The following is a 288,358-nucleotide window of genomic DNA, read 5'->3' as shown; positions in this document are numbered from 1 at the left end:
ATGACTTCCCCTTGACTCCTCTCCTTTGAACCACCCTCCGTCTCCATGCCCCCTAGTCACAGCCTAGAATCAGGCCCCACCATCTCTCTCCTAGACTACTGTTAAACCTCCCACCGCCTCCCACGCATCCTGTCGCCTGGAGGGCCTCTCTGAAGGTATGTATGAGCCAGCTGTTCCTCTTCTTTGGCAGTTCTCTGCAGCATCCAATCTGACTTCCTTAGCATGACATCTCTGGGCTTTTATGAGGTGACCCCTACCTACCATTCTTAGAAGAATGAAGCAGTTCTGTCTGTGATTTCGGAGGTGAACAGTGTGATGATGAAGCCTCCGTGAGGGGCCTCCGCGATCAGGGCTCGCCCAACACTCTTCAGTGTTTGCAGCTGCCACACACGATTCTGCTTCTGGGGAGCAATCCCTACCCAGGAAATATGACCATCACTTGATTCTGCCCCAAATTGAACCCTCTCAGGCTCTCCCAGGACAGTCCTACAAGGGAGCGTGGCTTCAGATCACGGCGGGTCACATAGGGCATTCTCTCCTCAGAGAAACACCTTTACCTGGCAGCAGGCAAAGAGTTTTGAATACTTTTTAGCATTCTGAAAACTTTGAAGAGCTAAAATAGAAATAGCAAGCTAATGAGCAGCACTGTTCTGAAGCTCTTCACTCGGGGACACGCCTATTGAACGAGAAGGTGGAGAATTCCGCAGGGGCCCAATCGAACCCGGGACCACAGGGTGCTGGTTTGTCCCATCAGATTACTGCGTCCTGTGCTGTGTACTGGACACTGAGGCCTCTGGGACATACTTTCTCTTTGGGCCTTGAGATCCATGTTGATTGCTTTTTAAGGATGAGTGGAGGTGACAGCAGGCAGCTCCTAACACTGGGGAGAGGCCCACCTTGGCCTCAGAACCAGTCAAGCTGGAAGGGACCAGCCCTTGGCAAAATGCTCAAGGCGAATAAGTATGTTTGGAAAACTCCAGGTGAAACAAGGTTTAACCTTAACTGTTTCTTTACTGCAGGCTCTCTCAGAGCCTTTAAGAAGCCAGTGAGGGAATCTGGCATGCCTTTCCCAAATTAACTTTGCCTTGGAACCCTGCTGTCCTGGAGCATAGACAAGCGTGGCCTTGATGCTGGAATGCAGGTACCCCAGGGGCACACGAAGACCCCCCAAGGACACAGATGGGTTCACAGGAATCAACTCCCAGACCTAAACTCCAATGTATCTTTCATAAAGCGGATCACCGGAGAACAAGACTGCCTTCCCAGTCCTGGGTCATCTTCCTTTTTAAGAGAGAGGCTGTCCTCTCACACACCCCAAATCTGACCATGGGGACTTGCACTGGGCTCCAGGGACCTGGATTGCCTGCTCCTCTCATGGTAAATTGTGAAATCCTAGATGCCCCATCCTATTTAGATTTGTGCGAAGCCCAGAGCTTTGCAGTAATGTGCTGTTTGGGGCACGCTGAGACGTCTGAGGAGCTGATGGGGCACAGGGTTGTGACACGTGTTCTTTACCTGTAACCGGAATGTTTCCTGAGACCACCAGATTTTTTGAGACACATCAAAGAAAACTCATGGGTAAAAATTTTATATCATTTCTTTCAGATTTGATGCTCTTTATTCAATAAGCTAGCTAAAATTTATTTTATCAAGTCACATTATGAAATATTTATGCCAATTGTGATCAATCCTCACCTGACATCATGTTATCCAATGTTTTATATTTTCTACTATTAAAAAAAAAGAATTTTCAGGGGCCCGGCCCAGTGGCATAGTGGTTAAGTTCACGTGCTCTGCTTTGGTGGCCCTGGGTTTGCTGGTTCGGATCCTGGGTACGGACCTAGCACCGCTCATCAAGCTACACTGTGGTGGGGTCCCACATAAAGTAGAGGAAGACTGGCACAGATTTTAGCTCAGAACAATCTTCCTCAAGCAAAAAGAAGATTGGCAACAGATGTTAGTTTAGAGCCAATCTTCCTCACCAAAAAATTAAAAAACTTCAAACTTATGGTGAAAAACTTTAGATGCTAACTAAAAAATGTGTGAAAGTTCCCTGATTCTTCAACAGTCTCTTGGAAATAGGTGAGGAACAATGTTCAGAGCCCTGTCTCCTGCGGCACTAGCTCTCTGGGCACCATCTTTGGGAAACCCTGAGTCAGACGGCCTCTGGGAAGAGCCATCCAGAGGCCCAGCGTGTGGCAGCTGCTCAGTAACCAGTCGCTCTCTCCTCCTGGCCTCCCTCCACAGCCATTGCGAGCAGTGCACCATGCTCTGTGCTCCCCAAAAGTCTGCTCTGGCTCTCAGGAAACGGCACAACGAATTGGCTCACACTCAGAGACGCCTGGTATAATGCAGGGCTCCTGCTCGCAGGTGCCGCGGCACATGCGCTGTAACAGGCGCCGAAGCACCAAGCATGGAAGAGGCGCAGCTGCGTGGGGTCCCCCCCCTGGCTCTCTGACATGGGCCACTGAGAGGGGCTGCCTGTCCGCACAGCTTCCTTGGCCGGTGACTCCTCACTGGGGCAGGGGGGCGCCTCTTGAGCCCCCGGCATGAAGCCCCTCGGAAGAGCAGCCTCAGGCCGGTTCTGGCCCCTGTGCCCTGGGAGGCTGAGGCTGTGGGTGGCTCCTGGTCCCAGGAACACACTCCCTCTGGAAAGATCCCTCTGGGGCCTCCTCCCAGGAACACTTCTGCGTCCTCCCCTGGTACCACCCACGCTCAGCCAGCTTGTGGTGTTTGGGGCTGTCTTACTTTCTCGGGAGTTAGAGAACAATCTGGAAGGGCCACTTTTGTGAGTTTCTCCAACCTCGCAGATGAATTCAGCAAACCATTGAGCAGAGGACAAGAACTTCTGACCCACCTCCCTCCTTTTAGGAAAGCCCAGAAAGCCAGTCCCGCACAAGGTGACGACATTCTCGCTGTCCACCCTCCCAACATCGTTACCGGCCTGACACAATTTGTGTTCAGTTCTTGGTAGAGGCTGCTGCTTCCATAGAGAAGCCCTCACCCAGGGAGACTCTCTCAAGTAAAATTTCAAGTCACCATCCCTAGAAAAGCCAGGATTTATTTTCTTAAAATACCCGGTTCCTGATTTGAGAGGCCTTTGTGGGCTGTCATAACTCCCACAGGCTTTGCTCCCTTCACCCTTCCCTAATGCATCAGTTAAGACTGTTGAGAAACAAAAACGGAAAATCCCATTCAAATTGGCTCGGATAATAACAATAATAATAATTAATATATTCATTCATGTATCTGAAATCTAGCAGTAATTGGTGTGTCAGGTCGGGTTTGACCCAGCAGCTCAAACAGTACCACTAAAGTTCTCACTCCTGCTTTGTCACAACACAGGGGCCATCCTCAGGCTCCACATGACACAGGCCTGCAGCCCACCTGGTCCTACATCCTGCCCTCCATGGCCACTGCGACTGTAGGCCTTACATACTCACATTCCACTGTCCTATAAAAAAATGTCTTCTCAACTAGGAAAGGAAAAGTGTTCTTTCCTAGAAGCCCTAGCAAGCACCTTGTTTCTTATTGTCTCAGATTGGGTTATGTGCCCATGAACCAATCACTGGATTAAGTCAGCCAGGACCAATGCCTATTGTGGGGATAGAGTAAACCCCACCCAAACCATGGGTAGACCCAGTTCCTTCTCCACCTTGAGACCACGGTCTTGCTAACAGGACAAGGCTGGTCATGAGTATTATTCTTACTGATCTTCTGAACTCTTGACCTTTGCCTTGCCATGACCTTCAAGGTGGAGCCCCTCCTTTGGGCCTCCTGACAGACACCCTGGCTTCTAAATTTCTGTTTCTTCCGGATCCCAGACTACTGCCTCCATTGTCTGCCCCACTGGACTGGAGCTTGGTTTTGAGGTGAACATCTTCTCTCTTCTTCCTTCTAAAGGGCTTTTCCTTTGTAGCACAGCTCAGAGCCAGCCCTCTTAGCACAGCGAGAGGGTGTAAGGCGAGTGACGGGTCCACAGCCTCAGTGACTGAGAACTCCGCATCAACATAGACCATCCCAGTCTGCTCCGGACCGTCCCTTCCAGTTAGCTGCCTCGCTTCCAGCTCCAGCCCTTGACGAAGGGCAACACTGATGAGAAACATTATTTCCGCCATTACATTGAAGCTTCTCCAGCAAGTCAGCTGTTTGCGTTTCTCTCTAGACGGCCCATTCCAAGATCAGCTCCTACCCAGGTAGGATGGGAACAAGCCCCCGACCGTGTGGCACGGATCTGCCTGCTGTCACGTTCTCTCGGAGGCTCCTGTGGACTCCCTTCCTTCCTTGCAGGCATCTGGATTCATGAACCTCTGCTTGTGCCCCTGGGGACCACTGCCCCTCCCTGTGTGGTGCCTCCTAGCCTGGACACCACTTCACCCAGACCTCACACCTTGGCCACATCAGAGCTCAGGCTGACATGTCCACACGTCCTCTGACGCGTGGTAATGGCCCAGCCAACGCTGGGAGCAGCTCGCTGTGTTTGTGCTGCTTCTGTGAACCACAGGACTGATCTCTCACGCATGGTGCAGCCCTCACCACTGGAAGGTCTCGATTAACATCCATGAGTCCTTTTCTACCTGAGCCCCTTGTCTACCCCTTGACGGAGAAACGCACACAGCCTCCCCAGGCCCAGCGGTACCCCAGGATGCTGGCAGCAGGAATTCCCTGACCTGTTCTCCTGTCTGTTCTAATCCCACACGGCTCCTCCCACGTGAGCCTCCAGTCCCAGGCAGCACTTCCTGCCGTCCATCCAGGCCTCTTCACTGGTTCTTCCTTCTGGAAGCCACAACGTTTCATTAACCTTCCCCTCTCCCATATTGCCGTCCCAAAGCTGCAAGGTAGCCGCTGAGGAAGAAGATCTCACCCTCCGCTCTACCTTCCTGTGCAAGGGGTGGTCTTTCCTCTTCTCGTTCATATTGAAACACCCAGCTTTACATGTTTCACTGCAGCCGGATGCCCCGGGACGCCCCAGCGGTCTGCAGAGTGGAGGGCCGGCTCTGCTCCCCACATCCCCCTACTTTGCACAAAAGATGTTCTAGATCTGAGAGGGGCCTAAAACTTAACTTCCTTTTCTTTTCCTTGAGTCCTTCAGTATCCTTTTTACACAGCTGTGCTACTAGGGGTACGCATCCACGTAGGGCTTTTCCAAAGGGGATATGTGGATAAAAACAAATGGAGTGGACACTACCCTTCCTGCAGCTCCAGTCACAGAAGGGGCTCTTGCAATGGAAGTCTGGGCTGGGGAGGAGACAGCACGTGCGCTCGGGGGCTAGGCTAGGAGGAAGGGGGAGTGATATGTTGAAAGGACTGAGGAGTCCCCGTGGGAGGGGAGACAGTGGGCGTGAAGGAGAGGGCTTGTGGGGGACGTTGCTGCTCCCCAGGGTGGTCACAAATGTTTCTGACAGATGTGCCTGATGCCATGACCATGCCCAGGGTCAGAGGCAGCTGACCGACCAGCGACCCCACTCCTGACCCTTCTCCACCCGGTGCTCTCTCGGTGGACTGGAAACACACCTGAGCCTGACGTGACTGCCTGTCTGAGCTTCCCCTGCGTCCCACCTGCCTTCTCCAGTAAGGGCAGGATGTTTCCATCCTGAAGAATCAAGGCTGAAAGTTACACTAGCCTTGAAAAGAGTAAAAAAAAACCCTACCAGCTCGAACAATGTTCAGCCATCTCCCAACCTGTTCTCAGTCCACATTTACCCAGCTCTCCACATTTACAGGGTGGGGAGCTGAGAGCAGTCAGGAATTAGCAGTCGGAACAGAGAACAAGACTAGGGAGGTGGGTCCTGTTTTCAATTCTTCTTAAGATCTTGATTCAGAACCTGGTGAGTAAGTCCCAACCCCCTTCCCGCAGGTGGGGGCCTGCTGCTCGGCTGCATGGCTGGACCCCGAGCTTGGCATCCGCCCCTCCTGGTCTAGCCGGTCCACGCCAACAGCTGTCTCCTCGTGGACGTTCTGTTTCTCCTTTCCTCTCCTGAGCACCGGCAGACACAACAAACAAATCAGAGCCTAAACAAGTGAGGATGCCAAAGCCTACTTGAGCATTCACAGATCGGTGCAATTAGAAGCATCTTTGTACTTTCGACTGACTGCTTCATTATTAATGTGAAATTAAAACCTGTTCTGAGCTCTCGCAATTGGGTAAGTGTTCTGTAATTGTATTTACTGATATTGCCCTGATATTGAACACTTGGGAGCAGATATAATAAAGCACATTGCAAGTCTTAGATGTGATTACAGGCACACCTCAGAGATATTGTGGGTTCAGTTTCAGACCACCCCTATAAAGCAAACATCGCAAGAAAGGGAGTCACATAAATCTTTTGGTTTCCCAGTGCATATAAAAGTTATGTTTACACTATATTGTAGTCTATTAAGTGTGTAAAAGCATTATGTCTAAAAAACAATGTATGTAACTTAATTAAAAAATACTTTATTGCTAAAAAAAGCTAACCATCAACTGAGCCTTCGGTGACTCATAATCTTTTTGCTGGTGGAGGATCTGGTAAAAAGTGGCGATATCTGTGAAGCACAACGAGGTGAAGTGCGATAAAACGAGGAATGCCTGTGCTTTCAAGTCAGACAAGCGTGGATTTGAATGTGGCTTTGCCACTTGCTGGAGCCACTTAGAGTCTCTGAGCCTCAGTACTCACATCAGTAAGACAAGAATAACCTTACCCACCACCCGGGGTTGCTGGGAAGGTTAAATGAAATAAGATTTAAGACAACTCTTGAAAATGCAGCCATCCCCCCTTCTCTGCAGTTTCACTTTCCGCAGTTTTACTCACCCACAGTCGACCATGGCCCCAAAATATTAAATGGAAAATTCCAGAAATAAACAATTCATAAGTTTAAAATTGCACACCGTTCTGAGCTCTGAGTCGCAGGATGAAATCTTGTGCCATCCCACTTTGTCCCTCCAGGGACAGGAATTGTCCCTTTGTCCAGTGGATCCATGCTATATCCGCCACCTGCCCGGCTGTCACTTAGGAGCCATCTCAGTTATCAGGTCGACTGTGGAGGTATCGAGGTGCTCGTGTTTAAGTAACTCTTATTTTACCTAATAATGGCCCTGACGCATAAGAGTGGTGATGCTGGCAATTCAGATACACCAGAGAGAAGCCATAAAGTGCTTCCTTTAAGTGAAAGGGGCAAAGTTCTCAACTTAATAAGGAAAGAAAAAAATCCTATGTTGAGGTTGCTAAGATCTATGGTAACTTTTATTACAGTGTATGTTATGATCGTTCTATTTTATCATTAGTTGTTATTGTTAATCTCTCTCTGTGCCTAATTTACAAATTAAACCTTATCATAGGTGTGTATGTATAGGAGAAAACATAGTATATATGGGGTTCAGCACTATCTGCAGTTTCAGGCATCCACTGGGGCTCTGGGAATGTGTCCCCCATGGATAAGGGGTGGCTATTATTATTATGCTACATTAAAGTTGCAGCATAATGTAATCAGAAGATCCAGATAAACCAAGTGACTCAAAAACTTTTTCCTTCTTTTTTTTCCCTGCTCTTTTTGCTGAGGAAGACTGGCCCTGAGCTAACATCCGTGCCTATCTTTCTCTACTTTATATGTGGGATGCCTACCACAGCATGGCTTGACACGTGGTGCCACGTCTGCACCCGGGATCCGAACTGGCGAACCCTGGGCCACCGAAGCAGAACTTGTGAACCTAACCACTGCACCACCAGGCCAGCCCCTTTTTCTTCCTTTTTTATAGTCAACAGTATTCACTGAGCACCCACACTGTACCAGACACCATTCTAGAGGCAGGAGATAGAGCAAGGAACAAGATAGACAAGGCCCAGCTCCCCTGGAGGTTGCCTGCAAGGCGCAGGCAGACCACAATAGACAAGGAAACGATTAATAAGTAGATAATCTCAGATATTCCCATGTGGGGAAGAAAATTAAACAAGGAGATAAGTAGACAGTGACTGGTGGGGGTGATTAGGGACGGCCTCTCTGAAAAGATCCTAACCGAGGTGACACCTGGCTGAAGGAGGAGCCACAGGAACACATGGGGAGAAAGGCAGAGGAAGCATCGAGCTTGGAGGCCCGAAGGGGGATCAAGCCTGGCCCATCAGGAGAAGAGAATGACGACAGCTGTGCCTGCAGTGTCACAGGGACAGGGAGAGAGGTGTGACGTGAAGGTGGAGGGCTGGCAGGAGCTCCGAGCTCCCGTCTCAGCTCTGCCACCAGCAAGCTGTTCTGCTTTGATAAAGTCTTACGTTCTCGGAGCCTCGGTTCTGCCATCTGGAAAATGGAGAGAGAGGCTGATATTGCTGAGGTCCTTGCAACCCTGTGAGTTGCACAGCATATAGATTGACTGTGGTATTACTCTTTCTCTGAGAACACTGGAGTCAAATGTGACTCTTGCAGATTGCCTGGCTTTGTTTGTTTGTTCGTATAACGATCTTTAGGAAAGCGTTCCCTGTAAAAACAACCAGGCCCCAAGATTTGGAACCCTTTCCTCCCTTACCTCAGAGCATCTTTTGAATTAGTTGTGGCCGAAAGATGAGCTGACTACAGATTCCTTTCGGTTCCTGGCGGCAAACCACTGGCAGCTCACAGACGGCCCTAGGAACCTAGTTGTAAATTTTTATTTTAATTGTTCTGTACTTTGTCTTCTTAACACTTTCTCAAACAACTCAGGAACATGTATGAAGTCACACAACTGGGTTTAGGAAAACTTTAAGACATTTTCTATTTTGTTCAGTAACATTAATTCACATGGAAAGTCATCCCGAGTAGTCAGAATGAGTGTCAAAATGCTCTTTGTAAGTTTTCCTCGTCTGCGATATTAAAACCACGTCAACTGTCTTCTACTGCCAGTCTCTTCTCTAAGGGTTTAACGTGCAGCTGGTCCACCACCAGGGTACATGTACATTTAGGACGTGACAAACCATCCACCCTTGTTACCAGGGACATTGCTCATTTGAAGAAGAGACTGTGACAGCTGAGGGAAATGCTAAGCCATCCAGACAAGAAGGTTGGTACTCCCTCCTAATGGGATGGCGCTAGTATAACAGATTTATACTGAAACTATCCCGCTCAAATGAGTGACCAAACAGCCTGCTTTTAAAGCCATCTATTTTTCAAACCCTGGTAACTTCTTCGGTATACTATTCCAGGACCTAAACGAGAATAACAAAAACTGTCCAAGTCATTCCTAATCTGAACCCCTTGCACTGCTTGCAGGCGGTTCCCTCCGGCTCTGCCTGCGTGGTGAAGAGGAAGCTGGCGATCCATAACAAGCAGCACGCACAGTGTCTACTGACCTAGGTTCTTTACAGATTCCACGTTTAATCCGCACAGCCACCCCAGGAGGTTATAAACTGTATAAACCCACTTTACAAGTGGAGAAATGGAGGCGCATTGGCTCGGCTGAGGAGAGCCGGGATGTGAACCCTGGCCCCCTGACTCCAGGGCCCATGCTTCCCACCACTTCACCATTTTGCCTCTCTCATAATTAAAATCTCTTCCTGGGCTGCTGTTCAGAAACCTACCTCTTTTTTGTCTGTTTGTCTAAGTGATTCATGAAGAGAAACTAGAAACATTTTTCTTTTTTCTCTTGTTATTTAATAAATAAACGTAATCATTTTCTTCTTCCTGAAAATGGAAGCCCAAGATCAGTGCTTTATCTCAAAACTTTCAGAAAGGGCCTTTGATTTATTCCTGCTTCGTCGTCAACAGAGGAGAAGGCTTGCTAACCCAAGCTAAGCCAATGAGTCTCCCACTCGCCATCTAACTGTTTCGGAAAGCGCGATCGAGCGCTGGAGTTACAGCGGGAATTCTGCCCATCCACGGCAGGAGCACGGGAAGCCACAGGACTGACTGCAGGGTCAAGGCACTGGGGAACCCAGCAGATACGTTATTCGGGTTTACGTGGAAGCTTTAGAGGCGCGCTGGCTTTTCTGCCTCAATAAAAGAAATGCTCTGGACAGAAAGGTGGTAGCGCAGTATCTGTCATCTATCTATCTACATACCTATTATCATCTATCTACCTACATATATACACTACACTACACACACACACGCACACAATTCATTTTTATTGTCCTTATTGTAAACCACTGCAATAATTTTCTGTTTACCCTCTCGAGTCTCCATCCTAAATAGGAAAGAAAAGCCCCCTTTCCCAATTGTCTTCTTCCTCAGCAAATTTCCAAACCAAACACATAAAATAGAGAATGTACATAATTTAAATATATAAAATATTATGCCCAATATCTATCTATCTATATCTGTTTATAATAGACATGTATCTCAGATCACAAACTTAGTGGTACAAAATATAGAACTTTATTTAGTCTTCTTTTTTTTTTTGAGGAAGATTAGCCCTGAGCTAACTACTGCCAGTCCTCCTTTTTTTTGCTGAGGAAGACTGGCCCTGAGCTCACGTCTGTGCCCTTCTTCCTCTACTTTATATGTGGGACGCCTACCACAGCATGGCGTGCCAAGTGGTGCCACGTCTGCACCCGGGATCCAAACCGGCGAACCCCGGGCTGCTGAGAGGCGGATATTTAGTCTTCTAATAACCAAACTTAGTGTGTCTTATATGAAAAGCATCTCAGTCAAGGAGGTTTCCCCCTCCCTTCCCTCTAAGTTGCTGGGGAGAACTGTGTGCCCAGACGTTGGGCTGGAGGGGGCATCTGGTGTGGGTCAGTATCTGTCCAATGATGGATAACCATCCAATGAATGCATCTGTCCGGTCTCCCGTTGTCCATGCAGAGAGGCTGCCAGGCTCCCAGGGTTCGGCTCTCTTGAGGCCATCCCGGGGTTCCCATGCTGCCTAGGGCACAGGCAGCTGTGTGGGTCCTGAATCCAGTGCTCCAGCACATGTGTGGGGATTGCAGAGGACCCTGGTTCTGGTTGCCCCTCCAGCCTTTGAGTAGGTTGGAGGGGGAAGGGAATAGATACTCACCACGCTCAGATCCTGTGATCTCATCTAGTATTTTTTTTCACCCTTCTCCTCACCTTCTGCCCGGGGCCTCAGCCTGGGGGAGGGAGCAGAGCTTGGAAAAGCCCCCGTCAAGTCATGCCAGAGTTCAGGAGCCTCACTCCCCTCCAGCTCTCTTCTTTTCCCTCTTCCCATAACTGTGGCTTGTGGGGGAACGAGGAGTTGAAGGGAAGTCTCACTCTTTCTTAACAGGTTTTTTCTGCCTTCCGAGCCCTTGCACTTCTGAAAGCCTAAAAGCCTTCTCTTGGCTGCAACGACCTGAGGCAGAGAGGGCTGCGCCTACCGGCACCGCACTGGAAGGAAGGGTCTCAAAAGACCCTGTCTTCTCCTCCAGGCACGTGGACTCATTTGGGAGTATGAAGGATGTGCCTATTACGTGTGTCCCAGCATGAAAGATCCATATATGTATTTAATACACAAGAATTATATGTACACATATAGGCATGACTCACCCGGGTGGTTTGGGTCCATGGATCATAGCTTTCGGGAAAAAAAATTCCATGGATGAATACTTCTACCTAATTCTTAAATACTTAAGTCATATGCATTTTTGATTTATGTTTCTAATTTAGGGTTTGTAGGATATTGGGAAAAGTGGAGAATCAGAAGATAGATAGATAGATAGATAGATAGATTGGTTTCTCATCACCAATTGCAGAAGCGAGAATGTCAGACTCAAGCACTCCGTGATAATGACCCACTGTAACCCCCATCATGTCATTCAGCTTCATTAACAGTCTCATCTCATCATTAATGAGAATTTTAAAAGTGCTCAAATACATGGCAAATATAAGATCACAGATTTCAAATAATGTCAACTGTGCTTGAGGTTTAAATGTTGGCTTATTCATGAAGAAGAAACTTACTGATCAGACAGTAAAGAGTCACTAGTTCTTGTACCAGATGCCACGACTCAGGATGTTTTTCTTGGTATGAAAATGCCTTCAAGCTGGACTCACACACTTGGAAAAAAGTCAACCATCTAGAATCTTTCTGTGCAAACTGAAGAAAAGCAGCTCGATCTTAGGTTGGATGGTCACGTCTTTAACTTACTGCTACCACTGTAATGCAAGAATTTAATTTTTATTTCTCCCTCAACAGGCAAAGGGAAATAGCCCTCCTGTAGGTAAAGAGATGGAACACGGCAGACTTTGTTACCTGTGTGGAGACAGCTGTTTAGAGAAAAGATGCCCTGTTCTGACCAGCCTGAACCTGGAGAAGACAAGCTCCTCTCCCAGGTTGTTGGACAGGAGCCGGCTTTTGTTCCTGGATGTGTAAACATATTGTCACTGTAAACGCTAAGTGATACAATTCAGGGAAAATGGTTTCTGAGGGGTCACCTGGGAGGGACAATCCGTGGAGTCCTGGGGGAAGTGGCCTGAGGTAGTGAGGGTTTCCAGATTTATCAAGCAAAAATACAGGGTGCCCAGTTACACTTACCTTTCAGATAAATAGGATAAGTCCCAAATATTGCATGGGACAACCTACCGAGGTGGAATCACATGAAGACGAGAAATGGTCACTGGTTAAGTGCTCAGTGGACATAGGGGCTCACCACCCAAGAGTAAACAAGTGGCCACTGGGGCCATCAGCCCCTGGTTATTCCAGCCTCAGAAAGTAGCTGAGAACCAAATTGCACCAACAGTACAACAGGTCCTCAGGGGCCCCTGAAATGCAATTGGCAAACGGAAACAGTGGTACCAACAGGAGCCTACCTCGGAATTAGCCCGAGCAGCTTGGCAGCATCCAAGCAAGACCAAAACGGGGCCCAGAGAGGAACAGGGCTCTGTGTACCCAGACTGCTGTAGCTGCCATGGCAATCTGTGGCTCACGGTGAAGTTATCTTGGGACATAACGTCTGTGCTCACGGAGCTCGTCTGCTTCTGTGATTTTGTTTTCCTTTTTCGGCCTTGTGCTTTCTCCTTAGTTCTCAGTCAAGTTTCCTCTTGAAAATTCTTGCTTTGCCTTGAGTAAGTAACATCTAGATCTTTAGTCTAGATCACTCTCATGAATCCATCCTCTTTTTGGCACCAAAGGGCTCTCTCTTTTTTAAAATCAGGTTTATTAAGGTATATTTTACATATAATACACTTTCCCAGTTTTATGTATATAGTTCTATGCATTTTGATAAATGTGTACAGTTATAAAACCACCACAACATTCAAGATTATAGGACGTTTCCGTCACAACAACAAGTTCCCTTGTCTCCTTTGCAGGCACCCTCCTGCTCCCACACCTGGCCCCCGGCAGCCACTAACCTGCATTCTGTCAGGAGTTTTGCCTTTTCTAAACTTTTATATAAATGAAATCATATGGTATGTAGTCTTTTAAGTCCAGCTTTTTTTACTTAAAATAAAGCTTTTCAGATTCATCTATATTGTGTACATCAGTTGTTCGTTTCTTTTTGTTGCCAAATAGTACTTCATGGTATTGATATAAGACAATTTGTTTAGTGGTTCAAGAATTGATAGACAATGGGTTGTTTCCAGTTTGAGCCTATTGTGCAGAAGGCTCATAAAAACATTCAAGTAGAAGTTTTTGTGTGAACATAAGCTTTATTTTCTCGTTGGTAAATATCTAGAAGTAAGAGTGTTGGGTCATATCGTAATTGAATATTTAACTTATTAAAAACTACCAAACTGCTTTTTAAATTGGCGCTACCATTTTGCATTCCCACCAGCAAGGTCTGAGAGCTCCAGGTACTCCACGTTCTCACTACACTTGGTATCATCAATTTTTGACAACTGTGACGTGCAGTAGAATCTCATTGTGGTTTTAATTTACATTCCCTTAATGATTAATGGTGTTGAGAATCTTGTCATGTGCTTGTGAGTCATTGGAACAGCTTCTTTAATCAGTGTTTATTCGAATCTTTTGCATGTTTTTTTAATCAGGCATTTTGTCCTATTAGTATTTAGTTGTAAATGTTCTTTATATATTCTGGATACAATCCTCTATCACCTATATGTTTTGCAAATATTTTCTCCCTCTCCACAGCTTACCTTTTCACTTTCTTAGTGGGGTGGTTTAGAGAGAAAAAGGTTTTAATTTTGGTGAAGTCCTGTTTCTTTTTCTTATCGTTCATGACTTTTTGTGTTCTATTAAAGAAGTCTTTGCTTGATCCAAGGTCACAAAGACATTCTCCTATGATTTCTTCTAGAAATTTTGTAGTTTTAGCTCTACCATTTAGGTCTATGTTCCATTTCAAATTAATTTTTGTGTATAATGTGAGGTAAAGATTGAGATACCTTTTTTTGCATGTGAGTACCCAAATGTTCTAGCATCGTTTGTTGAAAAGACCATCCTTCCCCACATTGAGTTTCCTTGGCCCCTTCACTGAAAATCAGTTGACTGTATACATGTGCGTCAGCTTCTGGACTCTACTTTGCTTAGTTGATCTGTATGTCTGTCTTTCATACAATACTACACTGTCTTGATTACGGTAGCTTTATAGTAAATCTTAAAATTAGGTGGTGTTAGTCCTCTACTTTCGCTTTCATTTTTTGTTTTTGGGGGTTTTTTGAGGAAGATTAGCCCTGAGCTAACATCTGCCACCAATCCTTCTCTTTTTGCTGAGGAAGACTGGCCCTGAGCTAACATCCGTGCCCATCTTCTTCTACTTTATAGGTGGGGCGCCTTGCCAAGTGGTGCATAGGTCTGCACCTGGGATCTGAACTGGCAAACCCTGGGCCACTGAAGCAGAACGTGCGAACTTAACCACTACGCCACCAGGCCAATTTTTGTTTTTTACATTAAAATCGTTTTGGCTATACTAGGCCCTTTGCATTTCCACCTAAACTTCAGAATCACCTTGTCAGTTTCTATATTTAAAAAAAAAAGCCCACTAGAATTTTTATTGCATTGACTCTATAGATCCATATGGGGAGAATTGATATCATAACAACACTACGACCTCCAAACCATAAACACAGGATATCTCTCCTTTTATTAGGTCTTCTTTAATTCTCCCCATCAGTGTCTTGAGTTTTCAGCATACAGATCTTCCATAGATCTTGTTAGATTTACACCTAAGTGTTTCATGATTTTTTATGCTAATGTAAATGGTATTATTTATTTTAATCTCTAATTATTTATTGATAGCATATACAAATAGAATCTTTTTCATCTTGACATTGTATCATATTGACATTGTCACTTTTCTTCTTTTGGTGAGGAATATTGTCCCTGAGCTAACATCTGTGCCAATCTTCCTCTATTTTGTATGTGGGACACCTCCGCAGCATGGCTTGACAAGCAGTGTGTGGGTTGGTGCCCAGGATCTGAAACTTCAATCCCTGGGCTACCAAAGCAGAATGTGTGAACCCAGCCACTATGCCACTGGGCCAGCCCCTCATTGTCACTTTTAAGTTTGAGTAGCTTTTTTGTAGATTCTTTGACATTTTTTGTGAAGACAATCATGATATGTGTGTATAGAGACTTTTGTTTTTCCTTTCTAGTCTGTATTCATGTCATTTCTTTTTCTTGCCTTATCACACTAGCTTGGACCTCTAGTACAACATTGAATAAAAGTGCTGAGAGTAGACTTCCTTGTCTCGTTACTGGTCTTAGGAGGAAAGCATTCAGTCTTCCAATAAGTATGATGGTAGCAGTGGATATCTAACAGTTGAAGTAAATGTTACATGTGCACTTCACAAGAATGTGTCTTCTGCTGTTGGGTGGAATATTCTAGAAATGTCAGTTAGGTCAAAAGGACAAAGCTGCCTTTTATCAAGTTGAGGACTTTCTCTTCTATTTCTAGTTGTCTAAGTGTTTGTAATATGAATCTATGTTGATTTTTGTCAAATGCTTTTGCTGCGTCTGTTGAAATGATCATGTGCTTTTTCTCTTCTAGTCTTTTGATATGGTTAATTATATTGATTGATTTTCAAATCTTGAGCCAGCCTTGCATGTCTATAATAAAACCCACTTGGTCATGATGTACAGTCATGCATCACGTAACAACGGGGACATGCTCTGAAAAATGCACCAATGGGTGATTTCACTGTTGTGCAAACATCATAGGGTGTACTTACACAAACCTTGATGTTATAGCCCACTACATACCTAGGCTCTACGGCATAGCCTATTGCTCCTAGGCTACAAGCCTGTACAGCAGCTTATTGTACTGAATACTGTAGGCAATTGTAACACAATGGTGAGTATTTGTGTATCTAAACATATGTAAACATAGAAAAGGTACAGCAAAAATGTGGCATAAAAAACTAAAAAATGGTACACCTGTATAGGGTACTTGCCATGAATGGAGCTTGCAGGACTGGACGTTGCTCTGGGCGAGTCAGTGAGTGAGTGGTGTGTGCGTGTGAGGGCCTAGGGCATTGCTGCACTACTGTAGACTTCACAAACACTGTACACTCAGGCTACGCTAAATTTATTTTTTAAAATCTTTCTTTTTTCAATAATAGAGGAACCTTAGCTTACTGCAATTTTTTTACTTTATAAACTTTTTAATTTTTTAAACTTTTTGCTGCAATTTTTTTTACTTTATAAACTTTTTAATTTTTTAAACTTTTTGACTCTTTTTTCATAACAGCTTAAAACACAAACACATTGTATAACTGTATAAAATATTTTCTTTCTTTATATCCTTATTCTATAAGCTTCTTTCTATTTTTAAATTTTTATTTTTTTACTTTTTAAACTTTTTGTTAGAAACTAAGACACAAACACACACATTAGCCTAGACCTACACAGGGTCAGGATCATCTGTATCCCTGTCTTCCACCTCCACATCTCGTCCCACTGGAAAGTCTTCATGGGCAATAACGTGCATGGAGCTGTCATCTCCTATGAGAATGATGCCTTCTTCTGGAACCCCCCCCTGAAGCACCTGCCTGAGTCTCTTCTTAAGGAGATGTCACTCTTTTCAAAAATACATACATGGTGGTTTGCTTGGTTTGTTTCTTTTTTTTTCATCATAGATTTGCTTGTAAGCAGATAATGCACCATGAACATTCCTCTCTGTTAATAAAAACCTTTTGGTGTTGGGGTCTGTGTTCTCAAACTTTTTAAGGAACTCGTTGAGGTCTGCAAAAGGTTCTGGTTTTGAATTTTCACTGTGAATTTTCTTGGGGGTTCTTCTTTTTCTCCTCCTGCAATTTCATTTTCTCTTGCCTCTTCTTCAGCTATGCGTTCCTGTTCCAGTTCCAATGACTCCTCATTAGTCAATTCCTCAAGAACCACCTCTGGGAGCTCCTCAATGGCATCCTCATCTGCACCCAGCTTAAAGTTGTCTGCCATCTCAACCACAGCCTCGTTGATTTTTACAACCTCCTCATCTTTTGCAAATCCTTTGAAGTCCTGGACGAACCTCTGAAGTGTCTTCTACTAGATGCCGTTCATACACTCCTTGATGACATCACCTCAAGCCCAAGCAAGTTTCTTGATTTGGTCCTAGATACTGTATTCCTTCCAGAACTGCATCAGTGTCTTCCTCAGCTTCAACAATAGCCTGGGCAAAGGTCCTCCTCAGGTCATAGGCCTTAAAAGCTGCTGTAACTCCTTGATCCATTGCTTGGATCAAAAAGGTGGTGTTTGGAGGCAGAAACACTGCTTTGATATTGGGATGAAGATCACCAGTAAAAGAAGGATTTCCAGGAGCGTTACCAGCAATAAGCAAAATCTTGAAAAGCATGCTATTCTCCAAACAGTACTCCTCTATTTCACTGGCATAATACTTCAGGAGGGCATCTTAGAAGAGGAGCTGGGTCATCCGTGACTTCTTATTGCTCCTGTGGTACACTGACAGTGTGTGCTTATTGATACGTGTGAAGGCCCTGGGGTTCCCACTGTGCCAGCTCACAAAGGGTTTCAATTTGTAGCCTGCAACGTTGACCACAAGCAAGACCATTATCCTGTCCTTCAAAGCCTTGAAACCTGACATTGATTTGGCCTCCGTATGGATGAAAGTCCTTTCGGAAAGTCCTGTTTCCAGAATAAGGGGGTTTCATCCATATTGAATATTTGCTCTGGCAAATAATTTTCCTCCACAATCAGCTTGTCCAGAGCGTCCCAAATTTCTTTACCAGCCTTCACATCAACTCTCACGGACTTAACGTGCACTTTCACATTGTGTAATGAACAACGATTCTCGAATCTCGTAACCACCCAGCACTAGCAGTGAAGTCAACATTGTAGTCAGGTCCAGACTCTTCTTTCAACATTGCAAACCAAATTTTTGCTTTGGCCATGATCGTCATGTCCTGAGAGGGACAACACTTCTGTGTCTGGTCTTCAATCCAGGTCATTAGAAGTTTCTCCATGTCTGATATAAGCCCTTCTCAAATTTCTGTTAGTCTTCTTGCTTTCGATAAAGTAGATCCTTTAACAGATTCTGTCACTTTGTTCTTGTTTTTCAAGATCGTAGCTGTGGTGGAATGGGACATGCCTGACTGGTAAGCAATAACCATCACTGATTTTCCACCTTCATTGTCCTTAATCACTTTTAATTTCCATTTCCAGATCAATCACTCGACGTGGACTCTGACTGGCAACATTGGCAGTGTATTTTGCATGCTTGGGGCCATGATGAATAAAACAACATGGGTTCAATGAAGTACGAGAGAAAATGGTGCAATCAAGAGATGCAGCAAACACTTAGATGTATGAGGCTGCTGCCAGTGTAACACAGCATACTGTTTTATATTTTATAGTAAACTTTTTTTAATAAGTCAAAAGAGTACACTATAAAATAACACTAAAGATATAGTTTAGTAAATATATAAGCCAGTAACATAGTCATTGATCATCATTATCAAGTATTATCTACTGTACCTATTTGTATGTGCTATGCTTTTATATGACTGGCAGCTCAACAGGTTTGTTTACACCAGCGTGATCACAAACCCATGAGTAATGCGTGCTACATATTATGCTACAAAGTTACGATGGCTACAACGTCACTAGGTGATAGGAGTTTTCCAGTTCCATTATAATCCTATGGAACCACCACTATCCTGTCCATTGTTGACCGAAACGTCATTATACAGCGCATGATTGTAATATCTCTTTATATTGCTGGACTCCATTTGACAGCAAGTCATTGAGGATGTTTGTGTCTAGGAAAATTGGTCTGTAGGAATATCGGTCAGTAGTTTTCTTTTCTTGTAATGTCTTTGTCCAGTTTCGGCATCAGGATAATGCTGGCCTTATAAAATGAGATAGGAAGTGTCCCCTCCTCTTCTATTTTCTGGAATGCATTATGTAGAATTGGCTTTATTTCTTCCTTTAACGTTTGGTAGAATTTACCAGGATAGCCATCTGGGCCTGGAGTATTCTTTGTTGAATGGTTCATAACCGTGAATTCAATTTCTTTGATAGATAAAGGGCTATTCAAAATATTCATTTCATATTGGATGAGTTGTGGTAGTTTGTGCTTTTCAAGGAATTAGTCCATTTCATCTATGCTGTCAAGTGTATGCATGTACAGTTGTTCATAGCATTCCCTTATCATCCTTTTGAGATCTGTGGGGTCTGTAGTGATATCTCCTGTTTCGTTCTTGATATTGTGTGTGGTAGGTAAGGTTTGTTCAGGCTTGAGTTATAGTGCTGTTGGCCGTGAGTTCAATGTTAGCGAATCAGGTGTCTTTAAATAAATGTCTTTAAACAGAGACAAACATAAGACAAGATTATGTATTGATCAGTTGACAAAAATATCATGACCGGAGGCTCACAGGAACCTAACTCTTTATTTCCCCTAGATGTAATGGTTCAGTAATAGCTAATTCAGTATTTGTGGTGACTTTATCAGATGTATTACATTTTGTTTACCCCTTCATTAGCTGATGGACATCTGGTTTGTTTCCACTTTTTGGCATCATGAACCATGCCGACATAAATATTTATATACAGATTTTTGTGCCTTTGTGTTCTTTGTAATTTTCTGTCCACTTGTTCTGTTGATTACTGAGAGAGAATTGTTGAAGATTCCAACTATAATTGTAGATTTGTCTATATCTCATTTCGGTTCTATCAGTTTTACTTCACGTATTTTGAAGTTCTGTGTTAGGTGCTGACACATTTAGGATTGTTATAGCTTCTTGGTGAATTTGTCTTTTCAGTCCTGTGCAATGTCCCTCTGTACTCCTGGTAATACTCCTTGCGGTAACTGGATGCCAGACACTGCAAAGCTTACCTGCTGGATTTTGTTATACTCCTTTGAGTGGTGTTGGATTTTATTCTGGTGCACACGTAAGTTGCTTGGAATCACTTGGACACTTTTGAGGCTTTTCTTCCAGCTCCGTTAGAGTGAGTTCAGAGCAGTCTGTAGTGCAGGGCTAATTTAGCTCCACTGCTAACAGAATAAGCTTCTGGGGATTATACTCAATACCCCTGGCATTACAAGGTCTTTTTACTCCGGCTGGTTGGAACATAAGCTACTCCAGCTCTAGCAATTGTTCTGCTACTCCTTTTCAGTGGCTCTTTCCCTGCCTCTGATACATGTGCAGATGTATACTCAGCCAAACACCTGAGGACATTCCTCTACAGATCTCCAGAGGGGTTTCTCTCTCCTTCCTTTCTCTCTGTATTATACCTCACAAAGTTTAGCTGCCTTGCCTTCCCCCCGTACTGATCTCTGTCTCTTCAGCTCAGTGAGATGGCCAGGCTGTGCTGGGTCCCTCTCCCTGTGCTGCAGCCAGGAAAGAACCTGCAGGTGGGGAGCTGGGCTGTCTCAGGGCTCGCCTCACTGCTTTCCCTTCTAGCATAGATCACAATCCTGCGCTACCTGTTATATGTCTGAAAACTGCTGTTTCATATGTTTTGTTTGGTTTTTCTAATTGTTTAAGGCAGAAGGACAGATCTGGTCCTGGTTCCTCCATCTTGACTGAAAGTGGAAATCCTGAGAACCCTGGGCGCTCTTTTTAAGACAAATCTAATGCTGTTGCTTCTCTATGGAAACTTTTCAATGACTTCCTTGGCAATCAGGTTTTAAAGGAGTGAATAAATGAAGGAGGAAAGGGATGTGTGGGTGTCTCCAAAGATAGAGGAAGATGAAACATGTCCTTCAGAGATCCAGAAATAGGAACAGAGGCTGAACAACTAAAGGTGCTAACTCCTGAGGGAAGGTCGGGGAGAGGTATAAAGGAAGAATGGAGCAGACAGTGGTCCGAGATCCCACCGTCTTGGACAGAGAGGCCCCCAAGCCAGAATGTAGCTAAAACAATGTTCCACTCTGGCCGTCCCATCTGCTCAGCTTCATGCCCCCTCTGCCCATCCTTCAGCCTGTGGGGTCTGGCCAAGGATACGGACCATGCAAATCATTTTTACTATGCTGCTAGGTTCTGGAAGTGGGGTGGGGGGTTCTCTGAAAGAATTAGAGAACTCAACTGGAAACAGATCTCTTTTTGCCTTCAAGATTGAAAACTGACAAGACAGAAATACAGATGATACTTGGTTGAATAGAACCCAACCTACTGGTAAAAAGTTGGACAAGTGGGCAGTGTCTAAACCTGTCTGCTATGGGCTGAATTCTGTCCCCCAAAATTCATGCAATTCTTAATCCCCAATGAGACTATATCTGGAGATGGGGCATTTGGGAGGTAATTAAAGTTAAATGAAGTCATAAGGGTGGGGTCTGAATCCAATGGGATTGGTGGCCTTATAAGAAGAGAAAGAGAGAATTTCTCTCCACATGCACAAACCTAGGAAAGGCCATGTGGGCACACAGCAAGAAGGTGACCGTCTCCAACCCAGAAAGAGAGCTCTCACCAGAACCCACCAGGCTGGCACCCTGATCTCAGACTTCCAGCCTCCAGAACCATGAGAAATTAATTTCGATTTTTAAGTCACCCAGTCTATGGTAGTTTGTTATGGCCACCCCAGCTGACTAAGAAACTATCTGAGAACCAGCAAGGTTCAGGAGCAGATCCTTTAAGACAGGGGTCATCTTCTGCTTCTGGGTGAGTGTTGGGGCTGACAGAGTCATTTAAGCCACAATCAGAGAAGTTCTCTCCAATCTGGTTGCTTTTTGCTAAACCTGTTTACTTGCGAGGAAGCACAATCGTGGGTCTAATCTTTCCGACTTCTACCTCAGGTTCTGGGGGGAGATCCAGGGACCTTGGGTATCTAGAAGGATACTGGCTAGGCAAGAAAGACACTAACGTTTGTTGAGGTTGCTACGTGAGGAGCTGTGCCAGACCTTACGGACCTCCCCTTGTGTAATCTTAACAGCAACCCTCATTTTACAAGGAGGAAGCTGAGGCTCAGAAAGGTCACAGGCATGCCTTCCAGTTGGCCGTGTGCCATCAAATGGAAGAGATTCCCAGGTTTCATGGTGAAAGCTCAAGCCACGTTAGGAGCTGGACCCCTCCAGAAGGTAACCATACAGATGTGTGACATAGACTCGTACATGTCATGGTAAACTATAACCAGAATGATTTTCTTTGGAGAGTTTAATGTATTGTCACAGTATAATTTTCAAAAAGTTAAAAACCTAACCCTTGTACAAATGTAGAATGAACACGTGTCAAAGATTTTCTTCAGATCGTGAATGAGGCAACTAGTAAGATGGTAAAGCTGGTGCAAAAAGCATTGGAGGAACGGGATATTTACAGGCAACAAAAAAATAGAAAAGATTGCTAGATTAGATACAAAACTAGTTATAAAACTATAATCTTTGAAGTTATGTTTTCTACCAGACAAAAAAATCTGTAAGTTAACATGCAATTTCATGAAGTCTGGGACCTTTAAACAAGAGTAATAAAGGAGCTAAATGAAGACACATTTCCCCAGATAATGAAATACTCACTGTGGGTTTGTCCAGCCGCATCCTTAGTATGATATTGAAAAGATGTGTAGACGGGGCTGGCCCTGTGGCCGAGTGGTTAAGTTCACATGCTCCGCTTCCCGGACCAGGGTTTCACCAGTTCGGATCCTGGGCACTGACACAGCACTGCTCATCAAGCCATGCCGAGGTGGCGTCCCACATAGTACAACCAGAAGGACCCGCAACTAAAATATACAACTATATACTGGGGGGATTTGGGGAGAAAAAGCAGAAAAAGAAAACATTGGGAACAGTTAGCTCAGGTGCCAATCTTCAAAAAAAAAAAAGCCATGTGGACTCCCTCGGTCTTAGTTCCAAGTTTTTGTTGATTACTTTTCCTAACAATACACCAGGAAACTGACCATAATAGTGTTGAGGCCTTTGACGGGAGCAGGTCCAGGTTTTATGTGGCCTGTAGCGTATGTAATATTGACATCTCTCTTTTTAAAAAAGAATACAAAAATATTGTACTTTTGCAAATCTTACAAAAACACGTGAACGTGAGAACATGTGGTTTGTACTCCTCGAGGGCCGTGGAAGGGGCCACGCACAATAGGGTCCCTGTGGTTTCAGCTGCATCAGCTTCACGGGAAGTGGCCTCTGCCTTGGACCACAGCATTATTTTAGTACAAGAATAGTAAAGCAGCTGTGGAAAAGATTTTTCTTGTTTTTACTTTAAATCTGAAATATTCTGTAACCAAGTGCGTCGCCAACCTAAACACCTAGGGCTTTTTTGAGCTACCTGATAGCTTGTATCACGTTAGGATCACTCGCTACACTATTCTGACTGTTAACACGGTCAGTTCAGTCGAATGAGTTCTCTGTAGCCTCGCAAATTGTCTTGAAAATCTTGGACCAGGAGACATACGCAGGCATTAAATTTTCGCTTGCCAAGAAGACATTAAGGGCTCGTGTGAATAAATTTATTCCTCTGTGCTTAGTCCACATATGATGGACTTCACGTTTTTAAGGAATGTGTGTTCTTGCCAGACTCTCTTATATCCCTTTTGCTAAAGAGGCTCCTGCCTTCACCAGCTCGGCCTCTTCCCTGTTCCAAAGTTCTTCCACCTTTTGCTGGAGACTTGGAGTGGGAAAGGGAGGGGCAAGAAGAGAGAAGGAGAGGCCAGAGAGCTTGAGGGTGCACATATAAAGGTCCCGAGCGCTCAGGATGTGGCGGGCATCCTTCTAAGAGTCCTGCGTGGATTAACCCACCCGAGGCAGCACCACGCTGTTCTTATATTACAAAAGAGGAAACAAATGACGACAAAATTTTCCCAGGTAAAGCCAAATCCCACATGTTTCTATCCCAGAGCAAAGTCACTTCAAAGAATACACAAAGGTTTTGTTTATTCTTTGTAGTTGCTTTGAAAAACTTTGAGTCTAAACGCAGAGTTTGGATCTACGCTTGTTAGAATTCGTTGGTCTCTCCTACTCTCTAATTCTCTGTGCGTTTGTTTTCAAATGACAAAAATCCAACTCAAACTTTCTCAAGCCAGAGGCATTCTAGTCAGGCTCTTGTAACTAGGAGTGTTCTCCCTTCAGGCATGGCTGGATCCAGCACCTCTAGTGATGTGATCAGAGCTCCGTGTGTGTTTCTCTCTCCATCTCTTGGCTCTGCTTTCCTCTGTGTGATGGCTTTGCTCTACAGGCAGTTTCTCCCACACTGCTGGGGAAATTGGCTCCAGCAGCTCCAGGCTCACACAATCCCCACAACTAGAAATCCTAGAGTAAAATAGACACCTTCTCTCTCTCAGTGTCCATACATCATGTCACAGGGCAGCCCAGTGCCCTGAAGGATTAAGAGCTCTGATTGGTCACATAGGGCCCTAGGCAGGTGGGGAAGGTCAAGGGGAACTTAGTCCTTCCAGAACTACCTGTTGTATGAGAAGCATAGTGCCCCGAAGGCACAGGAGCATGCCACTGCCTGACAGAGGGGCAAGAATACCAAGCAGGTGAAATCAGCAGACGTCCATCCACGACATCCCAAAACGCCCCGCTCACGCTCCCTCTGCTGACGCCGAACTCCCTCTCATTCGTGCTTTCAGAAACTACCACCTCGCACCCCAACAGCCTCGCGTCAGTCTGCCCAGAGCTCTCAGGATTACGTATCTGCTCTGCTCCTTTCTCTTCCACGGCCCCTTCCAATTTAGAAGTACATGTCAGTCACTTACGTTTTAATGTGATTTTTTCACTGATGCACTGTCTGTCAATAATATTTGGATTTAAAGCCTAAGTGAGCAATTAAAGCCTTCACTCTCAGCTTAAATTAATGTTAGAATAGGAAACAGGGAGGGACGCCCTCCTCTGCAGTGAATGAGAGTCCAGCAGGTGTGCATCTTCCCTGTGCGAGCCTTTGTCACACAGAGCCCCTGGTGTCAAGCCATCCACAGGCCACGCGCTAGATCATCCAGGTAGGAAAACAGACTCTGGTTGCAGCGTGCACACAGAGGATTCCTTCCACCCACAGTCAGAGGGCTTCTTTTAGGCCTGAGACACATGGGCAGCCGCTTCTCCTCAAAGGGATTTACTAGGACCCAGAATAATCTCACCTTCTCCGGTTACTAAGACCAGATTGTTGGCCCAAACACGTTTCATCCGATGTCGCCGTATCTGAGCAGCCCTCTTAAATATTCTGGCACAAATCTCTTTTTCTTCATACTTCCCCTCTCAGTTGTAGCAAAAACACTTTCTAATCCCTCACCCTAGTCATTTTTGACCACTTAATGCTTCCTCTTTTATCTGCAAAGTAAATCTCGTGGACGAGGCTGCCTACAGCAATAAAGGAGGGAAGAATTATATTGGCAGGTTGATGGAGCAGCATACCAGATGCCGCAAACAGCGGGAGTAAATGGAACACGACATTTCTGCCCCCGCCCCGGGTGGAGGAGGCTATTGTTAAATCGACTGAGAGCTCACACCTAGAGCGACCGACGGGACATCACCACTGCTGGGCCGACCTTTGGTGTTTAAATACAGTCCGCCCACAGGTGGCCCAAGGTTTTCTCCAAACTGTTTTTGTCAACAAATGAGCTCACCCCTCACCCACTACTTTTCACCTCAAACCGTTGCGAGCTCTACTCCACCCTTCAAGCAGAACAAAAGTGTATTTCCAGGCAAGGGAAATGCATTATATGTTCCTTTGTTTCTTCCACATTCTTCTGGTTGGATTGGCATTGATTCATAGCAAATTCATTCCCCAAGGAAAAGGCTTTGCTAATACAAGAATGTTAAACAATACACAGATCATCAGAGTTTATTTTCTTCGTTTTGTTGGTGACATTGGCCCCTGTGCGCCTATAATCAATAGGAGCTTGCTATTTCCTTGCTGTGGAACACTTGCCATAACACATTGCCTTCCCTTCCTGTCTTCCTCAGGGCGATCTTTCTCTCTCAACCAATACTGCTGTAGCCGGCCTCCCAAGGACAGCAGAGGCTATGTTTCCAGCCTGTCCAGGCATGTCCAGGTACCTCTGGAACATTGCGGACCAATAAGAGGAGCCCATTGGTAGGTCCATTTGTATGAGAGTCCACAAAGCTAATGAGAGGAAACCCTAAAAGAAGAAGAATTGGTGTGTGTGCACAGCTGTGAGTGGAGGAGCGATTTGGAGCACAGTGGAGGGTGCAGGGTTCATTGCCCTCTGCCTCGGACTTCCTGCTGTCCCCCACCCTTAACCGTACCCTGTGGCCCCTCTCCCTCACGTCTCTGGCTAGAGTTGGGGAAGCTGAAATCCACAAACGAAGGACAGGTGTTTCACTAAAACCCCTGGAAGGCTCTGAGAGCAGAGAGCCCTATTCATTTGTGGCCCGTGTTACAGAGTGTAACACAGACGGAAAACAATGTATCTTCCTATTTCACAGGGGCCAACCTGGGAGCCCAACATTGCCATCCGGAGCAGCAGAGAGCCAGAGCTGTGGGCACCGGCACTGCTCTGTCAATGGAGAAGACTGGGAAGACATTGCAGGGAACACGTGCAAAGCCATGGAGTCAGGTTATGATCACACCTCACCAAGGCTGCCAGGATCCTGCTCTATTCGGGAGTAATTTGGTGGGGAGGAGGGGATGGGAAGGACGTGTAGCTACAGTTCCTGAAATTCTGGGATTAGAGACTGAGTCGATTAAAAAGTAACTTTATTACCATTTCTGTGACTCTGTTTTCCTCCAGGTTTGGTATGGGGAAATACGAGATTCATGATATGAATGATAAAAATGCATTTGTTCAATTATCTGTGCTTTTTTCCCCCAAATAAAATTTTGACTCTAAATTACTCCATTTTCCAGCTCCTAGATGAGCTGACATTTGGGATCAGTCCAGTTTTTTCCTGATCCTGTAACGTACACCATTTCCAAGAGGTCCCTAGAGGTGTGGAAAGTCAAGGTAGGTCCAGAGATTACGATATTGGTTTCAAATAACGAAAACACTTCCAGTGGGAAAAAGAGAATGAGCCAAATCTTTACCCAAGCTTCTACTGGGTGTCCCTTTTATAAGACTGCAATTTGGATGCCTGCAATTATTTGCATTTTTGTTACTAATTGCTCCTGCCATTGGTGTAACCAGCCACTTTTGGGTGCAATTATCCGCTTGTGGGAGCAATTATATATGAAAACAGTTCTGCACGTGCAGCTAATTGTGACTAAACAAAAGGAGGCTGGGGAGGACAATTTGGCTCATCAAGTCATAACTCCAGCTTCAAACATGTGCCAGCTACAAAAGACAGAACAGCAGGACAGGGGACTAACACCCACTCTGGGTGTTACGGGCTGGAGCGTTCCTTCCTCTGTTTACTAATGTATTTTTAGAGGATTCGACTGTGGACTTATTTAATTAGAAAAGAACAACTCATCTTGACTACTCACTGGCCTTTTGCTAAAGCAAGTTCTAGATACCAAATCAAGCCATAGAGCCCTCTAATTAAGCACCCAGGCTCTCAGATAATGCCAGATGCTGAAGAAATTCTGTTTTTTTACAAAGAACACTGACACATCCATCCCCCCTAATTATAACACACACACAGGTCTCCTCTCTTGTCTCTACTAGACCTGACAATGTAAGTGCTTCAGCCTCAAGACTGGCAATGACAGTTTAACGAGCTGACACATGAGGTCTCATCACCAGGAGCAGCGGCCCCACTGCCAAAATGTACCAAGGATTCTACACAGACCATCTTAGGGTTTCCAGGCAGCCTGCACAACGGACAACTGTCATATTACACCTCATTGCCTGATCCGAACTTTAGATCAGACATGAAAAGTGGGAGTACATCTAAGTCCACCACCAGCCTCTGTCCCTACTCGGGTCAAATTCACACACACACACCCACACACACACCCTCACACACACTCACACACGCTCACACACATCTACCCTCCCTGTGCCCTTAGTGATTTTTTTTATGGGAGGCAGGTAAGCACTCAGGCCCTGGAGCCAGCCTGCCTCAACTTCTCCTCCGTAAAACAAGGACAGCCAGAGCCCCTGCCTCACGGGGTCCTGACAGTGACCACAAGAACTGGTACATAAAAACACTTAGAACAGCGCCCAGCACTCCAGACATGTTAGCTGTTTTTATCATTACTTATGATATTGTTTTGCAATTATTTGTTTCTCGATCTGTCTTCTCTCTGAATTGTTCAGAAAAATTATCCAAAACTTAAGATAACCTATAGCCTTTCAAGTGATACTCAAGCATTATCTAACATGCAGGCCTAAGGGGAAGGTAACTTTGTTTGACTTATTACCTTCTATTGGTTACAGGCCAGATTCTGAAAGTTAGATTTTAATTTGTAGAAGATTGATAAATTACAAATGATTTTTATCCAGTAAAGAGGCAAGCTATTTCTTTCCAATCAAAAAATAAACCTGAAGGTCAGGTTTTTAGGTTCCTGTAGGACATTAACCAGTTTTGTACTGAACTTTGCAGTCTTATTCCAGCATTTTTTTTCCATTGACTAAATTTAGCAGTTTTTCCCGTCCTCTTTTGAACTAGTTTTTCCATTTTGTTGATCCCTTCATTAAGGAATTAAACAAATCTTTGACACACACTCGCTATATATTTTTCTAAGACCACGTTTTCACATTTTTTAACAAGTATCCTTTGCCAGGAGCCAGGAGCTCTCTGTGCCACCTTTGTGGCCCAGTTCCGTGTCTCTCAGACTTTAATGTGCAGCCAAATCAACTGAGGACCCAGTGGTTCTGGGGAGAAGCCTGAAATTTGGAATTTCCCGCAGCTGCTGCTGGCCTTCGTCCTGAGAAATGCCTGGACTTGGAAACGCAGGGGCTTAGAAAATGCTGGTGCAAACATCCACCTGTGTGAGCAAACGACACGTCTTACTCCTTGCGTCACCTCCTCCTCCAACGCCTATCGTTTATTTCATAACTGATAATTGTAATTATATGACAATTATATAACTGTAAACAGCAGTAATTCAAAGGATCTAATTCAGGTGGGGGCTACGATGAGGAAACCGGTTAAATGGCCGCTTAAACGAGAGGTTAATGTGAGGTCTGGGAAGATGCGAGTGAGTTCACCAATAACGGGAAAGCGCAGCTGTTTATGATGTCAAAGCGAAGCCACCTACAATGGTCATGGGGCTGCAAGCCCCACAGATGCTCCCATCACAGGACTTTCAGCAACAGGGTAACACCAGCAACATTGCCCAACCTCGTTCCCCAAAGGCCATGTGGACCCCCCTTCGGCAGTCCTCAGAGAAGTGAGTCACAGCTGGCTCGAGAGCACCGTGGGGACTTCCAACCTCAGGAGGGGCAAAGTGTCCACTCCGACTGTCACCTCCACCTGCCTTCATGTGTACATAATTAACGGGCAGTAAACTCTCTCCACTATTAGAAAAATAAAGTAATCACGTGCCTCTTCTATGAATTTAGGAAGAATGAAGAAAGCATGCACAGTGGTTCTCCACTCTGGAGGCACATTAGAATTGGGAGCTTGAGGGAAAACACGTCCGGGTCACATCTCCAGGGTCTGCTGTAACTAGTCTGGAGGGGCCTGACAGCTGTGTCTGTACTACTGCACAGTGTCTTTAGGGAAAGAACAGCCACGTTAGCTGCACTGTCACCGAGGGGACGGGGAAGACGTGGCTGTCCACTCCTTCAATCATCCCAGCAGCACATTAAGTCTGAGTGTCTCTGGTCATCTTGGAAGCACTGCAAAGTTTCAAAGAATGTAGTTTTAATTCTCTGTACTTTATCACGTGAATGTGCTAAAACTGCCTTTGAGGAAAAAGTACGAGATGCTACAAAAGTTCTGACGTAGGTGAGACATGAAGCCTGGCCATAAGGTGTGACTTCCCCAAGCACCTGGAAATGAGAGGAATAATGTTTAACCCAAGGTGGAAACTAACAAAATCCACATATAATGGATATAATTAAGGGCCAAGAAATTGTGACTATGCAAGTATGAAGTTTTCTTTGGTATTTTTATAAAATACTTTTATTATTGAAATAATAAAATACTTCTAAAAATAAAAGAAATTACTTTGAAAAAAGTTATATGAGATAAGAACGTAAACTCTCATTTCTACACCCTCTTTCACTCCCCGTCACTGCTTCTCATCCTTTTCCAGGAATCACACAGCCGGCTTAGAAAGGAATGAAGGAGCGTTCGCCCGGAAAGCTGGTATGCATCAGTACCTCTGCTGATGGAGAGGATGCCTTTGGATCACACCCGCCTTATCCAGAGGCCAAAACAATTGAGAAGGTGCAGATGAGGAGAGGGACATTTTGAGAAGACCTAACACTATGGATAATGTCATTAAATACCAACAAAAATATTGTCAAATACCTGCATTATTGGACGGGCTGGGGCAAGAAGGAGGAAAAGGAACAGAAGGAGAGTGAAAATATGGAAGACTAATGTGAACAGGCAATGACAAATTAACAGTGGCTGCCCTGTGCCAGGTACTCTATTTCTGCCGTTCTATGGATAGCCTTGCTAGTGGTCCAGCGGTTAAAATCCGGTGCTCTCACCGCCTTGGCCCGGGTTCATGTCCTGTCAGGGAACCACACCACCCATCTGTCTTTCAGTTATACTGTGGACTGTGTGTTGCTGTGATGCTGGAAGCTAAACCATCAGGATTTCAAACACCAGCAGGGTCCCCCACGGTGCACAGATTTCAGCAGAGCTTCCAGACTAAGACAGACTAGGAAGAAAGGACCTGGCCAATCACTTCCAAAATAATTGGCTGTGAAAACCCTGTGAATAACAGTGGAGCATTGTAGGATACAGCACCGGAAGGTGAAAGGTGAGAGGATGTCTCAGAAAGACCAGGCAGGGTTCTGCTCTGCTGCCCACAGCGTCACTAGGAGTCAGAATCCACTCCACAGTGCTCCACTCCACAGCATTAACAACAACAAATTTTATGTGATTCTCAAACGAACCCAATGAGATGGGGGTCATTATCTAAATCTCTCAGATGAGGTCTGTTTTCTCGAGGGGTGGCGGAATCAGAATCTTTCCCTACTTGGCCAATTTTAAATCATTTCCAATTTTGATGTCAGGGAGTGGAGGGCGCACGGGGTGCCTGAGGCTGGGTGCTACTCGAGGGATGGAGAGGACCTTCAGTACCTCGAGGAAAGTGGAGCCCCAAGAGGGAAAGAGACGGGGTCCGTGAATGAGCCTAGGGAAAACCAACGGACCAGGAGCACCCACACTGGAGTGTGAGGAGCGAGAAACACATTTTTCTTCTTTCACCTATTCATTCATTCAACAGCCACTTACATAGGTTTCTCGTGTGCCAGGCACTGTTCTAAGGGCTTTATAAATATTAACCCATTTAATATACAAAATATTAGGAGGCACGGGCTAATATTATCCCCATTTTACAGATGAGGAGACTGACACACGAAGAAGCTAAATAACTCCCCAGCGGCACCACCGTTGTGTTAACCCACTCGTTAGTTTTACTTGGTACCGCATGAGGTGACCGTGATACAGTGTCACTACGCAGATATTTTCTATCCAGACTTAAATGACTGTTTGGCCAAGAAGTTTACAAAGCCCAGAATAGTGACTTCCAAGACATTGAAAGGGAGGTTCAAAAGACACCTTGCATTTGGGTGGGGCTTAGTGCAAAGCACGCAGGACAAGGGTGAGTTTATTTCAATGGTGTAGGTGGAGGAATACATTGACTACTAATGATCTTGTTGAAAGCATCTATACAATTTTATCTACAAAATCTCTTGAGAAATCCACTATCTTTTAAATAAGATGAATAAGTTCATCCCTCAGATCCTGCTGTGTGTCTTCATCTGTTAAAGGAGGGACAGCAGCTGACCAGCTTGGAGGGACTTCCAACAACAACGTTAAGCGTCAGAGTTAGATTTTCTGCGTGGAGGCCATCTCAACATGGGAAATTTAACTTAAACTGGGAGTAATTGATTTCCAAAAACAGTTCACCCTCTCAGGGCTGAATCCAAGCCTCTGATCTCAGTCTTAACTCTGAGCCAGGAGCAGAAGGCATGAAAAGTCTGTGTAAGAACACGCACATTTACAAACATCGGCTAATATAAAAGGATTGTAACCACACTTCGATCTGGCTATTGTTTTTTAAAAATCACACAGTGTATGATTACATGATAAATAAAGTGATAAGTGAAGCATTTTCCTTGGATGCAAGGAAATAGCACTGCTCCGTCCTGGAAAGGCTTCTGAGAGAAAACAGATCAGATCGGCTGAGACAATGTGACTTCCTCTCCCTTCCGTCATCTCTGCTCCCCTCCATTCTCCATCCCTTGCCTTCCTCCTCATTACAGCCTCTGGCTCTCTAATTTCACAGTCCCGTCATTTGACATTGAAGTCACCTCTCCTTTCGACAGGACCTGCTGCTGTATGTCTCCCTTTTCCAACTCTGCAAAGATAAAATCTCGTTTCTCAATGAAAACTGAGAAGCACACGAAGCGTCCTCGGGAACTGGCTTAATTGGCAAAGAAAAAAGAAAATTATTGAAATGAGCCAGATGACTGACTCGAGCTCAAAGCCAGCTTTAAATCTGGCAAACAATTATCCTTTTCAGACTCACTAAACCTTTTCAAACTAAACCAAAATCGCCACTTTTGGAAGATTTTGTGAAACCTAACCAAGCACTGCAGTGGGGTACGTGAATGGTGATATTTAGAACGAGGAACAGTGGGAACAGCCTCCACTCTCACCGGCTTGAACCTGAACCGGACTGGAACAGCCTCGGGTGTATCTAGAATCTAACCCAAGCAGAACGTTTGAACGCTCTGCTTCGTGTAGGGCCGAAGTGGCAACTGCCATTGATTTTATCAGGTAGACCTAGCAGTCTCCACAAATAAACAGATTTGAGAATTTGATTTTGTCCTTCAGGTAAGTGGGTTCTTTTTTATGTCACAAGCTAAAGTCAGGTACCCAATCTTCTCATCTCTCTCTCCCTCTCCCCCTTTCCTCGTTACCTCGCCCCTCCCAGGTCCTCCCCCTCATCCCTCGTGTCTCCTCTGTCCTGTGATGAGGGCAGAGGCGTGGGCAGGGATGTCCTCGAGGCTCAGCTTTTTAAAATTTCTCCTGAAGGGATCCACTTCCTTCTCAGAAGTCAACTCCTTATCTGCGTCTGTGACTTCCACTTTCTGTCTCCAGCTCTATCCTTTCGTCTAAATCCAGGCCCACAGGACACATTCACACGGATGTTGTAGCTTGCCTCCAAGAAAGCTGCATCAATTCCCTCCCACACTGAGAAGTGGAGCCTATTCTTTTCCTTCAACCTGGGGCCCTGAGCCTGCTTTGACTAACAGAATAGAGTGGGTGTGACGCTGTGACAATTCTAAGGCTAGGTTTTAGGAAGCTTTGCAGCTTCCAGCTGGGTCTCTTGGAACATTGGTCCTAGGAGAAGCCAGCCCTGGGGGAAGCCGGCCACTATGAAAGAATCCACTACCCTGAGACCGCCATGCTCTGAGGAAGCCCACACTAGCAACAAGGAGAAGCTATATGCACAGAGCGATGCCCAGCCAGTCCCAAAATGGCCCAGACATCACAGCCCAAGCACCGGACACATGAATAGAGAAGCCATAAGACAACTGCAGCGTCATCTGCCATCTGCCTGCAACCCTATAAGGAATCCCACGTGAGAACTACCCCATTGATCTTGTCAAGACCACAGAATGGTGACAGACACTAATAAAGGGTTGCTCTAAGCCTCACAGTTGCAGGGTGGTTTGTCATGCAATGATAAGCAGCCGGAAGAGACATCTAACTTCCATTCCATCGCTGACCCTTTCGTTGACTTAACAATTATTTCATCGAACAATTGCCATATGTGCAGCAACTCGCAGGTACTAGGAGCAGGCATGAGTGAGACAGGCCCAATTCTTGCTTCCTCGGGGCTACCAGTCTCTTGGAAAGAAAGCTATTGAACAAAAACTGATCAACCATTTTAAACTTCTAACTCCTCCTCCCCACCAGCTCGTACAACGGAAACAAAAGTTTAATAAAACATCACTTAATTTTCACTCTATTTTCTATTCTATGTATGTCATTTTAAAATGGGAATAATCATCATCTTTTAGGAATACATACCAAAGCATTTACAGATTTAATTGCTTCAAAATAATTGAGACAGAGGATTGGGGTGTAGATAAAACAAGACTGACCGTGAGCTGGTAATTGTTGAAACTGGGTGAGAGGCACACGGCAGTTCATTATACTATTCTCTCCAATATTTTATATATTTGATACCTTCCATAGTAAAACATTTAAAACAAAACAAAAGTATGGGTCATGCCCCACTAAATTGATTTCACAATCCACTAATAGGCCAAGAACTACAATTTGTAAAATACCTTCTAGAAAATCTAGACGTTGGGAAATTTGGAACCAGATGGCAGGGAAAGAAGTCAACATCTAACTTTAATCTAACACACACGCACACCCCACCCCCTAACCCACCCCCGACACAAGGTTGATTCTTCTTCCAGGCCTGGGAGGTGGCATGTTTGCTGAATTTGGTCTCCCCTCGGGGTACAGCTGCCTGTCAGATGCCCCTCTTTGCCAAACTGAAACTACCCAGCAGTTATCTCCACCCACCGAGATTCAAGTCAGTTTCTCACGAACCTGGAGACCTCCTAGACATCAGGGGCTTTGCGCCTGAGGCCCACAGCAATGCTGTCTGTGACCAACCCAGTCATGTTGGAGGCAAATTAGGGGACAGTGTGCTTAGGGACCAAAGCCCTGGGGAGACTGAACGGACCTGGACGGGGCAGGCAAACCTGCTCATCCCTCCTCCACAGCCAGCCGGTCGCCACTTCTGGCTCCTCAGGTGTGCTCCACTGCCTCCCTGGGATTCTCTGAGGAACTCTGTGGCCGCTCTATCCTCTTCTTACTTTCTAGTGAGTTTATTGAAGTGAGAGTTCAGGCTGCCCTTTGGTTTGTGGCCGAGTTTAAGGCTGTTCCGTGTCTCTTGGCCGCGAGGGGCTCTGAACTGGCCTCAACTCCGCTTCTCTACAACTCTCCGTCACGCTCGGACAAGCGGATGCTGCAGCCAGCCTTTGTGTCTGAGAGCACATGTGGCCCATCTTCCTGTTCCCTTCTGTATGCAGCTATGGACTCTACAGAGAAGCCCCACCTTGGTGAAAAATCTTTCCATAGCTGAAGCAGTTCGGCCACAAAAAACAGAGGCTTCTAGGGTTTCAGTTCACAGTGCTGGCCCTGCAGACCCACACTTCTCCCCACGGGAGGCCTGTCATCTCCATAACTCAAGGTTCTCTTCTCCCATCCTGCCCACAACTTCTGTCATTTTTGATAACAAATAACCCCCACTAGTGGTTTCCAAACCCTTATCACTGGAGCCACCACAGGAGCCCAATGCTATTAGTATCTGTATGGATAAAATCTAATATAGCAGGGTAGAGAAAACAACCGAAAAGACAGTGGAAATAGCCAATGCAGTTCTGTATGGTGTCTGCTTCAAGCACAAGAGGAAGGTGATCTTTACATCCAATCTAGACATGACAGTGAGCTTTACCAGAAATACCGCCAGTGTGCTCATCAGCTGGTCCTCCCAGAATGCTTTATAAAGTTTATATTGGATGTCAAGTTGCCAGGCTTGGGATATGCTCTCCATCATGGCGGTTACTGCCTTTCTGAAATAAGACAAGCTCCTGGTTGAAGAAGGGTGGGTGGTGCCTCCTGCCTATAATGCAGAGAGTGTGGTCCCGTGTCCTTTATAGACCAGATGGCTGTGTAGCCTGTCCTAGCTGACCCTAGCTCCCCTGCTCTCCTGGACGGCATTGTCTGAGCAGTGATAGACCGCCTCAGGAGGGCCCTGGCCGCGTGGCTCCTGACCGTGTACTGTAGTACCTGTTGCCCTGTTACGTCTGCTGACTGGGGACTGGCAGATGCCCCCAGCATCGTCATTCCCAGAAACCATCAGCAAAAGTGTCCAAGCTCAAGTCCTCCAAACCCTAACCAGGTTCACGGCTAGGGAGGCCCCTAAATACACTACTGGATTATTCTGGGGTTATTTAAACAAGATTACAGAATGGTACCCCTGGCTTATAAATGTGCAGACTACCTCCTGGAAGAAATTACAAACCTTCCCCATTCTTGTAAAGTGGGCTATAAGAGGGTTGCTGACGTCCTTCGTAATAACTTACACACGAAGATTAGAGATCCCAGTGGCAACCTTCTTCACCACCTTGGGAAACACAGCACCAAACCGTGGCGGGACGACAGAGAACGTTTACTGCGACCCCTACATATTCCCTATCCTGCCATTGAGTCACTCCACCAGCCCCCTTGGAGATGTTCCCTGTTGCAGAACCCTCACGGAGCGTCAGTTCCTCCAGCTGGCTAAGAGAAGAAGACCCGATCCATTCAAATTCATTTGTGCACATTAATGCACTAACTGAGGGTTAAGACTCTGCACACCAGTCAAAAATAAAAACCGCACATACTCTGGAAGCTGCTTCTATAAACTGCGACGTGGCTGCTACTGTTGCTCCTAAAATGGACACTAGTCCAGCCTTGCTGGGGTCAGGTCCTGGGGCTCTGGGGCCTCTACACCTCAGAAGCGGAGAGGGCTGGCCTAGGACTAGGTCATAGTGCCGTCCCTCGGCTTCGGGAAACTCTGATGTCCAAGTCTCCACCACTATGGTAGGCACTTGCCCCGTGGCGTTGCCGGATGACCCTAGAGAGTGGGATGAGCAGCTCTCTGAGCAAATGGGCACAGGCCCCTCTACACTGTGTGCACTGCTCACACAACCGGCCCCTGATGTCTACCTCCAACTTCCTTTCTTTTCTGGAGTGGATTCACATTTCCAAAACTGTGTCCACAGGGGCTCAAATTTAAAAAAAAACCAAAACACCTGCATCCAGGCTATAAGCCAATGAGGGAGCGGACACTCTCAATCCAAAGCAGTGCCCGGAGGCCGGTGTCTGTGGATGCGCCAGCCCTGGGCAGTCAGTCCCCCAGAGATGGGCTCCACCATTCAGGGGGCCCCACCGCTTCTCTAGGATTCCGAGGTGCTGCTCCACGGAGAGGCTGCTCTACTGAGCCCACGCTGCCTACTTTGCACCGTAAGTCCCTCGGTGGGCACTGTTGGTGAAGGTGCCCTTGAAGTTCAGTTTGGGGGGATATTTAACTCAGTGGGTTGCTGGGACCTCAGGACCAAGGTCCAGGACACTTTCTCCCTGTTTTACTGGGTTGGCACACAGACTGGCTAAAACCAAAGGAGTAAGGCTGGGAAACGCTGGCAATTGTGACTTTCATGTGTTCCTCTTCCCTTGCAGCTCATGACAGCAAGTTGAAGACCTAAGAGGCAGGGCCACCTTGTGACTTTTGAGGGCTCCAGGCACTGTTATCTTCATAAAAAATATTTAAATTTATATTTTTAGGTTGTATTGCTATAAAGAACAAATATGTTAGTATTATACATTAAAACATTTTCTTCAACCTAAATGTTAATTTTTTTCTTCTGATTTTAAAAGAAATTAAAGCATCTTTACGGACTCTTAAAAATATTGCAGCTTCTAGGTGCCGTGCATACTGAGCCTAATGGATGTCAAGTCTGTGAAGAGGAGCTCGTTAAGTGCCTGTAGATGGATGAGTAGATTAAAAGCAAGAACGTGATATTCAGGAGATGGAGGTTGCAGAAAAAATCCATCACTGTGGTTCCTTCCATCTGTTCGTGCTGCCCTGAGCTTTCTGCTCTCAGCCGTGACGATTTCCCTCTGAGGGGCGGGACAGTGTGTGTGAAGGGCAGCGCCGTTTGCCACACGCAAGTCACCACCGCACTGTAGTAACAGAGGGCGGCAGCTTCCAACTTTAAAGGAAAGTTTATTTAAGCACACTAACAGAAATATCAGAATAAATTTTGTCCTTTGCTACAGACATCACCACAGATGTCCCAGCATTACTGATGAGAAAGACCACTTAGAAAAATGTTTACCAAGCTACCTTCAGAATCTTGGGCTTCAATATCATAATATTGTTCAGCTGTTGATTAATTGAGTCTCCAGTCTTACCATCCACTGAGTCACAAATTGAAAGACAGAAGATTGGCAACGGCTCCTACAATATTTCACATTCGTCATTTTCAGAACGTATCACCAAGAGACAATTTATTATGATTGTTTTGTCAGTGTGGTTCTAATTCACTTTTCCCTGCCTGACTCTACAGGTCTACAGATGGTTAGAAACTAAGATTGAATCCTGAAAATTTCCTATTCTTTTCAAAAGATATTTTGATTTCACTTTAACCTAACAGAGATGCCAACAGCGCATTTAGCAGTGGATTGTGTGTGTCCTCAGACGAGGATGGAGTGTTACAAAACTAGATTGAGAACTGCTCTTAGTATTGTCAGAACTAAGGCAAGTGAATTATTATTGTTGGGGAGGAAAACTAATTTTCCCTCTACCCTTCTAGGTTCTTGGCCGAGACCCCCCTCCACCATAAAAAAAAAGATTAGCAGGAGAAAAGCAAATTTATTTAAGTACCTATGGGAACAGCACAAAGATATGAAACCCAAAGACAGCCAGGCAATTGAGGCTTATATGCCACTGATAAATAAATGAAAAGCAGTAGTATATATTGGAGTATATGAGGAAGCTATTTGGTTTAAAACTAATTTGGCCTGACCTTGTTTTTCCAAAAGGGCCTGACGTGGCCTGTTGAGGACGCACTGTACATCTGCTTTAAACATTTACCATGTCCCAAAGACAAGAATAATGTCCTTAAAGATAGAGATGTAACTTACCCCCATACTGGCATTTCTTTAAGGATAAGCGTCTCTTCCTGGAACTAAGGATTAACTATTGACCTGCTGTGCTCAACTTGTGACCACCGACCTGCTGACCACCGATCTGCTGTGCCAGCTAAGCATCTCGTGACAATAGTAAAAGCGATATTCCTGTCACGTGTGACGTATGCTCTTTGTTCCAAGACGGTATATAACCACTCTGTACACCCCACTTCTTTGGTGCCCCTCCTTCCTTGGGGAAGGAAGGCCCGGGGCTTTAGTCCTCAAACTTGGTTCATAATAAGCTCATTCCAATTTTGATTTATAGAAGGACTATGGGTTATCTGGATCAACACCATCCTGAGCTAAGGAATGAGGTACGGGCCGGGGCTTCCACCGGGAGGAGGGCAACTCACAGGAAGGTGAGAAGAGCAGACATCTGGTGATCAGGTATTTGTCCTCTATGCAGGTAAGTCTCGCAGATGAAAAGTGATCTCTGGCAACAGCTCTCTTCCTGGTACAGGCCCCCTTTCTAATCTCTTTAAGGCAGCAAGGGGGAGGTAAAAATCCTTTCCTGAGTCTGCTGGGTGTTGATTGCCTTCAGCTCAAAACAGTCCACATCCACAGTGACACATTCTGAGGGGGCGTATTCTGAACCCCTCATCACCTGAGAGCACAGAGGGCAGACGACAGCCCATGGGCCAGACCCAGCCCACACGGGTCTTGGATGGCCAGGAAGTAAGAATGGTTTTCACATTTTTTTTTCTTTTTTGTTTTCTTTCTTTCTTTTTTTTTGAGGAAGGCTGGCCCTGAGCTCACATCCGTGCCCGTCTTCCTCCACTTTATATTTGGGACGCCTACCACAGCATGGCCCACCAAGCGGTGCCACGTCCGCACCCCGGACCGAACCAGTGAACCCCGCGCCACCGAAGCGGAAGGTGCAAACTCAACTGCTGTGCCCCCAGGCCAGCTCCACAATTTTCACATTTTTAAATTGTAGAAAAAAAAAACAAAAGAAGAACACTTGGTCACATGTGAAAACTTGTGAAATTCAAATTCCAGTGTCCACAAATGAAGTTTAATTGGAACACAACCATGCCAATTCATTCGCAGGTTGTGTATGGCGGCTTTCATGAGAAAGGGCAGAGTTGAATATTTCCAACAGAGACACGTGTCCCACAAAGCTGAAAATCTGTACTATGTGGCTCTTTACAGAAGACGTGTGTTGATTCCTGTCCTTGAGCATAAGGATTCCTACACAGGATCAGAGCCACCAAGCTCCGTGAGACATCACAGCACAGGATCTCCCGTCCCCGAATACTATTACTGGTTGACCTCTGCTGACCTCTCACCACGTGCGGGGGCTCTGGGCGAGGTGTTTTCATCCATTTATTCCCCACAAGAACCCAGTGAGGTAGACAATGTCACCACCTTCATTTTATGGATGAGAAATATGAAGCTCAGGGAGATTAACTAACTTGCCTAAAATCGCTCTTAGTAAATCCTCTAAATGGGATTAAACCCAAGACCGTCTAACACTAAAGTTCATTCCACAGCGATGGTGTCATCGTGACTTCCCCAAGCCTTTCTTGGCATTATGGGTGTTTGCCATTACTACTCCATCTCTGAGGAAAGATTTGCATAAAACTCACTAACTCCTGTGCAAAGGAAGGCTTCCTTTGATTCGTCCTGATTGGCACGTTTTTTGACTTCACGCGGGAGGCCTGGGTATGACAAACTTGCTCTTGGTGAGTCTGTGTTTACCCAGCCGTAGCTTCTCCTGTTGCATGTTTTTGAGCTCTGTCGGCCTCCAAGCCTGCTTGGGTGTCTCTGATCTCTGCATGTGTAAGTGTCCTCTACCCTTCTTCAAGCCTGTTCTGGTTTGGTTTGGTTTGATTTCTCTAAATGCAATGACCAGAACAACATATGATATTCTCAGGTTCAACAAACTGGCAGGAGAGTATTTATTTCCATTTCCCAAGTCATTTTAAATAATTCTCAGCACTTCACTGTTGTTTTGTTTCATCTTCTTGGGGCCACAGAAGCAAAACAGGGCAACGTTTTCAGCTGACAGTGACTTCCCAGTCGCATTCCTGGAACATATCTTTGTCTGCCCAGAGCCAAGGATCCCGCTGTATTGCTCACATTGGTTTTCTCTGAATAGTTTGAATATCATTTTCCTGCAGAGTTGGAAGTTTTTAGTTCTCATTCTAAAGGGAAAGTCACTGCACGAGGGGTGTCTGTGTGTGGTGTGTGCGTGCGTGCGTGTGTGCTTGCGTCTGCACTGGGCTGCCCAGTGAGGCGGAAGGTCTACATTCCTTTACAGGAACTGGAGATTCCAGACATCTTCCCAAGAACACCAGATACCATCTAATCTCTGAACCAGAAGTCAGCAGACTGTTCCCATGACTCGGGACTCTAGACACAGCTTTTAGCAATCAGGCCTTCGCTTCCCGGGGATGGGCGCACCTACCACCCGGGCAATTTGGATACCGCAGACCTTTCTCAAAGGCTCCAGTTCTTGCAAAGAATAGAAACAGTATTTTGATTCAGATAAATTTCCCTCCTACCTTCTTGAATATATTTTCCAAAACATACATTTCTGCCAGGTTTTTGGGTAAATTTTCACGTAAGCATCCCTTCCAATGCCTCAGCGTCATCGCCAATTGGCAGCAGGGCTTGGCCCTCACTCGGGATCCATTTCTAGAGTCTCTGTGGTAATCGTGGGTTCCACAGGCTGTGTGATAAGATAAGGCCATTCATCAAGCTGGATGAGAAAGAGAGCGCAGTTCCTGCCTAGCAATTTATCTCAAGAATGAAGATTCTTTCTGGACATTCATGCGACTTTTTCAAAGTTTGCTTAGGTGTTTTCGCCTACTTCTCTGTGACAGTCATGCTTACTCTGTCTAATCACCTTGCTCCTTATGTAATAACTTCTCTCAGTCCCTTTTTGGAAAACCTAAAGAAAAATTTATCCACACTCACTGTTCCACACATTTCCTATCCTATACTTGTTTTTTTCATTTTGTTTTGTTCAGAAAACCAAGGTCAGAAATACATAGAATTGAAGTCGAGAAAATGCTTTTGTTATAAGCACCCCCAAGGATGTGGTGTTCCTGTCACCTGTGCTTGGCACCCTTCCTCATCCAAGGTGAGCATTACATCTGTCCTGAGTTCTCCCAGCTTCCCAACATCTTAAGGCATCTAACAAAGAAGAGTGGTCCCCTTCTGGCCACACGTGATAAATATAAATTATGAAGAAACAATACATAATTAGGAATTACCTTAGGATTTATTTTTATAACTATTGTAATAAATGAATGCAATAAATTCATGCAGGAAGATAACCAAAATACAAACAGAATACATTTTATTTGCTTATCTTATCTTACTCAGAACAAAGATTCTAAAATCAATGTATAATAATAAGCCACATATAATCCAATATACTCTGGAAAAATAAATTGTGTGTCCCATAAAGTACACAGCTTTGCATCTACAACTCTTCACAAGGTCTGCAGGGATGCACAGAATATAATAAAGAACACATGTGCCGGATATATTTATAGTATTTTAATTCTATGAGAAGGAGATAGTTGAACTCAAAATGCACATCCACTGTGACTCTGCTATATCTCATGTCCTTCGAGTAATAATAATAATGTTAAAAATGTGCACATGGCCATTGGTAGACACTAAAGCTGCTGAGATAATCGCAGTCCTGCTCACATATCCTGCCATGTTGGGTCAGCCTTAACCAAGGACAAAATGGCGCCAGCTAATTTCAAAGCTATAATTTAAGCATATTTCAAATGTCTCAAGATAATAGCCAGCCCAAACTTTTGGCACTTCTAGTCCATTTATTTTCTTGTTTTCCATATAATTCTCCAAGCTTGGTCAATCCTCTCAGTCATCTCCACGTCTCATCAATGGTCTGAGACGGGACTGGAGAGACGGCTTTCTTTGGTACGTTCTCCTGTAGCCTCTCCTTCCCAGCATGCACTTCCACTGGCGAGCTACTCTCCTGGGCTGGTTCACTCTGGCTGCCTTTGGCTAAACTCCACGGCTCAGCTTCCCATGTGCTTTGTGAGTAAAGATCCCTCATCCCACCCCACCCACAAGAGATTAACTAATGTGGAATTATTAACTCATACTCTTTCCTCTTTATTAGGTAAGACAGAAAGAGGAAAATTATGATTAGATGTTTATTCTCATAATTCACACATAAAAGTCACCTGCATTAGACTATCTAGCAGACACACTGAAAATCTGGACTTGCTGAGGACCGTCTTACACATATCTCAGGTGGCCAGAATTCCACAAAAAGGGGCTGGCCTTACATGGCTTTTTAGAACTGATACCATTTTACCAATAAAACGGCACATATTGACAAGTTTATCAAACTTGGTGCAAAGATTGTGTCTCAGAGGCAGCCAACAACCTCAGGGGAGACTCCAGAGCATTTCTTGATCTTCAAAGTCCAGGGACAGTGGATCAGGTGACTGCAAGAGCAGATTCAATCTATATATATAGGATCACATAGCATAATTAGCCCAGTTTTGGATGAGGACTTTGCAGCAGCTATTATAAATACGTTCGAGGACTTAAAGGAACAGATGTCACAGTGATTGAACAGATGGGAAACACGAGCAAAGAAATGGACACTATGAATAAAGAATCAAATGGAAATTCTAGATCTGGAAAGGCAAAAATTACTTAGCAAACTGGAAGTAGGAGAAGAAAGGTCCAATAAACTTGGAGACACATTAATAGAAATTATCAACTCTCAAGAACAGAGAGAAAAAAATAAAAAGAGCCTCAATGATCTATGGGACAATATCAAGGGGCCTAATACATCTGTAATTGGAGTCTCAGGAAAGGAGATAAAAAATGAGGCAAAAAAATATATTTCAATAAATAATGGTGAAAAACATCAACTCAGAGATCCAGGAGTCTGAGCAAACTCCAGGCAGATGGATACAAGGAAAACCGCATCTAGGCGACATCATAATCAGACCGCTGAAAACTAAAGAGTGAGAAAAGCTTGAAATCAGCTACAGAAAAAAGACATATTACATGCAGGAGAAAAACAACACAAATGACAGCTCACTTCTGATCAGAAAAAAAATGGAGGTCAGGAGACAATGGAATAACATCTTTAAAGTGCTGAAAGAAAATAAACACTGTCAACCCAGACATTTTTAGATAAACCAAAGCTGAAAGAATTTGTCGCTAACAGACTTGTGCTATGAGAAAGATTAAAGGAAGTTGTCCTGGCTGGAGCAAACCAGCACCAAACAGAAATGTGAATCTATGGGAGAGAGGAAATATTTGGATAAATATTGAAAGACTACTTTTTCTTCTCTTAATTTATTTAAAAGATAACTGTTTAAAAAAATAACTTATACAATGATTGTATTGTGAGATTTATAATCTACATAAATGTAAAATATATAACAATAAGAGCACAGAGGATGGGGTGGCATAAACGGAATTATACTGTTGCAAATTCTTATATTTTGAGTGAAGCGGTATAGTATCAACTCTAAATAGACTGAGAAGTTAAGATGCAGATTGTAATCTTTAGAGCAACCAACAAAAAATTAAAAAGAGATGTATCTTAAAAATGGAGGGATCTGAATGGAATACTCAAATATATTTAATTAACTCATATTAAGGCAGAAAAGGAGGAACAGAGGATGAGATAAATAGAAAACAAATAGCAAACTCTAGGCTTCAATCCAACTCTATCAATAAGCACATTAACTGTGGATGGATTACACTCCAATTACAAGGCACAAAAGTATTAGGCTGGATTCTAAAAAGCGACATCTAACTATAAGCTCTCTACTAGAGATAGTTAACATCCAATTTATCACTGAATAGATATTTCCTAATTTGTACGCAATGAAATTGGAAATATTCCTGGTTTTAACTAAATACGTTTAAGATATTTGGTAGTTCAGTTAAACTCTTACAGTTTCCTTTAAGAGTCACAACCCACTGAACAGATGGAATTTGGGGATTTCATGAGACAATCTTGTTTCTGCTGCCGCCAATTGATTGTCCACATAACTTGCTGCTCCCTCTGTAACTATATGCATCCATATGTCATAAATAAACTTCAGACTAACATTTAAAACCACTCTTTAAGCATATAAAAATCATGGTTTAAAATTCTAATAGTCTTTAATGAAGTCAGAAATGATCAGTTAAATATACAAATCAAACAGCCTCAGATCATATTGATTCGATGAGAACCTAATGTTCCACAGTAGCACTTCCTGCTAACTTCAAGAGGCAGTGTGGAGCGCAGAGAGCCAAGGGGCCCAGGGGCCCGAGAGATCTTGCTCTGCCCACTGTCTCCTCTCACTGGCTGTGAGCCAAGTTACTAACTTTTGGTTTTCTCGCCTGGTCCCTCCTCTGTTCAGGAGGATGACTAGGAGCTAGTCAAACCACCTCCTTCTAACTAAGTAACTTTGGGTAAGTTACTTAACCTCTTCATGAGTTAGCTTCCTCCTCTGTAAAATGAGTACAATAATTACGCACCAACCGTATACAATTTATGAGATTTATTGAGTGAATATTTGCAAAGCACTTAGAACAGAGCCTGGCACTTAGAAAGCATGTAACTGTTTGCTAAATAAAATAAATAAGTTCCTCATTGGGTTCCTCTAACAATTAACTAAGATGAGTTACATAAATCACTCGCCCCGATGTTCGACAAATGGTGGGTACTCAATCAACATCGTTGTCATTCCTGTTTCTGGAGGTGCCACGGGTGACCACTGCTGAACATTAGCAATTGTCTTACTACTACACTTCCCAGCATGCACTGGGGAGGTCTCTGTTGGCTAATTAATAATGAGCTGATGACCTTTACGCATTTTTTATAGACTATATAATCAAGTATTAAAGTGGTGGTAAGGGAAAATTTGTTTACAAAAAGCCCCCTAAGAAGTTAAAAAATAAAAGTTACAGGGAATAATGCTAATAGATACAAAGTTGTAATTGTCAAGACTGTTGAAAGCTGATGAAAATGTAGCGAAGAACTTAAAGCTTTAGGAATTTTTACCTTCGGAGTAGGGATAACTAATGGAGAAGGAAATCGCTGTCAAAGATCTTGATCTACAGACAGGCAGCAACAGCATCTCCTGAGAGCTTGTTAGAAATGCAGAATCCTGGGCCCTACCAGAATCGGAATTAACAAGATCCCCAGCTGATTCTTACGCAAATTAAAATTTTTTTTTTTTTAAAGATTTTATTTTTTCCTTTTTCTCCCCAAGCCCCCCGGTACATAGTTGTGTATTCTCCGTTGTGGGTTCCTCTAGTTGTGGCATGTGGGACGCTGCCTCAGCGTGGTCTGACGAGCAGTGCCATGTCCGCGCCCAGGATTCGAACCGACGAAACACTGGGCCGCCTGCAGCAGAGCGCGCGAACTTAACCACTCGGCCACGGGGCCAGCCCCATTAAAATTTGAGAAGCATTGTTGCAGAATATTTTCACTTCCCGTGCTTTTCCCTGGAGTTTATTTTGAATCTACCATATTAATAATATTGAGATTTGGATAATAGTATGTCTGTTTAGGATGATACATTTTTCTCTGAAGACGCAACCTTAAAATTTAGCTACATGCATGCTTTTATTATATTCTGGGGACAATTTTTCTAATCAAGAGCCACTTCTGGTTTAATCATGCAAATCAGTATAAGAGGAGTCACCAAGCAGGTTTTATAGTAAATGTTACTGGCATTTCTCAATTTCATTACACGAGGAATGCATGTTTTTTACAAATCATCTCTGAATCACCAGAGTTCAGAACTTCATCACTTTTCGCAGTTGTCCCTTGCTCAGCCTGAAGATGAGAAACAAAGGGTGGAAACAGGTCTGATTCATGCTGCTTCTGTTGTATGTAACGAGGTCACAACTCACTGACTTTTAAAATAGAATGTTTCAAGACCAAATATTTTATTTGGATGTATCTAAAGAGCTAAAATATTTCTATTGAAACTCTCTGTGAGAAAACATTCTAGATATGAAACATCTGTTTTTGGTCATTTCAGTTAAAGACTAATATTTGCACAGGTCAGGGAGGCCCACGGTGACGCCGTGTTGTTCTAAGCACAGTACTTCCGTGACATAGCATTCCTGGACGGTGGGGGAGCAGTCTTCACCCCGATAACATGGTTCAAACATTCCCAACACATTTGGGAATATGTCCATCTGCAAATATGCAAAAGCAGCTTTCCCACTTCCTCCTTTCTTTTTGGGGAGAGAGGGTGGGGAGGGCAATGGTGAGGGTTGGACCCAGCTACGGAAACACCCTGGGAGCTCAACACCAGGGGCGAGTGCCTGGGAAGAGTTGAGGCAGACAGCAGTATCAGTTGGTACTTCTCAGGAGGGGTCATTACCACCAGTGGCACTTTCATACAATGCCCTGGCCCAGAACAAGGATGACCCAGGGACCTGCCGTTGACTTTGGTCCCACCTTTTGCAGAGAGAGGAGTCTGAGTTATCCCGTCTAGTCTAACTTGCCTTGTGCGGGGTCCTGGAGCTCAAGAACTCACGGTCAAACCTTCCGGCTTTCCACCTTGGCTACACAACTGGAATCAGCTGGGGAGCTGTAACAGTTACTGACACCCAAGTCTCACCCCCAGACATTCTGAGGTAACTGTTCTGAGGTACAACCTGGCACTGAGATGCTTTAAAGCACCCCTGTGACCCACGTGCAGTCAGGCGGCTCTGTGCCACAACCCTTAGGACTCACTCCTCTCTCCTTTCCTCAGGACACCCCCTCCTGCCCAAATCCAGCTCCTCTGACCACTCAAGTCTTTCTCTCTCTCCCCAGTGCCACCACCTCAGAGGCTTTCCAAGGCTGTGTCCTTCTGCCTGCAGCAAATGAGCACCCCGACTCTTAGGTTTTGGAAATTGTTCTGGACTGAACTGTGTCCCTCCAAAATTCACATGTTGAAATACCTCAGAAAGTGACTGTATTTGGAGACGTGGCCCTTAAAGAGGTAATTAAGGTAAAATGAGTTCATATGGGTGGATCCTGATCCAATGGGGTGAATTTATCAGAAGAGATTAGGTCACAGACAGGCGCAGAGGGAGAGCACGTGAAGACAGAGGGAGGAGGTGGTCGGCTGTGAGCCAAGGAGAGAGGCCTCAGCCGCCCCATCTGTGCGTCTTGTCTTGGGGGCCTGAGCTGGCGAAGAGCGAACTCTTCCCGTGCACAAGGTGCCTTGTGAGTCAAGTCCTTCTCTCCCCAGAGGCTGATTCTGCTGGGCCTGTGGATGAGTCTTTCATATCTGGGAGGGCTTTCTGCACAGACGGGAACACCCACAACCATATGAACTTTGCTCAGTGCTCAGTGGATTGAGCATTTATGCACTTATATAAAATTCGATTAAATTCTCTCAATTTAAACTGAAATTGAAAATCCAATATAACTGATTCTTTTGAACACTTCACCACTTTAAATAGCAGACAAAATACACAAATATGAAATCAGAACTTAGTACAACATTTAACTTTAAACTGTTCTAAATACCAAATACCATATGTGGAATTTATTTCTTCATTAAGGTTGTTTTTTACGTCCCTAGGATTACGGATGAACTTATTTTCACATCTTCCTAATGTTTCAGTAATATTGGTTTGACACCTTCTAGGTTATGATTCTCACCAGACCCAAAAGCTCACTGAGGTTCTCGATTTTTGACCATTTCTTGGTTGGGGCACAATCTCAGTATTTTCTCCCCAAGTGATTCAACCCCAAGCCAATAGCTATGAGCTGAGCCTCTTTTTCTTGTTGTAAAACTTAGTTGTTAGGTTACTGAGACTTTTTAAGTCCACTCCTTTCTCTAGGTTTAAGTTTGTCATCAGAACTTGGTTTTTGTCTCTGAAAATGATGTCTCACTTGGCCAAGATTATACAACGCATTGCTCTGTATTGGAATAGACTGATCTGGTCGATCAGGGTTATAAACCACGTATGTGTCTTTACTGGTGTTTTGTTCTTTTTTTTTAAAGACCTTATTTTTTCCTTTTTCTCCCCAAAGCCCCTCCAGTACATAGTTGTATATTCTTCATTGTGGGTCCTTCTAGTTGTGGCATGTGGACGGTGCCTCAGCGTGGTTTGATGAGCAGTGCCATGTCCGCACCCAGGATTCGAACCAGCGAAACACTGGGCCGCCTGCAGCGGAGCGCGCAAACTTAACCACTCGGCCACGGGGCCAGCCCCTTTACTGGTGTTTTATTACCATTAGTGGAACCACCAGGATTTCATTCCCCATGAGTTGAGTCTGTGTGCTCAGCAACCCCCTGCAGGATATGAAGGAAATTTATTTCCTTGGAATACACCCCCGAGTCTTCTTTTTGTTTGGTTGTTGTGACTGACCCCTGGTGCTGATAAACTGTTGGACCCCCTTTCCATGTAGTTATTCTACACTTTCTATTAACTCATTAATTAGAAGCTCACACCCCTTTATAGACTCCACTTGTTTCAATTAACCTTCGTATATTTTCATGCTGAAATCACCCCATCATGATCACTGCCTGAGCTTGACTCACCTGAAAAGTATCTTCTAAGTAATTAACCTTGGAAGGTGCCTTGTTTGAAGGCTCCAGCCAATCCAGGGTTCTTCCCATCTTCACTCCAACGACGGGCAGTGAGGACAAGGGCAGTCTGGGCCACACATGCACAGGCTGTTTTGTGAGGAGCAGAGACAGGATGACGTCTCTCCTTCCTTGGCTGATTTTGGAACCGTCTGAGAGGCTAGGAGCAAACACAGGTGATCACAGGTGGGCCTTTGAGAGACCAGACCCAAGCTGAGCCGCTCTGGGGGCTCACGCACCAAAGATGGCCCAGGGCTAGGAGGAAGGCTCTCCCTGCCCACGGCCGTGAGGATGACGACAGCCTTTTATTAGCGGTTTGTGCCAGACCTTGTTCTCTTACTTTGAGTATAGATACTATCTCATTTAATAGTCCTCCAAATAAACTTCTGAGCTGGGTGTCATTTATCCTTATTGTACAGATCAGGAAGCTGCAGCGTGGTGAGATAGGTAACATCCAGCAAGTAGTAGGGCAGGCATTTTATCTAATTGCCCAAGTTTTTTTTTTAACTTAAACTTTGCCCTTAAAGTAAATACACATACTGAAAAGTGTTACCGCTAGTGAACAGATTGATGAGTTACCGCAAAGTGAACAGCCCCTTAGAAACACACTCTGTGGGCCCGGGAGATAGAATGTTACCAGCATCCCAGAAGCGTTCCTCATGTCTCCTCCTCAGCACTCTCAGCCCCAGGCAATCACCAGTCTACTTTCTGTTCTATCAATTTGTCTTTTCTGGAAACTTCCTTACTTTCTGGCACTGTAGGATGCTTCAGGCTCATATTATGTTTTCCCTGCCCTAACCCTAGAAACAAGCCTTTCTTCAAGGGAGCACGGGTTGTGCTTGTTGGAGAATGGTGTGTAGAAACCAAGATCTGGGAGCCAGGTGCACTTGTTGCTCCTTGAGTGTCTGTTTCCAGCTCCTCTCGGTAGAGGAAATATACCTATATACATACTAACCCGTGTCCACACACATACGTGTGTTTATTGCTGTTCTGTTCTCTCTCTCTGTATACATATTGATATAAATATAAGTTCATGCTGATATTGTGACTCTAATCCAGCACCACAGGGTTCCTTCCAGCCTTTCCCCTGGGTTATTTGTAATTTCTTTCTCTGACAGTGAGAAACCTTGCTCTCATTATTTACGGTATACTTTCTTACTTATTCAATTTTAATATACATGTGTATTGGGTTGATTGGTGCCCTCAAAAAGACATGTCCATGTTCTAACCCTGGAAGCTGTCAATGTAAACCTATTTGGAAAAAGGGTCTTTGCAGATGTAATTAAGTTAATGGTCTCAATATCCTTACCTGGATTATCCAGGTGGGTCCTAAATCCAGTGACAAGTGTCCTTATAAGAGACACGCAGAGGAGAGAGATAAAGCCACGTGAAGACGGAGGCAGAGATTAGAACGATGCAGCCACAAGCCAAGGACACCTGGAGTCACCAGAAACCTAACAAGGCAAGGAAGGAGTCTCCTCTAGAGCCTTCAGAGGGCCTGTGGCCCGGACAACACCTTGATTTTGGACTTCTGGTCTCCAGAACGGTGAAAGACTAAATTTCTGTTGTTTTCAGCCACCAAGTCTGTAGTAATTTGCTACAGCAGCTTCAGGAAACTAACACAACATGTAAAATAGTTTCAAAATTGCTAACCGGACCCTTAGGAGAAACAAATTTACCAACTAGAGCACAATGTTTGTATATAGTTCTTTTTGTCTGCCCCACAGTGTCCAGTTAAAATACTGTTTTTCTAAGCTACTTAGGTCAACTCCACTGTATGTACGCTTTTTTTGGTCTGACTTCTTCCATTCAGCATGATTTTGCTATTCACTGTTGTTGAGTGTGTCAAAAATGTGTTCCCTTTTATTGCCGAATAGTGTTCCATTACATGGATAGACCACATTTGTTGATCCAGACGTGGTGCTAATAGACAGATTCGGGGGTTTTCAAGTTTTTGGTTGTTACAAATAAAGCTGCTGAGAACATTCTTATGGAAGTCTTTGTGTAGCCACATATTTTAAATTCTATTGGATAAATACCTAGGAGTAGAAGAGCTGGGTCATGTGGTAGGTGTATGCTTACATTTTTAAGAAACTGCCAAGTTGCTTCCCAAAGTGCTTGTACTATTTCACGTTCCCATCATCAGTGTAGGAGAGTTCCAGTTATAAAGAGCAGAAATTAAAAACTTTTTCATAAAGTCCAATTTATCAATTTTTTTCTTGTATGGTTCATGCTTTTCGTGTTCTAAGAATTCTTTGTTTAATTCAAGGTCACAAAGATTTTCTCTTTTGTTTTCTTCTAGAAGTTTTATCCTTTTAGCTCTTATGTTTAGGTTTAGGATCTGTTTCAAGTTAATTTTTGCAGAGAGTGAGATGTAAGGGTTGCGGTTCATTTTTTGGCATATAGATGTTTAATCGCTCCAGCGATATTTGTTGAAAAGACTATCTCCTCCTCCACCCCAACTTAATTAATTCTGGAGTCTCTGTTCTGTTCTATTGACCTTTATATACATCCTTGTGCCAATAGCACATGTACTGTAGTCTTGTAGCCAATAGTAAACACTTTCCAATTTGTTCTTCTTCAAAATTATCTTGATTATTCTTGGTCCTTTGCATTTCCATATAAATATTAGAATCAGCTTATAAATTCTTTCCCTCTCTCGCTCACACACACAAACACACACACGCCTCCTGGGTTTAAAAAACAACTCTGGGGCCGGCCCCATGGCGCAGTGGTTAAGTTCGCGGGCTCTGCTTTGGCGGCCCAGGGTTTTGCCGGTTCGATCCTGGGCGCGGACATGGCACCACTCATCAGGTCACGTTGAGGCGTGTCCCACATACCACAACTAGAAGGACCCACAACTAAAATATACAACTATGTACTTGGGGGATTTGAGGAGAAAAAGCAGGGAAAAAAAAAAAAAGAAGATTGGCAACAGTTGTTAGCTCAGGTGCCAATCTTTAAAAAGAAAAAACAAAATTCTGGAAGTGTGACCAAAATACAGAAAAGCACACCAATCAAAGGTATATAGCTTGATGAATTTTTACAGTTAACAAACCCATACAACCCGCACCCAGATGGAGAAACAGGACTATATCAGCACCCCAGGGCACCCTTCAAATAATGCACCCCAAAAGGATACACTTTGGCTTCTTTTGCCTAATTGAATGTAAGGTTCATCTACGTTGTTGAAAGTAGTTGTAGTTTTGTTTATTCCCCTTTCTGTACAATATTCCATTGTACAAATACAACGTAATTTATTCATCCATTCTACTGTTGAGTGGCATTTCGGTAGTCTCTAGGGCTATTAGGAACCGTGCTATGAACATTCTCATAGACTTCTGGAGAAGATGTGAGCATTTCACTTGGATACATTCCTAAGCACGGAATTGTGGGGTCGTCCGTTTTAGCAGACACTGCAAACAGCATTCTGAAATGATTATACTATTTTACACTCCTCATGGCAGTGTCTGTATGGTTCTAGTTGGTAATGCTTGGTATTTTCTGTCTTTTTCATTTTTGCCATTCTGAAATGTAAACAGTGGCACTGCATTGTGGGTTCTTTTTAGTTATTTTTAATTGTGGTAAGATACACATAAAATTCACCATCTTAACCATTTTCAAGTGTACAGTTCCGTGGTATAAAGTGCACTCACAGTGTCACACTTCCATCCCCACCATCCATCCACAGGGCTCTTCATCTTGCAAAACTGAAACTTTGTGCCCGTTGAACAACAACTCCCATTTCCCCTCTCCCCAACCCCTAGCAGTCAGCCACTACCCTGCTTTCTGTCTTTATGAATCTGACTACTTTAGGTACCGCATATAAGTGGAATCGTACATTATATGTCCTTTTGTAACTGGTTTATTTCATTTAGCATAATTTCCTCAAGGTTCATCCATGTTACAGGATGTGTCAGAATTTCCTTCCTTTTTAAGGGCTGAATAATATTCCATTGTATGTATATACCACAGTTTGTTTATACACTCATCCATCAATAGACACTTGAGCTGCTTCCACCTTTTGGTTATTGTGAATAACAACGCTTACAAACATGGGTGTACAAATATCTGTTTGAGTTCCTGCTTTCAATTCTTTGGGGTATACACCCAGAAGTGGAATTCCTAGACCACATGGTAATTTCATTTTTATTTTTTTGAGAAACCACCATACTGTTTTCCATAGCAGCTGCATCATTTTAAATTCCCACCAACTGTACACAAGGGTTCCAATTTCTCCAAATCCTCACCAACACTTGTTTTCTGTCTTTCTGATAGCAGACATCCTAATGGATGTAAGATGGTCCATTGTGGTTGTAACTTGCCTTTTCCTGGTGACTCAGGCAGCTGAGCACCTTCTCCTGTGGTTACTGGCCTTGGGAACCACCTTTTGTAAAGTGCACATTCAAGTCTTTGCCCACTTTTCTTACAGGTTGTCACTCTTTTTCTTATTGGTTTAAAGTTTATATATTCTGAATGATCACTTTGCTAGATGTATGCTTTGCAAATATCTTCGCTTAATCTATGGGCTACCTTTTCTAGCAGGAGGGGAAATCTGTAGCTTGTGTTCTCTCCACAATTTTTGAAAATCAAACCTCAATTCTTCCTATTCTTTAGGGTTTAATAGTAGTTGAACCTTTTCTATGAAACGTTAGATTCTGTGACCTAACGGTGTACACTCCTACCTTTGTCTCTTACACAGCCCACAGTCAGACCACGTTGCTTACCTTCCTTGTATGTGTTACTTCCCAGCCTAGACCTTAAATCTGAGGGCAGGGACCTTCTTTTGTATCATCCTTAGCACATACCAGAATGTACAGCTACAGCAAAAGCTTAATACTTGTTACATGATTCGAAAAATATTAATACTACAAAGAATGTCTACTCGTAGTATTAAGAAGAATTGATGGCAAATACATTGTTCAAATTAAATACATTGTGTTAAAGAGGTCTTGAAAGCACAGCCACAGAAGTATTCGTCAAACAAGTTTAATCTCTACAACATAAAGGAATGATATTGGGAGTGTTCCACTCCATCTTCCCTAGACATCATTTGGAATTCCAGTTATTAACAGTTCTGAACACCACATTCATTATCTACTTAGTCTTGTTTTCTATTCACCTCTAAAAACCCTTCCTTTTCACCTGGAGTTAGTGTAATTACTCTATTCTCCATTCACATGTGTCTTTATGCTTTTGTTCTGTGGTTGGTCTCTTTGGTCAGTGTACCTCCATTCAGGTCATGAGTCTGGACAAGCCTGAAATGGGAAGGTAACAGAAGCCACCAACATGCTCCTTGAGAATCTCGTCTTGGCCACAATTAGCTACCCAGCATGTTTCTCAGTAAGGATGAAGGGGCTGCAGGCCGTGTTGGGGATGTCAATGTTCTTCAAATATCAAATGATATTTTTAAAAACCTCTGTTTTAACATCCACTTTAAAAATTGTTTTTAAATGCAACATATCACTGCTCAATTTATGCTTTCACTTCTCTAATCAGTATGTTTGTGGGCCCAGAAACACACTGAGTCCTAGAAGTGAGAGCTGAGCTTTAGTAGAGGAAAACAAAACAAATTTTCAAAGTCTCATTTTAATACTTTTTTGGAAGACTATCTACTTAAATTAAATTTCATTGCTTGTCTTCTGGGGCTGAGATCAAGAAAAATGAGCTGTGTTATCTCTTTGGGGGTGTTTGGTATGGAGCGCCTGCATTTCTCTCACATATCAGATGACAAGACGACCAGTGTTTTTACAGGCTCTGCGCCCTTCTCCTTGGAATTCTACAACAAACCCCTCTCAAATTCAAGTGTAACTTCCTTGGAATAAAGTGCTCCACAGAGGATTCCAGATCCTCTTTCTGCATCCAGCAAATCAGAGAAAATGAGTCAAAACTCAGAGAGAATTTTCCATCAGCTAGTGTGACATTCTGGAAGGTACGGGAAATCCTTGAAGCCTCTAGGGCATGATTTAACGTCTTACTGCAACAAAACTGCAGGAGTAATTTTCCATGGTATGGCCAATTCAGTCCTTATTACAATAGGGACACAATAAATACAAAGCATTTCCTCAAGTGCTTAACTCATGGAAAACAACCCTGGGTAAACCAAAATGCTTAGAACCTGAGGAGGGCTGGAAAATGGATGTTCTGGTTACTACAGGGCTTGGTGGCGCTTAACAGAAGCTGATCATAGTAGCTTAACCCAATAAGGGGTTTGTTTATCCAACGTAACAAGAGTCTGGGGGAGGCAGGGCAAGCCACCTGAGACAGCGGGTCCTGCTCCAGCCCCCTCAGCACAGTCATGAACAGCCACTGCAGTGTGGCTCTGCCTCTCACAGTGTGCAAGGGAGGGCATGTGAAAGGCAGAAAGCTTACGCCAGCTGGGCTGTCCTTTTTTTAAAATACCAGGGAAAAAGGAGCTTTCCATGAAGTAACTTCTATTTCAGCTCATTGGCCAGTGGATCAGATGACCGCCTTGGCTGGAAGGGCATTTTGGGAGGTATTTTAGATTGGGTTTGTAACACCTCCCCACCCCCACCCACCAAGGCTGGGCAAATTTATGGTTCTGTTAGCAAAGCAGAAGAGTAGATCCTGGGTAGTCAGAGCAGCAACGTCTAATACATTTGATTAATTGAGTAAAGTGTCACACTTTATGTTTTAAATCTTGCTGTTAGACATTTTTCTAAAAATGTATTTATCCATTTTCATGCCTTTGAAAGTTCACCACTGCACAAATCATAACTAAGTTTTCTTTTATTATTTCCCAACTTGATTTTTTAAGAAGAAAGGACAACTTATGATGCGTCCACTTGATGGACTACTAGTCATTACAAACAACAAATGTGTGGCAAAGATTTGCACAAGCACCTCACAAAAAACTGTCCAAATGACTAACAAAAATATGAAAAAGATACTCAGCTGTGTCATTGGGAATATGCAAATTAAAGCCATAATAAATTACTATTACATACCCAGCAAAGTGTTTAAAACTGAAAAAAGAGATAATACCAAATGTTGGTGAGGATGTAGAGCAACTGAAACCTTCGTACGTTGCTGGGGCCAGGGAAAAAGGTACGAACTTTCTGGAACGTTGTTACATCTACTAAACCTGAACCTATGAGCCAGCAACCCCACTCCTAGGTACCTGCTTACCTCTGCTCACCAAAATACACGCACAGGTGTGTTTATATTCATAATAGCAAAAGCCTAGAAACCAATCAAATATGCACCAACAGTGGAACGGATAGATAATGGTATAGTCATGCAGTGGAATACTATTCAGCAACGAGAATGAGCAACCTACAATTACATGCAACAATATGAATGACTCTCACAAACACACTTGAGCAAAACAAGCCAGACACAATCACAAAAAAAGACCTACTGTGTGTCTATTTACATAAAGTTCAAAAACAGGCAAAATTATCCTTTGACCTCTAAGGAAAAGTCAGAAAAGTAGTTAAAATTCCACGAGGAGAGTAGTGACTTAAAATAGGCAAGAAAAGGGGCCGGCGGGGTGGCATGGTGGTTGAGTTCTTGTGCTCCACTTTGGCTGCCTGGGGTTCACAGGCTCAGATCCGGGGTGCAGACCTAGAACTGCTCGTCAGGCCGCACAGTGGTGGCGTCCCACACAAAATAGAGGAAGACTGGCCCTGAGCTAACATCTGTGCCAATCTTCCTCACACACACACACACAAAGGCAAGAAGAGGCTCCTGGGCTCCTGATGTTGTCCCGTTTCTTGATGACCTTTGTGAAAATTAAGGTATATATTTATGATTGGTTCACTTTTCTGTATGTTATACTGCAGTAAAAAAAGAAAAAGTTACAACGATACACAGCTGTTACAAGGAAGAGGTCCCATCTTTTGTCTAAGGCCAACTCTATCCAACTGGGCTTTGGATCCCAGGTGTTTTTGTTTGTTTGTTTGTTTGTTTTTACTGTACCAGAGCCCCAAGATATTATATATCTTCCTTCTCTCCTACTTCTGTAACATCTCCTTCCGTACTAGTGCCATCCCATCAGCATTTACTCATGTTCAAGACTCTCCCATGAAAACAACCACCCTCTCCTTTACCCAGATGTCCCCTTGGTTATTATTCTTTCCTTTACTGTCAAATTCCCGCGTAAAGAAAGTCTCAGCCCCCTGGCCTTCCATTTTCCCCTTTTCCCATTGCAGTCTGGTTTACTTCCCCACTGCTCACCTGAACCCGTGTTTGCTGATTTCTAAAACAGCCTCTCTGTTGTTAACCCAATAGACATCTTTCAATTGTCTTCTTATTTGACTTCTCAGCATTATTTGCTACTGTTGACCATTCCTACCATTTAGAAGAACTCTCTTGTTTGGGCATTTTGGACCTACTGGCTCCTGACTTCCCACCTAACTTCTCTGGCTCTTCTCTTCCTCTGCTCATTTTTGAAATGTTGCAGACGTCGCTTCCGAACTACAGAGCTGTATATCCAACTGCCATGCAACACTTTCACTCAGATGACGCAGGAGGACTGAGAGCTCAACTAAGTCTAACATCTCCCTCCTTAATGTTGTTCTCCTTTCCATATTCTTTGTCTCAGTAAATAGCACTCACCAGTACACAAGCCTGAAACCTATGATCCATTCATAGTTATTGAATAAAACACAGAGGATGCGAAACTGTGGGTATGACTTCTGCTTCCAGAATCATGGTGGACTTGATACTGTGGGGGAATCATCCTGCTTCAAAACAACTAGATGCTGGATCAAAAAAATTTTTTTTTTTTGCTGAGGAAGATTTGCCTTGAGCTAACATCTGTGCCAGCTGTCCTGTTTTGTATGTGGGTCACCACCACAGCATGGCCACCAACGAGTGGTGTAGGTCCATGCCCAGGAACTGAACCTGGGCTGCCAAAGTGGAGCACACCAAACTTAACTACTAGGACACAGCACCAGTCCTTCAAAAACATGTTTTGCCTGGCTCTCAGAAATTAGAAAAATCTTCAAAGATCCCTCTTCCCACCAAATAAGGAGAAATAAATCTTGAGCACAGACTAGAGCAGGGCTCTGTATGCATGCTGGAGAGGTGGAGCTGGTCAGAGTGCAAATGCCAATAGCAGCTCTGTGTGAAGAGATGAACCAGATACTCATGCATTTAGGGGACACCACAGAAAGAGTGAAAGTGGCCCCAGATTGCTAGTACTCTTGGGCACATAGCAGAAGCAGATGCAGAGGACAGAAAATGTCTTCAATTTAAGCCATGAGAATTCCCACATATTAAGATCAAGGAAATATAAATTCACAATCTAAGATCACCAAGTATACATGGAGGCAAGCCACCATGGGTGAGAGAGAGAAAAAACACACAACTTATTCAGATATTGGGATTGTCAGTACAGAGTCTAGAATAACTAGGTAAGAAGTGTTTAAAGAAATAAATTATGGAACCACAAACATGGGCAAGCAATAAGAGACTATCAGGAATAATGGGAAAGAGCTGTATAACAATAATATGGAACTTCTAAAAATGAAAAATAGATTTTTAGAAATAAGAAAAGTCAATGTAGGGGTTTAACAACAAGTGAAACATAGTTGAAGGGTGAATCAGAACATTTGGCTGAAGAAATTCCCCAGAATGCAGCACACAGAGGTAAGAAAATGGAAAGTAAGAAAGAAGCTATGAGATATGGAGAACAGAAGAGGGAAAAGAAACATTTATTCTGAACTCTAAAAGAAGAGAGTAGGGCAAACCAAGGAAAAGGAATAATTTAAGAGATAATGATTGAGAATTTTCCAGAAGTGATCATAGATATAAATCTATTTTTCCAAATAGAGTAAAAGAAGCTCAGGTATGGATACACCATAGTGAAACAGCAAAGCCAAAAAGATTCCAAAGGCAGCCAGAGAAAAAGAAGAGAGATCATCTGCAAAGGTGCAACAGCAATGATGAAAATCTGGAGGAAGGGCACAATATCTTCAAAGTGTCAGTCTTGCATTGTAGGTCCAAGCTACTTTTTTTTTTGGGCTGAAGATTAGCCTTGAACTAACATCTGTGCCAATCCTCCTCTATTTTGTGTGTGGGTTGCTGCCACAGCATGGCTGATAAGTGGTGTAGGTCCATGCCTGGGATCTGAACCTGTGAACCCCCACTGCTGAACTTAACCACTATGCCATGGGGCCGGCCCCAGGTCCAACCTATTTTTTAAGAATGAAAGTGATACGAAGACATTTTTAGATAAACAAAAATAGAATTTACCACCAAGAGACCTCCATTAAAGGAACTTGTAAAGATTTACTTCAGAAAGAAGGAAACGATCATAGAATGATGGTCTGAGATATGAGAAGGAATGGTAAGTAAATAAAACAGCAAACATATAAGCTACTACAAATGTATAGATAAGTATCTGTGTAAAATAAAGAGGGGTGACCAGATTTAAAGTGTTCTAAGGTCCTTGGATTGTCTGGAGGGAGGGTTTAAGATATTATTTAATTTAAAGCTTTGTTCTATTAAATATGCATGGTAAAATTTCAAAGGTAGCATTAATAGAAATGGAATACATAAGTTCCACATGAATGAAAAATTAAAGAATAGATTGCCTATTAGACAAAAAGCCAAAACCCAGCTATGTGAAGTTTCCAAGAGATTCCTAAAGTTTAAGGTCAGGGGAAAGCAGAGAGCGGGAGAGGAAGAAGAAGGAGAAGAAGAAAAAGAAAGAAGGAGGAGGAGGAGGAAGAGGGATAGAGGGAAAAGGAGGAAGGAGAGAGAAAGGATGTATCGGACAAATAGCAATAAAAAGAGACCTGGGATGGTTAACTTATTATTTGACAAAATACATTTTAAAACAAAAAGCAGTATTGGTGATAAAGAGGGCCACTACTTAATGTAAAAGTTAAATTCATCACAAAGAAATACAGTTGTCCCTAGGTATCTGAGGGGGATTGGTTCCAGGACCCCCACGGATACCAAAATCCTCAGATGCTCAAGTCCCTTATATAAAATGGCATATAACCTACCCACATCCTCCCGTATATGTTAAATCATCCCTAGATTACTTATAATATCTAAAACAACATAGATGCTATGTAAATCGTTGTAATACTGTATTGTTTAAGGAATAATGACAAAGGGAAAAAAGTCTGTACATGTTCAGTACAGAAACCCGTGGATACAGGAGGTTGACTGTGTAACAATTTTAACTTGTATGCACCCATTTAAATAACCTCAAGCTATAAAAAACAAAAGTTCATAGAGATTCAGGGTAAAACGGACAAACCCAGAATCATAGGTACTCCTTGTTCTTTACTGTAAAAATCGTAAATAAACAATGAGTGAACATATTCAAAACACAGCATTTGTACTGCTTGTGGGATTAATCTCCATTTGCTATACTTTCTTATGATTATTTTTATAATTAAAATACTTTTTTTGAAAAATGAAGTGTGGAGGTGAAAATCTTAGTTAACTGAGGGCTTGGGGTGGGCTCAGTTAATTATAGTTTTACTATATTTGGGGTAATTATATTCTGTACTTTCAGTTCCTACCCCAATGTTTATCAGACTTAATACATTTTAACAATTACAACTTAACTGCTTGCTTCTTTGTATTTAGCTAAAACGTCAAATGATTTACTTATGGACTTAAAAGGCTGAGGCACTCCTTGACTGATACATTAAAGAGTCTGCTTTATTACATAGTTTCTGTTTTCCTAAATAAGAATAAAAGAATTTTGGGAGGAATGCATAACAATGCACTCCAAGTTTGAATACGCTACTACTGACTGTCAATGGCTACATCATTCCGGATATCTGTCTCAACAAGAATTCTGTGATTTTTCTCTGCTTCTGCCCAGACGTGCTTTTATCATTGTAGGGATCAGTCAACCCCCCCCCCCAAAAAAAGTAGAGAAAGATACAAATTGGTAATCGTTTTTCTCATATTAATACTCCATTGAACTTATACTGCTATTAAAACTCAGGGTGCTACCTCTGCTTATGCCTTTTGAAACACATTGTGGTGAGCAACAGTTAGATGAAATAGGAACAGATCATTGTTTACAAACAGAAAATAAGGCAGCCTGAGAGGAAGCTGGTTCTAAAGAATACAGGCACAGGATTATTTTATCACAGTACTGGAAACAGTACATAGACTCTCTTTGAATATACCATCTAAAAATCTAAACTGTAGAACCTACTTAGTCTACCTATACAGAATATATTTTTCATAATTGTTTAAATTTGTACGCAGTTCTGGCAAAGTAATAACACTATGTTGGAAAAGTAAAACTAATTTTAAATGTATTGTTATATTTTGAAAAATACGGAATAACGATAGGAATTCTAAATTCCTATGAATATTTTACCCAACAGATGTGTTTTAGAATCTTTTGAGATTGAATATCCAGAGAATTTAGTTGGTGTTATCCTTTTGCTGTTTAAAGACAACAATAAGAGAATAAGAATGGAATGCAGTTACTTCCAATTCTTTGCTATAGTCTAGAAACGAAATCTTAAAAACTTCAGAGTAGATTAATAAATAAAACAATTTCAATATACTTCTTTAAACTATTATCATTTTTATTATCCTTTTTTCATTATCTTTGTTTACTGTTTAAATTTATTGAATTATAACATGCATACCAAGAGTAAAAATTGTAACTGTACATCCTGATGAATCTTCACAAAGTGAGCATATCCGTTACCAGCACACTGTATCATCCACTTTTAAGGTGATAAACTGCTAAAATGGAAGGATTACAACTATCAACAGCCACCACAAAAAGGCAGAGTAGTAAACAAGAACGAGTAAGTGTAACTAAATCAGGTGGGAGGCACACTTGCAAAAATGAAACAATTTTTGGCACACATCGCATACCAGAGTATTCTCTACCGTCAGAACGTGAGAGAATACACCGCGTCAACCCGAGCGGTTCCTGATTTGGGGGTTCTCGCCTGTGCTTCCCCCCTCTCTGAAGTAACTGTACATCTCAAAGCAAACAACAGAAAAATGCAAAACTTCAGAACCAGTCAGATTGCTCAGCAACGTTTTTGTCTTCTTTCCAACTACATCCATGTAATGCTTCTGTCACAAATTGTGACCTTACTCGGTAACTTTAAAGTTGAAAATCACCTTTTCAGCGTTTGAAAAGCGCTTTCTTCTTTCCTTGGATCTGGAGGTCATTTTTGTTCGCTTGAAATTTAAATTGCAGGCCGTCTAATTCCTCGTCTAGTCATAGCGCCCGAGGTTACCAAAGACGCCGTGACATCCCCAGCGACCACCCACGTTTGCCTTGTCAGTGCAAGCCATTCTCAGCCTAGGTCCCGAAATTATTTTACCCTTGGAGAGCAGAAGTGAACCCTTTCTTAGATTGTTTATTCTTTCTAGTTTCAACCGTTTCTTCGACCCCACCCCCACCCCCGAGTAACTTTCCGGGTTACTAACAAATAGTTTACATGGGTCGCTATTTGTTTTGTGCGGAATTTACAAGCAATTTAGCCACACGTGATGAGCAACACTCCGGGGTGGGGCGGGGGAGCGGCGCCTTCCCGTCCCCGAACCCACAGAGCCGAGGCCCCTGGTACCCAGATGGAGCAACAGTGAAGGCTCCGCAAAGCCCAGGAACGTTCCCGGAGCCGCGAGCCCCGCAGACTGCAGGTGGCGGAGCTCGGCTGCCTTCCGGGCCGAAGGGCGGGTGAGGGGTCCGGGGACCAGGGTCCCGCTGGGGCGCCCGAGGAACGTGGGGGCGGCCCCGCCTTCAGCGCCCCCACCGCAAGGAGGAGTCACCGCTGCGCATCCCGTCACCAGGGCAACTCTGCAACCCGACACCGAGGCGCTCGACTCCGCATCCCAAGCCAGCGGCCGCAGAGGAGAGGCGCATCGCCATCGGCCGCGGGGCCCCGAGGCTCGCCGGACGCCGCCGTCCCGGGTGCCGAGCGCGCTGCGTGGACGCCCTCCGCGCGGCCCGGACTCGGCCGCCCGCGCCCGCCGCGCCCGCCGCGCCTGCACCCGCCGCCGCACGTGGCGCCGTGATTGCGCCGGCCGTATCCCTCCGCGCCCCCGCCGCCGCTCCCCGCCCGCCGAGACCCTCGGCCGGCGCCGCGGAAGGATCGCACGCACGCGCGCACGCCCGCGCGGCCGCGAGCACCGAGGGCGCCGCGCTGAGGGGCCGCCGCCGCCGCCGCCGCCGCCCGCAGCCCTCGCCGTGTCAGTCAGCCCGCGGCTGCGGCGGGCGGCCGGGCGGGCGGCCGGGCTCGCTCGCGGCTCGTCCCTCCCGCCGTCCCCGCGTCCTCCGTGCGCAGCGCCGCGGGCAGGGGGCGGTCGGTGCCTGCGCAGAGCCGCCTCCTCCCGCCCCCGCCCCGCCCCCCGCGCGCCGCTCCCGCCGCCGCTGCGCCTGCTGCTGCTCGCCGTCCCCGCTGCAGTGCTGAGGGCTGAAGATGGCCGGGTGGCAGAGCTACGTGGACAACCTGATGTGCGATGGCTGCTGCCAGGAGGCCGCCATTGTCGGCTACTGCGACGCCAAATACGTGTGGGCCGCCACGGCCGGGGGCGTCTTCCAGAGCATCACGGTGAGGACCGCGGCCGGGGCCCCGCCGAGCGGGCGCGGGGGCCGGGGGCGCCGGCAGGTGTGCGGGGCCGGGCTGCGGCGGGCGGCGGGCGGGCGGCGGGCGGCGGGCGGGCAGGCCGAGGCCGGGATGCCCCTCCGCGGCCGCGCTGACAGCGGGGGCGGCGGCCGCGCTCGGGCCGGCGGCGGGGCGGGGGAGGGGGCGCGCCCGCGGCGGGGGCGGGCCCGGCGCCCGCAGCCCCTGTGGCCCCGCCGGCCGCAGGGCTGCCTGTCGCGGCGCGGGGCCCGGGCGGGGCGGCGCGGGCCTCGGCGCGGGGCGGCGCTCGGGGCCCCGGGGCTGCGAGCCGGGCGCGCCGCCGGCGTAGGCGGGTGGTGAATCTCGACTCGGGCTCGGGCTCCGGAGGGTTTTTTTTTTTTTTTAATTCTCCAAGATGGCGAACTGCCATTGATCTCTCTCCGCCTATGGAGACTCATCGATAGACCGTTATCCCCGGTGACGCAACGCAGCCCCGCAAAGGGGGCGCTCCCGCGGGACGCCGGCGAGGTGCGGGCCGGGGAGTCCCCGCCGCCGAGCCCCTCCCTGCGGAGCGCGGGCGGGCGGGCGGACGGCGCGGCTCGGCGCCCGCGGCGCTCTCGGACCGGGCGTTTGACTTGGGCGCCACACGTCTGCGGAGGACTCGTCAGCGACCCGCGGGCTGCCGTATTGTTGTGCCTCTCGCTAAGGTCGTGGCGAGCCGGTCGCACACGGGAGCGTTCCCTTAACGTGCTGGCCTCGCGCTCCCGGCCCGCCAGACGCCCGGCGCCGGGCCCGCGCCGCCCCCTGCCCGTGCCCGGGGCTGCAGAGCCGCGGCGGCCGTCGCCCGGCCCTTTGTGTGCGGCCCGCGGCGCTGCGCGGGTGCGGGCGCGTGCCTGCCAATGGCTGGGCCTGCTATGACTCTGCAGTTCCGAGGGGGGCGACGCCTTCCTGCTCGCTCGCCGAGCGTTGGCAGGCACGTTTCTGCTTTCCGGTTTGCTGGCTGCCTCAGTTTCTTTCCCCCGCCGTCTCCCTCCATTTTCTCTCGCCTCTCCGTCGCCCGCTGCGCTGCTGCGGGCAGCGGCCTGTCTGCGTTTGGCGGGAGGGGAAGGGAAGTTGGAGAGAGCGAGGAGGGAGATCTGAATCGGGCCGTGCGCTGAGCTCTGCGGTTGGAAGTTCGTCCGGGGGGCGCGTTTCGGGCGGCGTGGAGCCAAGGGCAAGCGCACGGATCCGCTGAGCACCGGCTTTGTGTCGGACTTTCAGGCAACTTTGGATCTGATGCAACACGACTGACTAACGTGACTGATGCTGATGGAACCGCTGTCAAGTTTCTAGGTGGCTCCTTACCATTACATAAGCTCTTCAGGGACCGCCTGACTTGATAGTTTATAAATAACTCAAGTTTGCGGTTTGTCTAGTGTCAACGACCAGCTATTTGAGAGTCTCTGCCTAGACTGGTCTTTAGTTCGCAGACTGCACTGTTAACTGAACTCTGGCTAACTGATGTAGATATGGAATCACGTGGGATCGAGTAATTCTGTAGACCAGACTGAAATCTCCTTTGACGCTAGCGCAAAGTGGATGTCTTGCAGTGGTAATACACACTTGGCGCACAGTCGTCTTTCCTGTTATATTAAGGCCTGAAAGAAATTAACTGTAACTTAATGTTTCTTTTTCTTTTTCTTTGGTGGGGGCAGCCAGTAGAAATAGATATGATTGTAGGAAAAGACCGGGAAGGTTTCTTTACCAACGGTTTGACTCTTGGCGCAAAGAAGTGCTCAGTGATCAGAGATAGCCTATACGTCGATGGTGACTGCACGATGGACATCCGGACGAAGAGTCAAGGTGGGGAGCCAACATACAACGTTGCCGTCGGCAGAGCTGGTAGAGGTAAGCCAGGTGCCCTCTTGGTTAAAAGCTGCACGCCGCATTACAACTTATTAAGCAGTTTCTTTACCATTTTGAATAAAAGTGTTAGTCCATAATGGCTATTAAGGTGGTTTTTGTGAACTGCCAGCACTGAAGGGTGGCACTGCTTTAGATGTGCTCACTCCACAGCAGCTGCATGTACAGCCTGGTCTCCGAGGTCCGGACTTTATTCAAAAATAGAATGTTCCTGTGAACTCTGCGTTTTCAGCTCCAGTAAACTGAAAGTCTGAATTCGTCTCTTAAACTGCTTGACATGATGAATGACGATCTTATGGTATATGCAAATTGTAAAATAATTCAAACTGTTTGGTGCTTTAATCCCCTTGAGTCTTTGACATTTGGATCTCTTCCCCTTTTTTCTTGCTCACATTTTAATCATTCACTGCTCAGCATACAAAAGGAAAGATTAATACTGGCTCATTTTCCTATTAGATTGCTGAGGAAGAGAGAAGGAATTAGAATGAGGGTTTTGGAGCAAGTTCATTTACTAAAATATTTTCAAAGTAAGTGTGTCTGTAATTTAGATTTGAAAAGTAGCAAATTATATTTCATTTATACACTTGGTCCAGATATTCTGCTGTTTCCTGACTGTTGTCAACGTTGCAGAAATTCTTACTGCACTAAATAAGTCTCACTACTTTTATAAAAGAAACTTTCAAAACTGAAGTTTATTATGACATCTGATTTACAAATACGTTTAGATGTGATAACCTGTGAAAATATTGTGTAAATAAAGAAGGCTCGTGTAGGCTTACATAGCAGTCTTGGCACATCTAATTTGAAGATCAGCTCGAAGGAACGGAAGCTGCTCTGAGCTGCATTTTACTGCAGTGGTCCTCCCAACTCCCTGCGATTGTCCCAACGTTTACTCTTACTCTGCTGTGAGTGGATGCTCATAAGAATTGTCGATAGGAAACTTAGATGACTGTAAAATAGTAGGCAAATCTCTAAACATTAGCCGAGCTCAGATAAATATGTTAAAAAGAAGTATCAACCATGTGACAAAACCAGAATGAGATTTTCATGTCATGAAGCACTACTGACATCTAGTGGCCGTGAATATAAAATCTGACATACACATCTACTTTGAGGCTAGACCTTTGAATTGCATCATAGAAGAACCTGTTGGAAATAGTAAACCTATTTCAGGATTTTAGACTCAATTAAAAACAAAGCTTGCAGAGTGAGGATGTCAGTAAGCAAAAGCCTTAAGTGCTTTCAATTTGGCCTTTTCTGAATGGCACTGAAAATGCTGTTTAAAATTTGGTCTTAGTTTTCCTCTGGAAGTAATAGACCCATTTAACCTCAACTTAATGGTTCTTAAACATGTTAAATTTTGGGAGAATTTTGTAAATAAATAATCACCTAGGTTTTTTACGTTTATATTTTTGGGGCCAGTCTAATATGTATTTGTCATATTAACCAGAAGTTTTTTGGTCATAGAATAGGAGATAAATGATGACACTTTTTTTCCCCTGGCTAGCCTAAAGATATGTTTATACACTGCTGCAGCTGTATTGATTGGACTTCCAAGATGCAGTTAATAGTTACAGTGTTTTTAGTCTATTACAAGTTGGAAAGTTCTCCTTTTTGGAGACCTGGTTGACTTCAGTGCTTGACTGTTCATGGAAAACTAACTTAATGTTAACTTATTGATCGGGGTTCTGTCTGCTAAAACTTATGTGACTTTCTTGATTAACACTTCTTTTGAAACACTTTTCTTCTTTCTCTTTCAGTCTTGGTCTTTGTAATGGGAAAAGAAGGGGTCCATGGAGGCGGATTGAATAAGAAGGCATACTCAATGGCAAAATACTTGAGAGACTCTGGGTTCTAGCTGCTAGGCAGACTGTTAAGTATTAGGGGAAAAATTGCTCTTAAACTTTCCTAGCTGTAAGCTTGAGTCTTAATTCTGGAAATTTTATTAGCAATGCAGGGTGATGGGGTATGAACCTGTGTCTCCTTTGTATCCCTCTGTTGGTGGGGAAAGGTGTCTTTCTTTCTGCCCTCCCCCCCTTAAATAATTCTGTTCACTTTTGTTTTGTTTCCTTGTGTACTCCAGCATTGGTTATAGTCATGGGAAAGGAAGGTGTCCACGGAGGCACACTTAACAAGAAAGCATATGAACTCACTTTATACCTGAGGAGGTCTGATGTGTAAGCAGCCTCTCCCCATCTACCTAGCAACTGTCTTCATCACCACCCCAATTATGGTCATAGTGCTACCAGACTATAGATGGTGGCTAATTTTTCTTTACCTCTTTTCTAATGTCACAATTCCTGTTTGCCCAATGGATCATTTGTATGTTAACCACTGTATGTAACCACCCTTATCTGGCAACATAATTGCAGCACAATAATGATTTGCATGATACCTTGAAATTTGGGGGGCGGGGGCATGCCAAGTTGGGCATCACTTTGTCTTAGCAATTAATGGAATATTGATTACTAAAATAAGTTAATCTTAAGCAAGGTGCCGGTTGTACAATCTCTGATTTGATCAATGTCTTTTCAGCACTTTGAGCATTTACTTAGCTCATTTAGTCTTCCTTTGGTAGCGCATGGTTGGGAGGAAGAAGTGCATGCATCTTTCCTTCACTCCGCTCTCTCCCACCCCTCCCTTCACACGTAAGGTGTTTGGTTTGCTTCCCTCCTCTTTTGCGCAGTGCCTGGTTTATAACAAATTACTAGCCCTTTGTGGATGAGCTCTCGAGAGCTGCGGGAGTTTGCTTTCAGTGTTGTTGTTGCACTTGAGTAGCGACAGCCCTTTTTTCAGTGTGCACAGGACACATGAAGAGTGCAACTTCAAAACAAGAGCAAAGGCACTTCCTCCCACGACCTCACAGTCACCACACTGATTGATCCCCAGGGACATGCCATCATCGCAGTAGCTCACATTTTTGTTCCTGTCTTTTTCTTTGCACACCAGCTCTACTCTTTAGTAAAATTGTAAAAGGCTGCCATTATGGACATTAGGTATCCCAACATAACCATCTGGAGTGTGTCCAGTTTGTTCTTCATAGGACCAATTTTTATTTGCAGCTTGAGTTTTTATATGAAGTTGCATTATTGTGGACTTGGCTGTCTTGTGATGAGTTTTTTTCATATGTATTCTGTGCCATACTATTGTTAAAATGAACTGTTGCTATTGTGAGATGGATTTTAACTGACCTATTAAAGGTTTCTTTCGAATGGCACTACTTTAGGGACATTCTAGTATTTGCTTCTATTGTTTGGGCCTTGTGGATAATGTACAGATTTAAAAACAAATCTTGTTGCTGATTTGTCCATTTTCTTTCCCTGCACTTTGTTACATCTGGGATACAGTCTAACTCATCTGATTTAATATGCATTTCAAAAAATGCCATAACTATTAAACACCTTGTTTACAGACAGATGAAATAAATTTATTCCAACCAAATATTCTAGACTCCTGTTGTTTATATAAATCATTGGCTTATGTTAATTTTTGACACAATGGGAATATACAGAATAGGCCAAACTGTGCTGCAAGCGGAAAATCTTAAAAAATTTAAGCTGACAGCCTACTCCCATTTCTTGTGGTATTTATTATAAATAATGAGCACCTGGGAATTTCTTTGTAATGGGCTTTGATCTCTTAAAAATGGCTTTTAGTCATTTCAGGCTTATGAGAGGAAAATTAACTTATCCACCAGAATTTAAGTATCTTTCTCTTGTTGCTGGTCTCTACATGTGAAAGCTTTGTGAACAGTAAGGGGCCCAGTACCAAGCAGGGTTTCTGCATTGTGGATTCTTCTGTGTTGAACTGTCACATGGCTAGATTTGGAGGCTGTGTTGGCGGGCTGCAGCCAGCCAGCTGGGACTCTCGTGAGACAGGATACTCTTTAGGCAGCCTCTAAGATAACTGGGGAGTTCTTGCAGTTTCTGGCTTTGGAGTGACATGTTCACTATGCCTGTGTAACAGTCAAGTTTAATCCCAGAAGTCATAAGGTCCCTGAGATAGACTGAAATTCAGTAAATATGTTAGTTTAATACTACCTAGATAAATCATTACAATGAACTGTCAAGCAGAAGTTCAGAGCAGGGTGCTCAAAAATGTGTGGCTCTTAGAAAAACTGGGGAGCTGGTTATAGTGCAGATTCTGGGTTCTGGAGATGGAGATTCCATAGACCCTGCAAGTCCCTAGAAACAGTCGCCAGGTCAATCTCACTGCAAGTGGCCTGTTGCGCTACCCTTTGAGAAACAGTGGGTTGGGTTAGGGAATGGGAGTTAATCTCTTTGCCTTACTTAAAATATACGTGCATAACCAATTTTTTCTTTGACAGTGTTGTCAGGTATCATTTCTGAATTTGTACACACAGGGATGTAAAAGTATGCAAGATAAGGGAATTGGTGCTACTTTGGTAGTTGGACATATCTTAGAAATTGTAAAACAACAAAAACCTCAACTTTTTGACCTGTTAAGATCCCTGTTAGGAAAAGGTTGGTCAAATGAAAATTTGGTGGTTGAGTTGTGATGATTTGAGATTTTACAGTAACACACTCACACTTCAGTTGTACGCAACTGTTAGGGTAACTAGAAAGCAGTGGCCAGAACTGTGAAACCCTTAATGAGCGAACCTCTAAGTAGGTGAGGGGGGTGTGTGTTGTGGGTTTGGGGAGGGGAGTAGAAGAGGTAGAGGGCACCCATGTCACTAAAATAGTAAATAAGGGACTGTCACTGGCCCCATCCACAGCTTCATTAGAAAGACACTTAGGAAAATGCATCCATGTGCCTTCGCTTTGGACTCAGATCTAGGACTAAGCTGAGGAGATGGAGCCATACAAATTCGCATACCAGGCTGTCCCTCACAGCATAACTTGGAATAACTCAACTTGGAAAACTACAGGATTTAACTTTCAGGGTTATGGGTTAAATAAATGATTGTATGTCCAGAGGATAAAATACTCATTGAGGGGCTGGCCCTGTGGCCGAGTGGTTAAGTTCGAGCGCTCTGCTTCAGCGGCCCAGGGTTTCGCCAGTGCAGATCCTGGGTGTGGACATGGCATCACTCATCAGGCCATGTTGAGGCAGCGTCCCACGTGCCACAACTAGAAGGACCCACAGCTAAAAAATACACAACTATGTACTGGGGGGCTTTGGGGAGAAAAAGAAAAAGAAAATCTTTAAAAAAAATAAAAGTGATTGAATGACTTGAGAAAATGCTCACCAATGAATGTTACATAATATGAGGCTGTAAACAGATGTTACAGGGTAACTACATAGAGTGTGTAGAATAATATACAGGTATTTTACGTATGTATTTTTGAAGAAAAATTTAACTCTGCGGGCAGGTTTCCGGGTGACTATACTTTTATAATCAGGAAAATTTTAAGTTGGGAAGGCACTTTTCAATAGAAATTGGATTTTAATTTTATTTAATGTCCTATTTAAAAAGCTGTATATTTATACCATGAAGAAATTATAAAAGATTTCAAGAGAATATTAAGAGAACTAATAATAATCCTAGTCAGTGCTGTTAAATAAGATACACTCTTAAATTTTTTTTTTTACAACTAAAAGTAACAATTTTGAGTTGCAAAAAAAAGTAATTTTTGCCTCAGGAAAACTCCTAACTTCAAGGAACTAGGTCCTGGATGTGAACTGTGGAATAAGGACTGAGGGAATACAACATCTAATACACGTAACAGTGACTTTTAACTTTCCCCTCATTAAAAAAAAAAGTGTTTTAGGTATGATGTTTTTATTATTTACTTCAGTAATTATAAAGCTATTACTAACTGTATTTCTGTGTCAGGCACTGAGCTCACTGTATGTCCTCACATCTCACTTAGGCTAAACAAAATTACACAAATGACCAAACAGGTTTAGAAGGGTTAGGGCCACGCAAGTATGCCGAACTCCAAAGTTCTGCTTAACTACCATAGTAAACAATGTTCTGTTTTTCAGGCCTGTGTTGTATTTTTAAAATGGGGGGGGGGGGGGGGCAACATGGCACTGCTTGGTAAAAAAGCCATGCTGTGGTAAGCATCCCACGTATAGAGTAGAGGAAGATGGGCATGGATGTTAGCTCAGGGCCAGTCTTCCTCGGCAAGGAGAGGAGGATTGGCAGTAGTTCGTTCAGGGCTAATCTTCCTCAAAAAAAAAAAAATGGGGGTTATGGCAGGGAATGAGGTGGTATCATACAGTAGATATGGAATTCAACTTTCTTTTTTTCTAAGTGGAAGTACCTATTTTTTTGGTTGATTATGAGGAGTTTTTTAGAAAGCGATTCAGAAAGTGAAATTTCCCCTAATAGTGTTAGATTTCTTTTACAATGTATTAAATTTTTTCTTTTACAATGTATTAAATTTTTTCTTTTACAACAAAAGGCTCATATACATAATGTACTTATTCTCTGATGTGCTTTTGTTCACTAACAGTCTCCCATGTCAATACAGATACACCTAGATGCTTCATCCTTTCAAGGCTGTACAGCAGCCTACTGTAAGGATTACCATGATTACAGTAGAGTACCATAATACACACTACTGTTGGAATGATTTTGGCTGCCGTTTTAACTTTTTTGGGATTACGTAATTGCTTGTGAGCAGTCAGTTACCTTGTATAAAATTCTAAGGTGATGTGTCTTTACCTGACCTAAATTGTTTTAATCATTCTACCTTTATAGGACCACATATAAATAAGGCTAATGTGGGTAATACCACAGTAGAACAAATATTTGCCAGTTCTTAAAGTGGAAAACGTGTTTATTAACATTCAAACTCCCTTCATACAAGGCCATATAAAAATTCTTAGCATTTTGATTATACATGAGTCTATATTTCTACATAGTTACAGTGACGTATAATATAATTTAGCTTTTCATAATACGTTGTTTAAATACATCATTAGTTCTGTCTGTTAAACATAAGCAATTATTTTCAAATCCAATACTTGAATGGTTTCCTCTGTACATAGTTTAGCAGGGCTAATTAGCATAAGATGCTCTTTATTAAGAGGTATATGATCTGAGTATTAACAGTTGCTGAAGTTTGGTATCTTTATACAGCATTTTCTTTTTGCTTTGATCACAACATAAAACCCTTAAGGATACTGAAATTTAGTAAGCAAAGTCCAGAGACATGTTACTTTAGCTGATGAATTAAATTCATACATAACACTGTAGTATTAAAAATCTTGAAAAAAAGCTTTTGAAATCTGTGCTAGTACAGACCTTTCCTATCAAGATAAGACTACTTGGGAATAGAAAGGAAAAAGAGCTTTAAGTTTCTCTGTGGTGCCGATAGGACGAAAAATGCTTGATTACCTTGTGGCCTCTCACTAATGATGGCATTTGGGGAAATAGCAGAGCAGACATACGCCAGCTCGCCGCCTCAAGGTAACTGAGGGAGACGGAGCTGCTTCCGCTCATGCTGGGGCCACAGCAAGGATCGCGTGTGTAAAACCCGGAACATTGGCACCCTGTGATCTAGGTCTTAACTGCAAGCAATACTGAGGAATTTTTGTTTAATGTTTTGGCTATATTTCATTCCAAAAAAGAGTTGATGTGATGCTTGACTACAGCACCAGTCAGTTGTTAGTGAAATGAAGTACACTCCTGCAGACAGATACCAGATCAGAACCACCTGCTTCAGTATCTGATTAAACTGTAGAATACTAAAAGATAAGTTATTTCTACAGAAATCTCTGAAGGGAGCAAAAAGATCAAATTATATACCTAAGTAAACATTTTAAAGGGAAATAATGCAGTCACCCTCTGAAGGTCAGACAGTGTTCGCTACGCTGTAATCGCGTTCACCGTTAGGCTGCAGCTGGACCACAACACTGTGTTCATTAATTTCATTTTCTGCATCACTGCTGTCGGTATCTTCATTGTCATCTTCCTCATAGTCTGAAGATTCTGTCATGTTCTGTTGTGAGCGGGATTCCGACAAAGCCCCAAATGACTGGGTGCTGACAGAAGCCAAAGGTCTGAGTAAAGGGGTATGTTCTGAGACTTCGTTTTCTTCTTGACTACTGTCTGTGTCAGAGTCTGAATCGCCTTGAGAAGGAACAACTTTTTGCTTGCAGACTGGACAGGTTTTTTTGGTTTTAGTTAGCCAGGGGTCTACACACTTGCAATGATAAGCTGTTGAAGCAAAATACACGTTTTAGGTAGTATACTGTGGTCGAGAACATTATTTTTAATCTCTTGCTGTGTTTATTAATCTTCTGATCTATATGCATCATGTAGGGACGAGAGAAGAAAAGTACACTTTTATCACTACACCTCCATCCTTTAACGAGACCACTAATTAGTACAGGGCCTGGCCTGTGGTGTGCTAGTAACTATTTTCTGTCTCCCCCTGTAATATTGAACCTAAATATAAATTACTTGTTGCATAAATTCAAAGAAGTGTGTAATTATTCATACCATGGGAACAGGGAAGGACTCTCAGCTTGTCTCCGTCTTCATATTCATCCAAACAAATGGCACATACATCATACTCATCTCCTGTGACAGAAAACAACACATAAAATTAATTAAAAGAGGTAGAGAAATATTCTTTTCAAACTTTTTAAGTTATCTTCCTCAGTTATTTTAAATGCTTTTTGGGTTTTTTGCTTTTCTTGTGTGTGAGGAAGATTGGCCCTCAGCTAACATTTGTTGCCAATCATCATCTTTTTTTTTTCTCCCCAAAGACCCAGGACATAGTTGTATATCCTAGTTGTAAGTCCTTCTAGTTCTTCTGTGTGGGACGCCGCCAGAACATGGCTTGATGACAGTGTGTAGGTCCACGCCCATGATCCGAACCGGCGAACCCCAGGCCCGTGGAAGCAGAGCGTGTGAACTTAACCATGTGGTTACGGGGCTGGCCCCTCTAGGTCATTTTTTAAGTAAAAACAGAAACATGTTAGAACACACTCAAAATTGTAATATATTAGCAAATAAAAACATACTTGGAATAAGATGCACTGAGCTTTAAATCTCCATTCCGACATTTACTAGTTCTGTGGGGCTGGCAGGTTCATTAGCTTTGACACCCAGGGCTTTTATCTGTAAAAAGGTTCTGTCTACCTCGCCAGGTTGTGAGGATGGAATGAGATAGCGTGAGCCAAGGGCCAGGCACAGAGGGATTCACCAAATGGTGTTTATTATTAATATCACTGCCCTTTTCTTATTGTTGAACTTATCACCTTTATAATCATGAACGTTTATTAATTCATAGCTCTTTTTGGAATTCAAGTGCAGTATAAGTTTTTAAGGAACTGTCAGTCTCACATACAGTAGCTTTTAAAGTTGAGTCAGTAGTGGCTTTTTGTGTAATGGCAGTGACCATTGTGACTGCCTTCAATTCAGTGTTTTCCATTAAATGTATATGTTAAGTAAAAACTTACAAAAATCTCAGGGAACAAAAGACAGTTAAAGTCATTGCCTGTCCCACACACAGGTGACAATTCTGGGAGGCATGTGAGAAATAAAGCCACTGGATGGATGGACGGACATGATGCATGGAGAAGGGAATGATGGTTCCCTCCCAACAATCTCGGTAACAGCCTCAGCCATTTAAAATAGCGCGTTCAGGAGGAGTTCCCAGTAGAAGCCTTTCATGTACGTTACTAATTGTTGTTCAGTTTCTTGAATTCGGTCACTGTAGTATCACCCATCAAATATATTCTATAAGAAATACAAGATTCCATTAGAGGCCATGGTTCTACTAGAACCTTGTGTGGGGAATGTGGTGAGATTGATCATACACATCTCAAACTATCAGATGAAAGGATTCCAATATATCTGTAATTATCTTTAATTACACAGTTGATCCACTTACATGGACTTCGAGGATAGTTTTAATATGGTAAGCAATTCAATCATGACCAATTTCTCACACAAATCAAACTTTCAGTCTTACGACTTCATGAAAATGCCCATTAAAAATATACAGTTAATATAATTGAACAGGAACAGACTGGTCCAAAGCTGTGCCAAGGCCCTGAGCCTCGTTTTCCTAAAGTAAGCAGGTCATCCTGCACTATCTAGGAGCCCAATGTAATCGTGCAACAGTGAGGCAGAAGAGTTCGGAGTCAGAGGGAGATGCGATGTTAGTGGCTTTGAAGATGGAGGGCAGGAGAGTCACAAAACAAGAATATTGTGGCCTCTAGAAGCTGGAAAAAGCAAGGGAATGGATTCTCCCTGAGAGCTTCCAAAAAAGAAGGCCAGCCCTGCCGTCATCCTGACTTAGCCCAGTGAGATCGTATTGGACTTCTAACCTACAAAACTGTAATATAATAAATTTGTGTTGTTTTAGGCCACTAAGTTTGTGGTAGTTTGTTACCACAGCAATAAGAAATGAATAGGGAGTACTGGGGTTAGCCCTAAATGTATGGAACTGATGCTTCAGCAAGTCCCTCTGCTTTCCCATTAATCCTCTGAATTGTTGCAAGTGATGGATTTATATTGAGCTCCCGTATTTTCTAGACACAGCACCTTTTTTTTTTTAAAGATTGGCAGCTGAGCTAACATCTGTTGCCAATCTTTTTTTCCCTTCTTGTTGTTCTCCCCAAAGCCCCCGAGTACATAGTTGTACATTCTAGCCGTAGGTCCTTCTGGTTGTGCTATGTGGGACGCCGCCTCAGCACGGCCTGAGGAGCAGTGCCATGTCCACACCCAGGATCCAAACCAGCGAAACCCTGGGCCACCTACACAGAGTGTGTGAACTTAATCACTGGCCATGGGCCAGCCCCTAGCCACAGCGCTTTACTTTGAAGATGACAGGTCAAGATTCAGAGGTGTAGTCTGTGATCATGGACCAGACTGGAGCCTAGTGCTCTGTAGAGAATTAACCCCCGTAGCCTTGGACTTATGATGAAATGGTAAAACATGTTAGATGCCTAGGTTTCTCATCCTATTTTATTTCTTAGGTGTGTAACCTTGTGCAAGACACTCAGCTCTATGTTTCACTATTAAAGGCAAAACAAAAATTTTGAAGTATCTATGTCTTAGGATTGTCGTGGATTAAAAGAGAGAATCAAGGTAGAGTACTGCATAACGTTTGGCCATACAGTACCTCTCACTCAGTGTCCACCTGATGACACTGGCATATGACGTGGCACAATGAAGGCTGTGGCTAGGGGGCTGCTCTCTTGATACCCACAAGTGCTTCTGTCCCATCACGTGAACTGTTGCTTACAGAGTTCACGGCAATGGTCACTGAACCTGTTTGTTGTAATTAGAAATAATTATGTAACTTAATTAAATATTCAGCCGCTCTAGAACTGTGAGGATGAAAGACTTCTGGTTTTATTTGAAAGCGAGCTTGACTGTATTAGGAGCACTTACTGAAAGCCAGGTGCTTCTCCAACCCTCTCCAGCCAAAATGTTATTAAAAGATCGGACTAACTTACGTATCAATAAAAAGCAAGAATGAGAGCATAATCCAATTTTTGTCCCATTTTTAAAATACCTAAAACTAAAAATGGTAGAAAATGCATCATGCACCGTGACAACTTGGACATCTAGTCAGTGGATTCATATTCAGGACCATGGCCCAACATCAAAACATACTGAATGGATTTTTATTTACTTTTAACCAGGAAATAAATTTAAGGCATTTATGTATTTTTTTTTATGAGTCACAACTTTATCAGATGTTTTCAAATAACTAATCTGTCCACTGGTTCTGGCAGCATAAGACAATTTTGGTTTTCACAACTGGGAGTTGAGGCTGCTAATAGGCTAGGGATGCTGCTGAACCTCCTACAACGCTCTGGACAGCCCCTCAAAGAATTATCTAAAGTGTCAACAGTGCTGAGGTTGAGAAACCTGACATACAACCTCTCCAGGCTTTATCAAAGACTTTGCTAACTCACCAGTGGATGATGTTCAGAAGTTGTGGGCAGGTAAGACTCATGTCTATTATGTGAAACAATATGGAAATACTTCTGTCTGGAATGTTTCTGTCATGACTGTTATTTGAATAATGTTTCAGAAAAATTTCATAAAGCACTTTTAAAGTCTCATCAATCTGGGAATGTTATAATATGTAGGTAGACAGAACTTTGATTTTCCCCTCTAAACCTGTTCTTCCCTAGTTTTCCCCCCAAAACCTGGGGTCATCAGGTACAGCAAAGGCAGTGACCCACCAGAATGGGAATCACAGAAAGACTCAAGGCAGCCATTACAGTGGTGTGACTGATTCCTGGGCATGTTCCTGATGCCTCTTTCCCTGAGAGCCTACATTCAATCTGTCACCAAGCCCTGTGTGGCTTTTCTCCAGAGCAGCCAGGGTGGTTTTTTAAAAACGTCAATTCCATCATGTTAATCCCATTTAAATGGTTCCATAAAATCTGAGCTCCTTATCGTGGCCTTCATATAGCTGTATATGATCTGACCCCTGCCTCTCTCTCCCATCTCATCTCACACCAGCCGACCCCACTTCACTCGTGCTTCAACCACACTGGCCTTTCAGTATTGAACAAACTACTGCAAGAGTTAGGTGGGGACCTGCATTTAGCCTTGTTATAACAAAAACATTTGGACATAAGATTAGGTATAGAAAGAGGAATCACCATTTCTAGAGATGACTCAGAAATGAGCTAGTATGAAATAATCTAGTCAGAGTGCATACAAATTGATGCAGGGCTTAACTGTTCAATTTTGCAACAAACTACTCCAGGCCTTAAGTCAACCAGAATGGGCTTCCTCAAAGTAAAAGACAAAAGAGAGTGAACCTTCAGGGCTAAACACACAGGCTTCAGGAGACAGAATGACTTACCATATACATTGTGAATAATCTGCCCAGGGAAGATGTGGCATTGGATTCAGGAGCTTTAAAGCAAAAATGACTGTTCTCCTAGAGTATTGCTCCATTTTTATGTAAATATTATAAAATGCTATATTGCTTTTTTCCAGTCTCTGAAATAAAATCTTTCTCCTTCTGTACATATTATCTTGGAAAATCACAATGATTAAGCTATAAAAGAAAAATGCCTAGTAACTTAAAATCTCAAATATGAAACCCATTTTTTATCATTTGTATCTCAGGGTTCTGGCTCCTTCACATACTGATGGAGTAGGAGACAGTTCCCCCAGGACAGCCTGAAATGCTTAGTAGAGGGACCGTTAAGTGAAAACATAAGAATTTTTCATCTGCTAGGAAACATGGTGTGTGGTAACCAGTCCTTAGGGTTACAGACTTGGAGAAATACATTAATTGAAATGACACAGGAAACTCAGGAAACCACAATTTCAATTGAAGAGCTATTTTTGAGGACAATAATGAGTAATGAAGAAATGCGTGAGGAAGCTGGCTGCTTCAGAAGCAAGAAAACAACTATGAGGCTATTATTATTTTATATGTGCTAGAAACGGCCAAGTCAATATTTAGATCATTTAAGTATTAATCAGCACAAACATTTCTGAAAGAGTTACAAAGGTGAAGATCAATAAGAGTTAGGAAGATTTAAGATGATCAAGTTCATGTACATCCTTACATACTTGTGTGTTCTAATCCAGTAATTATTTTTCTTTTCTTTATATAGAGGAAATGAAATAAAAAAACTTAAGCAGCCTTAGGTACACTTGGAGTTTAAAGTAGAGGTGGCACTGGGCCTACAGTGTTTTGCATAAAGCAGAATTACTTGTAGATGACTTCTTCCTGTTGACTAAATTGGGCTGATATTCATTACAACTCTGAATGCAGCACAGATGACTATAAAAACCACACATAAAACTTCCTTCTATAAAGTGCATATAAAATGATAAGAAAACACTAAGATCCCAATAGAAGCATGAGCAAAGGACAAGACAGGTTACAAAAGCAGAAATAAATAGGTAATTTACCTTGTCAATGTAGAATATGATGAAATGAATATTCTCATATACTGCTGGTAGACTTGAACTGTTAGGAAATAGTATGGTCTCAAAAATGTTCTTTTTCTTTGACATAGTGAGTTGAGGAGGAGGGTAAGTGCAAGTGGGGATAGGAGAGGATGAGAGAAGGGAAATGAGTAGGATTAAAGCCAGGGGGCAATTTGTTTTATTTTGAAATAGTAGTACCTGGAGAGGAAAGATAGGCTAGGGTAGTATTTACAAGTACAGTGTTTGGAGTCAAGAATTTGAACTGCAGCCCTGCCACGTACCTTTACTAGCTTTGCACACTCAGGTAACTTATTTGACCTTTCTAAGTCTCATTTTCTTTATCTATAAAATGGTTGTGACAATACTTTTCTAATTGTGCTGCTCTCAGAGCTAAAATGGAAAATTATCACAATTTTATTGGGTGCAGTGCCCATCTCAATCCAATTTAATCCCAGTTAACTCATTTGGTATAAAAGTGGACTGAAGGCACGGTTCTCTGTAGCAGTCACAGCTCCAGACAAGAGATAAAGGTCAAGCGTGCCATGACAGAAACCACCCTACAGGACCAGCTCTCAGTCCCTCAGTCCATCTCAAGGCTACACTGCAGACCTCAGGATCTCTGTTTCTGGACATGAAATAATAAAAGAGTTCATCTTCCAGTAACTCAGGAATGCACTGATCTCCCAGGAGCCATAGCCATGAGAGTAACTCCTGCCCAACTTGGAACCTCACTGTTGTACTACTTTGTGGCCGTTATGAAGAGTACGCCTTTAGAGGAACTGAGAAATATTCCCTTTTCTGATTGGCTTTTTGAGAGTAAATTCAGAACAGTTTTCCCTTGAAATAGTTCGACACAGAACAAGTATCAACTAGCATTGGTTGGACTGAACTCTGGTTAAAGATTCTTAGCTTTATCAGTAGATGGGCTGTATCTTTTACTCACCGTTATATCCCTAGTGGTTACTACAGTGCCTGGTACAGAGTAGGCTCCCATAAATATATGCAGAATAACAAGTGCCACAAAGCATTTGTTCATTTCATGATGAATGGTTAACAAGGAAGCATCCACCTCTCACCTGGAACCTGCCACGTGGGCTCTCCCTGCTTCGCATCAACCCCTAGTCTGTTCTCCATTCACCAGTGTGAGGGATCCTTTTTCACGGTAATCTGAGCATGTCCTTCCTCTCAAAGTCCATCCAAGTTTTACCATCGCCCATCAAATCACAAGTCCTTCCCATGGCATGATCTGCCTCCCCATCTACCTCTCTGATTCCTCTAACCACTCTCCCTCTAGACCGCTACATTCTAGCCACATGCTCCCTTTACTGTTCCCTGAAGATACCAAACGCACTGTTGCCTCAAGGCCTCTGAATCGCTGTTCCTCCGCCTGCAGAGTTCTCCCCTCCCCTTCCCGCCTTCCTCCAGTATTTATTCTCTCACTTCATTCAGATGTCTGTTCAAAGTCTCCTTCTCAGAGACGTCTTCCTGTCTTATCTAAAGTAGCAACCCATCCCTCCCCCATCACTCATCATTTGTTGTCCTTCATTGCACTTATTGCTATATGACTGAATTTCTTTACCTATTTGTCTGTTTGCCCCCACTAAGCTCCACAAAGGCAGGAGTTTTTTGTTTTATTTGCTGCTGTTTCCCTAGCACCTTCACGGCGCCTGGCACATAGTACGAGCGCTTGGTAAATATTTATTGAAGGAGCATATGAATAACTACACAAGTTATTTCCAGGAAATCCTGATTTCTGCTGCTAACTGCTAATTGGAGGACCTAATCACATAGATCTAACTACAAAAAGCTAAATATTTTAATGTAGATAAAGTCTATGTAGACCCTGACTGATAGAGTAAAACTGGCCTCAGATATTGCCACCCTAATTCAATGCTGAATATGCCAGCCAGCTCTCAAGACCACAAAAAACAATATACAACAAAGCACTGTAAGGAGTATGATGTTTGCACAGTGGCAATACTAGATACTGTGTCTACTGATAATCAGAAGACATCCAAGAAAGAAGAGCTCACTGTACCAGGAGACACTGGAGAAGGGTTCTGAGAGAGGGACTAGGGTCAGGCCTTAAAGACAGGCTAGATTTAGAAAACTAAGGAGAAAAAGACACTACTGGGAGAGTAAACAATTGAAAACATTTGCAAAGAAGAAATAAACACGGGAAAATCAAAGTTATGCAAGGTTAGAAATAAGGAGCAGTGGAAAATAAGGTTGGATGAGTACAGTGGAGCCAAATTATGAAAAGTTTTGAATACCAAGATGAGGACTCTAATGTGATCTCTTAGGCAGCAGACGCCAATTGAAAGCTTTCAAGCAGAGGAATGCTTGATGTATGAAAACAACACCTTAAAAATTCTTCACCAGTGTGCTGATGGGACCCGGGCCTGGGATGTGGAGGTGAGCCTAGCCACAGTAAGACTGACCGACTGTTTGGCACTCCCAAGATTCAAGTAATAAACTGATGTGGGCGTGCATGATAGAGTGACAAGAATGGAGAGAAATGGTCAGATCCAATAGTCATTTTGAAAGAACAACTCATTGGATTTGGGGACTAGACACAGGTAATAAAAGGGGTCGACGAATCAAAGATGATGTACATAATCTTACGTGATGGCTGTTTCCTAACTTTTAAGTGTGTTATTTGACATTAAGATACACTGTGTAAAAGGAGCAGGAGGGGGAATGGGAGCAAATTAACTATTTACAAATAATCTGGTAATTTTTTTTAAAACTAAGAATTGGTAAGTTAATTCTAGATATTAAGGAGATGGTTAGTGATTTGTGAGCATATATATATATTTTTTATTGAGTTCCTAATAATTTACATCATTGTGAGATTTCATTTGTACATTATTTCTTGTCCGCCACCACATAAGTGCTCCCCATCACCCCCTGTGCCCATCTCCCACCCCCGTTCCCCTGTAACCACTGAACTATTTTCTTTGTCTATGTATTTGTTTATATTCCACATCTGAGTGAAATCATACGGTGTTTGTCTTTCTCAGTCTGGCTTATTTCGCTTAGCATAATACCCTCCAGGTCTATCCATGTTGTTGCAAATGGGATATTTTATCCTGAAATAATGTGTAACTACTGCTAAAGACTAATTATAGCCTGAACAACACATGCAGCTTATTTAGACTACAAGATGCCAGAATGTAATAGCTCTGCAAAGACAGAGTATCTACTCTTCCTCACTGGACCGCACACTTTATTGTAATATGAGAAATACAGTACTGTGATGGAAAGTCATGCCCTCTATGGAAATATATATATATTACATTTTGCCCTATCTCCACTGGATTGGAAATTCCTTGAGAATGGAGGGGCCACATTTCTTCAAGTTTTCTAAAATATCCATTATAATAGCAGACATACATTAACATTTATTTGGGAAATACAGATTAAGTACCTGCTAGGCACCACGAACTGTATTAAAGCTGAGCTTAAAGGAACAATTGAGACTTCAAGGTAAATAAAACAGAGAAAGGGAATAAAAGCCAAAGAAACTCAAAGAGGTATGTGGGGGCACAGGAAGTAGCTTATTAGGCTAGAATGTAGGATGAAAGGAAGAGAACAGAGGATAAGGCTGGGGTGTAAGCAGGGGTCTGGGACCATAAGGTCCTTATGCCATGCTAAAGTGTAAGTCTGACTTTATTCTTACATATAAACGATTCTCAGAATGAACCATAGAGGTTCTCTTGCTGTATATAATTATGGACAGTGAGCTCCTATCGCCAACATCAAGCACAGTGGCTGGTCAAATAGATGCTGACTAAATACATAAGGAAAAACAGTTTTGGACATACTAAATTTGAAGAGTGTACAGGTTATCCTGACAGAGATGTCCATTAGTTAACTGGATATATGGGACTGGATCTTAGGATAAAGGTCTAGATGGGAGATGCAAGTATGGAAGTCTTCGGGAAATAGCTCACCAGGAAGAGCCAAGGGATAAGGAGAAAACAATCTGAAATAAAACCATAGGTCTGTGCCTAGCACACAGAAAGCTCTCACATGTTTGCTGTGATTATAAGTAAGCAGTGAACCAAAGGATAAATGGCAGCAAAGGAGAATCCTGCCTTACAGAAGCAGAGGACAGAAAATACTGATGACGGACTGCAACAGTGCTTGTGGGTTTCCATCCAACCATCCCCCACCATGATGAGACACATGGCACCTAAGAAGAGAAGCCGCTGATGGCAGCGGGGTGCACATGTAAATTCTATGGAAGCAGAAAGCAGAAAAAGGTTGAGGATCTCTGGACCACAACATACCTCCTCTTTTTTTTTTTGAGGGAGAAACTGTGACCTCATTGTATAAATGCTTCATTCTGTCTTTCAGAGTGTGGCCAACGTGGAACCACTTAACATTTGTTAAATTACTAAAGTCACAAAGGATGATCAGCCTATGAAAATTTGCTGATATAATACCATTTGGGGAAAAAATGTATTTAAATAAGTCATAAAATAGGTCATGGATAAAGAAGCCAAATGAGGCAATTACGTGAAAACATTTCCCATAAGACAGAGTACAAAACAAATGTAATTTTACAACTAGAAAAAAGTGAATACTGAATAATTGAGAGGATAACCATCCAGTAGGACACAAAGGAGACACTGCTATATAAAACAACTTCAGATTTCTTTTTCTTCAGAAGACAAGGCATCCTGAATATCTAATCTGGCCTGTGAGACTTCAGAGACTGGACAGCTAGCATGATACTAGACTTGCTTAGTTTTGGTCTACAACAATTGGTATTTGCAAAGTCTTGTTTTTGCATTATTTCCTCCTCACATCTTAGTGAGGTACTTAGGGCAGGTACTACCACAGAGGCAAGTTAAGTGGTTTGCTCAAGTTCACACACCTAATCATGAATAGAACCAGGTCTTTTGGTTCCAAATCTTGTATTCTTTCCATTGTACCATTTTACTGACTTTCTAAATTAACTGCTAACTTCCTCATTGCTATGGGGTTCATAAGAACTACTTCCATTACTTACATACCCCCACCATTCCAATTAATACAGTTTTGATATGAACTGAAGTTTGTGGTAAAAGGAAACCTAGGAGCCAGCTAGAGGCAAGGAAATGACTTGTGATCCCAGTGGAGTTCTGGAGCTCTCTCTAATTCCTAATGGAATGATTCCTGCAGGGAGCATAGGTAACATAATTAACATTCCTCACTGACTTCTACTGGACTTCCCTTTGGACACAAGATCCAGTGAGAGTAGGTAGTTTCTTTCTTTATTCCTTTTTTTTTAAGAGAAATTTTCAAACATGATGAACCATTATACCACCTCATGTACCATCACTGACTTTCTTCTGCTATTCTTGTTACATCTACCTTCCTCTGCTTTTTTTCCTGAAGTATTTTAAAGCAAATACTGAGACATACCATTTTACCAACACATACTTTAGTAAACACCTCTAAAAGATAAGGACTTTAAAAAACATAATCACAAACTATTCTCACACCTAACAAAATGAATAGTAATTTCTTGATATCATTCAATGCCCAAGGCATATTCAAATCTCCTCAATTGTCTCAAAACTGTCTTTTTACAGATGATTTATTTAAACTAGGATCTAAGCAGGATCCAAACATTGCATCTGGCTGATGACTTGTAAGTCCCTCTCAATCTAAAACAGCCCTGCCCCCTTTGTATACCTTATTGGTTAAAGAAACTGGATCATTTTTCCTGTAAATTTCTCTGCATTCTGGATTTGGGTGATTGCACAGATGATTGTTTTTTAAGATAGCTACAGAGCTTCATCAATCATTCTACATTCAGACCAGAAACTCTACCGGCTCAGTGGCACCTTTGTGCAAATTAGGGGAAAAGCAACACTTCGTCAATGTACTTTATTGCTATCTGCCAAAAAATAACTTTATCACAAATATAAAAATCTCTGGTGACGAAGACTGAATGATAACCTTCCAGAGTTATGCAGTGTACTACCTGTACAATCCTATGTTGCAGCTGGATTCAGAATTCGTGGTGAGATAATTTCCCACGAGTAAGAAGAAGTGGGTGGAATTTCTTTTTGATAAACTGGATTACTTTAGTCCTTAAACTTGAAAGGCAGAAAAAAACATCAGTTTTCGACACTATTGTTAGTCTCTGACAGTCCTGAACCTCACAGGCTTTTCATACTCTCAGGCTGTGTAGCCCCAGGCATCTAGATCAAGAAAAAAAATTCCAGTTTAAGGTGTCTGGCAAGGAATAATTTTTTTAAAAATCAAAATGGTCTCCAATTCTCTGTTCATGTGGAAACCATTTTGATTTTATTCTTTTCGTAACTATGACAAAAAGTATGACTTTTTCACGGACAATAACAACTATCAAAATGTGTGCAGCCTGCCACTTCTGAGAAGAAACCCATCCATTCAGTGATTGGTTCTAAGTTTCTCATAATTCGGCTTGCAATGGGATAATCATGGGTATACTGAGAACAGAGTTTTATAATGTTAAATCAGTTGTGCAAATTAAAAACTATCTACTATCAATGGATACAATAGAGGGTATATTAGCAAAGATGTGGAACTCTGACAGCTGCTGGTAAGTTTAAGTAATATTTCTAGTCCAACGTAACTGAATTTAAATGGTTTGTGATTTAACTATAATTTGGCACAAAGAGTAAATATTTGAGTTCTGACTAAGTGCCATGCTAGGAATGAATGTTTCTTAGAAATTAAAATAATACAACCTATGCAAAGTAAAATATCTTCAAGATGTAGACTAATAAATAATTTTAAAATGTGAGGCCTATCTCATTGTATGCATTAGGAATTCACAAAAGCTGCATTACGTCAAAATGTTTTCTAAACTATCTCTATTAATTCAATATTAAAGAAACCCAATGTGAGATTTTCTGGTAAATTTTATTAAAAAAATAGCAATATGACAGTTCCTTCTTGATTTACATTCACTATGGCATCCCCAATGTTTAAGTAGTGTATCTAGAGCACAGCAAGTGCCCAGGATATATTTATTGAATGCATGAATAGTATTTAAATCTGGAATTTACTATATAAGTTAATGTATAAGTTAAAGGCAGCACTTTTTAAAACTATTTTTAAAAAAGCAGTCTGTATAAATTAGTAATAATATTAATGAATAATTTTGTTGGTACTAAAATACTAAATGAAGACCTCATGTAAAACAGGTGGATGTGATCAGACTTAAAACTTGCTAATGATGCTGGATTGACCTGGAAATGTGTAAAAGTAGCAGGAATCCTCATCCTCCTCTTGTAGGAAGGTAAAGTGCTATAAGTACTTTGGAGATCAGTTTGGTGCTGTGCAGTGAACTTGATGATGTACATACTTCCTGACTTAGCAGTTTCACTCCTAGATTTGTAAATAAATGATCTAGAGAAACACACACATATGACCAAAGTGGAATGAAGTAGTGGTAGGACCAGAAGGGAAGGGAGGAGACTTCCAGTTTCTGGTCTGGCACATAAGGAGCTTGGAAGTTGTCACTCCTGTGCTCACAACAAGGGAAAACCTGAACAAACTGAAAATCAACACCTCTTCTTAGAGCTATCGAAAGAAAGAGGTCACAGAGAAAACTGCTGCCCCCAAACTGGACAGACGGGCAGGCAGCAGAGAATCACAAGCTACTGGAGCTGAGCCAGGAGCAAACCAACTGTGGGAACCAGCGCTAGGGGAGAAAGAGAAACTGTAACTGATAAACTGCTGGAGGCTCAGGGTGGACTAGGTTGAGAGTCAGAAACTCTACAGAAGGTTTTCTGGTCCAGCATGTGAGGAGCTTGGAAATCACCACTCTGTCTAACAAAAAGTGAAAAGCTGAGCAAACTGAAAAATCAACAATTCGTCTTAGATCCACCAGAGAAGTGAACTCACAGGGCAAACTGCTGAACCCAACACTGGAGCTACAAATGCAGATACAGAGAATCTTACGGATCAGAAAGCCCCTGAGTAGCAAATTCCACGGGAGCTAGTATCAGAGGAGGAAAACCTGAACTGTAATGGATGAATTCCAGAGGCTCAGTGTGCACAAGTCTGAGAGTTTACAACTCCAGGGGAGCTGGACATTTTGTGTTTTCCTTGTGGAGCTCCACCAGGTTTTCACAGTGGACAATTGGGCTTCTGGCAGCGGAGGGGGAAAGCAGCCATTTTGAAATACGCCAGCCAGAGCATTCTGTTCTTAACAAGCCTGCCCTCAAGAGGAACTGTCTAACCAGATCGTAACCTACTGGGGTTTTTATCAGAGTCTAACTGACCTGAAGGAAGAGAAATACCCAACTCCAACCAGCTCCACCATTCTACGTTGGGGCAGGGAGATACCAACTCCAACCTCTCCAGCCATCAGTTTCCACCAAAGGCTGGGAAAAAACTGAGAGGCACTTGTGAAGGTCACAGCCCAAAGCCACAGGCTCACTAAAGGACACACATGATCATAGGACTACAGAATGCTTCCCAGCCCCCACCACACCTTACCACTGCATCACCAACCGTCTATTTACTGGAGTTCCTTTCACTCAGAACATTATGTCTGGCTTTCAACAAAAAGTTAACAAGAATACTAACAGGCAAAAAACACAGAAGAGGGGCCAGCCCCATGGCCAAGTGGTTAACTTTGCGCACTCTGCTGCGGCGGCCCAGGGTTTCGACGGTTCGGATCCTGGGCACAGACATGACACCGCTCATCAGGCCACACTGAGGTGGCGTCCCACATACCACAACTAAAATATACAACTACATACTGGGGGGATTTGGGGAGAAAAAGCAGGGAAAAAAAGAAGACTGGCAACAGTTGTTAGTTCAGGTGCCAATCTTTTTAAAAAATAAAATAAAATAAATCCTTAAAAAAAACAAAAAAAAAACTGAAAGAAAAAGACTGAAAAAAAGAAACAAAAGAAGAACAGTAGGACAACTAAAAAAAAAAAAGAAAAGAAAAAAAGGTATAATATATGCATAATGGGAATACCAGCAGAAGAAAGAAAGAAAGGAACAGAAGCGATATTTGAAGCAATAATGACTGAGAATTTCCCCACCTTATTGGAAGATAGCAAACCACAAATCCAGGACGACCAGAGAACATCAAACAGGGTAAATGTGAAAAAACACAAGGCATATCATATTCAAACGGCAGAAAATCAAAGATAAAGAGATCATCTTGATGCTGATCATCACCGATCATCAGGGAAATGCAAATCAAAACTACACTAAGGTATCACCTTATACCCATTAGAATGGCAAAAATAACCAAAACAAAAAGTAACAAATGTTGGAGAAGTTGTGGAGAAAAAGGAACCCTCATACACTGCTGGTGGGAATGCAAACTGGTGTAGCCACTATGGAAAACAGTATGGAGATTTCTCAAAAAATTAAAAATAGAACTACCATATGATCCAGCCATCCCACTGCTGGGTATCTATCCAAAGAACTTGAAATCAGCAATTCCAAAAGTCCCATGCACCCCTATGTCCATTGCAGCATTATTTACAATAGCCAAGATGTGGAAGCAACCTAAGTGCCCATCAACTGATGACTGGATAAAGAAGATATGGTGTATATATATATATATATATATATATATATATATATTATACACACAATGGAATACTACTCAGCCATAAAAAAGGATAAAATCGTCCCATTCACAACAACACAGATGGACCTTGAGGGTATTAGGTTAAGTGAAATAAGCCAGATAGAGAAAGACAATCTCTGTATGACTCCACTCATATGTGGGAGTTAAACATGTAGACAAAGAGAACAGATTAGTGGCTACCAGGGGAAAGGGGAGGGTTGGGGGTGGGCACAAAGGTGAAGGGGTGCACCTACAAAGAACTGACAAACAATAACGTACAACTGAAATTTCATAAGATCGTAAACTATCATAATCTCAATAAAAGTTTAAAAAAATACTAAAAAAAGAGATGATCTTGTAAGAAGCCAGAGGAAAAAAACACCTTACCTACACAGGAACAAAGGGAAGGGTTGCATCCGACCTGCCTCAGAAACCATGTGAGCAAGAAGAGCGTGCAGTGAAATATTTAAAGTGTTGAGGGAAAAAACCACCAACCAGCAAAATTATCCTTCAAAAGTGAAGGAGAGGAGTGATGCTAGCAAGACAGCAGAATGGGAAGCCCCAGATCTGCGTTCTGCCATGGAGACACAGACTACCAATAACAAACAGACCAGATGCTGCTGGGAGGAATCCAAAAAGTAGGTAGAACATTCCTGCCCCCAGGCCAGGGCGCAGCCTACAACATTAAAGCCCAGTAAGAAAATTCATAACACTGTTCCCTCTCTCATGCCAGAGCCCTCTCCCCTGGCATGGCACATTTGGGAGGAAATGCCCAACTCCTCTCTTCTACCTGGGGAGGGAAAAGTGTAGAATGTATGTCAAATGGCAAAATTTTATGGGGGCCGGCTCCGTGGCCCAGTGAGTAAGTCTGGTGCACTCTGCTTCAGTGGCCCAGATTCCATTCCCAAGCACAGACCTATACCAATTGTCAGCAACCATGCTGTGGTGGCAACCCACATAGAAAATAGAGGAAGACTGGCACAGATGTTAGCTCAGGATGAATCTTCCTCAAGCAAAAAGAGGAAGATTGGCAACAGATGTTAGCTCAGGGCAAATCTTCCTCAGCAAGAAAAACAATTTAGATGGGCTGCCCAAGGGCATGGTTTCTGTCTTGATGTATCCAAGTAATGAGAAAAATAGGGTGCCAGGTTGGGGATCTCTAAGAACAAAGATGATCCACCATGCACTAGAGTCTGCAGTACCACAGACACACACTAGGTAGAGCTCCAGTGTCACAATTTACTACAGCACCAGAGAGGCTGCAATATCATACACAGACACCAGAGGGAGCGCCTGAACAGAAACCAGCAAACCTCTTCAAATAGGGGATTACATGCACAAGCCCAGAGAGGATGTAGACCCAGAAAAGGATTTAGAGATCTCCAGATCTTAGCAGTGCTGAGTGGAGAAAATCCTCCCTACTTGAAACCAGACTGCAAAGTCTGGGAGAGTTGGCTGATTCTTCAAATGCCAAAATCACAACAATGCATAATAACAAGATACACAAAGAAACAAAGAACTGTGACATATTAAAGGAACAAATTAAATCTCCAGAAACCAAACCTAAAGAAAGAAAAATATATGAATTGCCAAAGAATTAAAAAGTACTATCGGGCCGGCCTGGTGGCGCAGCGGTTAAGTGCGCACGTTCTGCTTCGGCAGACCAGGGTTCGCCAGTTTGGATCCCGGGTGCGGACATGGCACTGCTTGGCCAGCCATGCTGTGGTAGGCATCCCACATATAAAGGAGAGGAAGATGGGCATGGATGTTAGTTCAGGGCCAGTCTTCCTCAGCATAAAGAAGAGGATTGGCAGCAGTTAGCTCAGGGCTGATCTTCCTCAAAAAAGAAGGAAAGAAAGAAAGAAATTTAAATAAATACATAAACATTATTTTAAAAAGTACTATCAAAAGGATCCTCAATGAATTAAAAGCACAGGTGGACAACCAAACAAAATCAGGAAAATGATGAAAAACGTAATATCAACAAAGAGAAACTATGAAGAACCACCAAATAAAATCTGGAACTGAAGAACACAATAACTGAATTGAAAAATATGAGAAGGATTCAACAACAGACTTGACCAAGCAGAGGAAAGAATCAGTGAACCTGAAGACAGGACTTCTGAAGTTACTGAGGCAGAGGAGCAAAAGCAAAAAAAGGATGAAGAAAAATTAAAACAGTCTAAGGGGCTTACAGGACACCATCAAGCAGAACAACACATGCATTATGGGATCCTTGGAGGAGAAGGAAGAGAAAGGGGCAGAGAACCTATCTGCAGAAATAATGGCCAAAATTTTCCCAAATTTACGAGAGAAATGCACGTACAGATTCAAAAAGTCCAAATAACTCTAACAGGATACATCTAAAGAGACCTATACCAAGACATATCATACTCAAACTGTCAAAAGTCACATAAAGAGAATCTTGAAAGTCAAGAGAAAAACGACTTGTGACATACAAAGGAACTCCTTCTAGATGATCAAATTTCTCAGCAGAAACCTTGCAGGCTAGGAGGAAGTGAGATGAGATATTTGAAGTCGTGAATGAAAATAACTGCCAACCAAGAATACTATATCCAGCAAAAAATTTCTTCCAAAAATCAAAGGAGAAATGAAAACTTAGCCATCTTAAAAAAAAAAAAAACAGGAAGTTCATCACCACTAGACACCCTACTAGAAATGCTGAAAAGAGTCCTACAAATTAAAGTGAAAGGACAATAAGCAGCAACACAAAACCATATGAATATATAATATTGCCTGGTAAAAGTAAATATACAGACAAATATAGAATCCAATAGTGTTGCAATTTAGGGGAGAAAATCACATATAAACCTGGTATCAAATTTTGTAAAAAGCATAAAAAATAATTATAAATCAATATTAATGGATATATGCAATATAAAACATAAGTTGTGTAATTGATACCACAACATGGGAGGAGGCAGAAACGTAAAGGAGTAGAGCTTTTATATGTGACTCAAGTTGTTATCAGCTTAAAATAGATTGTATAACTTTAAGACATTTCATGTAATTGCAATGGTAACCACTAGGAAAATAGTGATAGAATATATACAAAGGGAAATGAGAGGAAATCATAACATATCACTAAAGAAAAAGATCAAGAAAATACAAAGGAAGACAGCAAGAGAAGGAAAGAGATACAAAAAAGCAATAAGGCAGGCAGAAAACAACAAAATGGCAATAGTAAGTCCTTCTCTATCAGTAATTACTTTAAATGTAAATGGATTAAATTCACCAATTAAAAGACATAGATTAGCTGAATAGATAGAAAAGATCCAACCATATGCTCTCCACAAAAGATTCGTTTTACACCTGAGGACACATATAGGGTAGAAGTGAAAAGGTGGAAAACGATATTCCATGCCAATGGGAGCCTAAAATAGCAGGGGTGACTACACTAAAATCACACAAAACAGAATTTGAGATAAAAACTGTCACAAGAAACAAAGACATTATATAATAATAAAAGGTCAATTCATCATGTAGATGTAACAATTATAAATATATACACAACCTAACATTAGAGCACTCAAATGTATGAAGCAAATACTGACAGACTAAAGGAGGAAATAAATAGCAACATAAGAGTTGTAGGAAACTTCAATACCCCACTTTCAGATGTGGACAGAACAACCACATAGAAGTTCAGTAAGAAAACAGAGGACATGAACACCACCATAGACCGACTGTGCCAAACAGACACATACAGAACATTCCACCCAGCAACAGCAGTATATACATTCTTTTTTAAGAGCACATGGAACATTCTCCAAGGTAGACCACAAGTTAGGCAACAAAACAAATATTAACAAATTTAGTAAGACTGAAGTTATACAGAGTACATTCTCCAACATAAGGGGAAAAAACGAGAAATCAATAGACAGAAAACAGAGAAGTCCATAAATATGTGGAAACTAATCAACGCACTCAAATAACTAATGGGTCAAAAAAGAATTCACAAAGAAATTTAGGAGACATCTGAAGACAAATGAAAATGAAAACACATCATACCAAAATTTATGGAATATAGCAAAAGCAGTACTAAGGTAAGTTTACAGCAGTAAATGCTCATATTTAAAGAAGATTTCAAATCAACAACCTAACCTAACACCTCAAGGAACTAGAAAAAGAAGAAGAAACCAAACCCAAAGTTAACAGAAGGAAGGAAATAATAAAGGTTAGAGCAGAAATAAATGAAATAGTGAGTTAAAAAAGAATTGTAAAAAAAATCAATAAAACCAAGAGCTGCTTCACTTTAAAGATCAACAAAACGGACAAACCATTAGACACAATAACTAAGAAAAAGAGAAGACTCATAGATAAAATTATAAATGAAAGAGGAAACAATACAACTGATGTCACAAAAATAAAAAGGACCAAAAGAGACTACTGTGAACAATTATATGCCAACAAACTGGATAGCCAATAAAATCTGGATAAATTTCTAGAATCATACAACCCACCAAGATTGAATCATGAAGGAATAAAAATCTGAATAGACCTATAACTAGTGAAGAGATTGAAGTAGGAATCAAAAACGTGCCAATGAAGAAAAGCCCAGGACTGGATGGCTTAACTGGTCAATTCTACCAAACACTTAAAGAAGAATTAACACTGATCCTCAAATGCTTCCCAAAAATCCAAGAGGAGGAAATACTCCCAAACTCATTCTATGAGGCCAGCATTAGCCTGCTACCAAAATCAGACAAAGACACAAGAAAATTACACACCAAATTCCCTGATGCAAAAATCCTAAACAAAATACTATCAAACCAAATTCAACAGCACTTAAAATGATCATACACCATGACCAAATGAGATTTACTTTATAGAATGCAAGGATGGTTCAACATATGAAAATCAATCAATGTAATACACCATATTAACAAAATGAAGGACAGAAAACATATGATTATCCCAATTAACACAGAAAAGGCATGTGACAAAATTTAACACTCTTCCATGATTAAAAAACACTCAACAAATAGGAATAGAAGGAAACTACTTCAACATAATAAAAACCATATATGAAAAGCCCACAGCTAAAGTCATATGCAATAGGGAAAGGCTAAAAGCTTCTCCTCTTAAGATCAGAAACAGGTCAAGGATGCCCACTCTTGCCACAACTATTCAACAAAGAACTAGAAGTTCTAGCCAGAGGAATTAGACAAGAAAAAGAAAGAAAAGGAATACAAACTGGAAAGAAAGAAGAAAAATTATCTCAGTTTGCAGATGACTTGATCTTACATGTAGAAAACCACAAGGACTTCCTGGAAAAACTGTTATAATTAATAAATAAATTCAACACAGTTACAGGATACAAAATCAAAAATCAGTTGTATTTCTACACACTAACAATGACCAATCTGAAAAGGAAACTAAGAAACAATCCCATTTATTATAGCATCAAGAAAGATAAAGTACTTAGGAATAGACTTAACCAATGAGTTAAAAGACTTGTATACTGAAAACTACAAAACACTGCTGAAACAAAATAAAAGAAGTTACAAATAAGTGGAAAGAGATCCTGTGCTCATGGACTGGAAGACAATATTGTTGAAGTGCCCACACTATCCTAAGTAATCTACAGATTCAATGCAATCTCCATCAAAGTCCCAAAGACATTTTTCGCAGAAATAGAAAAAAAATCCTGAAATTCATATAGAGTCTTAAGAGATACAAAATAGCCAAAACAATCTTAAAAAAGAACAACAAAGGCCTCACACTCTCTGATTTCAAATTTACCACAAAGGAACAGTAATTAAGACAGTGTGGTGCTGGCATAAAGATAGCTATGTACACCAATGGAAAAGAATAAAAAGCCCCTAAATGAACCCTTGCATATCTGGCCAAATGATGTTTGACAAGGGTGCCAAGATTACACAACAGGGAAAGGATAGTCTCTTCAACAAATGGTGTTGGGAAAACTAGATTTCCACATGTAAAAGAAGTTGTTGGATCCATATATAAAGATTAACTCAAAGTGGATTAAAAACCTAATCTAAGACCTAAAACTATTAAACTCCTAGAAGAAAACACAGGAAAAAAGTTTCAGGACACTGAATTTGGCAATGATTTTTTGGATATGACATCAAAAGCACAGGCAACAAAATAAAGAAACAAAATTAAAAAATTAAAATTACACCAAACTTAAAAAACTTCTGCACATTAAAGGAAACAATCAACAGAGTCAAAAGGCAACCTATGGAATGGAATGGAAGAAAATAACTACAAATCTTGTATCTGGATAAGTGAATATGAAACTTCTACAACTCATCAATAACAATAAAAATAATGCAATTAAAAATTGAGTAAAGGCCTTAAATAGACATTTTTCCCAAGACAATATACAATGGCTAATAAGCACATGAAAAGATACTCAATATCACTAATCAGTAGGGAAATGTAAATCCACACTGCAATGAATATCCCCTGACACCAGTCAGGATGGTTAGTATCAAAAGAACAAAAAATAAGTGTTAACAAGGATGTGGAAAAGTTGGAACCCTTGTGCATGGTTGGTGGGAATATAAAACAGCACAGCCATTATGGAAAATAGTACAGAAGTTCCTAAAAAATTTAAGAATAGAATTACTACATCATCTAGCAATTCCACTTCTGGGTACACACCCTAAAGAATTCCAAGTAGGGTACTGAAGAGATGTTTATATACCTATGTTCATAGCAGCAATATGCACAACAGCTAAGAGGTGAGAGCAATCCAAATGTCTGTCAACAGATGCATGAATAAAGAAAAAGAGTTATATATATACAATGGAATATTATGCAGCCTTAAAAAAGAAGGAAATCCTGCCACATGCTATAACATGGATGCACCAGGAGGACATTATGGTAAGTAAAATGAGTCAGTCACAAAAGGACAAATATTATATGATTCCATGCATATGAAGTATCTAAAGTATTCAAAAGCATAGAAATAGAAGGTAGAAAAGTGGTTATCAAAGACTGGGGGAGGGAAATTAATGAGTCTAGAGTTCAGGGTTGCAAGATTAAAAAGTTTTAGAGATGTATAGTACTATATCATAACACATTTAACACTAATGAAGCATACACTTAAAAAATGGTTGTGATAGTAAATTTAATGTTATGTGTCTTTTATCACAATAAAAAAAAGATAAGATTTAAGAAAAAAAATTGCTGAAGGTAAAATAAAGACTTTCTCAGACAAAAAAAACTTAAGGAAATTTATTGCCAGTATACCTGCCCCATAAGCAATATTAAAAGAAGTTCCACAGAGAGAAGGGAAAGGATACAGGTCAGAAACAAAAATATACATAAAGAAAGGAAGAGCACCAAGGAATGAATAAGTGAAGCTAAAATAAAAACTTTAACTTTTCTAATTCTTAAGTGACCTAACAGATAACGGTTTGTTTAAAATAACAGCAGCAACAATGTATTCAAATATGTATGCTTATCTATATTTATATATGCCTACATATACTAAGATGAACAACAGTAATGATGCAAGGGATGCGGGACGGGAGAAATTAGGAATATTTTGTTATAAGCTACTTCGGTACCTGTGAAGCAATATATTGTTATTTGAAAGTACACTTGGATTAGTTGTAAATCTGTAGTGCAAACCCTAGGGTAAGCACTTTCTAGTAAATTTTAAAAGTATTATAATTGATATACTGAGACAGGAGGGAAAATGGAATCATATAAAATGCTCAATTAAAACCACAAAAGGAAGAAAAAGAGTAGAAGACAAAAATAGGAAGAAATAAGGGCAACAACAACAACAACAAAAAGTAACAAATATAGCAGATATTAATCCAACTACATCAATAATCAGTTTAAATGTCAATGGTCTAAATATGTCAACTAAAAGATTATCAGAGTGGATCAAAAAACAAGGACAAGCCAACTACATGTTGCCTGTAAGAAACCCATTTTAAATATAAAGACATATATAGCTTAAAGGTAAAGAAATGGAAAAAGGTATACCATGCTGCTTTAGACTGCATGTGTTTCCCCAAAATTCATATATTGAAGCCTAATTTCCAATGTGATGGCATGGAGGAGGGGGTGCATTGGGAAGTGATTAGGTCATAAAGATGGGAGCCTGCATGAATAGTATTAGTGACCTTATAAAAGAGACCCCAGAGAGCTCCCTCGCCCCTTCTGCCATGTGAAGACACAGCAAGAAGACAACTGTCTATGAATCAGGAAGAGGCCCTCAACAGACATCAAATCTGCTGGCACCCTGATCTGGGATTTCCCAGGCTCCATAACTGTGAGAAGTATATGTTTGTTGTTTAAGCCACCCACTCTATAGTGTTTTTGTCATAGCAACCTGAACATACTAAGGCGCATGCTAATAACATTAATGAGGCAGAGTAGTTGTGTTTCAGACAGAGCAGACTTCACAGCAAGGAAAGTTATCAGAGATAAAGAAGGGCATTACACAATGATAAAGTGGTCAATACTCCAAGAAGACATAATAGTCCTTCATGTGTACATGCCTAAAAATAGAGCATCAAAATACATATGGCAAAAACTGATATAACTAGGGGCTGGCCAGATGGCGCAGCGGTTAGATTTGCAGCAAACCAGGGTTTGCCAGTTTGGATCCCAGGTGCGGACATGGCACCATTTGGCAAGCCATGTTGTGGCAGGCATCCCAAGTAGAGGAAGATGGGCACAGATGTTAGCTCAGGGCCAGTCTTCCTCAGCAAAAAGAGGAGGATTGGCAGCAGATGTTAGCTAAGGGCTAATCTTCCTAAAAAAAAAAAAAAAAAAAAACTGATATAACTACAAGAAGAAACAGATGAATCCACAATGATATCTGAGACTGCAACACCCCTCTATCAGAAAAGGACAGACTCAGTAAGCCAAAAGCAGGATATAGTGGAACCCAAGAGCATCATCAATCAAATAGATATAACTGACATATAAAATATTTCATCCAACTAGAAGCAGAATATATATTCTTCTCAAGCTCACATGGAACATTCACCAAGGTAGACCACATTCTGAGCCATAAAACACACATAAGCAAATTTAAAAGAAATCATACAATGTCTGCTCTCAGATTACACTGGAATTAAACTGGAAATCAATATCAGAAAGAGGGCTGGAAAATTCAAGAACACTTGGAGATTAAACAACTCATTTCTAAATAACACATGGATCAAAGGAGAAACCTCAAGAGACATTTTTAACTAAATGAAAATGAAAATACAACTTACCAAATTTGGGGAATGCAATGAAAGCAATGCCTACAGGGAAAGTGACAGCATTGGATATATATATCAGAAAAGAAGAAAGATCTAAAATCAATAATCTAAGCTTCCACCTCAGGGAACCAGAAAAAGAAGAGCAAATTAAATCCAAGGAAAGCACAAGACAAGAAATAAAATTTAGAACAGAAATCAATAAAGAAAACTCAATGAAACAAAAAGCTGGTTCTTTGAAAAGATCTGTAATATTGATAAGCTTCTAGCCAGGCTAAGAAAAAAACACAAATTACTAATATCATAAATGAAAGAGGGGTCATCACTACTTATTCCATGTATATTAAAAGGATAATAAAGGAATAATGTGAACCATTTTATGCCCACAAATTTGATAACATGAAATGGGCCAGGAGAAATAGATAATCTGAGTAGGCCCATTATCTGTTAAAGAAACTGAATCAATAATTAACCTAACAAAACAGAAAGCACCAGACCCAGATGGTGGTGCAGGTGAATTCTACCAAACATTTAAGGAAGAAATGATACCAATTCTTTAATAATCTCTTCCAGAAAACAGAAGCAGAGGGAATACTTCCTAATTCATCATACGAGGCCAACATTGCCCTAATACAAACACCAGATAAAGATATCAGAAGAAAAGAAAACTATAAATATCTCTCATGAACAGAAGAAAGGAAAACTATTAATATCTCTCATGAACAGAGATAAGTTCTCAACAAAATATTAGCAAATTGAATCCAACAGTGTATAAAAAAATTATACTTCATGGTAAGTGGGAATCCCAAGTGGATCAGAAATTCAATGCAATCCCAATCCCAGCATGTTTTGCTTTTTTGGATGTTGACAAACTGATTCAAAAGTCTCTCTGGAAACACAAATGACCAGAACAGCCAACACAATATTGAATAAGAAAGTTGAAGGACAGCTACTGTCCCACTTAAAGACTTACTATCAGGCCATAATAATTAAGACAGTATGGAATTGGTGAAAAGAACAGATGTACAGATAAATGGGACAGAATAGAAAGCCCAGAAATAGATCCACACAAATATAGTCAAATGCTCTGACAACAGAGCAAGAGAGAAAGGACAGTCCTTTTAACAAATGGTACCAGAACAATTCGACATGCCAAAAAATGAATCTAAATAAAAGAATTTTATCAACATGATAAAGGGCATTTTTGAAAATCATACAACTAACATCATACTCAACAGTGAAAGACTAAAAGCCTTCCTCCTGAGATGAGGAACTAGACAAGGACGTGCACTTTCACCACTGCTATTCAATGTTGTACTGAAGGTTCTACCCAGAGCAGTTAGACAGGAAAAAGAAATAAAAGGAATCCAAATTGTAAAGGAAGAAGTAAAACTATGTCTATTCACAGGTGACATGATCCTGTATATAGAAAATCCAAAGAATCCACAAATAAGCCATTAGAGCTAATAACTTCAGCAAAGTTGCAGGTTAGAAGCTCAACATGTGAAAACTAGTTGGGTTTCTATATACCAGCAATGAACAATCCAAAATGGAAATTAAGAAATCAATTCCATCTGCAATACCATCTAAAAGAATAATACACCTAGGAAAAAAATCTAACAAAGGAGATGACAGACTTGTACACTGAAAACTACAAGACACTGATGAAAGAAATTAAAGAAGAACTAAATGGAAAGACATCCCATGTTCATGGATTGGAAGACAATATTGTAAAGATGTCAACACTAACCTAAAAAATCTACAAATTCAACACAATTCCTATCAAAATTCCAACAATCTTTTCTGCAGAAGTGAAAAATTTGACCCTCAAATTCAAAAGGAATTGAAAGGAATCCTGCATAACCAAAACAATCTTGGAAAAAGAACAAAGTTGGAGCACTGAACGCTTCCCAATTTCAAAGCATGCCTCAATGTAGAGTAATCAAAACACTGTGGTACAGGCATGAGGACAGACATATCGACCAATGGAATAGACTTGAGAGTCTAGAAATAACCCCATACATCTATGGCCAATATTTTTAACAAGGGTGAAAGTCCATTCAATAAGGAAACAGTTTCTTCAACTGATGGTGCTGGGACAACAGCATTTCCACATGCAAAAGAATAAAGTTGGAGCCCTACCTCACACTATATAAAAAGATGAACTGAAAATCCATCAAAGGGGGGCTGGCTCGTGGCATAGTAGTTAAACTTGTGCACTATGCCTTGGCAGCCCAGAGTTCGTGGGTTCAGATCCCGGGCACAGACCTACACACTACTCATCAAGCCATGCTGTGGCAGCATCCCACATGTAAAAGTAGAGGAAGACTGGCACAGATGTTAGCTCAGGGCCAATCTTTCTCACCAAAAAAAAAATCGATCAAAGACCTAGTATGAGCTAAAACCATAAAACTCTTAGAAGAAAACACTGGGGTAAATCTTTATGACCTTGGATTTAGCAATGTATTCCTAATTGTGACACCAAAAGCATGAACAACAAAAGAATAGAGAAATTATACTTCATCATAATTAAAAATGTTTGTGTTTCAAAGGACATCAGTACGGATGTGGAGAAATAAGAACACTTATGCACTGCTGCCAGGAATGTAAAATGGTGCAGCGCCTGTGGAAGATAGTATGGCAGTTGCTCAAAGAGTTAGACACAGAATTACCACATGACCAAGCAGTACCAGTTTTAGGTATGTACTCAAAAGAACTGAATCCAGGAACTCAAACATATACTTTTACACCAACTTTCATTGCAGCATTATTCACAATAGCCAAAAAGTAGAAGCAACCCAAGTGTCTATCAGCAGATGAATACATAAACAAAATGTAGTAAAAACATACAATGGAACATTATTCAGCCATAAAAGAAATGAAGTTCTGATCCATGGATACAACATGAATAATCCCTGAAAACATTATGCTAAGTGAAATAAGCCAGATACAAAAGGACAAATATTGTATGATTCCACTTGTATGAAATGTCTTGGATAGGCAAATTCATAAGGACAGAAAGACTAGAGTGTCCCAGAGATGGGGAAGGTGAGAACAGGGAGTTATTGTTTAAGGGGTACAGAGTTTCTAGAGTCATGAAGATGTTTTAGAAATAAACGGTGGTTATGTTTGCAAAAACATTGTGAAAGTAATTAATACACTGAATTGAACCTTTAAAAATGGTTAAAATGACAAATTTTATATGTACTTTATTAGAGTAAAAAGAAATTATTAAAAAAAAGAATCTAGACAAGACCTTACACTAGTCCCAAAAATTAACTCAAAATGGATCACAATAAAAGGCAAAACTATAAAACTTTCAGAAGATATATCTTCTATGTTATCTTCTAGAAGGTAACAGAAATCTAGATGATCTTGGGTTTGACAATGAGTTTTTAGGTACAACACCAAAAGACTGATCCATCAAAGAAAAAACTGATAAGAAGGACTTCATTAAAACTGAAAACTTCTGCTCTGAGAAAGACATTGTTAGAGAATGAAAAGACAAGTTACACACTGGGAAAAAATATTTGCAAAATACATATCTGATAAAGGGCCGGTATCCAAAATATATAAAGAGCTCTTAAAACTCAACAATAAGCAAACACAACCATCTTAGGCTGCTATAACAAATACCATATATTGGGTGGTTTAAACAACATTTACTTCTCAGAGTTCTGGAGGCAGGAAGTCCAAGATCAAGGGGCTGGCAAATTCAGTTCCTGGGAGAGCTCTCTTCCTGATCTGCAGATGGCTGCCTTCTTGCTGTATCCTCACATGACAAAGAGATCATCTCTCTTGTGTCTCTTCTTATGAAGGCACTTAATCCCATTCATGAGGGCTCCACCCTCATGACCTAATTCCCTCCCAAAGGCCCTACCACCAAATAGCATCCCAATGGGGATTATGGCTTCAACATTTGAGTTCTGGAGGGACAGAAACATTCAGTCCAGTGCACAACCCAATTAAAAACTGAGCAAAAGATCTCACCAAGGAAGATACACAGATGGCAAATACAAATAAGCACATGAAAAGATCCTCAACATTTTATGTAATTAGGGTATGAGATATCACTATACACCTATCAGAATGGCTAAAATACAAGACACTGACAAGACCAAATGCTGAGGAGGATGTCGAGCAACACAACTCTCGTCCATTGCTGGCAGGGATGCAAAGTGGTACAGCCACTTTGGAAGACAGTTTAGTAGTTTCTTATGAAGTCAAACATAGTCTTACCACATGATCTAGCGATCATGCTCCTTGGTATTTACCCAAATGTGTTAAAAACTTATGTCCACACAAAAACATGCATACAAAAGTTTACTGCAGCTTCATTCTTAAAAACAACTAAGATGTCCTTCAACAGGTGAAATGGATAAACATCGTTTGATACAGCAATAAAGAGAAATGTGCTATCAAGCCACAAAAAGTCATGGTGGAACCTTAAATGGGTATTGGTATTCCAACTATATGACATTCTGCAACAGGCAAAACTATAGACAGTAAAAAGATCAGTGGTTGCCAGTGGTCTGTGGGAGGGAAGGAAGAAGAGAGGACCAGATGGAGCATGGGAGTTTTGGAGCAGTGAAACTATTCTGTGTGATATCATAATGATGACTATATGACATTATACATTTGTCAAAATGCAAATACTGTACAATGCGAAAAGTGTACTCTAATGCAAACTATGTATGCTAGTTAATAGTGTATCAATATTTATTCATCACTTGTAGCAAATGTACCACATTAATGAAAGATAATAATATTAGGAAAAATTGTAAGAGGGGAGGAGCATATGGGAGCTCTCTCTACTTTCCACTCAGTTTTTCTATAAACTCAAAACCTCTCTAAGAATAAAATCCATTAATTAAAAAGCAAGCAAAAATGTTCTTTAACCAAAGGCAGGGGCACTATTATTTAAAATGTCAATGTCATAAAAGACAAAGAAAGGCTGAAAAACAGGTCCAGATTAAAGAAACTTAAAGAAATATGGGGGTCCGGCCCTGTGGCCAAGTGGTTAACTTTGCACGCTCTGCTTCAGTGGCCCAGGGTTTCACCGGTTCAGATCCTGGGTGCAGACATGGCACTGCTCATCAGGCCATGCTGAGGCGGTGTCCCACATGCCACAGCTAAAAGGACCCACAACTAAAAATACACAATGATGTACCGGGGAGGGGGAGGGCCTTTGGGCAGAGAAAGGAAAAATAAAATCTTTAAAAAAGAGAAAAAAAGAAACAAGTATGGTAACTACATGCAATAGGTGATACTGACTAGATACTATAGTGGAAGAAAAAAATAAAGGAATCTTATTGGAACAATTGACAAAACTGGAAAAAGGACAGTAAATTAGATTGAAATAGTCAATCAACAAACTTCCTGAAGTTGGTGACTTCAATGCAGCACAGTAAAGGAATCTCCTTATTCTTAAAGAAATACACATGAAAATATTTGGAGATAAAGGATCATGATGTATGTAAATTACTCTCAAATCCTTCAGATGAAAAATTTTATATACATACATACGTAAAGAAGGAGAGAGAAAGCAAAACTGATAAAGTAGTGGGTTGACTAGTGGCCTCCAAAAATCCATGTCCACCTGGAACCTGTGACTGTTACCTTATTTAGATACAGGTCCTTTCCAGATGTAACGAACTAAGATGAGGTTCTGGGTTTGGGCGTCCTTATAAGAGAGGGAAATTCGGATGCACACACGCAGAGGGAAGAAGGCCATGGGAAGATGGAGGCAGAGATTAGACTCACGCTGCCACAGCCAAGGAAAGCCAAGGATTGCCAGCGGCCTCCAGAAACTAGGAAGAAGCCTTCCCTGGAGCCCGAGGAAGAAAACACCTTGGCAACTGCTTGATTTTGGAATTCTAGCTTCTAGAACTGTGAGAAAATAAGTCTCTATTGTTTTAAGCCACTCAGTTTGTGGTACTTTGTTATGGCTGCCCTCTGGAAACTAATATAGTAAGTAACAGGTGACTCTGGGCAAAAGGTATGTGGCTGTTCTTTGTACTATTCATGCCAAGTTTTTGCCCTGTTAACAGAGTCTTTCTCAGAGCAAAAGGTTTTAACTTAGAAGCAAGATTTTTCTAGGTTTGAAATTATTTTCCAAAAGATTAAAGAAGAATACAATAGGACAAATGACTTGAATAGACACTTCTCCAAAAAAGATGGACAAATGGCTAATAAGCACATGAAAAGAATTTATAAAAAAAACCCAGAAAATGACAAATGTTGGCAAGGATATAGAGAAAGGGGAACACTTGTGCACTGCTGGTAGGAATGTAAAATGATGTAACCACTAGGAAAAGTGGCATGGCATTTCTCAAAAAATTAAACAGAGAATTAGCATATGATCTGGAAATTCCACTTTGGCTACACACCCAAAAGAAGTGAGAGCAGAGACTCGAATAGGTATTTGTGCACCCATGTTCACAGCAGCGTTGTTCACAATAGTCAAAAGGTGGAAGCAACCCAAGTGCCCATCGACAGATGAGTGGATAAATAATATGTGGTAGACACACAGAATATTATATTATTATTCAGCCTTAAAAAGGAAGAAAATTTTGACACATGCTACAACATAGATGAACTGTGGAGACATGGTAAGTGAAATAAGCCAGTTACTTACTATTTCACTTAAATGAGGTCCCTAGAGTAGTCAAATTCATAGAGACAGAAAGTAGAAGGGTGGTTGTCACCGGCTGGGGGAGGGAGAAATGGGGAGATGTTGTTTACTGGGGACAGAGTTTCAGTTTGGAATGACGGAAAAGTTCTGGAGATGGATAGTGGTGATCATTGCACAACAATGTGAGTGTAATGCCACTGAACTATACACTTAAAAATAGTTAAAATGGTAAATATTATGTTATGTATATTTTCCTATAAGAAAATACAATAGCTATGTGTACGTGTTTGGAGCTGGGGTGACCTGACAAGCTGATTTTAAGTTTTACGCGAAATGCAAAGTGTCAAGAATAGCTAAAAACTGTTGAAGGAGAACAAGGTGGGAGGATTAACTCCATCAGAGATCAAGACCTGCCCTGACCCTACAGTAACTGAGACAGTGTGACACTGACGTGAGGATAAACAGCAAGGTCAACAGAAGTCCAGAAACAGCCCACACATACATGGCCACTTGATTTACGTCAGCGGTGACAGTGCAGAACAGCACATTTTTAATAAGTAGCTCTGGGACCACTGGATATGCTTATGTAAAACATCAAATTGGAAACAACTTAAATTGGACCCCCATTTTACAGAATCACTTTAGGTGAATTAAACACCCAGACATGAAAGGCAAAACTATAAAGCTTCCAGAAGATAATAGAACACCTATGTGATCTTGCGGTAGGGAAGAAGTTCTTTTAAAACATGCAAAAACTACCATAAATGAAAAGAACTTTAGTCCTGTGAAAAAAATAAGCCACAAAATAGAGGACAGTTAAAACACATAAAATCAGGGGGGCTGGCTCTGTGGCCTTGTGGTTAAGTTTGGCATGCTCTACTTCAGCAGCCCAAGTGCAGGTCCCAGGCACAGACCTACACCACTTGTCAGCAGCCATGCAGTGGCAGTGACCCACATACAAAATAGAGGAAGAGTAGCAGAGATGTCAGCTCAGGAAGAATCTTCCTCAAGCAAAAAGAGGAAGACTGGCAACAGATATTAGCTCAGGATGTATCTTCCTCAGAAAAAAAAAAAAAGACTCCTGAAGCCAGTCCTCAAACTACTTCTGGTCTATGAATAACTCTTACTTAATCCATACTGTATGATGATAGTGCACGGCACTTTTATAAATTTTCATCTCTATTTCTTTTAACATGTGATTTTTCCTATTTTTTGTTGTTAAAGTTTGTATTTTTCATAAAATAATAGTTATTGTAAATGGTAGGTTTTTCAAACATTTTATTACTTAGAAAATAAAAATTTGGCAGAACTAAGTTTTAATGCCTTCTTATTTCTCCTCTCTATTCTCTTTACATTTTCTCTGCTGAATTAATAAACAGAACATTTTTACTAGTATATGAAATTGAAAAGTGGGAACTACTAGCCAAAAGGATTTAACAACCATGTACCTGCACTCAGAGCTCACCAGAGCACGGACAGGAGAAACAACATTGGTTAGAGTATTAGACCCACGCCCCTCCTAGCTCTGTCAGTACTGGCTGTGTGACATTAAAGGTTTTCCCCTCTCTGACCCTCTTATTTCCTCATTTATAATACCTGTTATAGTACCCATTTCATAGAAATATGAAAATTAAATGGGATGATACATTTAAAATGAAATGACGCATAATAGCTACCTAGATGTTTAGTTAATAAAACACTATTAACCATGTGTTTAGTTAATACAATGTTAATACAGTGATGTATGGTGGGAGAGAGTGGGAGGAACTCAGTGGGAGCAGGCCACCTGAGCACAGAGAAATAGATTTAATCCACTGATGTTTAGAACTGCTAGCACATTACGATAATAAAAAGCATTTGATCAATTTCATTATTGTTTTTAAATTCTCTGCAGACCATGTACCCACTTCTTGCCTTCACCAGAATAGACCACAGCAAAAGAGCATCTCCCACCTTCATTCACTCTTTATTAACTGAGCGTCAGGCATAGAGCATGGCAAGGACTCAGAGGGCAGGATCAGAGTACGGTCACCATGTATTCTTAAGTAAACTAAGTGTACTTCTTTAGAAAATAAAAACATTCATTTACCTTTTTTGAATTTATGTACAGGGAGTTTCTTAAGTTGATCTTTACGAAGTCTATTTCTTCTAGCTCTATGTCTATCCTGGACAAATTTTGTGATCTAAAAATAAAAGAGAAAAAAAGGGAATTAGATATTAAATATGCAAATAGGAAATGACCAATATCTTTTAAATAACAAATATCTTCTAAGCTGCTACAAATCAATTCAATTTACTTAAATTCTAATTGCAATATTATTAAAGCATTAAATTACAGTAGTGATTAGTTACCCCATAAATTATTCTTTGAATTTTTGTTCATTGACCTAAATGATTTTTAATGTACTCTGAGAGAAACATTATAAATCACATATGACTATTTATTTGTAAAAATACAGATGGTAGACTATAGGTTACAAAGACTCCTCTGGGTCAAAAAGAACAGGAGGGCTGAAATTCCTATAAGTTACAAACTAGTAAATTTTCAAACATTCACTTATTAGTCACCACACTTTCAGTTCTAGTCGCAAAATAGACAGAACTAACACAGAACGGCTGTACTACAAATATTCAGAAACACTAAATAAAATATATAAAATATTTTTAACTATAAATTACTATGCTTACAAGAATGAAAAGGAAGCCCAGAGGGCGAGAACTAAATGCCAAAAGCAACATCCATAAAATAAAATTTTGACAAATTTGACTGTATTGATGTTAAGGAGTTCTGTCCTCAAAAGACACTGTTAAAAAATAAAAGATAAGCCACAGAGTGGGAGAAAATATTGGCAAATTTCATATCTGATAAGGGCTTTTCATCCAGAATATATAAAGAACTCAAAATTCAATAAAAAGAAAACAAGAGGAGTGAAGTCAGCATCACGGCGGAGTGAACTTGCCCAGGATTCTCTCTTCTCCAACATATAATGAAAAGGGACATTCCTACTCCAACGGAGGACATCCTAATACAACACAAAAACATCGGAGAGGCATACGCAGCCATATGATGCAGGGCAGAGAGGCTGGAGCCCCCCTCGGAAGAGCTGGAATGGGGTAAGAGAGAACTTCACTCACTCCCCTAAAGACTGCAATCCAGGACCAGGGGTGGCCTCTGAGAGGAAAGGAATGGAAGACGGGATGTCCGTTTGCAGGAACATCAAGGACCCCCAAGAGCCAGTGCAGCCTAGAGGGAGGACCTCTACCAGGGCGAGAGCTTTCGCGGGGGGTGACTTCATCAAGCCAACACCCCAGGAGAGCAGATAGCAAGAGCAGAGCAAGAAAGCCCCAAGAACACGCAGGAGAAAGCTGCCCTCCCCCTACCCGCCCCACACCTGCTCCAAGCCTGGGATCTCAGCTGAAGGCAGAGGGCTCAGAAGACATGGCTCTTGACCCACACCCAGTGGTGATAGCCAGTAACTGCAACAAAATAATATCAGGACACATAAGACAAGAACCACCCCTTCTAGCAATATCAAACATTATATCAAATCTACAGAGAGAAAACGACAAGAATCCAGAATTCAGTCATGAGGACACAGAAATATGTAATCTAAATGACAATGAATTCAAAAGAGTTATCATCAAAAAACTCAACGAGGTAAAAGACAATGTAGAGGAACAATCCAATGAGTTCAAGAGCTACTTCACAAAAGAGATTGAAACTGTAAAGAAGAAACAGTCAGAAATATTAGAGATGAAAGACACAATGGAAGAGATAAAGTATGGATTCCCCAAATGCTCAAGTGGACATCACAGAGGAGCAAACCAGCATAATCAAAGATAGACATGTTGAAATGTTCCTGACAGAGGAGAGAGAACCAAGACTAAAAAGAAATGAAGAAAGTCTCCAAGAAATATCCCACTCAATGAGGAAATGCAACATACGAATTATAGCTTTTCCAGAAGGAGAAGAGAAGGAGAATGGAGCAGAAAATGTGTTCAAAGAAATAATACCAAAGATTTTCCCAAACCTAGGGAAGGAGATGGAAATCTGTGTGGAAGAGGCTTCCAGATTTCCTACATTTGTCAATGTAAAAAGACCTACTGCAAAAGCATATAGTAGTAAAACTGGCAAAAATGAATGACAAAGAAAGAATACTCAGGGCAGCAGGGCAGAAGAAAATAACCTACAAAGGAACCCCTATCAGGCTTTCAGCGGATTTCTCTGCAGAAACCTTACAAGCTAGGAGTGAATGGAATGACATATTCAAATCTTTGAAAGACAGAAATTTTCAGCCAAGAATACTCTATCCAGCAAAAATATCCTTCAGATATGATGGAGAAATAAAATCTTTCCCAGACAAACAAAAGCGAAGGGAGTTCATAGCCACAAGACAACCCCCCCCTACAATAAATCATCAAGAAGTCCCGCATACCTGAAAAAACAAAGGGGGTTGAGAAAGGGGTTAGAAAGCATGGAGTAAGGAGATAAATAGGTAGACAGAATCAGAATAGGATAACAAATATTCAACTATAGCATTAGGCTAAAGAGAAGGAAAAAACAAAAAATAAAGATAATCGCCATGTTAACCAAAAACTCACAATACAAAATGGAATAAAATGTGAGAAAAAACAACTTAGGAGGGGAGGAGGAAAGGGACTGAACCGGTCTAGACTAAGGAAATAAGAGGCCATCAGAAAATGGACTACCTTATACACGAGATTCTGAATACAAACTTCAGGGTAGCCACTAAACAAAAAAGCAAAACAGACGCACAAATAATAAATAAGGAGAACACAAAGAAACACATCATAAAAAACTACATAAGTCAATGGGTAGACCAAAACACACAAGACAAGAAACAAAGGAAATGCAGGAGAACTGGAAAAGGAGTGATAACATGACAGCATTAAGCCCTCATATATCGATAATCACACTAAATGTAAATGGACGGAATTCTCCAATAAAAAGACACAGAGTGGATTGATGGGTTAAAGAACAAGACCAAACAACATGCTGCCTCCAGGAAACTCAGATCCAATGACAAACACAGGCTCAGAGTGAAGGGGTGGAAGATGATACTCTAATGACAAACAAAAGAAAGCAGGTGTCACAATACTTATATCAGACAAAGTAGACTTCAAGATAAAACAGGTAAAGAGACACAAAGAGGGGCAGTTTATAATGATCAAAGGGACACTCCACCAAGAAGAAATAACACTTATAAATATCAATGCACCCAACACAGGAGCACCAAAGTACATAAAGCAGCTATTAACAAACCTAAGAGAAGATATTAATAAGAACACAATAATAGCAGGGGACCTCAACACTCCACTCATATCAATGGACAGCTCATCCAGACAGAAAAACAACAAGGAAACAGTGGAATTAAATGAAAAGCTAAACCAGTTGGACTTAATAGACATATATAAAACACTACATCCAAAAACAGCAGAATACACATTCTTCTCAAGTGCATACAGAACATTCTCAAGGACAGACCATATGCTGGGAAACAAGGCAAGCCTCTATAAATTTAAAAAAATTGAAATAATAACAAGCATCTTTTCCGATCTCAATGCTATAAAACTAGAAATTAATTACAAGAAAAAAGCTGAGAAAGGGACAAAGATGTGGAGACTAAACAACATGCTATTGAACAAGTAATGGATCATTGAAGAAATTAAAGGAGAAATCAAAAAATATTCAGAGACAAATGAAAATGATAACATACCCTACCAACTCATATGGGATGCAGCAGAAGCTGTATTAAGAGGGAAATTCATTGCAATACAGGCACACCTTAACAAACAAGAAAAATCCCAAATAAGCAATCTCAAATAACACCTAACTGAATTGGAAAAAGAAGGACAAACAAAGCCCAAAGTCAGCAGGAGAGAAATAATAAAAATTAGAGCAGAAATAAATGCTATTGAAACAAGAAAGCCAGTAGAAAGGATCAATGAAACAAAGAGCTGGTTCTTTGAGAAGAAAAATAAAATTGACAAACCCCTAGTCAGACATAAAAAGAAAAAAAGGGGAAAAGTTCAGATAAACAAAACTAGAAATTAAAGAGGAGAAGTAACAATGGAAATAACAGAAATAAAACAGATTATAAAAGAATGCTACAAAAAACCATATGCCAACAAAATGGATAATCTAGAGGAAACAGATAAATTCTTAGACTCTTACAATCTCCCAAAGGTGATTCAAGAAGAAACAGACAATCTGAACAGACCAATCACAAGAAAAGAGATTGAAACAGTAATCAAAAGCATCCCAAAGAACAGAACCCCAGGACTAGACAGCTTCCCTGGGGAATTCTACCAAACTTTCAGAGAGGATTTAATACCTATCTTTCTCAAGCTATTCCAAAAAATTAGGGAGGATGGAACACTTCCTAACACATTCTATGAGGCCAACATCACTCTGATACCAAAGCCTGACAAGGACAGCATGAGAAACGAGAACTACAGGCCAATATCACTGATGAACATAGATGCAAAAGTCCTCAACAAAATTTTGGCAACCTGAATTCAGCAATACATCAAAAGGATCATACATCATGATCAAGTGGGATTCATACCAGGGGCACAGGGATGGTTCAACATCCTCAAATCAATCAATATGATACACCACTTCAACAAATTGAGGAATAAAAACCACATGATCATCTCAAGAGATGCAGAGAAAGCATTTGACGAGATCCAACAGCGATTTATGATTAAAAAAAAAAAACTCTTAACAAAATGGGGATGGAAGGAAATTGCCTCAACATAATACAGGCCATATATGACAAACCCGCAGCAAACATCATACACAACGGGGAAAAACTGAATGCCATCCTTCTGAGAAGAGGAACAAGACAAGAATGCCCACTATCACCACTCTTATTCAACACAGTACTGGAGGTGTGGGCCAGAGCAACTGGACAAGAGAAAGCAATAAAGGAATCCAAATAGGGAGTGAAGAAGTGAAAAACTCTCACTGTTTGCAGATGACATGACCTTATATATAGAAAACCCTAAAGAATCCAACAGAAAACTATTAGAAATAATTAACAACTATAGTAAAGTTGCAGGGTACAGAATCAACTTACAAAAATCAGTTGCTTTTCTATACTCTAATAACGAACTTACAGAAAGAGAACTCAAGAATACAATTTCATTTACAATCGCAACTAAAAGAATAAAGTACCTAGGAATAAATTTAACCAAGCAGGTGAAGGACTTAAACAATGAAAACGATTAAGACATTCCTGAAAGAAATGATAATGATGTAAAGAGAGGGAAATAGATTCCATGTACATGGATTGGAAGAATAAACATAGTTAAAATGTCTATACTACCCAAAGCAATCTACAGATTCAGTGCAATCCCTACCAGAATCCCAAAGGCATTCTTCATGGGAATAGAACAAAGAATGCTAAAATTCATATGGGGCAACCAAGGACTCCGAATTGCGAACGCAATCCTGAGAAAAAAGATCAAAGCTGGAGGCATCACAATCCCTGATTTAAAAATATACTACAAAGCCATAGTGATCAAAACAGCATGGTACTGGTACAAAAACAGGCAAACAGATCAACAGAACAGAACTGAAAGCCCAGAAATAAAACTGCACATCTACGGACAGCCAATTTTCAACAAAGGTGCCAAGAACATACAATGGAGAAAAGATAGTCTCTTCAATAAATGGTGATGGGAAAACTGGACAGCCACATGCAAAAGAATGAACATAGACCATTATCTCAAGCCAGACACAAAAATAAACTCCAAGTGGATCAAAGACTTTAAGATAAGTCCTGAAACCATAAAACTCCTAGAAGATAATATAGGTAATACACTCTTTGACATCAAAGTTAAAAGGATCTTTTTGAATACCATATCTTCTCAGACAAGGGAAACAAAAGAAAAAAAACAAGTGGGAGTTCATCAGACTAAAGAGCTTCTGCAAGGCAAAAGAAACTAGAACCAAAACAGAGACAACCCACCTACTGGGAGAAAATATTTGCAAATCATATATCTGACAAGGGATTAATCTCCATAATATATAAGGAACACACACAACTGAACAATAAAAAAACAAACAGCCCGATCAAAAAATGGGCAGAGGATATGAACAGACATTTTCCCAAAGAAGATATACAGATGGCCAATAAACAAATGAAAAGATGTTCAACATCCCTAATCATCATGGAAATGCAAATCAAACTACACTAAGATACCACCTTAAGCCTGTTAAAAAGGCTATAATCACACTAAAAATAACAAATGTTGGAGAGGGTGTGGAGAAAAGGGAACCCTCATACACTGCTGGTGGGAATGCAAATGGGTGCAGCCACTATGGAAAACAGTATGGAGATTCCTCAGAAAACTAAAAACAGAACTACCGTATGACCCAGCCATCTCACTACTGGGTATCTACCAAACAATTTGACATCAACAATCCAATATAACACATGCACCCCCACGTTCATTGCAGCACTATTCACAATAACCAAGACATGGAAACAATCCAAGTGCCCACTGACTGATGATTGGATAAAGAAGACGTGGGATAAATATATACAATGGAATACTACTTAGCCATAAAAAAGACAAAATCATGCCATTTGCAACAACATGGAAGGACCTGGAAGGAATTATGCTAAGCGAAATAAGCCACACTGAGAAAGATAAACACCAGATGATTTCACTCATATGTGGAATATGAACACACACATGGACAAAGAAAACAGTTCAGTGGTTACCCGGAGAAGAGGGTGGGGGGGAGCACTTATGTGGTGATAGTCAAGAAATAAGGTACATTGAAATCTCATATTGATGTAACAATTATGAACTGAATAGAAAAAAGAAAACAAGCAACCCAATAGGAAAAAATGGGCAAAATATTTGAATAAACATTTCACCACAGAATATAGATAGATGGCAAATCAGCACTTGAAGAGATGCTCAATATAATTAGTCAACAGGAAAATGAAAATTCAAATTACAAATACCACTATACAACTATCAAAATGACTCCAATTAAAAAGACTGAATGCGGGAAGCTATGAAAAAAACACATATTTTGGAAATTTGAAACTTTATTAAAACAGTTTACAAGTCGTAGAAGAAATCACAATGGATATCTGAGTTCCTGAGGGGGCCTTATAATCAGCATGCCTCTTTGCCACCTGGGTTCTAAATAACTTGAGAAATAAGATCATGAACTGGCAAGTGGAGGCAGGTGGAGCAGCTAACTCAGTGGAGAAAGAAAGAGAGCTTTTTACTGAACCATAGGATTACAATACTTTACCCACTCAGATATAGACAAAAACGACTCTGGAACAGAGCTGGCCTTCCCTTCCCCCTCCCCCAGAAGTGCAGAACCAGGTCTGGAGGAGCTGAAGACAGGCTGGCCCCAAAAGAAAGGGAGAGCTCAGCCAAACATGCCCTAATTTCTTCTTCCCAAATGTACCACACAGATAAGATACTGACTTCATCTCTTTGCCAAAAAAGCTAGGAGTTGCAGCTGAAGTGATTGTTAAATTTATAACCTAAATGCATATACTAGAAAGAATAAATAATAGTAAGCATTCAGCTGAACAAGCTAGAAAAGCAAAGCAATATATCTAAAGTAGAAGGCAGAAAATGATGCTAAGAGCAGAAATTCATGAGGTAAATAAAAAAGAAAGTAAAGACTTTAGAACGTAAGTTCCACTGGAATGTAAGCCGCCCGACATCAGGGCTTTGTACCTCTGTTGTTCACTGCTGAGTCTCGGACCCTAGAGCAGCGCCTGGCTCATAAGAGGTGCAGAATAAACGCTGTCTGAAGGAAAGGGAAAAACTCTCCAAGTCTACTTCTTTGAAAGACCGAACAGATGAACTTCTGACATCATGAAAGGCACAGATGGATAGGAATAAAGAGAACTCATTCCACATAGAGTAGAAATTCCTGTTATATCTATATAAATATAAATAACTTTATGCCACTATACTTGAAAATAGAAAAACTAGACAATTTCTTAGAAGTATAATTTAGTATGAAGAAGCAGACAACCATCTTAATGTCCAGGTAACTATGAAAAAGATCAGTAGGCCTAGATGATGTTATAGGCAACCTTCACCAAAAGGTCAAGTAATAGATAATCCCAATTTTATAAAAACTACTTTAGAAAACAGAATACAAGGGAAAGCTTTAGTTTTATGGGGCTAGTTTTATCTTGTCTAGTTGTTTTTATGTTATTTTAAGTTTCGGTAAAATACACATAACTTAAAATTTGCCATCTTAACCATTTTCAAGTGTACAGTTCTGTGGCATTAAGTACATTCACATTGTTGTGCTACCATCACCACCATCCATCCATAAAACTCTTTTCATCTTGCAAAACTGAAACTCTGTACCCATTGAACAATAATTCCCCACCCTTCCCTCCCCATAGCCCCTAGCTACCTTTCTATTTTCTGTCTCTGAATCTGATGACTCTAGGGACCTCATACAAATAGAATCATACAGTATTTATCCTGCTGTAACTAGCTTATTTCACTTAGCATAATGTCTTCAAGGTTCAACCATGTTGTAGTATACGCCAGAATTTCCTTCCTTTTTAAGGATGCATAATATTCTATTGTATGTATATACCACATTTTGTTTATCTATTCACCCACTGACTGACAACTGGGTTGCTTCCACCTTTGGCTATTGCAAATAATGCTGCTATGAACATGGGTGTACAAACGTCTGTTGGACTCCCTGCCTTCAATTCTTTTGGGTATGTACCCAGAAGGGGAATTGCTGGATCATATGGTAATTTATGTTTAATTTTTTGAGGAACTGCCATACTGTTTTCTATAGTGGCTGGTCCATATAACGTTCCTACCAACAGTGCTTTACTCTAGCCCCATAAAACTAAAACTTTCCCTTATCTGGACATTCAGATTGCTAATATTTTATTTAGGATTTTTACGTCTACGTCCAAGTATAAAACTGACTGACCCATTTTAGAAATCTGAATAATCCAAAATGCAAAAACAAAATTTATACATCATAATCAAAGGCAGCTTATTCTAGAAATAAAAGGACTTTTTAAGTTTGCAAAACAAATTAATGTAATCCAACATAAGAACAGAGTAAAAGAGAGAAAAACCCATGGTCACTACAAAATCCCCATGATATACTACAGTTCAGCACCCATTCATTATTAAAAAACACAAAAAGCAAATAAAAATTTGGCTTCTTTATTTCTAATCCTTCCATTACTGGGGTTCTTTTTTCTTGTTTTACCAGGAAATACAGCACAATGTTAAACAGGAGGTACAACAATAGCCATCCATTTTTTGTTCCTGACTTTCAAGGAAAGGCTTCTAATAATTCACCATTTAATGATGTTCATTTTAAGTTTTTATTCAATAATCCTTGTTAGCTTGAGGGTATTTACTTCTACTCCTGGTTTGCCAAGGCTATTAGTTTGTTGTTCTAACCTTTTATACCTCCTTGCTTCTAGGCCGAAAACCCCAAAGAATCAATAATTTCAAATTACCAGAATAGGAGAATTCAGCAAGCTTGTAGATACAAGATTAATATATAAAAATCAATAAAGTCCAGGGTCCAAATCATGGTTTCTATCTACAACTCTTCAATAATAGAAACCAGGGTTCCTTGGAGAAATGTCTGATTCTAGGGCTAGGGCAAGAAAATGTAAGATGAGCCTGAAGCTTCTTAGAGCACTGGACACTAAAGAAGTGCTTGCAGGGCCAGCCCCATGGCCTTGCAGTTAAGTTGGTGCACTCCACTTCAGCAGTCCGGGTTTGCAGGTTCAGATCCTGGGTACAGACCTATGCCACTCCTCAGCCATGCTGTGGCGGTGACCCACATATAAAATAGAGGAAGGCTGGCACAGGTGTTAGCTCAAGGTTAATCTTCTTCAAGCCAAAAAAAAAAAAGGAAGATTGGTAACAGACGCTAGCTCAGGGCTAATCTTCCTCAGCAAAAAAAAAAAAAGAAAAAGAAAAAGAAAAAAAAAAGAAGTGCTTGCAAAATACAAGGATGGGTTGAATCCAAGGGACATAGGACCCAGCCTATCAGAGCTCCCAATGGACAAAGTTCACACAATTTAAACAACAAAAATAAGTAATATAGTATTAGATTATAACCCAAAGTATAAAATAAAAATACTTGAGTACATATTAATATAAATAAATGATTGAATAAATAAATGACAAGAGGAGACAGATCTTCCTTACAAAAGAATTTCAAATAATATATGTAGATACTCCCCTGCTCCAGTAAGTGGAGCTTAATTCCTGCCCCTTCTCACCTTTAAGGTGGGTTATACTTAGTGCCTCACTCCCAAAAAAAGAATAGAATAGAGAGAGAAAAATATTAACTTTATAGTGGAGAAACTGGCAAACACTACCTTAACCCAGGGATGAAGGTTAGCATCATCAGTGGTTTTATGCAGATATCATGTGCCCCCTGACATGATATGATGAGATGGGCACTGGACTGGACCTCTGTGATTTTCTTAAAAACCTATAACCCAGTCTAATCACAAGAAACATGAGATTGAGGGACATTCTACAGGATACCTGGCCAGGACTCCTCAAGACTGTCAAGGTCATGAAAAACAGAGAGTGAGAAACTGTCATAGGTGAAAGGAGATAGGGAAAACATGATTAAACTAAACACAATGTGGTACCCTGAACTGGATCCTGGAACAGAAAGGGGCCATGAAATGGAAGAACTGGTGAAATCATTACAAATTCTGGAGTTTAGTGACTAGCAATATACCAATGTCAGTTTCTTAGTTTTGATAAACGTAGCATGGTAATGTAAAATGTTAATAATGGGGGAAACTAGATGAGAGACGTAAAGGAACTCTCTTCTTTGCAATTTTTCTGTAAATCTTAACATTATTCCAAAATTAAAAGTTTATTTTAAAAAATTAGTGTTTTATATCCTAATAATAACCAAGTAGAAAATGTAATTTCAAAAAAGTCTAACAAAGGACATGCAAAATGTTTACAGAAAAGAAATTATTAAACTGATGGATACAAAAGACCTACATAAATGAAAAGAAATATCACAGCATCACAGGTAGACTGAACTTTTCAAAGATGGCATTTAATCTTTAATCTGTAAATTCAATACAATAATAAACTCAATGGATGTTAATATAAATATTCTTCATGAAAAATAAACAAAAAAGTGAGAATAGTGGGGTTGTTTTATATCTTTGCAAATCTCTTTAAATATCTGTCTTAACAGAATCAGAGGGATTCTCATATCTGCTTCTGCCTTCAGTTTGTTTTGACATCACACACCATGTAGCCTCTAGAAACCTACACTATAAACCATGAAAGAACAAGAGGGACAAAGGCATTGCAAAAATAATTGTGACCCTGCAGACCCACCAAGAGTCCTGTGACCATACTTTGGTAACTACTGTTTTGGAGAAAAAAATATGTCATCCCCCTTAATCTACCACTACCTAGATTCTACAATTAATATTTTACTATACATTTTATCATGTACTTATCCATGTCTCTGTCTACCCATCAATACGTCTTTTTTCTCTTAATTTTTTACAATGCATTTCAATGTAAGTTGCAGGTATCAGTATACTTCCCACAAAATATGTCAGCATGTATATCATTACTTAAGAGTTATGGTTTTTGTGCAGTTCTTTTTAGGTAAAATTTACTTACAATAAAATGCACAAAATTTAAGTATACAATTTGGTGATTCAGACATTTGTGCAAACCAAACCCATCTCAAGACACAGAACGTGACTCTCACCCTAGAAAGTTCCCTCGTACCTTTCTCAGTAAATCCTTCACCCCTCCCCAGCCCTCCAGAAGCAATCTCTGTCCTGATTTTTTTCTATCCAGATTATCTTTGCCTTTCCCAGAACCAGTCACATAGATGGACTCATACAATATGTACTCTTTTATGTAAGGCTTCTCTCACTCAATACAATGTTTTTTAGAGCCATCCATACTATTTTTTAAAAGTATTTTAAATTAATTTACTTACCATGAAAATGACTATCAAGATGAGGCAGATGCCTACTATGATAAGGAAGGGGATTAGGTAGTATTCCAGAGGCAGACTAAATTCTGGAACTAAGAGAATGTGGCCCCTGGAAGAAAAAAAAAATTAATAATTGAGAAATACTAAGAGTTGTCAAATATATGTTAATTAAAAACATATAAAAATATTTTTAAAAGTTATTTAGACATTACAATTCAATCCACTAGACACATCTCAATTGCGAATATATGATTTCCAATATTTTAAGGGATCCTTTTTCCATCTTTAAGGCTATTTTACATATTTGCCAAAATAACTTCCCTACATAATTAAAAGAAGCTTTATACTGGGTAGAGGAAATCAGCCAACCAATACTTACCGTGTCCATCCTGGAAACACATTATTTACTGAATTTAGTAACCTGGGTAAAAGTTTGCATATTTTACATGCAAAATCAGCATTTAAAAAATGGTAGTACCCAAGCCAGCCCTGATGGCCTAGTGGTTAAAGTTCGGCACACTCCACTTTGGTAGCCCGGGTTCAGTTCCCAGGTGTGGAACCACACCGTTTGTCTGTCAGTAGCCATGCTGTGGCAGTGGCTCACACAGAAGAACTAGAAGGACCTACAACTAGAATATACAACTGTGTACTGGGGTTTGGGGGAGGTTAAAAAAAGGGAAGATTGGCAACAGATGTTAGCTCAGGGCCAGTCCTTCCCTGACAAAAAAAAAAAGGCAGTCCCTTGGGTAGGATGTCAACAAGAACCCCACCCCAACCAGATGACTGTTCATTGGTTCCTCCTACAGAAACACTCTGGAGCCACCACTGATGAAAACATACTCCCTCCTCCCTACACACTTTACAAGAACTTGTACCAGATACAGTGGACATAGCCCTGTACTCTACATCCACTTGGGAGAGACGGAATGGAAAACTGGTAAAGGAATCCACCAGAGCTGTAGCTTCCACTCTATTCTCCACCTTCTCCATTGCTGGACTGAAAAAAAGTACAAAACTGTGTATGCTGTGGAGGGAGGGGTGGAAAGTGTGACATGCCTTATTCCCCTTTGTTATTAACCACGTTATTAGTTACTGTGATATTACTATTATAAAAATTGACAGGGATTTGTGACATGAAACTGTAATCAGAATAGGCACAGCATCTGTGTTGCACAAGCAAATTTTACAAGACAGCAAAATCCTGCATTAGAAAATATACTCAGTCTAGGGAAGGCTCTCTACCACGGTCAGTAATAGGACTGACTTCTCCATTGTACTCCTGTCTGCTTGACTAGTATGGTGCCAGCAACACGACTTTGTTACCCACTGTTCAGTGATTTTTGTAGGTACCCAAGCTAGGTACCTCATAACACAAGAGGTTAAATGCAAAACAAAAATTCACAATATAAAGGGAAATAAAAACAGGTTGACTCCTTCCCCCATATACAGATGCTCAGGATACCGTAGTTCTTAAGAAAAATAACATGAAAGCAAATTATTTCTATACCAAAACGATTTTTAAGACTTGATGCTATTATTTATTATATTCAAATCCAAGGAGCTCTATCAAGCTTCACCAGAAACAAAAATATACAAAACAGATAATACCAGGAATCCACCCCCCATAATTTAAACATTTTCTAAAACCTGCTAAGATTCCTACAATAATCTACTGCGCAGTAGGGTCTACTGCGTGTCCTACATTCAACCCATTGTGGCATCTAAATATTTCAGTAACAGCAAAGTCTACATCTCTGAAATTCTGTACTTTTCTTCTCCTTTTGTGTTAATGACTTCCAAAGGTTCATTTGGTATGGATGAGATAAACAAATAAAGACTGTCCTTTGAGGCAATCCCAGGGTTGCTCAGAAATGAAAAGAATTGCCAGGTGAGAGGAAGTAAAGCTAAAAGAACAAAGCAGGAAGATCCAGTGAACCAGAAATTAAGAGACTTCACTGGAAACTTCCTGTGTGCACATAACCACAGAAAAGGAATCAGTTCCGGAATTTCCTAGTAAGCACTACTAGGATTCATAGGCCTGGGTTCTCAATCTAATGTTCTATATGTTCTATTAATGCTTGCCTACAATATCTCAAACCACTTTAGTTTACTGTCAAGATACATCATGAGGATTTTTGAAGGGTCTACAATTGATAGAGGGTTTTAAGCATCTTACATCAAAAGCTCAGTGCACATTCAAGATACTGCTTTTTCTTAACCAAACCGCTAATGGTAGAGGTGGGGACAGTGATGATACAGGGTGGAGAACTACAACAGAGTGTCAGTCCCCTAGCTTTATTTCTATTTCCTCTGTCCAGGCTCTACAGCTGAGCCTGCAGACTCATCCCTGGTCCTAATCCCAGATCACTCTGTATTTGAAGAAAGACATTTAAACAGCTTTAGTAAGTATCTTACCACATTCGCTCCATGTCCACCCCTAAACATAGTGCATTCCAAGAGCTCTGCAGCTAAGACTTGATCACTGAAGCAGAGCCCTAAGCAATCCAGGAAACAGTGTCTAACTCTCCTTTGCATGAGTTCCCAGGCTGATTTCAAACCAGGTGTCTAGGTCTAAACTTTATAACAACAATCTATCTAATTTCCTAATCCCTCTGTTGACACATGAGATCTTGCCTTCTTGTCTTTTGATATCTCATCCCCACCATCTTGGATCAAAGAACTGAGCCCCAGTGGATATATAGCCAAACACTAAAGCTTTCTTTTCTATAAACCAACTTTCCAGGCAATGACCTGTGATCAGCCCAACTGTTGGACACCTTCCTATTTCAGATGAATACTTGCTTGAACTTGCCATTTTCAGATAAAGCTCACAGCTCCTTCACCAAACATCCTACATCCCCTACTACACAGACGCATTGCTCAGTCCTGTGTCCCCATTTGTGGCACATCCTCTTTCGCTGCCAGTACACTGCTCTGTCTTGTTGAAGAATGCTGAGGTAGCACAATAGCAGTTTAACTTCACCTGCATTTACTGAATAGTGACTTGACGCAGTCACTGTACCCAGGGCTGGGGATGAGATATGAAAAACAGAGAGTCCCTAAATATGAGTGATGGAGATTTTAGAGTTGAAAGGAACTTTAAGGATTCTGTATTCAACTCCTCTTTTCCAAATGAGAAAACAGGTCCACAAAGATTAAATGATCCTCTAAAGGCCATACCCCAGCTGTCTCTGCAGTGCACCTTGCTAGCACTGTGATCAGAACCAATCCTTTCCCCTGCCCACAGTTGTCAAAAGTTGTATGTCATCCAACATGTTATCCTTCCTACTAAAAAAATGACAAAATGCTTTTAGAGTTCAATTTTTTAAAAGACCAAAATAGACAAAGGACACCAAACAGTATACTAGAATGTTCTCTATGAATAAAGAAACGCTAACTTGACTAATGAGTTTTCTTCTTTTTTCTTTAAGATTGGCACCTGAGCTAACATTTGTTGCCAATCTTCTTCCTTTTTTTTTCCTTCTTCTCCCCAAAGCCCCCCGGTACATAGCTGTACACTCTAGTTGTGAGTGCCTGTGGTTGTGCTATGTGGGACGCCGCCTCAGCATGGCCTGATGAGCAGTGCCATGTCCACACCCAGGAGCCAAACCTGCAAAACTATGGGCTGTCGAAGCAGAGCACACGAACTTAACCACTCAGCCACGGGACCAGCCCCTGAGTTTTCTTCTTATTAGAGTGGTGGGTAATTTAAAAAACTGATAATATACATTATTGGCATGAGTAGAGGAAAACGTGGGCTTTCCTAAAATATTGATGGAAACATAATTGGTTCACATTTTTTGGAGGGCATTTGTTTACTAAATGACAATTGTTTACTGAAATCTAAAACTGCTGTACTCCAACAATTCGACTTTCAAGTGCTTTTGATAAAGAAATGTTTGTATAACTGCACATGATATATGATCAAGGATACCGTCATAGAACTCTCTGAAGTGGACAAAAATTGGGAGAAGGGATTAAAAGTTAACATTTGTGAACCATTTACTATGTACCAGGTACTCCTGTAAGAATTTGATTAATGTTTTTAATCCTCATAGTAATGCTGTACTATTAATAACATCATTTTTAAAGATAAGAGGCTAAGGCCCAGAGATGATAAGTTTTCTGTTGAAGGTCACAAAGCTAAGAAGTGATGGAAGCCAGGATTAGAATCCACACAAGTCTGACTTCAGGGCCCATGCTTATAACCAGTGGCTTTACTAGTTAAGTAAGTAAAGGAATATCTAAACAATGGACTACTTTTAACATTAGTTAAGGAATGAACAGTAGTTAAAAAGAATGAAGTACAATAAAACAGAAGTTGATGGGTATTTTCTTAATATGATAAAAAGCCAGAATCTTACTTTAAGAGGAAACAAGAAACTTTCTCACTAAAGTAAAGAAGACAAAGATGCCTACCATCTCCATTCTTCTTTAACATGGTGTTGAAGGTACTGACCAATGCAGATAGATAAGAGAAAACAATTAGAAGCAGAAGAATTAACAAGAAAAAGATTAAGCTATTCCTATTGGCAATGGAAAAAATACCACCAGTGGTAAGAGAATTTAGTCAAATTACAGGTTATAAAGTCGATATACAAGAAAACCTCAGTAGATATAATGAAAGAGTAGACCCACTTATAATAGCAAAGAATAAAATATCTAGGCATAAATTTAAGAAGAAATGTTTTTCTCACACAGGTTTTGGACTAAAAAGATACCTCCGGAGTCTATAAAAGCAGAATTGAACAAATGGAAGGATATAGCATGTTCTTGGATAAGGAGACTTAACATCCTAAAAAAATCTCAATTCTCCCTTATTTAATTTATAAATATAATGTAATTCCAATAAAAATATCACCAGGCTTTTCTGGAGGTAGAAGACAAGTTGATTATTAAAATCCTTCGGAAGGAGAAAGTGGAACCCTCATACGCCGCTGGCAGGAATATAAAAGACTGCAGGCACTCTAGGAAAGAGTCTGGCAGTTCCTCAAAAAGTTAAACAGAGAGTTACCATATAACCAGCACTTCCATTCTAGGTATATATCCAACAGAAATGAAAACATATGTACACACAAAACTTGCACATGAATGTTTACAGCAGCCTTGTTCATAATAGCCAAAATATGGAAACAAGCTAAATGTCCATCAACTGATGAATGGATAAACATTGCATGGTATGTCCATACAGTGGAATATTATTCAGCAATAAAAAAGAATAGGGGCCAGCCTGGCTGCAGTGGTTAAGTTCACACCTTCCACTTCGGCGGCCTGGGGTTCACCAGTTCAGATCCCAGGTGCGGACCTACACACCACTTGTCAAGCCATGCTGTGGCAAGCGTCCCACGTATAAAATAGGGGAAGATGGGCATGGATGTTAGCTCAGGGTCAGTCTTCATCAGGAAAAAGAGGAGGATTGATGGTGGATGTTAGCTCAGGGTTAATCTTCATCACAAAAAAAAAAAGAAACAAAAAGAGAATAAAGTGCCAACATGGCTGAACCTTGAAAAGATTATGTTAAGTGAAGAAAGCCAATCACAAAAGACCCCCATATCATATGATTCTTTTTATATGCAATGACCAGAAGAGACAAACGCACAGAGACAGAAAGTAGGTTAGTAGTTGCATGGGGCTGCTATGGTTGGAGAGGAAGCGGGGAATAGAGAATGACTGCAAATAGACACATGGTTTCTACTTGAGGTGTTGGAAAATTCTAAAATGAGAATGTGATGATGGCTGCACAACTCTGTAAATATACCCAAAATCATGACCTGTATACTTTAAATTGGTAAACTTATACTATGTGAAATATATCTCAATAAAGCTGTAAAAAAATTTGTTTGAAAGAACAAACAAGCAAGAATAGCTATGAAAAGTCTGCAAAAGAGGAGAGGCTGTGGGGAGGGCTAGCCCTGCTTATTACAAAACCCTGCAATGAAAAACAGTGTGGTATGGGCACACAGAAGATGAAGAATGGAAAGTTTTAAATTATATACGGAAATATGGCAGTATCTCAAATGGAGTGAAGGGATGAGCATTTTAAGGAGTAATGTTGGGATAACTGGATGTTTATCTGGAAAAAGATACAGTTGGATACATTCCTCAAGCCATATATAGGATAAATTACAAATGAGCCAGAGATTTAATGTTAAAAATGAAGCCATACAAGTATACAGGTGGGTAAATTCCTCTGAAACCTTGAAGCAGGGGAAACTTTCCTAAGAATCAAGACCAGCAGCCCAAAGGAAAAGATTAATACATTTGATTACATTAAAAACCAGCACCATAAGTGAAATTACAATGACAAAGTATGAAAAAATATTTGTAATATACCTCAAACAAATGATTAACATACCTAAAAAATAAAGAGCTCCTAAAAATATAAAAGAAAATTACCAACAATCTTAGTGGGAAAAATGGGCTAAAGATAAACAGTTCATAGAAAATGACATGCAAATAGCTCTTAAGCATAAGAAAAGATGCTCAAATGCGCTTCTAATAAGATAAATACATATTAAAACTACAACAAGATGCTGGTTCTTACCTACCTGATTAGTAAAAATCTAAAAATCTGACAACATACTTTGTTGGTGAAGCTGTGCGAAAAGAGACACTCTCATCTACTACTGGCATAACCCTTATGGTTGGGAATTTGGCAGTATCTAGCAAAAATATACATTTAACCTCTGACCTTGCAATCCCAGATCTAGGAATCTATTCTGAAGGTATACTAGCAAAAACATGAAAATACTTCTACATAAGGCAGTACACTCTTTGACATCAGTATTAAAAGGATCTTTTCGGACACCATGCCTTCTCAGAGAAGGGAAACAATAGAAAGAATAAACAAATGGGACTTCATCAGATTAAAGAGCTTCTTTTTTTTCAAGGCAAATGAAAACAGGATTGAAACAAAAAACAACCCACTAACTGGGAAAAAATATTTGCAAGTCATATATCTGACAAAGGCTTAATATCCTTAATATATAAAGAACTCTCACAACTCAATCACAAAACATCAAACAACCCAATCAAAAAATGGGCTGGAGACATGAACAGACATTTCTCCAAAGAAGATATACTGATGGCCAATAGGCACATGAAAAGATGCTCATCATCGCTGATCATCAGGGAAATGCAAATCAAAACTACACTAAGATATCACCTTACACCCGTTAGAATGACAAAAATATCTAAAACTAATAGCAACAAATGTTGGAGAGGTTGCGGAGAAAAAGGAACCCTCATACACTGCTGGTGGGAATGCAAACTGGTGCAGCCACTATGGAAAACAGTATGGAGATTCCTCAAAAAACTAAAAATAGAACTACCATACGACCCAGCCATCCCACTACTGGGTATTTATCCAAAGAGCCTGAAGTCAGCAATCCCAAAAGTCCTGTGCACCCCAATGTTTATTGCAGCACTGTTTACAATAGCCAAGACGTGGAAGCAACCTAAGTGCCCATCAACAGACGAATGGATAAAGAAGATGTGGTACATATTTACAATGGAATACTACTCAGCTGCAAAACAGAACAAAATCATTCCATTTGCAATAACATGGATGGACCTTGAGAGAATTATGTTAAGTGAAATAAGCCAGCAAGAGAAAGATAATCTGTGTATGACTCCACTCATATGAGGAATTTAAAACTATGGACCAAGAACAGTTTAGTGGATACCAGGGGAAAGGTGGGGTGGGGGGTGGGCACAAAGGGTGAAGTGGTGCACCTACAACATGACTGACAAACATTAATGTACAATTGAAATTTCACAAGATTGTAACCTATCAATAACTCAATAAAAAAAAAAAAACTTCTATATAAGGTTAGTCATTGCAGCACTATTTATTACAGCAAAAGATTGCAAACAATTCCAGTGTCCATCAACAGGAGACTAGCAGATTAAATTGTGGCCCATGGACAAAATGGAGTTATATGCAGCTGTTAAAAAGGAATAAAGAATATCTATATCTACTCATATGGTGTGATCTCCAGGATACGCTGTTATATGAAAAAAAACAAGATGGAGAATAGTATTCATGTACTGAAGGTGGAAGATGGGGAGGAGAGATAGGTTATTTGTTTATAATTTAAAAAAATAATTAAAGAATAAATTAAAAACTTTTAAAAATTGTTACTTGTGAGGTGAGGATGGGAACAAGATGGACAAGGTACATGATACTTAGATAGAAGCTGGCCTCCTCTGAATACACATTGATTTGTTGATTTTGACTTTAAGTTTATATATAATTATAAAAGTCACAATGGGAAGTCTTTAAAACATGATAATTTGACTTTACATCCTTATTATGATATACTTTAAGCAGAGAGAGAACTGTTTTTTAAAAATATTGGTAGTAGTGTTGGAATTTTCTTTTGAATCTGTTGTGTGTACTGTATAATTAAAAAACAAAATAAATAATTATGTTGGAGTCTTTGAGCATGAAAAAATAAAATACAGATGTAAGATCAATGAAGTAAAGCAAAAATCCTAAAGTCCTGAATTTAAATTGAAAGTAACAGTATGCACTCATGATTTATTGTATCTTTAAAAACATATATACTTCCTAGCTCTAGCCACTGAAAAGCCATAGAAAAAATGACAAATCCAGGAGCAATGATCACCCCTTGTCTCTATCATATCCAATTAAAAGGAACCATAGCTCCCTGAAGAAATGCTGGTTGCAGGTCAGGAGGTGGAAAAGAAGAGATGGGGCTGGAATATCGTGTCATGCAGAAAACAAGAAGCAATCAAAAGCTTCTAGATTCATGTTGAAAGAAACCAGGAGTAAACGTGAAGAAGTTTGAAATGGGACAGTGTGAACATCAGTAAAGATAACTGCAATGGAATGAATGAAGCATACAAAATAGGTTTACACCACAAGTTCATTATGATAGTTTAAATATATATATTAAATTAACTTTGGAAGAGGCTAGTGAACCAAATAATTTGAAAAATAGTAGTAGCGGGAAGGAATCAAGTGTTTATCCTATCTTTCCTAAACAGACTGTACATCGAGGTAATCAAATAATCGATAAGGTGCAAGTTCTCTTTATAGAAGTATTTTAACTAACAAACGAAGAAGGAATTTAAAAATTAGGTTACTTGCAACTCCTAGAGAACTATTGGATCTGAGCAATGATCATCAGTGACTGTTCGCATCTCAAAGAGAGAACCAAATACTGTGTCTCCTGAAGGAAATACATAAAACCGTATATAATGTATTCTTGCCTTACCTACCCTTCCACCCCCCAATCACACATGAACTGGGACAAACCTCAAGATCTACATGAAGTAACAAAAGAACATTCTACGCAATACTCCAAGGATGCAATCAGAAAAGTCCAGACCTCAGTAAATTTTACAGGACAAAATGACACTACTTCTTCAATAAACAAATGATTAGGGAAAAAAGAGGCATGGTAAACTTAAAGATTAAAAATAGGGTGATCACACATGCCCTGATTTGCATGGTTGAGTTGTGGTTTATGCCTATTGTCCCAATTTAATTATTAAAAGTGACCCTTTTCACTTTCGAAAGTCATCTCAATTAAAGGAAACTTAAGACATAAGAACCATTACAATGTATAGACATTTTCGGATCCTGATTCAAACAAATATCATAAAAGAAAATAAAAAGATTTCAGACAGTAGGGAAAAACTGAAGACTGAAATATGTGTTGATATTGAATTAATGTTTACTTTAAGGTAATAATAATGATAATGTGGTTCTATTTTTTATATATAACCTCATCTCCTAGTGATATATTCTGAGATACTTACAGTTGAAATGATGGAATATTTGGGACTTACTTCAAAATAATCATGCCAGGGGTGGGAGGGAAGCGGGAGAGGGTTGAAGGTGGACGGTCAGAACAAAATTGGCCAAGAGTTTATAATTTTGAAACTGAATGCTCATTCATTATACTCATCTCTCCACTTTTAAATATGTTTGAAAGTTTTCATAATAAAAAGTAGAATAAATTAACAGGTGGGTAGGCAGACAGATGGACTGACCAACCTTGCCAGCCAGCCAACCGACTGTTGGACAGATGAATGAGGTGGATCTGCATGTCCAGGTCTACAATCCTTGATGCACAATTCTGAAACCTAAGAAGCTTTAAAAAATAATGTTTGGGGGAGTGATGTCAGCATCATGACAGAGTGAACTTACCCGGGACTCTCTCCCCTCCAACATACAACAAAAAGGGGCAACCATAATCCAACAGAAGACATCCTAACAACACAAAAACCTTGGAGAGACATGCAGCCACATGACGGAGGGCGGAGAGGCAGGAGCCCCGCTTAGAGGAGTTGGAACGAGGTAAGAGAGAACTTTGCTCCCTCCCCTAAAGACTGCAGGCTGGCCCAGTGGTGCAGCGGTTAAGAGTACATGTTCTACTTTGGCAGCCTGGGGTTCACCGGTTTGGATCCTGGTGTGGGCATGGCACCACTTGGCATGCCATGCTGTGGTAGACATCCCACATATAAAGTAGAGGAAGATGGGCATGGATGTTAGCTCAGAGCCAGTCTTCCTCAGTGAAAAGAGGAGAATTGGCAGCAGTTAGCTGAGGGCTATTCTTCCTCAAAAAAAAAAAAAAAAAAAAAAAGACTGCAGTCGCTGCTGGGGAGGATCCATGAGGGAAGGAGTCAGGGAGGGTTGCATGTCCACAGGATCACCTAGGACTCCCTAGGACCCTTGCAGCCTAGAGGGAAGCCCTCTAACCGAGTGAAAGCTTTCCCATGGGGTGACCTCATCCATCCAAGACCCCAGGAGACCAGATAGTGAGAGCTGATTGAGAAATCCCAGACTGCACACAAGAGAAAGCGCCCCTCCACCGACCCGACATGTGCCCTCTCAGCTGAAGGCACAGGGCTCAGAATACGGGGCTCTCAACCCCAACCCAGAGTCAAAAGGCTGTAACTGCAAACGAATAATATCAGAATGAGAAAGAGCCAATGTTCCAACATCAGACACTACATCAAATCTCCAGACCAGAGAGAAAATGACAAGCACCCAGAACTCAGTTCTGAGGACACAGAAATATGCAAGCTAAACAACAATGAATTCAAAATAGCTATCATCAAAAAACTCAATGAGGTAAAAGAGAATGCAGAGAAACAATTCAACGAGCTCAAGAGCTACTTCACAAAAGAGAATGAAATTATAAAGAATCAATCAGAAATATCAGAGATGAAAGACACAGTGGAAGAGATAAAACAAAGTACAGATTCCCTGAACGCTCAACTGGATATCATAGAGGTGCAAATCAGCATAATCGAAGATAGACATGTTGAAATGCTCCAGACAGAGGAGGAGAGAGAACTAAGACTAAAAAGAAACGAAGAAAGTCTCTGAGAAATATCCCACTCAATGAGGAAATGCAACATAAGAATTATAGGTATTTAAGAAGGTAAAGAGAAGGAGAATGGAGCAGAAAGCATGTTCAAAAAAATAATAGCAGAGAACTTTCAAAATCTAAGGAAAGAGAGGGAAATATGCATGGAGGAAGCTTCCAGATCTCCTAGATTTGTCAATGTAAAAAGACCTACTGCAAGGCATATAGTAGTAAAACTGGCAAAAATTAATGACAAAGAAAGAATACTCAGGGCAGCAAGGCAAAAGAAAATAACCTACAAAGGAACCCCCATCAGGCTTTCAGTGTATTTCTCTGCAGCAACCTTATAAGCTAGGAGAGAATGGAATGACATGTTCAAAACTTTAAAAGACAAGAATCTTCAGCCAAGGATACTCTATCCAGCAAAAATATCCTTCAGATGTGAGGGAGAAATTAAATCTTTCCCAGACAAACAAAAGCTGAGGGACTTTGTAGCCACAAGAACTGCCCCTCCCCCTGACCAAGAAATACTCAAGAAGGCCCTTATGTCTGAAAAAAGAAAAAAAGGGAGAAAGGGGTCACAAAACACAGAGTAAGGAGATAAACAGGTAGACAGAATCAGAATAGGATAACAAATATTCAACTATAGCATTAGGCTAAAGAGAAGGAAAACACCAAAAGCAAAGACAATCTTGTCACTTTAACCACAAACTCACAACACAAGTTGGAATATGATATGAGAATAATAACTTAGGAGGGGAGGAGGAAAGGGACTGAATCGGTCTAGACTAAAGAAATAAGAGGCCATCAGAAAATGGACTATCTTATACACAAGATTCTGAATACAAACTTCAGGGTAGCCACTAAAAAAAAAGCAGAACAGAGACACAAAACATAAATAAGGAAAAAACAAAGAAACACATCATAAGAAACTACATAATGAAATGGGTAGACCAAAACACATAGGACAAAAAAAAAAGAAATGCAGGAAAAACGGAAAACAAGTGATATAATGACAGCATTAAGTCCTCATAGATCAATAATCACACTAAATGTAAATGGATTGAATTCTCCAATAAAAAGACATGGAGTGGCAAGATGGATTAAAGAACAAGATCCAACAATTTGCTGCCTCCAGGAAACACATCTCAGCTCCAGTGACAAACACAGGCTCAGAGTGAAGGCGTGGAAGACAATACTCTAAGCTAATGGCAAACAAAAGAAAGCAGGTGTCACAATACTTATATCAGACAAAGTAGACTTCAGATAAGGTGGGTAAAGAGAGACAAAGAGAGGCAGTATATAATGATCAAAGGGACACTCCATCAAGAAGAAATAACACTTATAAATATCTATGCACCCAACACAGGAGCACCAAAGTTCATAAAGCAACTGTTAACAAACCTAAAAGAAGATATTAAAAATAACACAATAATAGTAGGGAACCTCAACACCCCACACACATCAATGGATAGATCATCCAGACAGAAAAACACCAAGGAAACAGTGCAATTAAATGAAAAGCTAAACCAGTTGGACTTAATAGACATATATAGAACACTCCATCCAGAAACAGAAGAATACACATTCTTCTCAAGTGCACACAGAACATTCTCAAGCATAGACCATATGCTGGGAAACAAGGCAAGCCTCTATAAATTTAAAAAAATTGAAATAATAACAAGCATCTTTTTCGATCATAATGTTATAAAGCTAGAAGTTAATTACAAGAAAAAAGCTGAGAAAGGGACAAAGATGTGGAGACTAAACAACATGCTATTGAACAAGTAATGGATCATTGAAGAAATTAAAGGAGAAATCAAAAAATATTCAGAGACAAATGAAAATGATAACATACCCTACCAACTCATATGAGAGCAGAAGCTGTATTAAGAGGGAAATTGATCACAATACAGGCACGCCTTAATAAACAAGAAACATCCCAAATAAGCAATCTCAAATTAGACCTAACTGAATTAGAAAAAGAAGAATAAACAAAGCCGAAAGTCAGCAGGAGAGAAATAGTAACAATCAGAGCAGAAATAAATGCCATTGAAACAAAAAAGCCAGTAGAAAGGATCAATGAAACAAAGAGCTGGTTCTTTGAGAAGATAAATAAAATTGACAAACTCCCAGCCAGACTTACAGAGAAAAAAAGAGAGAAAGCTCAAATAAAATCAGAAACGAAAGAGGAGAAATAACAATAGACTCCACAGAAATACAACAGATTATAAAAGAATACTATGAAAAACTATATGCCAAAAAAATCAATAACCTAGAGGAAATGGATAAATTCTTAGACTCTTACAATCTCCCAAAGCTAAGTCAAGAAGAAGCAGACAATCTGAACAGACCAATCACAAGGAAAGAGATTGAAACAGTAATCAAAAGCATCCCAAAGAACAGAACACCCCAGGACCAGATAGCTTTCCTGGGGAATTTTACCAAATCTTCAGTGAGAATTTAATACCTATCCTTCTCAAGCTATTCCAAAAAATTAGGGAGGATGGAACACTTCCTAACACATTCTACGAGGCCAACATCACTCTGATACCAAAGCCTGACAAGGACAGCACGAGAAACGAGAACTACAGGCCAATATCACTGATGAACATAGATGCAAAAATCCTCAACCAAATTTTGGCAACCTGAATTCAGCAATACATCAAAAGGACCATGCATCATGATCAAGTGGGATTCATACCAAGGACACAGGGATGGTTCGACATCTGCAAATCAATCAATATGATACACCACTTCAACAAATTGAGGAATAAAAACCACATGATCATCTCAACAGATACAGAGAAAAGTACTTGACAAGATCCAACAGCGACTTATGACACAAACTCTTACCAAAATGGGGGTAGAAGGAAATTACCGCAACATAATAAAGGCCATATATGACAAACCCACAGCTGACATCATACCCAATGGGTAAAAAGTGAGCACCATCCCCCTGAGAACAGGAACAAGACAAGGATGCCCAGTATCACCACTCTTATTCAACATAGTACTGGAGGTGTGGGCCAGAGCAATTAGGCAAGAGAAAGCAATAAAAGGAATCCAAGTAGGGAGTGAAGAAGTGAAACTCTTGCTGTTTGCAGACGACAGGATCTTATATATAGAAAACCCAAAAAAATCCATCGGAAAACTAATAGAAATAATTAACTACAGTAAAGTTGCAGGGTACAGAATAAACTTACAAAAGTCACTTGCAATCACTTGCTTTTCTATACTCCAATAACGAACTTACAGAAAGAGAACTCAAGAATACAATTCCATTTGCAATTGAAACTAAAAGAATAAAGCATCTAGGAATAAATTTAACCAAAGAGGTGAAGTACTTATACAATGAAAACTATAAGACATTACTGAAAGAAACTGATAATGACTTAAAAAGATGGAAAGAGATTCCTTGCTTATGGATTGGAAGAATAAACATAGTTCAAATGTCTATACTACCCAAAGCAATCTACAGATTCAATGCAATCCCTATCAGAATCCCAATGACATTCTTCACAGAAATAGAGCAAAGAATCCTAAAATTCATATGGGGCAACCAAAGACCCCAAATTGCTAAGGCAATCCTGAGAAAAAAGAACAAAGCTGGAGGTATCACAATCCCTGACTTCAAAATGTACTACAAAGCCATAGTGATCAAAACGGCGTGGTACTGGTACAAAAACAGGTACACAGATCAATGGAACAGAACTGAAAGCCCAGAAATAAAACTGCACATCTACAGACAGCTAATCTTCAACAAAGGTGCCAAGAACATGCAATGCAGAAAAGATAGTCTCTTCAATAAATGGTGTTGGGAAAACCAGACAGCCACATGCAAAAGAATGAAGGTAGACCACTACCTCACGCCATATACAAAAATAAACTCCAAGTGGATCAAAGACTTGAAGATATGTCCTGAAACTATAGAACTGCTGGAACATAGTATTGGTAGTACACTCTTGGACATCGAACTAAAAAGGATCTTTTCAAATTACCATGTCCTCTCAGACAAGGGAAACAAAAGAAGAGAAAATAAACAAGCGGGAACTGATCAGACTCAAGAGCTTCTGCAAGGCAAAAGAAACTAGGATCAAAACAAAGAGACAACCCACCAAATGGGAGAAAGTATTTGCAAATCATATATCTGACAAGGGATTAATCTCCATAATATATAAAGAACTCACACAACTGATCAATAAAAAAACAAACAACACAATCAAAAAGTGGGCAGAGGAGATGAACAGACATTTTTCCAAAGAAGATATACAGACGGCCCATAAACACGTGAAAAGATGTCCAACATCACTAATAATCAGGGAAATACAAATCAAAACTACATTAAGATACCACCTCATGCCTGTTAAAATGGCTATAATCACTAACACTAAAAATAACAAATGTTGGAGAGGTTATGGAGAAAAAGGAACCCTCATACACTGCTGGTGGGAATGCAAACGGGTGCAGCCACTATGGAAAACAGTATGGAGATTCCTCAAAAAAACAAAAATAGAACTAGCATATGACCCAGCTATCCTACTACTGGGTATCTACCCAAACAATCTGAAATCAACAATCCAAAGTAACATATGTATCCCTATGTTCATTGCAGCACTATTCACAATAGCCAAGACATGGAAGCAACCCAAGTGCCCACTGACCCATGATTGGATAAAGAAGATGTGGTATATATATACAATGGAATACTACTCAGCCAGAAAAAAAAGACAAATTCATCCCATTTGCAATAACATGGAATGGCCTGGAGGGAATTACGCTAAGCGAAATAAGCCAGTCTGAGAACGACAAACACCAGATGATTTCACTCATATGTGGAATATAAACAAATACATGGACAAAGAAAACAGTTCAGTGGTTACCAGGGGAAGGCGGGTGGGAGGTGGGCACGGGGGTAAAGGGGAGCACTTATGTGGTGACAGTCAAGAAATAATGTACAACTGAAATCTCACATTGATGTAAACTGTTATGAACTCAATAAAAAATAAATAAATAATGTTTGCAATTCATTTGAGAGTCAACCTGAGCTAAAATGACATGATAAATATTCAGACATTCATTGCAGATATATAGAATTTGTTTGATTATGGGATGCTGCCTCAAATGCTATTTGCGACATAACTTTTAAACGTCTGAAAATTTTTCAATCCCGTTATACATCTGTCTCTAAGAGTTGGGATAAGGGACTTTGTGGACTTGTATTAACATGGATGGGGCTAAATATAAAGTACATAGAGCATGTTACAAAATACCGTGTATTGTATGGTTCTATTATATGAGCACGTTATCAGTAATAATGTGAACATTCAAATACGGAAAAAAATTAAAAGCTTTTTTTAAATGGTAGCTGTTGTTAAGAGAACAGCATCAAAGGGGCTTTCACTTAAATGCTTTATATTTCTGAATTTTTCCATATTTTATCAGCACGTATGTACTACTTAAAAAGGTATGATTTTATAATTAAAAACAAAAGGACTCTTTAAAATACATACTAATTCGAATTTTTCTAAGGGAACAATATTGAGGTAAAACCAAGTATTAATTTTCCCTTCTGTTAACTACACAAACATGGGTAACCAATAGCATCTTGCATAACTATTTTTAATACATCCAAAATTATGTCCCTAATTTAATAAAGATGTTCTAAGTATATAATACGTGAACAATATTTTAAACATCAAAACTGAATAGAGAAAATGACAAAAACAGTAAACGGAAAATCTTTCCCTCTTCTTTTTATGCATTTTCAAACTCAAATATTCATGGATTTTTTCCCCCCCTAAATAATAATAATTGAATTTCATTGTGCCAGTTTCCTCTTTGGGCAAATGTAGACAATAAGAGATGATAATAACCTCTAGAGGGTTGTTGTGAGAATTAAATGGATAACAAATATTAGTCCTGCTTTCATGAGAGCCTGATACTTGCTAAATACTCAATAAATATTACATAATAAATATTTTATTATTAATATTGTTGTTATTGTTCCTTTTAGTCAAAAACCTGTTCCTGCCCACGATTACTTGGGGCTGTTTCACGGAAGAAGCTCTCAAATGCCAGCTGTGCTGTTTTCAGTGTGAGATGAGACAGCAGTGCCTTAAGTTAGTTTCAGTCTGTATGTCACCTTGGTAATGAGATTTCTAGGGGAAATTCCATATGGAAGTTTTTATTGCAAATAAAATTTTTAAACTTGAAAACAAATTTTTTATCGTTGTAAACGCCACTTAACACACTGTTCTGGATTCTGTGTCTATAAAATAACAAATTTCTTTTTAATAAAATACAAGTATGGCTTAAAGTGTCACAGAAATGTAAATCACATTGTCTGTAAATACTAATGGTTTGATTAAACTATAAAAATGAAAGTTTTATCTTTTTAGCAACATAGGTGTCTTAACCTCTCTAGCATGAATATATTTTCAATATGTAATCATACACAGAGGAAATAGTACAGTAAAGTCTTAAAATCATGACTTAAGAAGAAATAATTTAGCACAGTAGAGTTCATTCTAAAACATGACCTTGATTATAACTAGTATATAATTCTACCCTAATATAAAGAAGAATTTTAAGCTACATGATTATTTTTTATATCCATTACTTACCCTTTTTCATACGTGAATTCATCTTTCAGGGAATTAGCTGATGATTCGCCAATAAAGACAGATGGAATGTCAATTTTCTTTAGCACATCATCTGTATAAAACAATAATGAAATTATTCTCAAAAGCCCATACTTAATGTACAATCAACTTAACTTTCTTCCTAATAGCAGCAAACGCAGGTAGAAACAATTAGAATCAACTCGAATTGTCTATGGACTGATTTTCCCACTTGGAGATTTACACCATCATCAAAGTGGTTCAGAAGCATTATTACATTTAGAATAACAAAAGCTAACTGTTTGCATATAAATATTACCGTATTATCTCAATAATCGTATGAGATTAAGATGTAATTATTTTTAATATTTCCATTTGATTTTTTCCTCTGTGGACATAATTAACTATTAAAAAAGGAAGAAGAGGAAGAAATTTTAAGTTTTCTTTGTACACATAACTTAATTCCTAAGTGAAAAAGCTTTTTTTTACATACCCATTCCCAGGAGAAGTGTAAGCCAAAGAATGTAAGAAAAGACCACTTTACAACAGTCTGAAAAATAACACCACACATCTACGGCTGTGCAGAGTGAAGAGCTGACAGGAGTTGAGAAAGGGCTTAGGAGAGGAAAGCTGGGTAAATTTCTACTTCCTCCTAAGCCTGGAGTTCGTGGTAAAGCTTTGTGTTTTAATTGGTATCTTAAAAAATTTGACTCTCATACCTATATTACAAAACCAAACTCAAAGGCCAACAAAAAAGAACTTTGTAAAAATTACTCATTTCTCAGAAAGAGAAATAAAAACAACCCTCTTAATGTCACTAGAGAAACACCCAGTATGCTTTATCTTCCAGCTTTGGCACTTGCCGTTCCCTTTCCTTGGAACACTCCTCCTCCAGAAACCTACGTGGCTCAGCCTCTCACTTTACACCGAAGCCAAATGTCGAAATCTCACGGAGCCCTCTCTGACCGCCCCATCTAAAATAGCCACCCTCCTCTCATCCCTGTTACCCCTTTAGCTGAACATGTTTCTCTTCATAGCACTTATCACTACTTGACATTTGCATACCTCTTTGATTATGGGTTCATTTCCTCTCCCACTCTAGAATGCAATAATAATACCAGCAGCAATAACAATAATATCTAAATAACCATTAAATGATTACTAAGAACCAGCAGTCTTCTAGCTGCTGTATATGTCTTAATTCATTCAATCCTCACAACAACCCAATGAGTACTACTATTATCATCCCCATTTTGCAGATCAGAAAAGTGAGGCACAGAGATGGTGGGTACCATACCCAAGGTTACACAGCTGGTAAGTGGTAGAACTGGGATTCAAACCCTGGCAGGCAGTATCCAGAAACCACACTCTCAACTACTGCCTTCTGCTACCTCAATGAAAGGCAGGAGAGCAGAGCCTTAAACTCAGTCATTCCCTGCTCTAGGCATGGTGCCTCAAACAGTGCTTGATGCACAGGAGGCTGTCAAAAAATATTTGTTGAAGGAAAAAAGAAGAAGCAAACCTAGTTATATGGATAACTTGCCCTGGTTATACAGGTAGGAACTTGCACAGCTTAGACTCAAACTTAAGGCTCTGATTCCTAATCTAGGCTCTTCCCACTCCGCCGTGGCATGGGTTTTCTCACGCATCTGCTCTCATGTTCTTCACAACCACGTCAGGTCCAGTAAAAACTGAAGTTATTCACACTTTTACAGATGAAAATAAAGGCTCAGAAAGTTAGGTAACTTTCCCAAGGGCACAGGTTAGGTTCGTATACTAACCAGCCTGGAATAAACCCACACTTCCTGGGTCTGAAGTTGTGTTTTCCCCATCACATTCTGCTGCCTCCCGAAGATGACACATTATCGGCTCACTGACTTAACACCTCCCATGTCCTAGCTGAAATAAAGACGCACACATTGCTCGTGTAAAATGTCGGCAGCAAGGGCCTTTTAAAACTTCCGCTTGCTCCCAGATTTCAGAACCTCTGCTCTTAGGAGCACGTGTGCAGCACTTCTTGTGGCTGTGGACTAAGCTAAAAAGGGGGAGATATAAGCCTCTTTTAATCAATCCACGCTTTCTTTTTCTGTACCAAGTAACGGCAAAGATGAAAATGGTAAAGATCTTTACAACCTGTGTCTTTGGATATATGAAATGTTCACACACACACACACGCAAAGACAGAGCAAAATATCACAGGCAGTAATACAAGCAACACAGTCAAGAACTAAAATTCTGAGCACTCTTCGACATATGATAACTCAGTTGGAACATTTCCATGGCAACAGCAGGATTATACGGTTACGTGCTACTTTGACTATTTAGCACATTTTCCTTAGGAACTGACATGAGTATCACAAAAAGGTTTTATGGTTTTACAAAGGTTTTATAAAGACAAAACAGGTGCTAAAGGGAACGTACACTTCCAGCTTGCAAAATTTTTAGTGGGAACATGTCACAAGCGTAAACAGTTTACAAATACTAATCAATTTGTTCAACCCAAAACCCTCGAGCAGGTCTTGAGGGTTGCTAAACTCTGGGCTCAGGCCTTCAACAAAATGCAAAGGGTAAGTACCTTGCTCAAAGTTAACCAGCTAATACAAGTGGGAGTTTGGATATGAACTCAGGCCTGTCTGTTTCTAGACTGTCTATGCTTTCCATTTTGCCAATAATGAATATAGGTCACAAAAGTCACTGACCTGGAAGGTATCACGTGGGATGATATTTTTTTTAAGGGACATAGTTAAAGGAGAAGAAAAATGTCAACTTTGAAATACCAACAGTACTAGTTTATTTGGTAAGTAAAATCCCTTCATCAATTCCTCTAATTCCCAAGCAGCAGTTGTCAAACTTTCTGTGAAATGCTAGAACCTCTTAAGGAATACTTTATGCATTCTACAAGTATGATGATTTAATCAGCTAGAAGATTAAAATCATTTAAAATATAAAGAAATTAACTAAGGAACTTTTACTAAGTTGTAATTTTTATACATGGTAATTTTTCCTCAGATTATATGACAAGAAGGAAAAGAGTTCTACTCAACAACAACAAAAAACACTGTATTACGCAATAAAAAGATTTTTTTGGTCAAGGAATCCAAACTATTTCCTATTGAGAATGTAGTTATTTAAAGTCCTAAATACATCCTAATGTAGTATATCAGCCCATAGCTTGATGTCTGCTCTTTCTTCCAAGTTCTTTCTTGCATATATGAGTCAATGGAACCTAGTAGCAAGATGTATTATGGTTACGTATGTACTCAAAAAAAAAGGCACAAAAATAAAATACTTAATCATGGATGCTGGCACTGTATTTTAAGTTCTGGACCCAACTTTTAATGTGTGTGTGCAGAATCTCCCCCATACCATCAAACAACTCAATTCCCCTCAGTTCTGACACTATCTACCCAGAGACGGCATCAGATTCCACAGGTTAAGGGTTTAGTCTCACAAGACTGCCGCCTCACACTTCAGACACCAGATGCAACTCCAGGTTGTCACCTGTGCTTCTGACCAACAGGCTATAGATTGGGGGTTCCAACAACCCTCCTCCCTTTTGAGTTCAATTAATTTGCTAGAGTGGCTCCAGAACTCAGACAAACATTTTACTTACAAGATCACTGGTTATCATGAAAGGATGTAACTCAGGAACAGCCAGATGGAAGAGATGTACAGGAGGGCAAGGGATGTGGAAAGGGTGCAGAGCTTCCACACTCGCTGCAGGGTGCAATTCTACCAGCACCTCCACGTGTCCACCAACCAGGAAGCTCTCTGAACTCCTTCCTTTTGGGTTTTTATAGAGGCTTCATTACAAAAGAAGGACTGATTAAACCCTTGGCCACCAGTGGTGACTGATTAAACTTCCAGTCCTTCCCCCACCCGGGAGGTCAGGGGTATAGGACTGAAAATTCTAACTCTCTAATCACATGATTGATTCTCCTGGCAAGTGGCCCCCCATCCTTACTTGGGATCTAAAAGTCCCTTCATTAACGTAACAAAAGACACTTTTTAGCATTCTCACTAAATTAAGTGAACGCATACGGATTAAAAATCACTGTCTGATTAAAGCCAGTTATTTCATTAAAATTGGTTCATTTTCCCTATAAGCTAATATTTAGCAGAGAGTAAGGAAAGATATTCCCATTTTGAATGAAAAACAACAGGCATGCCAATGTATGTTAAGGGGCTAATAACCAAAAGGAGTAAAAAAGCACAAGAATGCAGCTTTGAAATTTCACAAGAATATAGTGGCTACTTAGTATATCCGCATATCCTAAAATTTACTGTCGTGAATCTCTAAATAAATCACAAAAATTCTTCAATGGCATCCTTTACTCAGCATGTTTATCTCTATTTAAAGCTTTGGTTTCCCTTTGGTTTTTACTAAAATATTAACACATCTTCTAAAAGGGGACACGTAGGTGAAACAAACAAACAAAAACCTCACTGTTCCAAAAAGAACAAGTCAATGCAACTCCTACTGTGAATAAAATTGTCCAGAGAGGGTTAAGAATTGGGAATTATCTTTCTGATAGAGAAGAAATTTTGCTTTTTAGAAAATGAGAGAAGAGAAATCCTGTTAAGTTTTAGTTTCAAAAGGTCTGTCAAACAGGAGAGAAGAAAAGTGATACCTGTACTTACTGTCGTTGGATCCCATGCTAATGAGGTCGTCAGAATCCACATTGTGCACTATGGCTGCTTTGTACCCTGCTCTCTGCGCGTTTAAAACCTGCAAGTCAGAAAACAGTCAAGATTTGAGGAAGAAAGTGCTTTGTCACAAAGTCCCTCAACTTTAACAAACATAAATCAAGTCTACACCATATATCTAAGGACCAGATTATGTGTATATATAAGAATAGATCTCAAGTGTGTTCTTGAAACATAATGGATGTTTTACAAGTGATTATCAAGGACTTCTTTAGATATCTTCTCGATTTCATTCATGGCATTAAGTGAAACAAGAAGCAAATAAAGGATAGGGAACCAACCTAAAATATTAAAAGGCCCAAAAGCATTAAACCTGTCTGGTTCTAAAGACGTAGAGACTTGCTGTGATCGGGCTCAAGAGTCATCAATCTACCTCCACTACTTATTAGTGGGATAAACTCGGGCAAATTATTTCTCTTCCTTAATCCTCAGTTTCTCCAACTTTAAAATGAGAATGACACAGTATTTTTCTCATATGTAAAAAATATTTTTTAATACTTAATAGCATGCCTAACACAAAGAAATGAGTCAAATAAAAGCTATTCTTATTATTAGCTTCATCATCAAACATGTTCTTTAAAATTCCTTTCTGAAGCTTTGAAAGAATTAAAAATACTTCCAGCCTGAGTTTCTTACTTTGGTTCCATCTAGCTATTTAATCTTTGCTAAAGCTAGTCTCCAAAATAGTAACCTTCGCACCATACGAATATGGCTAAACGTGTGGCAGAATTTTCTTACATGAAAGATCTGAAAAGTACCCAAACATGTTAACACACCTCACTCTAAAAATGCCAATCTGGGGGGGCCGGCCCAGTGGCCTAGTGGTTAAATTCAGCACACTCCGCTTTGGCAGCCCAGGTTAGGTTCCCGGGCCATGGATCTACACCACTCATCAGTGGCCACACTACAGTGGCAACCCACTTATAAAATAGAGGAAGACTGGCAACAGACGTTAGCTCAGGGTGAATCTACCTCAGCAAAAAAAACAAAAAACAAAAAACCCAACCTGTTTTAAATAAAAATAAACCCAGAAATAAGCTACAAATGAAGGATCAGATCATTATTACATATTATATATTGGTTAAACCAAAATGAAAAGGGTAAGAAAATATATCTATAATATTGTTTTGAATACTTGAAATACTTTAGAATACTTTCAAAACTATGTAATATATAGTTTATATATATATATATATATATATATAGTTTTGAATACTTAATATGGTAAGAAACTCTTGAAATACATCACCTTATGACCATCACACAGTGATAAGTCTCTCAAAGTGTTTCTTTATACTTATACTTCTAAAAAACAGGAAAATTAATCTCAAAAGAATTTTTAGAAGGTCTGACATTATTTCTGTTTTAGTTATCAGCATTATAATGATTCAAAACTCTACTGTAATTTAATAAAAATAAAATCTGAGTCAAGTTCCAAAGGATAAAGGAAAGCCCAAAGAGTCGAGGTCCCAAAAGGGAAAGGAAGGCTCGGGTATTCGACAGACTCTGATTTGAAGGCCAGGTAAGAGAAATGAGGTTCACATATTCAACCCCGGTCAGGCCAGTCTGCTTCGCACAGAGTAAAATTCTCTTCTACAGTACCCTTCACTTCTCTAAAACCACCCCACAATGCAAGCTGGGTTTCCAAAAGAGATGATAATGTAGATTAGTTAGAATAATTTTATCCTATCACTGAAAAAAACTGAATTTGTAGGAGATAAGAGTGCCTCAAGGAATTAATATTTTGTTCGTCTTTCCAGTTTCTATAGCATCTATGGAATAGCCTGACACAGAATAGGCACTCATCAAATATTACTTGAGTGAACAGATGTATAAAATATGTGCTTAAATTAATAATTCATGTTATAACGTTATAAACATGAGAGAGAAAATTAGGCAAAAACTTATTTTAAAACTGATTAAAATAGCATAAATAGTTCACTGAAATAGGACCTAATGCTCTAATGTTAGGAATAATGGCAAGAAAATCAACCGGCCAACAAAACTCTTACTGGGAATCTTTTGCAGTCATGCAAGGAAAGGTCAAGAAATAAGTTTACTATTTTGTGTCTACGTGTGCATGTTTTATTTTTAGGTGGATTTTGTTATCCAACTAAAATTGAGAAAATGCCAGCTCCCATAGTCTCTTCCCCATAGATATTACCACTTTCCAAGGGGAGAAAAAAACCTTTCAAGAAGGATATTATAGTTTCTAAGCCCTATTTCTTATTTATTACTTATATATTAATCTATCATTTATTCATTTTATTACCATAGCAGTACAGACTTCACTTAGCATTTATTTAAACAAAAGTATACTTGCTTGGGGTTGTTATTAGTTTATTTGATGCTTTAATGATCATTTTAACTGCTCCCAAAAGGCTAACCAAGTAACCGAGGAGAAATGTTTCTTTCACATCCAAAAAACGACTGTTTCCAGAGATACAATTTAAGAAATATAAATTCTCTATCAAAAGCTGTTCTCTGCTAATATAAAACAAGTTTCACCTTTCTTTTTTAAGCCAACTAATGTACATGCGCCATTGAAATTATATGATTTAACTTGTTTCCCTGCAAAATATATATTTGTGAGCAAAGATACAACATGTTAGGGCACAGAGAAGGTTGGTCTCAGGAACCATGATAAAGAGTAAAAAACGCAGTTCAGTTCAATAAGTATTTACTGAGTTTACATAATGAGTGAGGTACTGTGTGTTGTGCACTGAGCAGACTCAAAAGTAATCAGAAACAATCACTGTCCTCAAGGAGACCTCAGTACTCAGGGACATCCCCACAGATCAGCTGCTTTCCTGCCTCCCTATTTTGCTCATGCTAACATCTCTGCCTGGACCAGGTTTTGTCTTCTCAATGCCTATCAGGCCTTCAAATTCCATTATCTCCACGAAGCCGGCCCCGTTCCACATGCTGTCCCCAAACACCCACCTCACTGCTTCCTGCTAGAGTATTTCTATCAGTATTTTCACATTTTTCTTAAAGATCTTATATAGTGCTTACATTATGCTTATGCATACATGTACCAATTCCATTTTCAAAACAAGCCCTTATGGAGTCCTTAAGTCTCCTGCAGTTATCTACGAGTGAACTTTTCTGGTAAGAAGGGGACAAAGCAATTACCAATTTTACAAGAGGCTTTCTGACCCCTAAATTGTTAAGAACCACCAATATAAATGAATAGATTTACAACAATCTGCTATGTGTGTAACTACATCTAGCCATGAGATTCCTACACCAACACCGAGCAACTGAGGAGAAATGATTCTTTCACACATCCAAAATGCAACTGTTTCCATAAATACAATACAAAGTTGTATCAATATCAAAAGCTGCTCTCTGCTAACAAAATGATAAAATTCCTAAAATAGAAGACTTAGAAAACCACTAAAATAGGAAGGAATTCTGTGAGCACAAGTGTGAATTCCAAAAAATAGAAACACGTTTTAAAAAACTTAACAAGTAAGAAGGCTTGGCCAAGGTTTTTGTTGTTGTTTTTATTGATTTCTAAAATAAAGCAATGAGATTAAATCAAGAAACACTATAACATATGGACCAACGGGCTTATGAACACAAACAAGGAAAATATATTGTGTTTATAAAACTCATGTGTCAGTCAAATTAAATTACATTTTTAACTAGGCAGCAGCTGGTATTTTTAGGAACACATAAGGCAGAAATACAACCTAAATCATTTAGTAAGCATGTGCAAGGTTTCACATTCATAAAACGCAACCTCAAACACAAGGAGTCAGATGGCAGCAGAGAACTCAAAGATTCATGAAGGAAAAGCATGCACAGTGAACAAACCTAAACTCCAAAACAGACATCAAAACTAAAAACTGTATGAAAAAGCCTTCTGAATTATATTGCCAATCTGCCTCTTTATGGAGACTGATCTGAGCTATGAGTTCAAATTGTGGCAAATGCACTAAACATTTTACATCTAATCAACAAATTAACTGCAACTGAATTATGAGGACCAGGTGGCACCTAACCAAGAGTTTTAAAGAAACATGGGACTGCTGGGTTGTTATTATAAACAGCTAGTAAGTCAGAAGATAGCAGATTGCTAACAGAAGAGCCTTCAACAAGACAGGTTCTAAAAGGAACCATGGAAATGACACAATAGTTTATCTTATTTCCAGACTGGACAAATTGGTAGGTAATGCTGACACTAATAAAACAGGCCTTGTAAGAAGAAAGAACTGATTGTGCTGTAAGGATGATCATGAGCAGAGATCTTTTAAGGGACGTGTAGGCATGAGGAGATGGGGAAACTGTTGATAGAATATATATAACAAGGGTCCAGACCACAGGCTGTATGACCTCTCCGAGCTGATGCTTTACATATCTTATCCTTAATACCTAACACAACTCCACAATGTAGATATGCTTTCCTATATTTTAGAAATTAGAAATAAGAAAAGGTGGATAAACAAAATTGCCCTAAGATCACACTTAGGCAGAACTGAGATTTGAACACAAATTTATCTGATGAGATAGAGAAGCATGGGGTTTCCCAATGAATCAGGATGAGAACCAGGATTACTAACCTTATTTAACATTTTACAAATGTCTATGGAAAGGAACTGAACCAAGAAAGCATCAAGACTCAGACAACATTAATCTTAAATCTTGTGGTCAAAATAAAACCTATACACTAAACAGAGTATAAGCCAACAAGAAAAGTGCTAAAACATTGTGGTAGAGTTTACAGAAATTTAGAGGGGAAAAACCTGTGGGCTGAAATAGGTATGGCAGATTTTATGGGACCTGAATTACACCTAAATAAAAAGGAAATGTGGGTTAACAGTGGAAAGAGTTTGGGAAAATTTCTCATATGAAAGGAAGAGAGAAATAACAAGACAAAAAAGCAAGGCATATTAAGAACAAAACAAAAAACAGCAAGAGTGACCTCACTAAGTAAAGAAGAGCATTACTCAAAGGAAGAACAGCAGAGGAGTTAAAAGTATAGACTCTTGGAACAAGATAACCTGGATTCAAATTCTGACTCTGTCATACACAAGCTGTATAAACTTGGGCAAGTAACTTAACTTCTGTAAAATGGCCTGATAATATACCCAACTTAAAGAGTTATCTTGAGGATTAAATGATCTAATATAGGTAAAGCACTTAAAATAGTGCTTAGATATCGCCTGGCACATATCAAATAAGTGCTTTGTCATTGCTGTTGAAGGGTCAGAAGAGAGGCGAGACGGGACAAAAAGGGACAGATTGTGCAGTACCTTGAAGGCCATTCAGAGAGCAGACCTGGGGTCTCCTCTGTCAAGGGTTCACCGCAGGCACTTGAAGGGTTGACATGACTGAAGCAATGTTTTAGAGCAATCTGGTAATGCTTAGATTGATACGGAGAGGAGACACTGAAAATTTAGAAGCTGTTACGACAAGGCAAGATGATGGCAACGATGTGAAAGAACACTATCTTTTTCATTCTTCAAAACCAATTTTTGAACCTAGGAAATTTGGAGAATGCATTTACCCCAAAATGGGAGAGCTGAGAAACAGAGCTTGTTTTCATAAAGAAGAAGGGAATGGCTCTGAGAGGTAGCAAGGTTTCTAGACATAGATTTTCTAGGTAAGTAGAATACAACAGATCAGGACTTGAGATAAAAATTTAGAGATTTTCAGCAAATTAGTTCATTTATTCATTCAACAAATATTTGGAATAAATCTAGCCACCTGGTTGTTATAAAACATAATTAAACTTCCAATAAACATTAGCCATTCACATTTTTACATTTCCTATACTCTTCAACCCCCTTTAACATCTGTACATGAACTGAATTAAGTGTACTTGGTTTCTCCCCTGGGAGGAGACACGAACAAATAAGCAGATCTGTGCATATTTCTAGGCTATACACCTGCAAGAATGGTAAAAATGCAACAGAGGTAACTTTCCTTGATGGAAAAGAACCTTGAAAGGAACTCAGTTATATCAGACAGAAGTCTGGATGCTCATGTAAAATGAGACACACCTGGAACAAGAGCATTTTTATGTAAAATACATTTCAAGTTCTAAAGTCCTTATCTGAATTATAGTGTTGTTTTTCCCTCACGTGGAGAATAATTTGTAATGCTTGAACAAGAGTGAAAAGGCAAGCTCAAAACCAGGATTACTTCAGACAGACAGGTAGGCGATGTCCCGTGAAAACATGCAGGCATCTCCTGCCGGTGCCTGGTGTATCTGAGAACATCCGTCTTCAGGTGATGGGCAAAAGATGCTGGATTCAGAATACCAGCCATTTTAAATACATTCTCTTCTAATTTTAATGGTAATATGACCTTAAGTTTAGTTCATTATTTCAACATTTTTATTAAAAGTTGTTAAAAGATCATTTATTTTCATTGGGAAGCTGAAAGAGAATATACTGAAATATGTCAGATTGTGAGTAATTCATGCAGAATAAAAATATATGTGATTTAGAGGACAATTTCAGTGACACTATAATTTTATTTACTAAAACAAAGAAATAAGAATAGAAGTAGAAAGAATGTAACAAATATTAGGGAAATTCAACTATCCTGGATTAAGTATAACAATAAAAAACACATCTAACTTGAAGTGTATTTTGAGTGCTTAACCACTAGGAAGACAATGACTAAATTTTCCTAAACTCCCATTTAATTACATGACACCTTCGGTGACTTGAAAGCATCTTTATTTGCTTTTTGTTCTCAACCTACTTTCCTCCCAAGGAATGAACTTAGGTTCACATTTTGAACTGATAATTTAAAGTATTTCCTAGTAATAGTGTTATTTACAAAAAATCAACAGCTAACATCGTATTTTCTGGTAAAACACTGAATGCTTTCTCCTGACTAACAGGAACAAGATGATGTTCACTCTCACCACTTCTATTCAGCATTGCACTGAAGGTCTTGTCCGGTAACATAAGGCAGAAAGCAGGGGGCTTGCGGGTAAGGAAGAGAAAGAGAGGGAAGAGAAAGAGAGGGAAAGAGAAAAAGAAAGAGTGAACAGATTACAAAGGAAGAAGTAAGATGCTCTTAATTTGCAAGTTGACACAATCACCTACTTAGATGAATCTATAAAAAGGCTACGAGAGAGGCCCGCCCCGTAGCATAGTGGTTAAGTCTAGTGCGCTCCAGTTTGGCGGTGCAGGTTCAGATCCCAAGCCCAGACCTACCCCACCTGTCAAGCCACGCTGTGGTGGCAACCCACATACAAAATAGAGAAAAGTGGAACAGTCATTAGCTCAGAGCTCATCTTCCTCAAGCAAAAAAAAAAAAAAGGAGAGAGAGAGAGAGAGAGAGGAAGAAGGACAACAGATGTTAGCTCAGAGTGAATCTTCCTCACCAAAAAAAAAAGAAGTTACAAGAAGAAATAATTGAGTTTAGAATTCTACATCCAGCTAAACTCTCCTTCAAAAATGACGGTGAAATTAAGACACTTCCAGATAAACAAAAACTGAAATAATCTGTCAGTAGCCTTATAAGAAATATTAAAAAGAGCCCTTCAGGCTGAAATGAATGATGACTAACTTGAATCTACACAAAATAAACAGCAGCAGTAAATATAACTACATAGGTATTATGAAAGCAGTATAAAGATATTTTTATTTCTAACTTTCTTCTTTTCCTATTTGTTTTAAAAGACTGCTGCATAAAAAATAATTATGTGTGGTGGGTTTATAACATATAAAGATGCAATTTGTATGAAAATAATAGTATGATACTACAATAGAGGAGGTAGAAATTAAGGTATACTGGAGCAAAGATTTTAGGTACTATTTAAATTGAGTTAGTATTAATCTGAACTACACTGTTTTAAGATGTTAATTGCAATACCCAGGGCAACCACTATGAAAATAAATTAAAAATATATAGTAGAAAAAACAACAAGGAAATTAAACAGGTCTGCTAAATAATACCTATTTAACACAAAAGGCAGCAGGAATTGAGGAAAGAGGACTAAAAAAGACATATGATAAATAGAAAACAAATTACAAAGTGGCAGATGTAAATCCTACCTTATAAGTAATTACATTAAATATAAACAGATTGAACGTCCCAATCAAAAGCCAGACATTGGCAGAACGGATTAAAAAACACGATCCATCTATGTGTTAGCTATAAGAGACTCTCTTACTACAAATCAAAGACACAAGCAGGTTGAAAAGAAAAAGAAAAAGATACACCATGCAAACAGTACAAAACTAGACTTTAAGATAATAATTGTTACCAAGACAAAGAAAGACATTTTATAATGTTTTCCATCAGGAAGATAGAGGTACTTATAGTGCATATTTGCACCTAATTACAGAGTTCCAAAACACATGAACCAAAAATTGAGAGAACTGAAGAGAGAACTACACAATTCAACAACAGCTGGAGACTTCAATGCCTCACTCTCTCTAATGATGAGAACTAGACAGAAGATCAACAAGGAAATAAAAGATTTGAACAACACTATAAACCAACTAGACCTAACAGATATCTATAGAACATTCCACTCAACAATCAACATTCTTCTCAAGTGCACATTCTCCAGCAGAGACCACATGTTAGGCCATAAAACCACCCTCAATAAGTTTAAAAGTACTGAAATCATATCAAGTATGTTCTCCAACCACAATGGAATCAAACTGGAAATCAATACTAGAAGGAAATTTTGGAAATTCAGACATCTGTCAAAATTTAAAAACAAATCCTGAATAGCCAGCCAATGGGTCAAAAAAAGCAATCACAAGGAAAATTATAAATATTTGAGATGAATGAAAACAAAATATATCAAAAATATGGAACGTGGAGGGTCTGGCCCAGTGGTGCAGCAGTTAAGTTCACACGTCCCGCTTCAGCAGCCCAGGGCTCGCCGGTTCAGATCCCGGGTGTGGACATAGCACTGCTTGGCAAGCCATGCTGTGGTAGGCATCCCACATAGAAAGTAGAGGAAGATGGGCACGGATGTTAGCTCAGGGCCAGTCTTCCTCAGCAAAAAGAGGAGGATTGGCAGCAGATGTTAGCTCAGGGCTAATCTTCCTCAAAAAAAAAAATATATATATATGGAATGTGGGGCTGGCCCAGTGGCATAATGGTTAGGTTCGGCATACTTCAGTTCAGAGACCCAGGTTCATGGGTTCAGATCCCAGGCATGGACCTACACCACTCATCAGTCATGCTGTGGCAGTGACCAACATACAAAATAAAGGAAGACTGACACAGATGTTAGCTCAGAGCTAATCTTTCTCAAGAAAAAAAAAGAGGAAGATTGGCAACAGATGTCAGCTCAGGGCAAATCTTCCTCAACCCAAAAAAAAAAAACTATGGAATGCAGCTAACACCACGCATTTGACAAAATCAATGAAAACATGAATGCGTAAAGATACATGCACCCCTATGTTCACTGCAGCATTATTCACAATAGCAAAGACTTGGAAGCAACCTAGGTGTCCATCAAGGGATGAACAGATAAAGAAGATGTGGTATATATATACACAATGGAATACTACCTGGCCATAAAAAAGGATGAAATCTTGCCATTTGTGACAACATGGATGGACCTTCAGGGTATTATGCTAAGCAAAATAAGTCAGACGGAGAAAGTCAAATACCCTATGATCTCATTCACAAATAGAAGATAAAAACAACAAACAAACACACAGAGACAGAGATTGGATTGGTGGTTACCAGAGGGCAAGCGTGGAGGGAAGAAGGCAGAAGACGTGGGTAAGCACACGCGTATGGTGATGGATTATAATTAGTCTTTGGGTGGTGAACATGATGTAATCTAAACAGAAGTCAAAATATAATGATGTACGCTCAAAATTTATATAATGTTATAAACCAATGTTATTGCAATAAAAAAATTAAGGGGAAAATCTCATACATAGCAGAAGCAAAAAGAATAAAATATCTAGGAATAAATTTAACAAAAGAAGTACATGACCTGTACACTGAAGAACTATAAAAATGCTGAAAGAAAGTAAAGAAGATCTAAACAAATGGAAAGACATTTCATGATTACAGGTTGGAAGACAATATTGTTAAAATGGCAATATTCCCAAATTGACCTACAACTTCAACTCAAGCCCTATCAAAATTCTTATGGCTTTTTAAATTTTTTTTGGCAGAAATGGACAAGCTGGTCCTAAAATTCATATGGAAATTCAAGAGACACAGAATAGTCAAGACAATATTGAAAAAGAACAAAGTTGGAGGACTCAAAATTCCCAATTTCAAAACCTCCTGCAAAGCTAGAGTAATCAAGGCAGTGTGGCACTATGTAAGAACAGAGATATAGATCAATGGAATAGAATTAAAATTAAGAAGGACACAATATTTCATATGTAGAATTCCTGTCAAAAATGTTTAACTTGAATCTAATCATGAGGAAACAATCAGACAAATCCAAAAAGTGAGGGGCATTCTGCAAAACAACTGGCCTGGATTCTTCCAAAATATCAACATCACAAAAGACCAATACAAGATGGAGAAACTTGTGCATCTCACCATGATGGAGTAACTGATATGGATTTCCCTTCCTTTTACAAATAACTAGAAAACCGAACAAAATTTATGAAACAGCTGCTTTCAAACACTGGACAACAGTCAGCACAGGACTGTGCTCCCTGAGCAATGGAAAACAAGGTGATGTCTACAAATGTCCTGGCTTTCTGCCTGGAGAAGTGTTGTGGACCATGGCCTAGCAGAGCAATGCAAACTAATACAGAACACAGTAGTCTCACCAAGTTGTGGACACAGAGACCTGAGTTTAAGGAAGCCAAGGTGACTCAAATTTGAATTTCCAGGTTAGAGTACCATAGAGAAGGGAAAGTACTTCAGGAATCTGCACAGGGTCCAATTGGGTCTTTGGCTGAATATGAAGATGTGTATGCATACACTGAGACTCTATGAAGCTAGACAGACAAGCCCATTGGGAAACAAAACCAACTATTGAGGAGCTTAAGAGGAACAATTCCCAGAGCTCAAACAGGGTCAGGAGAATTTCAAATTCTAACCAGCCAGAGAGGGACAACCACCTTGAACACCCAAGGCATTCAGAGGATACCCTAAAAGGATCACAACTTAGTAGAGCTAAAATAGTAGTTCTAGAGTAAAGGCTACTCTTGACCACGTTGAACTTTAAAAACAAAACTCAAAAGGAGCAAGCCCAACTGCAAGTAACTTAAATGCCAGTCAACATAAAATTAAATGCTCTTTACAGAAAGACAATAAAACCTAGACACTCAACAAACATAACACAATATCCAGCATCCAATCAAAAATTACCAGACATGCAAAGAAGCATGAAAATGTGACTTATAACCAGGAGTAAAATCAGTCAACAGAAACAGACCCAGAAATCACATGGATATGGAATTAGCAGATAAGGTCTTCATAACAGCTATCATAGATAACTTATTGTAATTAAATTTATTTACAATCATATATAATATAAATTACATTCAACTATAAATTATGTTTAAGGATTTTAAAGAAAATATGAACACAACACTGAGAAAAACAGAAAGATACACACATACATATATATTTTAAAAGACTTCAAGTGAAATTTCTAGAGAAGAAATACACTGCATCTGAAATGAAAAGTTCACTGGATGGGCTTAACAAAAGATTAGATACCGTAGAAGAAAAGACCAGTGAATCTAAAGATAAAGCAATAAAAATTGCCTAAACTAAAACACAGATATAGAAAGCTGGCAGAAAAAAGGATCAAGAACAGTTGTAGATTAAAGGAGACATGAAAACTAACTCAATGTGTAACCTGTGATTGAATCCTGAAATGGTTAAAAATAAAACTGTAAAGGATATTTTGAGGACAATTAGGAAATTTTAACATGTATTGTATATTATTAGATAAAATATACTACCTAAAAATATATACTCTATATATATATATATATACTAATACTCTGTATTATTATAGTATTTATTGATATTAATTTTCCTAATTGTGGTAACTGTGTTTTGTGGACATGTAGGAGAATGCTGCTGTGGGAAAGAGAGAATAATAAGACATAAAATATGGGGCTATTTTAAAATAGTTTAAGACAAAACACTTGGGAATTACTAACAATGGTAACTTCAGCAGGATACCTACGTTTTCATCTTTGTTATTATATAAAGCAACCCAATCTCACATAATTAACTTTAAATAGAATAATTTTCAACTGTAATGGTTCATTAATAAAATGAAAAATGTGGACTACTTTCACCATGGTCTCAAAAAGATAATAAAAAGAAAATCTTGCTGCACTGAAAGATAAATGAAAATCACAATAGTAGAAAACTAAATTTGTGGTAATTTATATGTTAAAGTATTTCCTTAAAAAATTAATGAAAGATCATTTTTGCATGCCTCCTTGGTAAAAACGTTAATTATCAGAAAAGTAAGTCTGTTATCACCTTGAAAAACAGAGATGATAAAATTACATTTAGAGCATCCTGAATGCCAGACTTTATATTCCTTAAGGAAAGGATCTATTTTGTTTACTTGCACATATCTCAAGCCTAGAAGAATCTCTCTCACATAAATACCTGTTTAATCAAACTAAATCACAGCTAAGGTAACTGTCTACCCAGCTCTACTCAGCAAGATACACGCCACAAAAATGAAATTTCCTTCTATCTGTTGCTTAGTTTCCTCTAAAAAACATGCCAAAAATTTTACTTCATTGTGGATAAAAAGTTTCCAAAATATTTTGCATCTTTCCAGCCTTCCACAAAAAGGCAGCAAATGTGATTGACCTTTTCCAGTGACCTGGGGATCATCATGAACAAGCTTCCCCCTCTAGCTGGTTTTCCTCCTTACGGTAAGCATCGAATGTCACTTCCTCTCTCTCTGTGCTTACTACTGGCAGACTGGCAGACAACCAGCAGTGATACCAGCCTCACTTCACTCTTGTAATGTTTTCTATAATAGAGAAACAAAGAAGTAAACCTGATGAAAATTCTATTCTTTAAAAAAATTAAGTATATAAAAGTTCCAAGAAAAGCTCTCAGGCAAAGTATACGGTTTCAGTGCTGGAGCTTTGTGGCATTTATCACAGTAGCACTAAGGCACGTCTCCTTCTCTTATCTTAGGTTATGTTCTAAGAGCACTGATCTTTTGACAAATGGCATTATTACAACTGTACACGTTTACTTAGGCTCAGAGATAAGTTGAATTTAATTGTTTCATTAGAAAATATTTTTGGTAGGTCTGGTAAAATCTGTGTTTATATACAAAGCCATACTTATTTGTTTCAAGTACAGCAGAAAACAAATGCCAGAATCCTTGGAACTTTAAAAATCAACTAAAGATTTTATGTTATGTTCCAGTGGCAGCATTTTAAAGCCAATCTTTGGTACATGGGAAAAAAAATTTTAAATAGTGAGGCTAGTGAAAATTGTGGGTAGGACCTTGGTGAACTTCTCTGTTTTTAAATAAAAAGAAAGACCACATATCAGAGTATTATACATAGCATAGGTCAGTACTGTTTCAGGAAACTTTATTAGAGGCTGAGTGTTGTATACATACTGGGACAAGAGTAAAAATAAATTTCTTACTGTGGGTTGCAGTCAAAAAATTTTGAAATTTCAAAATGTTCTGTGGGCTGTCTGCAATCAGAAAAGAGATGTGTGCTTTTCCACTCACTGCAACAACAATATTCTGTAACATACTGTGACAAAATCAGAGTCATGAGCTTATGACTTTGAGGGTGGCTATTTCCAATGATGTTTTAATACTCTATCTGATATATAATTCGTACTGAAGATTAAAACTAAAAATAATCTTTCTCAGTGACATTAAGAAAACCCAAAAGAACCTTTATGTGCAGCTATTTCTGATGCTTGCTATTAGTTTGAAATAAAGATTAAAAAAAAAAACCTTTACTTTGTAATGAAGTATACCAGTTAAAGTAAAATACATTAGCTAAAACAGCTTAAATCTTTAATTTTCAGAATTGCAATTTAAGTTTAACAAAGGTATCCATAAAATAATCTCTAGTTACCTATGTATATTACAGCACATATTAAAAGGAAGAATCTAATCTAAGTTCATACTTTTTAGATACTGACAGGATTCATATTCCAACCAAATCTTAATTATTTCTCATACTAATACAGCAGAAGCTCCACTTCAACCCACCTACCACTGAGAAAAAAGTTTGCTGGAAGAACTTTTTGCACAACAAAAGTATAACTCTCTGAACTTGCTATCAGCCTTCGAGGAATTTCCAAGTAATGAGAGGGACTCACACTGAAAAATAACCCTTGGAGCACTTAGAATGCAAATTTTGATGCTCACCGCCACCCAGTGGCAGGTCTCTGTGTATATTCCTCCCTTTACTGCCTATCCATTTTCAAGTTCTAGGCTCTGTACTAAAAGCTCAGTACCCAGAACCGCATAAAACATAAGCTCTCCTCCCAAGAAGCTGGTGTGAGAAAAGATACACCCATGGGTTTTTTAGGCTAGAATCAAGTGAGAGGGAAAGAAAATAATATTATGGAGCAAAAGAAGGAATCTACTTCAGTAAAGAAACAAGAAATGCACAGTACTGACGGGGTTTGCTCCGTCCTTAGCAAAGAATCTTTCCCATCACAAGCGTCTTCAAACACAACACTGAAAATGAGCAGATTTAACAAGTCGTCACTTTATCATACACTTAACATCACTTTATCAAAACATATGAAATTACTGTAAAAATATTCCCAATAGGAAGCTCCCTCATGAAGATCAGACATTAATACTAGTTTAATATGATTTGCAGATGGAATAAAATCTAAAATATACACAATTTACCTGATAAAGTCTTTAATGAAGTCTGGTTAAAGTAATTAACAACTTTAACAAATTAACCTTAGTAAGTAACAGGTCTCTCTCAAGCTGAACAGTGAGTACTCAGATATTCATTTTACAATTATTTAAATTGTACATACATACATTATAAACACTTTTTCTGAGTATGCTGTGTTTCAAAATACAAAAAGGTAAGAAGTCAGAACAAAAAAGACAACAGCATAACGCAGATCCTGAGTGGTTTTGGAGCCCGGCCTCTTCTGCGCCCCTGGCTATACACCAGGTGTGGGCAGCTTCAGCAATCGGAGACAACTGGAGCTTCACTTTACTTTACGAGACCTCCATGGATCCTCTGCAGAAAATGTAGGCTAACTCTGCTTCAAAATCTTTCCAAATGCCAAGTGAAAAATTCTCTGGAAAACTGATTTTCGTTTCTTTCAGAACTGCCAACACCAGGCAACAGTTAACTCATCCCTCAGCCTGGGCACAACCTACCCTTTCTCCCAACCGAGATGTCTAACACAGGAGAAAAAGCTGTTTTCCATATAAGGCAAAGAGATGAAGTACAGAAATTAAAGGGGGACTTAGAGAACAGAGAGAGTTCTCAAAACCTGGCTATGACATTCCTTTATCGTCTGAAGAAGGAAGAAGAAATTAAGAAGTAGAATCTCTCTTGGGTGATGAAAGCAATGCAGATGAGAACGCAGCAACAGTAGAGGATTCAGACGTGAGTGTCAAACCTTTCACTCTACCTGTAGGACAAAAATTCCTGGAAATGCTATGGTAGGGAATAAGGAATTGTTGAAATAGATGCGGAAGTGCGGCAGCAATCCTGCCAAGATTAAACGCCATTCTACCATCGTCCCCCGCGCGGCACTTTAGGGTTACTGCAGGCCGTGCTGGGAAGAACCACTCCACAGAAGACGTCAGGCCCTGGGCTCTAACGACGTCTTCACTCTCATTGACGGGAGGAGCTCAATGACGCAAGCCATCCTTCTCTCTTTAGAGGCTGTCATTGCTCCTTACCTAGACATTCTTCATTTACAGTGTTTGAGTAAGTTGAATATCTTGATTTTGAAAGAAAAGAATGTGTGAGGAAGAGATATGTAAATAAAGTTACTGGCATTACACTGCTGCATTAGTTTAGGGTACAGTACATGTAATTTACTATTTTTCAGCTTTCTCCTTTCATTATATATTACTTTCCTGGTAAAAGAGGAGAATTTTGCTTTGTTGTTTTAATACTGAATAAATTTGTACATAAAGGAACCTAAATATTTAGAGGAGGCTATGGGGGCTGGCCCCATGGCCAAGTGGTTAAGCTCGCGCGTTCTGCTTTGGCGGCCCAGGGTTTCACTGGTTCGGATACTAGGAGCAGACATGGCACCACTCATCAAGCCAAGCTGAGGCGGCATCCCACATGTCACAACTAGAAGGACCCACAACTAAAATATGCAACTATGTACTGAGGGGCTTTGGGAATAAAAAGGAAAACAAAAATCTTTTTTCTTTTCCTGCTTTATCTCCCCAAACCCCCGCTGTACACAGTTGTATATCATAGTTGCAGGTCCTTCTAGTTGTGGGATGTGGGATGCCGCCTCAACGTGGCCTGACGAGCGATGCCATGTCCGCGCCCAGGATCTGAACCCTGGGCTGCCACAGTGGCGCAGGCGAACTTAACCACTTGGCCATGGAGCCAGCCCCCAAAAATCTTTAAAAAAAAAAAAGATGCAGCTATCTTTATCACTTACAGGGTGGAAGAAAGGAACAAATGAATAAATTAACAAACTAGTAGCACCAGGGTGGATGAACCCCAAATGGGTAAAAATGTTTCTATTCACTAAGTATCCTCAAACATGTTCCTTTAGTGGAATCTTGTAAATATGATTCTGAAGCAGATTAATAACAGATGCTATAAATTGATTTGTAGTAATATAAGAAAGTGTAGGAAAAATTAAACAACTATATTAAGCGACTTTGAGACAATTTGCAGAGTTTAATTTATACCCAAGGTCATATCTACTTACCTGGTACTACTGAAATAAAAGTGCAATTCTGGGAACACCATGTAATGTGTCAGCCTGGAGGCCTGAGAGGATAATGAAAGGTAAACCCAGAAAAAGACTGGAGGACTATTTTGTAAGACGATAAAATTTCACCAAAAAAAAATGTTTTTTTATTATTTATTTATGATGATGAAGATGAGGTCACCCAAATAATTCAAAAAATGTTTATGGGGTCCAGCCCGGTGGCACAGCAGTTAAGTTCGCACATTCCGCTTCCGCGGCCCAGGGTTCGCCGGTTTGGATCCCAGGTGCGGGCATGTCACCACATGCCAAGCCAGGCTGTGGCAGGCGTCCTACATATAAAGTAGAGGAAGATGGGCATGGATGTTAGCTCAAGGCCAGTCTTCCTCAGCAAAAAGAGGAGGATTGGCAGCAGATGTTAGCTCAGGGTTAATCTTCCTCAAAAAGAAAAAAAGAAAAAAATGTTTACAGTAATTTTTAAAATTCTCATAAAACATTTGGACCTAGAGAAAAATGTCTGTGGGATAAAAGAATATCTAGATTTAGAAATACTGCTAAGATCATCAAGTGAAACGAACATGAAGCCAATAGAAGCTTCCAATAATACTGTTTATTCCCTAATCCAGTTAAACGTAACTGTAAGCCCTTAGAGTTTTCTAAATTACTTCATTCAGCAAATATTTATTAATCATCTACCAAGCGCCATACAATGTATTAGGCACTAGAACTACAGAATCTAAAACATTATCTTTTCCCTCATAGAGACTGGTAATGAAAGACAAAGAGGAGCAGTATATATGATAAAAGGGACACTCCACCAAGAAGACACCACACATAAAAATATATGCACCCAACACAGGAGCACCGAAGTACATAAAGCAACTATTATGAAAACTAAAAGGAGATATTAACAAAAACACAATAATAGTAGGGGACCTTAACACCACACTTACATAAATAGATCACCCAGACAGAAAATCAACAAGGAAACAGTAGATTTAAATGAAAAACTAGATCAGATGGAGTTAATAGATATATATACAACACTCCATCCAAAAACAGCAGAATACATATTCTTCTCAAGTGCACATCAAACATTCTCAAGGACAGATGATATGTTGGGAAACAAGGCAAGCCTCAAAAAATTTAAGAAGATTGAAATCATATGAAGCACACTCTCCGACCATAAGGCTATGAAACTAGACATCAACTACAAGAAAAAAGCTGGGAAAGTAAGAAGTATGTGGAGACTGAAACAACATGTTACTGAACAACCAATGGATCACTGAAGAAATTAAACGAGAAATCAAAAAGTATCTGGAGGGGCTGGCCCCACGGCCAAGTGATTAAGTTCGTGCACTCCACTTCAGCAGCCCAGGGTTTCGCCCGTTTGGATCCTAGGCGCAGACATGGCACCATTCATCAGGCTATGCTGAGGCAGTGCATCCCACATAGCACAACCAGAAGGACCTACAACTAGAATATACAACTATGTACTGGGGGGCTTCAGGGAGAAAGAAAAGGAAAAAAAAAGAAATCTGGCAACAGATGTTAGTTCAGGTGCCAAAAAAAAAGAAGAAAAATATCTGGAGACAAATGATAATGAAAATACACCATACCGATTCATATGGGATGCAACAAAAGCAGTTTAAGAGGGAAATTCATAGCAATACAGGCCAACATTAACAAACAAGGAAAATCTCAAATAAGTACTCTTAAATTACACCTAACAGAATTAGAAAAAAGAGAACAAATAAAGCCCAAACTCAGCAGTAGGAGGGAAATAAAAAAATTAGAGCAGAAATAAGTGAAACTGAAACAACAACAACAAAAAACAGTAGAAAGGATCAATGAAACAAAGAACTGGTTCTTTGAGAAGATAAACAAAACTGACAAACCCCTAGACAGATTCACTAAGGAAAAAAAAGAGAAGGCTCAAATAAATAAAATTAGAAATGAAAGAAGAGAACTTACAATTGATATCACAGAAATACAAAGGATTCTAAGAGAATACCATGAAAAGCTATATGCCAACAAATTGGACACTCTAGAAGAGATGGATAAATGCTTAGACTCATACAACCTCCCAAAACTGAACCAAGAAGAAATAGAGAATCTGAATAGACCAACCACAAGTAAAGAGATTGAAACAGTCATCAAAAACATCCCAAAAAATAAAAGTCCAGGACCAGATGGCTTCTCTAGAGAATTCTACCAAACATTCAAAGAAGATTTAATACCTATCCCTCCTCAAACTATTCCAGAAAGTTGAGGGTGACGGGACACTTCCTAACAAATTCTAGAGGCCCACATACCCTGATAGCAAAGCCAGACAAGGACAACACAAAGAAGGAAAATTACAGGCCAATATCACTGATGAACACAGATGCAAAAATCCTCAAGAAAATGTTGGCAAACTGAATACAGCAATACATTAAAAACATCATACACCATGATCAAGAGGGATTTACACCAGGAATGCAGGGATGGTTCAACATCTGCAAAGTAATCAATGTGATACACCACATTAACAAAATGAGGAATAAAAACCACATGATCATCTCAGTAGACACAGAGAAAGCATTTAAAAAGATCCAACATCCGTTTACAACAAAAACTTTCAATAAAATGGGTATAGAAGGAAAATACCTCAACATAATAAAGGTCATATATGACAAACCCACAGCTAACATCATACTCAGTGGTGAAAAACTGAAAGCCATCCCTCTGAGAACAGGAACAGGACAACGGTGTCCACTCTCACCACTCTTATTCAACATAGTACTGAAGGCCAGAGCAATTGGGCAAGAAAAAGAAATAAACGGAGTCCAAATGGGCACTGAAAAAGTGAAACTCTCACTGTTTGCAGATTACATGATTTTATAAATACAAAACACTAAAGACTCCATCAAAAAACTATTAGAAATAATCAAGAACTACAGCAAAGTTGCAGGGTACAAAATCAACTTACAAAAATCACTTGCATTTCTATATTCTCATAATGAACTAACAGAAAGAGAACTCTAGAATATAATCCCATTTACAATCTCAACAAAAAGAATAAATGTAACCAAGGAGGTGAAACACCTATACAAAGAAAATTACAAGACATTATTGAAAGAAATCAATGATGACATAAAGAAATGGAAAGATATTCCACACACTTGGACTGGAAGAATAAATATAGTTAAAATGTCCACACTACCTAAAGCAATCTACAGATTCAATGCAATCCCTATCAGAATCCCAATGACATTCCTCATGGAAATAGAACAAAGAATCCTAAAATTCATATGGGGCAATAAAAGACCCTGAATAGCTAAAGCAATTCTGAGAAAAAAGAACAAAGCTGGAGGCATCACAATCTCTGACTTTAAAATACTACAAAGCTACAGTAATCAAAACAGCATGGTACTGGTACAAAAACAGACACACAGATCAATGGAACAGAGCTGAAAGCCCAGAAATAAAACCACACATCTACGGACAGCTAATCTTTGACAAAGGAGCTAAGAACATACAATGGAAAAAGTAAAGTCTCTTCAATAAATGCTGCTGGGAAAACTAGACAGCCATATGCAAAAGAATGAAAGTAGACCATTATCTCTTGCCATTCACAAAAATTAACTCAAAATAGATCAAAGACTTGAAGGTAAGACCTGAAACCATAGAACTCCTAGAAGAAAATATAGGCAGTACACTCTTTGACATTGGCCTTAGCAGGACCTTTTCGAACACCATGTCTACCGGACAAGGGAAACAAAAGAAAGAATAAACAAGTGGGACTTCATCAGACTAAAGAGCTTCTGCAAAGGAAAGGAAACCAGGAACAAAACGAAAAGATAACCCACTAACTGGGAGAAAATATTTGCAAATCATATATCCAACAAGGGGTTAATATCCAAAATATATAAAGAACTCTCATAATTAAACAATAAAAAAACAAGACACTCAATCAAAAAATGTACAGAGGATACAAACATTTTTTCCAAAGACAATATACCGACAGGCAATAAGCACATGAAAAGATGTTCAACATCACTAATCATAAGAGAAACGCAAATCAAAACTTCTCTAAGATATCACCTAACGCCCATTAGAATGGCTATAATCACCAAGACAAAAAGCAACAAATGTTAGGATGTGGAGAAAAGGGAGCCCTCATACACTGCTAGTGGGAATGCAAACTGGGGCAGCCACAATGGAAAACGGTATGGAGATTTATCGAAAAATTAAAAATAGAAATACCATATGACCCAGCTATCCAACTACTGGGTATTTATTCATAGAACTTGAAATCAACAATTCAGAGACTTATGCACTCCTATGTTCACTGCAGCATTATTCACAATAGCCAAGAAGTGGAAGCAACCCAAGCACCCATCGACTGATGATTGGATAAAGATGTGGTATATCCATACAATGGAATACTATTCAGCCAAAAATAAAAGACAAAATCATTCCATTCGCAACAACATGGATGGACCTTGAGGGTATTATGTTAAGTGAAATAAGGCAGACAGAGAAAGACAAACACCGTGCAATTTCACTCATATGTGGAGGATTAACAAACACAAGGATAAAGAGAACAGATTAGTGGTTACTAGAGAGGAAGGAGGTTGGAAGGTGGGCACAAGGGGTGAAGGGGCACATATGTATGGTGACTGACAACTAATGTACAACTGAAATTTCACAACATTATAAACTATTATTACCTCAATAAAAACAAAATGTACATGCAACAAATGAAACCATAAAAATATCCAAAGGAGTAAAGAAACACACGGTATAATCCTGAAAACCAGTAAAAGAGTTTATCATTACAGCAAAGCCAGAAAACGTAAGATACTGATCGCTTTGTCTGCAAAAGATTCCATAAATCAAGTTGAAAAAAGATGATATACTGCAAAAGTCATTGTTAACATCTGTGTTGACAGAAATGTACTACACAAATACATCTTACTAATCAATAAAAACTTAAGAAAATAGGGGCCGGCCCAGTGGCGCAGTGGTTAAGTGGGAATGTTCCGCTTGGGCAGCCCGGGGTTCGCTGGTTTGGATCCCGGGTGCGGACGTGGCACCACATGGCAAGGCATGCTGTGGCAGGCGTCCCACGTATAAAGTAGAGGAAGATGGGCACAATGTTAGCTCAGTGCCAGGCTTCCTCAAGCTAAAAAAAGGAGGATTGGCAGCAGATGTTAGCTCAGGGCTAATCTTCCTCAAAAAAAACAAGAAAATAGAAAAAATATATATATAAGGGTCTGTTTCATTAATCAGAAATACATCAGACAAAGTGTATGAATTTTATTTTCCACTTTGTCCTTTGTATTTCAGAATAATAACAACAATAAAAAAAAAACGTCCTGAGCCGGCTCGGTGGCGCAGCGGTTAAGTTCGCACGTTCCACTTCTTGGCAGCCCAGGATTCGCCGCTTCGGATCCCAGGTGCGGACATGGCACTATTTGGCACGCCATGCTGTGGTAGGCATCCCACATATAAAGTAGAGGAAGATGGGCATGGATGTCAGCTCAGGGCCAGGCTTCCTCAGTAAAAAGAGGAAGACTGGCAGATGTTAGCTCAGGGCTGATCTTTCTCAAAAAAAAAAAAAAAGCCCTTAAATTTGGCAGCCCAAAGAAATAAATAAAGTAAATTGGCTATTCAAAGAAATTGTTGACTTAGCATTAAAACCACATGATAGAAATATCTTGAACTACAATGACAATGAACAGATTTCTGATAACTAATCTGTATTTGGTTATAAACATAGAAACTTGCGCAGTTCTGAAAAGTTCTATTTTAAGTGATTATATATTTTTACAAATTTTTTTTAAAATGTCATACTTCCCACTGGGATGCCAATTCAAGTCTTCTGAAAACTCTCTGCCTCAAAATGCTACAAAGTCACTTTTCTAATTAAAAGATTTAATATAACCTTAATTCATTTACCCATGAGCCCTTTTTTAACTTCAAATACTCATCAAAAACTAGTATTTCCAAACAATTATATTTTATCACAGTAAAGAACAGCATTGTAAAAAGATAAACAAAATAACATTGTTTTGCTTTTCCTCTAAAGAGCTGTGTTTTTCAGAGGATAAGTTCTCGTCAGTGTGAGTAAAAGTGATTGTTTTCAGAATAATCAGCTGGCGTGTAATCAACAGTCGTTCCTACTGGTCTTCTGGACATCCCACGTATCCAAATACTGATTCTGAGCTGGGTTTTGCTGCATCTTTTCAGGGCAAGACAGATTTAAAGGGGTCAAATGTGCTTCTCTTGACAGAAGATAAAAAAATTAAAACAGTGCCCTCTTTATTGAAGAACGTTACAAACAACGCAATTTCCTACCCTCCAAAAACTGCTGATTGCATTTCTGCTGTCTTATTGGCTATCCTGGAGTCACAAAACACTTGGGATAGTTCCTATAGAGAAAATCTGTCATTTTCTTTATTGTAGCACACAACTTTCACTTCATCATTTACTTTTAAGGAAGAAATAAGAGAAGTCTAGATTTGTTTAATTACAGTACAATATTCATCTTCAAACAAAATCTAAAGAATTACAAAAAGTAAACCCTAAATACCCACCACCATTAATCATTTGCAATATCTTGACAAAATTTTATTTCTTACTTCCTTTCTCTTCTGTTGTCACCAATGGAAAGGGTTCCTTTCTCCAAGGAAAGCTTTGTAAAACAGAGCCAATTTGCATTTGTCTGAGATAATCTGGGTATCACTTTGGAGAGAAGGCATGGGAAAAAAATAACCTTCAACTACCTCCAATTGCAGCATTCTGCATGGTGCTCAATTAAGCTTTTCGAATACTCAAGCCCAGGATACTACATCAGGAATAAGGAAATGAGTTATTTTCCTATTTTCCTAATTTTCTATGAAGTTACTGCATTCGTACAAAATTGTGGATATATACGAATGAACAACTATTGGTTATCTACAAAGAGCTATTTATCTGCAATTCAGAAAAAAAGTACTATACATATATTGTAAATGATTAGGTTCCATAACATACCTAAATATAAAACCTTAGATAGTCATCAATTTGGAAGCCCAGAAAAGACAAGCATAGATTTCTGACCTGAAGATTATAGGTAATAAAGCTAAGAGCCTCTCTACCAGTGACCACCTGTAGAAAGGCAATTCTCTTCGGGATGAAATTCCAGTTGTTTTTCCAGTAACCATGATGATTTTACCCTTATCCATTCACACTACCTTAACTGGTGATCCATAATTCTTTTTCTTGTGTATTTAAGAAACTCACACTTTATACATTACACAGTGGCATGACTAAACTGTCCTTTATAAGCAAATTTGAAATTTTACAGCTCAACTGACACAGAGTTACTATATCACAATTTGACTTTCCAGCCAATAATTTAGTTTCTGAAAGATCGGTGTGATGGTTAACTTTATGTGTCAACTTGACAGGGCTAAGAGATGCCCATAGAGCTCACAAACCATTATTTTGGGATGTATCTGAGAGAGTCTCTGGAAGAAATTGGCATGTAACTCAGCAGACTGAGTAAAGAAGATCCACCTCATCAACGTGGGCAGGCGTCATCCAACTAGCTGAGCGCCCAGAGATCATGAAGGGTGAAGGGGGGGCGAATTCCCTCTCTCTCTGACATCCATCATCTCCTGCCCTCAGACCTCAGAGCTCCTGGTTCTCGGCCTCTGGACTCCAGGACCTACACCACTGGCTCCCCTGGTTCTCAGGCCTTCAGACTTGGACTAACCACAGGCTTTCCTGGGTCTCCAGCTTGCAGACAGCAGATTATGGGACTTCTTGGCCTGATACAGTCAGCATCTTTGCCATCTTTACCCTTTTATTTTAACCAATGCTAAAAAGTGTAAAATATCAATGGCTAACACCTACTGCCTACTTACTGTGTGCAAGGCACTGTTTGATAAGCATTTAACACTGATTATTTCATTTGACCCTCATAACAATCCTATGATCTAGGGAATATGATAGTTCCTATTTTATAGGTAAAGAAATTGAGACACACAGAGGTGAAACAACTTGCCCAAGATCACACTGCTAATAAATGATAAAGATGGGACTCAAATGCACGTGGCCTGTTTCCAGACCCTGATTAAAATCAATGTGTCTCCTCTGCAAACTGATGTCTCACAAATTTAATACAACTGAGACAAAGACAGAAAGCATTAGGAACGACTGAGTAAGGAACCTTTAGCCTTAAATGGCTATAATATACTCTGTTGCTTATTTGTGAAGGAAAAAAGAATGAAGTTAAAGAACATGTACAACAGACTAGAACCTTATCCACTAAGACTATGTCTACATGATAAGGTATAACAATGGGAAATTTTTTAACATTTTCCTATCTGAGATGAGAGAATCCTCAACTTAAACATTTTCACATGTACACGTTTTTAAAGAATGCATTATACAAAAAAGCAAAAGGCTTACTACTATACTACATAGTTTGATTTAAAAAGCTTTATTGCTCTCCTACTATGCACTATGATACAAATTAGACATACAAATATAATTAAAACATGACCTCTAAACACAGTAAGCTCAATATATGTGAAATATATAGAGAATAAAAAATAATAATGTGATAAAGAGCAGTAAAGGAGGTATTTACAAAGTGGAAGGGTGGCACTCGAGCTGGAATGCTTGCTCTGCCAGAAAGAGGGTAGGAGGAAAAGTAAGGAATCCAGAGGAACAGACACCCTCAGCTGGCACTTAAATGATGAAACAGTCAGAAATACAGATGGTACAGGTCATCATGGACAGAGATCTTAAACAGAGAAAACAGTATGTAAAGGCACAAAGGTGCAGTCAGCACGGCACAGCAAGCTGAGAGACTTCACGTAGTGGAACGGCTGCAGCATGAAGTGAAAAGAGATGAGCTGGAGCAACAGCTACACCATAAAACTCCACTAGAAGAGCTGAGATTCACGACGACAATCCACTAACAGGACAGGAGGACTAACAAGCCTACCTACTCATTCCTGAACTGTGTTTTCACCCTCAAAAACAAATATTCAGTGACACTATTTCCCTGAAACTTGTGGTGAACCACCTCCCATCCTCACCTGAAAAAGAAAGTTATTAAAAATAAAAGGTATTCTAGTTTCTAGTTACCCAAGACGGGACTGAGCCAAAAATTACATAACTTGATAGTGCAACAAACCTCGGAATCAGCAGATTTAGGTTTACTTTTAATTTCTTAGTGGCAAGAAGTTAATGAAATATTACAATAACACTTCATTTTTGTTGGAACAATCTACAATTATTGTACTTTAGTTCTGGATCAAATCTCATAATGGTTTAAATTTGAACTACTATAAAAGACAACTCTGAAGAGCAGGAAATCTACTACACTTGACTTCAAGCTCTAATTTATTTCCCATCTAAAGGCAATTGAGTTTAGATTTGGAACTAATATGCAATAGTAGCAATACCTATCATTTACAAAGTGCCCTACATTTTCAAAGCCCTGTACAGTTATTATCTTATAACTTTAATAAGCTTATTATGGAGGTGTCATTTCTTTCATGAAAAGAAAGGAACAGAGACAAACTTCGGGCACAGCAGGAGTGAGGGCAGCCTTTCCTACTGAGCAAGCAGATCACCTAAGATCAAGTGATGGAAACTACATGGAATAATATCCCACGTCTATTCTCTAAGACACATGCCAGATACTCTATGACACTCAGGTCTGAGGCAGTCCAGTAAAAGTAATATCCAGGCTTATTTTACACAGGACTCAGTGTGGCTCTTCTGCCTAGGCCAATCCAAAAACAGATTTGTAAAGACTTATATTAAAGTATCAAAAAACCATACCTTTAGAGCAGCACTGACAATCATGAGGCAGGTCCTACGGCAAAGTTTATTTTACTATCTGAAATGCCAGCTTAACCCACTCCAGGGAGACAAACCTTACACAGGTGACAGAGTCAGCTTATTACAAAAGAAAGGGCCGAGTGTCAACATAGCTACGGATACAGGTGTAGTACTGACAGTGGAGGGTGAAGGCGTCAAAGTAAAGGCTAACATTTCCACTCCTAGATTAGACCAGCAAGATTACACTATTAAACCACAGTTCAAGATGCCCAACAACCATCAGTAATTATTTATAGCCTAGTCAATTTGTTTGTTTAGAGTGAGTTTTGTAGCAATGAAAAAGACTCAAGTAAACCCATTCCTGTCTTTCCTGCCTTCACTATCTCCTCATTCGCCTTTTGTCCTCACTCCTTTCTTTCTCTAATCTGAATGAATTGCGTAAACTTTCTTAAATCCTTTCTGCAATAAGGGAGAATTTAAGTTAGCTAACTAAACAAATAGCAACACAAAAATGAAAAAAGCAAACATTACCTTTACATCAAAATTACAATCAAGTCTTCTAATTAATACGATGAAAGTGCCAGATGAATTGTCTCTCAGTGGTGGAGGCACTATGGGTTCACAGGCATTCTCTGGTTTTGAGTTAATCAAAAAACCCTGAAAAAGAATTGGCAATAAGTTTTTTCTCTGTTAAACTCAAAAAATCGATTCAACTTACTTCTACAAACATCTTTTGACTTTGCTTCCTGTGTTTTGCATTGTGCTAGATGAATTATCTGGCAACTACAACAGTTCCTACCCTCCAAGTGCTCACAATCCCAGAACTTCTAAAGTAGTATTTGGTTTCATAAATGTTTAGCTTTTTTAAGTAACTTCCATTTTTACTATTAAAATCTTTTTAAAAGTCACACATAAGTCCATCACCCCAAGACAACCACTGTTGGCATGCTGGTATATTTTCCAACAATGATTAACATTTCTAAACCAAGCAAATACTTTTCTAAATTAACTTTTAAATTTCTTTCATGTTATTAACAATGAAAATGCATAGCATTTCTAGGAATTTATTCCATAGAAACACTAGCCTGAGTATATAAAGGTAAATGTAGATCGATGTTCCCACTACACTGTTTTTAATAACAAAAACTGGAAATCATGCACATCAATAAGGCAGCCATTTAAAAAATTATAGTATATTCATACAATAGAAAAATAATGGAGCCACTAAAAGATCTAAGTAAATCTATAAGCACTAAATTGAAAAGATGTCCACAAGATAACTATTAATTTAAAAAGAAAATAGTAAGTTGCTTTCCCAGAAATACAGGACAGTTTGACATCAGAAAATGTATTAATATAAAAGGTTATATCCATAGATTAAAACGGAAAAGCCAAATGATTCTCTCAACGGATGTAAAACACTGAATAAACACATAAAAAGATGATCAACTTCATTAAATTCATTTATAAGCAGAAATGAGCAATTAAAGCTATGACACAGTGCCTTGACAACAGTCCTGTATGGTGTGTGAATTGGTCCTACCAACCACCTCTTCCACGGGATCTGGCGATTTCTCCTGCCTTCTGTTGCATTGCTTGGCTTGTGAAAGGGAATGCTTTTGCACATGTTTCAGGAACAAAATGCAGCACACTTTCATGCACTCCTAGAATGGCTCCCCTTCTTGACTCCATAAAGCACTTGGTTTTCACTTTGCAGGGAAACAGAACTTGTATCCTTCCAATAATGAATATTTCACTCATGTTAAGGCACCTTGCTGCCTTTTCTGTGCCTTTCTACACACTAACTTTCTGCTTTAATGCCAGATCACATACAGTAGTCCTCCCTTATCTGCAGTTTCATTTTCCGCAGTTTCAGACACCTATGGTCAACCATGGTCAGAAAATATTAAATGGAAAATTCCAGAAATAAACTTATAAGTTTTAAATTGTGCACCACTCTGAGTAGCATGATGAAATCTTGTGTGGTCCTGCTCTGTCCTGCTTAGGATGTGAACCATCCCTTTGTCCAACATATTTACACCGTATGCGCCACCTGCTACTGACCCGTTAGTCACTTAGTAGCCAGCTCATTATCAGATCTACTGTGGAGATATCTCAGCACTGGTGTTCAAGTAATTCTTATTTTACTTAATAATGACCCCAAAGTGCAAGAGTAGTAATGCTGGCAATTCAGATATGCCAAAGAGAAGCCAATAAAGTGCTTCATGTAAAAAGGTAAAAGTTCTTGAAAAAAATCATATGCTGAGGTTGTTAAGGTCTACAGCAATTTTTATTACAGTATATTGTCATAATTGTTCCATTTTATTAGTAGTTAGTATTGTTACTCTCTTACTGTGCCTAATTTATAAGTTAAACTTTACATAAGTATGTACGTATAGGAAAAAACATAGTATACAGGGTTCGGTACTATCGGCAGTTTCAGGCATCCCCTGGGAGTCTGGGAACACATCCCCTACAGACAAGGGGGTACTATTGCAGTGCAGTTCTTTTCACGATACTTATAACAGCAATTAAAACAACCTATGCCATACCAACAAGGCATAGAACTCAAGTGAAGTGAAGACAATAGGAACAGCTATGGCCAAATTTCCATGTCTGGGTGATGACAACTCCATCATGACTGCCACCTGGCGGACAGCAATTGAGAAACACATCCCAAGTTCAGAGATATTAAAACATGGAGTAATAAAATGCATCTTAGAATCAATAAATTTATAGTATGTACCGACACAAAAAAGGGTCCACAAGTGGAACTGCAAGAGTGTTTGCTTCTTAATCATTTCTGTATTGCTGGATCTGCTATGAGAGGCATGTGTTATTCTTAAACATGAGAAAATTTATAAAAATCAAATACACATAAGTAAAAGTCCAAAAACCAATCTATTCTTATTAATAGAAAACTGACTGAACCCTGCAAAAAAAACAGGTCTTAGATAATTAAATATTATCTTTCCTGTGGATGTTAAAATGAATAACTTGCTAAAACAGCTTACAAATTCCTATCCTTCCCTCAGATGTGAGTCACTTAAAACTAAGTGCAAATTTACTTTGTTTCATCCACAAAGTCTACAAGGTATCATAACAGGCTTTGTCAATTAACTTGGCAAAACTCTCTGGTCCTTTAAGTAAGATGGGCCAAGAAGGTGCTGCCTTAAGCCAGGACCACATGCCTAACGTCACCCTCCAGGGTCAATATCTTCTTATTAAAAGGATGCTTGCTCTGCGATCAAGGATCGTCCTCATCCGTATCTTCTGACAGGGGCACTTTATGACAATATGTAGGAAGCCCAAGAAAACCACCAATGCTAGGAGACTAAGAAACTGGATGCCCACCTTTCTTCTCTGTGTTGTAATTCTCTGATGATTAAACAAGGATGCTGGTCAAAAATAGTGCATGCAGACCGGCACCTCAGTATCATCAAAGTATAAAGGAACAGGTTTATGATATATAAATGTGTTGATTTTTTTAAAAGATTTTATGACTATATATAAAGTGCACAAAATATAACTTTTCAGCTTGATGAGTTTTCACAAACTGAAGATAGCTGTATCAGGAGATGGAAGATTAACGGCAATCCAGAAGTTCCCTTCATCTTCCCCACCAGTCACCAGTGTCACTACATGGACTCCTAACAAATTAGTTTTGCGCAGTTTTACACTTGACAGAAACAGAATCGTGCAGCATAGTAAATGCTCTTTTAGACTTCTTTCTCTCAGTACTCTGTGAGATTCATCCTACTGCTGAGCAACCACACTGCTGAGATATACTTGGCAGATCTTTCATTTTCATTTCTACCTAGTATTACATCGTGTGAATATACCAAAATTTATTCTACTGTTGATGAGCACTTGGGTAATTTCTAGTTAGGGGCAACTACGAACAGTGCTGTCATAAGCATCCCAGTACTGTCTTCATGCAGACGTGCCCACATCTGCCAAGCACGTGCATGGGAGCAGGACCACAGGACATCAGGCTTCAGTAAACATCACCAAGCAGTTTTCCAGATTGGTTTGGGTCACGACTTTAACTGGAATATTCAAATAAGCCAAACATAAAAATCACACTGAATATAATTTTGCTTTAATACTTCAGAAGGTATTTAGAACTGCAATATTTCAGGGTAAATGTTATGGAAAAATTACTTTTGCTGATAAATTACACTGGTTAATAAAGTTATAAAGAGAGAGATAATTCGATAAAGCAGTTTTGTTTAAAAGACTGTTTCAGACTGAAAAGAGCCTTAGACTTTCCTTTCCTTCAGCCTGCACTGAATAGGAAACTATCTAGTGAGCAAAACTGAGGAGAGTATATGCAATGATAATGTCAACAAAAATGCTGAAAGCAAGGCAGCAGTACATCTTTCCCTTTGTAGGAGTATAAAGGTAAAGGCAGGAAGAGAGGAAGGGGAGTGTGAGCTGCTTTGTTTGTGAATACCTGAAGTTATGAACTAATAACTGCAGTGACAGCAAGCAGTTAACACTTGTTGAGCTATGGCACACAGCACTGTGTCAGGCACCATGCCCTCTAAGTATTCCAATTGAGTCAATCTTTGCAGTAATCCTATGAGGTAACCACTATTATTATCATTCCCATGTTAAAGATGAGGAAACTAAGTCTCAAAAAGGAGAAGTAACTTGCCCAAGGTTACACAGAGCAGGCAAGCAATCGCAGGAAGCCTGACTCCAGAGTCTGTTCTCAACTGCTACGCTATACCGCCTCCACAAGACGAGAACTAGGTCAAGAACAAAACCAGCAACAAGAAGATGAACGGCCACTGACAAAAGCGAACAAACCAAAATGTCAGTCTAAAAGGCAATTAAGACTGATTTCAAAATCTGCTACAAGCACTTCAAATGATGAAGATGTCAACAGAATCTTTCTGACATAATCTTTACATCCAAACACAGACCCAGAAGACTTCATCAGCTAACGTTTTCCTAATGAGAGACGGATGAATTTATTGACATCAACGCTTTCTAGAATATTAAAAATATCCACTGCCCTTTTCTCTAATTCTTTAGTAGATCATTCTTCCAAAATCTACTAGTAACTTGCAAACACAGGGCAACTGTGATTCCTTTTTCACAAAGAGCTGGAGATTACTCTCCTCTTGCACAGCCAGACACACTTTCACCATTACTCATATCCTATTCTTTCATGTTCCTTTAACACTATGCTCTCAGTACGCTGGTCTCATTTCATGAGGGATCTGTTTAAGCACTAGCATGGATGAGGCAAGACTGAGTCCCCACCCAAGCAATCAAGATCCAGAAAGAACTATCTCCAATAAGATAGGAGAAAACAAAGTCTAAGCAGTACGTGGTACAACCGCACAGAACAGAACAAATCCTTCTAACTATGGGATTCAGTAACAGAAAAAGTGGCATTGCCTTGGTTCTTAAACTATACTGTACTTCAGTTTGGCCAAAACCTGAACATATTGCTGTAAGTGGTCTGACCAATATAACACGGAGGAACTATCGCTCTTTAACCTGTTCTACAGATTATACTTATATTGCTGCACTATAAAACCAAAAACCACAGTTGTTTCAACAAACTTTTGACATATATTGCTGCTAAGCTAGATTTCTCCTCTTTTCAGTGCCTATCTTTTAAGACTCAAGGGCAAAACATTAGCATATGAACCACTCTAAGCTTCACGCCGTCTGCAATGTGACAGCACACCTTCCACGCCTTTCTGCACATCACCGAGGAAAGCACTGAGTAAGGCAGAAATTTAAGGGCTATATACTAAAAGTTAAGCCCTTAACTGGATTAAAAGAAAAGGCTTTTAAAAACTCCTCACAGATTAGATATTACATTCGTAGCATTATTCAGAATAGTAACTGAATATCTTTCATCTCAAAGTTACATCTCACCATGTATACTCTGCTAGAATTCTCCCCAATAACCTTTTTTGGTTACACATTTTATCAATGAGTTAGATTTTAGATTTTAATAAAATCTGATTAAAAGATATCCAAAAGTACAATAAGCTCATTAATAACTAAAAACATTTAAAAAATACTTAACATCACTAAGTAATATTGTTTAGAACAACTACATACTATTTAAAACATATTTCTGAAAAAGTTCAAAAAGCATTAGAAACAAAATTTGGCTCATATTAAAATTCTAAGAACATCAAAGCTTTAAAAAAAAAAAGTCCCAGATTACTATACTGGCTTATCAATTGCACTAAGATTAAAAACAAACCAGGGGCCAGCCCTGTGGCCAAGTGGTTAAGTTTGCACACTCCACTGTGGCGGCCCAGGGTTTCGCCGGTTCTGATCCTGGGCGTGGACATGGCGTCACGCGTCAGGCCATGCTGTGGTGGCATCCCACATGCCACAACCAGAAGGACCTACAACTAAAATCTACAACTATGTACTGGGGGGCTTTGGGGAGAAGAAGAAAAAGAAAGAAAGAAAAAAAAGAAGATTGGCAACAGATGGTAGCTCAGGGACCAATCTTAAAAAAAAAGGAAAAAAATAGCATGATGATTTATACAATGTTGATATGCAGCTCTGAAATCACCCATCTTAATAATTTCCTCAAATGAGAATTTTTGAGTGATTTGTCTTAAAAGGACTTGATAATTAGCATGTGTTGATTACCCACTGGATGCTAAGTTGAATTTCCACTTCCCAGCCGTGATGGAACAACAGGGGCTACTTTCAGCCTCATGCTTTAAATAAGTGGAAAACCAAACAAAAGACATGAACCATGAGCTTCCAAACAATGGACAATAGATAGCACAGGACAGTGATTCCTGAGAAGAGAGAAACAAACGAGATGAGACCTACAAATACCTCAGCTCCCTGCCTGGAGAGATTCCAGGCCTCAGCACAGGGCAGGGGAACCCAACAGAGTCTGGTGGTCTCAATGAGTTGAGGAGACAGAGTTCAAAGTTTGAGGACGCCACAGCAGTCAGATTTCTGTGGGGCAAAGTATTAGGGAAGAGAGAGCCACAAAGAGAGAGGGCTCCAGATACACACAGAGGCATCCACTTGAGTCCTTTGCTGAGCAGTAATCTGCGCATGTGTGTAAGGGACCAACATGATGAAAGAACCATCAGAAAGGAGGAAATAGCACAAGTCCTGGAGCTCACACGGGGCAGGAACAGTTCATGTTCCCAGCAGCCTGAGGGGGAAAACCTCCTAAGACAGAGCATCAAATGCAGCCCTCAGGGGCCGGCCTGGTGGTGCAGCCGTTAAATTTGCACGTTCTGCTTTGGAGGCCCAGAGTTCACCGGTTCAGATCCCGGGTGCAGACATGGCACAGCTTGGCAAGCCATGCTGTGACAGGCATCCCACATATAAAGTAGAGGAAGATGGGCACAGATGTGAGATCAGGGCCAGTCTTCCTCAGCAAAAAGAGGATTGGCAGCAGATGTTAGCTCAGGGCTAATCTTCCTCAAAAAGAAAAAAGTCCTCAGACTACTGCCTCAACAGCGGGCCAAATTAGCCCTAAATATTTGAAGCAAAGGAAAATAAAAACAGAAACTACCAAAACTTGTGGGACATAGCTAAAATAGCACTTAAAGGGAAATATACAGCACTAAATAGCTATATTAGAAAAGAGGAAAGGTCTCAAATCAATGACCTCAACATTCATCTAAAGAAACTAGAAAAAACAAAGAGCAAATTAAACCCAAAATAAGAGAAAGAAGGAAATAATAAATAATAGACACTTTCCTCACACTTGTCCTTTGGATACGTACTGTTAGAGATGAGTAAACAGACTTAAAGAAATTGAATAACTTGTCCAGTAATTAAACCAGAATTTTGAGCCCAGTAACTCTGACCCAAGAGCCCACGTTCTTCCCATTCTAGCACACTACTCCTCTCTGCAAAGACAGGGGTTAGAACAGGACCAGGTCCAGGTCTCCCTCTTCCCAGCCCAGCACCCTAACCGTTTTGGCACTGTGCTAAGAGAATCACCACTGCGATGGCCAAAGTGGAACAGTTCACACGTGCGGATTAAAATTATTAGCGTTCTAGTTCACCCTTTTCTCTTCTTTTTCTTACACGTTCCTATTTTCTCCTACTATCCCAGCCCCTTTCATTAGACTGCCCTGAAGTCTACAAGGTGCTTTACAAACAACTGGTGTTCCGCGCCATTTGCTGCTCTGGAAGTTAACCATCACAACTACACTCAAGTCCTGGAATACACAGACAGCTTTACACTCACAATTCACACACGCATTATCATCCCTGTTCTAGAGAAAAAGAAACTGAAGCTTCAAAGAAGGTAATATACCTAAGAACACGCAGCTGCTAACTGATGGTGCTGTGAGCCAAAGCCAGAGCTGACTCAAAGATGCTTCTTTTCTCCAAAACGCAGTGTCTTTCAAATTTAATACAAACAGAAAAAGAAAATGATTTTGGTGAGATTGGTGAGACTAAACATTATTCTTTAATGCTATTATTTCCATTATGATGATGATGATGATAATTGTGCTAAACAAACACACTTGGAAAAGAAAAAAACTCAAACTCCTTGAAGAGTGAATAAGAAAGTATCCAGAAGGGAAGTGGGAGCATCAAACCAAAGACAGTTCTACATTTACAAAACCAGGCAGTAGAATTTTTACCTTATTTCAATACTTTTATTTCAACTAAAAGATAGTAATACAATTATTTATTTATTTTTTTTTTTTTTAAAGATTTTATTTTTTCCTTTTTCTCCCCAAAGCCCCCCGGTACATAGTTGTATATTCTTCGATGTGGGTCCTTCTAGTTGTGGCATGTGGGACGCTGCCTCAGCGTGGTTTGATGAGCAGTGTCATGTCCGCGCCCAGGATTCGAACCAACGAAACACTGGGCCGCCTGCAGCGGAGCGCGCGAACTTAACCGCTCGGCCACGGGGCCAGCCCCAATACAATTATTTATTTTAAGAAAAGATTCCTTGCTTTACACAAGGATTCATTTTCAAATTCCATTACAAAGCAAATTCTCTTAGCATCTTCTTTATCATTACAAATGTCAAGTATTATAGGTAAAATATGTTCAATTTGGAAGAGGAAAGGTTAGCAAACAGGGCTAAGGCCAAAAATGTATACTGATGGAGAAGTAATAAATAACCACAGGCAGCTATGGTTCAAGCTATGCTCCCCTTGATGAGAACTAACTGTTAACAGTTTTGCAACTCTGATCTGTATGATGTTTGATAATCAACATGAAAAATACTTCTAAATAAGACATAAAATGAGCTAGTCATCAAGGTATGAAGGTGAGCACAAGAGTTTGGTTTATCTCCAATCTATTTCCTATTGTCAGAGAACAAAATCAACCCTGAAGTTGAAATTTTTATCCTCAACTTTTCTCCAGAGACTTTGAGGCCAAGCAGAAAACAGATGGCATAAATCACCCTAAAACAGCAAAGGTCAGGCTACCAGGTTCTTAAATATAGCTTTTCATGCTCACTAAAGAACACTAAGAAACACATGAGATAACAAACTGGTCAATATATTCCGGGACATCTTGGCCATTTCCTACTTCATAATTTATTCCCAATAGGTCAATCTGAAGGATTAATTGCAGCTTTCTTTATTTTACTGATATACTCACTCACTGAACAAATATTTACTGAATCCCTACTATAAGCCAGACACTTCCAGAGATAAAGATTCTGGCTTCAAGAAATTTACATTGTATGCCAGACACTGTACTACACAGAAATAAGTAAAATACAGTACTCGTTGCTCTTGAGTACATCGTGTAACATTCTCCTCCTGGTTTTACATTTATCAGCATTTCAATTTATAAATACTAAATACAGCTCTTATATCTACTTATATTGGTAAAATTGTTCAGAAAGAATTGAGAGAAAATACTCCCACAAAATTACAATCATCTTGGATATGCACACGTCCAGAATATTTGATAGAGTTGGTAATCACTCAATTTTTATAAAGTATATCATACAAAGAAGTCTCAGCTTAGAAATCTTCTTAATAGTGCAACAGTATCTCTACAAAAGAGGAGAACATGAAAGAATATCCTTATTATCAAAGAGATTGTTTCAAAGGACTAGGAGAATCAATTCATTTGACACAACCACTATGTTAAACCAAGAACGGTAGTTATTAGGTTGAAGCGAAATTTATGCTAAAGGAGAACTGAGACAAGAAAATCAAAAGTTTGTAGCACATGAGCCACAACCCACTGCCCAGACCCCATTAGCTCCATAAGATGGAAGCTCCGCTCTGACCGTAGTGGCAGAGACAACAGGGTCCTTCTCCCCTCAGCTCCCAGTGAAGAAATATGATATCTCAGAGGAAGGGAAGGTCACCACCATTTCTCATCCTCTCCAGCTCCAAATTGCAAAGGCTAAACTCCTAGTGAAAGTGGCAAAGTGCACAGGCCAAGAACACGGGGGCCCTGAACACCCTCGCCTTTGCTCACTTGCAGGGCAGAGGATCCATGCTGCGAAAGGCAAACAGAGAAGAGCAGAGACAACCACTCCAGCCAGCACACTGCACATAAGGCAGGGTGTCACTGAAAAATGAAAACCTATCTTTATGCTAGGCAATCATCCAGTAGATACAGAGACAGTAGCGCTGGAAGAACAGGCACAGGAAATACTAATTGTACAGGCAGTGTCCTAGATTAGAAAGAAAACCAGTGAGGCTGACACATTTTGAATAGAGCCAGTTCCAGAGCAACGACTCAGAAAGTCCGTCCACTGGGAGAGGCAGTCCATAAGAACAAAGACCTCCAAAGCTCTTCCCAAAGAAACTGACTTTACTTGAAACAGAGTGTAGGAAAGCTCAAGAAGAAACATGACTGGACAATAGGTACGTGAAAAGATGCTCAACATCACTAATCCCTAACGAAATGCAAATCAAAACCACAATGAGCTCCCACATGCCACCCACTAGAATGACTATAATAAAAAAAAAGACAGATGAAAAATAAGTTCGATAAGAACATGGAGAAACTGGAAGCCCCATACACAGCTGGTGGAAATTAAAAATGGTGCAGGCAGTTTGGAAAGCAGCCTGGCAGTTCCTTGAAAGGTTAAACATAGAGTTACCATATGACTCAACAATTCCACTCTTCAGTATATACTCAAGAAAAATGAAAACATGTTCATATAAAAACACATACACAGATGTTCATGGCAGCATTATCAATAATAGCAAAAAAGTGAAAACAACCCAAATGTCTATTAACTGATAAAGAGATAAACACAATGTGGTATACCTATACAATGGAATGGTATCAGCCAGCAGAAGGAACAGAGCACTGATAACAAGTTACAAGATAGATGAACCTTGAAGACACACTGAGCAAAAGAAGCCAGAAACAAAACGTTATACGTTACATGATTCTATTTACAAATGAAATGTCAAGAATAGGCAACTCTATAGAGACAGAAGTAAACTAACAATTGCCTAGGACAAGAGCTGGCGGGGTCGGGGAGAAACAGGGAATGACTGCTAATGGGAATGGTGTTTCTTTTTGGGGTAATGAAAATGTTCTAAAATTGATTGTGGTAATAGTTGCATAACTCTGTAAATATACTAAAAGCTATTGAAACATACACTTTAAATGGGTGAATTGTATGGTATATGAATTATGTCTCAGTAAAGTTGTTATTAAAAAAGATAAGGACGTAAGTCACGTCTATGAACTAGATGGTTTTTAGCATGACTTAGGTTGTATCTTAAATATTCCCGTGTTTATTGTTAATGTTGTTGGTTAAATTCTTACCCAAAAAAGTATCTGTTGAATATATATATGACCTAATACCATGTCATCTTAAAAACACAAGGCTCCAGTTCACTGTAACCAGTGATACACTATTTTTGAAGACAGCAGAAAAGATGTTTTATCTTATGGAGATACTTTCTTGTTTTTGCTTGTTCCCCTTTTGAGTTGGTTTTAGAATACTGGCTATCCCATCTAGATATAATTTATCTTGTTAAACATCTACTATCTTTGTTAGTGCTGCTGAGTGGATTCCGACTCCTAGTGACCCTGTGGACAGCACAGCTGAAAGATGCCCAGTTTTGCGCCACCCTCTCCCCTTCCAGCGCTGTATCAGACAATGCTCCATTGCTATTCATTGGGTTTTCATGGACAATTTTTTTGGAAGTGGGAGGTCAGGTCCTTCTTCCTAGTCTGTCTAGTCTGGAAGCTCTGCTGAAACCTGTCCACCATGAGTGACCGTGCTAGTATACGAAACACAGGTGGCATAGCTTTCAGCATCACAGCAACAACACACACCACCACAGTATGATAACCAACGGACGGGTGGTGTGGTTCCCTGACCAGGACACAAACCCAGGCCGAGGTGGTGACAGTGTCAAATCTTAATCACTAGACCACCAGTGCTGGCTAAAGCATCTACTATAACTTTCTTTACGTCATCAAAATTCAATTAACTTGATTGCAAATAGAATTTCACATTTACATATAAATTAACAAATATCTCCTCCCAAAGTTAACTACCCCAAACTATTCTGCAGACATAAATAGTATGCTAATGACCTTATCATTAAAAAGAAAAAAGAAGCCAATAAATCACGGTGTCCAGCATAAAGCTAGAAATAAGATCAATAATTCCTTTTTCACTCAAATTGACGTTGAAAGATTTAAATAAAGAGAAATCATAACATCTGGTTGACAATCCTTTGGTTTTTCTATTATTGAAGTTAATTCTTAAAAATAACATAATTGATTAAAATTTAAAGACTGTAGCCTTGAGTTTTACTTAACACAGAAGTAGTTGTCTGTCAGGATTTTGATTTTATGATATTCAAGCTCTCTGAAGAAAAGGCCATCTGGTATGTGCTTTTCATTCAGCACACACAGATAAGGCTTCACTCAATGAACATATCTTTTGACATTTTAGAAAACAAAACGACTGTGCCCTCTGGTGGACAATGCCTTCTAGCTAATCTGCTACACAGCATACCACCATCATAACCACATCATTATCATCCTTCAGAAACAATCAAACCCTGTCACTCCAATCTAAACACTGAACCAACAAAGTAGAAAATCAGAAGCTCAAAAGACTGTGGTGCACTTGTAGGACTTGCTACATCCAACACGACAGTTTCTCTAACAACAAGAACAAGTCTAGATGGATTGAGCTTACGCTGGAAATACACATCCTCTAAGACGGCCTTCCAAATTGCCACAGTCAGTCCATGCTAGTACGGAATATTTATTCATATTTTATATTCTGTAGTACCTGACAAGTCCTCTAAGATCATAAAAGCTTTAAATGTGTTAATCAATTACAGAATTCTTAAGAAAATCTTTGATAGCAAAAGAGTTCAGAAACAATTATGGAGAGTAAATCTGTGAAAAATTAAGAGGCAACAGAAAAATTCTCCTTCAGTTTTACAAACAAAAGTGAATCTTGAATAAAAGGAATTCTTTGGTGATGAAGTCAAAAACATATCATTTTATGAAAAAGAAACAAAGACTTCAAGCCTTCATTACTTACCACATCATTTACCATTTACAATTTGTCATCATAATAACTCAGTCACAGCTGAACATAATCTGCTTACCTAAAGTTGATTACAATCTGGTTATCAATCTGCTTAAGGGGGTCAGAAGTGAAAACTACTGATGGAAATGGTCAGATCCTAGCTAAGGAATTATTTCAGTATTCAGTATTCAAAGAGAACGGCAACTGACAAGAAGGGGTAGTACCAGTAAATAGAAGGAGGGAGAGCAACAAAAAATAATAATGATGCTGGAACTGGTATTAGCTCTTCTGTTAATTTCAAAGGTGATGATCACTGACTCATTTATTAAATGAAATAAAAAATATATTAAATATGGAAAAAATGAATTATTTCATTACGGCAAATTATCACTTAAAGAAGGAGGAGAATATTTCAAATCTCTCCAAAGTGGTCAGACACTCTCATATACCAGTAATATACAAGAATACCGGTGTACCATATACTTGCTAGCCATTGATATTGTTAGACTCTCTATTTTCACTAATCTGATGAACGTGAAGTGCCATCTGGCTATAATGTACACAAGGAGACATTTTTAAGGATGTTCAATGCAGGAAAAAAACTGACATCTTACATATCTGCCAACAAACAATGAAAACATAAAGTGTGGCATATTCATAAAATGGAGTATTATGCAACAGTTAAAATGAATGAAGACCATATAAATTTCAAATATAGTGCTGGATGAAAAAAGCAAGTTTAAAACAGACCAAACAAAATTTAAAAGCAGGTACAGCAATGTTTACAGATGCATATATAAGGTAAAAAGTGTTTTATAACATAAATGGGAAAGATATACATAAATTTCAGGATAATGATTATCAATGATGAGGGAGAAAACGGAATACAATTTGGAAGGATAAAAAGAATGTTCCAGGAACATTCTATTTCCTCTTTTAAAAAACAGCAAAATATTAACATCTAGGTAGTAGGTATACAGGATATTCTATTAGTCCCTTACTCTATTCCATGTTTAAAATATTTCATAATTTTTAAAAAGTGAAAACGATCTAAATGTCCCATGACACAGGGCTTGGTTACATCATGGTGTAACAATTCAAGGACTGAAATAAATTGCAGAATTTCTAGTGATGATATGAATGCATATGTTTTTATATGAAAAGACATCCATGATATTGGATATGCCGTGATATTGCCAAATTTGAAGAAGTGCAAAATAGCATATATAAATGCATAAAATGAAGGTACAAATGTGTCTATAAAAATCACATAATTATACCAAATGTCTACTACTATAATCTCTCGGTTGCAGAATTATGTATGGTTTTCATATTCTTCTTTATACATGTTCCGTATCATCTTAATTTTTATGGTGAGCATATATTACTCTTATAATCAGGAAAATATTTTTTTCATAAGCAGAAGAATAAAAAATTACTCTTTCACCATATCAAATTGAGAAAGCCAGCAAGAAAATCTAATGAAAACTACTAAGTGAACAACAAAGACACCCAGTAATGAAACAGGGAAGGGGGGAAGGATGTGGATTTATGAGATCAGACACCTAAGCCTCCTCTACATCCAAGATGGTACGAGACTAAATAGAACAATGCAGGTGGGTCCAAGGAAGGTGGAAGAGACTCGGGCCCAGACGTGGAACAAAGGAGAAGAACCCAGGTTGGATTTGGGGAATTCCAGGTAAGATGGGTGGAATATCTGTAGAGTTTCCCATGCATCCTTTCAGGTCCTCCCGCTTATTCTCTCTCCCTACATCCACACTTCTGTAAGTGATAACTTGTCATGATGAAATAATTCTTATTTTCCACATCTAATGAAACACTATATTCCCTGATTCAGTTAACAAATGAATGAGCAATCATTACTTTTGAAATTAACAGGAAAAGGTTTATTTCAGAAGCTCAAAATCCACTGAAGAAGCATTCTTTTTATACCATCTAACTCTGTGCATTTGAAAATGTCTTTAGAGTTTAGAATTCCTATTTTATGCATAGCCTGGTGGTTTTCCTCCTTATTTTACTGATGCTATTTCCTTATTTATCTTTTAAAAACGGAACTCTGACCTTTATTTTAGTCTACAAACTGAAGGTGATATTTCAACAGTGAACACTTCCTAAGAGTGAGGAAGGCAAGTACATTCAGCCTTAATGAAGACTTCTTCACAAAACTGTCAAGAGTTCTGGGGGGAAAATACCATAGCTGGTACTGAGCATCTTCTCTACAAAGAAAGTACAGGAGGTATCACCAATGAGCCATCCAGACAACCACATGTCCTTATAATATTTGCATTTTCCTTCACTAGGAAAAGAAAATTGCTCTTCTAATCTCAAGCCTTTGCATTAAACAAAATCACTTCTTCTAAAAGAATCCTAAAATTAACTAATAAAGTAATTTTCCACAAATAAGTCAAGTTTGTGGAAAATTAACTGATAATTATGTAGGGCACTGATTTAAGAATAATGATAAGGAGAAATAAATCATATATCATATAAGGAAAACCCTTTCTTTGTACCTTTGTTCTGGATATTAAGAATGCTACAGTCAAGGACAAATCTGCATCCCATGACCTTCATCCTCTGTGTCCCCTCCTCATCAACATAAAGAACATATGTTGAGTACCAGATTACAAAAACACTGTATACAATGATCACGGCAAATCTAGCCCAAAAGGTATTTTGCTGAAAACAAGATCTGCCATTGATAGTTCTACAAGGAAATATGATGCGAGGACTACTGATCAAGGCTTCCTTCTGAGACATAAAGCTTGTTTGAGTTCTTTAGTAATCATCATTATCTCCTGTACCTATCAAGGCACTTCTTAAAAGTACAGAAACAAGAAACCTAGAAAAGCTTGATCTTCCTGAGACTGGCCTTTAATGTGTACTAAATTATTCCAACTATACTGATAACAAACAGAGAGTCTAGAAGGAGACCTTGCTGGCATTACAAATCTACATGTAATATCGTGACTATTCAATAATGATGCTTTAATAGTTGATTATTCATTTCAAGTTAAAAACAAGGGCTTTTACACTATTGTATAGTGTAAATGTAGATAATATCGTGACTATTCAATAATGATGCTTTAATAGTTGATTATTCATTTCAAGTTAAAAACAAGGGCTTTTACACTATACAATAAAGAAAATATTGGGACATAAAATGGGAAAATAAAGACATCCTAAGCACGGAGTGGGGGGTGTGGAAAAAATTTACAAACTTTTTGGAGGAAAATATCTCAAGACCTCAGGTAAGGAAGGATTTACTTAAGACACAGAAAATGCAAAATATCAAAAAAGAGGTCTACATTAAAATTTAAACAGGCATAATTTTCAAAGGCAACTTAAAATTAAAAAGCAAGCACAGAGAGAAAATATAAGGATTAGTGTATAGAAAAATGGGCAAAAAAGAAACACAATTCAAACTAGAAGAAACCTGCTTCACTAATAATCCTATAAAAAGATGCTTGGTCTCACTAACAATCCAAGAAATACCAATTAAAACCAATAAGATACCATTTCGTATCCATCAGGCTGGGAGAAATTTAATACTGACAATACAAGGTCTTGGCAAGCACCTGGTAAAACAGCAACACTTGCATGTAAGTTTCCTTTGGCATGGGAGGGGAAGGAATGGGCCTACCACACCAAACCTTGAGGTTAAAGACCTTCTGAAATGTTTACTGGGTACTCTGAGTAATGAACTCCTTCTCAGTGTCTAACTCTGCACAATGACCACAATGTACAATATTTCACTGCCAGGTCTCATACAGGGTATTTAGACTTAAGGGAACATATTGATACCATACATCTTACCTTCTGATCTGAGGCACAGCGACAGGGTCTATATATACAAATAAATAAATACATACATACATAAATGAATAAGTTAAGGTTTTCTGGACAAGTTTCCTGCCAAAACAGTCAGTTAAAACCTATTACTGAAAACACAGAGCTTGCCCCAGGTAAAAGTATCGAATCACTCCTTTAAAACTCTACAACACTGGAGCGATGTCAGCATCATGGCGGAGTGAGCTTGCCTGGGACTTTCTCCCCTCCAACATACAACAAAAAGGAGCAACCATATTCCAACAAAAAATATCTGAATAGCACAGGAATGCTTGGAGACCCACAGCAGCCAAATCACGGAGGGCAGAGAGGCTGGAGCCCCTGTCAGAGGAGCTGGAATGGGGTAAGAGAGAACTTTCCTCCCTCCCCTAAAGATGGGGATCGCTGAGCAGGAGGCTCCGTAAGGGAAGGAGTGGGAGCAGGGTCATGCATCCCACAGGATCACCAGGAAATCCCTAGTGCTCTTGCAGCCTAGAGGGAAGCCCTCTAATGGGGTGAAAGCTTTCGTGTGGGGGGACCCCATCAAGCCAAGACCCCAGGAGACCAGATAGCGAGAGCTGATCAGGACACCTGACTGTGCGCAAGAGAAAGTGCCCCCACAACCTGCGCTGCGCTGCGCCATCTCGGCTGAAGGCGGAGGGCTCAGAATATGCAGCTCTCAACCCCCATCTAGTGGCGACAGGCTGTAACTGAAACCGAATAATATCACTATGCGGAAAAACCATTCTAGCTTCAAACAATTCATAAAAGCTCCAGACCAGAAGGAAAACAATAAAAACACAGAATTATGTCCTGAGTACTTGGAAATAAGTAAACTAAATGACAATGAATTCAGAATAGCTATTGTCAAAAAACTCAATGAGGTAAAAGAAAATACAGAGAAACAACTCAATGAGTTTGGGAGTTACGTCACAAAAAAGATTGAAACTATAAAGAAGAATCAATCAGAAATACTAGAGATGAAAAATACAATGGATCAGATAAAACAAAATACGAATTACCTGAATGCCCGTGTGGAAACCACAGAGGAGCAAATCAGCATAATCAAAGACAGACAGACTGAATGGCTCCAAACAGAGGAAGAGAGAACTAAGACTAAAAAGAAATGAAGAAAATCTCCAAGAAATATCCAACTCAATCAGGAAATGCAACATAAGAATTATAGGTATCCCCGAAGGTGAAGAAAAGGAGAATGAAGCAGAAAGCGTGCTTAAAGAAATAATAGCAGAGAACATCACAAATCTACGGAATGAGAGAGAAATATGTGTGGAGGAAGCTTTCAGATCTCCTAGATATATCAATGTAAAAAGACCTACTGCAAGGCACATAGTGGTAAAACTGGCAAAAAATGAATGACAAAGAGGGCCGGCCCCGTGGCCAAGTGGTTAAGTTCGCGGACTCTGCTTCGGCGGCCCAGGGCTTTGCCAGTTTGAATCCTGAGCGCGGAAATGGCACCGCTCAGCAGGCCCTGCTGAGGCAGCATCCCACATGCCACAACTAGGAGGACTCACAACTAAAGAAATACACAACTATGTACCAGGGGACTTTGGGAGAAAAACAAAAAATTTTTTAAAAAAATTAAAAGAAAAAAAAAGAATGACAAAGAAAGAATACCAGGGCGGCAAGGCAGAAGAAAATAACCTACAAAGGAACCTCACCAGACTTTCAACACATTTCTCTGCAGAAACCTTACAAGCTAGAAAAGACTGGAATGACATATTCAAAACTTTAAAAGATACAAATCTTCAGCCAAGAATACTCTATCCAGCAAAAATATCCTACAGATATGAGTGAGAAATTAAATCTTTCCCAGACAAACAAGAGCTAAGGGACTTCATAGCTACGAGACCCCCGCCCCACAAGAAATCCTCAAGAAGGCCCTCATACCTGAAAAGAGAAAAAAAGGGAGAAAGGGGTCACGAAACACAGAGTAAGGAGACAAATAAAATCAGAATAGGATAGCAAATATTCCACTATCACATTAGGATACAGGGAAGGAAAACACCAAAAAGAAAGACAATCTTATCACTTTAACCACAAAGTCACAACATAAGTTGGAATAAGAGACGAAAATAATAATTTAGGAGGGGAGGAAGAAAGGGAATGAATCAGTTTAGGCTAAGGAAATAAGAGGCCACCAGAAAATGGACTATGTTATGCACGAGATTCTGAATACAAACTTCAGGGTAGCCACTAAACAAAAAAGCAGAACAGAGACACAAAAAATAAATAAGGAAAAAGCTAAGAAACCCAACATAAGAAACTGCAGAAGTCAATGGGTAGACCAAAACACACAAGATGAGAAACAAAGGAAATGCAGGAAAACCGGAAAACAGGTGACAGAATGTCAGCATTAAGCCCTCATACATCAATAATCACCCTCAATGTAAACGGACTGAACTCTCCAATAAAAAGACACAGAGTGGCAAGATGGATTAAAGAAGAAAACCCAAGAATTTTTTGCCTCCAGGAAACACACCTCAGCTCCAATGACACTGGCTCAGAGTGAAGGCATGGAAGACGATACTCCAAGCTAATGGCAAACAAAAGAAAGCAGGTGTTGCAATACTTATATCAGACAAAACAGATTTCAAGATAAGGCAGGTAAAGAGAAACACAGAGGGTCAGTATACGATGATCAAAGGGACACAACATCAAGAAGAAATAACGCTTATAAATATCTATGCACCCAACACAGGAGTACCAAAGCTCATAAGGCAACTATTAACAAACCTAAAAGAAGATATCAAAAATAACACAATAACAGTAGGGGACCTCAACACCCCACTCATGTCATTGGACAGATCATCCAGACAGAAAATCAACAAGGAAACAGTGGAATTAAATGAAAAGCTAAACCAGTTGGACTTAACAGACATATATAGAACACTCCAGCCAAAAACAGCACAATACACATTCTTCTCAAGAGTGCACAGAACGTTCTCAAGGATAGACCATATGCTGGGAAACAAGGCAAACCTCTACAAATTTAAAAAATTGAAATAATAACCATCTTCTCCGATCATAATGCTATAAAGCTAGAAATTAATTACAAGAAAAAAGCTTAGAAAGGGACAAAGATGTGGAGACTAGACAACATGCTATTAAACAAGCAATGGATCACTGAAGAAATTAAAGAAGAAATCAAAAAAATCTGGAGATAAATGAAAACAATAACATGCCATACCAACTCATATGGGATACAGCAAAAGAGGGAAATTGATCACAATACAGGCACACCTTAACAAAGAAGAAAAATCCCAAATAAGCAATCTCAGATTACACCTAACTAAATTAGAGAAAGAAGAACAAAGAAAGCCCAAAGTCAGGAGAGAAATAATAAAAATCAGAGCAGAAATAAATGCTATTGAAACAGAAAAGGCAGTAGAAATGATCAATGAAACAAAGAGCTGGTTCTTTGAGAAGATAAATAAAATTGACAAATCTCTAGCCACACTTACAAAGAAAAAAAGAGAGAAAGCTCAAATAAACAAAATCAGAAATGAAAGAGAAGAAATAACAACAGACTCCACAGAAATACAATGGATTATAAGAGAATACTATGAAAAACTACATGCCAACAAAATCAATAACCTAGAGGAAATGGATAAATTCTTAGACTCTTACAATCTCCCAAAGCTAAGTCAAGAAGAAGCAGACAATCTGAACAGACCAACCACAAGGAAAGAGATTGAAACAGTAATCAAAAGCATCCCAAAGAATAAAACCTCAGGACCAGATGGCTTTCCTGGGCAATTCTACCAAACTTTGAGAGGATTTAATACCTATACTTTTTAAGCTATTCCAAAAGATTAGGGAGGATGGAACACTTCCTAACACATTCTACAAGACCAACATCACGCTAATACCAATGCCTGACAAGGACAGCACGAAAAAAGAGAACTACAGGCCAATATTGCTGATGAACATAGATGCAAAAATTCTTGACAAAATTTTGGCAACCAGAATTCAGCAATACATCAAAAGGATCACACATCATGATCAAGTGGGATTCATACCAGGGACACAGGGATGGTTCAACATCTGCAAACCAATCAATATGATACACCACATCAACAAATTGAGGAATAAAAACCACATGATCATCTCAATAGATGCAGAGAAAGCATTTGACAAGATCCAACAGCCACTTATGATAAAAACTCTGAACAAAATGGGAATAGAAGGAAATTGCCTCAACATAATAAAGGCCATATGCAACAAACCCACAGCCAACATTATACTCAATGAGCAAAAACTGAGCGCTATCCCCCTGAGAACAGGAATGAGACAAGGATGCCCTCTATCACCACTCTTATTCAACATAGTGCTGGAGGTTTTGGCCAGAGTAATTAGGCAAGAGAAAGCAATAAAAGGAATGCAAATAGGGAGGGAAGAAGTGAAACTCTCGCTGTTTGAAGATGACATGATCTTATACATAGAAAACCACAAAGAATCCATCAGAAAACTTTTAGAAATAATCAACAACCACAGAAAAGTCGCAGGGTATAAAATCAACTTACATAAATCAGTAGCATTCCTATACTCTGATAATGAATTAACAGAAAAAGAACTCAAGAACACAATACCATTCACAATCGCAACAAAAAGAATAAAATACCTTGGGGTGAATTTAACTAAGGAAGCGAAAGATCTATACAACGAAAACTACAATGCCTTCCTGAAAGAAACTGATGACAACATAAAGAGATGGAAAGAGATTCCATGTACATCGACTGGAAGAATAAACATAGTTAAAATGTCCATACTACCTAAAGCAATCTACAGATTCAACGCAACCCTAATCAGAATCCCAATGACATTCTTTACAGAAATACAACAAAGAATCCTAAAATTCATATGGGGCAACAAAAGACCCCGAATTGCTAAAGCAATCCTGAGAAAAAACAGCCAAGCTGGAGGCATCACAATCCCTGACTTCAAAATATACTACAAAGCTATAGTAATCAAAACAGCATGGTACCAACACAAAAACAGGTGCACAGATCAATGGAACAGAACTGAAAGCCCAGAAATAAAACCACATGCCTATGGACAGCTAATCTTCGACAAAGGAGCTGGGAGCCTACAATAGAGAAAAGAAAGTCTTTTCAACAAATAGTGCTGGGAAAACTAGAAAGCCATATGTAAAAGAATGAAAATTGACCATTTTTTTTCACCATTCACAAAAATACACTCAAAATGGATCAAAGACCTAAAGGTAAGTCGTGAAACCACAAGGCTTCTAGAAGAAAGTATAGGCAGTACACTCTTTGACATCAGTTTCAAAAGAATCTTCTCGGACACCATAACTCCTCAGATGAGGGAAATAACAGAAAGAATAAACAAATGGGACTTCATCAGACTAAAGAGCTTCTTCAAGGCATGGGAACACAGGATTGAAACAAAACAGGAACCCACTAATTGGGAAAAAATATTTGCAAGTCATATATCCAACAAAGGGTTAATCTCCATAACATATAAAGAATTCGAACAACTCAACAACAAAAAATCAAACAACCCGATCAAAAAATGGGCAGGGGACATGAACAGACATTTCTCCAAAGAAGATATACAGATGGCCAATAGGCATATGAAAAGATGTTCATCATCACTGATCATCAGGGAAATGCAAATCAAAACTACACTAAGATATCACCTTACACCTGTTAGAATGGCAAAAATAACCAAAATAAGAAATGTTGGAAAAGTTGTGGAGAAAAAGGAACCCTCATACACTGCTGGTGGAAATGTAAACTGGTGCAGCCACTATGGAAAACAGTATGGAGATTTCTCAAAAAATTAAAAACAGAAATACCTTATGACCCAGCCATCCCACTACTGGGCATCTATCCAAAGAACTTGAAGTCAGGAATTCCAAAAGTCCCATGTACCCCTATGTTCATTGCAGCATTATTTACAATAGCCAAGACGTGGAAGCAACCTAAGCACCCATCAACTGATGAGTGGATAAAGAAGATATGGTATATATACAATGGAATACTACTCAGCCATAAAAAAGAATAAAATTGTCCTATTCACAACAACATGGATGGACCTTGAGGGTATTATGTTAAGTGAAATAAGCCAGATAGAGAAAGACAATCTCTGTATGACTCCACTCATATGTGGAAGTTAAACATATAGACAAAGAGAACAGATTAGTGGCTGCCAGGAGAAAGGGAGGGGTGAGGGGTGGGCACAAAGGGTGAAGGGGTGCACCTACAACACGACCGACAAACAATAAGGTACAACTGAAATTTCACAAGATTGTAAACTATCATAAACTCAATAAAAATTAACTTTAAAATAAAAACTCTACAACACTAACATGCCATATTTTAATCCATGCAAGATTCACAGTTAAAACTCAAATAGCTAAAATTTGTTTGGCTTTCTGATTTTCCTATACTTGAAAATTTTTTTGTTCACTTTATTTTTGTTGAGGTAACACTAGCTTATAACAATATATAAATTTCAGGTGTACATCATTATATATTTCTGTTTCTGTGTAGACTACATCACGTTCACCATCCAAAGACTAATTACCAACTGTCATCATACACACATGCTTTCTTACCCCTTTTGCCCTCCTCGCTCCCCCTTCCCCTCTGGTAACCACTAATATAATCTCTGTATCTGTGTGTGTGTTTGTTGTTGTTGTCATCGTTTTTAGTTTGCACTTATGAGTGAAATCATATGGTATTTGACTTTCTCCATCTTATTTATTTCGCTTAGCATGATATCCTCAAGATCCATCTATGTGGTCACAAATAGCAAGATTTCATCTTTTTATGGCTGAGTAGTATTCCATTGTGTATTCCATCCCACATCTTTATCCATCCATCCATTGATGGGCACTTAGGTTGTTCCAAGTCTTGGCTATTGTGAATAATGCTGCAATGAACATTAGGGTGCAAACATCTTTGTGACTTAGTGTTTTCACGTTCTTTGGATAAATACCCAGAAGTGGAATAGCTGGATCATACAGTAGTTCTATTTTTAGTTTTTTGAAGAATCTCCATACTGTTTTCCAAAGTGGCTGCAGCAGTTTAAATCCCCACCAGCAGTGTATTAGGATTTCCTTTTCTCCACATCCTCTCCAACACTTATTTCTTGTCCTGTTAATTATAGTCATTCTGACAGAGGTGAGGTGATATCTCATTGTTTTAATTCACATTTCCCTAATAATCAATTATGTTCAACATCTCTTCATGTGCCTGTTGGCCATCTGTATATCTTCTTTAGAAAAATATCTCTTCAGATACTCTGCCCTTTTTATTTTTTTATTTTTCTTTTTTTGAGGAAGATTAGCCCTGAAGATAACATCTACCACCAGTCTTTTTGCTGAGGAAGATTGGCCCTGAGCTAACATCTATGCCCATCTTTCTCTACCTTATATGTGGGATGCCTGCCACAGCATGGCTTGATAAGCAGTGCATAGGTCAGCATCCAGGACCCAAACCAGCAAACCCCAGGCCACCGTAGCGGAACGCACAAACGTGACCATTGTGCCACCAGGCCAGCCCCCTTTGCCCATTTTTTAATTTGGTTGTTTGCTTTTTGTTGTTAGTTGTATGAATTCTTTATGTATTTTGGGTATTAACCCCTTATCAAATATATGATTTGCAAATATCTTCTCCCAATTGGTAGGTTGTCTTTTCATTTTGTTCATGGTTTCCTTTGCTGTATAGTTTTTTAGCTTGATGTAGCCCCATTTGTTTATTTTTTCTGTTGTTTCCCTTGCCTGAGGAGACATGGTATTCAAAAAGATACTGCTAAGACCCATGTCAAAGAGTGTACTGCCTATGTTTTCCTCTAGAATTTTCATGGCTTCAGGTCTTACATTCAAGTCTTTCACCCATTTTGAGTTAATTTTTGTCTATGGTGTGAGATAATGGCCTACTTTCATTTTTTTGCATGTGGCTGTCCAGTTTTCCCAACACCATTTACGGAACAGACTTTCTTTTCTCTGTTGTATGTTCTTGGCTCCCATGTTGAAAATTAGCTGTCCATAGATGTATGGGTTTACTTCTGGGCTCTCGATTCTGTTTCATTGATCTGTGTGTCTGTTTTTGTGCCAGTACCATGCCGTTTTGATTACTATAGCTTTGCAGTATATTTTGAAATCAGGGAGTGTGATAACTCCAGCTTTGTTCTTTTTTCTCAGGATTGCTTTGGCTATTCGGAGTCCTTGTTGTTCCACATAAATTTTAGGATTCTTTGTTCTACTTCCATGAAAAATGTCGTTGGGACTTTGATGCAGATTGCACTGAATTCCAATCAATGAGCACAAAGTATCTTTCCATTTCTTTGTGTCTTCTTCGATTTCTTTCAACAATGTTTTCTAGTTTTCGGTGTACAGGTTTTTCACTTCTTCGGTTAAATTTACTCCTAAGTATTTTACTCTTTTTGTTGTGATTGTAAACGGGATTGTACTCTTAATTTCTCTTTCTGCTCTTTCCTTGTTAGTGTATAGCGACTGATTTTTGTATGCTGATTTTGTACCCTGCAACTTTACTCTATGTACTGTTTTTTACTTCTATTAGTTTTTTGGCGGATTCTTTAGGGTTTTCCATATATATAAGCCATCTGCAAATAGTGATAGTTTTACTTCTTCCTTTCCAATCTGAATCCCTTTTACTTCTTTTTCTTGCTTGATTGCTCTGGCTAGGACTTTTAACGCTAGGTTAAGTAAGAGTGGTGAAATTGAGCATCCTCATCTGGTTCCTGTTCTCAGAGGGATACCTCTCAGTTTTTCACCACTGAGGATGTTAGCTGTGGGTCTGTCATATATGGCCTTTTTATCTTGAGGTACTTTCCCTCTATACCCATTTTATTCGAGTTTTTATCATAAATGGATGCTGTATCTTGTCAAATGCTTTCTCTGCACCTATTGAGATGATTAGGTGATTTTTATTCTTCATTTTGTTAATGTGGTGTATCACGTTAACTCATTTGTGGATGCTGAACCATCCCTGCATCCCTGGAATAAATACCACTTTATAATGGTGTATGATCTTTTCAATGTATTGTTGTATTTCATTTGCTAGCATTTTGTCGAGGATCTTTACATCTACATTCATCGGCGATACTGGCCTGTATTTTCTTTTTTTGGTGTTGTCTTTGTCTGATTTTAGTATCAGAGTAATGGTGGCCTCATAAAATGAGTTAGCAAGTGTCCCTTCCTCTTCAACTTTCTGGAAGAATTTGAGAAAGACAGTCATTAAGTCTTCTTCGAATGGTAGAATTCACCAGGGGAGCTGTCTGGGCCTGGAATTTTGTTTTTTGGAAGGTTTTTTATTACTGTTTTGATCTCCTTAGCAGTGATCAATCTATTCAGATTTTCTATTTCTTCTCGATTCTGTTTTGGAATTGTTGTATGATTCTAAGAATATTTTTTTAAATGATGGAGGAGGGTAGAGAAACTACTACTCTCTTGACTACTGTTAGCTTAATACTAGGGCATATGTAAATGGAATAGAAACAAAGAATTTCAACTGATGTGTGTTATACTATAAATATCTGATCTCTTATAAATGGTGGAATCCAATGATATTATAAAACCTACCGAACACAGGATATAAGTTTACAAAAACTATCCTAACTAAACTCTCTGGGCAAAGTTTAAAAGCAAAATAGTTCTCAGCTACATCTCTTAATAACCATATTGTATCTTTAAATTAACTTGGTTATATTTTTAACACATTCATTTAATTGGTTTTATAGACATTATACTACAATGAGATATCCCCACTTCATCACCAAGTCTTCCTTGTAAACAATAACGAGTAAGCTAGCATTTGTGAATTCTCAATCTGGGCAATGGCAAGCCAGTCATGCAAATATAAAAGCTATCTATAATGATCCAACAATTTTTTAGAACATTCTCTCTTCTGTCACTGCATTTCAATTCCTGAGCTTGCCCTGTATTGCCACAGTGCAAAAAGCAGGCAGATATTTAACACTACTCTTTCTTAGGCAGTGAATAAGCAAATTTGTCAAATACCTTTTAAGTGTAAACTGAATTTACACTAACATAGTAATAGAGGAGCCCCAGTAGGACTATGGTTACCAGGAGTTGATGGAACTCTTTAAAACAAGCTTGCAGGGTTGGCGCCCTGGCCAAGTGGTTAAGTTATGCTCTGCTTCAGCGGCCCAGGGTTTTGCTGGTTCAGATCCTGGGCACAGACCCATGGCACCACTCATCAAGCCATGCTGAGGCAGCGTTCCACATAGCACAACCAGAAGGAACTACAACTAGAATATACAACTATGTACTAGAGGGCTTTGGGGAGGAGAAGAATAAAAAAGAAAAGAAGAAGAACATTGGCAACAGATGTTAGCTCCAGCGCCAATCTTTAAAAAAAACAAGGTTGCTAAGCAGAAAGGCTCTTCAGTGAAAAGGGATGGTCTGACTCCTTGGGCTGAATGAAAGAAAGGTTGCCAGCTCAAAATCACGGGTAATCAGAGAAATGTAAATTAAAACAAGATAATACTTTTTGCCCATCAGATTGGCAAAAGCTGGAAAGACTAATAATATCCAGTGTTGGCAAGACTGTAAGGAAATGCATATTCGCATACACTGATAATGGGAATAAATTAGTACAGCCTTTTGGAAACGTAATTTAGTGTATCTATGAAAATTTTAGATGTACATACTCACTGACTCATCAACTGTACTACCAAACCTCTATCCTAAAGAAATAACTGGACTTTGGATAAGAAACCAAAATATGTGTTAATAGGAAATAATGAATAAACTATGGTCATTCATATTACAGAATACCATGCAGTGCTTAACAGGAACATGACAGATCCACAGGTGCAGCTGTGGAAAGATCTCCAAGGAATAAGGCTAAGTGTGGGGAAGCAGAGGAATCAAATTACAGAGTAACATTGTAGTGGATGCCTATCATGCATGGTGCCTCAAACTTTCTGAACCCACTCTCCCCACACTATGAATCTCACCTTCCCAAAGTAGACTAAAACAAAAAAAATTTAAAAACAAACTATATTGTATTACCCAGCTTCCCTCATAGCTAGTATTTCACTAAAGTATGTTGCTAGTAACTACACGGCCTCGAGTCTGTCAATCAGAAAAATCCAGGTGTTAGATCTGAGGAAACAGTCTGGCAAAGGATCTCTCTTTGATTAGCCTGGGTGGCAGTAAAGGCAGAATGTTTTGGGATACGACCACAGAGGCTTCCTGTTCAGAGAAAGGGCAATGTGCTTTGGGGGTCAGTGGCTGCATCAATACTTTATCAAGCCAGTTCCACAAGGTGGTTCAGGGTTTTATTTCCAAAACAGTTTGTAAACTGCTTCTCCAGGCTGTGATACTCTAAACATCTTTATCCCTTCCCAGAATGGATTCTATTATAAAAATGAAGAAACTTTTCACATACCCAAATGATAAACTACTTATGAACTTTACGACTTCATAAATTTATGATCTAAAAAGTACTACATATTCAGAAAAGGATCTGAAGGTCAGATCACGTAATACCCTGATGTTTACCTCTGACGAGGTTAGTGGGATTGACATGTATGGATGAGGAAAGGGTGAAGGTAGGCTTTTTCTTTTTTCTCTGTATACTTCTTTTCTGTTTAAATATTTTTACAATGAGAAACAGTCATACAATGCTGGGAATTATTTTTAATAATTTAAAATATTTAAAAAATTAAAAACTGATATGTCCCTCCCATAGGTGCATGCCATCCTAACTAGAACGATAGTTTTATGGTACTTAAATAAGGAATTTTAAGAAAGTTAGAACAACTGAAAACATTCTGTGGAGCATATACACACAATTCCATGTACTCTAACCCATATAACATAAAAACCTCATCTTATCTTGGAATGGAGAAGGACTTTCTAACCATGATCCCTGAGATAGAAGGAAAAGAAAGTAACTTTTAACTATATACACCAAACTTCTGAAACCTTAAAGTTAAAAGATGAAGGAAGAATTATCTGAAGCATATACGGCAAACAATAGATTGAAACTCCCAACATATAAAGAATTCTTACAAATCAAAAAGAATGGACATCTTAATTTAAAAATGAGCAAAGAGTATTAATAGGAAATTGATTCTCTCTTTCTCTCACATTCACACACACACGAAATGGACAAAAAAATTAAGATTTTCAATCTCAGATGTTTTTTTATCAATTAACAAAAACTTGGTAATATCTAGTATTGAAGAGGGTGTGGGAAAAAGGAAAGTCTCAGACACTATTGGTGGCAATCTAAAATTGTCCCAAACTTTCAAAGGGCAACCTGGAATATACAACAATATTTTAAACATACGTTCCACAAACAAAGCAATTCCACATCTGGAAATGTATCTTACGCAAACAAACAAATACACAAAGATGAAGACATTCATTGTAGCACTGTTTATGATAACAAAAACTGGATAACCTAAATATCTACTATGAAAAATTAAACCAATGTTCAAAGATCCATAGTATTTCATGATATTGTAAAATCATGCAGCCATTGCAAATAAAAACACAGATCCTTCTTTATTTGCGTAAAATGTTCGAGATATACAATTAAGTGAAAAAGGCAGGTAATCAAGTAGCATGTTTCTATTAGTGTTAAACAGAGATTCATTATGTATGTAAACAATTACATAAATATATACGTGCACATATATCTACACACACACACAACACATATCCTAGAAAACAGGTCTGAGATATTATATACCAAAATGTTAACAGTAGCTAGTTCAGAATAACACAATCATAGATCATTCTTACTTCCTTCTTCATACCTTTTGAATAGTATGAACCCTTTATAAATGAATATGTATGGGTTTTATGATACAAAATAGTAAGAAATATTTTCATTCTTTAAACAAATAAAGAATAAAAATCACTTTATTAAATACCTCATGCCTTTATCATATATTACTACTTTCTTACCTTTAAACCTTCAGCTGGAAGTCTATATCCAAATCTTGCTGGAAGGTCATCAAATGTCTGAGATGCATTTTCAAAATTATACTGAATATAAAATTAAAAACAATCAAGTTACAACCAATTTACACATAACACTAAAAACAAGTTTATTAAATTATTTATGTTTTCCTTTCTTCAATTCTGATTTCCTATCACAGCTTACCACAATAGAAATCAACTTTGTAAATGCATCACTAAAAGAGCAACGAATACAAACAATTTACTTCGTATACAACTGCTAAAATTGGATTCTGATTTCATATAATTATCATTAAACAGCAGAAATAATTCTGTAACATTGAACAACCTACTGTTTTCTGAGTTTTTCCCACAGACAATTCCCTAGCAAGGAATTTTCTAAACAGATTATTTTCCAGCAAGAGTTCCATTTTATTTTCTCTATATTTAAGGGTCTGATTTAATAGAAGAGATTTACAGGATTTCTGGCTGTAGCTATGAAAGATGCCTTTTCCCCAGAGAAAGAAGGAGCACCAAATCATACTTTGAAGGCATTGTCATTTTTTATATAATCTGAACATTTTTATCCGGGGCTGAGCAATGAAAAGACTAAACTCAATGAAATACATACAGAGACAGCTGAAGGTAGTCAAACTCTTTCACAAGTTTCCCTTTCTTACAGATACAGATTCCTATGCTACAATACTTGTCAGTCCTCTACCAAAACAGAACAAAACAAAGGTTCTCTGTGCTTCAGAAGATAATAATAATGATAATTGTTGTGAGTTTGCTATATTATTTAAGAACGTTCAGTGTGCTATACAGAAAACAAGACAAACAAGGAAGGTAGATGAAACTAAGCAAAGATGGTAAACAAGGGACTTTTGAAACACAGGCAAAACTTACACGATGTATTAGAAGTTAAGATAGTTGTCTATAAACTCTAGGCCAAAAATAGAAGACATCTGTTTTGAATATAGATAAAAAGATGGAACAAACTAAGTGTTCTGTATAGATAGCAAGGGACGCAAGGATCAAGCAAACCTTAAATATTCACGGAGTATAAATTAGGTCACATATCCGGATTGACAGTTATGTCTTCCCTAAATCAAACACCCATTGGTGATCCCCATCCTACCCTCATGTGTCATCTCCCAGAGACAGGCAACAGAGTACAGGTCAGCTGCTCAGGTTAGCAGCAAGGCACAGCTGCGTGCAGATTTAAATACCTTGCGTCTCTCCAAAGAGCAAGCAAACACTGGATCCAGACAACCTTCATCTGTCAAGTCCCCTTGTCCACCCTCAAACCAGGTCCTGGTAACCACACTGTCACCTGGGAAAGCTGATACAGCATAGAGAGACTGGACCAACTAATAATGGGCAAGACAGGACTCGGGTCGTGTGGTTCTTGCATTCCACTCGTACCCAATCCTGAGTGTCTTAACATACTGATCTTTCGCCTCTGCTCCTCACTGTATGTCTGTAATTAATTCCATAAACTGTGTGATTTAAGTGTCTGAATTTGGTCACTGAACCTATCCATTCTGTTACCTCTGGATAATCAGCCTGGTAGTACACTTGGAGATCAGCATCGCCTCAAGATAATTCCTACTATAATAATAATTCATATTTGCAGAGTGTTCTATGGTTTACAAAGTGCTTTTGAGTCACAAAATTGCCTTTCTATCCATTATCACAAGGTGTCATTTAATTCCAATTAAAATACCTTTCTTTAACTGATTTAATTCAATTATGATCAGCTTTGTGTTGAACTTGAGAAAGACATTTGACTCCTCCAAGGCCAAAGACATTACTATAAAATAAAGAAATTGATTTGGATCAACATAGATAGACCAAAGAAAAAACACAAATGTGTGCAGGCAGTACTTAAAAAAAGTACTCTTAAAATCAGGAAATGGAAAATCTATAACTGTACTAAAGTGTTCTTTTATCACTTCCTATTATGCACTGAGGAATGTCATTTTTTTGGCTAGAATTTTAGAAATAAAATATCTAGCTTGAACTGCAGTACTTGTAACACTAGGACTTGGAGTAAGTTTTGTTATTGAGTGAGACCCATTTTGAAACTGCTTTGTCTTTCTTAACAGCAAAGTAAGAACTGTCTCACACCGCCTCTTAGAATCACGTTGTTTAAAAACAAAAAATGTTCCCATCGTTCGTGAAAAAGACAAACAGAAACATCTTTAGCACAAAAGTGCTTTACATTTTTAGTGTTGCAGTAGGAGCTGCCGCTCATGAAGTTAAACCATGCTCACTGGTAACCTTCTGAAGTAGAAACTAAAGTTACCCCGCTCTGGAATCCCATCCTCAGTAACTGCCAGGTCACAGTTTCAGCCCACTTATTTCAAAACGGTCTCTTCCTTAACCAACTCTCCTCTTTGACAGCAGCCTTAATGAAAGTTTAATTTCACTTAGAAAGAAACAAACAGCTAACGATTATTGAACACTTATGACATCATGCTAAACACTTGACAGGTATTCACTTATTTAATCCTTACAACAATCCTATAAAGCCAGCCCCTATGATCATCATTCCCATTTTACAGAACGTCAAAAATAACTTGCTCCCGCAAGTTCGAGGAACCAAATTCTCATCCAGGCAGCTGGACCCCAGGGCCCTGGCTCTTAAGCCACTGCCCTACAAGGTCTCTCACGCTGTCTCATTTTCACAAGTAAATTAAGACTTCAGAGATATTAAATAATTTGCCCAAGGTCATGCAACTACAGAGTGGTAGAACTGGATTTAACTCAGATTGTAAATCCACTGCTGGAGCTCTTAACTACCACGCTACGTAATCCAATCTATTCACACACCAACCAAGGGTGCTTCTCTCCTGCTCTGCCCACTGATCCTCACAACCAAGCAACAGATTCTCTCTGACAAATGCCTACACCAGAATCAAAGGGCAGATTGGGAGTAAACCAAAATTGGGTTGTTTGACTCTCTGAAAATACACAATATAAATACTACTTCTCAATATGATCATGGCACAGCTCAAAGTAGCTTGTAGCCTATGGGCCTCAGAACATTCAACACTGGTCCATGATCTCTAACGTATAATGCCCGTGCCAATTCTAGCTCCACATTTCTAGACGTAAACCTACACACTCGATCATTACACATTTCCTTCTGGGTCAAAGGAAAGAGAAATGATGAGATAAGAGACAAAAAGAGAATGAACTGCTAACAGAAATAACAATAATCCAAAGTACCAAGGAATAAATGCTATTAAAAGAAGATATGAAAGAACTAAACCTCTGAGGAAAAGCTATTAATCAGTTCAAACACTTACTGAACTCCTCCTCTCTAACTCTCACTAGGGACTAGGAACATGAAGTTTAGTTAGACACAGTCCTGCTTTCCAGATGCGCATGATCTAGGAGGCTCACTGACTAGTCAGCAACACACTCCAGTAGCATCTCCACAGCCTCTCACAACTCACCGACTAGCTGAACGAATACTGCTCTCAGGGAATTAACAGTTAAGTGAGAGAATTCAACTGCCAAAAATAAAATCATCTCGCATACAAATAAGATGACTAAAACTGACTTTATCTTTTCAAAAGCAGTATCCTGATACCCGTCCAAAATGGAACTGGAATCAAGCTGATGTCCAACTTACATAAATCTCTATTACTACAAATTTCAGGGATGCTCTTATTCAATTAAAAGGAAGAGCTAATATTTTCTGCCTCTTGACTCACGGCCTTTTAATGTCCATTCTACTACAGCCAGTTCCTCCACTCGGGATTTAGTTCCCCTTTGTGCCAGGCACGCGCCTTCACAACCCACTCCCCTCCAGCTGTCCCTGCATTCAGGTCATCCTTCTAGCCTTTAGTGTCAGCATAAAAACCATATTTAAGCAGCTCCCATGCTTAAATCTGATGGCTCCTTCAGGAGATGACAGCACCACGCATTCCACGCTTTCCTGCCCGCAGCACAGAGCATACTGCTGGCCAGGACTGACTGTTCTTCTATACCTAACATTTAGTTTTATCTCTACATTAAAAAGTACATCTTGGGCAGTCTCATACACTGCTCGAGGGACTGAGTGAAGAATGATGAGAATGATAATTACAATGAAGATAAAAAGATAAATGTTTACTTTGTGTCAAATACTGTTCTAAGCAGTTTACCTTATTTAATCATCACTACAACACTCGAGCTTATAAATAAAGATGCGCTTATAGTGGCTAAGTAATTTGATCAAGATCATACAGCTGGTTAAGTCCCCAGGGCAGGCCACTGAAAATCATAGCTGAACCAGAGAATAACAATCCACATCAGGTAAAAAGAAAGAAAGAAGACAAGGAGTGGCAGATGTTACAAACAACAGAGGGAAAAAAGAGAGAGCAAACGAGAATGGAAGAAATCAAAGGAGAAAAGAGACCATAAGAACTTCAGTCCCTGATCGGCCCATAAATCCTCTCCCTCATTTCAAAAGTCATCCCAAGAACACCCCAAGGACTCTGGAGACAAATTTAGAGGTGAGATTTGAATAGCAATGGGCACTTAGTCCTTAAACGTTTCACTTCCATTCACTCTATAAAGATCCAGACTATTCTAGAAAAAAATCTAATCAACCAGTTTCCCCAGCAAAGAGTGTAACAGAAGGTGAGAAATCTCATAGGGACTAGAGTTGCTATGCCTTCAAAAGTTATGGTATAGAAACCAGCCCAGCTCTCCCAAGTTCTACAATGATCCTAGACCTTTCCACAAGTGCCACAGTAAACAGAAGCAGCGCTGAGGACCACAGCAAGCTGCGGTCAGCAACAATTTTGGCCCTTCTATTTCTCACCTAATCAGTCAGTAAGCCTATCACTTGCGTGCAGAAAGTAGAAACAATAAATCCTTACATAGTATCTAGAGAATAGGTGTGTGCACGTACACACATATACACACAGAGTTAATTCTTCTTTTTCTAGCTTCACGGAAATGAGAAACAGGAAATATACACATTTCCCAGTTTAGAGGACAGTAAGACAGCAGCATAGAAAGGATACATAAGGTTTTGAGGACCAGGCCTCCTCTAAAAACTTTTCTATCCACCATCAAAGATAAGACCATTGTTCTTCTCTTCTGACTCATTAATGTTAATCATAGGTTTAGATTTTCTATGGACATCTTACACAATTTTTTAAATATCATTATCAAAGTCATTACAGATATACTAATTACCAAAATGAGTAAGATTCTACCTAAATATACAGCATATAGATAAATGAGTACATGAGCCCTCTTGAGAGTTCACACACCCTCTCAAGAGCAACATTTGTCAGGTACTTAGTGTACATGATATCTTGTTAGATATTAAGCAATAAAAAGATGAGTAAGGTCCCCACTTTCAAGCAACAACTATGTGTATGTGTCTGTATGTTTGTAGGTAATCACCTTATAAGATTCCATCATTTGGGGCTTTTTTTTTCTTTTTTGAGGAAGATTAGCCCTGAGCTAACATCTCCTGCCAATCCTCCTCTTTTTGCTGAGGAAGACTGGCCCTGAGCTAACATCCGTTCCCATCTTCCTCCACTTTATATGTAGGAACCCTGCCACAGCATGGCTTGACAAGTGGCGTGTAGGTCCACACCTGGGATCCAAACCAGTGAACCCTGGGCTGCCCAAGCAGAATGTGTGAACTTAACTGCTGTGCCACCAGACTGGCCCCCCATCATTTGGGACTTCTTTTAAAGCTTTTCCTTAAGGAATGTTTTTAGACATGAACAAATTTTACTGTACTTACTGCTAAAATGTCCGCTTCTACAGGCAGTAGGTTTAAGAATGCAAAGAGCTGGACAGTCAAGATGGTATAGACTTGTGTGGCCGACAGCATGAGCATCCCTATGGAGAGCAGCATCTTGCTGTAAATCACCTGGAAGATAAGCAGGTAAGTAACAATGAGCTCTGGTGCTTTGTCCCTGAAAATAAGTCATTTCATATATCAATTCCTGATGTCCAAAAATATCTTTCAATTAAAAACATGTGCGAACATTATATTTCAAAAGCCTAACAATTTACATAGATTTGGACATTTAGGTAAACACCCAAGGTCAGCCAATACCTACATAACTCATGGTTACTAAGTTCTGTATTTTAACCACAAAACCCACATCCTCCCACAGTTCTCAGTTTACAGTACAGCTTGTCTACCAACTCAATTACAGGGGAAACTAGGTTTCAATCAAAATAATGATTAAAAAACGGACAAGCACATTTGCTTTAAATTTTTTTAGAATTTTAAAGAATTTTCCTAATTTTTTAAATACAATTTATAAATTCACATGTAAATTTACTTTGTATTTATCCTTGCATATTGTATTCATATTAGAGAATGGAAAAAAAATAGCCACATGTTATAAAGTAATACTTTTTTCCCTTTCCGTCCTAACAACGCACCTTTTTCCCTCCCTACATCCTAATTGCAACAGTGCAACCTCCCCCAACCTCGGCCAATTCCCTACATGAGTCCCTATTATCTCACAACAAAAAGGTACCATGAAAGGACTAAATGTTAAACAAGTAAGATCAAAATTCTCACTGGGAAGCCTCAACCAATTGTATAACACACTTCTTAAAAGATGAGAATGAAGTTTGGGGGCCTTTGGAACAAATTATTTCATTAAATGCCAGAAGCTCATGTAACAGTAATTCTGATGATTACTGTTGGAAGCCTCTAGACTTGGAGACTACCACACAGACTCTGACTCTCTGACACACACTGAAAGAGAAACACCTCTGAATAATTTCTGAACTACCGTTTTATAGAGCCATTAATACCAGAGATGAAATAAAGGTGAAAACACGTTATGTTTATAGATTTGCTCCACAGAAACAGAAAGTAGATTAGTGGTTGCCTGGGGCATTATAACTATTCTTTAAATCATACACAAATGGTTTATGCACTCTCCTGTATCTATGATGTCTAACCATTTTTTAAAAGAAAAAAATAAAGCAGCCTACCATTTAAAACAAGTGCTTGGGTTTGTTTTCCTGACTACATGGAAATATCACGAAAGCTAGCGAGCAGTAGCCAAGCGAGTCCACAAAGAAGCAACTATTAAAAACCAGACTTACATTCAACCCCAGAGTTAGAGCGTCTCATTCAGTGCCCATGAGGTGGATCTGGTAATCTGTTTTACTCATATCATTAACATGCACCCCAGGTGGTTCTTATCACGAGGGAACTTTAGAAAATATGCTTTAGTCCAATACAGCACATATCAGCCAGAGGCCTGTGATAAAAAACAAATGTTCCCAGGCCCCTCCCCTGGAGATTCAGACAGAAAATCTAAAATTTTACTTTCAAAAATTGTCCTCTGTGAATCTTTATGATCAAGCCAAATTTGGAAAACACTGTTCTCAACCACAGATTGGCAAGTGGCATACCAAGTCATTATTCATAAATTTCTTACAAGTCAAAGAGAAGTGGACTAGAGGGTAAAATTAGAGAAAGGAAAAAAAGAGAGAGAAATAGAAGTGCTAACAAAAATACACTCCACAATTCTTTCAAATACCACTATTGTCACTAGGGGTAGGTTGCTAACCCCAGCAATAAGCTACACGGCAAACAAGAAAAAGACAATTGACAATGAAATTGCTTTCATGAATATAAGAATCTTAAGCACCATTCCGGGAAACATGGCAGAAAATTCTGATTTTCTAGGTTACCAAAAACACCACGCCCAGTGCACTTCACAGTATCAACCTCCTGAATCAGAATTTTTTCTGAGGGTGCTTCACACAAATGTCACCACCATCACCACAGACAAATCAGTGGAGAACTTAACTTTGTGTCAGGCACTCTGATAAGCATCTGACATAAATGTTTTTCCATCTAATCCTCAGGACAACCTCGTCAAGTAAAACAAAAACAATGAGGGAAAAAGTAACTTGCACTATCATTCAGTTTCCCTATTTTAGCAGACTCAATTTCTATGTAAGTACTAAGACTAACTGACTGAATAAATGAACCAATTCCCTTACCCATTATCCTGCCCCCAACCCTCTTCTTCAATTTATGCATAATTTCTAAACAAAAAGCTGAGCATGGCCCATGACCCACACCTAGTTTGGGTGTTACACATGAAATCTGGCCTACTATGTGATGGCAGACAAGTATGGGGCACCAGATCAAGTCATACCATTCCCCCTGACTATAACATGTTCCTTTAAAACAGCACCCCAAGCTCTGTTCAGGACATCTTTTCTGTACACCACGATCTCCCCTGACAAACATCTGTGACCTGCCTACACACCTACCACACCTCTCTCCTCTTAATCTCCTCTGTGTTTTTTATTTATCATAATACTCATTACTTTGTCAAACTATAATTTGCTTGACTGTTATGTTTATTGTTTAGTCTCCATGTTTTCTGCAAGAATATAAACTCCTCCAAGACAGGAATCTTTATTTTATGGCTCTATCACAAGTATCTGAGTGGTGCCTGACACATATTAGGTACTTAACATCTGTCAGATGAATGCACACACGGCCTCTCTTGATATTCTCCTTCCACAGAGCCTCTGAATATGCCACCTCTTAACCATGGTTAAAAAAAAATTTTACAGGGCTAGCCCGGTGGCACAGCAGTTAAGTTTGCACGTTCCACTTTGTCGGCCCAGGGTTTGCTGGTTTGGATCCCGGGTGTGGACATGGCACCACTCATCAAGCCATGCTGTGGTAGGTGTCCCACATATAAAACAGAGGAAGATGGGCACAGATGTGAGCTCAGGGCCAGTCTTCCTCAGCAAAAAGAGGAGGATTGGTAGCAGATATTAGCTCAGGACTAATCTTCCTCAAGAAAAAAAAAATTTACAGCCTCAACATTAAAAGTATTTTATGTATACACTAAAAATATGCATAAATAGTATGAAACAAAATAATTTGCTAATACATGTAAACTCTGGGTGGTGGGACTCTATATGGTTTTTATTTTCTTTATAATTATCTGCATGGTTTAGAATAAAAAACTAAAACTTTCTAAAATCTATTTCATTTTATATAACATACCAAATAAAAGCCTAAAAGAAAATACACAGAAATCCGTTCCACTTGTTCAAGTTTTCTAAGTGTGCATTACTTTTATGCCAAAACAAAATTTTTTTAATGAGCAAGCAATTCACAAGTCTATTCACAATTTGGAGAAGATGAAATTATTTCTTCTGAGTGAAATGTGCAATTAAAAAAGAATGACAGAAGGGCAGATCTCAAGCTGAGAGTTAACAAATGCAAGCTGTCATTTTTTCTCTGTGAGCACCCAATTACACTCAAAAGATTCCATCCCACCCTACAGTCCTTACAGTTATCATTATGGTGATAAAGGTCAAATGTAGCAGCCATGTGGGCTCTGAGGCAAGTGCGTTCAGTTGGCAACACATCACAATTGACTACAGACGATAGCTCGACTGACTGCGATGCCATGGATTACCAGCATCCCATTTCCCTTGGCGAGGAGCTCAGCACTGTGTTCAGGCCCAAAAGCAAGACCAAGTCAATACCAAACCCTCAAAGTTTTAGATCTATCTCCTGGAACCACTCCAGGCACCAATTCTCTATCAGCAGGGGTTCAATCAGGAGACAGAAACCATATAGTAAATTAAACAGAGAGTGTTTAACATATATAACTATTAAACTATGATAGGACAGTAACTATGAAGATGTAACAAGGAGTGGCAAGGGGCAGGATGGAGAGATTCCGAAGGGGCATGAGGAAACCTCTGGGAGTGATGGATATGTTCATTAACTTCATTATGGCGATGGTTTCATAGTTACATAATATATCAAAGCTTATCAGGGCTGCCCCCGTGGCCGAGTGGTTAAGTTCTCACGCTCTGCTATGGCGGCCCAGGGTTTCACCTGTTCAGGTCCTGGGCGCAGACATGGCACCGCACATCAGGCTACGCTGAGGTGGCGTCCCACATGGCACAACTAGAAGGACCCACACCTAAAATATACAACTATGTACTGGTGGGATTTGGGGAGAAAAAACAAAAAAAAAGCTTATCAAAAGATATATTTTAAATATATAGTTTACTATATGTCAACTATGTCAATAAAGCTATTTTTAATTTTTTAATAATTATTTAATAATGAAATAACAAAATAAATAAAGTTATTTAATAATAAAATAATGATTAAAACTATGATAAGAAAATAAGGCTGAGGGAGAGTACCGGGACAGGATAAACTTGGAAGAAACGTCCCCTCCCCAAGGCTGGGGTTTCTCACTGGAGAAGGTATGGGTGCAGCACACTAGATAACAGAATTTCACTGGGTGTGCAAACCACAGCTGGGCCAGTGTTGCCAAGCAAGCAGGAAACCATCCTCCAGAGTGCAGGCAAGTGAGGCTGGGGAGCAGGTGTGCAGAGGTAGCCAGGACACTGCTGCAGGCATAGGCCTGGAATGCACAGTATCCACGACAAGAGAACTGCAGGAAACAACTCCCTGGGGTGTAGGCAAGTCAAAGCTAGTGGGCAGGCATGCAGAAGTAGTCAAGGCACTTCAGGCATAAGGCCTCAGGAGCACAGTGTCCCCTTCAGAAGAGCCATGGCAAAGTGGTCACCAGGTCTAGACTGGGGCTGCAAGATCGCTGAGGGCCTGTGTACTTGTGCACATGGCTGAGACAGAGTACCACCAGATGTCCCCACCCGTATGTCCTGCTGACAGATGGTGCCACAGGAGCAAAACAAAGAAAAATGCAGCTCGTCAGAACTAGGAAGAAAAATCCCCTTCCTCCAGGAAGTCCCCTCCAGCACCCCCCAGCACCTGATAAAGCTTACCATCAGCAGAGTAACATCACCAAGATGGCAACACAAGTCATCCTGACTTCACTCCCCCTCTCAAGGAGAACAACTAACATCTATTCAAGAACGAGACACCACTGAGAGAATCCTAGAACACCGGGGTGAGGGTGAAGCACCCCCTGCACCTCAGAGACCAAGACAGACTGCACTCAGAGGGTAAGAGGAGCGGCCGCCCGTTGACTGCACTGCTTCTCCCCCAGGCCAGCACAGCACCACAGGGAGAGGTCTCCCCTGAGCCTCCTGTTCCTCCGGTGGGAAAAAGACAGCCCAGGCAAGACAATCAGCCCCCTCCAGCATGGTGGGTCGCTTTGTAGGAGCCCCTACTCTGATCTCACACCACGGAGATTGTTAAGGGAATCTGCTGGGCTAGCCACTGGAAATCTGACTGTAATGGAGAAGGTGGGAGGGGCTAGCAACAATGCGTTAACTCCTGCAGTACCCAAGTAGTAATCCCAACCAATGGCTTTGCACATCTGTAGAATCAAGTTAGGGGCACACTCTAACCAGAGAACCTGATGGGGTGCAGATCTGTCTGATTCGGATCCTCAAATGAGGAGTTCTGCCAGTCCTAAAGACCAGTTTGCCAACACCTACGCAAGCTGCTGAGTCCCCACCCACTGTAGAGCACCTTCCAGCCCCATCTGACAGGAGGGTTGGTGACAACTCCTGAAAGCAACGTGGCCCAGCAGCACTCTAGTCAAGGTGGGTAGACAGAGTCCATCACCCCCAGAGCGAGGCTAGTACCAGGAGTGGAGGCTTCCTGTATAACACACAGGCGGAGGGGTTAATTCATAGCCAAGGCTGAGGGTAGTTCTTGGACTCTCCCAACTGGAAAACCTGCGTGGGAAATTGAGAGAAGCCAGGAGGATCCCCTACCCTTCCCGCCCAGGCAAGAGGGCTAAGCCAAAGCCCCACCTGCTGCGGAGAGTGTCTTCCAGCCCCCTATGACTAGAAAGGCTGGGGAAAACACCTGAAAGTTGTGCAGCCCAGGGGCACTCAAGCCAAGAGAAGGGCAGACAGAGCAGATAGATGGCAGAGCAAAGCCAGTGGCCCTGTTCGGCCAGGGAACATGGGGGCAGCTTGGCTTGAGTTAAGAAAACAAACAAAGGGCTTTACTGGTTTTAGAGCTGCTTCTCTTGCTGTGCCCGGGCAAGGAATTTAATACATAGCCCCACTCATCACTGAATATAGCCTTCACCCGGTCCAACCAGGGAACCTATCCAGAGCACACAGAAAGCTGTGTAGCCCATTCAACAGCCCTATGTACAGTGGCAGTTGAACAGAGACCATAGACCATGGCTTTCTATCTGCAAAGCTAAATCAATGGCCTCACCTGATCAGGGAATTTGTACACACTCAGACCCGATTCAAGCCCCCAAACAACAAGCTGTACAGGCCCTGAGCCCTGGCCTGCTGCCCTACTAGGGCAGGGAACCTAATTCATAGCCTCATCTACCACTGAATATAGTACCCAGTCCCAACTATCCAGTAAGCCTGACCAGAGAATTCAGGCAACCACAAAGCCCATCCTACAGCCTCACTTGGGTAGAGAACCAAGCCAGCAATCCTGTCCAACTGTTCTCAGCCAGTGGCACACCCCCCTATCCCCATCCTCAGAGCTTAAACAGTTGCCTCACCCAAAAACAGACCATAATAGCAAGCCCCACTTGCCCAAAGACATTACCAGCAGATGCACCCAGAAACCCAAACTGTGCTGACTGGCGAAGAACCATCTCTGCCAAAGCAAACCCATAAAGTCTGAAGAGAGCCCTACTACTTAAATGTGCAGATACCAGTGTGAGGAATCAAGGGTCACAAAAACCAGGTAAAGATGACACCACCAAAGGAAACTAATAAAGTTCCAATAACTGACCCTAAAGAAATGGAGATCCACGAACTGTCAAAGAATTCAGAACAACCCTCTTAAGGAAATTTAGTGAACTACAAGAAAACACAGACAGACAACTAAATGAAATTAAGAAAACAATGCATGAATGAAAAGTGTAACAAGAAAACAGAAACCACCAAAAAGAAACCCTAGAGATGAAAAACACAATAAGCGAACTGAAGAATTAATTCAATAGAGTGTTTCAAAAGTAGACTCAACCATGTAGAAGAAAGAATCAGCGACCTGGAGGATAGGACACTGAAAATTATCCAGCCAGAGAACCAAAAAAGAATGAAAAAGAGTGGAGAAAGCCTTTGCAAATTAAAGGACACAATGAAAAGAAAAAACATTTGCATTATGGGAATTCCAGAAGAGAAAGGGACAGAAGGTATATTTGAAAACTTCTCAAACCTAGGAAGAGAAATGGACATCCAGATGCATGAAGCCCAAAGGATCTCAAATAGGCTGAACCCAAACAGAGTTACACTGAGACACATTAAGTTGTCAAAAGTCAAAGACAAAGAAAGAATTTTAAGAGCAGCAAGAGAAAAGAGAGACATTACATACAAGCAAACCCTCATAAAACTATCAGTAAATTTCTCAACAGAAACTTTTTAAGCTAGGAGAGAATGGAATGACATAATCAAAATATTGAAAGAAAATAACCTGTCAACCAAGAATTCTTGGTGAAGCTGTCCTTCAGAAACAAAGGAGAGACAAAGACTTTCCTGAACAAACAAAAGCTGAAGGAGTTCATTACCATCAGACCTGCCTTACAAGAAACACTAAAGAGAGTTCTTTGAGTGGAAGTAAGAGAATGCGAATTAACATCATAAAAACACAAAAAGATAGTGTAAATCTCACTGGTAACGATAAATATATAGTCATAGTTAGATTCTGCAATATGGTAATAGTGGTGCATAACTCAGAACTCTACTTTAAAAGTTTTAAAAAAATGAATGTAACAAAAATAACATAAATATAATAATTTGTTATTAGTCACACAATATAAAAAGCATGTAAATTATAACAGCAACAACCTAAAACATGAGGGAGAGAAGAAGTACAAGTGTAAAGTATACAAATTCTATTGAAGTTAAATTGTTACCAGTTTAAAATAGGGTGTTATAAGTTTCAGATATTTTATGTAAACCTCATGATAACCACAAGGGAAAATCTTGTAGTAATTACATACAAAAAAATCAATAAAGAAGTCAAAGCATACTGATACAAAAAGACATGAAACACAAAAAAAGACACGATAAGAAACAAGAAACAATGGATCTACAAAACAATCAGAAGACAATTAACAAAATGGCTACAGTAAGTTCTTATCTATCAATAATTACTTTAATTGTAAATAGATTAAATTCTCCAATCAAAAGACAATAGAATGGCTGACAGGATAAAAAACAAGATCTGACAACATGCTGCCTACAAGAGACTCACTTCAGGGGCCAGCTCCATGGCCGAGTGGTTAAGTTCATGCACTCCACTGCAGCGGCCCAGGGTTCAGATCCTGGGCGCGGACATGACACCGCTTGTCAGGCCACGTTGAGGCAGCGTCCCACATCCCACAACTAGAAGGACCTGCAACTAAGATATACAACTATGTACAGGCGGGGTTTGGGGAAATAAAGCAGAAAAAAAAAAGAAAAAGACTGGCAACAGTTGTTAGCCCAGGTGCCAATCTTTAAAAAAAAAAAGAGACTCACTTCAGCCTTAAAGATACACATAGACTGAGAGTAAAGGGATGGGAAAAGACATTTCAAGCAAATGGTAAAAAAAAAAAAAAAAAAAAAAAAAAAGCAGTAGTTATACCAGACAAAGTAGACTTCAAACTAAAAATGGTAAAGAGAGACAAAGAGGTCATCATACAATGATAACTAGATCAACACACCAAGAAGATATAACAATTGTAAATATTCGTACACTCAACATCAATGCACCTAAATATATAAAGCAAAAACTAACAGAGCTAACAGGAGAAATACACAGTAATACAATAGTAGTTGGGAACTTTAATACCCCACTCTCAACAGTAGATAGAGCATCCATACAGAGAATCCCAGCACATTTGAATGACACTATAGACCAAATGGATCTAACAGACATATACAAAACACTCTATCCAACAGCAGAATTCATAATCTTCTCAAGCGCACATGGAACATTTTCTACAATAAACCATATGTTAGGTGGCAAAACAGGTTTTAGCAAATTCAAGAAGACTGAAATCACACCAAGTATTTTCTCTGACCACAATGGCATGAAACTAGAAATCACAAGAGGAAAATTGGAAAATTCATAAACACATAAAAATTAAACTACAGGCTCAAAGAAGATTAAAGGGGAAATAAAAAAGTTTCTTCCAACAAAAATGGAAACCCAGGGGCCAGCCAGTGGCACAGTGGTTAAGTTCACATACTCCACTGCAGTGGCCCAGGGTCCGTAGGTTCAGATCCTGGGAGCAGACCAAGCATTGCTCAGCAAGCTATGCTGTGGCAGCATCCCACATAAAATAGAGGAAGACTGGCACAGATGTTAGCTCAGGGCCAATCTTTCTCACACATACACACAAAAATGGAAACAGAATATACCAGAATATATGGAATGCAGCAAAATAAGTTCTAAGAGGGAAGTTCATAGCAATAAATACCTACATTAAGAAGAAAGATCCCAAATAAACAACTTATCTCTATGCTTTAAGGAACTAGAAAAAGAACAAACTGAGCCCAAAGTTAGCAGAAGAAAGAAAATAATAAAGATTAGAGCAGAAATAACTGAAATAGAGAACATAGAAACAATAGAAAAGTTTATCCAAACAAGAGTTGGTTCTTCAAAAAGATAAACAAAATTGACAAACCCTTAGCTAGCTTGACCAACCAAAAAAAAGAAACAACTCAAATCAACAAATTAATGAAAAAAGAGACACTACAACTGATACCACAGAAACTCAAAGGATCATAAGAGGCTACCACAAACAGCTACATGCCAACAAACTGGACAACTTCGAAGAAATGGAAAAATTCTTAGAAGTTTTACATACAACTTGCCAAGACTGAATCAAAAAGTAATAGAAAATCTGAATAAACCAATTACTAGTAAGGAGATTAAATCAGTAATCAAAAGTCTTCCAACAAAGAAACATCCAGGACCAGATGGTTTACTAGTGAATTTTACCAAACATTTAAAGAAGAAGTAACACAAATCCTTCTCAAACTCTTCCAAAAAATCAAAAGGAGGGAACATTGCCCAACTCATTTTACAAGGCCAGCATTATGCTAATACCAAAATAAGAAAAGGACACTATCGGAAAAGAAAACTACAGGCCAATATCCCTGATGAATATAGATGCAAAAATTCTTAATAAAATACTAGCAAACTGAATTCAGCAGCAAATTAAAAGGATCATTCACCATGAGCAAGCGGGATTTATCCCTGGGATGCAGGGATGGTTCAACCTACACAAATCAATCAGTGTGCTACATCACATTAATAGAATGAAATAAGAATCATACGATCATCTCAATAGACACAGGAAAAGCATTTGACATAATTCAGCATCCATTCATGATTAAAAACACCCTTAACAAATTAGGCATAGAAGGAACACATAATAAAGGTCATATACGACAAACCCACAGCTAACATCATACTCCATGGTGAAAGGTTGAAAGCTTTTCTCTTCAGATCAGGAAGAAGACAAGGATGCCCACTCTCACCACTTCTATTCAACAGAGTACTGGAGGTCCTAGCTAAAGTAATCAGGCAAGAAAAAGAAATAAAAGGTATCAGAATTGAAAAGGAAGAAGTAAAATTGTCTCCATTTGCAGATGATATGTCTTTATATACAGAAAATCCTAAAGACTCAACCAAAAAACTTAAATTTAATCAATAAACTTAGTAAAGTTGCAGGATACAAAATTAACATACAAAAATCAGGGGGCTGGCCAAGTGGTTAAGTTCATGTGCTTGGCTTCGGTGGCCCAGGGTTTCTCAGGTTCGGATCCTGGGCACGGACATGGCACTGCTCGTCAGGCAGCATCCCACATGCCACAACTAGAAGGACCACAACTACAATATGCAACTATGTACTGGGGGGCTTTGGGGAGAATAAGAAAAAAAAAAGATTGGCAACAGTTGTTAGCTCAGGTGTCAATCTTTAAAAAAATATCAGTAGTGTTTCTATACACTAGGAACAAAATTCTTTAAGAAGAAATAAAGAAATCAATCCCAGTTACAACAGCATCGAAAATAATAAAATTTTTAAGAATAAATTTAATTAAGGAGGTGAAAGATCTCTACACTGAAAACTACAAGACATTGATGAAAAAAGATATGTAAGAAGACAAATAAATGGAAAGGTATCACATGTTCATGGATTGAAAGAATTAACATTGTTAAGCTGTCAACACTATCAAAAGTCATCTATAGAGTCAAGGCAACCCCTTTCAAGATTACAACGGCATTTTTTACAGAAGTAGAAAAAACACTCCTGGGGCCCACCTGGTGGCACAGCGGTTAAGTGCACATGTTCTGCTTCGGCGGCACAGGGTTTGCCAGTTCAGATCCCAGGTGCGGAAACAGCACTGCATGACAGGCCATGCTGTGGTAGGCATCCCACACATAAAGTAGAGGAAGATGGGCACGGATGTTAGCTCAAGGCCAGTCTTCCTCAGCAAAAAGAGGAGGATTGGCAGCAGATGTCAGCTCAGGGCTAATCTTCCTCAAAAAAAAAAAAAAAAACTCCTAAAATTTATATGGAACCACAAAAGACCCCAAATAGCCAAAGAAATCCTGAGGAAGATGAACAAAGCAGGCAGCATCAGACTCCCTGATTTCAAGCTATACTATAAAGCTACAGTAATCAAAACAGTATGGTACTGGCATAAAAACAGACAGACCAATGGAACAGAATCAAGAGCTCAGAAATAAACCCAAGATTCTATGGTCCACTAATATTTAACAAAGGAGCCATGTATGCTCAATGGAGAAAAGACAGTCTCTTCAATAAATGATGCTGGGATAATTGGATATTCATATGTAAAAGAATGAAACTGGACCCATATCTCACACTCACAAAAATTAACTCAAAATGGATTAAAGACTTAAATTTAAGACCTGAAATCATGAAACTCCTAGAAGAAAATACAGGAACAAAGCTGCCTGACATGGCTCTTGGCAATGATTTTTTGGAAATGACACCTTAAGCTTAAGCAACAAAATCAAAAATAAACAAGTGGGACCAGATCAAACTAAAAAGCCTACACAGCAAAAGTGAAAAGACAACCTACAGAATATGAAAAAATATTTGCAAACCATATACCTGATAAGCATTAATATCCAAAACATATAAAGAACTCATACAACTCAACAGCAAAAAAACAAATAATCCAATTTAAAAATGGGCAAAGGACCTGAATAGACAGTTCTCCAAAGATGGTATATCAAAGACCAACAGCTACATGAAAAGATGCAAACATCACTAGTCATTAGGGAAATGCAATTAAGACCACAATGAGGTATCACCTCACACCTGTTAGAATGGCCATCATCAAAAGACAAGAGATAACAAATGCTGGCTTGGATGTGGAGAGAAGGGAACCCGTGTGCACTGTTGGTGGGATTGTAAATTGGTACAGCCATTATGGAAAACAGTATGGAGGATCATCAGAAAGTTAAAAATAGAACTACCCTATGATCCAGCAATTCCACTTTGGGGAATATATACAAAGGTAATGAAAACAATAACTCAAATAGATATTTGCACTTCCACGTTCATAGCAGCATTATTTACAATAGCCAAGACATGGAAACATCCTAAGTGTCCACTGATGGACGAATGGATGAAGAAGTTGTGGTATAGATATATACAATGAAATATTATTCAGCCATAAAAGACAAGGAAATCCTACCATTTGTGACAACATGGATGGACTCTGAAGGCATTATGCTAAGTGAAATAAATCAGACAGAGAAAGACAAGTACCAGATGATCTCACCTATATGTGGAATTTTTTAAAAAACCAAAATCATAGAAAAAGAGATCACACTCTTGTTACCAGAGGTGAAGAGTGGGAGGAGGGGGAATAGGAGCAAGGTGGTCAAAAGGTACAAACTTCCTGTTACAAAATAAATAAGTACTAGGGATGTAATGTATAACATGGTGACTATGACCACAGCTAACACTGCTGTAAGATATACAGGAAAGTTTCTAAAAGAGTACATACTAAGAGTTCTCATCATAGGAAGAAAATCTTTCCTTCCATCTTTTTTTTATTGTTTCTATACGAAAAGATGGATGTTAGCTGAACTTATCATGGTAATCATTTTATAATATATGTAAATCAAACCATCATGCTGTACACCTTAAATTTATACAGTGATGTATGTCAATTATTTCTCAATAAAATAAGAAAAAAATTAAATAAAAAGCTTAACTTCATGCTCTTTGTAAAGGAGAAATGCTTAGAGTCCAGTCAATTGTTGGAGAGCAGGTATTGAAGGGTGAGTTTGGAGCAGAAAGAAAATAAACTGTTAACTGACACAGTTATCTTTCTGTTCTTAACAGCATTTAAATAAGGCAGTGCTTCTCTCACTAACAATAGAGGAGTGCCGGCCCAGTGGCCCAGCAGTTAAGCGCGCACGTTCCGCTTCTCAGCAGCCTGGGGTTCGCTGGTTCGGATCCTGGGTGCAGACATGGCACCGCTTGGCAAAAGCCATGCTGTGGCAGGCATCCCACGTATAAAGTAGAGGAAGATGGGCACAGATGTTAGCTCAGGGCCAGTCTTCCTCAGCAAAAAGAGGAGGATTGGCAGTAGTTAGCTCAGGGCTAATCTTCCTCAAAAAAAAAAAAAACAATAGAGGAAAGAGGAAAGTGAATATATGGCCATTAGTGTGTTATCAAGGTACAGAATCTGAAAGAGTACCCACAGTCTCTTTGAAGTATCACTTATTTTTAAAATCACACAAATTTCTTATTCTAGTCTAGGTTATTATCCATGTTTGTTTTAAAATAAAAATGTTTTAAGTTACACAATAATTGATTGTTATGCTTATCACTTCTAGAGGCTGCCCCCAGTCCTTGGCTTGTGGCCCCTTTCTCCATCTTCAAAGCCAGCACTGCAGATTGACTCCTTCTCACATCACATTATTCCAAACTCCTCTTCTGCCTCCCTCTACTTTTAAGGACGCTTGTGACTACACTGGGCCTACCTGGACAATCCAGGATAATCTTTCCACCCCAAAGTCCTTAACTTAAACACATCTGCAAAGTCCCTTTTGCCATATAAGGTAACATATTCACAGGTTCCAGATATTAGGATGTGGACGTCTTTGAGGGTCATTATTCCGTCTAGCACAGTCATTATCTACTTCTCACCATATTTTCAATTTATTCATTTTATACCAGCATGGAATCATCGACTACTGTTTTATTCAATGGGTTATAATCTGTTATAGTAATGATTATTTTGATGCCCAATGGTCCCCATTTGGCCAGTGGACACTCATTTAAACTGGCTTCTGTGTATTTTTGACATGACCCATCATTCTTGAGCACTTTGTTTTCGGGCACAAGATTTCCTAATCCCACATTGTACTTTTCCTGCCCCAGCCCTTAAATCAGCCATTTCTCCAAGGAGAATATCCTTGTTTATAGAAATCTTACACAAAAGTATTTGGTGGGAATAGAGCATGAGGTCAACAACTTGCTCTTAAATGATTAAGAGGGAAAAAAGGTCTCTGTAATGTTCTTATAACTTTTCTGGAACCTTGTGATTATTTCAAAATCTAAAAAATAGTATTTTATTTTAATCATATAACGTCTTCCAAGTTCAAAATAAATTATTTGAGGCTTGTCTAAACAGTAGTGCAGATGATGAAAATCTGCCAGCTATAAAAATCACCGTGGTTTCTCTCAGAACCTGACAAACTGAATTTAGCTTTTAAAGTATAATTGCAAAGACTATAATGAGAGCTGTAACACAGGGATCAAAGTTCTAATCCTGGTTCCATCATTTACTGAGTTAACGCCATTGTAACTACTCTCTAATCTTCATATATTATCCATTACATTGCTATCTAATAAGATGTTTATGATTTTTTTTCTAATGCTAAAAATAACTCTCACTGGCATCTGTAGGAAGAGCGGGGGTCATGGAACAAATTCTCCACGGATTCTGAAGGATAACTGTAATTGGACGGTACAGAAAGGCTGGGATTTCACGACACAGACCTGTATTGATTCCCCTAATGGTAACATTCACAGATAAAATCCGTGTTTGCATGCTACATGTATTTCATTCCCAGGTTCTGATATATCCTTGCGCTCCCAACCTCACTTTCAGCTTTCCTTCTCCACTGCCCCCAGCTGACCCATAACAGCCCAGCACACCCAACAGACAGTCACACCAGCTGCCAGAATTTCTTAAAGTCTAACCCCTGATTCTACGTCATTCACATCATTCACAATGGTTCTGCTTCTCTGATCCAACCACAAGGAACAGTCTTTTTTCCAGGCGTATTAAACATCATTTGTATCATATTGTATGATAATTTTTATGCTTTTTTTAATTAAAGTTGTAAACATTTTCCCTTGTTACTAAAACCCTTCATAAACATGATGTCCAAAGCTGCTGAATATTACATTACATAGCTAAATCATGACTAACTGTTCCCCTACCGTTCAATATTAAGTTGAATCCAATTATTGCAATTAGAAATAATTCTATGATGAACGTAAATCTCTTTCCACATTTCTGATTATTTTCTTAGGATAGATTCCCAGATGTGGAATCACTACGCCAAAGAGACATTTTAGGACTTTATACATATTACCAAACTGCTTTCCAGAAAAAATGTTCCTATTAATATCTCCAAATGAATGTGCATTTCATTGCACTTCAGATAAGAAGATTATCCTCTTCTTATCTTTGTTGGTGTTAGGTAAAGTTATAAATGATAATAATAACTAACATTTATTGAATGCTTACTACATTTCTGGCTAAGCACTTAATTATCTCATTAGCTAGGATTCAAATACAGATCTGTGTCATGAAATCCCAGACTTTCTAGACCATCCAGTTACAGCTGTCCCTCAGTATCTGTGGAGTTGGTTCCAGGACCACCCCTCTGCCCGCAGATACCAAAATCAGCAGACGCTGAAGTCTCATATAAAATGGCATAGCAACCGCATATAACCCACGCACATCCTCCCATATATTTTAAATGATCTCTTGATTACTTATAGGTATTATTTTATAGGTGTTTACAGTGCAAACAGTTGTTACACTGTATTGTTTAGGGAATAATGACAAGGAGAAAAGACTGTACATGTTGAGTAAAAATCCAACCATCAAAGGCTTTTTGATCTGTAGTCGGCTGAATTCAAGGATGCAGAATTCGTGGATAGAGAAGGCCTACTGTATTGTAAAAATCTGCACTTTTTTAGTTGCCTGTGAGGTTGAAATTGTTCCTATGTCTAGCCATAATGAACTTTTAAGCCTAAATATTTGAAAACTTCAAAGAAAACCAAAAAAGGTAAACTAATGTACAGTAATAATTTATACATTCAAGTTAGCTTCCATTCCCATCTTATTTCTATTATTTATGGATCTCTAACGGGATTCCGCAATAAATACGGTTTATCCCTAAATCCTTCTCTGTTACAGTAGAATTAAATTGCAAAAAAAATTAACTTTTAAAATGAATTATATATTCCCACCTTTCTTCAAGCTTAAAAGAAACATTCTATCTTCTATTACAATGGCCAAGTATATGTAACATGATACCAGGAATGCAACAATATAAGTATAATTAAATAATCATTCAACACTACGGTAAGACACCCATGTTATTCATCTTCAGGATAATCATACATTACAGAGATCAAAATTCTTTAGTGTTCCACTTTCCACTTTCTTATTTAGCTGTATGATCCAGCTTACAGGTAAAAAAGAAAATAAATGACTGTTAAAAGCAATTAATGTTACGCACAAAAATCAGTGTTTCTACACACTAGCAATGAACAATCCAAAAATGAAATTAAGAAAACAATTCCATTTATAAAAGTATCCAAAAGAATAATATATCCAGGAATAAATTTAATCAAGGAAGTGAAAGACTTGTACACTGAAAACTATAAAACACTGCTGAGCAAAATCAAAGACCTAAATAAATGGAAAGATATCCCACGTATTAGAAGACAATATTCCCTATCAAAATTCTAATAGCCTTTTATGCAGAAATGGAAAGATCAATCCGAGAATTCATATGGAGCCAGCCCTGGTGGTCTAGTGGTTAAGATTTGATGCTCTCACTGCCGCAGCCCAGGTTCACTTCCCAGTCAGGGAACCACATCACTCGTTGGTCGGTTGTCATACTGTGGCAGCTGTGTTTTGCTATGATGCTAGAAGCTACGCCACCAGGATTTCAAATAACAGTAGGGTCATCCATAGCGGAGAGGTTTTAGTGGAGCTTCCAGACTACGACAGACTAGGAGGAAGGACCTGACCACCCACTTCTGAAAAAACGGGCCACGAAAACCCCATGAATAGCAGCAGAGCATTGGCTGATACAGCACCAGAGGGTGAGAGGATGGCGCAAAAACACCAGGCAGGGCTCCACTCTGCTGTACACAGGGTTACTAGGAGTCAGAATTGACTCCACAGCACTAACAACAAACAAATTCACATGGAAGTGCAAGTGGCCACGAACAGTCAAAACAATTTAGAAAAAGAACAAAGCTGGAGGACTCACATTTCTCAATTTCAAAATCTTATTGTAAAGCTACAGTAATCAAAACAGTGTGTTACAGGCATAAGGACAGACATACAGACCAAAGTAAAAGAATTGCAAATCCAGAAATAAATATATACATCTAGGGCCAATTGATTTTTTTTTTTTTTTTGAGGAAGATTAGCCCTGAGCTAACTACTGCCAATCCTCCTCTTTTTGCTGAGGAAGACTGGCCCTGAGCTAACATCCGTGCCCATCTTCCTCTACTTTATATGTGGGATGCCTACCACAGCATGGCTTGCCAAGTGGTGCCATGTCCACACCGGGGATCCAAACCAGTGAACCCCAGGCTGCCGAAGCACAATATGCACACTTATCCACTGCGCCACCAGGCCGGCCCCCTGGCCAACTGATTTTTGACAAAGGTGCCAAGGCCATTTAATGGGGAAATAATAATCTCTTCAACAAGTGGTAGTGGTTCACATGCAAAGCAATAAAGCTGCACCCCTAACTCACACTATCCATAAAAATTAACTCAAAAGGGTTCAATGACCTAAGCGTAAGAGCTAAAATGATAAAACTTAGAAGAAAACATGGAGATAAATCTTCATAACCTTGGATTCAAGAATGGATTCTTAGATATGACACCAAAAGCATGAGCAACACAAATAAATAAATAAATAGGGCTTCATTAAAATTAAAAACTTTTATGTATCAAAGGACATTATCAAGAAAGTGAAAAGATAACCCACAGAATGGGAGAAAATATTTATAAATCATATATCTAGTAAGGGTCTATTATCCAGAATATATAAAAACTCTTACAACTCAATTATAAAAAGATAAACAACCCAATTAAATGGGCAAAGAACTTGAATAGACATTTCTCCAAAGAAGATATACAAATGGCCAACACTCAAGCACATGAAAAGATGCTCGATGTTACAAGTCATTAGGAAAATGCAAATGAAACCACAGTGAGATACCACGTGGTACCCCTGAGTATGGCAATAATATGAATTTTTTTTAGTGGAAAAGAACACGTGCCAGTGACAATGTAGAGAAACTGGAACCCTCATATATTGAGGGTGGGAACATAAAATGGTTCAGCCACTGTGGAAAACAGTTTGGCAAGTCCTCAAAAAGCTAAACATAGGATTACCATATGATCCAGCAATTCCACTCATGGTACACATCCAAAAGAAACAAAAAACAGGTACTCAAACAAATCCTTGTACGTGAGTGCCCACAGCAACAATATTCACAATAGCCAAGGGTGGAAAGAACTCAAAAGTCCATCAATGGATGAATGGATAAAGTGTGGTATACACATACAATAAAAATTATTTAACTGTAAAAAGGAAAGAAGTACTGAAACATACAAGAATGTGGCTTGCAACAATACGGCAAAACCCCGAAAAAAGCACGCTAAATGAAAGAAGCCAGACACAAAAGGTGATGTATCGTATGCTTCCATTTATATGAGATTTCCAGAATAAATATGGGATACCCAGCAAATCCACTGAAACAGAACGCAGACTGGGGATTGCCAGGGGCTGGGGGCAGTAGGGAACAGGGAGCAACTGCTTAAGGGGTATGAGGTTTTATTTTGGAGTGATAAAACTGTTCTGAACTAGATAGCAGCCATGATTGCACAACACTGTGAATGTTCTAAATGTCACTCAATTATTCACTTTAAAATGGTTAATTTTATGTTATATGCATTTCACCCCCAAAAAAATTTTAAGCAATTAATGTTTATAACACATGTTGGACAAACGTGTAAATCACAAGCACAGTTCTTCCTTTTTGAAGGTGAAACATGTAAATTACAAGCACAGTAATTAGGCAAATAAAGTACTCTTCAACATTTGATGAGGTGTTTTACAGCTGAGCAAAGAAGTTCAACTCCTACTCTCTCTCATGACTTGATTTAGAAAGGTTCACCCACCACCAGGTGGGTGGGATTCCAGTGGGATTATTTCCCTCTGGAAATTCATTCCCTCTATAAAGTTTAACTGTATATCCTGAGCATTAGAAACTGAGCCTGAACTAGAGTCACATTCAATCAATTAAACTTAAAATTTCTAGCCCTTTAGAAATGATTTTAAATCAAATTCTTGTGCTGATCAGAAGCTTTCTTATTTCCATGAGCAGAATATCCCAAAATTTCTGTTTTTTCAATTTACATTAATATGGCTGTGAACATTTAAATGTTTTAATGTCCAAATATTTCGTGGTTACTGATACTCTAAAACCACCAAATTAACACTGTTCCTCAGAATTTATTTGAGTTAAAAACTGATTTCCTCAAGCAGGGCTACATCATTGAAATAAGGAGAAACAACCTAAACATCTTCCTCATGGATTATTCTCTTAAGATAGAGAATGGTAGGTAGATACAATAAATAAAATAGAATAAAATGGTAAAGGTAGATATAAAAATGCCTGACCATGTTACCCCATCCATAAAATTCCTTAACAGATTAAATAACCTTCAGACTAAAGTTCAAAACTAAGTCGTGACTCAGGCCAGAAAGTTCTTCACACACTGGCTCTGCCTGTGTCTTCCAGCTTTGCCCCTTCCACACCTCCTAGTCACTCTCCTCCCAGCCTCTCATTCGCACCTCCTCTGCACCACCACAGTGAAACAGAACTAACGGAAATTGTGCATCACTGCCATTATTCTTTAAGCTCCTTGAAATCAGGAGCTAAAACTTTTCTGATTTGGTATACTTAGCACCTAGCACAATAATCAAAGGCTGTTGTAAAATTAAAGTATGAATAACTATTAAATTCCATTCTTAGGGTCTAAAATACTATGGCTTATTTTTCCTACATAATGGCAAAAGGGGAAACTATATATTAAGCTATATTTTGCTTTTTTTTAATTACAGTGCAGTCTGATTACTAAAAAACATCAAATAGACATTAATTTTGCAGACATTTTTAAACACCTAGTTTGTTAACTAAGAGTATAAATTTAGTCTGATTATTATCCAATGGAAGCTCATGATCAGCTCTAGCTTATCTACATTAGGAAAGTGAAACAGAACAGCAATAGACATGCTGTAAGAATTCTTAAAAGCAGATTTCTTAAAATGGAAAATTCCAACTACCTCATTTTACAAATGAGGAAATGAACTGAGAAGTTATTTATGCAAAGTCACCAACTAATAAGTGGGCAAGTTGGGTAACACCCAGATTCCCTTAATGTTGATGCTTTCAGCTACAATATTACCTTATTTCCATTTCAACCTCATAGGCAAGCCAGGCAACGCAATTCACAGCACCCTCCTTTTTTCCTACCTTCAATCTAGTGAGTACATGGGTCCTTAATACTTGCTACATCTACCTGATTCCTTTACCTTTAAGATCTGAACACAACCTCCCTCTCTCCATCATAAACATTTAATGAGTACCTACCTTGGTTGAGTATTAAATATATCTAAGTCATTCCATTGGGAAGAAGAGGAAATGGGGAGACACACATGAGTAAGAATGACATAGTCCGTTCCTTCAAAATGCTCTACAAGATTAGTCACAACTTGGTAGAGTAATCTCATATTATCTGTTTAAAATTGTGATTTTATGAATATGCAGTACAAGAACATCCAATTACTTTCCATTATTAACGCACATCTTATTTCTCCTTATTTCTCCATGAGGGCAAGGACTTTTGTCTCTTTCGTTCACTGATGTACTGTGAGCGCCTAGAATGGCACCTGACACAAAAGGTACTTCATGAATACTTGTTGAGTGAACGAATACTAGAGAAACACCCATAAGTAGTAAGATCCAAGGAATGTTTCCAACAATGATGTGACAGAATATGTAAACCTTTCCTTGTCCTAATGCTTATGCCTAATGTCCATTTTTATATTTCTTTGGCCAGTTACTTGGGCCTTGCATTACAGGGAACTAAAAATAGTTCAGAGTTGGATAATTATACTGTTTAACATCATGCCCAACCCAACTGCACCAAACTCTAGAAAATCTGCCAAGAAAGGAAACCTACAGGCCCTTCTCCAGCTTAGACCCCAGCCCTTTTTCAAATATAAAGGGTCTCCTTTCTTTCTTTCTTTCAACAGGTCAGAAGTGGTATTATCATCATCATTTTACATAATGAGGTAACTGAAGCCAGAGAACGGGTGGCACAGGGATTCATTCACTCTCAGCATCTCTATTCTTCCCACCGCACCATGGGCCTCTTACCCTTCGAGGTTCTTCTCCCACAATCTTGGCCGTAGGTGGAAGACAATCTCTCTTGGTCCCCTCTTCCTTACCGCCCCCATAACAAGCACACAGGCTCTCGGTTTTAAAGGATTTGCTATTAATCAATTCAAGGTAACAAAGAGAAGATGACAAAAATAAGAAATCTGGAGATGTTACAATTCAATATTCAACATGTGTGTTTAAATGCCTGGCACTACGTAAAAACCACAGCATCTTTCCAAGTTCTTGGTGAGGCTCCAATCTACTGGCTCTCTTTTGAAATATCAAATAGGAGCCTTGCTCGGTTTCCAAAAATTTTCCCTCCCCACTACCTTCCCTCTATCCTTCCAAGACACAAAATATGTTACGGGGGGGGGGGGGGGGGGGAGTGGGTACATCTCCATCAAGTGAGAAATTTGCACTTCCGAGGACCTGCAGGAGTCACACCACTCTGTGAAACTTTAACCCACAGCAGGGGTGACTGCTTTAGACCATTTCCTCACAACGTGAGCAACTGTTCTCTTCTCTTTTAGTGGAATACACAGAGCTCCCAGTTTCCATTAAAGTCTGAGCAACGCCTTAGCTCCAAAACGAAAATCCCTATCATAAGTTCTCCTCCTAAATCCCCTTCCATCAAAACGTATTCTTCATCATAATATCCTTATTTTTGTTCACAGCATCACTATCCTCCCAAAAGTGTGCCTTAGGCCCATACTCAAGTCAGTTCCCAATGTCAATGCCAACATTTCTCAAATCTGTACGTTTCACTACAACCCCACCATCATCACTTCTTGCCCCAACTACTCTAATTAAACTTCATGGAATTCCTTCATAGCTTCAAGCTTCCACTCCTTCACTGGACTTCTTCTCCAGATTAATATCCATAAAAAGGGGTTCTTTTCAACTAAGAATCATGTACAAAACCCTCAGACTGGTATTTAAGGATCTCCATAATCTGTATCCATCTATCCTTACCAGCCTGTTCTTAAACATACAACCTTGGCAAATATTCTCTGCTTTCCTAACTCCGTACCTTCACCTGGACAGCATCCTTATGTGGAACTATCTTTCTTCTCCCATCCTCCTCCAACTGCTAACAATCTTTCAAATGGCCACATCCTCAATGAAAGGAAAAAGGCTGAGACATATCATTTATTGAACACACATTCTATCTAGTGCTTTACAAATTATCCTAATCTCCACAAAAACATAATGGTTTAATTCTAGACTTTTGAGGAAGGAGTTGAGGACACTGAAGGCTAAAAGAGCTCACCCAAGGTCATCCAAACCAGCAAGTAAAGAATCCAAAATAACCCAATAGCATTCTGTATTTTTTAACAAAACGTGACGACAAGACGGACAGCCTTTACAGCCAGGATGCCTAGCTTCAAATTCCAGTGACTCCACTAACAACCTGTGTGAACTCAGAAAACTGCGTACTTGTGATGCCTTTGTCTCCCCACCCATTGTACTACCTACCGCACGGGTAACAGCAAGAATTACATGAGATAATATAAAATGCTTAGAATTGGACTGGGCTCACCGTAAACAATCAACGCTAGCTATTATTACTGTTGTTATATATATGCTATGATAGGTAAACTCTGACAATACCAATTATATATTCTCATTGTTTCCAGATCAACTTCTGCACAAAGCAAAAGCTTTGTGAAAGTTTAGTACTATATTTTTGATATGTGCTCAATAAATACACGAATTTTTAAACAATGACTAACCACCATCTTTTATTAACAGAAATTCACTTGTCTATTAATCCTGTTTCCTCTTTTGAGAAAACTAAAATGCTCACTAACTTTCCTCCCTTTTTCATGTCATGTGAAACCACCATGTGCAACACCATATGGTAGTAATATGTCAAATGGTGCAAAACACTATTTTGATTCAAACTCATTTTGTCTTCTGCTAAACATTATTAATTCCCAGATTTTAAAATGTCCAAAATCGTACTTTTTATTTAAACATCCACCGTTTTTAGGTCATAACAACATGAAGTGAGCATACCATGATATTTTATCAAGCCATTTCATTTCCTACAGCTTCATGGTAAGACGTACAAAATGTAAAATGTCTTCCTATCCAACTTAACTCGATGACATAAACATATCATACCTTAGTCTTGCTCTTACTTTGCTAAAAATAGTGCCTGAAAAACTTCTGATAAATCCATGTTACTCGGGATGCAGAAAAACATTAAAGGAAGGGAGTTGAATGCTAGTAACAGTTTAGGACCCTCCAAAATGCTTAAGAGAAATGAGCTTTAGACAAGGATAGATGAGAACTTCCTCCAAATCCTCCAGTACTAAACCTTGCAAACCAAAATTCTGCCCACGTTTTACTATTACACATGGAGACATCAAGCTGGCTGGCTTCAAGTGAAAGAAGAGGTAAAAAATATATTAATAAAACAATTGTCATTCCTAACACAGAGAGAAATAACTGGGCTTCTCTCCAACCTTTTCAAAAAAAAAAACAAACAAAAAACCTTTGAGGCTTAACTAATTTAATTAAGTCTCACAATTCTCCCCTTATTTACAGATGTCACAGAATTAGTAAGTGGCAGAGCAGAGGGCTGAGCCCAGGCAGACTCCCAAATTCGGCATCCAGTGTTTTGCCATAAGCTACAATAATACAGTACGCATTTACATCTTCCTCTTCACACACACACATTAAAAAACAAAAAAAAAAACTGAAACAAAAGCTTCATGAAATATTTACTCTTACTCCATAGGATGTCCTCGCGTATTTTTTTTCTCTTTGTTCCTTTCTTTCTAACGCTAATGTCAATGCACTAAACTGACTGCAAAAACCATTACTAAGTGGCCACGGGCCCTCCACTACAGCACTGCATTAACGCTGCCTACCTCCTGCCTCTACTTCCTTTCAACTGCGACCGCAGTCCAGTTTCGTTACTCAGAAGTGGAGCTCATCTCCCGGACCCATTAAAAATTGTCCTTAAATAGATTAAACCGCTGACAGCCCTCCCTCAAATCTTGATCTGTTCCCCCACCAGAACTCTTCGGAGGCACACCCATCTTACTTACTTACATTGTATCAAAAACTGCAGACGTTCTCCTTGGAGAACAACAGATCATTGTGGACAGGAACGCGTCCGTTTTCACTGTTCCCGCTGCACCACCCACCACAGTTAACAGGCAGGCAGCTTTGGGGGCAACAACAGGGGACCTGAGCAGCTGCCCACGGTGCTGAAAAATGAGGATGAAGCGACAGTTCTGGAAATTTGCTTTTGCCAGATTAGGACAAAATAGAGGAAATTACCGAAAGCTGGCAGAGAACACTCAGTGGTTGCCACCAAAGTTGCATGAGAGCCTCGAGGCCCGCGTGGCCCCGGGGTCTGCCCACTCCCTGTCTGGGACAGAGTTTCTTCAGGGCGGGTCAACCCTAAAAGCGTCCAGGCAGGGCTGCTGACTTCTAAGAGGGCAGGGACGCGGAATCCGGCCCTCGCGGAGTCACGTCCCACTTTCCCGTCGGAGCCTCCGGGGGGGAGGGGGGGTTAGAAGGAACGGAGGTGACTGCCCTCTTTTTTTCAAAGACTCAAGAATCCCAGCAACTTGCAGTCAAGCGATTTCGCCCGCGACTTTGCGACAAGCGCTGGACCCGGAGGAGCCTTCCGGACATCTCAGGAGGGGAAGGTGAGAACAAACGGATAACCGACAACCGAGCAACACAGCAGCTCGCGGGATGGGACGCGGCGGACGCGGCCCTCCGCGGGCAGGGCTTTTACTTTCCTTTTGCAGACAGCCTCCCTGGCTCGGCGCCCCGCCCGGGGAGGAGCGGCCGGGCCCCCAGCCGCGGGCCGCCCGGAGCCCCGGCGCGCGAGGGGGTGTGTTCTGCGGGCCGGGCCCCCTGGGACAGCCCGGCCCGTGCGCGGCCAGGCCGGAGCGGCTCTTACCTGGAAGCCTGGCCCCGCCGCACAAACAGGCTGGGCGGCCGCGTCGCTGCGGGAGCGTCCCTACCCCGACTTCATGACTGAAGCTCCGCACCGACCCCACAGCCCGAGCGGAGCGCGGACGACAACACTGCGGCCGGGCGGAAGTCCCGCCCCGCGCGCCTCATTGGCCCGCGCGCGGAGGCCGAGGGGAGCCATTGGGCCACAGAGCCGCCCGCCACGGCCCCTTCCCACTCTCACGCCGCCCTGGCTGCGCCCCGGCCCCGCGCCGCGAGGAGCCCGGGGCGCGGAGTCGCGCTCTCGGCCGCGTGACCAGGCTGCCCGGGCAGGGCCGGCGGGGCAGGGCGGGGTGGCCTCTGGTGCGCGGGCGGAGGCCCTGCTCTGGCGGGGAGGGCGCGGGCTAGCCGAGGGGGTTGGCTGTGGGCGCTTGCGCGCCTGCAGCGGAGCCCCTGCGCTCCGGAGGGGACGGGACGGACCGAGCGGCGGGGCCGGCCGCCTGGTCCGCTCTGGCTGTGGGGCCGGAGCTGCCCGACCCAGCTGGCGGGCTGCCCTTGGTCGGGCTGACTCCGCGCCTCTCCTGCGCCACGCTCCCCCGACCCGCTAGAGAGGCGAGGACGAGGCCTCATGCCCTCTGCACGGTGTCCAGGCTGAGATCGGGATGGACGGGACCGAGGCCACCCCTTGGGGTCCGGGCGCGACCAGCCTGCGAGCTGGCTCGGAGCCGAGCTGACGTCAGCGCTCTGGGCCTGACACGGCTGTCCCGGGCTCAGCAAAAGGCAGACCATGTGATGAAGGGCTAGGTCAACACTTTAAAACCTTGCCTCCTTTTGATGAACCGTAAAATGTCGTCCCCTACCGCCATTCCGATAAACCTTCCCCGTCCGGGTGTTGCAATCTTAAACCAAGCCACTTTGAAACTTAAATTACCCAGATTGGACCGTCCACGCGGATTAACCAGTTACCAACTAGCCACTTTAAAGAGGCAATGTGGCTTAGTGCAAAGATTGCAGAGTCCTGAATTAGAATGCCAGGAGACCTATATTCTGGTCCTGCTTTTGCCTCAAAATAAGGCGCCTTGAAAAGGCCTTTACCGGCTTCACATCCTTCCCGCTCATCTTTTAAACAAAGGAGGGGCTAGAGGGGGCTACCACGTAGAACACCTGTGGAATATCATTGCCAGTAACTTGTAACCTTGATTGCTCAGAGGAGACCTGAGTAGCTGGGACACAGGAATGGGAGGAAGACTCTTCCTATTGTGTATCTTTTTGTGCCTTTTGAATTTTGAACCTTGTGAATATTACTCAAAGAAACGTTAAATACGGAAGTTTAAGGATCAATTACAATAAAATAACATAAAGCCCACCAAAGGTACTTTCCTTTGGTTGTGTATCCTATGAATGTATGTTCTATATATTCTGCAATTTTCATCGGCTATGAAGACATTCAATACTTAATACATAGTCCTCCTTTAAGAAAGTCGTAAGTAAAAGTCAGAGTTGGGAATATTACTATGAAAGCTAGTGTAATTAGTGTAAACATAGTTAGAATATCTCTATAAGCATTTCTTCATTAAATTATCTCAAATTGATTTTATATTAAATCAGTTTTCTAGCATGACATCGAAAAAAGTAAAAAATAATGTCCACATTTTACAGGTTAAAAAAAAGAACAAAGAAGAGTTTTGTTTATTCCTTAAATAAAGACACATTAAGTACAGGACATTTAATCTGACTTTATTTTGCTCTTTAGGTCACGATGGGTATCGTTCTTCCAGCTACGAACAAGGGAAGGCACTCTGTGCTGCATCCAGGCAGAGGAACTGTGCTACACCCTGGAGACCCATTTCTTCTCCCCTTGGTGTTGAATGAAGGCAAATTGGAAGAAAATAGATTGGAAAAATGTAATTTTTTGAAAAGTAGATTAGACAGTAAGGTTGATAGCTATCTTAATTATGGTTTTCAAGAACATGAAGGTTTCATATAGCATATGATACTAATAGCCACTAATTATCTCTTTATAAAAACAAATAAGAGAAAATGAGCTTTTAGGACTTTGTGTTTGAGACTGTTTTAAAAAATCCTCCTGAAAGTACAAAACAGAAACCATGTAACATTGTAGAATTTCCTGCCTCCAAAATATTGTAAGACAGCACCAACAACTAAAAAGACAAGATGCCCAATTACTTAATTGTCTAAAATGGCTTAGAAGTAGTTCTTCCTAGGTAATAAAAAGAAAGCAGGCAGTCTCTTTAAGCAATTAGATCAACTAGAGACATTAAAATGAATAGAGGAATTATTATATTTAGAATCAGAAAACAAAGATAATTTTAGAATCACATAAAAAGCTATTTTCATTTTGAGAAGAAGAAAATAAAGTTATTACTGTGATAAGAGAACGAATAGAATCCATAGGAATCCGTACATGTAGGGAGAAGGCACATTGGGAAAAGTACCAAACAGAATTTCTAAAAACTGTTTTAGGAAATTTTTAGCTAAATACTGGAAAAGACTCCCATTTCTTTATGAAGTTCCAAACAAATGAATAAATTCATTTTATAAGATAGTAAATTAAAAGTTCAGAACACAAAAAGTCAGGTAACAGAAGGGTTTTTCAACAAAGTTTATTTATTTTCAAGGAAAAAAGGTCGTTTAAGGTTAAAAGCCTAAAAAAATGACCTGGTCATTGTTTCCCTTGAGCTGAGTTGCTTCCTTCTTTTGTGTCTAAGATGACTGACACACAATTTCAACTTTTCCTTTCTTATTTGGGGCATTGAAAGGCAGTCTTCCTCTGTTTGCTAACAAAGGTATTGCAAAATAAGCATGCAAAAATTCATATGACATAATGTAGTATAAAGACGTAAGAACTCAGGAGTGTGAATCAATTCAGTCACTTTGGGAAACAACTTCGCATTATCTGGGAAGGCTGAAAAAAAACCATGTTCTATAACACAGCAATTCCAGTCCATGGAATATACCCTAAAGAAACACAAAAGAAATTCACCTTTAGGTACACTGTAGTGAAATTTAAAGAAGATCAAAGAAGAACCAAAGTTCTTAAACAGAAAGAACAATAAATTACTTACCAAGGAATGGCAGCTAGCTTCTCAATAGCAACAAAAGAAAACACAACTCAATGAAATATGTTCAAATGTTAATATAAAATAATAATTACAATTGTCAACCTAGAATTGTATGCCATGTTAAGCTATCATTTAACAGTGAGAGTAAAATAAAGATATTTTCAGAGGAAAAACAGCATTTACTCCTAAGAGACTTTTATTGAAAGGACTTCTAAAGATGTCTTCAATAAGTGAAAATTGAACCCAGAAAGATGGGCCGAGCGGCCCACCCCATGCCCAAGCGGTTAGGTTCACACGATCCACTCCGTGGCCCGGGGTTTCGCTGGTTCGGGTCCTGGGCACTCTTGTCAGGCCATGCTGAGGCGGTCCCACGTAGCACAGCCAGAGGCACTCACAACTAGAATATACAGCTATTTACTGGGAGGGGCTTGGGGGGGAAGAAAAAGAAAAAGAAGGGGTGAGACGCAAGAAAGTATGGAGAGCAAGGAAACTGAGCACAATTTTTAAACCAGTAGATATAAAAAAGGGAATAAAGAAAATGTAATTACTCAAAAGAAATCAGGGAAGGAGCGGGGGAAAGGAGCAAATAAAGAGTATTGTAAATGGCAAATACAACATGAGATAGAAGGAATCTATCAATAATCTCTAAAAGAGGTAAATGGGGTTAATTTACCAGCTAAAAGATTGTCAGCTATATTCTTTTAAACAAGACATAACACTAAAACTTAAAGGACACCAACAGGTTGATAGTAAAAGGAGGGGGAGAGATATGCAAAGCAAATAGCAACCGAAAGAAAGCTGGTATACCTGTATTACTATCAAAGGGTAAAAAACAGACCTAAAGTCAAAAGCATTGTTATTAGGATAAGTAGAATTATTAAATAATGATAAAAGGAAAAATTTGCAAAGTAGTTATAATTGCGTTGAACCACCACGCACCTAGAAACGTAGACTCAAAATATTTAAAGCAAGAATTGACCAGCTTACAAGGAAAAGTTGGCAAATCTACAATCAGAGTAGAATTTTATAAACCATTTTAAGTAACTGGTTAAGTAAGCAAACAAAACATTAGTAAGAATATAAAATATTTAGACAACACAGCACACACAGAGAAACTTGCAAATGTCCTTTTTAAGCACACATGAAATAATCCTTCCCACATGGCAGCATATGATGTTATCACACAGATATCAAAGACATAAAGGCATATAACCCAGGTTATATGATGAGAATACAACATTAGGTTTCAACTATAGATAGAGTAGATATTTTTTAAAATTCTAAGGGAACACTATGAACAACTTTAGATAATAAATATGAAAAAATATCAAATGGATGGTTTCCTAGAAAAAAGTTTGAACTTACCAAAACACCTGAGGAGATGAAGGAAACCTGAGCAGGCTAAGGAAATTTAAACAGCACACAAAAATCGGCAACCCTGCCCTCAAAAAAGGCAGCTCTAGAAAGTTTTAAAAATGAGGTCACCATACCCTCAAGGAATACATGATAAAATTTTCACAAACAGTTTCATAGAATTCAAAGGGAAAACTATTCAACTAATTCCATGAGGGCAGTAGAACCTTGATACCAAAACTGAGCAAAGACCGTACAAGTAGGAAAACTTATAGGCCAATCTCACTTTGAATGCATATGCAAAAATCCCAATTAAAACATTGGTAAACTAAAACCAGCAAAGATTTAAAAAAAAAAAAACTATGGCCAAATAGTATTTATTCCTGAAATGTAAGATAACGTTATAAAATGTATTCCTATGATTCACCACATTAAAACAGTAAAAGTGAAAAGCTAAAAGATCATCTTAATATATGCAGGAAAAGCATTTGAGAATTAAAGGAGGGACCCATATTGCACAAGACTGTCCGAGAAACCTCTCTGAGAAGTTGACATAGGGTGAGACTTAAACAATGAGGGTTCTTAGGTTGTGAGCCACAGGCGCCAACCCTGGTAAATTCAAGTTTAAAAAGGCAATTTACGTGAAGGATATGGAGATACTCACAGGATTCAAAGGATGCCTGAAGTACAGCCTTAATTGTCCCACGGAATCAACATTTTCGTCACGGCAGTACCACTCCAGCCATTTCCATCACTATGTTCACAGTTCATACTCGGGGGAGGAAGCCTGCCACTGGCTCACCTTGTGACACATGCCCATCTCCTGATCAGGGTGCCTTAATTAACTGCCCCATGAGATCATACATCAAAGGAGAGAGGTAAGGAAATAGGCATGATGCTATCAAAAGAATAGAATAAATGCTGAGAAAGAATTGAACAGCATGTCCAAAGGTCCTGGGGCTGGAACAAGCCTAGCATATTTGAGGATAAGGAAGCCAGTGGGGCTCGAATGTAGGGAGAAGAAGAGTGGAAAGAAATGAGATTGGGGTTGGGCATCACTATTCAAGTGTGGCCCTTGACTGCCCAAATCAGCTTTCTCTCGGAGCTTGTTAGAAATTCATATTCTCAGGCTCCGGCTGAGAATCAAATTCCTGGGAGTCAGGCCTAGTAATCTGTGTTTTAACTAGTTCTCCAAGTGATTCTTAAACATGCCTAAGCCTGAGAATCACTGACATAGGAGTTTGTAGACCATAGTAAAAGTCTGGGTTCTATCCTAAGGGCAATTAGGAATTTCAAGCAGAGGAGTGGCGTGATCTGACTTGCGTCTTAAGATTCTAAGGGAGTACTATGTAGGAAATAGATTGAAGAAAGACATGAGTGAAAACAAGGAAACCAGTCAGGAGATTGTTGTAACAGTCCAAGAAGAAAATAATGGCCTGGACCAAAGTGATGGCAGTAGAGATAGAAAGAAATGGTCAGAAAAAAGAAATATTTTGGAGTTAAAATTATGAGGATTTGCTGATGGCTGTAGAGGATGAGAGAAAAAGGAAGAATTAATGATGACTCCCAGGTTTCTGGTTTGAGCAGCTGGGTGACTGGTGGGACCATTTATGACAGAGAAAACTGGGTGATGGGGGCCGGCCTGGGGCCAAGTGCTTACGTTCATGCACTCAGCTTTGGCAGCCCAGGGTTTCCTGGTTGGGATCCTGGGTGCAGACCTAGCACCACTTATCAAGCCACACTGAGGCAGCGTCCCACACAGCAGAATCAGAAGGACCTACAACTAGAATATACAACTAGGTACTGGGGAGCTCTGGGGAGAAGGAAAAAAAAAAAAGATTGGCAACAAATGTTAGCTCAGGTGCCAGCCTTAAAAAACAAAACAAAACAAAAAACTGGGTGATGATGGAAGAGAAAAATTTGCAGATGAAAAAGCATAAATTCACTTTTGTACACGTTAAGACTGAGATATCCAGATGGAGATGTCCAGCAGGCATCTGGATGTGAAGAGGAGTGGTTACAATAAGAGAGATAAATTTAGGGATCTTCATTGTAAAAGTGGCATTAAATATACAGGAACATATGAGATCATTTACAAGCAGCCTCCTTTGCAGAATTGAATAAAAACTACTAAACTAAGTAAACTATATTCAGAGCTAGTCTTTAGTGGAAGTCGAGCGGATGGCCACCTTCATGTTATGTTTTGAGAGTTCCTTGGCTCCTGTCCCGAATTTTTTTCACATGGAACCCTTACAATGAATGGTAGCTTGAATTCCTACATTAATAATTTTCTTTGGATTCTAAAAGAAGGGCAGATGTTAGAGATTTAATTGTCGGCCATCGACACCTCATATTTGATAAGTTCTCCTCTCCCCACCACTCCCTTGTAGATTGCAAGATCAAATAGGTTTTTCGGACAGAGAAGTAAAGTCCATAGAATGGGAAGCGCTGAAGAGAAAAGACGAGAACACAGAAGATCTGAGATGTCACTGTCCTAATTTGTGGGGATTTGATGAAAATGTAAGTTTTCGCCACAATTTAGACACAATTAAAGGAGACAAGACAATAGCACGTGCAAGCAGAAGAGACAAGCATGATGTGTTTGATTTTTCTAAATGGGGCAGCAATTAAAGTTAGAATTTAATTTAAAAGTTCTGTACTGATATAAAACATTCCAACTAACACAACGATACTTAGCCTCCTGTTTGTTCTGTTTCAGTTAAGTTGACAATAAACCATTTATAACTGCTATTTCCCCAATACTGCTTGTTTTCCTAATTGTAGACTTCTTTTCTGTTCACCGCGTATTTCCTGTATCAAGCATGAGTTTTTTCCAGCTATCAACTACGCAATTTCACTTCCTTGAAAGAGGCTTTGCATCTGGTGATGAGCTCTATAGCCTGGAAATTCTCCTAGCTTTCATCCTGGTTATAGTTGTCTTATCAATCTTGGCGATTCAGTGAAATGCACCTGCCCCTAATTTTTTCATTTCCAAAAATAAAGACGTGGGGGAACTATTTAATTACACTTGCCACGTGCTCAGATGATCAAATTAAAGACACTAGGTATGTTAGTAATAATAAGCAAATAATTAAAAAAGACATACATTGTATGAGAATTGCTAGAGTTTATTGCTATGTTTAGCCTTTCCTATTTTCACTTCCAATCTTCCTTCTCTGTCTTACCCCTTGGCTACTTCATAATGACTTCACTTTTTATTCCTTGGCCTCTTCATGTTCACTGCTAAGTAAAATTTTTAATTAGGCAAAGTTTAGTCTCAAACCTTTCCAGTCTTTCCTTTCAACATTGTTATTTCCCATCTTTAACTCTATCCCCAAGACACCAGTGGTCTCAAAATATTCCCAGACTTTTCCTTGTTCCCTCTGCTCCCCTCACTAATAACAATAACAACAGTGGCAGCAGCCATAACACTGTACTAAGCTCTTTTATACATTATTTTATTAATCCTCACGACAACCTTAGGTCCTACTATTGTGTTTATTTTTACAGATCAGAAAACCATGGTTCAATGACATTAAATAACTCATCCAAACTCATGAGCTAGTGAGAACAGGAGCAGACCTCTGGAGCTCTGGAACTGGGATTTGAATGCAAGTCCATCCACATCAGAGCCTGAACTCTGAACCGAAATGCTAAACAATGAGTGGCCAGTATAATATGAAAGAGAGGGCTCCAAGTTGAAACCAAATGACTCCTGTGTTATCTGGGGCAAGTAATGCAACCTTTTCTCCCTAGATTTCATCACGTTCTAACTCTGCATGGCTGTCCCGTCTGAACAGTACCTCTTATCCGGGCCTATCCTGCACTCTCCAATACCTGAGATTTACCTGTCTTAGATCTCCAAAGCTCTGCTTTCAGCTAACTGTCGTTTAGAAAACCGTTAATAAATGAATACAAGAGTCTTAGCCTTGTTAAATGTCTATACTTTATAGGGTATCTTCCAAAACCACAATACCTTAAAAGAAAATGAAATTTTAGATACCGAAATGAATAGATGGAAAAACTTAGGGGTTAAGAGAAGTCTTCCTGATATCCCTCAACTGTTACATCCTGTAGACTAGTGCTTCTCAGACTTTATTATACATAGGAACCCCTGGGAGTCTGTTAAAATGCAGATTCTGGTTCAGCAGGTCCGGGGTGGAGTATGAGACACTATATAGTTCCAGCAAGTACCCAGGTGATACTGATGCTGCTTCTAAATCGCTGCCAAACTTCCAAAGCATCATCCATCCCTTTTACAGGTGAGTCCATCTTCTTTAATCTATTGATTCTTTTCATGTTTTTCTTTACTAAGTAGCAAATTCGAGAAACTATAACATCTGATTTTCAGTTCCCTTTTTGGTTGACCCAGGAGGATATCCCTCACTTTCTTGCAAGCCCTGTGTGCACTTACAAAGATGTATTATATTTAATTCAATATATCTAGATGTTTTAGGATTGCCTAAACCTGCATGATTGTCTTCCAGTTAAAATAATAATAATAACAAATTACTTTTAAAAAACCAAAATTAAAACTCTACCTTAGAGGAATCAGGAATAATATGAGGACAGGAAGAATATTGAGAATTAAGAGTTCTACTTCCTTTTTTCGAACTTGTTTTTATTCTCAAAAACCTGGCGTATTGCAACATAAGGTCCAACCTGGCAGAAGAGACAAGTGATTCCTATGGAAGGCTTTTCCAGACAGCAAGAGCTACTCAGAAGTGGGTGTCAAAACAGTAAATTATCATACCTAACTCATTTTCAAAATACAGACTACTAGTTCTTAAACTTTTGGGAGGTTGAGAAATGTGAAGAAAGTTTTGTAGTCAAAATAAGCTTGCATCTTTTTATTTGCTAAAAAATTATTGTTTAATAAGTGTGACTTTTAAAAACATGAATTTTAAACTGAGGATAGCTCACTTTACTTTCATTAATCTACAAATTAATATGCTGATTGAGATCAGTCATATCTCAATAGATTGTTTTGCTTATACCTTACTTTTATCATTCTCAAGAAACTAAGTAAAGCTGAATTGAAATCACGGTTGGTAAGACTATTTACAGTGGAATTTTAAACAATAATTTTCTTCTGGTTTTCTTTGTATTAAATCGGGAGTCAGCCGGGTGAAAATCTCTTTCTGTTTACAATTAATTTTTTAAAATTTCCGGATAGCTTCGAGTTCCTTGCTATTTAGAATATGGTCCAGGGAGTTTGTTAGACTGAAAATCTTAGGCCCCACTTGAGAAAACACAGTCAGAATCCACACATGGAGAGGGTCATCAGGTGATCCAAAGACACGTCTGTGCCTTCTTAGATGGAAAGAACAGAACTCAATGACAAATTTTAAAGTTACAATAATAAAAGCATAACTGTATATTAAAAACAGATGCTATCAATTCTTTCTCAACACATCAGCTCTGAGAATTTTTCATACCAAAGCAGATACTCCTAAGGTGAATACTACAGTCATGCGCTGCATAATGTTTCTGTCAACGAAAGACCACGTATAGGACGGTTGTCCCATAAGATTAGTACCATATGGCCTAGGTGTGTAGTAGGCTATACCATCTAGGTTTGTGTAAATACGCTCTATGACATTCGCACAACAACAAAATTGCGTAATGACACATTTCTCAGAATGTGTCCCCGTGGTTAAGCGACACGCAACTGTATTCTTGTAAGGACCACCAATCATTCAGCATTTCTTTACAATACTGTGTACCATGTGACATAAAATTCTATTTCTTATTATTTTGTATATGTCATATCACATGTATGACATATCAATATATCATAAATTAGAAAATATTGTAAAGTCAATTTAAACGTGTAATTATTTCAGGGTTTTTCAAAGGAACCTGAAGTAAAGGATTAGACTATAAGAGAGAGAATGCCATGACTTTAAGTGCAGAAGTAAGAATCAAGTAACTGATTTCCATCTTTGAAATATGTGAGAGATCAGAGGACTAAAATATTAGTCACTGACTGTGGCATCGTTGTTTCTTTTTTACCCTGGTCTGGATCTTGTAACATTATTTTTCTCTTTCTCCCTTGGTGTGTGTCATCTTCCTATTTACTTGTTTTCCATGCATTTAACCTAGTTCTTTCCTACCATTATTCCTAGCAAGCAATTCCTTTCCTATTTCTCCACATTTATTTTGTCTTTACTTTTTCCATGATTATCCCTACTATCTGACCATTCTCTTTAAACAAAGCTTATTTACTTATTGCTTATTAATTGTTGTCTTTGTCCCTTCTCCCTATTCCTTGCCTATCCTTAACCTTTCCTCCACCCCAAATACACACACACATCACACTAGACCAAAAGCTCCATGTTTTGTTCACTGCAATGATCCGGCACAGAACAGCCCCTGACATGTAGTGGGGGCCCGGTGTATCTGTCCTGAATGAATGTAACTAATGATCAGTAGAGCTTCATCTCAGATGAAGATCAAACGTCTCTTCACTTGCGTACAATCTATTGTGTTGGCAGCTGTCTTATCACACTTCATCCTATAATACAGTTCCTGGTCCAGGTGTTTTGGACAGCTATCATCTTCCCTATGCATAGCAAATCCATTAAAGTCACATCATCACCAAATCTTCCAAAGATGTACCATATTCCATTGCACGTAGGAGGCACCCAATAGGCTAACTAAATTAATTTAAAACTCTTAGAAAAATAAAAAAAACTAAAAAGGGCCTCCAGATGCTAACCATACTGTTCCTACATTGCAACTAAGAGAATTTTCAAGTCTAATCTTTATCATTTCACGCTGTCCCCCGATTGCTAAGAAAGTTTACAAGTCTGCTTATCATTTCGTTGTTACAAGTGTTAAAAAAAGAGACAACAGGTCCAAAATGGAGTCACTTGTGCTAAGGCCCACATCGCCAAACCAAGACTTAATACCTAGTTTAATTACAGCCTCTCCCAGGAATAGAATCTTAAAACAGTCAATCTGGAATTGCCTGGTCGGCACTAGCGAGGCCATCTACTTGATGGACCCTGCCATCCCCTAACGGAAGATGACCTTGCCACAAACAATCTGCTCTTTGCTAGTGTAACCTTTGTCCCACTCCTTTCTGCCTATAAAAGTCTTTCATTTTGTACAGTTCTTCAGAACTCCTTTCTATATGTTAGATGGGGTGCCGCCCAATTCATGAATCATTGAATAAAGCAAATAAGATCTTTAAAATTTACTCCATTAAATTTTGTTTTTTAACACAAGGCAGATTTTAATTATATCAATCTACAATAATCTAGCTTGTCTATTCAGTTTCTGCAAGGCACTGGGCTAGGCCACTGGAGATACAAAGGTGACTGAGACACTGTCGTCCATCAAGAAGCTCACAGTCTAGAGGGAAGGCTGACACTGACGTAATAAATGGAATGCAGTACAAAAGCTTCTGTAGTTAAAGAATGTGTGATGCCGTGGAAGAATATAGAGAGAGGTCAGCTTTCCTGGGGAGATCAAGAAGGCTTCTTGAAGGCACTGAGTTGGGCTTCTTTTTTTTCTTCGTTTTATTGTATTTTATTTCTAATTTAATTTTTTTGACTCATTAATGCATTCGCATGGTTCAACATTTTAAGAGAATTAAAAGATAATGCAGATGCTGACAACACCAAATGCTGGTGAGGATGCGGAGAACAGGAACTCTCGTTCATTGCTCGTGGGAATGCAAAATGGTACAGCCACTTTAGAATACAGTTTGGCAGTTTCTTACAAAACTAAGCCTACTCTTACCATACCATCCAGCAATCACACTCCTCGGTAGTTACGCAAATGACTTGAAAACTAATGTCCACGCGAAAACCTGCACGCAGATGTTTACAGCAGCTGTACTCATAATTGCCAAAACTTGGAAGCAACCAAGATGTCCCTCAGTAGGTGAGCGGATAAGCAAACTGTGGTCCATGCGGACAATGGAATATCATTCCACACTAAAAAGACATGAGCGATCAAGCTATGAAAAGATGTGGAAGAAACTTACATGCATATTACTAAGTGAAAGAAGCTTATCTAAAAAGGATACATACTGCGTGATTTCAACTATATGACATTCTGGAAAAGGCAAAACCATGGAGACAGTAAAAACATCAAAGGTTGCCAGGCGTTAGGGGAGAGGAAAGGATGAATAGGCAGAATACAGAGGATTTTTAAGACTGTGAAACTATTCTGTATGATGATCTAGTGTTGGATACATGTCATTATACATTCATCAAAACCCATAAAATGTACACCACCAAGAGTGCACCCTAATGTAAACTATAGACTCTGAGTGATAATGATGTGTTAGTGTAGGTTTATCAATTGTAACAAATGTACTATTCAGTTCAGGATTTTGCTAGTGGGGGAGGCTGTCCTGTGTGGGGGCAGTGGGTCTATGGGTATATGAGAACTCTGTGTACTTTCTGCTCAATTTTGCTGTGAACCTAAAAGTTCTCTAAAAAATAAAGTCTAGGGGCCAGCCCAGTGGTGCAGCGGTTAAGTGCACATGTTTCGTTAGGCAGCCTGGGGTTTGTCAGCTCGGATCCCAGGTGCGGACATGGCACCACTTGTCAAGCCATGCTGTGGTAGGCGTCCCACATATAAAGTAGAGGAAGATGGGCACGGATGTTAGCTCAGGGCCAGTCTTCCTCAGCGAAAAGAGGAGGATTGGCAGCAGTTAGCTCAGGGCTAATCTTCCTCAAAAAAATAAATAAATAAAAATAAAGTCTATTTTTAAAAAGATCAGACAGTGAAAAGTATTGTTCTTATCCTTGATCCCTGGTTGCTCAAGTCTCCTCTTCATTGGCACCAGTGTTTCTAGTTTCCTGAGTGTATTTCCAGGGATGTTGAAGTATATGCAAATGATCTGTATCTATATCATATCATATCTATATCTATAGCATATATATTATATTATATATATAGATACAATTTCCTCCTTTTTTCCTCAAATGTTACTATACTACACACTCTGTTTTCCACCTCACTTTTTTCACTTAGTGCTATACCTTGGAGATTTTTGCTTATTGGTATAGAAAGAACTTCCTTGTTCTTCTTTATAGCTGTATAGCATTGTATGAATGAAAAATAATTTATTTAATGGGTCCCCTATTGGTGAATGTGGAAAATGTTTCTAACCTTTTCCTATTACCAAGAACTCTGCAATGAATAGTTTTGTACCTATGTCATTTTGCAAATAGCCATATATATTTATAAGGGTAAAATCCTAGAAATGGAACTTGTAAATCAAAGAATATGTGCATTTGTAATTTTAATATACATTCCCAAATTTTTCTATGTATGGAATTGTACCAAATAATACTCTCTGGCAAAGTATGATTGCAGCAGACTCAGCAAGAGTGTGTGATCAAACTTTTGGATCGTTCTCAACTTCCTGGTAAGAAATGGCATCATGTTATAGTTTTAATTTACATTTCTCCTGTTATGAACTAAGTATATATATATATATTTGAAAGCCACTTGTATTTCCTTTTCTGTAAACTGTTTATATCACTTGTTCATTTTTCTACTGATTATTGATTTGTGGGTACTCTTTATGTATAAAGGAAATCAACCTTTATCCATAATAGTTGCAAATATTTTTCTCAGTTTGTCTTTGACTTTATATCAAGTAGTTTTTGCCATGCAAATTTTTTTAAATATAGTTGAATTTATCAATATTTTCTTTTATGGCTTCAGTAATTTTGTGACAGAAAGGTCACAACTAGAGGTGATTTAAAAAATCTTCTCATAGAAATATTATAAAACATTTTTTATAGTTCTATTTTTTACATTTAAATATTTGTTCATTTTTAATTTCTCATTATGCAGGGTAAAAAGTATAACTCCACTTTTTTTTTTTCAGGTGACCACCTGGTTAATCCAACACTACCTTATTTCCCCACACCATCCCCACTGATGCAAGATGCCATTTTTATCATATGTTAAATTCTTCTGAGTCTATTTTTATGCTTTCTATTTTTCAATTGATTTTTCTGACTCTTCATGTGCCAGGACCACACCATTTTAATTATTGTAGCCTTATAATATGTTTTAACATCTTGTAGGTAAGTGCCTCTCATTACTCTTCTTTTCCAGAGTTTTTCTAGCTATACTTGCTTATTTTTCTACATTAATTTTAGAACCCCCTCGCCTAGTTTAGAAAAATCCTGTTGGTTAACAATACAGTATTGTATACTCGAAAGTTGCTAAGAGTAGATCTGAAATGTTCTCACCACACACACGAAAAAGATGACTGTGTGAGATGATAGATGTTACCTAACCTTATTGTGGTAATCATTTCACAATATATACAAATATCAAATCATCAATTGTACACCTTAAACTTACGCAGCGTTATATGTCAATTATATCTTAATAAAGCTGGAAAAAGTTCCTGTTGGCGTTTTTAGTGGGATAATATTAACTGATATATTTACTTAGGAAGAACTGATAACTTTAATGGTTTTGAACCTTCCTTCCGAGGTTATGGTATGCTGGTCCACTTGTTCAAGACTTTCATGTTTATCAGTTTTGTTTTCATATTTATTTGTATATCTCTTACATGCTTCCTGCTAAGTTTATTCCTAATATAGTTCTTTTTTTCTTTTATAAATGGAGTATTTTCTTCCATCACATCCTCTATATCTAGTTGTTTCTAGAAGGTATTAATTTCTGTGTATTAATTTTAAACATAGCCACCTAGTTAAATTATTTCATTATTTCTAGTAGTCTTAAAATTTTGATTGTCATGATTTATTGGGTTACAATTATGTCTTCTATGATAGGGATAATTTTACTTGCTCTTTCCCAATTTTTATTTCTCTTGTCAAAACATTTTGGCTAGTATATTGAGAAGAACAGTAGACAACAATAGCGGTAATAGTGAATATCCTTGTTCCAAAGGAAGCTGAATCTTGAAAAATAATCCTTGGAACACTTTTTATTTTAAGTAACAGAAACCAACTGGAGCATGCTTAAGCAAAATGGGGACAATTTACTATGTAGAGACAGGGTGTCTCACAAGATTCAAGGGCAACAGAAACCATGGGAGTGCTCTCTGTCTCTCTGTGTCCTCTGGTCCTCTTCCTGTGTCTGCCTCATTCTTTCTTCTTAGTCAGCTTACTCTGCCATTCAGTCACATTTGGAGGAAGAAGATGGTTCATATAGTTACTAAGTTGCATGTTACAGATTCAACACAAAGTCCTATTTTCCTTCAGTCTGAAAAGAAAGGATTCTGAGAGTTCCATTCTGGTCCATCCAACTGTGACGGATCCAACTATGATGACGAGAATAGGGTCACATTGCAAACATGGCTGCGTGTGGGCAGGAGAAGGGAGCAAGTACTTAATGACATCATTCTGAGATGGGCATTTACTCCAAAAGGCAAGTCTACGACAGTGTACAAAAATACATGTGTATAAATAAACATGCAGTTCATTCAGGAAGCTACAAAGCAGTTGGTTGTGATTTCTTAAGGCATATGAGCTTCCTGAAGATCCCCTGCCTTAGGTTGGCTTCTCTGGAAGCAGAGCCTGAGGCAGGAATCGGGATGCATGTCAATTACTGAGGCAGTGCTCTTCAAGCAAAACTAGTAAGGGAGAGAGTTAAGCATGATTGGGAAGAAGACAGCCACGGAAGGATGTAGTGTCGGGTAAAGTCCAGCCATGGCCTGATCTACAGGGATCCTCTGCACAAATTTCACCTCTTGATATAAGCAGGCAGGCCTTTTGTAGCCCCTTAGCAGTCAGTTATTGAAGGAGGTGCGTTTCCTGGCAAGGCAGCTGCCATCAACTGAGGGCAATTCTTCGGAGAAGCGGGTGTAGCTATGAGCCCTTAGCAGTCAACAGTAACAGCGGCTGGAAGTGGTGGGGACAACACACCCAAACAGCATCAAGTACATCCTATGTTAACATGCTTTCTCTCAAAACGTTGACAGATCAAGAAGATATCATTATGTTGCCACATGTGAAAAATATGAGGCAAAAATAGTTAGCTTTGCAATAAAATCCTTTGCCCATTTTATGTTTTCCATTTTCTCAAATTTCTTATAGTTGGAACTCCAGTTGGGAATCAGAATGGAATCAACCAACAGGTTGACATTTACCAAGCACCTATCACATGACTCACATTGTGCTCAGTGCTGCTAAGAATAAAAAGAAATGCAAGATGAGGATTCTGTCCTAGATCAGAAGGAATGATCAGACATGGTTAACGATAGCATTAAACCAGGTGCATCATACTGGGGATTTCAGAGGAGAGTCTTAGAATTAAGCTGCAGGAAAACGCTTACTCTATAAACTTGAGTAATGGTACTTAATATCTTTGCTCATTTATTGAGTGGGGTTTGAAATATTTTCCACCAACACTAAGGGAAGTTGAAAGAAATAACAATGGTAAGTTGTTCTAAATAACATAAAAGCAAGGACCAAAAGAAATACCAACTATATTGTGTTGCTATTGGGTAGATTCCATTAGGCAGAAATGGGAAGCGAAAGCCACAGAGTCATTTGCCTACACATTCATCTCCCTGGTGTAAGTGGGTATTGTTCTCTATCCCATGGCAGGATTAGAAATACCATCAGGGAACAAGTACACAAAGTTGTTATGGAAACTAGAAGGCTTCAGCTCAGAGTTATTTACAGAGAACTTTCAGGATTATCACATTCAATTAATTCAACTCTGTTTTGCTTTACTCTGTGCCACTGCATCTCAATCAAATATCTATTTTGAAGGGTCATTCAATCAGCTGTACCCGAGTGAAGATGGATTCAAGAGGCAGTGGATGGTGTAATTTAAGTGTGGCATCTTTGCATTACATGTTTGACGCTTGTTCACACTTGCCCCAACCATTGTCAAGTTTGCTGGTTTCCATAATACGGGAACAAAGTGGATGTTGACTGCTGCCACCAGCAGAGAACATTTCCTCCACATAGCTGCTGTCTGCGTTGCCCCCGATGCTGTGATTCTGCGGGACCTGCCTCTTCACATTGGCTCAACTCACCTTCGGGCTGGATAGCAACAGCTGCCTCCCGCCACCAATTTTGTTCTTAACTGTGAATCGGAATTTTTCCAGCTACCCAACAGGATCTTTGAAAAAAGTGGTGGGGTTCTTTTTGTTTTTGGAGAAAATGAGAATTTTCATAGCCTTTGAGGGATCTTTTGAACCGTTTGATGTTTCCGCAGATGAAACTGTGGAGGCTGTCAAGCTGATGATAAAGGTATGTACTTTGTCCCTGAGCCCCTAAGATGTTTATTAATTTTAACTGTGCAGTGAAGTTTAAACTGTGCATGAGGTAGACATAGTACTGGGGACATTTTTCAGCAAACAAGGAACCAAAACTATTTCAAAATATTGTTTGCTTACACAGTAGTCTGATAGGAATATTGTAACTATGGAGGTGTTAGGCAGGAAAAGGGTCAGGAAAAAAAAAATGTAACTTTTCCTTATGAGATTTGTAGGCTGTGTATGGGCCAGATGGTATTACTGCAATTCTTCGTGAAAGGATACAAACAGGACACTAACTCTAGGCTATGTAAGTGGAGCATGCCAGTTTTCAGATGGCTTGTTTGGTAAGCAACAACTATAAAAAACCAAAGGATTCTGGAGGTGGAGAGGACTTCAGAGACCTTCTGGGTTACAGCTTCATTTTGCATCCAGGGAAAACAGAAGCTCAGAGAAGTTGTTACCTAGGATCCATGTTACCTAGGATCACAGAACCAGCATAAGCAATAATTTGGGTGCAGTCACTTCCTTATAAATTTCTTACAAATATTCACTCTAAAATGGGAAATTAGGACAAGTATTTAGGTCCTGACCATCAAATGGTATTTAACTTGGAGATGACCATTCCCATTTGCTAAGGAGTACTTATCAAATCATAGTTAAATGATATTTAGTGGATTACAGTGATCACTGAAATCTAGATCTTCTAACACTGAGGCTCATAACTTTTACGTATCATGGATCCTTTGGCAGTCTGGTGAAGCATATGGATTCCTCAGAATGTCTTTAAATGCTAAAATAAAATACAAAGAAAAGGAAACTAGCTATATTGAAATACAATTTTCAAGTTTAAAAACAAATTAGTGATATAGAAACATCTGGGCTTCTTTGCTAACACAATAACAAGTTCTAGCAGTGTATCTAATAACTATTACAATTTCAAAGTAGTGATCAGTATAAATAATATTTTGAGATATCTACGACAACTGTAATGTGATATGAAAATATCTGTGATTTCTCTCCATGACAAAGTCACAGGTACAGCCAACAACTGCTACTTTAGTATGTTGCCTACATGCATAATTGAGAGAAAATATCAATTTCATTTGGAGTTAATAAAAATAAAATATAGTTTTTTCCCATCTAAATTCTATCTATAAACTTTTGGGTAGTTCTGAAGAAGCCAAGTTAAGAACCTCTGTCTAAAATATCTTCCCTCTTTCCCAAACAATTTTATAATGTTCAGTGGAAAAATGTAAAAGAAAAGAGATTACATTGCTGGTCTAGAAATGTAAAGATGTACTATTTTAATAATATGCTATTGATTTTTAAGGATTATTTCCACATTCCCCTCTCTGAGGACGAACAAGGCAGGCGGTATCTGGAGCTGACGTATGCTGGAGCAGCCCTGAAGGACAGCTGGAGTCTTGCTGATGTTGGAATATCTTTTTGTTCAACTCTCAAATGTTTTGTTAAGGTATGATGATCTGAATGACACCTGTCCAAGATGTCTTCCTCGTTTTGAATAAACTTGTGGGTGGTACCATAACTTAGAAAGAGGATTACTCTTCTTGCCTTCTCTTCTCTTCCGTTTGGATGACTGGTCTGATGCACAATTTGTGCTGTAAGGGGATAAGGTGCGGAGACCGGAGAGAGCTCCCTCTGTTTGCTCCTTCTCTCCCTTCCCCCCCATCCTCCTGGCTGCCTATCGAAAACAGCCATCACAGAGCAACCAGCAAACCAACACTGGGATGAGGCCAAGGACGGATCTGGAATACTGATGTGGGAGAAAGATTGGGAAACTTCCGTGGGTTCACAGTGAATTAGGGGCAGCGGAGGGAGGAAAGGGAAGAAATTCTCAGTACCAATAAGAATGAAGGGGCAGTTTCTACATCTACAGCAGCCATGAAATAGGTGTGCACACAACAGAGACAGCCTTTTTCATTTATAGTGTCCTTAGTCATGGTGCTTAATTTGGGGTCTATGGCTGGGCTTTAAGAAGTTTACAAAACCTAAAATTGCAAAATATGCAAAATTATGTACCTGGAGATTTTCTGGGTGGAGGATCCTTAACTTTTGACAATTTCTTAAAGAGACAGGTGGTCTAAGGAGTTTAGGAGCTGCTCCCTAAAGTAGAAATATTATTCAGTACTAGTTTCTTACCCTATATGAAAACAAGAGCCTCAAGGAACTTGTAAATTAAATATTCTCTGTTAAATGGGACACTAATTTGTTCATATTTAGCATTAAGAAAAATTTTTATGGTAGCCAAAGCTCTTTTTATTTTCATATGTTTTATTAATTGACTAAGTGGGAAGTCTGTGTTTAAAAGGAATACTCTAGAATATTTGTTAAGTAGCAAAAATAAGTCACAGAAAGATAAGCATTGTATGATCCCGTTTATGTAAACAAAAACACATATGTGTATGTGTTTTTAATGTTTTATGAGCATTCATTCATGTATTATTTTTATATTCTTGATGAATGTTTAATTATCAAAGAAGGGAATAAAAACAACTCTGATTTCTTCTACTTTTCTCCCTCTGATTCTCAGAAAATTATAGCATAATATAGTACTTTTTTAAACAGACTAAATTCCATGTCATTTCTTAAATGTCTTTTCTTTACATCTTTAAATATTTACATACTGTGGTTTTGGTTCTGTACGGGACAAACCCTCTGAAATTTCCTGGAATTTTCCAAAGCCAATGATTATGTTCAAGACTTTTGCTGTTTGCTTCCTTGGAGATTGTGTATAAGGTCAATGCAAATATGTGAGCTGGCTGGAGGAATCTGACTGAACCTTGGCTACTCAGGGATGGAGATAAAAGTATGTTAAGAATGTGGATAGGATACTTTTTTTAACTAAGCACTGACTTTTATTATTTAAAATTTTTAAATTTTATTTATTTTTGACTAGTACATTCACATGGTGCTCAATTCAAAAGGTAAAAAGGATATACACTAAAAAGTCTCCTCCTACCTCTGGCCCCCAGTTTCCCTCCCCAGAGGCAACCTACGTTCACAGCCTGACTTATAAAAGTATTTCATAGGGCCAGCCTGGTGGCGCTGCAGTTAAGTTCACACCTTCCACTTCAGTGGCCCAGGGTTCACCTGTTCGGATCCCGGATGCGGACATGGCACCACTTGGCACGCCATGCTGTGGTAGGCATCCCACGTACAAAGTAGAGGAAGATGGGCATGGATGTTAGCTCAGGGCCGGTCTTCCTCAGCAAAAAGAGGAGGATTGGCCCCAGATGTTAGCTCAGGGCTAATCTCCCTCAAAAAAAAAAAAAAAGGATTTCATAAATTCTGCCAATAAAGCATCATCTATCCCAGTGAGCCCAGCTGCCCTTGCACTGAACTCTGACCTTTCCCTGGAGTTCTAAACTGCTAATGACAAGAATGGAATGTAGAGGTCAAAGACTATTCAAGAGAGCCTAGGCAGAGTACCATGAGTCACAGGACCAGCCAATGCTTAGGATGTAATTATAAACTCTCAGGGTCCATGGAACTCTTACTGATCTTAATGTTCGCCTTCTCCAGTAGAATCACCTTTAGAAAATTTCTTATCGCTAGATTTGGGGAGGAAAATAATATCTTGAATAAGGAAGAGAGTCACCTGCAAAAGCTATAAATGTTGGTTTCCATCCTAACTTGGTTCCTGTTCAGATGAGGTGATAAAACAGGCCTATTCTGAAGTCCACAATGTTTACTGGGCGTGTGCGATAACAATCCAAGATGGGCTGACAGCAACAGAATACCACGTGCAAGCGTCCATGCCTCAAAGAATGCAGTCAGACCAGCTGCACTGTTTGATCTCTTAGGTAACCCAGGGCTGCGTTCTCTCAGGCCATTGCTTCATTGCACAATGAGATGCATACAAACTTTAGTACCTTTCCTATTCAACCGCGTTCCTGCATGCAATTAGTTCCACGTTCCGAGAATCGAGGAAAGCTAAAGTCTCTTAATTTACTTTGGAACAACTTAGAAATATCATGATGTGAACCAAAAACTTGGCAAGTAAGCAATTTTTCTTTTCCAAAAGGTGCAAGTAGATACTGTTATCAAATGAATCCACAGTATTTGGTTTCTTTATTGTGCTTATATTTTTGTGTGAATTACGAGGTTTTGCTTGGTTGAGAAGAGGGAAAGACATTAGATAAATTAAGAGGTGGTCTACTCTTCAATACATTTTTAAAGTAGACAATAGATTTTCCAGTTTCCCTGCACGTTACACCTTCTCCTTTAACGGTAATGTAGACACATTTGGAAAAGTAAATAGTGAGGCAAGAACATTGCATTAACTCTTCCTTCTTTGGGAAAAAACCCCTACGGAAACCATAAGAAATACTTTCTATGGTGTACGTCTCCAAGTTCTGTTAACACAGGTGTCGGTCCTGCTCATCCTTTGCTGTGCTGTTACAGTTCACCGCGTTCCTGTAAACCACGGTATGAGGGCTGCGAAGGCCGGGATTGTGGTCCAGCAGGTCGGGCTGCTCTCGCCTTCAACACCTTTATTCTAACCCATGTTATTGTGGAAACTATTGCTTGGGTTTTGTTCATTGTTGTCACCCAGTGCCTAGAATAGTACCTGGAACACAGTAGGCTCTCCATAAATATGTGTTGAATAAATGAGTTTATAAGGGCCTTGAGAGAGAAAGCATGAAAATGAACAAGAAGGTACATAATTGTCAGAAACGTTATAGCAAAGCATCCAGGTGCATTTCAGGGTTTGGATTCCCTCCTTTACTGTGGCATCTCTCTACCTCCTCTTCCCACAAGGCATGGCACTCCCGTATCCTTGCACTTTTCCCTATCCAGCATCAGGGTTCTTAGTTGCAAGCAGCAGAAATGAACCCTGGACAATTTAAGCAGAAAATAAACGCATTCAAAGGCTGGTAGGTGGTTCACAGTCTTGACAAGAAGATTGGAGAGTTGGGCTCAGAGATTCCGCAGCCAGAAACAATTTCTAAATTGGGCCCCAGAACCAGCCCAGGAAGGCTACCACTGCAGCTACCTCTCTGCCCTCAGAGCAGGCACTGGACACTGCTGCCAGCCTTGCTGCCAGGCCAGCAGTGCTTCAGACCTGCCTCTGACACGGAGAATTCCCTGTGTCTGCTGCTTCTCTGCCCTACTATCTCCTAACGCAAAGCGGGGCTGGGTGGGTAGGCCTGACAGGGGGCGCCCTGGTCACATGTCCACGCGGTACTGCAAAGTGGGCTGAGAAGCAGCTGCCGGGGATGCTGTGCCTTCTAAAGTCTGAGCTGGGCTGTCTCCCTGACACTCCTTCTGGCTGCCCTGCCTCCTTCTGTTGCCATGCTTCCACCAACCAAGGGCTGAGGGTAAAACTTAGTTCATCCTTTCTGGCATCCTTGAAATGTTGTTTTACAGTGAGAGACTGGATTAATTGTGGTACCACTGAGTAGATGTGTATCAGACAAGTTGGAGTAGTGTGAACTATATTAACAGGTCTAAAACGGACTCAACATAATACACATTTTAGCTTTGAAGAGGCACTCTTAATGTATAAACACCAAATCCAGGAGATAAATAGTATGTGAATTTAGATTTTAAATACATTTTATACACAAAATATGTATAAACAAGCTTCTTAAAAATGCATAGTAATGGAGTTGGCCAGTGGCAGAGCACTTAAGTGCGCACGTTCCGCCTCAGCGGCCCGGGGTTCACAGGTTCAGATCCCGGGTGTGGACATGGCACCACTTGGCAAGCCATGCTGTGGTAGGCATCTCACATATAAAGTAGAGGAAGATGGGCACGGATGTGAGCTCAGGGTCAGTCTTCCTCAGGAAAAAGAGGAGGGTTGGCAGCAGATGTTAGCTCAGGGCTAATCTTCCTCAAAAAGAAAAGAAAAGAAAATGTATAGTAATTCATAAACAAAAACATGTTTCTTAAAAAATGGCTATCTTTTCTAAGATGAGCCATAAAGAATAGTATGCAAAGAATTTTCGAAGAAAGATGTTTCAATTCAGTGTTCTAGACTCCACGTATGACCTCTCCAGGATGACTATCATCCAAAAAGAGAAGTTTAGGAAGCTAAGATGTTCATGAAGACATCTCAACTTGATTTCATCCAGCTCAATAAAAACAAATGCTATTTCCCCTTTTCGTCTCGTCTGGAATATTTGGGGCAAGTTTCCGCTTATTTGGTGCACAATTTCAAAACAGCAAAATACGAAAAAGCAGAACTTGTGAAAAAAGTCCAGCAGTGTTCAAAATTTGCTTTAACTTCTTTCTTTCCATCTGTTTCTCTTTAACTTTTCCTATTTTATTGTTAATGCACATGTATGTATTTACAGTGAGTTTGCACTTGTTTTTTGAAGACAAAAGAGAAATTATTCCCATGAAACAGATCTATGTATTTGTTTTTATTGAAAAGTAAGACACTTTGTATGTACCTCCTACCATGGTGTTTTGGTTTGTTTGTAAAGGAAAAAAATCCGATTTTACGTATGTCCAACAATGATTTGTGTATGACCTTGTTTATTTAACAGCATCTGACTTCCTTGGGTAGAACCATCAGTGTTCCCTCACTCAGGATCTTTAGGGAGGGGCATCATCTAGACGCAGAGATGCTTTCTCTTATGCAGATAAGGTGAGTTGGAAAGTTGCAATCAGCACCTACCTGCTTCCTCTCCATATAACCACCGTGAAGAAGTGTCTCCAACTGGTGTGTCTCATTAGAACTTAAAATGGGTTTTCCCACAAAAACAAGGTTTATAAAAGGTGTATGTATTGAGTTAAAATAGTGCGATGAACTATGTTCCAGATACATTATGAATTAAAGAAGCCTGAAAAGTTCCCAAGTGCTAAAAAAATGAACAAACTCTTTAGGCGTTCATTTCTTGAGATTTAAGAACCTGGCTTCGTTAACAGTTGATAGTATTTTCTTCCTTGCACTTTTGATTTTCATCTAAAGATTGCCAGATGTTTTGCAATGCTCCCTCGTTATCACTTGTTTCGGAGCTGTATGAATGCCTCGGATACCGATGTTTACTTTATGTGTATGTGACCCATCTATTCCTATTCTGAGAAGCACCTGTAAGCTTGTTTCTCTGCCCTGGTAGAGGAGCTAGTCAGCTCTCAGAGTGACGGGGCCTTTGCTGCTTTGTTTGCACATTAATTGCACATTTAATTTTACATATAAATCAGGACCCATGCCAAGAGCTAAAGAGAAGTCAGAGGAATCATAAAAGAAATAAGGAACAGCTATTACATAAAACGTAACATTTCTCTCTGCCTCATTGTCTCTCTATTCAGTTTCATACGCATTTCTCCCCGCCCATAGACGTCACGTGGATTCTGTTGGGCAGATGCTTGCCCTGACCGAAGCGTAGGAAAGCGGGCGCCGTGGGGACCGGAACGGCTGAATCTGTGCCCCTCAGTTTTTGTTGAGTGGGCTTGTGAGGCGCTGTGGAGAAAGAGCCTCCCAAGCTCTGCAGACTCAGGCAGCAGCTCAGCTTGCAGGGCGGCTTTATGCTCAGCCCCAGAGGCCGCGTTTGAGTTACTGCTCCCGGGGATGTGAGTTACTGGATCAAAGCACTGCTGCCTAAACTTTCATCGCTAACCTTACTCCTTAAGGGCTCTTTCAAAGAGATCTGCATGTTGATTCTATTACGGCCACGCGTTATCTGGGAGGCGGGGAATGCATTTAATGCGTGATGAGCCTGAAGCAGGGAGGGGCCCCTGGAGAAACCGGAGACGCATTTGGTGTGGGGGGTGGAGGGCAAGAGAGCAGGGAGCGGCTGGAGACCCCTTGGGGACCCTGGAGGCCAGATGCCCGTTCTCGGCTTTGCTTGCCCCCCCGCCCCCCAGAGCCCCTCACCGCGCTCGGCGGCTGCTCGGTGCGCGCACCAGCCAGGCCAACAACCCGGCAGTGAAGAAAAACACGATTGTCCTCAATCCGCTGAAGAGGAAGTGAAGCCAGTTTCATTTTTTTTTTGTTAGAAATGCGAAAGTGTTAGTAATCCTTCCCTCCCTACCCCCTTCGCATTTTCGCTGCTCGCTGGGTTTTTAATTCGGGTTGGCTTCATGCAGCTGTTGCTAACGGCAGGATTACTATTTTCCCAGACTTTCCTTCTGAACTCTGCTTCAGACGTCGCAGTTCCACTTGCTTTCCTATTCAGACTGCAAAAGAAAAGGAACAAAGGCAACTATTTTCCCGTTATATTTAGTACTTCCCTTTTTAAATAGTAAAAGTAAATACATGTGGTTATTAAAAAAAAGTCGAGCCATTCAGACAGTGAAGAGCATACAATGATAAGCAAACCTCCGCTCCCACCCTGAACTCGGTCCACTGTCCAGAGAGAACCTCACAGGAAGGGTTCTTTTTCAATTGAGGTAAGGTTGGTTTATAACATTACATACATTTCTGGTGTACATCGCTATATTTCAGTTTCTGTGTGGCCTACACCGTGTTCGCCACCCAAAGTCTAATTGCCGTCTGTCACCGTACACGTGTGCCCTTTTACCCGTTTCGCCCTCTTCCCGCCTCCCTCCTCTCTTCCCTCTGGTAACCACCAATCTTTTCTCTGTGTCGATGTGTTCGTTTGCTGTTGTTTTTGTCTTCCACAGATGACTGAGATCGTACGGTATTTGACTTTCTCCCTCTGACTTATTTCACTTAGCATAATGCCCTCGAGGTCCATCCATGTTGTCACAAATGGCCGGATTTCATCATTTCCTACTGCTGAGTAGTTTCCATTGTGTATATATACCACACTTCTTTATCCATTCATCTGTTGATGGGCACTTAGGTTGTTTCCAAGTCTTGGCCATTGTGAATAAGGCTGCAGTGAACACAGGGGTGCATATATCTTTTTGAATTAGTGTTTTCATGTTCTTTGGATGAATACCCAGAAGTGGAATAGCTGGATCATACTGTAGTTCTATCCTTAATTTTGGGGGGAATCTCCATACTGTTTTCCATAGTGACTACACCAGTTTACGTTCCCAACAACAGTGTATGAGAGTTCCCTTTTGTCTACATCCTCTCCAACATTTATTTCTTGTCTTTTTTTTTTTTTTTTTACTGAGGAAGATTGGCCCTGAGCTAACATCTGCTGCCAATCTTCCTCTTTTTTTTTTTTGAGGAAGATTAGTCCTGAGCTAACATCTGCCACCAATCCTCCTCTTTTTGCTGAGGAAGGCTGGCCCTGAGCTATCATCCGTGCCCATCTTCCTCCACTTTATATGTGGGACGCCTACCACAGCATGGCTTGCCAAGCGGTGCCATGTCTCCACCCGGGATCCGAACCGGTGAACCCCAACTGGCAAACCCCGGGCCGCTAAAGAGGAACGCGTGCACTTAACCACTGCGTCACAAGACTGGCTGCCCTATCTTCCTCTTTTTTTTGCTTGAGGAAGATTAACCCTCAGCTAACATCTGGTGCCAATCTTCCTTTATTTTCTGTGTGGGTTGCCACCATAGCATGGCTGATGAGTGTGTAGGTCCATGCCCAGGATCTGAACCTGTGAACCTGGGCCACTGAAGCAGAGCATGCCAAACTTAACCACTATGACGCTGGGCCAGCCCTTTCTTGTCTTGTTAATAATAGCCATTCTGACAGGTGTGAGGTGATATCTCATTGTAGTTTTGATTGCATTTCCCTGATAATTAGTGATGTTGAACATCTTTTCATGTGCCTCTTGGCCATCTGTATAGCTGTATATTGGAAAAATGTCTGTTTGTATCCACTGCACACTTTTTTGACTGGGTTCACTTTTTTCTTGTTGAGTTGTATGAGTTCTTTATATATTTTTGATATTAACTCCTTATCAGATATATGATTTACAAATATTTTCTCCCAGTTGGTAGGTTGTCTTTTCGTTTTATTGATGGTTTCCTTTGCTGTGCAGAAGCTTTTTAGTTTGATGTAGTCCCATTTGTTTATTTTTTTCTTTTGCTTTCCTTGCCTGAAGAGACACAGTATTCAAAAAGATACTGCAAAGACTGGTGTCAAAGAGTGCACTGCCTATGTTCTCTTCTAGAATTTTCATGGTTTGAGCTCTTACTTTCAAGTCTTAAATCCATTTTGAGTTGATTTTCGTGCATGGTGTAAGGTAGTGGTCTACTTTCGTTCTTTTGCATGTGGCTGTCCAGTTTTCTCAGCACCATTTATTGAAGAGACTCTCCTTTCTCCACTACATATTCTTGGCTCCTCTGTCAAAAATTAGCTGTCCGTAGACGTGTGGGTTTATCTATGGGCTCTCGATTCTGTCCCATTAATAACCTCACAGAAAGGCAGTTGGAAAATTGGCGGAGGGTGTAGAATCCACAGTTCTTCCAAATTAAAGTCCAGCATGATGGAGGCGCTGCTTCTAAACTGGCCTCCACAAGAACAGTGTGGCTGTGAACCATCACCCTCCTCCTGGGTATCTGGGTCTGCGGGCTGAGGACTGAGAACCGTCTCACGGCCCCGCCACGTCTCCTTCACTTTGCTCAAAGCAGGAGGACTCATTGACATCCTCAGGGCAGAAGAGCAAGACCCAGCCCAGAAGTCAGAGAACTGAACTGGCCTCTGCTTCATCCTCACCACCTGTGTTGTGGGAGCTGGAGGCACTCAGAGCCACCTCCAAGATGTTTGTCCCTTGTCCTGTCCTCCAGACAGTGCTTATTCCTGAGCTGCCTCCTTTTCTCTCCCCTTAGGAAGAAGATAAGCCCACTCTCTACGTGTTCAATGCTGTGACCCAAGAGACGATGCCGATAATGGAGAGCATTTCCCTTCTTGGTAAAAAAGTGTCTGATCTGAGAACACTGGTATCTCTGAGGTGTGGCTTCCCCGTGAGCGTCTTCTGCCTCAGGACCCCAAAGGGACTGGAGATGTATGACTGCAACACCCTCAGGGACTACCAGACTGACATCGGTACTGCTCTCTGCATTTGATACCATGTGATCCTACTGTTCAGTACTAGGGCCTTTGATACCAGATTCGCAACAGAGGAGGTGTCTCTAAACTAAAACCTCTGTAAGCGCAGTGTGGGTGTAAATGAGCAACACTTGTCTCTGGTGCCTGGGTCTACAGACTGGGAAATATGAACCATTTCATGGCCCTGCCATGTCATCTTCTCTTTGCTCAAAGCAGGAGAACTTGTTAATATCCTCGGGATGGAAGAGCAAGACTCAGACCAGTTTGTATTTTTCTCTTTCAAAATATATGTCAAGCATATTTAGAAGCAAGTTCAAGTGTATACTCTTTTTCCTCTTTTTAATGACAGTAGTAGCATGTGATGCACACTGTTCTGAAACTTGCTTTTGGCAATCTCGTTTTACAGTATTGTCAGTTATATGGAACAATCTTCTAAGCAGTGTGAAGCCAATACTGTGCAGGTTGAACAGGTGCCTCAGTGAGCTGGCATTCATCCCTGATGGGCAGAGTACAACCTCTCTCTAAGTACTGTACCTCCAGGTCATGTCTGCTGTAGCCAAACATCATTAAGCCAAACTCAAGTACTGTCATATTTGTTTTAACCATGTTGGAACCTTGTAGAAAGTCTTGCTTGAAGTGAATGAGTCTTTGCCGACATTAGCGCTTCCTTAGGTAATGTTGTGCCGTAACATTTGTTGCAACGGAATTTGAGTTCTCCCAATTCATAATAGGGCCTGGTAGACATCCTTGAGTGAAGCAGTTTGCTTTTTATAACTGCTAAATTTGCATTTATTATTACTTCCCCTATTATATTTGCTTATTCTTTCATGTTATTTTTAATTGAGGCTCTCAAAACTTTGACATCAGTTGCCATCCCTGTTTTTGATCAGAAGAAGCAAGGTTCTGGGATTTCTCCCAAGAGTACCTCACTGTAAAGCACACCGCTGTTCTGCGTGCTTGCTGGGGGACCAGCCCTGCCCAGACATGGCAGGGCTCACGTGAGTGAGGGCACACAAGTGGTATTTGTCCCCAAGCAACTTATAATCTAGTTATTTAATGAAATTCCAAAGGAAAATGAGCAAACTAGGGTGACTGTTCTTCAGGCCTACGCTGCTCAGATCACGATGCGACATTCTAGAGCTGGAAGAGAATTTAGAAATGGCTTGGCCCAACTCCAAATTTTTATAGATTTAAAGAAAGCACAAAGGTTCCGAATGGTTAAATGACCTGTATTGCTCAGGTGTGTCAAGAACAACACATCGGCCCCTCAAATGGTCCTCTGGGAGTGAGGGTCTTCAGATGTAAGGTTGGAGGCTTGAGTGTGACCGGGGTAGATGCTCTGCCACGGTGAGAATACAGGGCATGCAAGGAGAGGCAGGGAAAGACGGGCCTCGAAGGGAAGGAGGAGGAGTCTTTAGCTGGCTGTCTGACTTTGCCTAAAGCAGTGCAGCATTCTGGAAGTAGCCAGCCCACCTTTTTAAACTGGAGGGAAAGGAGTGCTTGATCATCCTCTCTTCCAGGTTCTCCCCTTGCCTGTCCGGGGTCATCCCTGGTGCTGTCAAGAGCTGAACCTTGACCCCTTTCCAAAGGCAGTGGAAAATCAGAAGGCTTTGGAGAAGCAGTCAAATTCAGGTTGAAAATAAAAGATCTAAGGAGCTCAATTAGTCACTGCATATACCAGTTCATACAGAAATAGACAAATCGGCCTCTGTACTCTGGGCCTTCGCAGTCAACAGGTGGAAAGGAGCATGCACGTGTCCTCGGTTATAATCCAATAAGCCAGATCAGCACAGGTTGAAGGGCTCAACGGAGGCCGTTCTGGGGACTGTGGGGCTTGAGCATACAACGATGTGGGAAACATGGATCATCTGAGAGGAGGAAGGGAAGACATTCCAAGCTTCCAGGCCAGGAGAAAAGCACGAGCCACAGGTTCACGAACATGGGCTTAATCCAGGAGGGCAGAAAACAGGAGACTGTTCTGAAGAGGGGAGGACCCCCGCTGAGACCCATGGGAAACACAGCTGAGGTCAGACTGAGGGGTCTCAGGGTGAGGCCATGAGCGCAGGTTTGACGTGTGCAATCAGAGCCCCGTGCATTCTGGAACAGGAGTGTTTCAACAGAAGTTGAATCTGATCGCAAGCAGCATGAACTATAGAAAGGAGTGTGGAGAGCCTGGAAGCAGGGGGGTGTGCTAACTGGCACTTTTGGTAACCCCAGCATTAACTAGTTCCACTAGCAATGGAAACGACAAACCTGAGAAACTCAGGAAGGAGAGACGGAATGTCATGCTGGATCACATAAAAGGAGAGGGAAGCACCAAGGCCGGTCACCAGGACAGCGGTGGTGAAATTGGGAAAAGGAGATTGTGTTTTGGGTCCTAAGCTTTAGATATAAGCAAACTCAGACAGTATGTTTTTTTCTGGAAGTAACTCAGCTAGTACTCAGCTAGTGGCAAAGCGGTGAGTACAACTGTGGAGTGAGGGCTTGAGTGACGGGGCTGGGTTAGCAGACATTGCTGTGGGCGTCCTGCCCTTAGAGCTGGGGGTTGAGCCCTGTAAGAATAATAGAGAGGGTCATGTCAAAGTCCAAGGGCCAGCGCTCAGAACACGACAAAGGCAGGGCAAGAGGACAGAAGAGGAGTCAGAAAATGAGACACAGAAAGCCGTCAGAGTCGCGGGAGAACTGGGACTTTGCGTTGTCCCAGATGACGAAGGGGATGCTGTCCGGATGCTGGTAAGAGACCAGAGACGAAGTCTGAGAAAAACCTGTTGATCTGGCTTAAAGGTCATTGGTGAGCTTGGAGAGAGTGGCTTTAATAAAGTGGATGGAGACAGAAAGATCGTAGGGATTAAGAAGATAAGTAATAAAGGGACAAAAGGCTTCTTTGGTGGTAGAACATTTAATAATTAATTTATCAAGAATTTATCAAAGCTAAACATCCGCTAATATGTGTGATTCTGGGACTTGAGGCTTAGTGGCATGTCATACAGGTCCAATACACACACACACACACACCCCTTCTCTTGTATCAACCGAGATGAGACAGATGTTCATTTTCGCCCCATTTCTAGCTCCTGAGTCTCTATCCTGGCTTTGCTTTCCTCTTGCTTATCCACATGCTTACCTGCTTGCTATTCTGTCTGTGCCCTATGTAAGCTTGTAGAAAGACATTAATCCTTTCTGGAACAAGATGTGCCTAAGCAAATGAGAAAATGAAGGAATGCCTCCCCGTTACAGGACGATGCCTTTGGGACTTCTCACGGCATGCACTCAGGGCCCGCCTGAACACGTCGCATCTGAGAGACTGTTCCAGGAGCAGGGCCCATCAGCTCAGACCCTGAACTCTGGGCTGGCTCCGGGGTCCCTCGACCAGCCCTTAGGCCTGTGGAGCCTGACTGTGCCATTTCAGTTCCTTTTAGAGATGGGAACACTGAGGCTCAGAGGAGTGAAGGGACCTGCTCGAGGTTATGGTGCTCCGGCACTCGGGATTGCTCCTTTCCCACAAGCGACACTGCCAGCTCGGCACACCTTGATTGATCCCTACTTTTGTTGGAGCCCTTGAAGCTCTGATCCATGTTTTGTTTTGCTCCCCATTAGGGGAAACCCAAACCAGAGGAATGGTTTCCACATTCAGGAAGAAAAAGCCCAAATCAGATGGGCAGATATTGACCCCAGAGTATGGATGAGGATCCAGAAACTTGGGGTACAGGGACCACCAGGGAGAGGCTGGAGCCGATCCCCTGGAATAAGCACTGTTGCTCGCACCTGCTTTCCTGCGGGGCTGGGGCATGGTGGATGGGTGTGCAGGTGGAAAGTGGGCGGATCCAGGTTTTGTAAATGCATACAATTTTGGGGGTCCTCTTTAAAAAAATTCAAAATTAAGAATAGAGAATTAGAAAGCTCATGTTGTGAGAGGCCTGAAGCTTAAGTCTTGCTAGTTTTACTTTCATTTCAGTAATAGATTTTAGTTACATTTTCCAGAGCAATATAGCATTTTTCAAGTAAATTTCTACTTTTCAACAGAATTCCTAAGCTTATGAAGTAATTTAATGTGTGACCAAGGAGGCATTACAAATCAATTGGGCTGAAAGAGTTACCCAATAACTGGTGCTGGTTAACTTGCTTAGAAATTCTCTGTATATTTAAAAGTTGAGCATTAAGAGAAAAACTATCCATCGTTATCTTTGTTCTTTGAAAAATTAGGGCTGCTTCATTGCAAGGAACTGAAATTGATAGTTATAATACTCGTAATATTTGCTCCCAGAGAGAGAATTAAAGCAGAATAAAATAAGGGTTTGATGGAGGTGCCCTGCTGCTGATGAGCATTTAAATCCCTTCTCTGTCGTTTTCAGAATCAGGGCTCCTTAGCAGTGGACAGGTTGAGCTAGGAAGAGCCGAGACTCTGAGGCTAGGCAACCACCCGGAAGGACAGATGGGCCAGGAAGCACCCACCTGTAGACATTTAGCAGCGGGAGGTGAGCTTCAAATAAGTCCTGCTGATGCGGGCCCTGGAATAGGCAGGTCAGTCTGCAACTGGCAATTGGTAAGACGGAGGAAGGCTGAGGGCAAGGCTCGGGGAGACCCAGCAGGGAGCTGGTGGGTGAACCATAGCACTGAGGTGGTGAATGAATAAACGAATGAACGACCTAAGAGAGGGAAACTAGACAAGCCGGTTGTTGACCCTGGAGGCTCTGACCACCTGTAACAGAAATCTAACCCCAGAGACTGAGGTTCAGAGTAGGAACTTCAGCTCCAGGCTCCGAAAACAGAGATGGGACCTCAGTTCTAAAACCCAAAATGTAGGGTAGGAGACTGGGACTCACGCGCGGGGCGCGAGGTGGGGGTTTAGTCAGGAGGAATAAGGCAAGTTACTAGAACGGGTCAGCATCTGAGCAGGGTGAACAGAACACCAACTTCCCACCAAACCTCTGAGCTGCTGGCCTGGAATCTTAACAAGTGCCATCCTCCTGGAATTGCGATTGTTCCCTGGGCCTGGGGCTGGGCTGGTCCTTCAAATGGAGGCTGTGTCCTCAGCTGTGGAGGACCAAGGAGGCTGGGGGGACAGCACCAGACTACAGCTTTCCAGTGCTCATCTGTGAGTGCTTTTCATAATAAACTAAAGACACAGCAAATCATTTAAGTCAGGAGTTGAAATAAACGCACTTGGAACAGTATTTAAAGTCCTTTGTTTCCAGGGCTACCCGTATGAATCAAACATTTGATAAGAAAGTTTAAGTACAACGAGAAGCTTTAGAGAAACTCAATCTATTATGTGAAGGATGACCCATATTTTGGAAAATGTTTATCAAGGCATTTCTACACGGATATTTGCAGAACCACTACTTGGTCTCTACGGAATAATTCCATAATTCTGCAGCAAAAAGAGTGAACTCTCCTAGCTGAGGCTGGATTTGCAAGGGTGAGGCAGGCTGAGGGATAAGGGCCGTAATGCAGACCAGGCAAGCTGGGAAGCAGCCCTCCAGGGAGAGCGAGGCCCAGGTCAAGAAATCCAAACCCGGAGTAAGGAGGAACGGAGGAAGAGCCCCATTTCAGGGCTGCGGGTTATAACACAAACCTCCAGAAAGGGAGGGATCAGCTGAGAGAACACACACTTCGGTGTGAGTCTACCGGTGGAGTGGAGGCGAGAAGAGAAAAGAAAGGGAAACAGAAGGAAAAGAAAGAGAAAGGCAACGGAAAGGAGGGGACTTTCCAGGCCTTGGAAAGAGTCCCAAGACAAAAATTCCAGGCCAGATCCTCCTCCCAGCTTGCTGAGCGGCCTCTCCCTAGCCTGCCCAGAGGGCAACGGAGGGACTGGCCTTTTAGGACCCTTCTGTCTTCTGCACCCTGTGACTCTAAGATTACTGGTGTTAGGAAATCCCAGTCAAGGAAAATAAGGGTGGCTTAGAATCTCTGTATGGCTCCAAAGAGCTAATGAGGGCTGCCTGCCTGCCTTCTTTCCTTCCTTCCTTCCTTCCTTCCTCCTTGCTCCCTTCCTTCTTACCTGCAAGTATTTACTATGAACCTACTATGTGTCTGAGCCTGAGCGTATGTATGGATAAGCCAAGTCATGCTCACCCCCAGCTCCTCCGGCCAAGGCCATCATACTGATTGAGAGGCAGCCAATCCACGGGCTGCCCAGCGACGTCAGCTGTCACAGCAGTGTCAGTTAGGTTCTCATTTGGAGATCAGTATAACACAGAGCACAGGAACGTGGGCACAGGAGCCAGGCTGCCCAGCTCCAGCAACTACTCCCCCTGTTACTGATGTGTAAACCCCGGGCGAGATACTTAACCGCATAGCGCCTTGGTCTCCTCGACTGCCAAACGGAGAGAATGATACAACCCACCACTTAAAGCTGTTGTGGATTTTAAATCAGTGTACTCATGTAAAGTGCTTAGAACAATGCAGAGCACATAAGCATGCAATGAATATTAACTATTCATATTCTCTCTATATATATATTTTTTAAAGATTGGCACCTGAGCTAACAACTGTTGTCAATCTTTTTTTTTTTTCTTTCTCCTCAAAGCGCCCCAGTACACAGTTGTATATTCTAGTTCTGGGTCCTTCTAGTTGTGGCATGTGGGACGCCACCTCAGCGTGGCCTGATGAGTGGTGCCATGTCAGCACCCAGGATCCAAACCAGTGAAACCCTGAGCCACTGAAGCAGAGAGCGCGAACTTAACCACTCAGCCATGGGACCAGCCCCTCAATATATTATTATTATTAATTGTTATTAGTCTTGTGAATTCAAATTGGGAAATGCAGAGAGACAAAATTGGTTATCAGTAGAGGCAGAAAATGAAAGGTGTCATGAAGTAAGGCTGGGTCATAGGCATGCCAAAGTTCTGACAGGACAGAAACTGTGAGTAAGCAGGGCAGCCTGTCCATAGAGAGAGGGAGAAGACACACCCCCAGACACAGGGCATGAGAGGGGTCCTGGGGCCCACAGGAGAGCTGGGGAGTGGCCCCTCTTGAGGGGTGCCCTGGTTCCTAGTGTCCACCAGATCCAATTATTGTCTCTGAGTATAATAAACCCCATTTTCTCGAGGGCCTCCTTGCAACCCAGGAGCATAACTAAAGCAGAGCCTACAGGCTAGAGGAGACATAATGATGGGCTCAAAGGGTTCTCTATTAGTGTTTGCAAACCAGGAGTTCCAAAGCAGCAATGTATATACAATGATAAAGAGTTTCAGAGTATATTATGGCAGCCAGTTGAGCAGTCCTTTACCCTATTTGAAGAGGTGAGAGGATGGTATAGTCAAGGAGGGCTTCCTAGAGGAGCTGATGCCGAGGTTGCATTATAAACAATTGGTAGGAGGTGGTGAGGAAGGAGTCAGAAGAATTCTGACAGAAGGGGCACCGAGAGAAGAAGTGCCAAGGCCAAAAGCAGCCTTGTGTGCACACAGAACAGCAGGCTGGCCTGCTGGGCTGCTAAGGGTTAGGAGGGTGGCACATGGCCAGAATGGGTTCTGGGAGTGGGGCCAAACTTCATCCAGCAAGTATTTACTGAGACCCCACCATGAGCCAGCAGCACTGGGGGGCGCAGGCACAGGGCTGTGAGCAAGAGCATCAAGGGCTGCCCCCTGGAAGCTTCATTTCACGGGGAAGGCAAGCACATCAAGTAAGCAGAAATATTTCCAGCTTAGGTACCCAGGAAGACAGCGGGGCCACAGACCAAGACCCTGGATGCAGGAGGAAAAGCAGGTTGGGGAGGAAAGACGCCGAGCTGTCTTTTGGAACAGTGGGGTCATAGTGCGATCACTTGGATGGCAATGTCCCCAGCAAGGGGACCTGGAGCTGAAGTGAGGGTCTGGGCTGAAGATCTGGACCTGGGAGACAGCGGCACACGGGTGGCCAGAGAAGCCAGGAGCATCTCAGATTGCCAGTCAGTGTGTGTTCGGGGAACACTTACCGAGGGCCGGCCGTGCGGCAAGTCCTGAAGGAGCTTTCATATTAGTGGGACATGAACAAAAATCTCCAAACAGGTAGACTGATTTCAAGTACTGATGACAGGCGCTGTGAAGACGTTAAAGTGAGCTCACGGGATAGAGAGCAAGGGAGGGGAGGACGCGTGGTGGCAGAGATTGCTTTAGCTGTGGTGGCCGAGAGGGTCCTCTGTGGGGACATGACACTTGAGTCAAAAGCTGAAGGACAAGGGCACCGCAGCAAGCAAAAGAAGTTGTAAGTCTTTAGGTCCAGAGATGGATGCAATTGGTGTGTCTGAAGGACTGGAAAGGTCAGAGCAGCCGGCATAGAGTGAGTGAGGTCGAGCAAGGAGGTGAGAGAGGTCTGGGTGGGCCAGATGGGGAGGAGTTTGGGTTCTATCCTGAGGGAATGTGTACAGCCAGAAGAGCAAAAGGCTGAGGAAAGATTCCCCAAAACGCCTGCCTGAAGAACAAAGGGCATGTGGTGGCAGAGAGAGCAAAACAGGAGAGACTTTTGAGGAGCAAGTGATAAATCCTCCAGCAGCAGAGAACACTTTCCTTTTATGTTCACAACAGGGAATGGCTCCTCTTTTGTGAAGGACAGAAGGAAAGGATGACCCGGTGAGCATCACTCAGCTCCATCCGCAGCCACTTGTAAGCTAAGGGCCCAGCAAGCCCACTTGTCCTGCTGCGTATGCTTCACTTTCCTCTTCCAACGTAAGGGCTTTGGTTTACATGGTGATGTGTATATCAGTGATGTGGGGTTGGCGAGCCGAGGAGGTGAAAGAAAGATTTCTTGGACTCTGAAGGTCTGGCAGTAGTGCTTTTATTTACAGAATAGTATGGAATAGCATGGGGACAGGACCCATGGGCAGTAAGAGCTGCTGCAGTGTGTTGAGGGTTAGAGCTAGATTTATAAGGCATAGATATGTGACTTATCTCTTTACAAGACAAAGGAAAGAATATGTAAAAAAGTCGTTAAAATGGTATCAGTGCAGGTGGGGCCTGGTTATTGGGTGGTACTATAACTGTAGATAAGAATCAGATCGGATTAAGTAAATGGCTAAAGCCATCACCTTAAATATCATCTTCAGCTAAAGACAAAGGAGGATGTTGTTGGTGGTGGGGGGGTCAGTTACATGAGGTTACCAGACAGTAAACAAGAACAAGATTATGCAGACTGAAGTCCTAGCCTTCCCCATTAAGAGTTTCTAGAGATAAGGTCATCCTCCCTTCCTCCTGGGGCAGAGAGGGAGATGCCCCCACAGATGGGGACTTCCTTCACAAATGCAAATGTCTCTCATCAAAGGGCAAGCATACTCTACCTTTCAGAGTCTCTTTCCTGTCTGCAGTTTTCAAAAGTAACCAGCCCAAAATAATCCTCATCATCAGTACAGAATCAATGACCCCGGGACTTTTTAAGATAGCTGCAAAATAGATTTCAGCGCTATGTGTGGTGACCGTGCAGATGAGAAAATGGAAGTGCGCAGAAGCTAAATGGCTTTCCAAGTCAATACGGGCCTAAGCTGAAAATAGCATCACTGTCCACTTATCCCAAGGTTACTGTTTGTTTTGCATTTAGCTCACGCCTCTGTTTGGGGAAAGCTGTCGGGAGTTTTATGGAGGGCCCACCACGGTGACGGACGGAACCATAAACTGCCTCTCTTGATCCACAGGCGCAACACTTCGCTTGGACGTCTGGGATGGATGGAAGGAATTTCTGATGGGTTGTCTCCTCGGACAAAAACTTAAAGTGCAACGCTATTTATCAAACGAAGGACCAGTACTCAAGTACGGAGATAAAGCCAATGCTAAATTAGTTTAAGTAATCTTCACTAAACTTCCATAGGACACTGAGTCTGCAGCTGACTCTGCAGCTGGGGTGCTGCTCGGGCCAGTTCCACTTAGCACGCCCCAACCAGACATTCTTATGGAAAGGTTGCTGGAACAAGGCAGCCGGGGTGGCCCCAGGGCTGACAGCCTTTGGTGGTGGATCGCAATTCAGGTAGACTGTCCTCAGGAAACACTACTTAAATGGTCTGGATATCAGGCTTTTAACAGCACTTTTACAGGCTATCAGAATAAGTACCTTGCCACTCTCACCTTCAAGTATGCTAAAAAACACTAAGTGCTAATTGATTGGCTGAAAACATTGGCTGCCTCTTCTCAAGCTCCTATGCAATTTTTCAAACTGCGTTTAATAGAAGTGTTCATACTTTTGCCACACATGTACACATGCATACCTACAGACAAGCGCACCGTGTGTGGCTGGGGCCGTGGGGAAGGGAGGCTCAGGGAAGCAGGTGGACATTTTAATGTCATTCCGCAGTCAGCGGCTTCCCAGATGCATAAGCCGCAGCGCCCTTCGGGTTTTAATTCCGCCGCGTCTTAGAGCAGCGCCCCCTCGTGGGTGATTTCCTCGCTGCACGGAAGCCCACACCCACAGGAGCTCTGGGGGCTGTGTGAAGGGACACACTGCAATACCAGCTTTTGCAATTTTACAGATATTCAAATATTTTAAATTAATTTCTATTTGGGGATAGTGATAATTCTCTTTTTTCAGGTTCTGAATCCAAAGAAATAGCTGTGTGGCACTGTTACTTTAAATAGTGCGCATTTATTGAATACTTTGTGGCAGACACTGCTTTCTATTTATTACCTCATTTTCTACTGATAAATTTATGAGGTGGATGCTATTTTGTCTTGTTTTATAGATGAGGACACTGATGTTTGGAAATCTGCCCAATGTCACACAGCTAGCAAGGGCACAACTGGGTATTGGATCCTGACAATTTAACACCAGTGCTCATGTGCTTAACCATCTCCACTTGACCTAATCTTTAAATAAAATCTGAGAGCTTGGGGCTGTCAATGATCACACTGAAAGCTCCTTTTATTCCTCCACCCAATCAACAAATATCTATTCAGCATTGACTATGCACTGTGCAAGATCCTAGGAATATAGCAGTAAATAAGATGTGGGCCTGCCTTCAGCAAGCTTACAGTCCAGTAGGAGAGACAGAAAACAAGTAACCCATTCCCGCAGAAGCAGAATTGCAAAATGTTTGGGAGTATAAACCCAGTGCCCATCCGTCTAGGTTCAAAGCCCCACTCCCTCTGTGTTTAGTTGTATAAATTTGGGCAAGTTATCTAAATATCCTGTACCTCAATTTCCTTTTCCATTAAATGGGAAATAGTATCTATCTCATAGAACTTTCTAGAGATTAAATGACCTAGTAATTACAAGGAACTTGGAAGGCTGCCTGGCACATGGGAAACAGGATATGTGTTAGACGTTGTTGCTGTTCCTATTCAGTGTGAAAAGTGTTGTGACATGGGCATAGTGCAAGATGACATGGGAATGTATATTATGGACAACGAACTAGACTTAGGGGGTCATGTAAAGCATCCTGAGTAATGGAATTTAGGTTGAGACCTGAAGGGTTGGTGCTCAGGTAGATGACAGAGAGAAGAAAAAAGATGTCCCCAAATAGATGGAACCACATGTACAAAGAGCTAGGGGGCAAGAGAATAGATTCAAGGAACTGGAGAAGTTCCACATGGTAGATCACAGAGTGAGAGGGAGCTACTGGCCCAAGGCTGGAAAGATAAGAGGCCAACTCAGGCAGGCCCCTGCAAGAATGTAAAGGAATTTGGACTTTATCTTTTAAGCGTTGGGAAGACATTGAAAGTAGAGACGGGCCATGATGAGATCTGCATCTTAGAATGCTGGCTCTGGCTGTGGTGTAAGGAATAGAGGCAGGCAAAGAGAGAGCGAGACAGTCAGGAGATGATGGCAGCCTGAACTAGGATTATGGCAACAGAGGTGGAGCTAAGAGGACAGACTATGAAAAGATATATTCAGGAGGCAGAGTCAACCGGTCTAGATAGCAAATTAGATATGGAAAGAGAGGGAGAGGAAGGAGAAGACAAGGATGAAGTCTAGGCTCCCAGCTTGATAATATGGTGCATAGAAGGCCTGTTCATCCAGGAAGGGAACCTTAGAAGAGGAGCAAGTCTGAGGGAGAAGATGAGGAATTCAGGCATGGGCATGTTGAGCTTGAAGAGTTTATTGGACCCATAAATCCAACTGGAGATGTTTGAAGGAAAGATGTGGGCCAAGAACCTGGGGTGCCAGAGGAAGGATAGCTGCCCAGCCGCCCAGAGATCTCAGGGGGCATCTTCACAGTCCAGCTAGGAGGGAGTCTTCTCCCCAAATGGAGAAAACTGGTCATATTGAAAGATGCTGACTTGCCCTAATGAATTTCAAAAGAAATTTGTGTGAACCAAAATACCAGCATATTAATGTATAACCCCAATTAGTTATAATCTAACTGCCGCAGGGTCCTACACACCCATATGTTCTGGGCAGATCACCTTCCTCATACAGAAAAATTATATGGGAAGCCACATAGACATCAAAAGATGGTGTGGTGAGCATGCGATCAGAAACAGGAGAGTTAGGTATATGCAGTAGATCTGGGATGATACCAGGTTAGCTTGCCTCCATCTCTACAATGGGGCCAGAGAGTTCTGCCCAAGTGTACCCTAGACAATACCTGGCGGGACTTTGTCTAGTTTGCCTCCCTAACTCTCGTTTCTCCGAACAGCCTTCACCAGTCTCTCAACTTATGCCTTATGGGGTATTGGCGGGATACCAGGAAGGCCAGTGCGGCTCTAGCACAGTGAAAGAGAAGGGGAGTGGGGCAGGACAGGCAGGCAGGGGCAGGGGACAGGGGCCTTGAGGCCAAGGTGAGGAGTCTGAATTTCAACTGCAGTGAGAAGTTCTTGGGGGGTTGGCAAGAGAGGATAGGCCGCTTGCAATCCATGGTCCTCCAATCCAGTCACTGAGGACCGCGTGAGGAAAGCCCACAGGGAGCTGAGAGACCAGAGCACTGGTGGGGGTGCTGGCGGGGCAGCCGGTGGTGTAGACCAGAGTAGCAGGAGAGACTTTGAGAAGCGGGAAAATAAGGGTTGTCAGAAAAGACAAAGCAAACATACAGAACTTTCAAATTTCTAACATGTGTTGAATTCCTTCTAACACTTTCCGAATTAACAGAAAGCTTGATATTTTCCCTGAGCATTTGATTTTCCTAAGAAAGAAAACCGCTCCTAAGAAACCAGTTTGGATTATTATTTACATGTGCCCAGTAAGACGATGTGTGTAAGCGGCATCTGTGCTGTTTAACCTCTATGTTACTCTATGCCTTTTCTGAAAACATTTTAGGTAAAAGTAAGAAGTGAACATTTTAACTAGATGTTTCGTGGGTATTAGTGTCCCTACATTTGTGTGTTTGCTGAGTCACTGAACACCCCCCTCCTACTCGCGTCACTCCTGCAGGTATCAGAAAAGGGTCGCCCTGTACATCGCCGCCTTTCACGGCCACATCGAGCTCACTGAGTGGGCCCTGAAGCAGGGCGTGCGGCCCAACGAAGCGGTGGGTGCTCACCCCTGTCGAGCATGGTGCCACGAAGCCCTTCACGCGGACGTCGCGAAATGCCCCATTCACGCAGCTGCAGAGGCGGGCCAGCTGTTGATTCTGAAGGCCTTTGTCAACGGCAGCGTGCTGTGCCTGGAATGCAGAAATGCGGAGGGACAAACTCCCCTGACCGTCGCGTTCAAACACAGGCACAAAGACTGCGTGTTATATCTGTTGAGTAAAATGTGGTCCACAGTTTCTTTTCCGAAAATTTCAGTCCCCATGAGGGTTTATATTAAAATAAAACAATGGATCCTGAGAGCTCAGAGTCACGGCCTTAATAAAAGCCAGCTTTGCGGAGTCAGGGTCTTTGGGGCCAAAGTCGGGGACACTGTGATGGTGGATGGTTTCAGCAAACCCAGAATGACCTCCAAGAGCTGGCATAAGGCTGAGAACCAGGACTTGCAAGGCACCGTGGGTAAGCTCCCGCCCCTCGGGGAGCAAACTGCAGGCCAGAGACCTGGCAGTCCTTGGGCCATTCCACAGCAGGGCACAAGGGAACCAACCCGCAAAGTGCCTCCGCTGGGAGATGCAGATGTGTTCTCTGAATTGCAAAGACATCAACAACAAAATCGGAAAAAAGTTACTGCCGCAGCTGGGAAAAAAGTGAAGCTCATAAAAAATACGTATCTTCCTCACGTCCCCCTCCCTCCCGTTTCAAGAGTGGGCTACTCACACCCCTCGTTTTACTACGCAACCCCCAGTGCTGACTTTCTACTCAGATCCTCCTTCTCATCGTTCTCGGAGCACAGCGGGAGGACTCCCAGGGAGAACGCCATCTACTGCTTGGCCGTCGCCAGGTAATGCTTTCTCTGCAAACACGCGGGGACAAACCTTTAAAGGGGCAGGGCCAGCGCAGGAAACGGTCCAGGCAGTCCTACAACGCCCGATAGCTTAATACAGGTTGTCCACTTCAAGGACCTCATCTCAGTCTCAGGTCCAGGACAAAATGAACTGATTCTATCGGCCAGTCCAGTCTGGGTAGCACTTTGCTCCTCAAGATTTCAGGAAGGGAAGAGACAGTGAAAAGAGATGCATCAAATTCTCTTGCTGCTGCTTCTTGTTCTTTTTTTTTTTTTTTTAACTAATAAGACATTGTTAATTATAACTAAAGGGAGAAATGTGGGAGGGAGATAGCAAAGTGTCGTGGAAGACTGGGTATAACGGAAGTGGGAGGAAAGAAAGGAACAATTTAATGACAAACTGAACCATAAGGACTTCAGCGGACTTACTGGGCAAGATATACAGGTTGGGGGAGACCTATACTGGATAGGGGGAGAGAATTGACGCTAATATTTAAGGTCAGTTAAAAAAGTAATCCATTATCACATTTAAAGACATAAACAAGTGTATCAGAAGTGGACTTTTCAGGCACATTCATTTCATAAGGTAAAATTTTATATATTGGTCATCAGATTTCACTGAAAACACAACTCTGATCAGATCTCGGGGCCCATGCATTCCTTATGAGGTATGACTGGGTGCCCACATTACAGAAGAAATACAGATTTATGAATGGCTTTTTTCCTTACTCAGTATATTGAGAAGGAAAGGAAAAACAAGCCCGAGTTGTTTTAGCTGACTTTTTGTTTTGGTCCTTAGCTCGGCTCTACTTTAATTCAGCGAGGTTGTTGCCACCTAGCGGTGGGAGTAATTTGGGCTCCAAAACGCAAAATTCAGGATCCAGCACAATGAGGTTGACAGCAGATGAAGAAACTGCTTAACAGCTGCAGTCTTTGTAATTTGTGAGGTATAAAGAGATCATGTAAAATTCTAGAAAAAGACTGGAAAATGATTAAATAATTAATTTTAGAAAGACTAGAAAAAATTATATAGCCCATCTTAAAATCAGGCTGTAAACATAAGAAAGGAAACACTGATTAGTTTTATCAACAGATGCACATTAAAAATGAGTTTACTTTCCACACATCCAGTAAGTGCTTATTATGGCCCAGCGCAGTGCTAAGCAGAGCGGAAACTTGCAAAAGTATCTGTGTTTAAGGTGGGGGTGTGTGTGGTTTTGGGTGAGAAAGACTGCGTGTGTGTAGCGCTTTCTTGGGGAGGAACTGAGTTGTGAAACACATCGTAAAATGCACAAGGAGCACTATTCTCACATGTACGGCTTGTAGAACTTTTACATTTGCATACATCCACATAACCACCGCTCAGATCAGACACAAAATATCCCAGCACCCCAAAAAGTTCCCTCAGGTCCCCTGCCGGTCAATAACCCCTCCCAGATACAAGCGTTACTCTGATCTCCATCAATGAAGATGAATTTCGCTTGTTCTTGAATTTCGTATAAAGGGCAACATACGGTATGTACCTTTTTATGTCCGGCTTTTTTGCTCAACATCGTGCCTATGAGATTCATCTATGTTTTTCCATGTATTGATTCTTCTTATTTCTATCTAGTGTTCCATTTCTGTGTAATATTCCGTATCAATTTACCTATCCATTCTCCTTTTGATGGGCATTTGAGTTTTACCTAATTCGGGGCTCTTTTGAATGAAACTGTCTGATTATTCTCACATATGAGGTTAGTGGACTTTCACATCCATTTCACTTGACTCTATACCTAGGAGTGGAACTGCTGGGCCGTGAGGGAAGTTTAAGTTTAGCTTTAGTAAATACTTACAGTTTTCCAAAGAGGTCACAGCGGCGAGCTATTTTTGTAGGTCTATCTCACAAGGATTGGAGCTATCCAGTGGAGGCAATTTCAAAGTTGAGAGGGGCATTGCTGGAGCAAACATTTCCTTAAAGAAAGAGGCTAGTGCAGAAGTGAGGCTCCCAGAAGGAGGGGTGGTCGGTCTGACTGTGTGCTGCCCCTGGCTGAGTTACTCTTAGCCAATCTTCTTTGCAACCTTACTGCTTCTCTTTTCCCAGCACTTTTCTCTTCCCTCTATTCACACTCTGTCCTTCCTGCCCATCTGTTTCTGCCCCTTTCATTGCCTCTCTCCCAAGATCTGTCCCAAGTCTGCCTGTTGGTGGGCTGTGGTGGGGGGAAGGGGACCTGTAGCCCCTGCACAGCTCTTTTTGGTCTGGTTCCTGCCCCTCGTACGAGCCGTGAAAGCACTTGTGTCTCCTGAAGCATAGGCAGCCAGGCAGTCTAAGCACCTCCCACGAAAGCCCAGGACAGCTCTTGTGCCAAAAAGACACAAACATGGGGAGCATCTTGATGGCTGGGTCCACTGTCACCAAGCTAGTGTCACAGCCAGGAGATGAGGAAGAACCTAACGTGACCCTTCATGATGGAAACCCAGGGAAACTGTGTCAGGGTGGGCAACGTAACCATCAGATGTTCCTGAGTGTGGGGAGGAGAGTCTCCCAAACCAGGAGCCCACACATCTCATCTGGCATCATGAGAAGGCACTTGCTGGACCACAGGTCATGCAGGAACTCCACCTTTAGATTCATGGAAATATACTCAGGGCTGACTCAAAGATGGCATTGCTGTAGTTGGCTCAGATCAGTGTGAACGTGGGTCTGAGCTGTGAGCACACGCAGCTGACGGACAGGCAGTGACTGACGCCAGACTGAGTCTCACCCCTCAGAAGAGAGTGTCAGCTTTATAGAGACCAAAGAACATCTCCAAGGCCTGTCTAGAAAACAGCCTTCCTTGTCACTTCTGTCCAATTCCAGGGAGGTCTGTGTGACCTGGAAGTCCAGTGTAGTGAAGATTCAAATGTGGAGGGCTAGTCTGGAAGGTTGAGTGTCCTGAGCGGACTGAGAAGAGACGGCCATCTCCTGTGGTGACTCTGATGGGCTCTCGTGCGCCTCACGAAAGTAGAGCTCTCTGTTTTTTAATAAAAAGCACCAGGGATGGGGCAGGGGACCTCTGCCACAGTTTAAGCCATTGTGGTTGATGAGGGTGTTTGCCTCAGGCTTGGAAAGCGAACGCAGGGAATAGCCTGCTCGGCATGGCCACGCCTCTAAGCCCCACTTTTGACGTAGGAGTAACTCCTCCCCAAACTCGTCTTGGTGAGTGGCCTGTGTGTTGGGGATTCTAGGAACAAAGGACAGTTGGCTCTCCTGAGGGGGAAGAAAGCAAAAGAGCAGGTGGAGCGGAAGCCTGTGTGGCCTATAGGCCGTGTTGGTGCAGAGGGAAAAGCTGGGCAGTGGAATACTTCCCCTTAAAAAAAAGAATTTTAATTACAAATACAGTAATGTGCTCTCCGGGAAACATCCAAACAACACGGGAATAGACAAAGTCAGCATGAAAGTCTCCATCCATGTCCTGCCCCACGCCTCTCCCCTCTCACACGTCCCAGCCCTCTCCCCAGAAGGCACCATGATCACTATTCGGTTTGTAGCCTCCTAGAACTTTTCTATGTATCTCAATACATGTATGTGAGACACGCATATGTGCATGCCCTTTTTATGACGAAAGGGACCTTACTGTACTTATTCTTCCCAAATATATAGCTCTCGAACATGTCTGTCCAATCTTTCCACACTGGGGAGAATGAACTACCCCATCCTTTTCATGGCTGCCTAGTATTCCACTGTGTTTCTGTATAATAAGGTATTTAACCAGGCCCTCTTGATTTACATTCACATTGTTTCCATGTTTCTGCCATGATAACAGTGGTGCAGTAGATCTTTTTATATATAACACTTACTCATTTGTGGAACTATTTCTATAGGATATTTTGTTCAGAGGACATAGACATACTGCTAAGTTAACTTCCTAAAAGGTGGTACCAGATTATCCCCATTTATAGAGGATGAGAGGCTACTTTTGAGTTAATGACAAATCTCTGGCTAGAAGGGACCAAGGCCCAGAGGGCACTGCAGTGAGGGGTAGACCTGACAAAGTCTCTCAGGGTCAGTCTGTGTGGAACAGTGTTATAACCCTTCCCAGAGAAAAGACTGTCAGTAGCACCCCCGCCCCAACTAGAAACAAGTTTGGTGCAAGTCAGCTGCCGGCCCTTGTGGCACACGGCCTGCCCTGCGTACTTCCCAAGTATGCCGTGTAATGGGCACGGAGCAGGTGTTTCCTCTCATCCTCAGGGATATACACCACCCTTTCCTGTCACTCCCCCCAAGTCCCCCTTCATCAGGTGCTAGGGCTCATGGGAGTGGAGGTGAGGGCTCTGCTGATCTCCTTTTACTAGCAAGTCTGCCCATTTTGCACAAGTGAGCATGCGGTCCCAGGAAAGTACAGGTGTTAAGCAGGGCGCTGTTCTCGTTAATTCCGTAGCACCGGGGTCCTCTCCTCAGTTCTGCTTTTGATGAGAAAGAACGCACAGGAGCAGCAAAGGGAGGCATGAACTGGGCCTTCAGCCTCATCACAGGTCAGAGAGCTGACTGAAGCCTGAGGTTCAGCCTCCCAGACTAGCTTGTCAAACAGCTCATGCTCCAGTGAGGATCCTGGATGGATCCAGTGAGAAGCCTTGCCTTCCAGTGAGGCATCTTGAATTCCATGACCCAACCAGGTGGGAAGAACCTTGTGTCTTGAGTTCACTTCTGCATTTCTAGCATAGTGCCTGGCATATAGCGAGGGCTCAATACACAGTGGTTTAATGATGCACAGAGCCAGGGAGAGGGGGATATAGTCATGCCATCCTTTCCTCCCGGAGCTGGGAACTCCTATGCTGAAACGTAACGCTGAGATTCACTTAGGTGGTTGGGCTGATGGTCCAATTAATGGTTATTAATGGTTATTCATACTGAGCTGAAGATATAGTGGTAGGGTGACATTCCTAGTTTTAGCACTGAAAGTCCTGTTTCCTGGGAAATCCCTTAGTCCTGGGCAAACCACCCCCTTCCATGGGGTAGGAAGTAGGTAGGAGGCTCGCAGAAGTCCTTTTTTAACAGGCAAGTCACATAATCAATTTTCATTTATTTTTGAAGACAAATCTGGTGGAGACGCGTGGAAGAGTCACAGGAAGGAAGTAACACTGAGAGTGGGGGAGGACTACAACAGAGCTGCAATAAGAGAAGCAAGAGAGGATAAAGCCCTGGACTAGAGCCGAAGGAGTCAGAGAGGAGGGGAAAGGTGAAATATCACAGAGATCGCTAAGGAATAATCTACAAAATTTGGTCACAAGTGGGTGTAGGAGTGGACAGAGAAGGAGGAATTGAGTTTCGTTTCCAGCTTTGGAGATGGTGAGGATGCAAAGCCACCGCTTAGAGCGAGGAAACTGCAGGGGGAGAGGCGCAGGAGGAAGATTCGCCTTTTAAGACATGCAGACTGGAAGTGTCTGTGGGATGACCAATTACCAAATCTGAAGAAACGTCAGGATTTAGGAGTCACGGATATGGGAGGTGAAGCAATTAGTACACGAGGCCTCCCAGGATGAGCGTGTAGAAGGAGAGAAGGGCAAAGGACAGAATCTTAGAGGACCCCAACGTTCAAGGGAATGTGAAACCCCTCTGTGTAAATCACACTTGCACCCTAGAAAGTAGGAATAACCACATTCAAATTTACAAGTCTTTATTAGTATACAGCCAGAGAATAGCTGTCAGGAAACATTAAGTTTCACTGCATTTCAGTTAAAGGCTATCAAAATATCGAATATTTTATCAGTGAAGAAATGTGTGTTTGTGGCGGGGGAGAAGGACGAGAAGGGAGAATAGGCTGGGGAACATGTTCCGTATAGGGATGCAGGGGGAACAGACGGAAAAAGTTTCAGCCCAGAGAATTCCGAATGACATTGAGTGGTTTTCTAATTGTGGGTTCTAAGCTTCCAGCACTGCCTGGAAAAACGTCATTCCCCTGCTTTACAAGGATCTGGTTTTAGAATGATTCCTCTTTCCTATTTTACATCCTACCTCATGTGAGAAGATAAACTACCCACAGCTATAAAATCAACCTAAATTTTTCCATCATTTCAGCTATAATCGGGGACAAGATTGGATCTCTTTATAAATTACGTCTTCTTTTCTTGCAGTGCCTTTAAAGAGAAACGATGGCTTCAGCAGTTAGGAATAGCAAGAGTTCTAGCAAAAAAGAGCATTTCTAACCTGACTACCCAAGGAGGCCTGACGGCATGGAAAAATCCTTGGGAAACTGAAACTGCACTGAAAAGTCATGACAACCCCAGTGTGGGCGAAGACCTGTTCAAACAGAACCTCCAGCTCTAATGTTAACATTCCTAACAACTCAGCCTATAATTCCTAACAACAGTCCAAATGCTGCACGACTTTCAACAGGATATTTAATGTTTAACACCATGTTTTCTTGAACTCCATCACACTAAGTGAAAATCTAGGCCATTTGTTTTTGCACAAAGAGTCTGAGGAAGAATTCATAAGAACCTGAGAATGCAGTCGCCTACAGGGAAACTGGGAGGATGGGAAACAAGGATGGGAGTGAGAATTTTTACTGTTCCTTTCTCTTTTTTGGTTTTCCTGGGTTTGTTTTTAATGCTTTTATTTTTTTAAACCATATGAATTGTAGTCTATAGTTAAAAAAAATAAAGAGAATTCTGTAAGCACCGGGAAAGCCCCTAGGACACTTAGAAAGACCATGTAGGTCTAGGACTGGCCTCAGACATCTTCTGAACTTCTGCTAAAGCATTGCTTTCTATTAGTTTTTACAAACTGACGTAAAGTTTACAAACAGTGAATTGCACAGATCTTAAACGTAAGATTCAATGGCTGTGACAAATACATAGATCTGTGTAACCAACACCCCAGTCAAGATGTAAACACTTCCATTACCCCGGAAAGTTCCTTCAGGCTCCTGAGTCTGCCCCAGTCCCCTCCAGACGCACGACTCTGATTTCTCTCTCTGTGCACAGTTTCCCAGTCAAAGGAATCATACAGTCATGCACTTTCGCACCTGGGTTATTCTGCTCAACTTGACGTTCTGAGATTTATTTCCTTTGTTGCATGGATCAGTAGCACACCCTTTTGTTCTTTACCACTCTATGTAGTAATGGCCCCTTTTTCATTCCTAATATTGGTAACTTTTGCTCTACTTTTATTTTGTCATGGATATTCAGTCTTGTAATGGTTTTATCAATCTTACCAGTTTTATTAATTTTTTATAATAACTATTACTTTTGGTAATTCTTTCTATTATATATTTGCTTTCTAATTTGTTAATTTCTTTTTTCTTTTTCTTTTTTTTAGTTTCTACTTCTCTGATTAAGTTCTTTATCTGTCATCTAATATTTTGGACATATTATTCATAGTTATTTCAGAATCCAAGTCTAATAACTCCAGTATCTATACTTCCTTCATACAGCTCTTTCTCAGGTCTTTTTTATTACTAAGTAATATTCCATTATATGGGCACACCATAATTTATCTATCCAACTGTATGTACATTTGGGATGCCTCCTGTTTTGTCATATTGTGAATAAAGCAGCTATGAACATTATTTTAAAGGTCTTTTTCTGGACATATGCTTTCATTTCTTTTGAGCAAATACCTAGGAGTGGAACTGCTGGATAATAGGGTAAATGTACACTTAACATTATAAGAAACTGCCTAGAAGTTCTTTGAAGTGGTTTTATGATTTTACACTCCCACTAACAATGTACAAGTGTTCTGGTTGCTTCACATACTTGCCAAAATTTCATGTCATCAGCGTTTTTGACTTTTAATTATTCTAGTGGGTTTGAAATGACATCTCATTATGGTTTTAATTAGCATTTACTTGATGACTAATGGTATTGAATGCTTTTTCATGTGCTTTTGGCCATCTGAATATCTTTTGTGAAGGGTCAAGTCAGGTCTTTTGCCCATTTGAAAAATTGTGTCAGGGGCCACCCCGTGGCCAAGTGGTTAAGTTCACATGCTCCACTTCAGCGACCCAGGGTTTCTCTGGTTCAGATCCTGGGCATGGACCTAGCACCTCATCAAGCCATGCTGAGGCAGCATTCCACAGAGCAGAGCCAGATGGACCTACAACTAAAATATACAACTATGTACTGGGGGTCTTTGGGGAGAAGAAGAAAAAAAAAATGTGTTATCTTTTCATTCATTATTGGTTCATTGGAGGTTTTTTTGGTTTTTGTTTTTGGGGTTTTTTTGGTGAGAAAGATTGGCTCTGACCTAACATCTGTTGCCAATCTTCCTCTTTTTGCCTGAGGAAGGTTGTTGCTGAGCTAACATCTGTGTCAATCTTCCTCTATTTTTTGTGGGATGCCACCACATTGTGGCTTGACAAGCAGTGCTAGGTCTGCTCCTGGGATCCAAACCTGGGAACCCCAGGCCACCAAAGCAAGCCCGCGAACTTAACCACTAAACCACTGGGCTGGCTGCCACTGGAGATTTTTATATACTCACGATACAAGTTCTTTGTCAGATCTATGTATTGTGAATATTTTTTCCCCAGCCTATGGTTCACTTTTTCATTTTATTAATGGTGTCTTTCGATGAATGAGAGTTTTCGACTTTGATAAAGTACAGTTTACCATTTTCTTCTTTTATGGTTCATGATCTCTCTTTCCTCTCTAAGAACTCTCTGCCTACGCCAAAGTAATGAGGATATTCTTGTATGTGTTCTTCTAGAAGTTTCATAGTTTTAGCTTTTATGTTAGGTCTATAATCCATCTCGAATTATTTTTTTAATTATTTTATTGGGGTCATATTGGCTTACAACATTGTGTAAATTCCAGGTGTTTATCACTATATTTCAGTTTCTGTATAGACTGCATTGTGTTCATCACCAGCAGTCCATTTTTTATCTGTCACCTACATATGTGCTCCTTTAGCCCACCCCTACCCCCTTCTCCTCTGGTAACCACTAATCTATTCTCCTTATCCATGTATTTATCTTCCATACCTGAGTGAAATCATACAGTATTTGTCTTTCTCTGACTTATTTCACTCAGCATAATACCCTCAAGGTCCATCCATGTTGTCAGAAATGGCACAATTTTGTCTTTTTCCTGGCTGAGTAGTATTCCTGTGTGTGTGTGTGTGTGTGTGTGTGTGTGTGTGTGTGTGCTATCACATCTTCTTTATCCACTGATGGGCACTTGGGTTGCTTCCACATATTGGCTATTGTGAATAATGCTGCGATGAACATAGGGGTTCATATACCCTTTTGAATTATTGATTTCATGTCCTTGGGATAAACACCCAGTAGTGTAATAGTTGGATGATAGGGTATTTCTATTTTTAATTTTTTGCATCTCAAATTGTTTCTGTGTGTGATGTGAGGTGAGGGTCAGGATTCACTTTTCCCCCGTAAGTTTATCAAATTGTTCTAGTACCAATTGATGAAAATACTTTCCTTTCCCTCACTGAATTACCTTGGCACCTCTGTCAAAAACCAATTTACAATATATCAATGGATCTATTTCCAGACTCTATTCTGCTCCATTGATCTATTTACTTATCCTCATACTGAGATCACACTGTCTTAATTACTATAGATTTCTAGCGGCTGTTGGAATCAGGTATTATGAATACTCCAGCTTTGTTCTTTTTCCAGGTTTGTTTTGGCTACTCTCAGTCCTCTGCATTTCCATATAGATTTTTAAATGAACTTGTCATTCTTTACAAAAAACCCCTTGAGATTTTGACTGGGCGCAAGTGACATCTTACTAACACTGAATCTGACAACCTACGACGTGTTTCTTCATCCGTGGTGTTCGTCCCCTTTCATTTAGGTCTTCCTTAATTTCACTCATCAATGTTTCTTAGTCTTCTGTGTAGAGGTCTTATAAATCTTTTGTTAACTTTTTTCTTAAATATTTTATATTTTTTGATGTTATTTGCTAGGAAGATTTTTAAGATAGATTCTGTTACAACAGTCAGAGTCGCCTAAATCTAAAGCTCATTTGAAAAAATACCTTTAGGGGCTGGCCCGGTGGTGCAGTAGTTAAGTTCACGTGCTCTGCTTTGGTGGCCCAGGGTTCACAGGTTTGGATCCCAGGTGCAGACCCACACACCATTCATCAAGCCATGCTATGCAGCATCCCACATGAAACAGAGGAAGACTGGCACAGATGTTAGCTCAGCGACAATCTTCCTCAAGCAAAAAGAGAAAGACTGGCAACAGATGTTAGCTCAGGGCCAATCTTCCTCACCAAAAAAAAAACAAAAAAAAACCCTTTAAGTTCCTAGTTAGATATTATGGGCTTGGGGCACATAGAAGGTTAATACAAAAGAAAATGCAAAGATAATGCCAAAGAGATGTTGTGTAAGGTAGCATGTGTAAAGGTGTTAGTTCACTGTAGAAACAGTAAGAGGGGAGAGTGACTGGAAGAGGGCACAGCGGAGGTTCTGGGATACTGGTAACAGGCAATTTCTTGATCTGGGTCAACAGGCGTGTTCAATTTGAGAAAATTCAACAAAGTATTTTTTATCTGTTCCCTTTTCTGTGTGGATTTTATAATCCAATTGAAAAAGTGAACTAAAATAATGGAAAAAAAAATCCAAGGAGCTAATTCACGCATTGATTGCCAGCCTCAGACTCACGAGAGCGCGGTTCATGTGAGTGATGGGTGTCACCACGCTACTGTCCCCTTGACAGTATGCTGAATTGAACTGCAATTCCTAGCAGGAGATGATAATATTTTAGGTATCATTGAAACACAGCCAAGTGAATGCCTGGTGCAAAGATTCTGGGCTGGAATGCCTAGGAAGAAAAAAGGAATATGGGGAAATATGAGGGAAAAGATAGGTGGGTAAGGTGGAGGGAGACAGAAAGATGAGGACAGAATGTGAGAGGACCATTGATAGAAAGTAGTGTTCCCTGCCAGAATTAACTGAAAAAATATGGAGTACTTATTCTTTTTTCACTTTAGTCCCAGAAGTGAGACAGCATGAAGTGACATTAAGAGCTTCTATACTTATGTTATACAATTGTAAAGCATTATTATGAGCATGCACAGGATACCCTGCGACATTTATTCTAAGCCTGAATCTTATTGAAATCAGAATTAATTGCCACCTTCTTTTGCCGGGAGCCGTGGCTACATCATTTGATCGGCTGTTTGACAGGGTCCAGCCGATTAACGCCGAGGGGTGCAGGGCCGCCCCTTGGTGAAGAATAACCGGCCGGCCCCTCACATAGTTCTGAAACCTGTGCTGCTTCTATTTGCCCTTCATTCCTTTTCCTTTCTTAACCTCCAGTTTTCACTCCTTTGGGTGGCTGCTTGGGAGGCACTACCTCCCAGGAAAATTAAATATAGTAAGAGAATGTGACCACCTGTAGGTAACTTTCAAGATATTTTTCAGTTAATTAACGGAGGAGCACACAGTCCCATTTGAGACAAGCAGAAAGGAATCCTGCCCAGATAAGATGTCGAATTAGGTTTATGGCCTCTATCTGGTTAATGTTTCCTTCTCTCTCCAGTTCTTTGTCTAAATATATATATGCATCGTCCTTCTAAGTTTGCTGGTTAATTGGATGATCAAGAAGTATCTATATATTATTCTTGACCTTCTGCTTTCTGTTAAAATGTTATAGAGGTCTTCTCCTAAAAGCAATAAATAATAAACAATTGATGAGTAGAAGGGCCGAGGGGTGCAGGGATGCCCCTCGGTGAAGAATGGCCGGCCGACACCCCTGATATTTTCTGAATTATATGCATGCTTTCTAGCAAGGTTATGTCTATACTTATTTCTGTTTTTCATTCTTGAAGATATATACTTTAGCTTAGCTTTTCAGCCCTTTACTTTACTAACAAAATGATACTTTCTCTGGCAGTGTGCTTAAGGGACTGTTAGCTCCACAATCTAAAAGACAAAGGAATGCTTTCACCCCCTAAAGGGCACGAAAATGTAAAGATGTTTAACTGCCCGCTGAGAATGCAGATAGCCCTGGGGATAAGATACCCTGGAGTCGCGTTTTGTTCCCACTAACCATCTACACTAATGGCATAAATGATTGAGGGAGGGAGGGATGGCTCCCCCAGGATGTAAACAGACGGACTGCTGTCCTGTCCGGAGGCCTGGACCTTCTCTCTTTGATTTAACTTTACCATGAATTACAACAGATGCCTAGGTACCTATCTCTTTTAGCTTAGAGACAACAAACACTAGTTAGTTGCGGAGAAGACTACCATTAACCTTATGCTCTATAGAATGGAATGCTAATAAACATTCTTGTGCTCGTTTTTTTTTTACTTCCTTATCTCTCTGAGAATATTTGTAGAACCATTTCTATACTAATCCTGAAAAATATATAAACAACACTTGTGCACAGTAAAGTCGGACTTGCTAACACCATCCCAAGTCTCACGTCCTCTTTATTTTCCCCTCATTGCGCCGACGCCGTCCATCCCTCAGGAACCTGGACTCAGCCGGGACAGGACCCCGGGATTCTTTACGCTTCCATATTATTTTGTTCAGTCCTCAAGTATTACCACTCACACACTGTATCGAAATTACTTGATTGTCTCCCTCACTTTACTGTCATCTCCTAGAGGGCAACGACATTGTTTTATTCATCTCCAAATTGCCAAGGCACAGCATACGCTTGAACCTCTGAGTAATTGCTCTAAAAGTATTTGTTGAATTAAACGAATGGGTTTTAGGATGACCGTGCACAGGAATTCTCAATGATTTGTGCACAGAAAATGGGCTCCTATAAAATATAAAGGCTTCAGCTCACAAATCCTTCAGTTGCTTAATGTGAATTTGTTTCATTTGATCATCAAAATCAATTTCTTAACGTGAATTTATCAGTTCATCTGAGCACCATAACAGCCCCGCTGGCAAAGCAGGGCAGTCACCGTTCAAACAGCCATTTTACAAACGAAGAGGCTAAGTTTATAACGTATAAAAACACCCTGTTGGAGCCTTACCAGTAGGAAGTGTCAGAGCCAGATCTGGAATCTAGATGTTTGATTTCTCACACAGGTAATTTCCCTTAAACAACTACATGACATTTGGTAACAAAAAGTCACTCTATAAATTACTGTAGGGAGTTTAGCTCCCAGGCTGGTTCCCCACCGTGGTCACTCGGCTTCTTGACCACCTCATTCTCCCTATTCCCCACCTTCACCTCCCCTGCCCCCACTTCAGGCCCTAAGGTCACAGGGCAGAAAGGCTTCATCACATTGGCATAAGGTTGTATCTGTTTGTAAACTCATTTCCGCATTCCTATATACATCCCTACATGGGCATGCTTCTTGAATACCTCTTTTGAACCAGTTGAAAGTGGTTCTTACAGAAATCTTACTGATTCCCTCATTAATTCATGAGTTCAATACAATCTTTGACATTTATTATGTATTTGTAGAAGAATCATGATTTTACCTTTTCTGAGAATTATTCTTAAATAATAATAGACATTTTAAATAACAGACATTTTCTCAATGACGCATGAGTAAAAGCTTCTTCAGGAGATGATGTCATTTTTGCTGATCTGCAATTTACAATCCAAGTAAAAATTGTGCTCTCTCTGCAAACGCTGCTTCAGACCTAACTAAGAAGTCTAAGGACCTGCCTTTCTGTACCCCAGGGGAGGAAACAAACAACTTCAACTTCAATAAGATGTGAGAGACGAGGTAGACACTGAGAGAAAGCTGAAAAACTCATCCGATTTTCACGTCTGCCCAGGAAACACGGAATATGGAAAGAGTTGTCTCAATCCCTAGATATAAGGAGAGATACAAAGTCTCTCTCCCTCCCCTGCTCTTTTCCCCCCACCCTCTCCCTCACCAAGGAGCTGAGATTTGGAGACTCACATGCCTATCAATTAGCAATTCTGTAGTCTCTCATATTCGAACCACAGCAGGTGAGAAGAGAAAGCTGGGAAAGGAACCACATTCTCACACGCCCACAACACATAAAAATAGACATTGTTCTGGACCCTGCAAGCATCGGTCACCATCATCATCACCAGCTTATCCCAATTTATAGTCACTCACAGAACTTGTGACAAACCTTCCGCTTCCCGCCTGCTGTGTAGATGACGCGCTTTGGGGCAGGTAGTGGTCAAGCGATCTGACTCTCTTCTCCCAGCTCTGCCTCTGGCTCATTACACAATCTTTGGAGTTTTCATGCCTCATCTATAAAAACGAGGTCACGGCTATTGAGCTCATTAAATGAGATAAATCAAACAAGATCCATATACAAAGGTTCTGTGCAAATAACAGCTCTATAAAAGTTAGTTTCAGTTCCTTGACCTGTCTCTCAGTTTCTTCATCTCTAATGGGAACCGTCATGGTCCCTACTTCATTCTAGTGAACTCTGAGTTAGTAAATGTAAGGACAGTTCCTGACTTAGCGCTTAACAAACGTTAGCCATCGATGTTATTAGCATCAGCTCCACAAGGGGGCGTGTCGCATCGTCAGCATCCTTGCCTCTTCCACTGCGCGGGGCACCGCGCACCTAGCCGCAGGCCGGAACCCAAAGCTCGGGACGCGGAGGCGCCCGAGCCTCTCGGCAGCGGAACGCGGCTGCCGGAAGTGGCGAGGGCGGGGTCTCGCTGCCGGGGGACAACGGGCTGCACGCGAAGATGCTGCTGGACTTGTCGGAGGAGCATAAGGAGCACCTGGCGTTCCTGCCGCGAGTGGACAGCGCGGGTCCGGGACGCGGTGGGGCGGGCGGCGCGGGAGGGTGGGGGGCGGCCCGGGCCGCGCGCGGCGCTCACGCCCGGCTCCCGTTGCAGTGGTCGCCGAGTTCGGGCGGATCGCGGTGGAGTTCCTGAGGCGAGGCGCGAACCCCAAGATCTACGAGGGCGCCGCCAGTAAGGGGGCCGCGGCGGACGGCCAGAGGGGCGAGAGGCCGACGTGGCCCGGGGAGCGGCAGCCACCGCACTAGTCTTGGGCCGGAGTCGGGCTCCCGCCGCCGGCGGCCGGCGCTCTCACGAGGCTGCGCCTGCGCAGAAGGGCGCGCGGGCGCGGGCGATGCTCTGTGGGGTCCGCGGCCGGCACTGCTGCTGGCGCCTAGTGGGGAGTGGAGAGGGGCGGCAGGCTGGTGGTAGCCCGGTTTCATTGTGGTGTTTGAGGCCGCGGGATGGTGGGTGATACTTATTCT

General features: G+C 40.4%; 4 protein-coding genes and 2 long non-coding RNA genes across 19 annotated transcripts in view; 4 read left to right on the top strand and 2 right to left on the bottom strand.

Annotated features, from left to right (window-relative positions):
- The first annotated feature begins 63,839 nt into the window (after positions 1-63,839).
- On the top strand, positions 63,840-69,456 carry PFN2 (profilin 2). Of its 2 annotated transcripts, none has more exons than XM_070576327.1 (3): positions 63,840-64,101; positions 65,808-66,000; positions 68,099-69,456. In XM_070576327.1, the coding sequence occupies exons 1-3, from the start codon at positions 63,970-63,972 to the stop codon at positions 68,194-68,196; spliced, it is 423 nt and encodes a 140-aa protein (XP_070432428.1). In that variant the 5' UTR covers positions 63,840-63,969; the 3' UTR covers positions 68,197-69,456. The 2 variants fall into 2 exon arrangements, with proteins under 2 accessions (XP_070432428.1, XP_070432427.1); XM_070576326.1 differs by having other exon boundaries at positions 67,776-69,456.
- Positions 69,457-72,749: 3,293 nt separating this feature from the next.
- RNF13 (ring finger protein 13) lies at positions 72,750-231,186 on the bottom strand. 7 transcript variants are annotated; one of them, XM_070576316.1, is made up of 10 exons: positions 230,514-231,186; positions 204,680-204,808; positions 198,925-199,005; positions 169,178-169,303; positions 141,926-142,013; positions 137,288-137,378; positions 119,320-119,425; positions 107,386-107,479; positions 74,435-74,515; positions 72,750-74,149 (listed from the first exon to the last, which is right to left on the bottom strand). In XM_070576316.1, the coding sequence occupies exons 2-10, from the start codon at positions 204,791-204,793 to the stop codon at positions 73,785-73,787; spliced, it is 1,146 nt and encodes a 381-aa protein (XP_070432417.1). In that variant the 5' UTR covers positions 204,794-204,808; positions 230,514-231,186; the 3' UTR covers positions 72,750-73,784. The 7 variants fall into 7 exon arrangements, with proteins under 7 accessions (XP_070432417.1, XP_070432422.1, XP_070432418.1 ...); XM_070576321.1 differs by having other exon boundaries at positions 141,916-142,013; positions 230,514-230,777; XM_070576317.1 differs by lacking the exon at positions 230,514-231,186 and adding an exon at positions 229,649-230,438.
- LOC139076023 (uncharacterized) lies at positions 230,114-237,462 on the top strand. The gene is made up of 3 exons (XR_011527225.1): positions 230,114-230,253; positions 232,260-232,410; positions 237,333-237,462. It is a non-coding gene; the product is annotated as an uncharacterized lncRNA (long non-coding RNA).
- A 7,255-nt stretch (positions 237,463-244,717) lies between these two features.
- ANKUB1 (ankyrin repeat and ubiquitin domain containing 1) lies at positions 244,718-280,804 on the top strand. 5 transcript variants are annotated; one of them, XM_070576314.1, is made up of 7 exons: positions 244,718-245,003; positions 247,671-248,156; positions 249,495-249,638; positions 258,834-259,050; positions 268,658-268,772; positions 272,323-273,261; positions 279,358-280,804. In XM_070576314.1, exons 2-7 carry the CDS (start codon positions 248,067-248,069, stop codon positions 279,548-279,550), a joined length of 1,698 nt encoding a protein of 565 aa, XP_070432415.1. In that variant the 5' UTR covers positions 244,718-245,003; positions 247,671-248,066; the 3' UTR covers positions 279,551-280,804. The 5 variants fall into 5 exon arrangements, with proteins under 5 accessions (XP_070432415.1, XP_008524781.1, XP_070432416.1 ...); XM_008526559.2 differs by lacking the exon at positions 244,718-245,003 and having other exon boundaries at positions 247,556-248,156; XM_008526557.2 differs by lacking the exons at positions 244,718-245,003; positions 247,671-248,156; positions 249,495-249,638 and adding exons at positions 255,470-255,706; positions 256,256-256,525.
- Positions 256,093-273,456, bottom strand: LOC139076024 (uncharacterized). The gene is made up of 3 exons (XR_011527226.1): positions 273,296-273,456; positions 272,432-272,554; positions 256,093-256,312 (listed from the first exon to the last, which is right to left on the bottom strand). It is a non-coding gene; the product is annotated as an uncharacterized lncRNA (long non-coding RNA).
- A 6,882-nt stretch (positions 280,805-287,686) lies between the features above and the next one.
- Positions 287,687-288,358, top strand: part of COMMD2 (COMM domain containing 2) — a 21,114-nt gene continuing 20,442 nt past the window's right edge. For 2 of the 3 annotated variants that reach the window (XR_011527224.1, XM_070576324.1), the window contains exons 1-2: positions 287,749-287,904; positions 287,991-288,068. Coding sequence is in view for 2 of the 3 variants with exons in the window: in XM_070576324.1 (XP_070432425.1) it covers positions 287,838-287,904; positions 287,991-288,068 (145 nt within the window). In the remaining variant the exon portion in view is untranslated. Of the gene's footprint in view, positions 287,905-287,990; positions 288,069-288,358 lie in introns of all 3 variants that reach the window. The other variant, XM_070576325.1, reaches the window with a different exon arrangement.

Source organism: Equus przewalskii, chromosome 15 (assembly GCF_037783145.1).
Source record: "Equus przewalskii isolate Varuska chromosome 15, EquPr2, whole genome shotgun sequence".
In the NCBI taxonomy this organism is placed as follows: domain Eukaryota; kingdom Metazoa; phylum Chordata; class Mammalia; order Perissodactyla; family Equidae; genus Equus; species Equus przewalskii.
This window is presented reverse-complemented; position numbering and strand designations above follow the sequence as displayed.

Bases quoted from the DNA above. Each gene is read 5' to 3' on its own strand.
- PFN2 (XM_070576327.1), top strand. From the start codon at position 63,970: ATGGCCGGGTGGCAGAGCTACGTGGACAACCTGATGTGCGATGGCTGC. The intron at 64,102-65,807 runs GTGAGGACCGCG...TGGTGGGGGCAG, and splicing joins GCGTCTTCCAGAGCATCACG to CCAGTAGAAATAGATATGAT. The intron at 66,001-68,098 runs GTAAGCCAGGTG...TGTGTACTCCAG, and splicing joins CGTCGGCAGAGCTGGTAGAG to CATTGGTTATAGTCATGGGA.
- RNF13 (XM_070576316.1), bottom strand. From the start codon at position 204,793: ATGCTGCTCTCCATAGGGATGCTCATGCTGTCGGCCACACAAGTCTAT. The intron at 199,006-204,679 runs GTAAGTACAGTA...TTTTATATTCAG, and splicing joins TAGAAGCGGACATTTTAGCA to TATAATTTTGAAAATGCATC. The intron at 142,014-169,177 runs GTAATGTTTGCT...TCTGACTTGCAG, and splicing joins ATTGTAATTTTGATGTAAAG to GTTTTAAACGCGCAGAGAGC.
- ANKUB1 (XM_070576314.1), top strand. From the start codon at position 248,067: ATGAGAATTTTCATAGCCTTTGAGGGATCTTTTGAACCGTTTGATGTT. The intron at 248,157-249,494 runs GTATGTACTTTG...TTGATTTTTAAG, and splicing joins CTGTCAAGCTGATGATAAAG to GATTATTTCCACATTCCCCT. The intron at 249,639-258,833 runs GTATGATGATCT...CTCTCCCCTTAG, and splicing joins CTCTCAAATGTTTTGTTAAG to GAAGAAGATAAGCCCACTCT.